The 243,793-nt window shown below is 44.9% G+C and overlaps 2 protein-coding genes across 5 annotated transcripts; both read left to right on the top strand.

Annotated features, from left to right (window-relative positions):
• The first annotated feature begins 274 nt into the window (after nucleotides 1-274).
• Nucleotides 275-125,071, top strand: LOC143923523 (caspase recruitment domain-containing protein 8-like). 4 transcript variants are annotated; one of them, XM_077447245.1, is made up of 15 exons: nucleotides 275-408; nucleotides 7,173-7,283; nucleotides 12,490-12,609; nucleotides 12,714-12,848; nucleotides 19,398-19,508; nucleotides 23,378-23,503; nucleotides 45,977-46,032; nucleotides 51,148-51,374; nucleotides 57,764-58,038; nucleotides 72,491-72,619; nucleotides 72,851-72,986; nucleotides 90,975-91,025; nucleotides 97,710-97,756; nucleotides 103,796-104,076; nucleotides 122,153-125,071. In XM_077447245.1, exons 1-15 carry the CDS (start codon nucleotides 343-345, stop codon nucleotides 122,202-122,204), a joined length of 1,923 nt encoding a protein of 640 aa, XP_077303371.1. In that variant the 5' UTR covers nucleotides 275-342; the 3' UTR covers nucleotides 122,205-125,071. The 4 variants fall into 4 exon arrangements, with proteins under 4 accessions (XP_077303371.1, XP_077303370.1, XP_077303372.1 ...); XM_077447244.1 differs by having other exon boundaries at nucleotides 19,398-19,532; XM_077447246.1 differs by lacking the exon at nucleotides 19,398-19,508.
• Nucleotides 125,072-198,329: 73,258 nt separating this feature from the next.
• LOC143925643 (zinc finger CCHC domain-containing protein 3-like) lies at nucleotides 198,330-199,232 on the top strand. The gene has a single exon (XM_077450109.1). The coding sequence runs from the start codon at nucleotides 198,330-198,332 to the stop codon at nucleotides 199,230-199,232; it is 903 nt and encodes a 300-aa protein (XP_077306235.1).
• The last annotated feature ends 44,561 nt before the right edge of the window (nucleotides 199,233-243,793 follow it).

Raw genomic sequence — 243,793 nt, 5'->3', positions numbered from 1 at the left:
TCCATCTTATTGGATAGTTTGAATGCGTGAAAAATCACTTTGATCTTTAAAGAGGCAATAGGCCCAAAACCAAAAATTTGTTTTTCAAAGTGATTTCTCAGCAAAATAAATCATGGATGGATGGGGGAGTTTGCTTTGAATATGAAAAGATTAATTAAATATGTTTTTGGTTTGTAGTGCTCAGATGCAGTGAAGTTCCACTTTAAGTATATAGCATCCAATAAGCACTGAAAAATTAGCATAAGCAGCATAAACATAGAGGATGCAGAAACTGTAACCCTTTTTTTTATCTTAGAACTTTTTGATAAAAGTTTTCAGTGTCAGGCTGTAGACATTTTGGAGATGTTGCCGAAAGCAGCTTCAAATTCTTCACATGTAGATGAGGTGGATCGGGACCCCTGTGAAAAGGTAATATCTCTGTTTTCATTCCTTTTTTGCTTGTACTTTTTTACTAATTACTGCATTAAGGGTATGCACACTTAAGTGCAGTTTCCAGTAGTATAACCTCATGAGCTACTGCAAGGAAACTGCAGCAAACATAGAAATGTTATACAAACCAAACAGACATATACATATCTAGAGTCAGCATAGCAAGTGATTTGATTGACAAGGGATGAAGCAGGTAAGTCCTTTCAGAGAGAAGGGAAAGCATAAATGTGTAGGCGGGGGTGCAGCGGCAATAACACACACAGTCAGGTGCAATAGGAGTAGAACCTAGAAGTTTTGAAACAGCACAACAGCTCACAGCAAACTCTGTGGGAAGGCTGCCCAACTGGAGGCACTCTCAGTTTCTAATGATGTGAAGAGCACAGGTAGAAGCCAGAAGGACAGCGTCTGTAAAGAGAGCAGAAATGCAGCCTGGCTGTCTTATGCCCAAGCGGGGTGAGTTCCAAGGAGTTGCAACCCTACGCTTTCTCTACCGCTAGTACTGTCCCTAACAGGCAGGCACTAGTTCCTACTCTACCAACTCGCAAAAGTGCACCAAGCCTGGGAGCCAGAGCCTTAAGTAGGCTCTGCCTGAGCCAAGATGGTTTCTGGAGTCACATGTGGTGTCAGGATTCAATCAGATGCTACCCTAACGACCCAGAAAACCATAGAGGAACTGTGTTCCCCTTGACTTCCTCTCGAGCTGCAGTGCTGCTGCAGAAGAGTACTACCTGAAGTTGAAAAAGTAGACTGCACCTGACTACAAATGTGTCCATAGACACCCACAGCGCAGCTCGGCCATGCTACCTCATGCAGGTTTTGTTAGACAGCAGCAGGAGCCTATGCTGCTTGTGCCTCCTTTGAAACCAACTGCTTGATAGCTATACCTGCTATCACCTTTAACTTGGAACCTTCACATGCTTAGGTGGAGGTAGTCCTGGCCAAAGAGGTAAAACTTCATTATGGAGAATATAATAGCTGGGCAGCTTTTTTCATTACAAAATGTGAAAAACAAATGATTGATAAGACATATTTACAGAATATTGGCTGTACACTCCTGTGGCCAGAATGGCCTTCTAACTTAAGTGTTGGTATGCTGACTTATCAGCATATGTAAACACAGACAATTCTACATAAAATGGAAGATGTACAAAAGACAAATATGACTTCAACATGGCTAAACTACTTTTCAAATCACATTATATATATATCCCTTACAATAAAGTATTTTAATAAATAGTACCCTAGACTGTGATCGCAAGAGGGAAACAAATCAAACACAGAGATTTCTTTAATTTAGTCATTTTTGCAGTGTCTGGTGTGGATCCAGGTGACTTTTCTTTCAAGTTTTGCAAAACTGTAAATGAAATAGATGCTGTATTGAGTCTCCAAACATTTCCTTATATATAAATGTCTCTTAACAATCCACAAGTCACCTGGCTTTAGTTTCAGATCCTTCCAAACTGGTAGGATCTGGAATTGGGGAGAAAACACATAAATTAGTTTGTCAAAAAACTTAAAAGATCAGCGACATTCTCTGTGAGATCCGAATGGAGGACTTCAGCTGCTGAGACAAAATATAAGCAAGTGAGTAACACGCTCCCAAATAAAATCCCATAGGCAGAGAGTCCAACATCCACTTAGGGTTTTGATAAAATATAAGAAAACATTCGGGCAAACATTTTCTAGTTTCTTACTACTTTTTCCGCTACATTGTAGACAGTAGGGGGTGAAAAAAAAAACCTCTAGTAAGGACTCTCCTATAAAAATGATTTCCTCTGTTACTCTCTGTAGATTCTGCACTCTGTACTTACAAACTACTTCTGATAACACTTTTTACTGTGGCCTTTGCAGTAGCATTTGCCACTGGACATCCAGAAAACATGTCCATACAAACAAAATACATACTGGATATATCTTTTTGTTATCTCTGGAAGGGATGTTCAGCTTTTGGTAACACCTTTGATAACAGGTAAAACTAGAAGTGGTATGTTATAAAAACAACTGTGGTGAAAGATGTCTCTATCCCATGCTCATTTACTAAGGCATCCATTACTGCTTGTGACTGATGACTGCCCATGTGTCAAGCTGGATGAAAAGAATGATTGGCAGACATAAAAGATTAAATCCTGTTTCATAAGAAGTCCCCCCCCCCCCCCCCCCACCCGTGAACCACTTGTTCTTCTCATTCTGGGGTCCTTAAAGTTGAACTGGGCCAGAACTAGGGTGGAATCTGTGAGTTGCACAGAGCCATCAAGTGTCCGGGCTGTAATGCAGCATCCTTAGTCGCCTGGACTGCTTCCATGTGTGAGCTTTAATGTTAGTATGGCTACCTCAGCAAGAAGCTGGAAGGCTGAAAACAGCCAATCACATTAACGTGGCATTCTTGATTGGTTTACCTGCCGAAAGTAAATTTTCTGGCTCCTCAAATGGAACCAAAAGCTCTCTATATGTCGACTATCTATATAAATATATACTCTTTTTACAGCTCACATGCTTTTCTAAAACATGGAGCTCATCTTCTTGAGCTGGGGAAAAAGGATCTAATGACTCTGAATACAGAGAATCCTTCTGGGTGATATACTGCATACTCAGTAATGGTATGGCCATCCTCAGTATAAAACCAGGATCAAATCTACAAAAATAATGTAATATCTGGGTCCTCAGGGAGTGTGTCCTGCACTGGGCTCACAGCAGCTGATTCCTACATCATCAATTTAACACATGTGGTTTCCTTTGTCTCCAGCCTCCTCCAATAGAGGCAATAAGGTGGCTGGATTGAAATGTACACATTTTTCATTGTTAGGGCCGGTTCACACTGCGGCGCGAGGCGAGGCGACACGGCTCGCCTCGCCTCGCTCCCGCAAGTCGTCCCCATTGAGTACAATGGAACCGTTCTGAGAGGAGCGACTCGAGTCGCTCCGACTCAGAAAAAAGGTTCCTGTACTACTTCGGGGCGACTTCGGGGGCGACTTGCATTGACTTCTATGCAGAAGTCCTCTGCAAGTCGCCGCTGACCCCCCCTGCAAGTCGCGGCGAGGAAGTCGGAGACGCCTCGCCGCGGCTCGCAGTGTGAACCGGCCCTTAGAATTGTACATAAACAAACAAAACAAATTCATATTTTGAACCTTTCATTAAACAAACATTTAGTTAGCTATATATTTGCTGTGCAGAATGTCGGACCATTAAAATGTTTATATTTGACCAAAATAATGTCTGTAGCTTTGTCTAATAGCACCTTTGCATAAAGCTACTGCTCTGATATATTGGGGTGAACCCTTCATTACTGGGTCCAGCTTGCATAAATATAACAATGGCTTTTTTTCTATCATGCTGTTTGTGTCAGAACTCCAGTTTCATGTTTCAAAAAGACAACTTTTTCCTGGCAATATTATAATTTCTCATTGCATGCTCTGTTGTTAGTTTTAGCTAGATAACACAAGTCCTCAGTTTCCATCTGACATTATTTTCCTGATGTCATAACATAATAAATGATAACAATACCCTGCGGTCATGCAGAGATGTCCAATAAATCCAAAGTAATCTTCTGCTTATACCACGGCCCTTACAAGGAAAAGGGGCACATCATTTCACAATCCACACATTCTGCTTTGGATTTCAAAAATAAAAATAAATAAAAACAAAAGGACCAACAATCTGTATATGACAGAACAGAAAGCTCTCAGCCAAATCAAAAACTATAAAAAAAAACTGGCTGCAGGTGAGATCTATCCTAACAGGGTGTGTGGACTTGATGTGATGGGTCTGTTATAGTTAAATTGTATTTATTATTACTTTCACATCATGGACCGCACATCAATTTATTATCAGACCTTTAGATTTAATTTTTGTAGAAAAACTTCTGTTTCAATGGATGTATCCCATCCATCTTGGCTTTGTTAAATATTATGGCAGCTATATTCCAATTAACAACCTCATCTTAATCTTTTTTTTCTCTCAGTAAGGGTTTATTTTATAAATGTAAAATTACAAAATTGTTATCTTAATCTAAACGAATCCCATTTTACATATTTCCCCAATAACTTGGATTTAATTTCCAACCAAAGATTGTCTAAACCAGTTACAATATATATATATATTAATAATTTATTATATTTATTAATAATATTGTTAAACTCATATCAGAAATTAATACTTAAGTGATAATCTCAATATCATACCCTAATTATAATATATATACACACAGATATATTTCCTTTAATGAGGACATTTTACATTATTTGTCTTTTTTAAATTCACTGTTTCCACTATCAAAGGATATTCAATTTGTGTAATACACGGTTAAATGTAACCTTCATTTTACCATGTTTGTAAAACAGATTCAAAATAATTGTGATCACATTTTTTATCATTCGATTAATTAACCTGACACATTTTGTTAAAAATGTTTTGTCTAAAAAACAGAAATTGGCATGGTATCCTTCCAGCTTTTCACTGATCGCTCATCCCCGCTACATTCTTTCATGAGAGTGCAAAGGAGGGGTTCACATCTACATACATGATACACACAAGAGATAGACCTAACGTTTCCAGCATTTACACACATAAACAAATATCTCTCTAAAATCGCTTACATTTTTCCCATTTGTACACAACACATGCATATCATTCTCTCACTTTCTTTAATATTCCCCTGCTATAAATTCTGCTTTCCTTATTTTGTTCAGATTTCCTTTGCATCCCATGTATTGTAATCCCATACTTTACATACTCTAGCTTCTATGATCAGACGGGCAGCCATAGTGCTCCCCCCATCTTCCCTCTCTGACAACATATAAAGTATTCTGTTTTAACTCTCATTTCTCTGTTTTGACTTTATAGTTGTAGTGCCTGACTGACCTCAAATTCATCCCACACCTTAACATCAAAATGTCCCTTTCTGTCTAGTGTTAATTGTCACCCTTGATCCATCCTGCTCACATAGATAGCTGTTTCTCTAGCTGTTTAATCTGCATGATTCTTAGTCCCTGTGAACGTTGGTGGTAACCCAGTTACCCATTGTGGATCCCTGTCCACTTTAACCGTTAATCTAGGGGCTCAGTATAGGTGGAACCAGGTAACCAGTATAGCACCAGGTAACCAGCTTTCACCTCTGCAGGTGTTGAACAAGTCAGACCCAGAGAGATTAGAGAGGCTGCTAGGCTAGGTTCAAGTTGCATCAACCTGTCTCCACTCAGGGGAGATACGACTGGGGGATGATTTGGACAGTGTAGATTCTTCATCTTGTGTTAACAGTCCCCAGGTCTTTGTTAGTCGCAATCCCTCTTCCAGGGATTTAATAGCAAAGGTACGACCATCTTTTGTGATAAGTAGCTTGGTTGGAAATGCCCAAGAGTAGGACAGGTGGTTGATGCGCTGTAATTTGGTGAGAGGAACTAGCTTTTTGTGGGCCAATGTAGTGTAATGTGAGAGGTCTGTGTATATTGCAGTTCCTGCATATGGGTCTGGTAGCGGAGAGTTCTGCCTGGCAAAACGCATGATGTCATCTTTCACATGAAAGAAATGTATACAAACAATAATGTCTCGTGGGATACTTTCAGGTAGGTGTTGCGGCTTAGGTAATCTATGAGCCCGGTCCACAATGACTTCTCTGGGATGAGTATCAGGGAGCAAGGTGGTTATGAGTTGTTGTACAAATTGAGTTCAGCAGAAGGTACAAACTCTGCCACTCCGCATAGTTTTACGTTATTTCTGCAGGATCTGTCTTCAAAATCTGCCATTTTACTTCTTAGTAACTCTAGCTCATCCTCTTTTTCATTGTGAGCATCCACTAGCTCATTGTGAGCAGATGCATCACCCATCAAATCATTCTCTGCAGCTATTACCTTTTGTACCACCACCCCCTCCCTTTAGAATGTAAGCTCTATGAGCAGGGCCCTCTTGTACCTTTTGTTTTGTATTGTACTGTAATTGTGTTGTCTCCCCTATACATTGTAAAGCGCTGCGCAAACTATTGGCGCTATATAAATCGTTAATAATAATAATAATAATAATGCAAAATCAGCCATTTTGTGTTCCACATGGCTGACTGTCCCACACTTCGGCAATGTCTGACTTCATGTCTTTCATTGTAGTATCACTTAAGGGCTATTCAGTAGTGGGAAAGTAATTGAATTGTTCATAGAACTCCTTTGTCCTGTGACAAGTCTCCCCCCTTCCTATCTCCTGAATATATACCTGTCAGATCTTTTCTGAGCAGATTTCTGGGGGCTGTGCACTGGGGTGTTCCCTAAGGGGGAATGGTTGCTACTGCTGGGGAAGAGGGAGTTTCATGTCCCTGTTTCCCTCCTCCCTTGCTGCCTTTAGAGCTGTTGGATGCACGCTCATGTGCAGAGGCTGCGGCACAATATTGGGACAGTGGCATGCTCTCCACTGTGAAGAAGTCTGTCATCTTGCAAGGGCCTCTGCTGTACTTTCTCTTACCCATGGTGGCCAGGGTTACAGTGGTAGGTCCCGGGACCCCGATCTGGGTGAGTTTTGTGGTCTAGTGACTCGTTAGAAGCGATGATGGAGCTGGGTAACATGGAGCTCTCTTCTCATGCGCCAATCCTCTTCAGCCACCGGCCACTCCTCCTCTGTAATTTTTATTTAAAACAGGAGTGTGTCCGCAGTACAGCCATACTTCTACTTTTTATATCAGCCCCTAATTTTAGTTTTTATTATCTCTTTATAGAAGATGTATATTGTTTTCTGATGTTGATTTAACACTTTCTATTGAATCCTAGAGTGATGATCCTGAGAAAATGTATTTGACGTCACGCTTCAGTGAAAGTTTCCAGTCTAATGAAGATGTTTTGGAGATTTCGACAGGAGGTTCTGTTTCTCCACTTTTTGAGGTAGACTTGGATGGCTAAGGCAAAGTAACATTTATGCTGTTTGTTGCCTTCCAAATTGCATATTGGCTGCTTTGAGGCTAAAGTTCAGATCAAGAATCGATTCAAATTTGATAAAATATTTGAAATGTAAATTTCGAATTGCACTGAAGCCAAAAAATACTTTTTTTTTTTTTTGATCACTTTAGAGGGCTGCAAGTCATAGTGTTTTTTTGGATGGAGTTTGTTGTTACTTAGAGAGTTTTAAACAATAGATGGAAATAGGTGTGAAAATAGAACCTAAAAACTGAAATATACAGTGGAAAAATAACACATAGGAGGGGATTAGCTAAAAGTGGAGAGTGCAAAACTTGGGGCAACTCTGCACAGAGGCTAATCAGCTTCCAGGTTTTATTTCCAAAGCTTAAAGCATAACTCCACTTTTGTTGAGAAAAAAACATTGCCCCCTGGGTGATCAATGTACATTGCAAGGATTATAACCAACGTTGTTGCAGATTCCAACCTTTTGTTATTCTGAAGAAATCCCTGTGTGTTTCTCTGTGCCTCTGTTCTGAGTGGGACTAATGGGAGGGGTTTCATAATTAACCGTCAGGTGTGGATCTGAAAATCACTAATGAGGAAATCTGCTGGGTCTGCATCCCTTTAGATGGGTTCCTATTGAAAGTATCTATCAAAAAATTACATTTTATTGCAAGGGATGCCTGAAATCTAACTTGTATCTTAGGCAGACTTCTGGGAAAATTGGTGAGCCAATCACACAGGCAGGAAATGATGTTTCTGGGGAGTGGTCAGTACACACTCTGCGTACAGAAAACTTCAGGTAGCCACATTGCAATGTATTCTCATAAAATTACATTGGCTGCAGATTGAAAAGGAAAGGTAATTGTTAATAGCATTCAATTACAAAATTATTAGTGTCACAATCATATATTATATACCATATTATTTTTTCTTTATTTGCTATTTTTTCCCCACAAAAGTGGAGTTACCCTTTAATTGAACAAGCTGCAGTTAGAAGCTGATGGCTATATTGCACAGCTACACCAGATTTTGAGTGCACCAGTTTTAGTAGAGACATATTTATACAACAGTTAATTAAACATTTACTGCAGGTGATTCTTTCAGGTGAATATGTTTTCAGTGACAGCAATTAATTGACCACCAATGAATGAGGTTGGGTTCACACTGGTACGGCACGACAGTCGTACGACTGTGGATCCAACTTTGTCCTGCGACTTAAAGTCCGACTTCCATCTGAGTTCAATGAACGGGATCCGACTTTGATCCCGACAATACCAAGCCCTTTGTGTCTAGTATGAATCTTGAGGGGAAACACCACACCAAAATTCAAAAAAGAAAAACGGCATAGGGTTTCTCCTCCAAGACCATACCAGATCCGCATGGATTTTAAGGGAAATCCCCCATGCTGGAAAAACGACATGGGGTCCCCCCAAAATCTATACCAGGCCATTATCCAAGCACATAGCATGGCAGGTCAGGAAAAGGGAATTGACGAGCATGCCCCCCCTGACCAGATCAGGCCACATGCCCTCAACATGGGGGGTTGGTGCTTTGGGGCATGTTGATGGGGACAATGGCCTCTTCCTGACAACCCTGGCCAGTGGTTGTTGGGGTCTGTGGACGGGGGACTTATCGGAATCTGGAAGCCCCCTTTAACAAGGCAGCCCCCAGATCCCCGCTCCCCACCCTATGTGAATGTATATGGGGTACATTGTACACCTACCCATTAACCTGCCAAAAAAAGTTTCAAAAATAAAAACAGTAAACAGGTCTTTGACAAAGTAATTTATTAAAGCACCTCCAGCGTCTCATCTCCTTCCAATTTCTTCTCCCCTCCAGCGATGTCTTCAGCCTCTGGATCTTCTCCCTACCGCTGATGATTTCTTCTGGTGCCAGTTCTCCTCTCTCCGTTGATGTCTTCTTCCACTGTCTTCTTCCGCTGTCTTCTCCCTTTGCTGGCTCTCCTCTCTCCGCTGTCTTCTCCCTCTGTTCTCCCTCCAAGCTTCACCCGATGTTGGCTCCTGCTCTAACACGGGGATGTGTCATTACTTATATAACAATGGGGACATAGCCAGCTGGATACATCATCCGGGGGGCCCGTCCCCTTGTGACATCATTGCCTGTGGCATGATGGGATGGTGATGTCACAAGGGGCGGGGGCCCAGATATCACTGGGTGGCCATGCCCCCATTGCTATATAAGTAATGGCACACCCATGGCTCTAGCATTAGAGCGGGAGCCAGCGTTGTGTGAGGATTGGAGGAAGAACAGAGGGAGAAGACAGCGGAGAGAGGAGAGCCGGCAGAGGGAGAAGACATCGGAAGAAGACATCAGTGGAGAGAGGAGAACTGGAGATGGAAGAAGTTATCAGCAGAGGGAGAAGAATCGGAGGCTGAAGACATCGCCGGAGGGGAGAAGAAATCGGAAGGAGATGACACACCGGAGCTGCTTTAATAAATTACTTTGTCAAAAACCTGTTTACTGTTTTTATTTTTGACACTTTTTTTTAGGTGAACGGGTAGGGGTACAATGTACCCCATACTCATTCACATAGGGTGGGGAGCTGGGCTCTGGGAGCTGCCTTGTTAAAGGGGGCTTGCAGATTCCGATAAGCCCCCCCGCCTGCAGATCCAGACAACCACTGACCAGGGTTGTAGGGAAGAGCCCCTTGTCCCCATCAATATGGGCACAAGGTGCTTTGGGGTGGGGGCGCAGGGCTCCCCTTTCCCAAAGCACCAATCCTCCCTATGTTGAGTGCATGTGGCCTGTCAGATCCTGTTCTCTAAAGTCAGATGGAAGTCAGACTTCAAGTCGCAGGACAAAGTCGGATCCACAGTCGTACAACTGTGCCGTCGTACCAGTGTGAACTCAGCCTGAATAGTGAAAATCACATTCACTGCGCAGGGCCCCTCTGCCCCAAATCACCAACCCCCCCATGTTGAGGGCATGTGGCCTGGTATGGTCCAGGAAGGGGGCGGTTGCTCGCTCATCCCCTCCCTTTTCCTGACCTGCTGGGCTGCGTGCTTGGATAAGGGTCTGGTATGATTTGGGGGGGTACCCTATGCCGTCACTATTTTTAACAATTTTCACCCTGTTTTGTTCTCATTGTTTAAAAAAAACTAAGATAACAATATATACCATAAAACATCATATATCAGTAAAATACACAAAAAAAGCAAAATTTTTCAAGATGTTCATTTCACACACTTTTAATCTAATAATACAAATATATATACTCTATATACTAATTATGGATAGATTTTCCCAATGTTGTCCATAACTAAAAAAATAATTATACACACGCGCACACACACACACACCCATATATATATATATATATATATATATATATATACACACACACTATACTGTCAAAAGTATTGGGACAACTGCCGTTACACATACATGAACTTTAATGGCATCCTAGTCTTAGTCCCTAGGATTTAACATTGAGTTGGCCCACCTTTTGCAGCTAGAACAGCTTCAACTCTTCTGGGAAGGCCGTCCACAAGGTTTAGGAGTGTGTCTATGGGAATATTTGACCATTCTTCCAGAAGTGCATTCGTGAGATCAGGCACTGATGTGGACATGTAGAAAAAAGGAAAAAGATACTGCGCTAAGATATAACAATGCAACTGTACAAGTATGCCTAAATCACAAAAAATTACTGTGTAAATGCATGTAGAAAATATTAAGAGCAGCTATTCTCCTGCATAGCATCAGTACAGTAAATAAAAAAAACAGAATCACGCTAAATTCTTAAATAAATAATCAATAAGTGCAAACTCCTGCACTAACCCACTGATTAGGAGGTGATTCAAAATCTATCATAAAGGCACAAACCATTTATGTTATAAACTGGAATCATAAATCTTATATGCACACACACACACACGTAGAAAGACCTTGAATAACAAATTAATGAATATTCAAAATCAGCTGAGCCAAGTGACTGAATAAATGGCATAAATAAAAGTGAAGAATACATAATGTCCAATCATATAAATGGCTGAAGTATATGTGACATCCACCCGTGCAGATTAAATAAGTAAAAGTTCATCAGAAAATAAAACTCCAATGTTGATGTAGAAAACCTTGTGCTAAATCCACCACCGCTGTGTAGAGAATGACTTCTTACCAGAAGCCCGTGATCCCCTGTTACAGAGGATCTAGGGAAGCCTGTAATGGTGTATACCCTCCAAGGCGTATCAGCTTCACATCGCCTGTGGTAATCATGCAATCTCCAAGAACACCCAGCAAAGCTATTACTTCTCAGATTGCCTCGTTGGATTCCAGCCCATACGTGGATGTTCGTGGCAATGAAAATATATAAATGCTCCAATAGTATAAAACCTTTAAGATTAATTAAATTGTAAAGCAAAGTATCACACTTACAATGTTAAATCAGAAAAAACGCCTAAAGTCTGGTGCGCCGGCCGGCACATGCTCAGACAAACCCGTCCTTCTGGAAACACAAACACTGACACAAGGTGGCGCCAGTGCATCGCTCTGCCCTCCGCATTTCGTAACAGAATTACGCCGTCCAGGGGCACTGATGTGGACAAGAAGGCCTGGCTCGCAGTCTCTGCTCTAATTCCCCCCAAAGGTGTTGAGATCCACCCCAAACGCCCTCATCCATGTCTTTATGGACCTTGCTCTGTGCACTGATGCGCAGTCATGCTGGAACAGGAAGGGGTCATCCCCCAAACTGTTCCCACAAAGTTGGGAACATGAATTTGTCCAAAATGTCTTGGTATGGTGACGCCTTAAGAAAACAATTAATACATTTCTGTTGTGGATGTTAACCAAATAAACAGAAAAACAGGAAAAAAGAGAAACAGCTTGCACAAGGTGACATCAATGGGAAGAGCAGACCCTAGTATCTCTAGAACTGTGTACACCACCGGAAAAAAAGTTGTAGTTTAATTTTTCAAGGGTAAATGTGAGTATAATGTGAAGGGTTAGGAAATTAAGGCAGTAAGTATTACATCCACGGAGTGAGGGTGATAAAAAAGACCCATTCATCTCGTTCCATAGCATCCCCTGATAAGAAGGACTGGAATTGAAATTGACATGACTTCTAATTCAAGATTTACAGAATTAATTCTAAATATTGTTTTTAATAATCTCCTTATGGAAAGTATATGGTTTTCAGAATCTTGATTTGACAATTTGTATTTTATCCTAGAGCCAATATCATGATGATACTCTGACCTCATACCCTGGTGAAAGTTTCCATTCTACAGATTTGGATATTTATACCATTTCTTCTGAAGAATTGGATTTGGACTCTGACCCCTGCGGGAAGGTAATCCTGTACATCTCTTCCATTCTCTTTTGGTTTTAATAACCTCTTTATGGGAAGTTTATGGTTTTTGGGATCTTGACCTGGAACCTTCTATTTTATCCTAGAGCCAGAATCATGATGATACTTTGACCTCAAATCCTGGTGAAAGTTTACATTCTGCAGATTTGGACAATTTTTCGGGAGAAAATTCTGTTTCTTCTTTAGATTCCGATATGGTGGACTGGGGCACCTTTGATGAGGTAATACTGTACAACTGTTCCATTCTCTTTTGCTTATCACAATATTAATTGCTGTTTTCAGGCTGGGTTCAGGTGTAAGCAGCTCCCAGCAGTTTAAGGGTCTGTACAATGGGCATAGTTAGGTAATTATAGCTTGCTTCAGGTAACTTCTGTTTGCATTTAATGTCAGTTTGAGATGCTTTTGAAATTATTCAGGTACCTGCTTTGAGCTGCTTTTACAGTCTTGTTGACTTGTATGGATAAAGAAATTGCTCTAACATGAACAAAGGCACTAAAGCAATAAGCCACTGCATGGAAACCACAGTAAACATGAAATAGTCACACAAAGTATTTATTTATACTTTTGCAGTTGTAGGGAAAATTCAGCCTGCGTGAAAAATAATGCACCATCATGTGTTTTGGTGTCTAAAGCCCCATACACACCATCAGATTTTCTGCTGATTTTTGTCTTCAGATTTACCAAAACCATGTAGTGCAAGGGCCTGCCTGATTGCATACACATTGAAACTTCTAAGATTTGACCTCATATTATATGGTTTTGGTAAATCTGAAGGAAAGAATCAGCAGAAAATCTGATAGTGTGTATGGGGCTTTATGAGACAAATAACTAACAAGTAATGTAGAACTTTTCACTATATTGTAACTAGGGATGAGGATTGGGTTCACTGCTACCATGGGCTACAGGTGAATCCTATGTGTTTCAGATTTGCGGTCCTGGTTAATTTATGAGTAGATTCTTACAACATATTTTTTTAAAACCATAATGCACTTTATTGCCTTTGAACTATGGCCAGCAGCCTTAGAAGGGCCAACGAGGGGGCTTTTGGTTAAGTCAGCTCCGTCACTATATAAGAACAGGTGGGCAGCCATAGTGTCAGTGTATTGGATGTTGCTGCAGTAAAAGGATAGGCAATCAACTCCTTTGCTGCGGGGCTTCTCTTTAAAAAGAATGGGAATTTTATTTTGAGAGAGCCAATCAAGAAGTGTAAAAGAGGTGCTCTATTTTCTCATCAGAAACAACATTTGAACATTTGCTGTTTGCAGCCCTAACCCTCCTTTACATGTTTACAATATCTTGTGTTTAACAAAGATATCATTTACTTAAAGTAGTAGTAAGCTAATTTCACGCAGGGAGGAATCCGTTCTGATTAGCAGGGGATCTGTGAGCTGGTCCTCTGCTGATCTTCCACCTCGTCATCCTCCAGAACTGTGCCCTTGCTGCCGGACAATTGTGTACCTGGCGTTTGTTGGTGCAGGAACCCACCCTCATAGCCGCTTGTGAATGACTGCCCTGAAAGCCTGTGCCACATCCTCTTCCATCATAGCCCAAAGCGTTTTTTCAAGGAGGCATAGAACTGGGATAGTAAAACTGAGAATGACATCATCTGCACTGGCCATGTTGGTGGAGTCCTCGAAACAGCGCAACAAGGCACACAGGTCTCTCATGGAGGCCCAATTATTGGTGGTGAAGTGGTTCTGATCCACAGAGTGACTCACGCATGCGTGCTGCAGCTGAAACTCCACTATCGCCTGCTGCTGCTCGCACAGTCTGGCCAGCATGTGCAAGGTGGAGTTCCACCTTGTGGGCATGTCACATATGAGACGGTGAGTGGGAAGGCCGAAGTTACGCTGCAGCGCTGACAGGCGAGCAGCAGCAGGGGAGAACGCCGTAAGTGTGCACAGAAGGCCCGCACTTTCTGCAGTTTTCTTGCACTTTCTGCAGCAGCTCTGGGGGTCATATGGGGGTCATATGGGGGTCATTTTTAAGGAACCTCTGGACCACCAAGTTCAGCACATGTGCCAGGCAAGGGATGTGCGTCAAACTTGCTAGGCCCAGAGCTGCTATGAGATTTCGCCCATTATCAGGGTGAGAACGCTGAAAGTGCGCACAGAAGGCCCGCACTTTCTGCAGCAGCCCTGTCATATGGGGGTCATTTTTAAGGAACCTCTGGACCACCAAGTTCAGCACATGCGCCAGGCAAGGGATGTGCGTCAAACTGGCTAGGCCCAGAGCTGCTATGAGTTTTCGCCCATTATCGCACACCACCAGGCCGGGCTTGAGGCTCACTGCCACCAACCACTCATCGGTCTGTTATTCCATGTCCCTCCACAACTCCTGCGCAGTGTGGGGTTTTTCCTCCAAATAGGAAAGTTTTAAAACTGCCTGCTGTCATTTACCCCTGGCTGTGCTGAAGTTGGTGGTGAAGGTATTACGCTGACCGGATGAGGAGGCGGTAGAGGGTGAGGAAGCAGAGTAAGAGGAGTTAGCAACAGGAGGCAAACTGAAGCGCCCTGCAATCCTCGGTGGTGGAAGGACATGCGCCAAACTGCTATCCGCCTCAGGCCCAGCCGCCACTGCATTTACCCAGTGTGCTGTTAGGGAGATATAACGTCCCTGACAGTGCTTACTGGTCCACGCATCCGTAGTTAGGGGGACCTTGCCACAGATGGCGTTGCGCAGTGCACACCTGATTTTGTCCCCCACTTGGTTGTGCAGGGAAGGGATGGCTCACCTGGAAAAGTAGTGGCGGCTGGGCATGACGTACTGTGGGACAGCCAATGCCATCAGTCTTTTAAAACTCTGTGTCTCCACCAGACGGAATGACAGCATTTCAAAGGCAAGGAATTTTGAAATGCTGGCATTCAGGGCCAGGGATTGCAGGTGGCTAGGGGGGTACTTCCTCTTCCGCTCCAGTGTTTGGGAGATAGAGAACTGAACGCTTCCATGGGACATTGTGGAGATGGTGGGTGACCCAGGTGGTAGTGTTGCTGGCAGATCCTCTGTTTGTGGGTTGGCAGGTGCCACTGTCACTACAGAGTTGGAAGAAGAGGCCGAGACTGCAGCAGAAGAGGAAGCAGGAGTAGCCAGAGACCTTTCTTGGTTTTTGAGGTGTCTACTCCACTGCAGCTCGTGCTTTGCACTTAGATGCCTGGTCATGCAGGTTGTGCTCAGGTTGAGAACGTTTATGCCTCGCTTCAGTCTCTGATTGCACAGCATGCAAACCACTCGTGTCTTGTCATCAGCACATTGTCTGAAGAACTGCCACGCTAGGGAACTCCTTGGACCTGGCCTTGGTGTGCCCGGTCCCTTGCTGTGTTGGGAAGTAGCAGGCGTACTGTCTAGGGGATGGACACTCCGCTTTTGCACCCTGCTCCCTCTTCTACTGTGCTGGTGGCTCTTTGCGACCACCGCCTCTTCCTCCGAACTACACTGGTCACCTGCATGATGTTGATTCCATGTGGGGTCCAGGACCTCATCGTCCTCCACATCGTCTTCCACCCAGTCTTCACCCCTGCCCCCCTTGTCGGTCTGCACAATTGCAAAAGCAGCAGCAGTTGGCACCTGTGTTTCGTCATCATCCGAGACGTGCTGCGATGGTCCTCCCATGTACTCATCATGAAACATAAGTGGTTGGGCATCAGTGCACACAATCTCTTCCACTTCTGTGGCAGGGTTAGGTGGATGGCCCTGGGAAACCCTGCTAACAGTCATCAAAAAGCAGAAGAGACTGCTGCATGATTTGGGTCTCAGACTGCTTGGCTGATTTGCAAGGGGGTGATGTGAAAGACTGATGGACATCGGCTGCAGGTGCCAACTCTGATCTTTCATCAGGAGACTGGGTGGGAGACAATGTCAAGGAACCGGAGGCACTGTCAGCAACCCAATCTACTATCGCCTGTACTTGTCCTGGCCTCAACATTCATACAGCTGCATTAGACCCGATCAAATACCGCTGGAGGCTCTGTCGCCTACTTGCACCTGAGGAAGGTGTTTCACTTGTGCGTGTAGCTGGCACAGCTCGACCACATCCTCTCCCTGCAACAGGAGCTCCACCAGCAGCACCACGAGCGGGGCGACGTCCCTTCTTTGACGTTCTCCTCATATTTTCCAAATTTAGGATCTTGCCCTAAATGGGTGTTTTTGCAATAGCAGAATACACCCAGAGTATGTAAACGGTGTATTTCAGAGCTACAGAAATGCCAAAAATGCTATTCCAAAAAAATGTTTTTGCCCTAATTTTTTTTTATTTGAACAGCACAATAGAAGAAAAATATATAAATTGTGTAACTCACACCTCCACATATGCAGAAAACACTGCAATTTTTTTTATGCACTAAATGGGTGCTTTTGCAATAGCAGAATACACCCAGAGTATGTAAACAGTGTATCGCAGAGCTACAGAAATTCCAAAAATGCTATCCAAAAAAAATGTTTTTGCCCTAATTTTTTTTTTTTGAACAGTACAATAGAAGAAAAATATATGAATTGTGTAACGCGCACCTCCACATATGCATAAAACACTGCAAATTATTATTTTTTTGCACAAAATGGGCGTTTTTGCAATAGCAGAATACACCCAGTGTATGTAAACGGTGTATCTCAGAGCTACAGAAATGCTGAAAATGCTATTCAAAAAAAATGTTTTTGCCCTAAATTTGTTTTATTTGAATAGCACAATAGAAGAAAACTATATAAATTGTGTAACTCACACCTCCATATATGCAGAAAGCACTGCAAAATATTTTTTTTTGCCCTAAATGGGTGTTTTTGGAAAAGCAGAATACACCCACAGTATGTATCGGGTGTATCTCACATATGCAGTGCTTGTGCACTGAGCTTGCAGATAAAAGTTATATTCTTTTAGTTATATCTGGCACTGGGCTCATGGCAGTGTAAAAAGACTGTGCACTGCAACCCAACCAGGTAAATGTATGTAGATCTCTGAGTTATTAGAATAGATTTCTGAATCTGGACTCCTAGATAATTCTCTCTCCCTCAAAGCAGAAACAGGAACCTTGCCCTACACTGTCTATCTTTTCTCAGTGCAGTGTAAAAAGCTTGTGCACTGCACCCACACAACTAAATCAATGTAGAATGCTGACTAATTAGAATAGATTTCAGAATCAGGACACCTATCGTGTAATTCTCTCCCTCACAGCAGCAGCCAGGAACCTGTCCCTACACTGTCTAAAGTAGAGTGACGTGGTGTGCTGTGTGCCTCTAGCTTAAATAGAGGCTGGGTCACATGCTGCACTGGCCAATCACAGCCATGCCATTAGTAGGCATGGCTGTCATGGCTTCTAAGGCCACAGCAGTTAAACGAATGTTGATTGGCTGCTGCAGGGCTTTTTAAAATGCGCCATTACGTTGCCGAACACTGGATCCGAACCCGAACATACAGTCAATTGTTCGGGTTCGGGACCCAAAAATCCAAAAGTCCGGTACAAACCCAAACTTTAGCTATTGTACACACGGTCGGACATTCTGACAACCAAATCCATTGGATTTTGTCCGACGGATTTTTCCCGAAACTGGTGCATACACACGGTCGGACAAAGTTGTCAGAAAATCCGATCGTTCAGAATGTGGTGACATTATTTCATTACGATGGGACTGCGTTCAGGCTAGTAGCCAATAGCTTTGGTCTAGGAATTTGAACTGAGCATGCGTGGCACTTTGTCTGATCTGAATTCTCTAGACACAATCGGACAAAGTCCGATCGGATCATGTTGTCGGAAAGTTTTTTATAGTTTAACAGTCCGATGGAGCCCACACACGGTCGGATTATCTGACAACATGGTCCGATCGGACATTTTCCGTCGGAATGTCTGACCGTGTGTACAAGGGCTTACAGTTCGGGTTTGCTCAACCCCAGTCTCAAATGTTGCAAATATGATGAATGTTCATCCATCGTGTGCTCTTACATTATTGGCCATCAATCAAGCAATATTTTTGCCACCTATGTCGGTGGTACAAAACATATTGTACAATGATTTTCCAGAGTCAACTCTCTTCTCTGAAAGAATTTTTGTAGCGGGTATCTCCCGGTGTTGAGTATTTCCAATTTTGGATATTTAGAGCAGGTAGGCATTTTACATGAGGAAATTGTAAATCAGTGACTTTGTTTTGGACACTGAAGATGGGAAATTCATCTTTGCAACACAACTTTAAACCCTTCATTTACGAAGGCCGCAATTTTTTTACATAGTTAGTCAGGTTGAAAAAAGACACAAGTCCATCCATCAATTTATTTACAAAGGTAGCGGAAGATCCTGTCCTGTTGTTATAGCAACCTTTTTGACAACAAAGGACCCAGAAGGAGCAGAGGCAAGTATCGGAAAAGAAAGCCCTGCCACCACTCGATACCCTGTATAATCAAAACAGGGATTCAAACTTTCAAAAATGGTCCCTAAGTCCGTCTGGCATTGCAACATTGGTTTTAAAATAAGGCAATGGAGGATGCCCGTTGACTCCTGGGATTGATGACACTAATATCCCAGGAGCTAACGGGAGACCAGAAATGATGCACCTCGCCACATTGAGGCTGGAAGTGGGGGAATTTTAAACCAAAAAAGTACTTACTGTTTACTAAAAATACAAAAGAAAAAGAATTTCCAAAGATTATAGATGAGGTATTAGCTACCATTAGGGCCATGGGTGTTAGATAGGGTGACGCTCAACTTTAAGTAAAGTTTTTAATGTCACCTTTATAGAGAGTGTAACACTATCACTCTCATCATGACTTGACATTTTCTGTTGTATTCTAGGACAATGATCCTGATAAAAATGTGTTGTCACGCTCCAAGGAAAGTCTTCAGTTCCAAGGATATGCTCTAAGTTTGTCAGAGGAGTCTTCCATTTCTTTACAATTAGATGAGGTAGACTGCAACCTCTGTGGAAATGTAAAGTTTCTGTCTGTATTATCTTTTTGTTTATCACCTGGAGTAATTTAACTTTTTTCATTTAGTTTTTAGTCAGGTGGATAAGAAATATTGCACACAAACTCTTAAAGGGGTTGTAAACCCTCAAGGTTTTTCACCTTAATGCATTCTATGCATTATGGGGAAAAACTTCCTGTAATGCAGCAGCCCCCCGCCCCCCTTTTACTTACCTGAGCCCCATAATTCTCACAATGGGAATGAGCACACAAGCTCTGGCCGGTGTCTCATGTCCTGATTGGATAGATTGATAGCAGCACAGTCATTGACTCCCTCAGCTGTCAATCAAATAAAATCACGTGGGTGATGGGGGGTGGGGCCGAGTACTGCTTTCAATAGACATAGCAGCAGGACTTGGAAGCATCCCCGCAGGGGTGTGCCAAAGGAGAGAGGTTCTGTAATGGGGCACTCAAGAAGAGGAGGAGCCACCAGTGCTGCTGAGGGACCCCAGAGAAGGAGGTACCCCTTTAAAGTATAAAGAAAAGTGTTTTTTTTTGTATTGGATAGAGTGAAGAGGGATTTGAACCCCTGTCAGTTTTTATTGCTGTCTATTATTTATTGCTGTCTATTGTGCCCCCATTAGGGAGATTCCACCTGTCTAGTTTACCATTATCATTTAAAGTGAAAGTAAACCAAACTTTGGGTTGTCCCCAGAAAAGTACCGTATATACTCGAGTATAAGCCGAGATTTTCAGCCTCTTTTTTGAGGCTGAAAGTGCCCCCTCGGCTTATACTCGAGTCACCGCTGTCTGACTGCTCGATCAGCGTATCGAGCAGACAGACGGCGGACATTAAAATTCAAAAGCCGCGCCTCCTTCTCCGCCTCCGCCTGTGATAGGCGGAACACTGAATTTCCCAGCAGTCAGTGTTCCGCCTATCACGGACATCCGCTCATTCTCATACTACGGACGACGATGAGAGGATGTCCGTGATAGGCGGAACACAGGCTGCTGGGAAATTGAGTGTTCCGCCTATCACAGGCGGAGGCGGAGGCGCGGCTTTTGAATTGTAGAATGGCCGCCGAGAAGAGCGGCGATCCATCGGCACGACACGGGACGGAGGAGGCACGGGACGGAGGAGGCACGGGACGGAGGAGGCACGGGACGGAGGAGGCTCGGGACGGAGGAGGCTCGGGACGGAGGCTCGGGACACAGGTAGGCTGGACACACACACAAGGCTGCACGGACACACACACAGGGATGGATGGATGGATGGACACACACACACACACACACACACACACACACACACACACACACACACAGGGATGGATGGATGGATACACACACACACACACACAGGGATGGATGGATGGATGGATGGATACACACACACACACACACACACACACACAGGGATGGATGGATGGATGGATACACACACACACACACACACACACACACACACACACACAGGGATGGATGGATGGATGGACACACACACAGGGATGGATGGACGGACACACACACAGGGATGGATGGATGGATGGACACACACACAGGGATGGATGGACGGACACACACACAGGGATGGACGGACACACAGGGATGGACAGCCATGTCTCACCCTCGGCTTATACACGAGTCAATAAGTTTTCCAGTTTTTTGGGGGTAAATTGGGGGCCTCGGCTTATATTCGGGTCGGCCTATACTCGAGTATATACGGTAATAGAGGGGAAATCTTCCAATGGGGACACTAGTTCTGAGGGGCCCCAGGGGATTCCCCTAATTTGCAGGGATTTCCTCTCACTTCCTGTTTTGGCTTTTGGACAGGAAGTGAAGGTAAATCTCCCCACTGGGACACGGATGGCAAAAAAAACAATCTGACAGGGGTTATAACCCTCCCTTACTCTATCCATGATAAATAAAAACGTTTTGCCTATAGTTCTACTTTGAGTTTGTCATTTGCAGCCAGTGGTGTCACACTAGGGGGTGCAACTAGACATGTGCAGAACGAAAAAAAATTGTTACATTTATTTTTGCATCGAATCATTAAGTTACTAATTTTTTTTTTTTTGCATTTGTAACAAAATTTGTGTGTTTGTATTGTTTTATTTCCTTTTGCTTCTTCATTTTCGACTGGATTCACATTTTTTCCAATGGATTTGAAGTATTTGAATCAAAAATATCAAAGCGATCTGAATTCATTCTGAAGAATAGCTGATTCTATTCTATTTGAAATTCAAATTTTGGAAGATGACTATATTCTATTTTATGCTTTTCGAAATTCGCATTTTGAAATTAGAATTCTGAAAGACGGCTATATATTTTATTCTATTCTATTCGAAATTCGAATTTCGGAAGACAGCTATATTCTATATAATTTGATTCTATGTTTTTCTATTCTATCATATTCTTTTATTTTATATTCTCTTATTTTCATTTCTATTCTTTTTCATTCTATTCTTTTATTTTCTATTCTATTCTTTTATTTTTATTCTATTCTGTGTAATTCCATCCTATTCTTTTCTAAATTTGAATTTTGGATCTTTTGAAAGGAAATCAGCAACAGCAACAGTAAGCAATATGTTTACATTTGAAATTTGTTTTCAAATTATATTTTGTTTTCGATTTGAATCTGGGTAATTTGTTATGCTATTTTAGATTTGTTTAAATTAGTTACTATTGTCATTTGGAAATTCTAAGATATCCAAATCTCTAAATCTCTAAATAATGAACATTTTATCTGAATTCGATTCGGAACAAAAACAATTTGGATAGGCTGAAAATTGTGTCTTTTTTGGACACAGCCAATGGAAAATAGCATACAGGTTTGCACCACAGCTAGATATCCTGTTTGAACAGGTTGCAATTTCTGAGAAATTGAGCAGGCATTTAGCATCAGGAAATAAACAATTGGACACCACCTCTGGTATCTTTCCTGTGCTCTGCCAGAATTTTTCTGTGGGCTTATGGTGTTTGGGCACCTTCCACAACTAAAACCAAGATTTTTCACAGCTATGTCTCAAATGTTGCAAATATGATGAATGTTCATCCATCGTGTGCTCTTACATTGTTGACCATCAATCAAGCAATATTTTTGCCACCTGTGTCGGTGGCACAAAACATACTGTACAATGATTTTCCAGAGTCAACCCTCTTCCCTGAAAGAATTTTTGTAGCGGGTATCTACCGGTGTTGAGTATTTCAAATTTTGGATATTTAGAGTAGGTAGGCATTTTACATGAGGAAATTGTAAATCAGTGACTTTGTTTTGGACACTGAAGATGGGAAATTCATCTTTGCAACACAACTTTAAATCCTTCATTTACAAAGGCCACAATTTATTTACAAAGGTGGTGGAAGTTCCTGTCCTGTTGTTATAGCAACCTTTTTGACAACAAAGGACCCAGAAGGAGCAGAGGCAAGTATCGGAAAAGAAAGCCCTGCCACCACTCGATACCCTGTATAATCAAAACAGGGATTCCAACTTTCAAAAATGGTGCCTAAGTCTGCCTGGCTTTGCAACATTTCTGGTTTTGAAATAACGCAATGGAGGATGCCCGTTGACTCCTGGGATTGATGACACTAATATCCCAGGAGCTAATGGGAGACCAGAAATGATGCACCTCGCCACACATTGAGGCTGGAAGTGGGGGAATTTTAAACCAAAAAAGGTACTTACTGTTTACTAAAAATACAAAAGAAAAATAATTTCCAAAGATTATAGACGAGGTATTAGCTACCATTAGGGCCATGGGTGTTAGATAGGGTGATGCTCAACTTTAAGTAAAGTTTTTAATGTCACCTTTATAGAGAGTGTAACACTATCACTCTTATCATGACTTGACATTTTCTGTTGTATTCTAGGACAATGATCCTGATAAAAATGTGTTGTCATGCTCCGAGGAAAGTCTTAATTTCCAAGATTATGCTCTAAGATTGTCAGAGGAGACTTCACAATTAGATGAGGTAGACTGCAACCTCTGTGGAAAGGTAAAGTTTCTGTCTGTATTATCTTTTTGTTTATCACCTGGAGTAATTTAACTTTTTTCATTTCGTTTTTAGTCAGAAATATTGCACACAAACTCTTAAACGGGTTGTAAACCCTCAAGGTTTTTCTTGCATAGAATGCATTAAGGTGAAAAACTGTCATGCAGCCGCCCCCCCCCCCGCCCCCCTTTCACTTACCTGAGCCCCATAATTCCCACAACCATAATGAGCACACAAGCTCTGGCCGGTGTCTCGTGTCCCGATTGGATGGATTGATAGCAGCACAGTCATTGGCTTCCTCAGCTGTCAATCAAATACAATCACGTGGGTGCCAGGGGGCGGGGTCGAGTACTGCTATCTGTGTCAATAGACAGCAGCAAGACTCGGAAGCGTGCCCGCTGGGGTGTGCCAAAGGAGAGCGCTTCTGTGATAGGGCACTCAAGAAGAGGAGAAGCCACCAGCGCTGCTGAGGGACCCCAGAGAAGGAGGATTGGAGCAACTCTGTGCAAAAACCAACTGCACAGAAGAGGTAAGTAAGATACGTAAACTAGGGTTTAGTACCCCTTTAAACTATAAAGAAAAGTGTTTTTTTTTTGTATTGGATAGAGTGAAGAGGGATTAAAACCCCTGTCAGTTTTTATTGCTGTCTATTATTTATTGCTGTCTATTGTGCCCCCATTAGGGAGATTCCACCTGTCTAGTTGTCATGTACCATTATCATTTAAGGTGAAAGTAAAAGTAAACCGAACTTTGGGTTGTCCCCCAGAAAAGTAATAGAGGGCAAATCTTCCAATGGGGACACTAGTTCTGAGGCGCCCAAGGGGATTCCCCTAATTTGCAGGGATTTCCTCTCACTTCCTGTTTTGGCTTTTGGACAGGAAGTGAAGGTAAATCTCCGAATGGGACACAGATGGCAAAAAAAAATCTGACAGGGGTTATAACCCTCCCTTACTCTATCCATGATAACTAAAAAACGTTTTTCCTATAGTTCTACTTTAAGTTTGTCATTTGCAGCCAGTGGGGGTGCAACTAGACATGTGCAGAACGAAAAAAATTGTTACATTTATTTTTGAATCAATTCATTAAGTTACTAATTAAATTTTGTTGCATTTGTAACAAAATTTGTTTGGTTTCGTTTTATTTCCTTTTGCTTCTTAATTTTCGACTGGATTCAAATTATTTCCAATGGATTTGAAGTATTTGAATCAAAAATATCAAAGCGATCTGAATTCATTCTGAAGAATAGCTGATTCTATTCTATTTGACATTCAAATTTTGGAAGACAGCTATATTATATAGAATTTGATTCTATTTTTTTCAATTCTATCGTATTCTATTCTTTTCCATTCTATTCTTTTATTTTCTATTCTATTATTTTATTTTTTATTCTATTCTGTGTAATTCTATCCTTTTCTTTTCCAAATTCGAATTTTGGAAGATGACTATATTTTATCTTTGAAAGGAAATCAGCAATAGTAAGCAATATGTTTACATTTCAAATTTGTTTTCAAATTCTATTTCGTTTGATTTGAATCTGGGTAATTTGTTATTTTCAAAATTTTGTTTTGCTATTTTGGATTTGTTTAAATTAGTTACTATTGTCATTTGGAAATTCTAAGACATCTAAATCTCTAAATAATGAACATTTCATCTGAATTCGATTCGGAACAAAGCGATGCACACATCTCTAGGTGCATTTGCAGATTAAATATGGTTGTTTACTACTTTGCTGTAATCGGCAGATTAGACTTACCTACTGCTGTTCATGTCTATTCATAAACGCACACAGCTGTAAAGGCTGTGCTAGGTTTTCTTTTTAGAAACGACATTGGACATTCACTATTTGCTACCACTGTTCTCCTTTGACGTGGTTTCCACCTGTAAACCTAAATAGTAACTTTATTGGACTTTTTTTTTTATATATAAAAAGGATACTGCAAGTCCAAAAGCATTGTAATCACATTCGTTTATACTGTTGTTGAGTAAATACACCTTAAATCTCCAAATTTCTGGATTCAGGATTGGCTTTTAGTAAGGCTACTTTCACACTGATGCACTTTGCAGGCGCTAAAGTGCTAAAAATAGCACCTGCAAAACACCCTGAAAGAGCCGCTCAATTCACTCCAATGTGAAAGCCCAGAGGTGCGCTTGCAGGACGGTCAAAAAAGTCCTGCAAGCCGCATCTTTGGAGTGCTGTAGGAGTGGTGTATTCACCGCTCCTAATGCGCCCCTTCCGATTGAAAACAATGGGGCAGGAGGCGGCATGCATGGTGCCTGAGGGAACGGACATGTTTCCTTAGAGCTCCGCTCCTGAGCTGGATGGACAGGAGAACCACGAACACCAGGCGCTCTAAAAGCTCACCCACCACTGCCTTTCCGCTCACGGAACACGCAGGCACCCCTAAACCGAAATCCGGTATCCATAAGGAAGCGCCATCTAAGCCGTCCTCTCAAATGGCGGCGTCAGCTACCTCAGTCACCTCACAGACCAGTGCACTGCGCGCTCTCACAGCCCTGTGACATAGCCTGAAGCCGCAAGATTTTACTGGTGAGTCTGATTCAGACGCTGTCAGTTCACAGACAGCTATTCATTCTAAAATGTTTAAACAATTTGAACAAATATTACAGAAAGCCCTGAAACAAACGTCTGACCATATCACTGACAAATTAACAAGAGAAATTAGAGAATTGGGGCAGAGAACAGCAGAATTGGAAGTGAGAGTGGATGATATAGAGAGCCATTCACAACATTATGTCACTGTCTATCCAGGCATCCATGTTGGCACTCTTTCAGGAATTACAGCCTGGCATGCCTGTCGAGAGGTTAGAAATGGATAGAGCTCACAGAGCCTTAGCTCTACGTAAGCCTAACGGCCCCCCCAGGGACATATTAGTTACGCTACATCAGGGATGTCCAAACTTTTTTCAAAGAGGGCCAGATTTGATGAACTGAACATGCGCGAGGGCCGACCATTTTGCCTGACATTCTTTGAACCATTAAAATTCGGTCTAAGCGTGTCCATCCGAGCACTAATACACGGCCCAACAAGAATTATCTTGCCTTTGTGGCTGTGTGTGGTGAATAGATGAACTCAAGTGTATTATTTGGATACACCATATTTATTGACGTATAACACGCACCTTCACTTTAAGAGGGAAGCTTCAGGAAAAAAAAAACTTTAAATTTTAAATAAAGAACTGTGAAGCAAAACAAGGGTCAGTGTCTATCTGCAGACCCACAATTGCTAGGAATGCAGCGCTCACCATTGCTAGGAATGCAGCGCCCACCATTGCCAGGGAATTCACCCACCATTGCCAGGGAATTCACCCACCATTGCCAGGGAATTCACCCACCATTGCCGGGAATTCACTCACCATTGCCGGGAATGCAGCCACCATTACTAGGGATTCACTCACCATTGCCGGGAATGCAGCCACCATTGCCAGGAATTTTACCCACCATTGCCAGGGATTCACCCGCCAATGCCAGGAATTCACTCACCATTGCCGGGAATGCTGCCACCATTGCCGGGAATGCTGCCACCATTGCTGGGAATGCAGCCACCATTGCTGGGAATGCAGCCACCATTGCCAGGAATGCAGCCACCATTGCCAGGAATGCAGCCACCATTGCCAGGAATTTCACCCACCATTGCCAGGAATTTCACCCACCATTGCCAGGAATTTCACCCACCATTGCCAGGAATTTCACCCACCATTGCCAGGAATGCAGCCACCATTGCTAGGAATTCACTCACCATTGCTAGGAATGCAGCGCCCACCATTGCCTGGGATGCACCCACTATTGCCAGGGAATTCACCCACCATTGCCAGGGAATTCACCCACCATTGCCAGGGAATTCACCCACCATTGCCAGGGAATTCACTCACCATTGCCGGGAATGCTGCCACCATTGCCGGGAATGCAACCACCATTGCCGGGAATGCAACCACCATTGCCAGGGAATTCACTCACCATTGCCGGGAATGCAGCCACCATTGCCGGGAATGCAGCCACCATTGCCGGGAATGCAGCCACCATTGCCGGGAATGCAGCCACCACTGCCGGGAATGCAGCAACCACTGCCGGGAATGCAGCCACCATTGCCAGGAATGCAGCCACCATTGCCAGGAATGCAGCCACCATTGCCAGGGATTCACCCACCATTGCCGGGAATGCAGCCACCATTGCCAGGAATGCAGCCACCATTGCCAGGAATGCAGCCACCATTGCCGGGAATGCAGCCACCATTGCCAGGAATGCAGCCACCATTGCCAGGAATGCAGCCACCATTGCCAGGGATTCACCCACCATTGCCGGGAATGCAGCCACCATTGCCGGGAATGAAGCCACCATTGCCGGGAATGCAGCCACCATTGCCGGGAATGCAGCCACCATTGCCAGGGATTCACCCGCCATTGCCAGGAATTCACTCACCATTGCTGGGAATGCAGCCACCATTGCCAGGAATGCACTCACCATTGCCGGGAATGCTGCCACCATTGCCAGGAATGCAGCCACCATTGCCAGGAATGCAGCCACCATTGCCAGGAATGCAGCCACCATTGCCAGGTATTTCACCCACCATTGCCAGTAATTTCACCCACCATTGCCAGGAATGCTGCCACCATTGCCAGGAATGCAGCCACCATTGCCGGGAATGCAGCCACCATTGCCGGGAATGCAGCCACCATTGCCGGGAATGCAGCCACCATTGCCGGGAATGCAGCCACCATTGCCGGGAATGCTGCCACCATTGCCGGGAATGCAGCCACCATTGCCAGGAATGCAGCCACCATTGCCAGGTATTTCACCCACCATTGCCGGGAATGCAGCCACCATTGCCGGGAATGCAGCCACCATTGCCGGGAATGCAGCCACCATTGCCAGGGATTCACCCGCCATTGCTAGGAATTCACTCACCATTGCTGGGAATGCAGCCACCATTGCCAGGAATGCAGGCACCATTGCCAGGAATGCACCCACCATTGCCAGGAATGCACCCACCAATGCCAGAAATTCACTCACCATTGCCGGGAATGCTGCCACCATTGCCAGGAATGCAGCCACCATTGCCAGGAATTTCACCCACCATTGCCAGGAATTTCACCCACCATTGCCAGGAATGCAGCCACCATTGCTAGGAATTCACTCACCATTGCCAGGAATGCAGCTACCATTACCATCAGTGCAGCCATGGAGGGCAGGACGAGCGCCAAAGACATCTTACAGGAGAATCTCCTGTTTACACAACGGCCTCTTTAAGAGAAAGTCCCGCCTCCTTTGATGGACAGTACAGTCATCCAAAGGCAGAGACGGGACTTCCTATTACAGCTGCCGTGTAAACAGGAAATTCTCCTCCTGTGTGCACAGCACTCGTCCCGTCTCCTCCCTTCGAGGCAGCCGGACTATATATCTTTTGTGGCCCCGGCGCTGGGAGATCGCCGGGGGCCACAAAAGATATATGTGTTTAAACAACCAGGCGGGCCGTTCAAAACCAGACCGTGGGCCGCGATTGGCCTGCGGGCCGGACTTTGGACATGCCTGCGCTACATTATTATCGCAGCAAGGAATAATTGCTTGCAGCAGCCAGAGGGAAGGACCCACTCAATTTCCAGGGTCACACTTATCAACTCTTTGCAGATGTTTCCCCTCTAACAATAGCTAAGAGACGTGCACTGAAACCTCAATTACTAATACTTCAACGCAATCAAATTGCATATAACTGGGGCTTTCCATTTTCTCTCCGTTTTACTCATCTTGAAACGAAATATACTTGTCGAACCTCTGATGAACTACAGTCGGCCTTAATAGAAATGGGCCTTGTGGATCGAATTTCACCCAGTGATCACACTCGCAGATGATCAGCCTCTCAATCCCCTTCAAGGCAAAACATGACAGACTCAGGTTCTTCCATCTCCACACGGCAAAGTCTACATAAGCGAGGAAACTTTGCTAATTCATCCCCAACCAATGAGGATACAATGGATTAAAAATTGTTTGGTTGCTGAACTCTTTTTTTATTCTTTGGCCTTCATCCTCCATCAATTTTACATTGATTGTAAATGCCTTTACAACAAACATTGCAACTTTATCCGGCATAGCTACATGTTCTGACTTGACCTAATTTTATTTATTTTTTTACCCGGAACTTATCCATGGATACCCCCCTGTTTTTTTTTTTCTTTATTTAAATGTGTTTCTTCAATCATTTTTTAGGTCTTCTTGGGTTGGCAAGATATATTGCTGTTTCATGCCTGGTCTCTGTACGCAGAGTCTCTGCATGAATAAGAATCAATATGCCATTGGGTTTATTGCTAGAAGTATATTTGATTTTTTATACACCTGGTACCCATTAGACCTCGTTAACCCTTATAATTTAATAATTTAGTAAACCTAACAGCTTAAGATGCTTTTTCCTGTGCCTCGTTCCCTTTTTTTTTTTTATATACTCAATAGGTATTATACATTTTAAGTCAAGTTTGGCTAAATCGAAGTTGCTATAAGTTATCTATAATTGAGATTGTGTTTAAACTTATTTTTTCTTACATGGTTTGTGGTTCTCCGGTATTGTCCAGCCTTTGGGGGTGTCTTGCTGCCCCCTTTACCACCCTCGGTCTCCTGATGCAGTTATGCAAAATTCTGATGGTGGCCCTGGAACCTCTCGGGGTCCATTTGATGTTCCCCTGAGATGTTCCCATACCCTATTGTTCAGCTATTATTTATATATATATATATTATTCCCACTAGGGTTGATCAATTTTATTTTATTTTTATTTTTCTAGTTTCTTCCCTTTCTCCCCCCTCTCCCCTGGTGGTGGTTGTGGCTCTGGTCTCAGGATTTGCTTTTCTTGTCCTGATACTTGTCCTGAACATGTTATGGCACCCCTAAATATTATATCTTTAAACATTCCACACAAACGTACTAAAGCGATGCGATTTTTCTCAGCTAAAAGAGCACATATTATCCGTTTACAGGAAACCCATTTCAATGACAAAACTACCCCCAAATTACTATCTGCTTCCTATCCTAATTTTTACACAGCTTCAGCCACAGTCAAGCAAAGAGGTACATTGATTGGTTTCCATCGTAATGTTCCATTTACTCTTACCTCACAATTGAAAGATCCTGGGGGTAGATATCTTCTACTCACAGGTTATATTTTGGATATAGAGATCACAATTGTTTCTTATTATACCCCTAATAAATGCCCAGTGGCCTTTTTGTCACATCTTTTCCAGGTTGTAGAAGCACATAAGTTTGGAACAGTAATCTTATGTGGAGATTCAAATGCGACTATTTTCCCTTTTCACTCACTAACTCTAATAACTTCACATTCCGACATTTACTTACCATGCATAAATTAGTTGATACATGGCGTGAACTTAGCCCAACTAGTAGACGCTTCACACATTACTCTTATCCACATTATTCCTTTTCGCGCATAGACCACATTTTTGTCCTATCTAGCATGATCCCGGAGATACTCTCCTCTAAAATCATTCCCTCCCCTTGGACAGATCATTGTGCAGTCTATACCACCATGGCCTCTCTAATACCCAAGTCACAGGACATGACTTGGCATATCAATGATACTACATTGACCCATCCTTCTCATCGTTTAGAGATTGAAAAGGCACTCACAGAATATTTTTTGGTTAATGACACAGCAGATGTTTCTGATCTTACTATATGGGAAGCTCACAAAATTGTAATTAGGAGCAAATTAATACAACAGGCTGCAGCTATTAAAAGAACACGTAAGGTCTTATTTGCTAAGCTAGATGCTAACTTTAACGCATGTCATTTAGCTTTTCAGTCTTCCCCATCAGCCACCAATAATGCAAAAATAGATAAAGCTCATCTTGACTCAGCGGAGAGACTAATAATTAAACGTCAGCATACCCAATATCTTAAAGCTAATAAACCTGATACCTTTATGGCAAGGAGTTTAAATGTGACAAAGTATACTCAGACACCAATTAGGTTAAAGACATGACAAGATGCATATACTAGTAACCCTGTTACAATACTTGGTATTCCGTTCTAATTTGGCTAAACTTTATTCCCCTACCTCAGGCTTTGATGAGACAAAAGCAGATATCATATTTGATAATATCAATCTTCCCTCTATAGACAGTGAACAGCTTGCCCATCTTGAGAGTCCCATTTCAGAATTGGAAGTTCAAAATGCCATAAAAGCTTTGAAGTCTCACAAACGACCAGGCCCGGATGGGTTCTCAGCATCTTATTATAAACTGTTCGCTCCTACACTGGCACCTATATTAACTAGAACCTTCAAACCCATACTTAACGGACACACGTTTAGAATGGAAACGTTGACCTCCATAATAAATATGCTCCCTAAACCCAAATCAGATTCCACCTCTTGGAACAATTTCCGACCTATTTCTCTATTGAACCTGGACTTTTAGCTAAAATAATAGCGAATCGTCTCAATTCCATTATACGCCTCTTAATCCATCGTGATCAAATAGGATTCATGCCCACACGACAAGCGGGAGATAATTTTTCAACGGACCCTCTTACTCATTCATGCTGCTAAAAATAGACGTATCCCAACCTGCCTCCTTTCTTTAGATATCAGAAAGGCATTTGACTCTGTCACTTGGCCATACATTCAATATATTTTACGTAAATGGGGTTTTGGGAATCCTCTTTTGACCTGGATCTCCTCTCTATATAATAATCCGCAGACATATATTAAATATGCTGGCTACAAATCAGCAATGATAGACATTAGGGAGGTATGAGGCAGGGCTGTCCCCTCTCCCCATTGATTTTTGTCCTTCCTATAGAACCTCTGGCATTATTAATCAGAGCTAACCCTGATATTAAAATGTATTGAGTTGGGGGGATTGCAACATAAGATCTGTCTATTCGCAAATTATGTTTTAATATTCCTAACCCATCCACACGTGTCTGCCCCAAATTTACTAGACATATTACATAAAATTGCTCATACTTCCAGATTCCGGATTCCGAACTAATGCAAGCAAAATCCTCTTTACCTTTTAACTGGGTATCTCACCAACTTTTATATTTAGGAGTCCAACTTACAAACTCCCTGACAGATCTCTTTGCAGCAAACTACCTTCTATTATTGAAACAAATCACCGGACTAATGAAACAATGGTTTTCTCTCCCCTTGTCTTGGTTAGGGCGAATTAATGCTATAAAGATGACAATATTAGCAACATTTCTGTACTTTTTTAGAGTACTTCCCATTTCGTTACTGTCATATTTCTTAAGACTAGTACAAAGAAGGGTTATGTAATTTATACGGGGACCTGCCAAACCCCGTATACCTCTTGTAACACTCTATCTTTCTAAAAACAAAGGGGGGTTGGGAGTGCCGAACTTTGCTTCCTACTATTACGCGGCTCTATTATCACAGCTTCCTAAGTATTATGCTACTAGGGAAATCCCTTTGTGGGTAGCAGTTGAATCCTTTGATTGTGACGCCATTTCCGTCGCTAATCTGCTGTGGCTTCAACCCAAAGATAGAGCCCACCTTTCCAATCCTATTACTAAACATTCCTTGACTATTTGGGATAAATGTAAAATTTCTCATACTCTCCAATCTCCACATAACCCCCTCCTTTCTTTCCTCAAGAATCCAGCCTTCTACCCTGCTTGGAAATTCCCAAAGTCTTTTGCAACATGGTCAACTATAAACTTCATCCGGCTGCATAAATTGACATCCTCCACCGATTTTCATACATTCCCTACACTTTGTGAAACATTTGGGCTTCCTAACACTGATTTTTTTTTCGTTATCTGCAAATCAAGAACTTTTATACACCTCTTATCAGTACAGGTTCAATTCTTAACTAAATGTCGCAATTTGAACGCATTTGCAAGAGTGACCCACATGTTAGAGGTCTAATTTCACTCCTATATCAACTTCTTACCGCTATACCTAATGACTCATTTCCCTCATATGCTGCTAAATGGTCTCATGATTTGAAGCGCACATTAGATGAAGAAGTTTTGGTCCAATATTTGGTTGGCCACCAAAACTTCTTCTTAAAATTATTATGCATTTGAAACCAACTTCAAAGTTATGGCACGTTGGTATTTGGTACCAGCAAGGATAGCAAAATGTGTCCCAGTATACCCAGAAAATTGTTTTCATGGATGTTCTTCACCAGGTATACATTTTCATATTTGGTGGCAATGTCCAGTAACCCAACATTTCTGGGGAAAGATATTTGATTTGGCTTCTAAAGCCCTGGAAATCTCCATACTCCCAGACCCATCTGTGGCCCTTCTAAATCTTAAACCGATTTATCTCACCCGTACTCAATTTCAACTTCTCATTATTCTTACAACCGCAGCCAAACAAACTATAGCAAAGGCATGGAAATCTCCCACCTTAATTGTGGCTGAAGCCAAACATAGGATGTTGAAGGCCCTCATATTTGCCAAAATGACAGCAATAGAAGATGATAATATTGGTAAATTCAACAAAATCTGGAAACCTTGGGTTAAACATCATTTACCCCACGACTTTGATTATTCATTGTTGTTGCCGCAATAATTGCTCCATTTTGTTTATTATTACCTATAAGCTTTTCCTGGGCTACCACCATGGGAGACCCACCTTTTTTCCTTCTTTCTCCTTTCCCTCTTCTTCTTCCTATTTTTATCTGTATGGATAAGTATACTTACTCATATAGTTCCGTATTTTGAGATTGACAACCACTGTCTTTTTTTTATTTTTTTCTTGGATATTTTTCTTACTCTTATCTTTTTGATCTAATATAATTGGCATTTGTAATTTATGATTTGAATACCTAGACCCCTCTATATTATTACAATATAGAATATAATTTTGGCATTAATATTCCTGGTTTATACAGTTGTGTCCCCACTCATCCACAGTTTTTCGCCCATTAGGGGTGGATGGGTGGAACTGTAATCTGCCGAGATAAACAAGGCAGATCACCGTTCTGACAGGAATCAACAGAGTGTTCATCCAGTGAGTCCATTCCCCACACAGTAGGAAAATATCCCCTAGGGACACACTTAACCCTTTGACCACCCCTTCCCTGCCAGTGTCATTAGTACAATGACTGCATATTTTTAGCACTGATCACTGTAATAATGTCATTGGTTCCCAAAAATAGTGTCAAAAGTGTCAGTTTGGTATCCGATTTGTCCACTGCAATGTTGCAGTCCCGCTAAAAATTGCTGACACTATTACTAGTAAAACAATTAAAAATTAAAAATGCCATAAAAATATCCCATTATTTGTAGACGCGATAACTTTTGCGCAAACCAATCAATATATGTTTATTGGGTTTTTGTTTAGCAAAAATATGTAGCAGAATACATATTGGTCTAAATTGGTGAAGAAATGTGATTTTTTTTTTTGAAATGTGATTGGGTATGTTTTTTTTAAATTGTTGACCTTTTTTTGTTTTTAGAATCAAAAATATAAAAAAAGAGGTGATCAAACACCACCAAAACAAAGCTCTATTTGTGGGGGAAAAAAGGACATCAATTTTACTTAGGTACAGCATTGCACGACCGTGCAATTGTCAGTTAAAGTAACGCAGTGCCATATCGCAAAAAATGGCCTGGTCATGAAGGGGGTATAACTCTCCCGGGATAAAGTGTTTAAAGTGTTTGTTACCCTAGAAATAAAAAAAAAAATGACTGTTCCCTTAAATCATGTTATAAAGCACAGTGCTTGTGTTGTGTAATTTGCCCCCCCCCCCCCATATCACATGGCTGCTGAGCCTTGAGACCATGGTCAGTTTACATGCCTCCATCATCCAGAGCTCTCCTCTGTCCTCCTCTCTCTCCTCCCTGCCTGTCTGCTTGTGTCAGGGCTTGTGTCAGGCCCTCCCCTCCTGCTGCTATTAAAACTACCATAAAAACCTCCCATCCCCTCTGTAACATAACAATAAGTGTCCCTGTGCCTGTGTTATATAAAAATGCTGCAGATTTGTACCTATATCAGAGCGGCTCCTGACACTCACGTGACTCCTTGGCTCTCTCTCCTCTCCTTTGAGGAGCCCAGGAGTCACATGAGCATCAGGAGACTCTCTGATATAGGTACAAATCGGCAACTTTTTTATATAACACAGAGACACATATTGTTATGTTACAGAGGGGATGGGGTTTTTTATTAATTTGGCTACACAACCACTTTAAGCTTGTAAGGACAGCTTGCAATTTTTTGAGTGAGAGTTTTTGAATAGGCATTTATCACCCATAAAGAAATGTTTTCTTTTTTTTTTTGTACACCAGAGATAGAAATAGCATACAGGTTTGCACCTCAGCTAGAAGATTGCAGGCCACAATTTCTGAGAGCTTGAGCTGGCACTTACCATCTTTTGGACACCGACAATGAAAATAGTTTACAGATTTACTTCACAAGAGTTTGAGCGTGCATTTATAAATCATGAAAAAAATATTAGTATATTTTTTTGGACACTGAGGCTGGAAATAGCACACAGGTTTGCACCACAACTAGAAAACACATTTGGACAGGCAGCAATTTATGAGATCCTGAGCGGGCATTTAGTATATGTAAAAGAATATTATATTTTTTTAAACGTATGATGGAAATAGCATACTGATTTGTACTACAACTAGAAAGCCTTTTTGAACAGGCAGCAATCTCTGAGAGATGGAGCATATATTTAGCAACCGCAGATCATTTAGCAAAAAAGTTAAGATGTAAGATGTAGTTTAGATGTATTGTCTAACATATATACCTAGTCTATCACAGAGTGGCCCTCTGTGCTTTTGAGTTGCTCTGTCCACTTTGATGTGGCTGGTGCGACTCAGCACACAGGCAAGTTTATAACATTTATTTATTTATTTTGTGTGTTATTGGTTTAACGCAGCCTATTTATTTTTCCCATGTTATAGTAAAACACATTATACCGTATGTAATTACAACTTGGGAAACTTGAATAGCACCCTAAGGCACTGCATGGTAGTCAGCAAGGGACAATGCACCACAATGTACATGGCTCTCAATGGGGTGCACTCATTTAAAATACAAAAAGCATTTCTGCTTGAGTTAAAGGGGTTGTTAACCCTTTCATATACCCAGTGACTGGCCAGAGGTGATACACAGCGATGAAACAAATCCTCCTACACAAGTTGTATCTGTTTATCTGCTGTCTTCTTTTCTTTTCTTTTGAGCTGTCAGAAAATAGGGGGCAGAGAGCTGAAATTACACACTGCAGAGCTCAGTGAGAGTTGATTGGAGTGAAGAGACACACCTCTCTTCACACATCACATAGGAACAAAGCTGATGCTGTCAATCACTGGTTGAGTGCTGGAGGTTCCTCCTCTGTCGACTTTTTACCTCTCAGTGTCAGAAGTGATTCCTGCTGATGGCAGCAGACATAAATACTTAGTGCTCTGGATTGAGACAAGCACACACTATAGAGGGATATGCTTTGTTCATCTTCATGTCTGACGTTTACAACCGCTTTAAAGTGGTTGCCCAGTCTCCTGTTAAAAAAAAAATATGCAAAAAGGGTGCCTCGTTGGGACTTTAAAGGGGCAGGACAAGTATTTAGTAGGCAATATCTTACTTTAAAACAAATATTTTTATTTTACTTCATGTAAAATCAAAGGGGTAGTGGTCATATGGGCAAACAGAAGCCCAAATAGTAGAAGGGATATGAATGAATGTGTGGATACAAAAAGCAAAGCAGGATGCAAAATACAATAAACACAAAGAGCAAAATACAGGTAAATATTCCTATTCCGATGCGTTTCGAGTGTTTCAAACTCTTCCTCAGGGAAATGGATCAGCAAACATATAATATCAATCTACAAAAAAAGAAATAACATAAGATGCGTGGCTAATACAAAGGTTATAGTCACTGTAGCATACTAACATTGAGTAAAAATGTTAGTATGCTACAGTGACTATAACCTTTGTAAGTCAGCAGCTACAAAAACTGTAGCTGCTGGCTTTTAAAAAACACAACCCTCACCTATTCCATGATCCAGTGGTGTATTCACTGTAGCTGGTTTTACCTGCTGTCTTCTCGCCTCTGCACCAGCATTTTAACTGTGGGCACCCAATAGCAGCTCTGCACTTTGTGAATGGTCTAGTAGTCTCCTCGTACCTGTCACAAAAACTGGGGGCAGAGAGCAGGTACCTTTCAAAATCGCGTACCCTCTCCCTCCTTCATTCCTCACAAGCGCCAATTCTTAAAGAGGAGCAGGGAATGAGTCCTTAAAGTGAATGTAAACTCGATTTTTAAAAAAAAATTATGTTATAATGTAGAGTATAAGATTTCCTATCATTTGTTTCAAATCTTCTCTTTATTATTTTTATAATAATCACAAAACATACATATCCATTTACAACATCATCATACAACATCATACATAAAACCCAAACATTTTACCCTTCATTTAAGAAGAAAAAAAAAAAAAAAAAAGAAAAGAAAAAAAAAAAAAGACGCAATCCCCCTTTTCTCTCTCCCTTCCCTCTTCCTCTCCCTCCCCCCCCTATCTTTGAATTATAAATATTCTATCATTCCTTTTGAGGACCGAAACTCTTCCCATTTTTTCCACACCTTTGGTATCTGGCTTTTCACGTAGCCTTCTTCTCTTATTTGTTTTTCCAGGAAATACATCTCGTTCATTTCGCATATCCATTCTGATATTATTGGATTGGTTGTTTCTTTCCATTTACGTGCTATTATTGTTCTAGCTGCTGTTGTCATATATTGAATTATCCCGTTTTTCATACTATCCAATGTATCTGTCGTAAGAGAAAATAATGCTACCTTTACATCTGGAATTAATTCTTTTCCGGTCACTTTTTGGTATAGCTCAAAAATTTTTACCCAGAAATTTCTCACTTTTTTACAGCTATACCAAATATGTTCCAATGTTCCTTTTTCTGTCCCACATCTCCAGCACTTCTCTGTATTTCCTTTATTACCGTATATACTCGAGTATAAGCCGAGATTTTCAGCCTCTTTTTTGAGGCTGAAAGTGCCCCCCTCGGCTTATACTCGAGTCATCGCTGTCTGCCCGCTCGATCAGCGTGTCGAGCAGACAGACAGCGGCCATTCTACAATTCAAAAGCCGCGCCTCCGGCTCCGCCTTCGCCTGTGATAGGCGGAACACTGAATTTCCCAGCAGCCTGTGTTCCGCCTATCACGGACATCGTATCATCCTCGTACTACGGACGAGGATGATACGATGTCAGTGATAGGCGGAACACAGGCTGCTGGGAAATTCAGTGTTCCGCCTATCACAGGCGAAGGAGGAGGCGCGGCTTTTGAATTTTACAATGGCCGCCGAAGAGGGCACGGGACGGAGGCAAGGCAAGGCAAGGCAAGGCACGGCACGGCACGGGACGGGACGGAGGCAAGGCAAGGCACGACACGACGGCAAGGCACGGCACGGCACGGGACGGAACGGAGGCAAGGAGGCAAGGCACGGGACGGAGGCTCGGGACAAAGGTAGGCTGGACACACACACACACACACACACACACACACACACACACACACACACGGATGGATACACACACACACAGGGATGGGTGGATGGATGGAGACACACACAGGGATGGGTGGATGGATGGAGACACACACAGGGATGGATGGATGGATGGAGACACACACACACAGGGATGGATGGATGGATGGATGGAGACACACACACACAGGGATGGATGGATGGATGGACACACACACACACAGGGATGGATGGACGGACACACAGGGATGGACGGACACACAGGGATGGACGGACACACACACACAGGGATGGACAGGCATGTCTCACCCTCGGCTTATACACGAGTCAATAAGTTTGCCAGTTTTTTTGGGGGTAAATTGGGGGCCTCGGCTTATATTCGGGTCGGCCTATACTCGAGTATATACGGTAACTATTTTTAATGCCACCGGACTCCAGTACCATCTCAGTGCCACTTTATAATTTCTTTCTTGATATTTTAATGCCGTTGAGGTTTTATGTATTATCCCTAAGATTTTTTTCCATTCTTTTTCTGTAATTGTCTCTTCTAATTCTTCCTCCCATTTTCTAATTCCTATTAGCTCTTTAATGTCGCCTGTAGGTAGCAGCTGTTCATATATTTTAGATAGCTTATTCTTATGATTTTGCTCCTTTAGTATTATCTGTTCAAATTTAGTTAATGGTCTAATTATTGAGTTTTTATTTAACTCGATAAATTTTTCTAGTTGGTAATGTTGCAACCAATCTTTTTTAATTTCCAATCCCATATCGAGTAAGTTTGGCATCTTTCCATCCGCCAAAATCTGTATTAATCTTACATTCTCCATCTTGTTCCAATTTAAATATCTTACCCCTTCCATAGCTGGCTTAAATTCTGGGTTGGACATCAATGGAGTCAAAGGTCCAGTTCTGGAGGATAGCTTTCCCTTTTTCAGCACTGCGTCCCAGATTTTTAAAGTAGCTCTCACGAAAATTGGCATTTCCTTTTTTTTTGTTCTTAATTCAGGTTTTATCCAAGGTAAAAATTTAAGTTGTAATCCCATAATTTCCTCTTCCAACGTTACCCATTGTTTGTTTTTCTTATCATGTTGCCAATTTATAATTCTAACCAATGATGCTGCTTGCATATATTTTACCAAATCGGGCAATGCCAGCCCTCCATTTTCTTTTGTTCTGGTTAGTGTTTCTCTTTTTATTCGGCAGTTTTTTTTTGCCCATACGAAGCTACTTATAGCTTTCCTTAAATCTATCATTATCTTCCTAGATGGAACAATGGGTAATGTTTGGAATACATATAATATCTTTGGCAGTATCTCCATTTTTACTATATTTATTCTACCCAGCCATGAATCTCCCTTTGTATTCCTGAACTATTTGATATAACGTATCTCTATGGAACGCTATTGATACCCCTCTTGACTTGGAATATGGGAATGTGTCGTGAATCCAGTTAACATAATGCTTATTAGTTAATTTCGGAATATGCTCTGAACGAAAATGCGTTTCCTGGAAAAGGACTATGTTTACCTTTCGTTTGTGGAAGAAGTTTAAAATTTGATTTCTTTTTGAGGGAGAGTTAAGGCCTCTTGCGTTAAAAGAACAAATTTTTAACCCCTCCATGTTAAAATTCCAGGAGGGGGTGAATTATTCCTTAATGTACGGGGGATCTCACAAGGTAACAGAAGAAGAGGGAAAAAGTAGGAGAGAGAGGAAAAAAAAAAAAAAAAAAACTCAATAATTACTCGTTCCTTACACTCGATCCTAACACCTCGACTAATCCACTCACCACTCACTTCACTCTTTCCTTCACTTACACTACCCTATAATGACTTAAAAAAAGTCTGACTTACTTAACCAGTAAGGTCCCTATTAAGAGGAAGGCAGTCGGAACCGCTGGTCTAGATTGACTATTCGTCAGTTTTTCCATTGCCGCCTATTTTTTCTTATTTTTATTTACTATTATTGCTTCTACTGCTGAAAGCTCATACCATATTGCATATCATTAGGTTTCTTCACTTTTTTCTTCTCTTTTTCCCTCCCTCCTCCCTCTCTCCCCTCCCCTCTCCCCTTCTTATCGGTGGTTCCAAAAAAAAAAAAAAAAAAAATTGGGGTTATTATCATAATCGGGAAAGGGAGGGGATAGGGATAGGTCACGGGGAGAGATGGGAAGGGTAGAGGGAAAAAAAAAAAAAAAAAAAAAAAAAATTATTGCATATATTTGTTAGTAGTGTTATATTCAAATTTTTCTTATTATTTAAATATAACCCATCTCCCCTCATTAAACACGTTTGTGAGAAAAAAAAAAAAAAAAAAGGGAACCCAACATCACCCCTACAATCGCTAATTTCATTGATTATTGTACTCGTGTAAAAAAAAAAAAAAAAAAAATCCCCTAGTCACCCAACCCATTTTGCGATATCCTACAATCATTTATTACATTTAGTTATTATTCTTGTGTGAGAAAAAAAAAAAAAAAAATCACCCCTACAATCACTTATTTCATTGATTATTGTACTCGTGTGTAAAATAAAAGAGAAAAAAAAAAAAATCCCCGGCTCCCTTATTCACTCATTGTACTCATTGTATTTTTACTATACTTGTTTACCTTATTTCGTGAAGAAAAAAAAAAAAAAAAAAAAAAAAAAGGAACCCAACATCACCCCTACAATCGCTAATTTCATTGATTATTGTACTCGTGTAAAAAAAAAAAAAAAAAAAAAAATCCCCTAGTCACCCAACCCATTTTGCGATATCCTACGATCATTTATTACATTTAGTTATTATGCTTGTGTGAGAAAAAAAAAAAAATCACCCCTACAATCACTTATTGATTATTGTACTCGTGTGTAAAATAAAAGAAAAAAAAAAAAAAATTATTAAATAAAATAGATATATACATATATATACATATATACAAATATATATACACATATATATATACATACATAAAAAAAAAAGAAAAAACCCATTTTACCTTATTCACTCATTATACCTTTGCTATACTTATTTACCTTATTTCGTGACAAAAAACACAAAAAAAAAAAAAAAAGATGTGCACATATATGAAAACCTCCTTCCATTCCTTCTCTTCCCCTCCCTCCCCTCCCCCCTCCCATTTCATTACCCTTTTAATTACGTGTATAGTTTCAAACAAACAAACAAAAAAAAAAAAATAATTAAAACAAATCAATCAAGTATCCCTGCCCCCATCCTCCCTCCCCTCCCTCCCCCCGACCAATTTCTCCAGTCCTTATATTCTTGTTGTTGTTTTTCTGTATAATTTTGGCCAGTCTGGTAAATCTACTAGTGGGAGATCAAGAATTTTTACAAATTCCGGTAGATCTTCTAGATTCCTATAAACAGCTATCGAGCCTTCATATTGAACCTGCAATTGGAACGGATATTTCCATCTATATTGCAAGTTCTTTTTTATAAGTTGATCCAACAGGGGTTTTAATGCTCTTCTTCTGTCCAAAGTATATTTGGAGATATCCTGAAAAAATATCAGTTGTTTTCCCTCATACTCTATATTTTTTTTTTGTCTTGCTGCCATCATTATTTTGTCTTTTGTTCGTGCATAATGCATCCTACAGATGACATCTCTAGTCTGACCAGATTCTATCCTTCTTACTCCAGCTATTCTATGCGCTCGATCGATCATCAGTTCTTCTACAGACAAGTCCCCACACAGACCCTGGAAGACCCCTTGTATTGTTGAAATCAAGTCCTTTGAGATCACATTTTCACTCAAACCTCTAATTCTTATATTGCTTCTTCTGCTTCTGTTTTCCTGTTCATCTATAGCAGTTCTGGCTTGTATTAAATCCTTTTCCTGTTCTTGTATTCTTACTCTTAATTGAGCCACCTCTTGCTCCATATTAGACACTCTTACGTCCATTTTCCCTATTGTTTCCTGTGTTTTTTGAGTGGATACTTTAATCTCCTGGATCTCGGTTTTATAGGAGTCCTCCAGCCTGTGTATGTATTGATCCATATCCGACCGGGTAGGGAGGGAGCGGATATATGTTCTTATGTCCCAACTCTCATTATCTCCCTCCCTTTGTTCTGTTAATAATCCTGTTATCTCAATTGGTGAGCTATTCCTAGGCTGGCTTGTAGTTTCCTCTCCTGATATCCCCAAAGACGTTGATGTTTCTGCCATTTCTAATAATTCTTGCGATATTTGTAATGATCGTGTTGTCTGCGATGTATGCGATATTTTTAATAGTTGTTGAGGGGATTGAGATTGATCCTGTACCTCTACCTGTGGGTGCATTTGCTGAAAAAATTCCTTAATATCCGTTGTTTGAGTAGCTTGGGCCCCTGTAGATCCTTTATTTCCACCTTCCTTTTTATTTTTTTGGCTTTGGGGTGTTTTATTTCCCCTCTTTGGTGCCATAACTTTAGCTTTCCTGGGCTTTTCAGCCTTTTTCTAAAATCCGTTAGTGTCCCTTTAAGGAGGTTGCAATACTTTAATATTTTTCAGCAATAGATTTACCTTAGCCTAGGTATTCTTTCAAAAAGCCAATATATCTCAATAGCATTTAAAGGGCGCCCTTATATATGTACATATAATAAAACAGTCCTTGAAATTCCATAATTATGTTAATCCAAGCTTTTTTTTTTTTTTCTTGTTTGTTTAGACTTTATAACATTTAAACAAGCAGATTTGAATTATAAGTATGAGTGTGATTCCTCTCTTCCCTTTCTTACTATCTCTCTTCCAGGACCTTTTCTCTTTATTTTTACTTCATTTATTCATTTACTTCATTTAACCCCCCTAGCGGTAATCCCGAGTCTGGCTCGGGGTAGGAATATACTGATAGGAGCGGTAACCCCGAGCCAGACTCGGGATGGCTTCACTCGATGCAGGGGATGACACAGGGAGAGTTACTCACCTTGTCCCCTGGATCCAGCGATGTCCACCGCGCTGTGTGATCGAGCCGTCCTGCGCTCGATTCACAGTGCCGAATGCCGCCGAGCTCCGTTCCCTGCGGCTTTACGACGCACGGGAGCGGAGAACGGCGGCAAATTCAAAAAAGTAAAAACACACAAAACACACACAGCACTGTAATCTTACAGATTACAGTGCTGTATTAAAAAATACACACCCCCTTTGTCCCTAGTGGTCTGTGCAATGCCCTGCATGCACTTTTATATTATAAATACTGTTTTTTACTGCCTGGAATTTGGAGATTGTCCATAGCAACCAAAAAGTGTAAATTTTCAGTGTTTTTGGATTTGATTACATTATTGAATAATTTTTATTATTCTTTATTATATTATAAACTTTATCATACCCGGGATGTCTGCTAGACTCTGGTTTGAACAGATTTAAGAGCGTTATTCCTAAGAATTACAGGACTACAAAATAAAAGCCAGATTTCCGTGCAAAATAATTGTACCGCTTTCAGCACCTAATTCCAGACTGAATCATACCGCCAGGGAGGTTAATATATAACAGTCCTTTAGTCTTCTACCTTGAGAGAGAGATTTTTTATTTATTTTTCCCCCCACCGTCCTTAATTTACTTTGTTTCTTATTAATATTAATATTGTTGTTAAATCTTACGTCCGTCTTTGGTTCCTCCCTGCAGCTTTCTCCTTTTCTTTTCTTTGCTTCTGCTGTCACTCAAGCAAAAAAAAAAAAAAAAAAAGGGTTACCTTCGTGGTCTTCTGGCACTTTAATCAGCCCTGGGGTTCCCCCCAAAGCCCCCCAGGGTTTTCAGTCCTCTGTCGCTTAGCAGGGCTCTCCGTAGCTCCCCTCGAGATTTTTCCTGATCCCCGCCTGGATCCTCCGGGACCGCCGCCGTGTGGATGGACAAACAGCTAATAGCGTCGGTGGCTGGCTTCCGCCCACACACCGCCGCTCGCGCCGGACCTTCTCCACCCCTTCGGCTTGGCTGCGTCTCGTTCCGCGGCGCTCCACAGGCTGTCTCGGGCTGGCTCGGGTTTCTTCGGGTTTCTCTCGCTCCCCCTCCGGCTGGAGCCTCTATGGTAAGGCTCAGGAGGGCACGAACGTCCACTGCAGGTTCGTAACCGATCGAATGTAGCAGATACGGCAGTGTATGAATCGACTCTCTCGGCTCTCTCGCTATTGAAAATAAATCAGGCTCTCCCACTTAGTTGCTGGCATGAGCTTTCTAAATCTTCGAGCCGCATATATCAAGCTATAGCAGCGGCAGCATCGGATCCACTCTACGGAACAGCAGCCATCTCTCCCAGCAGCTCCGCCCCTTCCTCCTCCGATTTCCTATCATTTGAGCCCAGTCTTGCCACAAAGAGTTAATGCAGCTCTGAGCAATCCTCTTTTATTGTTCAGTGAGATAAATCTTGACAAACAGAGAAAAACTTTGTGAAATCCTCCCCCTTGCTGTGATTGACAGGGGATTTACATATCTCGTGCACTAGCCTAAGAGACATGCATTATTTTTTAATTCCCTCCCCCACTCCTTTCTTCTGCTGCTCTGCAAGGATTGGCTGTTCCACACCCCAGCATGATTTGGCATGCTGAAGTCATGTGGGGACTTTTCTGGGTTTTGAATGGATGTTAGTGATCATAACAGAAGTTCAGTGTAAGAAATACGCAGGAGAAAATGTATGTTGATAAGGGGAATGTAGAGGTGGGCGGGGAGTCTACTGACATCACTACTGAGCCCTGGAAAACAGACCCACCCACAAAATCTGCAGTTTTTCGGGTCTCATAGCAGAAGAGGGGAAACATTTGACAGATAAGTATGCATGTAGGAGGCATGTATATCCTTATAGATATTGCAGTAGTTTAGAAAGGATGAGAGTGGGTTTACATCCACTTTAAAGCGTAACTTCCTGTCTTGGGTGTAACTCTGCTTTAAGGTTAAGCATCATTTGAAGGGGACCAAAATCTAAATATACATTCTAATAACCTCTTTAAAAATATGTATATATATTGTTTTTGTTCTAATCTTGACTTGCACTTTCTATTTGTTTCCTAGGACCATGATCCTGATGATATTTTGATTGTCCCAGAAATAAATGGAAATACATACAAGTAAGAGCAGCAGCATAACAACCTTTAACCACCTCAATACAGTGCACTTACACCCCCTTCCTGACCAGACCAATTTTCAGCTTTCAGTGCTCTCACGGTTTGAATGACATTTACTCAGTCATCCAACACTGTACCCATATGAAACTTGCGTCCTTTTTTCCACACAAATAGAGCTTTCTTTTAGTGGTATTTAATCACTAGTGGGTTTTTTATTTTTTGTGCTATAAATAAAATAATACGTAAATTTTGTGAAAAAAATGCCTTTCTTTGTTTCTGTCATAAATTTTTGCTAATTAGTAATTTTTCTTCATAAATTTTGGCCAAAATTTATACAGTTACCTATATTTGGTAAAAAATAACCCACATTAGTGTATATTATTTGGTCTTTGTGAAAGTTATAGAGTCTACAAACTATGGTGCCAGTCGCTGAAAATTGATCACATCTGATCAGGCCTTCAGTACATCAGGTGTACCTCATTTCTTGAGACACTAACAAGTCAGGAAAGTACAAATACCCCCCAAATGACCCCTTTTTACAAAGTAGACATTCCAAGGTATTAAGTAAGTAGCATGGTGAGGTTTTTTAAGTTGTCATTTTTTCCCACAATTCTTTGCAAAATTAAGATTTTTTTTATTATTATTTTTTTTTTTACAAAATTGTCATATTATCAGGTTATTTCTCACACACAGCATATGTATACAACAGATTACACCCCAAAATACATTCTGCTACTCTTCCCGAGTACGGCGATACCACATGTGTGAGACTTTTACACAGCCTGGCCACATACAGAGCACTAACATTGATGTAGTACCTTCAGACGTTCTACGAGCAAAAATGGCGCATCTCATTTCTCAACCACCTATTACACTTTTGAAGGCCCTGGAGTACCAGGACAATGGAATTTCCCATAAAATGACCCCATTTTGGAAAGCAAACACCCCAACGTATAATCTGTGATTCATAATGTGTCTTTTGAACGGTTAATTTTTTTCCAGAAGTTTTTGGAATATGTGGAAAAAAATTAAAACGCATTTTATTTTACACAAAATTGTCAATTTATAAGATATTTCTAACACATAGCATGTATATAGCAAAAATGACACCCCAAAATACCACATGTGTAGGACTTTTACACAGCGTGGTCACATAGAGAGGCCGAACATTGAAGTAGTACGTTCAGGCGTTCTAGGAGCATAAATGACACATCTCATTTCATTCCTACCCATCATACTTTTGAAGGTCCTGGACCACCAGGACAGTGAAATTACCCACAAAATGACCCCATTTTGGAAAGCAAACACCCCAACGTATATTCTATGAGACATGGGCTGCAAATAGGTACTCGGGTACTCTGATGGGCTGGAGATAGGTACTCTGATGGCCTGGTGACAGGTGCTCGGTTACTCTGATGGCCTGGTGGCAGGTACTTGGGTACTCTGATGGCCTGGTGACAGGTACTTGGGTACTCTGATGGCCTGGTGACAGGTACTCGGGTACTCTGATGGCCTGGTGACAGGTACTCTGATGGCTTGGTGACTGGTATTTGGGTACTCTGAAGGGCGGTGACAGGTACTCATATGGACTGTGACAGGTACTTGGGTACTCAGATGAACTGGGACAGGTACTCGGGTACTCAGATGGGCTGGGACAGGTACTCGGGTACTCAGATGGGCTGGGACAGGTACTCGGGTACTCAGATGGGCTGTGACAGGTACTCGGGTACTCAGATGGGCTGTGACAGGTACTCGGGTACTCAGATGGGCTGTGACAGGTACTCGGGTACTCAGATGAACCGTGACAGGTACTCGGGTACTTTGATGGGCTGTGACAGGTACTCGGGTACCATGATGGACTGTGACAGGTACTCGAGTACCCTGATGGATGTGACAGGTACTCGGGTACCCTGATGGACCGTGACAGGTACTCTGGTACTCTGATGGGCCGTGACAGGTACTCGGGTACTCTGATGGGCCGTGACAGGTACTCTGATGGGCCGTGACAGGTACTCGGGTACTCTGATGGGCCGTGACAGGTACTCGGGTACTCTGATGGGCCGTGACAGGTACTCGGGTACTCTGATGGGCCGTGACAGGTACTCGGGTACTCTGATGGGCTGACAGGTACTCTGATGGGCTGGGACAGGTACTCGGGTACTCTGATGGGCTGTGACAGGTACTCGGGTACTCTGATGGGCTGTGACAGGTACTCAAATACTCTGATGGACTGTGACAGGTACTCTGATGGACTGAGATTGACAGGTACTATGAGGGGTGGTGACAGGTCCTCTTTATTGGGGGGGCAATCAGTGTGCTTGATGTGTACTGTAGGCGGTAACGAGATGTTACCGCAATCTCCTCCTCACGCACGATCGGTGTGTGAGTAAGAGAACCCGGTAACATCTCGTTACCGCGGTTTGTTTACATTTTAGTGATCGGCTGTGAAAGGATCACAGCCGATCACGTGGGTAAACAGCCGGCCAATGGCTGTTTACCAGCATCGGTGACGAGCAGTGTTCCCGGGGAACACGCCGCCACCGAAGTGCACGCGCAGCCCGCTCACGATCGCTCATGCGCCGTACACAATCGGGGTGTGACCATCTGTGATCGGCCGTGACTTCATCACTTCATCACGTGGTAAACAGCCATAACCAATGGCTGTTCACCCCCTTCGGTGGCGAGCGGTGTCTCCGTGACACGCCGCCACCGAAGAAACAGGGATGCGCGCGCACGATCACGCGCATTCCCTGTTTAAACGGGAGGCCGTCATATGACGGCCTCCCGTCGCAATAGGTTCGCCGCCTGGTCGTCATTGGACGGCCGGCGGTCAGGAACTAGTTAAAGATATTCCTTCATTATCTTGTTGTCCTAAAAGTCACATTAAATTATCGAAAATGTGTAAGTCTTGAGGAATCCCACTAGTAATAAATGGCTTGTGATTTACAAATATTGATATAAAAAATATAATAAAACCAAACCCATAAAAGGCAACAGTTTTAAATAAAGAAAAATTATTGTGCAGGCACACTGCCTTGAAAAAATATTCATACCTCTTGAAAGTGTCCACATTTTGTCATATTACAGCCAATAACGTAAATGTATTTTATTGGGATTTTATGTGATAGACCAATACAAAGTGGTACATAATTGTGAAGTGGTTATAGTATAACCATAAGGCTGTACATCTTCCCCATATATTGGATTGGTTTCAAATCTCCTCAAGGAAATTATGGGTCCAATTAGAGCAACAGTTATCATCCCTTCCTCTCCGTGGATTCCTCCTTCATTATAGCTAGATGCAAGCTCAATACCTCTGTGTGCTTCATTAACACTTAGACTTTACTGCTATCTGCTTAAATGGGCCCCTTGACTCCACTTACGGGTGACCGTAAGTGGGGTAACCTTAACCGTCTATTCTTCTTCCTTGCTTAATGACCCACCTCTCAATAGCTGAAGTCCTAGGTTGAAAAGTGACGGGACGGTCAAGGCTTTTACAACATTATGAATACACATTGACAAGATTTATATCAAAGGATCTAAAGTCATGGCCAAAAATATTGGCACCCCTATGTTTCTGTCAGATAATGCACCACTTTGCCCAGAAAATTGTTAGGCATTCTCATGTTTATTTCTTTTGTTTGTATTGGTATGACACAAAAAAGTGGAGAAACAAAAATCCAAATCTGACACATTCCACGCAAAACTCCAAAAAATGGACAGGACAAAATTATTAGCACCTTCTCAAAATTGTAAGAAATATTTGCATTCCAAGTTTGTGATGGTCCTGTAATTTCTGCTGGAGAAGAGAGAGAGCAGAAAAGAATTGTCTGAGGACAAAAATAGTGTGAAAGCATGGACAATCTCAAGATTACAAGTCCATCTCCAGAGATCATAGGCTCGGTTCACATTGCCACGACCAGAAAGTCACATGACTTAAGATGAGACTTCCTGGGGGCTTGAGTACTACTTTGATAGAAGTATAGAATAGAAGTTGGATAGAAGTCACCTTGAAGTTGTACAGGACTTTTCTAAAGTCAGAGTGACTTCAGTAGTGCTAATTAAGACAGCTCTCATTGACTAACATGGGATTTCACATATCACGTGACTTGTTGTCTCACAAGTCGGAATTCAAGTCATGGCAGTGTGACCCGAGCCTTAATGTTCCTGTGTCCACTGTGTGCAACATTGCCAAGATGTTTACTACCCATGGCATTGTAGCTAATCTTCCTTACCCAGGAGGACCCCACTGCTGACACAGAGACATAAAAAAGCGTGGAGTGGAGTTTGCCAAACCGTACCTGAGGAAGCCAAAATCCCTTTGGCAGAATGTTCTGTGAATAAACGAAAAACAAAATTACAGATCTTTGGTAAAGCCCATCATTCTACTGTTTTCAGAAAAATAAATTAGGCCTTTAAAGAAAATACAGTCTCTACAGTCATACATGGTGGAGGTTCACTGATATTTTGGGGCTGCTTTGCTGCTTTAGGCACTGGATGTCTTGACCATGTGCATGACATTATGAAATCTGAAGACTACCAAAGAATTCTGGAGTGCAATGTAGGGCCCAGTGTCAGAAGGTTGGGTCTCCATCAGATGCCGTGGGTCTTACAGCAGGAAAATTACCCAAAGCACATATCAAAAAGCACCCATAAATGGTTTAAGACAAAGTGCTGGAGAGTAGTGAAGTGGCCAGAAATTAGTCCAGATCTAAATCCCATGGAGCACCTGTGGAGAGATCTCAAAACAGCAGTTGGGAAAAGGAACCCTTATATCTTAAAGAGAACCGGAAAAGTTAGAGAAAGAAGAGTGGTCCATAAGTAGAGAGGTAAAAGAAACTCAAACTCATTGATGGCTATAGGAAACAATTCATTTCAGTTATTTTTTCCAAGGGGTGTGCTACCAAATATTAAATTGAGGGTGACAATAATTTTGTCCAAAACATTTTTAGAGTTTTACCTGTAATGTTTCAGATTTGGTTTTTTGTTTCTCCACTTCTTTGTTTCTTTTCTGGGTGAAGAGGTGCATTATCTAACGGGAGAGCAGGGGTACCAATATTTTTGGCCATGACTGTATATACATATATAATGGTGTATTTCTTTTACTCCTGTATCCAGATTGGAACTGACATCTGCTGGACTTTTTCGCTGTTCGAAAACGGGAATTAAATTCCAAGTAAGACATCCAGTAACAATGGAATATGAATTGGATTCCTGGTATAAATATATGGATTTTCTCCGGCATCGAAAAGTAGAAGTAGTGGGACCTCTGTTCAACATTAAGACACCTCAAGAACCAGATATAGTGTCTGCTGTGTACCTACCTCATTACATGTGTTTGAAAGGTATGTTTTAATGTTAAAAAAATATCCCAGCAGCAGATAAATCTCAATTCTTACTTGAAGCTTCTTGTAACACCTGCCTTCTAACCTGTCCTGTGTTATATAGTTGCTCTAACATCATGTAGACCATCAGGGACTATTCAGAGGACTTGGGTATACATGAAAATTAAAGCAGTTGTAAATCACTGGACTTTCGCATACTAGCACATTATGTTAAACTTACCTTAAAACTAAGTTCTTCTTTACCGAGATCTCAGAGCTGCAGCAGGCTCCCATCTTCACCCGTCTTGCTTCCGGATTCATGGACTGCGGCTCTGTGGTTGGTTGGAGCCACGATGACATCACACCTGCAGGCAATTACAGCACAGGGCTCAGAAGGAACTGCATGACTAGTTGTTCCTTCAGAGCTGTTAGGACTTGGATCTGCGACCTCTGCTGTGTCTGGCAATGACTCTACTTGCTGAGCCACCAGGAATGCTGGATAGTCCCTTAGACAATGCTTTGAATGATCCTCTCTTGAATTGTATTTGCCTTGACCCTTGAATTCTTTGGTCCTCCCATGAATTTACTGATTTATGCCATGTTTCTGCAATTCCTGGTTGCCAAAATATTGTGCCTTCACCAGCCACTATCTCCCTCTTTAAATCTAAGAACAGAGTCGCGCTTAGCATTTAGTAAAACATCCTATTCATGAGCATGTCAACATAGTATTGATAGGTGCATTAAAAAGTCCTTATTCAAAAGAAGAACATTTCACAAAAGAGAAAATGAAATAGGCACACTAAAAAGGTCCTTATTCAGAAGAAGATGATATCACAAAAAGAGAGGATGAGCATCCAGTAGTACACAGTCTTATGTGTTAAAAGAGAGGCAGGTGCAGGACCAGGGTAGTGAAAGGATAGAAGCGTCACGCTTCTAAATTCCTAAGTCACAATTCATAAAAGCACTCCGGCTATTCCAGGTCTCATATGCCATCAACACCACATGTGACCATCACCAGAGAAGGATGTCTGCTTACCGGATAAATCCAATCTGTAAAGAGGTCAGAAACGCCTGGGGCCAGGGGTGGACTGACCATTCGGCCACTAGGGCACTCACCGAGGGCCTCGGGCCACTAGGGGGCCCCATCAGAGTTGCCAGCTTAAAACCAGGGACAGTATGTAAAAATCTGTGTTTTTTTTTTTTACATCTGTCTCTAAAATGTCCCTTACCGGCTTCCTTTTGGTCTAAAAATCCAGAGATTATAGCTGCTCCACCTCTCCAGTACCTTCTCAGCCAATAGAAGCATGTCTATGTATACTGTGTGATTGTATACTGTGTGTGTGTGTGTGTGTGTGTTTACTGTGTGGCCCCATAATCTCTGATTGCCTGGGGGCCCCATAATCTCCTATTGCCCGGGGCCCCAAGAGTTGTCAGTCCACCCCTGCCTGTGGCCCCAGGACGACGTCAATCTGTGATGAAACGAATAGGGTGGATGACATGCTGACGTTATCGCGGCACACGAAGTCCCAGAAGCACAAGCGTTCAAATTTATCTGTACCGGCCAATATACTATTTTTATGTATGGAAGATGTTCTCCCTTTTTAAATTACTATCTTCTGAATAAACGTATTGGATTTTACACTATGTGGAGCATCTTTCTTTCGAGTGGGACATTCGTGAGTATCTGAAAACAAGGGGACAGAAGAAAGAGTACCTACACGATCCCAGGGTGCCGAGCAGACTGCAGCCCAAAGGCCCTGGCAGGGTAAAACAGCCTCAGGTCGTTTCTGACCTCTTTACAGGTCGGATTTATCTGGTAAGCAGACATCCTTCTCTGGTGATGGTCACATGTGGTGTTGATTAGACATGTGCATTCGTTTTCGTCCGAATGCATTTTCGTCCGAATTTCAGCTATTTTTGTTTTCGTTTTGACAAACGATAATGAAAGCACAAAATCCGAAAAACGAAAGATCCGACATAAATAAATGCTTTATTTTCGTTTTCATTGTTACAACAGTTCGATATAGAATAGGAGATTCGACATGACTCTGACAACAATCTGTGTCTATAGAACCTGTGTTCGAATGTGCCTAACCTTACCTCTATTAGTCCAAGATTATATAGAGAAAATATTCGACAGAGAAAAAAGATTTGACAGAGAGAAAAGATTCTGCAAGATACTGTCCTAAAAAGTGTTTGGGGACCCGGGTCCTGCCCCAGGGGACATGTATCAATGCAAAAAAAAGTTTTAAAAACGGCCGTTTTTTCGGGAGCAGTGATTTTAATAATGATTAAAGTGAAACAATAAAAGTGTAATATTCCTTTAAATTTCGTAGGGGGGGGGTTGTCTATAGTATGCCTGTGAAGGGGCGCATGTTTCCCGTGCTTAGAATTGTCCCTGCACAAAGTGTCATTTATGCAGGAAAAAAAGTCCTTTAAAATCACTCGCAGCTATAATGAATTGTCGGCTCCGTAATACAGAGAACACTCATTGAAAGTCATTGATAAAAAAATAAATAAATAAATAAAATAAAAAAAGCGTGGGGGTCCCCCAAATTCAATTACCAGGCCCTTCAGGTCTGGTATGGATATTAAGGGGAACCCTGCCTCAAATTTAAGAAAAAATTTGACGTGGGGTTCCCCCTAAATATCCATAACCAGACCCTTCAGGTCTGGTATGGATATTAAGGGGAACCCCGCGTCAAATTCAAAAAAAAATTGACGTGGGGTTCCCCCTAAAAATCCATACCAGACCCTTTATCCGAGCACGCAACCTGGCAGGCCGCAGGAAAAGAGGGGGGGACGAGAGAGCGGCCCCCCCTCCCTCCTGAACCGTACCAGGCCACATGCCCTCAACATTGGGAGGATGCTTTGGGGGTCTGTGACCCCTCAAAGCACCTTGTCCCCATGTTGATGAGGACAAGGGCCTCATCCCCACAACCCTGGCCGGTGGTTGTGGAGGTCTGCGGGCGGGGGGCTTATCAGAATCTGGAAGCCCCCTTTAATAAGGGGACCCCCAGATCCCGGCCCCCCCCCTGTTTGAAATGGTAAGGGGGTACAAAAGTACCTCTACCATTTCACAAAGAAAGTGTAAAAAATGTTTAAATAAAACAAACACACTTTTGAAAAATTCCTTTATTAAAAATAAAAAAAAGATTCCAGCGGCGGTAATCCACTCTTGCTATCCATCGACGGACGGTCATCTCTCCAGCGATGTCTAATATCATCCAGCGCAGCGCAGCATCCTTCTTCTGTCTCCGTGGAGGAGACACTACAGGCATTCCGGCGGCTGACGTTTGTTATATACGGAGGGCGGGGCCACCCGTCACCTGACCCCGCCCCCCTCTGACGCAAGGGGAAACCCGGGGTTCCCTGTGACGTAGGGGTGACCCGCACCCCTCTGATGTAACACAGGCAGGTTTCTGTTACATCAGAGGGGGGCGGGGTCACCCCTACGTCACGGGGAACCCCGGGTTTCCCCTTGCGTCAGAGGGGGGCGGGGTCAGGTGACGGGTGGCCCCGCCCTCTGTATATAACAAACGTCAGCCGCCGGAATGTCTGTAGTGTCTCCTCCACGGAGACAGAAGAAGGATGCTGCGCTGCGCTGGATGACATGAGACATCGCTGGAGATATGACCGTCTGTCGATGGATAGCAAGAGTGGATTACCGCCGCTGGAATCTTTTTTTTATTTTTTTATTTTTAATAAAGGAATTTTTCAAAAGTGTGTTTGTTTTATTTAAACATTTTTTACACTTTCTTTGTGAAATGGTAGGGGTACTTTTGTACCCCCTTACCATTTCAAACAGGGGGGGGGCGGGATCTGGGGGTCCCCTTATTAAAGGGGTCTTCCAGATTCTGATAAGCCCCCCGCCCGCAGACCTCCACAACCACCGGCCAGGGTTGTGGGGATGAGGCCCTTGTCCTCATCAACATGGGGACAAGGTGCTTTGAGGGGTCACAGACCCCCAAAGCATCCTCCCAATGTTGAGGGCATGTGGCCTGGTACGGTTCAGGAGGGAGGGGGGGCCGCTCTCTCGTCCCCCCCTCTTTTCCTGCGGCCTGCCAGGTTGCGTGCTCGGATAAAGGGTCTGGTATGGATTTTTAGGGGGAACCCCACGTCAATTTTTTTTTAAATTTGACGCGGGGTTCCCCTTAATATCCATACCAGACCTGAAGGGTCTGGTTATGGATATTTAGGGGGAACCCCACGTCAAATTTTTTCTTAAATTTGAGGCAGGGTTCCCCTTAATATCCATACCAGACCTGAAGGGCCTGGTAATTGAATTTGGGGGACCCCCACGTTTTTTTTTTATTTATTTATTTATTTATTTATTTTTTTATCAATGACTTTCAATGAGTGTTCTCTGTATTACGGGAGCCGACAATTCATAATAGCTGCGAGTGATTTTAAAGGACTTTTTTTCCTGCATAAATGACACTTTGTGCAGGGACAATTCTAAGCACGGGAAACATGCGCCCCTTCACAGGCATACTATAGACAACCCCCCCCTACGAAATTTAAAGGAATATTACACTTTTATTGTTTCACTTTAATCATTATTAAAATCACTGCTCCCGAAAAAACGGCCGTTTTTAAAACTTTTTTTTGCATTGATCCATGTCCCCTGGGGCAGGACCCAGGTCCCCAAACACTTTTTAGGACAGTAACTTGCAAATTAGCCTTTAAAATGAGCACTTTAGATTTTGAACGTTGGAGTCCCATAGACTTTAATAGGGTTCTAAAGTATGCTATATACTAGCTCCATCGAATCTTCTTTATACATTCGACAGACACCATAAGCCTTCAAAGACAGATTCGACCGTGATTCATGTGGATTTTCGGACGAATGCAATTTTTGAACGAAAAATGAAATAAATAAAAACGAATTTCGGGAGTAACTAAATAAATTAAGTTTTCAGACGAAAACGAAATTCCGAAACGAAATATTTTACTCTGCACATGTCTAGTGTTGATGGCATATGAGACCTGGAATAGCCGGAGTGCTTTTATGAATTGTGACTTAGGAATTTAGAAGCGTGACGCTTCTATCCTTTTACTACCCTGGTCCTGCACCTGCCTCTCTTTTACCACATAACACTGTGTACTACTGGATGCTCATCCTCTCTTTTTGTGATATCATCATCTTCTTCTGAATAAGGACCTTTTTAGTGCACCTATTTCATCTTCTCTTTTGTGGAATCTTCTTCTTTTGAATAAGGACTTTTTTTATGCACCTATCAATACTATGTTGACATGCTCATGAATAGGATGTTTTACTAAATGCTAAACGCGACTCTGTTCTTAGATTTATTGACCTTTTGTGATATCACACATGAGAGTTGCTGCTTTTTCTTGATCAATCACTTTTATCTATTGTATTATTGTTTTTAAAAAAATAAGTGTGGTTTTTCTCCCCTTACATAAAATCTCACTCTTGTCTCTCCCGCTGCCGACCGTATCTTCACTATCATCTGTTACCGTGTTACAGTGAATGAAACTGAATTATTAAAGTGTTACAGATGAAGTTATAACAGATATCAAAATTAATATTATTAAATATCATTAAATCTAAGATGACAATCCTAGTTACATAAAATATGTCTTTCATACAACAACAGATAACGTTGACTCGCTATAGTTTACCAGAAAAGTCATTAAGGAGAGGGACAGATGTTCTAAGTATCTACACATTTTCTGTAAGAGTTTGATTGGATGGCCAAGCACCCTTCATAACTTCTGACTAAATTGACCTGGGTTTTCACATCAGAAATGTTAGGTGTCAAGTCTCTTCTCCATTTGCGCATAATCAGTTAACTTGCAGCAGAGAGTATGTGCATGACTATGGTCCTATAATTGTGTGGGAACTTGATGATTCCTAGACTAAGGCCAGGGTTGGGGACGTTAGACACCCTGTTACATCTGAGTAGGGAAAATGTAAAATGTAAAAGTCTGTTAATGTTTGTAATGGCTTTATACCTTGTTTAATAAATATTATTCAAAGTAAAAAAATATATATTATGTTCCAAGTAATTGGGGTTGAAGTAATTTTATAGCTAAGAATGCAGAATATAACGTGTGCAAAAAATGAAAAAATTGCTGTAGAGGTTAACTGGTTAATCAATAAAATTAATAAGAAATGAAACAGGAAGAGTATTGTCCTAAGTTCAGACTCGAAAAACGAAACCAGTCTTGTTACTAGAGATGCTGAGAGATAAAAAAAAACAAAAAAAAACACCATAGTTAGATGAACTCTGCTGCATCTACCAAAACCTGAAATATTGTTTTGGGCTGGTCCTTTAATAGAGAAATATTTAGACAGGTATTGCAGGTCTGCAGGATACTTTAAAAAAACGTCTAAAAAATCCATTGCATGTATATGTGATATAAATATTTTTCCATTTTTATAGAGCTGAGTGAAGGCACATCTCAGATCATTTGCGCTCATTTTAAAGATGGAAATTGGAGTGTGGAAAAGCCAGCAAGAATTCTACCATTCCATGTCGTCCTAGAAAATCCTTCGTTTTCACCCCTTGGCACTTTGTGGCACTTTTTACCAAATATGGTGACCAAGCATATACCAATACATGGCAAAGTACTTCTATATTTCAGAGTAGTTGGAAAAAATCATGTTCATTATCAAATTCATCTGTACCTAGTACCCATTTTTACAACAATGAGCAAGGTAAAATATACTAATAGTAGTTATAAGAACAGATCTATTGTGCTTTGTTTCTGAAACGGAACAGTCAAGTTGTGGGCATTACTTGGGGCCATATGAAGACAGGAACAACAAAAAGTAGAAAGACTTGCTGTGAATGATTTGGAAATATTGCCATTGTTTTATTTGATGCCATAATTATATGGGCTATAAGTACATTAGTATTATAGTTTACTCTTACTCATTTAAAGTTTTTTTTTTAATTTTGAAGCCAAATTGGGATAACACCTAGTTTATATTTGTTACATGCCCCTATTCACATAGCATAACTTTATTTTAAAAAAATGCTTTTTTAACTGAAAGTTTTCAGTACTGTGATAGTTTGACTGAAAAGTACTTGATCATGCAACATTGTGCCCACAATCATTTTCGTATTATTTATCCGCTTAAGGACCGCCTCCTGCACAATCACGTACCTGTACGTGGCTCTTTAAATGCCCAGCCGTGGGTCGTGTGCGCGCCGCCACTGGTGGCGCGCTCGCGACGCGGTCCTGAGCTCCGTGACCGTGGCCGCGGGACCCGCGGACCCAATCGCCGCTGGTGTCCTGCGATCAGGTCACAGAGCTGAAGAACGAGCAGAGGTAAGTGTAAGCAAACCTCTCCTCGTGCTTCCTAGTGTGGCTGTCACTGATCGTCTGTTCCCTGTTATAGGGAAAGACGATCAGTGAGGTCACATGCCAAGCCACGCAGTAAGAAAAAACACACACGTCACACTTAACCCCTCCCCGCCCCCTAGTGGTTAACTCCTTCACTGCCAGTGTCATTTACACAGGAATCGGGTCATTTGTATAGCAGTGATTGCTGTTGTGAAGTTTGGGGATACTAGCTCCGTGGGATTTAGTGCATAAACCGTTATAAGGTGAAACCAAAATATATTTATTTATAATCAAATCAAAAATAAAGCTTTTCTTCAGCATATAAAAAAAACGTAAATTAAAGTCCGCTTATCTTCAGCACAAATAATACGAAAAGAAAAGCACCTACAGTTCTGTAGACAGGTCTTCACCAAAAAGTTTCTTTAGAGTCCTTGCAGAGATCTTTTTGCAGCCTCCAAAACCGCAAAACAGCAAAACAGCAAATATAACAACACAGCCAGACAGCTCTTCAGACAGGTGTTCATCTCCTTCTCCTCCTCACCACCACCTCTCTACTGCTTCCTGTCTTATAGGCTGTCTGTCTTCCTGGAGGCCGTTAACCCCCTGTGGGCCGAATCCCTGTGGTCAGGGATGGAGGCTCTTTCCCACCCAAATGTCACTTTAGAGCCTCCCAAATTCCGGGTCCCAACTATCTCTCTTAAAATATAGAGAGGACCGCGAGTCAGTCTTCTCCCGAAACTATCCCCGGAATTTGTCACCCATTTTTGGGTGACCCCCTGAGGCCTACCATGATTCCCTTAAAGGGACCACATCCCGAAAATAGGCTCCATATAGCACCCATCCAGGACCCAACCTTGGCGTCCTGTACACTGTATAAATGCCAATGGTCCCAAAAATGTGTCAAAAATGTTCAATGTGTCCGCCATAATGTAGCAGTCACAATAAAAATCGCTGATCGCCGCCATTACTAGTAAAAAAAAAAAGTATTAATAAAAATGCTATAAAACTATCCCCTCTTTTGTAAACGCTATAACTTTTGCGCAAACCAATAAATAATCGCTAATTGTGATTTTTTTTACCAAAAATATGTATAAGAATATGTATTGGCCTAAACTGAGGAAAAAAAAAATTTTTTTATATATTTTTTGGAGATATTTATTATAGCAAAAAGTAAAAAATATTAAATTTTTTTCAAAATTGTCGCTCTATTTTTGTTTATAGCGCAAAAAATAAAAAACGCAGGGGTGATCAAATACCACCAAAAGAAAGCTCTATTTGAGGGGAAAAAAGGACGCCAATTTTGTTTGGGAGCCATGTCGCATGACCGTGCAATTGTCAGTTAAAGCGACGCAGTGCCGAATCGCAAAAAGGGGCCTGGTCCTTTGGCTGCAAATTGGTCCAGGGCTTAACCACTTTCAGACCGGACCATTTTGCTGGTAAATGACCAGAGGTCTTTTTACACTTTGGCACTGCGCTGCTTTAACTGGTAATTGCGCGGTCATGCAATGTTGTACCCAAACAAAATTTGCGTCCTTTTCTTCCCACAAATAGAGCTTTCTTTTGATGGTATTTGATTGCCTCTGCGATTTTTATTTTTTGCGATATAAACGTAAAAAGACCGCAAATTTTGAAAAAAAATGATATTTTCTACTTTTTGTTATTAGAAAAATCCAATAAACTCAATTTTAGTCATACATTTAGGCCAAAATGTATTCAGCCACATGTCTTTGGTAAAAAAAAAGTCAATAATTGTATATTTATTGGTTTGCGCAAAAGTTGTCACATCTACAAACTAAGGTACGTTTTCTGGAATTTATGCAGCTTTTAGTTTACGACTGCCTATCTCATTTCTTGAGGTGCTAAAATGACAGGGCAGTACAAAACCCCCCCAAATGACCCCATTTTGGAAAGTAGACCCCCTAAGGAAATTGATAAGAGGCATGTTGAGCCCATTGAATATTTTATTTTTTTGCCTCAAGCGATTGAATAATGACAAAAAAAAAATTTTTTTTTTTTTTTTACACAAAGTTGTCACTAAATGATATATTGCTCACACATGCTATGGGCGTATGTGAAATGACACCCCAAAATAAATTCAGCTGCTTCTCCTGAGCACGGGGATACCACATATGTGGGACTTTTTGGGAGCCTAGCCGCGTACAGGGCCCCGAAAACCAAGCACCGCCTTCAGGCTTTCTAAGGGCGTAAATTTTTGATTTCACGCCTCACTACCTATTACAGTTTTGAAGGCCATAAAATGCCAAGATGGCACAAAACCCCCACAAATGACCCCATTTTAGAAAGTAGACACCCCAAGCTATTTGCTGAGAGGCATGTTGAGTCCATGGAATATTTTATATTTTGCCACAAGTTGCGGGAAAATTACAAACTTTTTTTTTTTTTTTTTTTTTTTCACAAAGTTGTCACTAAATGATATATTGCTCATGCATGCCATGGGCATATGTGAAATGACACCCCAAAATAAATTCTGCTGCTTCTCCTGAGTACGGGGATACCACATATGTGGGACTTTTTGGGAGCCTAGCCGCGTACGGGGCCCCGAAAACCAAGCACCGCCTTCAGGCTTTCTAAGGGCGTAATTTTTTGAGTTCACTTCTCACTACCTATTACAGTTTTGAAGGCCATAAAATGCCAAGATGGCACAAAACCCCCACAAATGACCCCATTTTAGAAAGTAGACACCCCAAGCTATTTGCTGAGAGGCATGTTGAGTCCATGGAATATTTTATATTTTGCCACAAGTTGCGGGAAAATTACAAACTTTTTTTTTTTTTCACAAAGTTGTCACTAAATGATATATTGCTCACGCATGCCATGGGCATATGTGAAATGACACCCCAAAATAAATTCTGCTGCTTCTCCTGAGTACGGGGATACCACATATGTGGGACTTTTTGGGAGCCTAGCCGCGTACGGGGCCCCAAAAACCAAGCACCGCCTTCAGGCTTTCTAAGGGCGTTACAGTTTTGAAGGCCATAAAATGCCAAGATGGCACAAACCCCCCCCCCCCAAATGACCCCATTTTAGAAAGTAGACACCCCTAAATTTAGGGGTACACTAGTGAGACTAGGTAATAAATGGCGGGTGCCCTGAAACTATAAAAAAATAACTAACCAACCAGCGTCACCTGTAACAGTTATATGGTGATCACTGGTGAAAGGGTTAACTAGGGGGCAATCAGGGGGCTTTATGCGGTAGTATATGGGGGTCCCTGGCGCTATAAAAAGCTGCGGCGAACCTAAATACCTACCTGCCTAACTAGCGTCACCTGTGACACTAATACAGCGATCAGAAAAACGATCGCTTATTAGGCTGGGTTCACACTGGAGCGATGCGGGAACGCCACGAATGCGCGGCGGGTTCCCGCATCGCATGCCTCCCGGCGGCAGTTCACACTGCCCTATGCGAACTGCTGGGAGTGTCAGTGAAATGTTAATGACACCCCCAGATCAGTTCGCATATCGCAGTGCGATCTGCAAACTTGGATCGCATGGTGTGAACACCCATGCGATCCGATTCTGCTGCGGACCAAAAAAAGGGTCCCGTGCGAGTTTGCGGCGGGTGCGGCGGGTGCGACACGAATTCAGCCATACTATCTGTATAGCTGAACTCGAATCGCACAGAGATCGGATGTGATTTGCACTGCAGTGCGGTGCGAATCACATCCGTTCTCATAAACCGCTGCAATGTGAACCCAGCCTTAGTGACACTGGCGACGGGGGGTGATCACGGGGTTAAACCTTTATTGGGGGGGTTAGGGGGGTACCTTAGAACTAAAGGGGGCTAACCCTAACTGCCCTAACAGTTATTAGTCACAAATGACACCTGCCGGGTGATCAGGGGGTTAAACCTTTATTAGGTAATAAATGGCGGGTGCCCTGAAACTATAAAAAAATAACTAACCAACCAGCGTCACCTGTAACAGTTATATGGTGATCACTGGTGAAAGGGTTAACTAGGGGGCAATCAGGGGGCTTTATGCGGTAGTATATGGGGGTCCCTAGCGCTATAAAAAGCTGCGGCGAACCTAAATACCTACCTGCCTAACTAGCGTCACCTGTGACACTAATACGGCGATCAGAAAAATGATCGCTTATTAGGCTGGGTTCACACTGGAGCGATGCGGAAACGCCGCGAATCCGCGGCGGGTTCCCGCATCGCATGCCTCCCGGCGGCAGTTCACACTGCCCTATGCGAACTGCTGGGAGTGTCAGTGAAATGTTACTGACACCCCCAGATCAGTTCGCATATCGCAGTGCGATCTGCAAACTCGGATCGCATGGTGTGAACACCCATGCGATCCGATTCTGCTGCGGGCCAAAAAAAGGGTCCCGTGCGAATTTGCGGCGGGTGCGGCGGGTGTGGCGGGTGCGGCGGGTGCGGCGAATGGCTGAACTCGAATCGCACAGAGATCGGATGTGATTTGCACTGCAGTGCGGTGCGAATCACATTCGTTCTCATAAACCGCTGCAATGTGAACCCAGCCTTAGTGACACTGGCGACGGGGGGTGATCACGGGGTTAAACCTTTATTGGGGGGGTTAGGGGGGTACATTAGAACTAAAGGGGGCTAACCCTAACTGCCCTAACAGTTATTACAGTCACAAATGACACCAATGCAAAAAAAAAAAAAAAAAAAAAAAAAATGACATTGGTGTCACTGTGACTGGGGGGCAGGGGTAATTGGGGGGGTGATCGGGGGGTAAAGGGGGGGTGTGAGTGTGCCTGGCATGTTCTACTGTGTGTGGGATGTGTTGGTGCAACTCACTGATCCGCTCTCCTCCGTGTCGGAACGAAAAATACCGACACGGAGGAGAGAATACATCACTTCCTCTCCTGTGTTTACATTACAGGAGAGGAAGTGATGTCACCGGGGATTTCCATTCGTCGGGAGCGATCGCGAGGGGGTGGCCATGAATGAATGGCCGTCCCCTCGTCCGGGATCGCTCCCGAACGAAAACCGACCGCCGCAGGCACCGGGCGGGGGCCCGATCGGGCCCCCGACCCGCGGGAGGCAAAGGACGTACATGTATGTGCTTATGCCTGCCCGTGCCATTCTGCCGACGTACATCGGCGTGCGGCGGTCGGCAAGTGGTTAAGTGGTTAAAGTGTTTGTTACCCCAATATTTCATATTCCTGATCTTTGCATGCAGTACCATGTACTTGTATGAGAAAATCGCCTGTTCTCTTTGTATTGCTTCCTTTGTGGGAAATCCCTGGTGTTCCTACCAGCCCCTCTGGCAGGAACACCAGATATGAAATTTGATTTGCGAGCAATTTAAACAGAGTATTTTTTTTTTCACATCCTACAGCAAGAACGAAAATAATTGCACTGGGGCCCCCACAAAATGCATTTGAATCTGGTACAATTTTTGAGAAGGACTGTACGCAAAAAAATCACAAAAAACATGTGTGGGGTCCACCTAAAAGTCCATACCAGACCCTTAATCTAAGTATGAAGCCTGGCTGGAGAGGAATGGGGGGAGGGTGTGAGCTAGACTGCATGTTCAGATTAAGGGGGAAACCTATTATACCTTTATAAGGTTGCCTCCAGGTATCACTCCCCAAATGAATGAGTATGGGGTACATAGAAAAGATGTTATGTAGAAATAAAGACACCCAAACGTTTGACATGTCCTTATTAAAAAATAAAGATCCCTGAAAAATGTCCGTCATTGTAAATCCATCGTCAGTCATGATGTCCACCTATGTACCAAAAAAAAAAAATACTCAGACGACCCGATGCTCATGAATGATCCCAACATTACTCATAGCCGAATAACTGCTCCCCTGAGCTGTTATCAGCTACATAAGATAAGGGGAGTGGATAAGGGTGACATCATTGACCAAATATGGCCTTGGCTATATTTAGGCAGTGATGTCACTGCTGTCCTCGCCCATGTGGTTACACGGCCAGGAATTCTTAGCCCTTGTACACACGGTTGAACATTCCGACAACAAAATCCGTCTGAGTTTGACCGACGGATTTTGTCTGAAACTGGTGTTGCATACACACGGTCGGACAAAGTTATCAGAAAATCCGATCGTTCGTAACGTAATGACGTTATTTCGTTACGACGGGACTACGTTCAGGCTAGTAGCCAATAGCTTTGGTCTAGGAATTTGATCTGAGCATGCGTGGCACTTTGTCCTTTCTCTACAAACGATCGGACAAAGTCCGATCGGATCATGTTGTCGGAAAATTTTATAGCCCAGCTCTAAAACTTTGTCGGTCGGACATTCCGGCGGAAACAGTCCGATGGAGCCCACACGCAGTGGGATTATCCGACAACACGGTCTGATCGGACATTTTCTGTCGGAATGTCCGACCGTGTGTACAAGGGCTTAGTGATGTCAGTGGTTCTTAAAGATCCAGCTTAGCAACCAGTGATAATTGGATACTGTTATATATATGATTTTGAAACACCCACCAATCAGTGTGCCGAATGGTCAAGAGTTTGAATGTCCAAAGTCCGGTCCGAACCAGTTGCAGAGCTCATCTCCAACCATATAGCATTTTCCTATTCCCAACAAATGTTGTTACTTTCATTGGGCATATCCAAAGCTTTTAAAACCTTACCCTGGCCTTATCTAGAAGCAGTACTCTGACATTTAGGCTTTGATCTACAATTCATGAAATTGATTACTGCACTCTGTAGCACTCCCCAAGCCAAACTTAAATAATTGGGCTTAAAATCCCCCTTATTCCTTATCCAGAGGAGGAATGCTGAAGGACTTGACCGCATTTGCCTTTTAGATCCTGAACCCCTAGCAGAAGTGATAGGCATACATACTGAAATCTAGTGATAGCCGAACGGTTCGCCCGGCGGTCGTTTTGCGGCAAATTTTCGGCTGTTCGCGGTCCGCCCGTTCGGCGGACTATTGGTGCCGTTCGCCCGGCGGACTTCCACGTTTACTGTGTAACAGAACTTTGACCTATGATGACACATCCATCATGGGGTACAGGACAGCCAATTGAGACATTACAGCACATGGACACTTGGACATTCCCCCTAACTTATAAATACACCCGATCCGGCGGCCATTTTACATTCTTTCTTCTGTCACTATAGGGAGAGGTTGCTGTGTGGAGCAGGGAGAGATTACAGTGACCCAAATCGCTAGCTATTTGGTACACAAAAGTTCTTTTCAGGACTGGTATAGGTGTTAGGTGTATATAGGTTTGCTGTACTACTGATTGTTGCAGCAGCCTGAGTGTCTTTTGTCAGTTTAGAGAAAGGGACAGGACAGTGTGTCTGCTGTAGGGACAGTCAGTTTAGTCATCATCATTAGCTGTTAGTACTGTTACTATCAGGTCCACAAAAGTGCTATTCCAGTTATTGTTCCAGTAGCCTCTGTTTTGCCAGTTTATATAGGGACAGGCAGGAAGCAGTGTGTGAGGCAGTGAAGGTCAGTAGCTGTTACTATTAGTTCCACAAAGGTTCTTTTCAGGACTGGTATCAGTGGTATGGTAATAGGCTTGTACACGTATAATATTCTTTCTTCCAAATATAGAAAGAATATTATACTTGACTGCTGCCCTTCTGCTGCAGTCTGCTAATCATTCACAACTCACTTGTTCCACAAAGCTCTTTATCAGGACTGGTAACTTGGTTTGTCTAGGGTGCTACAGTACATAGGGTTGAGTGAGGTACAGTCTGCTATTCTGGTATCGGTCCACAATACATAGGGTTGAGGTGCACTACTGCTGACCGCTGCCCTATACTGCAGCAGTCCTTCATCGGTATAGGGACTGACGTACAGTCTGCTAATCACTCACACACAACCTACTTGGTCCACAAAAGTCCTTATAAGGATGGGTAAGGTATAGGGTGCTACAGTACATAGGGTTGAGTGAGGTACAGTCTTCTATTCTATAAGGACTGGTATCGGTCCACAATACATAGGGTTGAGGTGCACTACTGCTGACCGCTGCCCTATACTGCAGCAGTCCTTCATCGGTATAGGGACTGAGAGTTTTGTCACAGGGTCATTTAAAAAATGACAGGCAGAGGAAGAGGCAGGCCCTTCCGCAGGGGTGGTAGAGGTAGGGCAGGAGCAACAGGCTTGAGCCAAAGTGGGAAGTTGCAGAAGGTGCGTTCAATTACTTTAAAGGACGCACCAGACTTGGTTGAATGGCTCGCTCAGCCTTACTCTTCTGCACCCTCATCCTCTCGATGTGCACCCTCTTCTTCCCTCTCTGCTATGTGCACCCCCAAAGACAGTACCACCAACAACACCACCACCACCACCACCACCACATACCTTCCGCTTGAGTCACAGGAATTATTTTCCGATCCATATCAAGAGGACATTTCTGATGCGCAGCCACTCTTGGTATTGGATCAGGAAGAGGAGGTAACAACAACCGCTACTCAGCAGTCTGACGACAGTACCCAGATCAGCCCAAGGAGGAGGTTGGTCCCGGGTGTTGCTGCCTACTCCGAGATCTCTACTTATAGCGGTGGGGAAGGTGACGTTGATGATGACGTGTTTAGTGATGTCACATGGGTGCCCACAAGAGAGGAAGAGGAGGGGAGTTCAGAGGGAGATATGGACCAGCAGATAGGGAGGAGAAGCAGGAATAACATACATTGCACAGGAGGGACAAAGCAGACTGCAAATGTATCAGGAGCGAGTCATCGACCATGTACGGTCACATCTCGCGCTCCCAGGACACCGGCACATGGCTCCGCAGTATGGGCTTTTTTTAACGTGTCCGCTGCTGACAATAGCGTTGCCATCTGCAATCTTTGCAGTCAACGCATTAGTCGCGGTAAGCCCAACACTCACCTAGGGACGACCGCCTTAAGAAGGCACATGGGCAGCCATCACCGAGCCGAGTGGGAGTAACGGAACACACAAAGCCACACTGCAGGCTCTCACCGTCCAGCCTCGTCTTCTACTTCTCCTTCTCCTCTCTCCTCACAATTGTCCTCCACTCCACCTTCCATCACGCCAAGCTCACGTTTTTCTGCAAAAAGGCAGGCTTCCGTGGGCCTAATGTTCGAGCGTAAAAAAATGATGACGCCGGATAACCCTCTTGCCCAACGGTTGACGGCTGGCTTGTCAGAACTCATAGCCCGCCAACTACTGCCATATAAACTGGTGGACTCGGAGGCCTTTCGCAAATTTGTGGCCATTGGAACACCACAATGGAAGGTCCCAGGAAGGAAGTATTTCTCAGAGAAGGGCATCCCAGAGCTATATGGCCATGTTCAGCGGCAAGTGAATGTATCTCTGGAACACAGTGTCGGTGCCAAGATACATCTGACCACAGACACGTGGTCTAGCAAACACGGGCAGGGAAGGTATATCACTTTTACTGCCCACTGGGTGAACCTTCTGACGGCCGTCAAGCATGTAACCCGTGGCACCCGTGTAGATTTGGTTTTGCAGCCACGGATTGCATGCAGGCCTGACTCTTCTTCTCCTCCTCCTCCTACTCCATCCTCCTCCCTCTCCTCCTCGGCTGACTCCTCCTTTTCCGCTGCTAGCGTCTCTTCCGCTGCACCGCCCAAGCTCCCCAGAACCTATTCGACATGCCAGGTGAGACGTTGCCATGCCGTGCTGCGTCTGTTGTGCCTGGAAGCCAAGAGCCACACTGGCCCAGCACTCCTTTCAGTTTTGCGTTCACAGGCAGATCAGTGGCTAACACCGCTCAATTTGACAGTTGGTAAAGTGGTGTGTGACAACGGTGCCAATCTGCTTAGCGCATTGAAACAGGGCAAAATCACGCACGTGCCATGCATGGCACACGTCTTAAACTTGGTCGTGCAGCGATTCGTTGGCAAATACCCTGGGGTCCAGGACATCTTGCGGCAGGCAAGGAAAATCTCGGCCCATTTCAGAAGATCTTACACGGCCATGGCTCGCCTTGCTGACATTCAGTGGCGACACAATCTGCCGGTCAGACGTCTTATTTGCGATTGCCCGACGCGATGGAACTCAACCTTCTATATGCTTGATAGGCTGCTCCAGCAGAAACGTGCAGTTAACGTCTACCTGTATGAACTCTGCGGCAGAACCGGTTCTGGGGAGCTGGGTTTTTTTCACCGCGCCAGTGGCTGCTCATGCGCGACGCATGCAGACTTCTGCGCCCATTTGAGGAGATCACCAAACTGGTCAGTCGTACCCATGGCGCCATCAGTGACATGGTACCTTATGCCTTCTTTATGGAGCGTGCATTGCGTCGTGTCATTGATCAAGCTGTGGAGGAGAAGGAGCGGGAAGATGAGGAAGTCGCAATGCTGGATGAATTCCCAGGGGGGGCTACTCTATCTGAGACAAGTCAACAACAGGAGTCTGAAGAGGAGTCAGAGGAGGATGGTGCCGGGGTGGATGAGGAGGAGCAAGAAGAGCATGCTTTAAACCTTTCTGGGATCCCTGTTGTGCGTGGATGGGGAGAGGAGAATGAAGAGGACGATATTATCCTGGATGATGAGCAGGAGCCAGGCCACCACACCGCTTCCAGTTTAGTGCAAATGGGGGCCTTCATGCTCCAGTGTTTTAATAGGGACCCCCGTATAAAAAGCATAAGGGTCAAGGACCAGTACTGGATGGCAACGTACTTAGACCCCCGGTACAAACACAAAATGGCGGAAATTTTACCGCCCTCGCAGAGGGCTGTCAGAATGCAGCACTTCCAGGCCTTGCTTCGAGAAATGCTGCATTCTGCTTTTGCGTGCGCTGACAGAGGAGCAATTCCCACTCCCAGAGAAGGAGTTGCGGGTACCAATCCAACAGCGCCTGCAAGAAGAGGCCGGTTTGAAGATGTGTTGGTGACTTCGGATATGAGGTCATTCTTTCAGCCGACCCATGGATAGGTGTCATCCGGATCCAGCATCAGGGAACGCCTAGACCGTCAGGTGTCCGACTACATCGGGTTAACGGCCGATGTGGACGCTCTGAGGAGTGATGAACCCCTGGACTACTGGGTGGGCAGGCTTGACCTCTGGCCAGAGCTTGCCCAATTTGCAATGGAACTGTTGGCTTGCCCCTCATCCAGTGTCCTATCCGAAAGGACGTTCAGCGCAGCAGGGGGGATCGTGACCGATAAGCGTACTCGCCTAGCTCACGACAGTGTTAACTACCTCACATTTCTAAAAATGAATGAGGCATGGATCTCGGAGGAATTCAACACATGTGACCAGTAGACCATGTATATGTCTATAAACAATTCTTTTAATCGAGCACACAGACCTTCTTTCTTCATTTGGCTCACTTCCTTGTCCAAAAAAGCACACCGTACTATATGCCCGTACCCTCCTCTTTGAAGAGGTTGAGCGGTGTCATATTTCTACTGGGGCTGCTTATTATGAGGGGCTCCCACCATCCCTGTGCTGTGCTCACATCCTCCTGGGGCTGTACCTCTGCTGTGCATATTATGAGGGGATCCCACCATCCCTGTGCTGTGCTGACTTCCTCCTGGGGCTGTACCTCTGCTGTGCATATTTTGAGGTGCTCCCACCATCCCTGTGCTATGCTCATTATGAGGGGCTCCCACCATCCCTGTGCTGTGCTGACTTCCTCCTGGGGCTGTACCTCTGCTGTGCATATTTTGAGGTGCTCCCACCATCCCTGTGCTATGCTCATTATGAGGGGCTCCCACCATCCCTGTGCTGTGCTGACTTACTCCTGGGGCTGCTTATTATGAGGGGCTCCCACCATCCCTGTGCTATGCTGACATCCTCCTGGGGCTGCTTATTATGAGGGGTTCCCACCATCCCTGTGCTATGCTCATTATGAGGGGCTCCCACCATCCCTGTGCTATGCTGACTTCCTCCTGGGGCTGCTTACGGTACAGGTGTCAGTGCTGTATATCACGGTGCTGATGTCAGTGCTGTATATCACGGTGCTGGTGTGAGTGCTTTATGTCACGCTGCTGATGTCAGTGCTCTCTATCACGGTGCTGCTGTCAGTGCTGTATATCACGGTCCTGGTGTGAGTGCTTTATGTCACGCTGCTGATGTCAGTGCTCTCTATCACGGTGCTGCTGTCAGTGCTGTATATCACGGTGCTGGTGTGAGCGCTTTATGTCACGGTGCTGATGTCAGTGCTCTTTGTCACGGTGCTGCTGTCAGTGCTGTATATGACGGTGCTGGTGTGAGTGCTTTATGTCACGCTGCTGATGTCAGTGCTCTCTATCACGGTGTCACAACAATTTCCCATATAAAAAAAGAATGCTTGTAGTTGTCGATCCCAGATTCACCTCATACATGTGTTATGTCATTGTCCATGTGGTGGGACTATGTTTGCACAGCTATTAATTATTTTGTGGCTGCAAATTTGACCTGTAGGTTTGCGAAGTTCGCCTCCCATTGAAGTCAATGGGGCCCGCCGCGAACGTTCCGGTTCTCAAACTATCGGCTGCGTTCGCGATCCGCGTTCGCGAAACGTCCCATCGGAAGTTCGTCCATCACAACTGATATCAAAGGAATTGAAACAGCTAGGGTTAATCACAAGCTCACATTACTTGCAGATGACATACCGCTATTCCGCACCTCTCCCTCCCAAATCTTTTCTCACAACTAGATGAATCTGCTGCCCTTTTGGGTCTGCATGTCATTCCAAATAAGTCAAAAGTTATGTCCATCACCTTCCAACCAACTTTAAGGGCATGCAGTCTGGCATAACGAGGGGAGGGGGACACATGCTCATGCCCTCCATCCTTTGCTGGCCTGCCAAACTGCATGCCTAGATAAGGTTATGGTATGGATTTGAAGGAGACCTAACCCAAAGCAAAACAGCTTGGAGTCCCTCTCATAATTCACTTCAAGTATCAACCTCCACAAAACAATTTGAATTTACATGTTAGGTATGGCCAGTGGCGTCGGCAGGGGGGCTCACCGTGGCTGAAGCCCCGAGTGGGTCCCCACAAAGCCCTGGGTCTCGAGTGGGCACCGTTCTATTAATAGCCCCGAGTGCCACTGAGCGGGGACCGATCCGATCCCAAGCGCCACCGAGTGGCGCTGAGTCACATAGCAGGTCCCACCTTCTGGAGCCTGCAGCGCTGATGGACGTCCCAGTGGTCCAATGGTGGGATCATGGGACATGTGACATCCATCATAGGAGCTGCAGGCTCCAGAAGACTGGAATTGCAATGCGGCCGCTGCGCCACTGTGAGATCCATGCTCGGCTCTCCTGCTCTCCTCCGGCTGCCTGCTGTGATGATGGGTGCGCACCGCACACCACGGCTGAGCTCCTGCTGCAGGACACATGAAGTCTCCTGGTCAGGTAGGTCAGTGTGTGTCACTACCGTCAGTGTATGTAGGTCAGTGTGTGTCAGGTAGGTCAGTGTGTGTCAGGTAGGTCAGTGTATGTCAGGTAGGTAGGTCAGTGTATGTATGTCAGGTAGGTCAGTGTATGTCAGGCATGTCGGTGTATGTCAGTGTATGTATGTCAGGTAGGTCAGTACAAGTCAGGTAGGTCGGCGCATGTCAGATAGGTCAGTGCATGGCAGTGTATGAATGTCAGGTAGGTCAGTGCATGTCAGGTAGGTAGGTCAGTGTGTCAGGCAGGTAGGTCAGTGTGTCAGGCAGGTGAATTTAGTGGTCAGCATTGATGCATTGGGCACCAGTAAGCCATGCAGCAACCAGCAAGTGAGCTTACCCCCCGCCACACAACCCCACCGCCCAGCCAAAAAACCCAGAGACGCTGCCACAGCCCCTGACCCCCCCCCCCATGCCGGCCACCGGCCTTGGCGTCTGGGCCCCTGGTCTTTTTGCCACCTAGCAACTCCCCTGGGTATGGCTATAGTATGTAATGCTTGTTTTTTGTTTCTCTTTTAACCCATTGCAGGATTTAGAAAAAGAAAAGGAGTCCAGTGGTTTTGAGAGGATTGATAAACCTTCAAGAACTACAAGCCGAATCTACACTGAGAAAAAATTCATTGTGAAGGGAAAAAACATACACTATGTTATGCCAAAGGTAATAGATTAGAGGGCAGCAGATCCCTACAAGTGCATACGATAGAGAGTACAGTGGAGTTTAGATGTTTTTTTTACGTTGCTGCTCTTATTTCTTGATTTGTTGGAAAGGGTGTTTATCTGTGATGGGCACGCTTTTTGTTTTTTAATCTGACTCCATATCCTTTGAATATATAAACTGTCATTTTGCCATATATAATTACTATTTTTTTTTTTTTTATAAATGATTTAGGAGCTGGAAATGCTGTCCATGTCTCCGCTCGAAAACTTCATAGAGATCACCATAAATGCACCAGTGGAGAAAATTGAATTATGTCTAGTGCAAAAAGACAGCGAGGAAAATGTTTGGGGCTGCCTCATGTGCACAGGTAAAGTCTTGTACACAGTAATACACAGGGGCGAACTGACCATTCAGGCACTCAGGCACTAAGGGGCCCCATCAGGGTTGCCAGCCTCAATAAAACCAGGAACAGTATGTAAAAATCTGTGTTTTTTTAAAAAATTCCAAGATTATAGCTTCCCCCACCTCTCCAGTACCTTTTCAGTGTGTGCATATGTGTATTCAGTGTGTGCATATGTGTATTCAGTGTGTGTAAACTGTGTTTGTGTGTGTGTGTGTGTGTGTATACTGTGTGGCCCATAATCTATTGCCTGGGGGCCCCATAATCTCCTATTGCCTGGAGGCCCCATAATCTCCTATTGCCCGGGGGCCCCATAATCTCCTATTGCCCAGTGGCCCCATAATCTCCTATTGCCCGGTGGCCCCATAATCTCCTATTGCCCGGTGGCCCCATAATCTCCTATTGCCCAGTGGCCCCATAATCTCCTATTGCCCGGAGGCCCCATAATCTCCTATTGCCTGGTGGCCCCATAAGCTTCTATTGCGCGGTGGCCCCATAAGCTTCTATTGCCCGGTGGCTCCATAATCTCCTATTGCCTGGAGGCCCCATAATCTGCTATTGTCCGGTGGCCCCATAATCTCCTATTGCCCCGGTGGCCCCATAATCTCCTATTGCCCGGGGCCCCATAATCTCCTATTGCCTGGAGGCCCCATAATCTCCTATTGCCCGGTGGCCCCATAATCTCCTATTGCCCGGGAGCCCCATAATCTCCTATTTCCCGGGGCCCCATAATCTCCTATTTCCCGGGGCCCCATAATCTCCTATTGCCCGGGGGCCCATAATCTCCTATTGCCTGGAGGCCCCATAATCTCCTATTGCCTGGTGGCCCCATAATCTCCTATTGCCCGGGGGCCCCATAATCTCATATTGCCCAGGGCCCCATAATCTCCTATTGCCCGGTGGCCCCATAATCTCCTATTGCCCGGTGGCCCCATAATCTCCTATTGCCCGGGGGCCCCATAATCTCCTATTGCCCGGGGGCCCCATAATCTCCTATTGCCCGGTGGCCCCATGAGTTGGCAGTCCGCCTCTGGTAATACACCAGTCTATTGTTGTGCCTCGTATTCATCTGACTTATATAAAGTCCAATCAAATCCTCACATCTGTTTTTGGGTTTAAAGTATACATTATGTGAACCCTCACCTTGTAAAACAATCCATTTTGTTTAAAATAGAAATGAAAAAGAAAAACATTTGTGCATAGATATAAAATGGAAGTGATCACATCCCCTCTGTTCTCAGCTGAACAGAGAGGTGAGGGGGGAGAAGCAGCAGCCGTACAGTGGTCTTCCCAGTGATTGTGGGAGGCTTGTCAGCACAAGTCTTTTCATTGGAATAGAGCAGGCTGAGTTCCCAGCACAGCTAGAGAACTGAACACACTGCGCTCGCCTGCTTAGTGTGGTCAGTTTTTAATAGGAAAGCAGAGGGACTGGCAGAAACACCAGGGATGTAACACAGAAGAAAGCAATACAAGGAGAACAGGATACTTTCTCATACAAGTACATGGTGCAGCAGACACATATCAGGAATAGGAAATGATTCCTTGCCGATATTCTGCCTTGAAATATCCATTTTTTTCCTGAACTAAGTGTCCTCACACAGACTTACAAATCTGTTGATAATCTTCTTCAGTGCTATGGTACTATAGTCTCAAATAACCAGATAAAGTAACCCCAAGTGTCGTATTGCCAACTGCAGCTGTATATAAACATGCAAAATAAATGTATACAGTACTGAAGGTCAATATATCTGCAAATATCAAATCTCTCCAACATAAAATAAACCCTACATTCCTCCCAAATAACACCCCACAATGTAATATACAAATATTATAAAACAAAAGTCCAATGGTGACCAGTCCAAGAAGTTTGTACACCCAGTTTTTTTATTTCCTTATATACAGTATATCAACTCTCCCCCACATATAGTGAAATATTAAATGCTTCCAAATATCATTCCATAATCAAAAAAAAGAAGAAAATTCAAAAATAACAAAGTCAAAATGTTCCTCCACCAGGTGTCTCTTCAACGCACTCCAAAATATCACCAGAAGTGCCCGTCTTGCAACATATATAGTGCCCTGAAAAAGTATTCATACCCCTTGAAATGTTCCACATTTTGTCATGTTACAACCAAAAACGTAAATTTCTTTTATTGTAATTTTATGTGATGGACCAACACAAAGTGGCACATAATTGTGAAGTGGAAGGAAAATTATAAATGGTTTTCAACATTTTTTACAAATAAATATGTGAAAAGTGTGGGGCGTACATTTGAATTCAGCCCCCCCCCCTTGAGTCAATACTTTGTAGAACCTCCTTTCACTGCAATTACAGCTGCAAGTCTTTTTGGGGATGTCTCTACCAGCTTTGCACATCTAGAGAGGGACATTTTTGCCCATTCTTCTTTGAAAAATATCTCAAGCTCCGTCAGATTGGATGGAGAGCGTCTTTGAACATCAATTTTCAAGTCTGGCCACAGGGTTTCAATTGGATTTAGGTCTGGACTTTGACTGGGCCATTCTAACCCATAATTATGCTTTGCTCTAAACCAGCCTTTCTCAACCTTTTTACCCCAGGGGAACCCTTCAAATAATTTTCAGGTCTCGGGGAACCCCTGATTAAACCCATTAATTGGGGGTCAGTGGGAACAATGCCCCTTACTTTGGTGTTCAGTGAGAAGAATGCCCTTTTTTACAGTGGTGGTAAGAATGGCCCCCTTACAGAGAGCTATAAAGATCATTGGTGTCATACCACTGGCTCCTCCAAGTGGCATTAGCTCAGAACTATCTAGGCACCATCAAACAGGAGGTAAATTAGCCACAGCTCAAGGAACCCCTAGCCACCTCTGAAGGAACCCTGGTTGAGAATGGCTGCTCTAAACCATTCCATTGTAGCTCTGGCTGTATGTTTAGGGTCATTGTCCTGCTGGAAGGTGAACCTCCACCCTAGTCTCAAGTCTTTTGCAGACTCTTAACAGGTTTTCTTCTAAGATTGTCCTGTATTTGGCTCCATCCATCTTCCCATCAACTCTGACCAGCTTCCCTGTCCCTGCTGAAGAAAAACATCCCCACAACATGATGCTGCCACCGCCATGTTTCACGGTGGGGATAATGTGTTCAGGGTGATGTGCAGTGTTAGTTCAAATGAAAAGTTTAATTTTGGTCTCATCTGACCAGAGCACCTTCTCCCACGTTTGCTGTGTCCTCCACATGGCTTCTCACAAACTGAAATTGGGACTTCTTATGGCTTTCTTTCAACAATGGCTTTCTTCTTGTCACTCTTCCATAAAGGCCAGATTTGTGGAGTGCACGACTTAGCCCTTGTACACACAGTCGGACATTCCGACAACAAAATCCGTCGGATTTTGTCCAACGGATTTTGTCCGAAACTGGTGTTGCATACACGCGGTCGAACAAAGTTGTCTGACAATCTGATCGTTCGTAACGTGATGATGTTAGTCAGTTACGACGGGACTACGTTCAGGCTAGTAGCCAATAGCTTTGGTCTAGGAATTTGATCTGAGCATGCGTGGCACTTTGTCCGATCGGAACTCTCTACAAACGATCAGACAAAATCAGATCGGATCATGTTGTCGGAAAATTTTATAGCCCAGCTCTAAAACTTTGTCGGTCAGATATTCAGACGGAAACAATCCGATGGATTCCACACACGGTCAGATTATCCGGCAACACGGTCCGATCAGACATTTTCCGTCGGAATGTCCGACCGTCTGTACAAGGGCTAATAGTTGTCCTGTGGACAGATTCTCCCACCTGAGCTTTGGATCTCTGCAGCTCCTCCAGAGTTACCATGGGCCTCTTGGCTGCTTCTCTGATGAATGCTCTCCTTGCCCGACCTGTCAATTTAGGTGGACGGCCATGTCTTGGTAGGTTTGCTGTTGTACCATACTCTTTCCATTTTTGTATGATGGATTGAACAGAGCTCCGTGAGATGTTCAAAGCTTGGGATATTTTTTTTTAGAACCTAACCCTGCTTTAAACTTCTCCACAACTTTATTCCTGACCCATCTGGTATGTTCCTTGGCCTTTATGATGCTGTTTGTTCACTAAGGTTCTCCAACAAATCTCCGAGGGCTTCACAGAACAGCTGTATTTATACTGAGATTAGATCACACACAGGTGGACTCTATTTACTAATTAGGTGACTCCTGTAGGCAATTGGTTCCACTAGATTTTAGTTAGGGGTATCAGAGTAAAGGGGGCTGAATACAAATGCCCCCTCAGACTTTTCAGATATATATTTGTAAAAAACATTGAAAACCATCATTTTCTTTCCATTTTCACAATGTGCCACTTTGTGTTGGTCTATCACATAAAATCCCAATAAAATACATTTACGTTTTTGGTTGTAACAAGACAAAATGTGGAAAATTTTCAAGGGGTAGGAATACTTTTTCAAGGCACTTTAAGGCAACCACAGCTCATATGTTCACAGAAAACTCATGTTCAGATTTCTCCCTCCTTCTCCTCTCTAAACCCCTGGTGGGCATAAAAACCAAAGAAGCTCCAATTGTGTAATATCAAAACAGCTTTATTAAAATCTACTCACAAATAAAACATACATAGTACAGCAGGCACACAAAATAGGGTCACACTCCCAGTAAATGGTTCACGTGGCTGGGGCTGTCAGCTGTTAAATCCCTCCATGCCTCTGGTAGGTTCCACAGATACATGGGTGAGAGGACTCCTTTCCTGCTGCTGCTACTACATGCATTGCTGGGATCAGAAAATCAAAGGTTTTAATCAAAGGTAGGCTCATAGCAAGCTCTGTCTTTGTTGTCTCTCTAGCTAACCCATAGTGCCTTGGGAATTTTTGTCATAAATTAAATACTTATTTGTAAATCAAACGTTTTAAATGCTAAATAGTGTAAAGAACAGATCTCAAAACAATTTAACAAGTAAAAACATAAGAAACATAAGAAAACTACAGTAAAATTGACCTAAAATTATTATATTAACCAGTTCAATACTGGGCACTTTCACCCCCTTACTGCCCAGACCAATTTTCAGCTTTCAGCACTCTCACATTTTGAATGGCAATTACTCAGTCATGCAACACTATAACCAAACAAACTTTTTATATATTTTTTTCACACAAATAGAACTTTCTTTTGGTGGTATTTATTCGCCACTGGGTTTTTTTTTTTTTTTGCGACATAAGTGTAAAAAGTGCGAACATTTTAGAAAAATAAAACACTTTTTGTTCATAAATTTTGGCCAAAAGTTATACTGCTACATATCTTTGGTAAAAATAACCAAAATTAGTGGGCATTATTTAGTCGGTGTGAAAGCTATAAAGTCTACAAGCTATGGTGCCAATCATTAAAAATTGATCACACCTCATTTACTGATGGCCGATCTCATTTCTTGAGGCCCTGAAATGTCAGGACAGTACAAATACCCCCCAAATGACCCCTTTTTGGAAACCAAACAGTCCAAGGTATTTAGTAAGAGGCATGGTGTGTTTTGAAGTTGTAATTTTTTCCCACAATTCTTGGAAAAAGTAAGAAATTATTATTATTATTATTATTTTTCACAAAATTGTCATAATACCAAGTTATTTCTCACACACAGCATAGGCATACTTCCAATTACACCGCAAAATACATTCTGCTACTCCTCCTGAGTATGACGATACCACATATGTGAGGCTTTTTCGCAGTCTAGCTACATAGAGAGTATAGTAAGAAAAGTGTACCAAAGCACTGATATAGTAATAAAATATAGTGAAAAATAGAAAATACCTAAATAATTAAGCTGCAACCATTCTCACGGTGTTCTGACACCTAAATAAATTGTATAGCAAACAATAGTGCGTTATAGTTAACTTTCTATTAAAAGTTATGTCTTATGTTGGTGATTCAAAATATATATTATTTACTGAATTCATTCACACTAGTGATCTATACTATTGACACATTTGTTTATAGCACTTTATTTTTATTATCAGTTTTTCACTGTTTTATAGGAGCCTGTGCACTTTAATAGAAAGTTAATTATAGCACACTATGTTTGCTATACATAGAGGGCACACCTCCCAACTTTTTGAGATGGGAACGAGGGACATCTATTAGCAAAAGTATGTAGGCATAGGACACACGCCCTCCTTAAGGCTGGGTTCACACTGCTGCGGGGGGAGATCCGGATGTGATTCGCACCGCAAATCACATCCGATCTCCGTAGCGATGCGAGTTCAGCCATACAGATAGTATGGCTGAATTTGCAGCGCTCCCGCAGCAAACTCGCACGGGACCCTTTTTTTGGTCCGCAACAGAATCGGATCGCATGGGGGTTCACACCATGCGATCCGATTCTTGTGCGAGTCGGCAGATCGCACTGCGATATGCGGACGGATCTGGGGGTGTCATTAACATAACATTGACACTCCCAGCCGTCCGCATAGAGCAGTGTGAACTGCCGGCGGGAGGTGTGCGATGCGGGAAAACGCCGCTGATTCGCGGCGTTCCCGCATCGCAGCGGTGTGAACCCGGCCTAAAGGAGAATTTTACAAAAAATGATTAGTTAAACCCACAAGTGCTTTTTTTACCACTACTATTTCTTTATACTGACTTTTGAAATTTACAAATGCAGCAATTTATAAATTGGATGAAAGGTTTAGCACTGAGAAACACTTTTTGAAAGACAAATTGAGCATTTTATATACAACTATAGAGATCAGACCAAAAAGAGGGACAGAGGGACTTTGTTCCAAATCAGGGACAGTCCCTCAAAATCAGGGACAGTTGGGAGGTATGAGAGCGGTCTAACATGCAGGAAGAACCATCAGGCGTTCTAGGAGCATAAATTACACATCATTTCCTGACTACCTATCACACCAGGACAGTGGAATTACCCACAAAATGACCTCAAATTGGAAAGCAAATACAACAATGTATATTCTATGAAGCATAATAATGAGTCTTTTGATCATGTCATTTTTTTTTTTCCACAAATTTTTGTAAAATTAAAACTTTTTTTTTTTTTTTTTTACACAAAGTTGTCAATTTATAAGACATGTGTAACACATAGCATGTACATAGCAAAAATTACACCTCAAAATATGTTCTGCTACTCCTCCTGAGTAGGGATGAGCTTCGAGTTCGAGTCAAACTCATGTTCAACTCGAACATTGCCTGTTGTCCTGTTCAGCGAACAGCGAACAATTTGTGGTGTTTGCGGCAAATTCGAAAAGCCATGGAAAAGTCTATGGGAGAAATCTAAAGTGCTAATTTTAAAGGCTTATATGCAAGTTATTGTCATAAAAAGTGTTTGGGGACCCGGGTCCTGCCCCAGGGGACATGGATCAATGCAAAAAAAAGTTTTAAAAATGGCAGTTTTTTCGGGAGCAGTGATTTTAATAATGCTTAAAGTGAAACAATAAAAGTATAATATTCCTTTAAATTTCATACCTGGGTGGGTGTCTATAGTATGCCTGTGAAGGGGGCGCATGTTTCTCATGCTTAGAACCGTCCCTGCACAAAGTGTTATTTCTGCAGGAAAAAAAGTAATTTAAAAGCACTCGCGGCTATAATGAATTGTAACACAGAGAACACTCATTGAAAGTCATTGATAAAAAAAATTCAATTACCAGGCCCTTCAGGTCTGGTAGTTCCCCCCAAAAATACATACCAGACCCTTTATCCGAGCATGCAACCGGACAGGCCCCAGGAAAAGAGGGGGGGGGCGAGAGCGCCCCCCCCGAACCGTACCAGGACACATGCCCTCAACATTGGGAGGATGCTTTGGTGGTCTGTGACCCCTCAAAGCACCATTTTCCCATGTTGATGGGGACAAGGGCCTCATCCCCACTACCCTGGCCGGTGGTTGTGGGGGTCTGCGTGTGAGGGGCTTATCAGAATCTGGAAGCCCCCTTTAACAAGGGGACCTCCAGATCCCGGCCCCCCCATTTGAAATGGTAAGGGGGTACAAGTACCCCTACCATTTCACAAAGAAAGTGTAAAAAATTGTTAAAAAACACACAGACACCGTTGGGACACGCCTCATTCTCGATCACCACGCTGTGTGTGCTCCCGGGCGTGTGGGGGTGAGAATTGGGTGGACGTCATTTGACACCTGCCCAGAGGGAGAAGATGTCCCTGCCAGCGTCATTTCACTATATGCCGGTAGCGAAGTAGTTAAAGTGCTTGTAAACCTTCACCTATACCCAGTGAAGTGACTGGCATCGAGAGATACACAGATGAAACAAATCCTCCTACATATGTTGTACCTGTTTATATGCAGTCTTCTCTACATCCATTCAGAATGTATAAAGCTTGTCTGAGTTTACACTCAGAGAGTGCACACTATAGAAGGCTATGCTTTGTTCATATTTCGTGTCTGAGGTTTACAACCACTTTAAAGTATATTGTGTTTTTATATTGCTCACTTATATACTTAAACATTATAATAAGATCTCATCTGGTAATATTTTAACCATTAAATAAGCAACTTCCAGTGTCCATAACATTTTCTTTTTTTATCTATTGGCTCCCTGTCTCCAAGTGTAATATATTGGAACTTATTTGTTGAAATAGGACACAGCAAAATGTGTCAGTGTTGCTCTTATCAATGAGTCACCTATTTTCTGTTATCTCCTAACCTGCACTAAAACAAAAGAAGCTGAAATGTAATGGATTGCTTTACCCTCCCTAGCGGTATTCCCGAGTATGGCTCGGGGTGGATTTACAGTACCAAAAGCGGTAACCCCGAGTCACACTCGGGATCGCATTGCAGGATCCTGGTACAGCTTACTTACCTTGTCCCCAGGATCCTGCGATGTCTCCCCGCTGTGTGTGAGCCGTGTCTCCGCTCAATGTATCACAGCGCCGAGCTCCGTTCCCTGCGAGCGTTGCAACGCACGGGGGTGGATCACGGCGCCAAATTCAAAAAGTGAAACACACACTACAGTACACTGTAATCTTACAGATTACCTTACTGTATCACATTATTTAGCATCCCTTTTGCAGTGTCCTGCATGCAGTTTTATATTATAAAAACTGTTCTTTCTGCCAGGAAACTGGAGATTGTCCATAGCAACCAAAACTGTCCCTTTACATCAAAAGTGGTTTTAGACCAGCTAGAAAACAGCGATAATAAATTGTAATCACTCACAGAATTGAGCGATAGCGATTTGTGGGGAAATCCGTCGTCAAATACTGAAAAGTAATGACAGTGACAATTCTGCAACTGAGCAAATTTCTGTGTATTTGATTACATTATTGAATATTTTTTATTATTATTTGTTATAATTATTTATAGTTATTTATTATAGTATAATTTATGATTTTGTGTTTCAAACTTTATCATACCCGGGATGTCTACTAGACTCTGGTTTGGACAGATTTAAGTGAGTTATTCCTAAGAATTACAGGCCTACAATATAAAACGCCAAATTTCCATGCAAAACAATTGTACCGCTTTGAGCATCAAAAAACTGAAATAATCATACCGCCAGGGAGTAGTGATGGACGAACTTCCGACGGGACGTTTCGCGAACGCGAAACGCGAACGGACACAAACGTTCGCGAAAACGACCGTTCGCCGCGGGCTCCATTGACTTCAATGGGAGGCGAATTTCGCAAACCTTTAGGTCGAATTTGCGGCCACGGGGTAATTATTAGGGGGTAGCACGTAGTCCCACCACCTGGACAATAGCATAATACATGTATGAGGTGAATTTGGGATCGATAACTACAAGCATTTTTTTTTTATTTGGGAAATTGTTCTGACAATTCAGGACTATGGAGCTAATGAAGGCAATGGAGGAGAGGGAAGGTCAGGGACCAGGGTAGGCAAACAAGAGGGTGCAGGAGATACAGAGCACTGACAGCAGCACCGTAATACAGAGCACTGACATCAGCACCGTGACATACAGCGCTGACAGCAGCTCCGTGACATACAGCGCTGACAGCAGCTCCGTGACATACAGCGCTGACAGCAGCTCCGTGACATACAGCGCTGACAGCAGCTCCGTGACATACAGCGCTGACAGCAGCTCCGTGACATACAGCGCTGACAGCAGCACCGTGACATACAGCGCTGACAGCAGCTCCGTGACATACAGCGCTGACAGCAGCTCCGTGACATACAGCGCTGACAGCAGCTCCGTGACATACAGCACTGACAGCAGCTCCGTGACATACAGCGCTGACAGCAGCTCCGTGACATACAGCGCTGACAGCAGCACCGTGACATACAGCGCTGACAGCAGCTCCGTGACATACAGCGCTGACAGCAGCTCCGTGACATACAGCGCTGACAGCAGCTCCGTGACATACAGCGCTGACAGCAGCTCCGTGACATACAGCGCTGACAGCAGCTCCGTGACATACAGCGCTGACAGCAGCACCGTGACATACAGCGCTGACAGCAGCTCCGTGACATACAGCGCTGACAGCAGCTCCGTGACATACAGCGCTGACAGCAGCTCCGTGACATACAGCACTGACAGCAGCTCCGTGACATACAGCGCTGACAGCAGCTCCGTGACATACAGCGCTGACAGCAGCACCGTGACATACAGCGCTGACAGCAGCTCCGTGACATACAGCGCTGACAGCAGCTCCGTGACATACAGCGCTGACAGCAGCTCCGTGACATACAGCGCTGACAGCAGCTCCGTGACATACAGCGCTGACAGCAGCTCCGTGACATACAGCGCTGACAGCAGCTCCGTGACATACAGCGCTGACAGCAGCTCCGTGACATACAGCGCTGACAGCAGCACCGTGACATACAGCGCTGACAGCAGCTCCGTGACATACAGCGCTGACAGCAGCTCCGTGACATACAGCGCTGACAGCAGCTCCGTGACATACAGCGCTGACAGCAGCTCCGTGACATACAGCGCTGACAGCAGCTCCGTGACATACAGCGCTGACAGCAGCTCCGTGACATACAGCGCTGACAGCAGCTCCGTGACATACAGCGCTGACAGCAGCTCCGTGACATACAGCGCTGACAGCAGCTCCGTGACATACAGCGCTGACAGCAGCTCCGTGACATACAGCGCTGACAGCAGCTCCGTGACATACAGCGCTGACAGCAGCTCCGTGACATACAGCGCTGACAGCAGCTCCGTGACATACAGCGCTGACAGCAGCTCCGTGACATACAGCGCTGACAGCAGCACCGTAAGCAGCCCCAGGAGGAAGTCAGCACAGCACAGGGATGGTGTGATCCCCTCATAATAAGAACCCCCAGGAGGAAGTCAGCACAGCACAGGGATGGTGGGAGCCCCTCATAATAAGAACACCCAGGAGGAAGTCAGCACAGCACAGGGATGGTGGGAACCCCTCATAATAAGCAGCCCCAGTAGAAATATGACACCGCTCAACCTCTTCAAAGAGGAGGGTAGGGGCATATAGTACGGTGTGCTTTTTTGGGTCAGGGAAGTGAGCCAAATGAATTAAGAAGGTCTGTGTGCTTGATTCCAAAAATTGTTTATAGACATATACATGGTCTACTGATCACATGTGTTGAATTCCTCCGAGATCCATGCCTCATTCATTTTTAGAAATGTGAGGTAGTTAACACTGTGGTGAGCTAGGCGAGTACGCTTATCGGTCACAATCCCCCCTGCTGCGCTGAACGTCCTTTCGGACAGGACACTGGATGAGGGGCAAGCCAACAGTTCGATTGCAAATTGGGCAAGCTCTGGCCAGAGGTCAAGCCTGCCCACCCAGTAGTCTAGGGGTTCATCACTCCTCAGAGCGTCCACATCGGCCGTTAACCCAATGTAGTCGGACACCTGACGGTCTAGGCGTTCCCTGATGCTGGATCCGGATGACACCTGTCGATGGGTCGGCTGAAAGAATGACCTCATATCCGAAGTCACCAACACATCTTCAAACCGGCCTCTTCTTGCAGGCGCTGTTGGATTGGTACCCGCAAATCCTTCTCTGGGAGTGGGAATTGCTCCTCTGCCAGCGCACGCAAAAGCAGAATGCAGCATTTCTCGAAGCAAGGCCTGGAAGTGCTGCATTCTGACAGCCCTCTGCGACGGCGGTAACATTTCCGCCATTTTGTGTTTGTACCGGGGGTCTAAGTACGTTGCCACCCAGTACTGGTCCTTGACCCTCATGCTTTTTATACGGGGGTCCCTATTAAAACACTGGAGCATGAAGGCCCCCATTTGCACTAAAGTGGAAGCGGTGTGGTGGCCTGGCTCCTGCTCATCATCCAGGATAATGTCGTCCTCTTCATTCTCCTCTCCCCATCCTCGCACAACAGGGATCCCAGAAAGGTTTAAAGCATGCTCTTCTTGCTCCTGCTCATCCGCCCCGGCACCATCCTCCTCTGACTCCTCATCAGACTCCTGTTGTTGACTTGTCTCAGATAGAGTAGCCCCCCCTGGGAATTCATCCAGCATTGCGACTTCCTCATCTTCCCGCTCCTGCTCCTCCACAGCCTGATCAATGACACGACGCAATGCACGCTCCAGAAAGAAGGCATAAGGTACCATGTCACTGATGGCGCCATGGCTGCGACTGACCAGTTTGGTGATCTCCTCAAATGGCCGCAGAAGTCTGCATGTGTCGCGCATGAGCAGCCACTGGCGCGGTGAAAAAAAACCCAGCTCCCCAGAACCGTTTCTTTCGCAGAGTTCATACAGGTAGACGTTAACTGCACGTTTCTGCTGGAGCAGCCTATCAAGCATATAGAAGGTTGAGTTCCATCGCGTCGGGCAATCGCAAATAAGACGTCTGACCGGCAGATGGTGTCGCCGCTGAATGTCAGCAAGGCGAGCCATGGCCGTGTAAGATCTTCTGAAATGGGCCGAGATTTTCCTTGCCTGCCGCAAGATGTCCTGGACCCCAGGGTATTTGACAAGGAATCGCTGCACGACCAAGTTTAAGACGTGTGCCATGCACGGCACGTGCGTGATTTTGCCCTGTTTCAATGCGCTAAGCAGATTGGCACCGTTGTCACACACCACTTTACCAACTGTCAAATTGAGCGGTGTTAGCCACTCATCTGCCTGTGAACGCAAAGCTGAAAGGAGTGCCGGGCCAGTGTGGCTCTTTGCTTCCAGGCACAACAGACGCAGCACGGCATGGCAACGTCTCACCTGGCATGTGGAATAGGTTCTGGGGAGCTTGGGCGGTGCAGTGGAAGAGACGCTAGCAGCGGAAAAGGAGGAGGCAGCTGAGGAGGAGAGGGAGGAGGATGGAGTAGGAGGAGGAGAAGAAGAGTCAGGCCTGCATGCAATCCGTGGCGGTAAAACCAAATCTACACGGGTGCCACGGGTTACATGCTTGACGGCCGTCAGAAGGTTCACCCAGTGGGCAGTAAAACTGATATACCTTCCCTGCCCGTGTTTGCTAGACCACGTGTCTGTGGTCAGATGTATCTTGGCACCGACACTGTGTGCCAGAGATACATTCACTTGCCGCTGAACATGGCCATATAGCTCTGGGATGCCCTTCTCTGAGAAATACTTCCTTCCTGGGACCTTCCATTGTGGTGTTCCAATGGCCACAAATTTGCGAAAGGCCTCCGAGTCCACCAGTTTATATGGCAGTAGTTGGCGGGCTATGAGTTCTGACAAGCCAGCCGCCAACCGTTGGGCAAGAGGGTTATCCGGCGTCATCATTTTTTTACGCTCAAACATTAGGCCCACGGAAGCCTGCCTTTTTGCAGAAAAATGTGAGCTTGGCGTGATGGAAGGTGGAGTGGAGGACAATTGTGAGGAGAGAGGAGAAGGAGAAGTAGAAGACGAGGCTGGACGGTGAGAGCCTGCAGTGTGGCTTTGTGTGTTCCGTTGCTCCCACTGGGCTCGGTGATGGCTGCTCATGTGCCTTCTTAAGGCGGTCGTCCCTAGGTGAGTATTGGGCTTACCGCGACTAACGCGTTGACTGCAAAGATTGCAGATGGCAACGCTATTGTCAGCAGCGGACACGTTAAAAAAAGCCCACACTGCGGAGCCATGTGCCGGTGTCCTGGGAGCGCCAGATGTGACCGTACATGGTCGATGACTCGCTCCTGATACATTTGCAGTCTGCTTTGTCCCTGCTGTGCAATGTAAGTCATTGCTGCTTCTCCTCCCTATCTGCTGGTCCATATCTCCCTCTGAACTCCCCTCCTCTTCCTCTCTTGTGGGCACCCACGTGACATCACTAGACACGTCATCATCAACGTCACCTTCCCCACCGCTATAAGTAGAGTAGGCAGCAACACCGGGGACCAACCTCCTCCTTGGGCTGATCTGGGTACTGGCGTCAGACTGCTGAGTAGCGCTTGTTGCTACCTCCTCTTCCTGATCCAATACCAAGAGTGGCTGCGCATCAGAAATGTCCTCTTGATATGGATCGGAAAATAATTCCAGTGACTCAAGCGGAAGGTATGTGGTGGTGGTGGTGGTGGTCGTGTTGTTGGTGGTAGTGTCTTTGGGGGTGCACATAGCAGAGAGTGAAGAAGAGGGTGCAGATCGAGAGGATGAGGAGGGTGCAGAAGAGTAAGGCTGAGCGAGCCACTCAACCAAGTCTGGTGCATCCTTTAAAGTAATTGAACGCACCTTCTGCAACTTCCCACTTTGGCTCAAGCCTGTTGCTCCTGCCCTACCCCTACCACCCCTGCGGAAGGGCCTGCCTCTTCCTCTGCATGTCATTTTTTAAATGACCCTGTGACAAAACTCTTAGTCCCTATACCGCTGAAGGACTGCTGCAGTATAGGTGAGCGGTCAGCAGTGGTGCACGTCAACCCTATCTATTGTGGACCTATAGCGGTCCTTACAGAACAGCAGACTGTACCGCACTCAAGCCTATGTACCGTAGCACCCTATACCAAGTTACCAGTCCTTATAAGAACTTTTGTGGACCAAGCAGGTTGTGTATTAGTGTTTAGCAGACTGTACGTCAGTCCCTATACCGCTGAAGGACTGCTGCAGTATAGGGCAGCGGTCAGCAGTGGTGCACGTCAACCCTATCTATTGTGGACCGATAGCGGTCCTTACAGAACAGCAGACTGTACCGCACTCAAGCCTATGTACCGTAGCACCCTATACCAAGTTACCAGTCCTTATAAGAACTTTTGTGGACCAAGCAGGTTGTGTATTAGTGTTTAGCAGACTGTACGTCAGTCCCTATACCGCTGAAGGACTGCTGCAGTATAGGGCAGCGGTCAGCAGTGGTGCACGTCAACCCTATCTATTGTGGACCGATAGCGGTCCTTACAGAACAGCAGACTGTACCGCACTCAAGCCTATGTACCGTAGCACCCTATACCAAGTTACCAGTCCTTATAAGAACTTTTGTGGAACAAGCAGGTTGTGTGTTAGTGATTAGCAGACTGTACGTCAGTCCCTATACCAATGAAGGACTGCTGCAGTATAGGGCAGCGGTCAGCAGTAGTGCACGGCAACCCTATGTATTGTGGACCGATAGCGGTCCTTACAGAACAGCAGACTGTACCGCACTCAAGCCTATGTACCGTAGCACCCTATACCAAGTTACCAGTCCTTATAAGAACTTTTGTGGACCAAGCAGGTTGTGTATTAGTGTTTAGCAGACTGTACGTCAGTCCCTATACCGCTGAAGGACTGCTGCAGTATAGGGCAGCGGTCAGCAGTGGTGCACGTCAACCCTATGTATTGTGGACCGATAGCGGTCCTTACAGAACAGCAGACTGTAACGCACTCAGGCCTATGTACCGTAGCACCCTATACCAAGTTACCAGTCCTTATAAGAACTTTTGTGGACCAAGCAGGTTGTGTGTTAGTGATTAGCAGACTGTACGTCAGTCCCTATACCAATGAAGGACTGCTGCAGTATAGGGCAGCGGTCAGCAGTAGTGCACGGCAACCCTATGTATTGTGGACCGATAGCGGTCCTTACAGAACAGCAGACTGTAACGCACTCAGGCCTATGTACCGTAGCACCCTATACCAAGTTACCAGTCCTTATAAAAACTTTTGTGGACCAAGCAGGTTGTGTGTTAGTGTTTAGCAGACTGTGCGTCAGTCCCTATACCGCTGAAGGACTGCTGCAGTATAGGGCAGCGGTCAGCAGTGGTGCACGTCAACCCTATCTATTGTGGACCGATAGCGGTCCTTACAGAACAGCAGACTGTACCGCACTCAAGCCTATGTACCGTAGCACCCTATACCAAGTTACCAGTCCTTATAAGAACTTTTGTGGACCAAGCAGGTTGTGTATTAGTGTTTAGCAGACTGTACGTCAGTCCCTATACCGCTGAAGGACTGCTGCAGTATAGGGCAGCGGTCAGCAGTGGTGCACGTCAACCCTATGTATTGTGGACCGATAGCGGTCCTTACAGAACAGCAGACTGTAACGCACTCAGGCCTATGTACCGTAGCACCCTATACCAAGTTACCAGTCCTTATAAGAACTTTTGTGGACCAAGCAGGTTGTGTGTTAGTGATTAGCAGACTGTACGTCAGTCCCTATACCAATGAAGGACTGCTGCAGTATAGGGCAGCGGTCAGCAGTAGTGCACGGCAACCCTATGTATTGTGGACCGATAGCGGTCCTTACAGAACAGCAGACTGTACTGCACTCAGGCCTATGTACCGTAGCACCCTATACCAAGTTACCAGTCCTTATAAAAACTTTTGTGGACCAAGCAGGTTGTGTGTTAGTGTTTAGCAGACTGTGCGTCAGTCCCTATACCGCTGAAGGACTGCTGCAGTATAGGGCAGCGGTCAGCAGTAGTGCACGGCAACCCTATGTATTGTGGACCGATAGCGGTCCTTACAGAACAGCAGACTGTAACGCACTCAGGCCTATGTACCGTAGCACCCTATACCAAGTTACCAGTCCTTATAAGAACTTTTGTGGACCAAGCAGGTTGTGTGTTAGTGATTAGCAGACTGTACGTCAGTCCCTATACCAATGAAGGACTGCTGCAGTATAGGGCAGCGGTCAGCAGTAGTGCACGGCAACCCTATGTATTGTGGACCGATAGCGGTCCTTACAGAACAGCAGACTGTACCGCACCCAAGCCTATGTACCGTAGCACCCTAGACAGACCAAGTTACCAGTCCTGATAAAGAGCTTTGTGGAACAAGTGAGTTGTGAATGATTAGCAGACTGCAGCAGAAGGGCAGCAGTCAAGTATAATATTCTTTCTATATTTGGAAGAAAGAATATTATACGTGTACAAGCCTATTACCGTACCACTGATACCAGTCCTGAAAAGAACCTTTGTGGAACTAATAGTAACAGCAAGTCTTTAAAATTATCCTCACTGCCTGACACACTGCTTCCTGCCTGTCCCTATACAAATTGGCAAAAAAGAGTAGGCTGGAACGATTAGCTGGAACAGCTCTTTTGTGGACCTGATAGTAACAGCTAATGATGATGATGATGATGATGATGAAGAAAGACTAATCTGGCTGAGCTGTCCCTAAAATAGCAGCATACAGCGCTCTGTCCCTTTATCTAAACTGACAAAAGAAACTCAGGCTGCTGACCTAACACCTATACCAGTCCTGAAAAGAACTTTTGTGTACCAAATAGCTAGCGTTTTCTCTGTCCCTACTCCACACAGGATCCTTTCCCTACAGTGACAGAAGAAAGAATGTAAAATGGCCACCGGATCGGGTGTATTTATAGGTTAGGGGGAATGTCCAAGTGTCCATGAGCTGTCATGTCTCAATTGGTTGTCCTGTAACACATGATAAACGTGTCACGAAAGGTTAAAGTTCTTGTATACATTAAACACGTAAGTCCGCCGGGGCGAACGACGGAAAAAGGCGTTCGAACCCGCGGACGGCGAAAGTCGGAAATTCGCCGCGAAACGACCGCCGGGCGAACCGTTCGGCCATCACTACCAGGGAGCTTAAACAGTCTTGACTTGTCTCTTCTTTTGGTTTAATAAATGCAGCATAGCACTTTGCTTTTAACTTGCTACAAGTATTTGATGTGTCAGAAATGAATAATAAATAGATATCTAATAGGTGTTATTTTTTTATAGGAGAACTTGAAATGTTACAATCAACAATTCCAAACTTTAAAAGAACTGAAGGTATGATGTATATTCTTCTGACAAGAAAAATAAAATAAAACAGAGAACAAGACAACATGACCTTTATTAAACAAAAAATTTAACACAAACTCTGTAGGATCTTACCAAACAGTACAGAGGCTGTCTGTCCCCACAACCACCCATTCACACTAGCTACAATACCTCAGTCCAGGGCAGCACTTGTCAACCTTCGCAACACAGAGGAACCAAACTTAGGGAACCCCTGATAAAAATTACTATCTCTGCAACTCATGATACATTAGTGTGATGGTCAGTGGGAAGAATGGTCCTTACACTTGTGGTCATTGGGAAGAATTACCCCCTTACAGATAGCTAAAAAGATCAATGGTGTTAGTAGAAACTTATCTGAGAGGCAGAAATTTCTCAAGGAACCTCTAGCAACCTCTGGAGGAACGCTTGGGTTCCAGTCTTTTTGACTTTTATTGCTTGAAAACTTTTAAACAGGAGAGGGGTTAGGGCATGGGATACTACAAACACTGCACAGTAACAGGCTCCCTAGGCTCCCACCCCAGGATTCTGCTGAGGACAGGGAAATGGCCAGTACTCTGAGACCTTATGAGAGACATCTCAGTCCAAGCTACCCTTGGCACCTACATCACAAAAGCACACAGTCACCGGGGATCACAATTCAAGGTCCATACTCACAAGTCCCCAGGACAGCTGCCACCTTCCAGTTTTCTATGGACACGGCCTAGGGAGGGAGACTGTCCTACTCCAGACCAGATCTCTTATGATGAAGTCCTACAGTCTGCTCCTCAAAATAGATTGCTTCAGGCTCTCAACTTTGCCACAGCTGAGAACTCAAATACCAGCTACTCAGTCCACCGGCTATCTCCTAGGGCAGCAGCCCCAGAGGCTAAGGAACTCTCCCTGCTGAGGGAAGAACAATCTCCTCAGGGCTCCAAACTATTTATCACCTCCCCAGCCATCTTCTGGACACTCCTCTCAGGGTTTGGCTAGGACATGATAAATATCAAGCTGGTCATTTGACTCTCCCAGTAACGTCTTCCAGATGCAAGGGGAAGCAATCAAACTCCCAGCCTGTGAAACCCTGAACAGACCAGAACAAGCAGTCACTGCTCCTTCGACTACAATAGGAGTCAAAAACTAGATTTGCCTAGCATCCTATGCTAGGAGGATGTTACATCTAAAACTCAACTTTTTTGAATGTAAGCATAGGTCAACAAGTGGGCTGCCATGTACTGGGCTGGGTCTACAACCTGTTGGGCTCCTGTTGTCTTTGCAGAGTTGCAGTTAGGGACAAATTTCCTATTAGGCACTGTTGGCATGTGCCTACAGGCACCCTTTCTAGAGGGGCGTCCGAGGGGCGTCCATCTGTGTACCCATGGCCAGATCTAGGGGGTGCTGAGAGTGGTCTGCGCCCCCTCCAGATTTCAGTTGTGCCCCCCAGGTCAGCCCCCCTTTGAACATTGTACCCACGTCAGGGTCTGGGCAGGAAAATTGTCAGCAAGCAGACAGCTAGGAGGAGGTGTGGGCTTTCTGTGCTCTCCCCATTGCTGTGAGTGGAGTGCTCCTCCATACAGCGGATTACACAGGATGCTCTTAGATTGCATGGTATATGGCTTGATTATCCGCACTCTACCCACATTTCCAGGAGATGAGCAGTCCTTGGAGGAGGTAGGGGGCTGCTAATCCAATCTAAGGCTCCTTCCTGTCCAGACTTGCAGCGGACGTGGGTACAATGTTAATGCAGGGGTACAGAGAGCCCGCATCTCCTCACTGGGAAGGTGTTTGTGCTGGGAAGGGAAGGGTAATGGGGTGAGAGGTTTGTGCTAGGAGGAATGGGGGGCATTTGTGTTAGGGGGCAGAAATGGGGAATATTTGTGCTCTGAGGGGTGAATTGGGGGGGGGTAGGGATTTGTGCTGGAAAGGGTAGTTTGGAGGGGGTTTTTGTAAGAGGATAGATTCGAGGGGGTTTGTGTTAGGGGGGATTGGGAGGAGGGGGAAGATTTGTACTAGGAGGGGGATTTCAGGGGGAGAGGATTTGTGCTGGGAGGGTGGATTTGGGGTAAGGATTTATGCTAAGAGTGGGGATTTGGGGGGGGAGAGTTTACGCTAGGAGGGGGGTATTTGGGGAGAGGTTTTGTATTAGGAGGGGAGGGGGGATTTGGGGGAGAGGATTTGTGCTAGGAGGGGCAATTTGGGGGGAGAGCTTAGACTAGGAGGGGGATTTGAGGTGAGAATTTATACGGGGGGGGGGTGTAGAGGGTTTGTGCTAGGAGGGGGGATTTGTGTGAAATTGGGGGAATTTGAGCTGGAAGGTGGGATTGGGGGGCAAAGATATGTGCTAGGAGGGGGATTTGGACTGTGAGGATGGGGCATTTTTTAATCTTTGTTTGGGGAGAATTTTAACTTGCAGAGGCAATTTATGCTTAGGGGTGAGCGTGTTGATTAATGCCTTTTTTTTTGAGGGGGGGGGGGGATTCCAAATTCTCTACCTATAGGATCCTGAAATGTAAATTCAGCCTTGGTTGCAGTAGGGTGCTGAAACAGAAGTACTGTCGGGCACTACAGGTATAGTTCCAGCCAGATGGGGAGAGTGCAGTGTAGGAGAGAATGACCAGGTAAAGGCAAATTTAGTTGCCACTGTACTAGAGAGTTAAGAGAAAATGCAGCCTGACCACCAATGCACAGGGGTGGGCTTCAAATAACACTGCAATTGACCAGTATTACAGGGGAAGGGGGGGGTGAAGGGGGCAAAAGAGAGGTGTGGGAGCAAGTGATTAGGTGTGGTCAATTTATTCCCCACTGTATTAGGGAGGGTTAAAGAAAACTGACCACCAGTGTTGGGGGGAGGGAACTAAAAAGCAATGGCACTAATCACTGGTGTAGGGGTGGAGGAGGTAAAAGGCACTAGCACAGATGGTGGAAGGGGTAAAAGAAACTAGACACTGGCACTGATTACCAGTGTTAGGGGGAGAGGGGTAAATATCAATGGCACTGATCACCGGTGTTAGGGGAGAGGGGTAAATATCAATGGCACTGATCACCGGTGTTAGGGGGAGAGGGGTAAATATCAATGGCACTGATCACCAGTGTTAGGGGGAGAGGGGTAAATATCAATGGCACTGATCACCAGTGTTAGGGGGAGAGGGGTAAATATCAATGGCACTGATCACCAGTGTTAGGGGGAGAGGGGTAAATATCAATGGCACTGATCACCAGTGTTAGGGGGAGAGGGGTAAATATCAATGGCACTGATCACCAGTGTTAGGGGGAGAGGGGTAAATATCAATGGCACTGATCACCAGTGTTAGGCTCCTTTCACAATGGAGCGGTGTGCTAGCAGGACAGTAAAAAAAGTCCTGCTAGCCGCATCTTTGGAGCGGTGAAGGAGCTGTGTATTCACAAATTCTAAACTGCTCCTACCCATTGAAATCAATGGGGCAGCGAGACTATACCGCCGGCAAAGTTCCGCTGCAGCGACGCTTTGCGGGAGGTTTTAACCCTTTTTTCGGCCGCTAGCGGGGGCTAAAACTGCACTGTTAGCGGCCAAATACTGCCGCTAAAATGACGGTAAAGCAGCACTAACTATAGCGCTGCTTTACCGCCGACGCCGCTCCTGCCCTAGTGTGAAAGGGGCCTTAGGGGGAGAGGGATAAATATCAATGGCATTGATCACCAGTGAGGCGTGGAGGGGTAAAATACATTAGCACTGATCACTAACGTGGAGGGTAGAGGGGGTACTGTAGATGACACTGGCACTTATCACCAATGCAGAGAAAAGGGGTTTAAAAAAACACTAGCAATAATAATTATTATTATACACGATTTATATAATACCAACAGTTTGCACAGTGCTTTACAATGTAGAGGGGGGACAGTACAATTACAATACAGTTCAATACAGAAGGGACAGAGGGGCCCTGCTCATGGTGCTTACATTCTAAACTGACAGGGATGGGGAGATGGTACAAAAGGTGATAGCTGCAGGGAATGATCTGATGGGGGTGGCTCGGGTACAGTTTTTAGGTGGAGGTGGGGTAGGCATTCCTGAATAAATTGGTTTTCAGGGATCGGGTAGGGGCTGACTGGACATACTGGGTCAGGGAATTCCAGAGGATGGGAGAGGCTCTGGAGAAGTCCTGTAGGCAAGCATGGGAGGAGGTAACAAGGGAGCTAGAGAGCAGGAGGTCCTGGGAGGAGCGGAGGGGACAACTTGGGTGATATCTGTAGATCAGATTGGTGATGTGGCTGAGGGGCGATGTTGAGCAGTGATCACCAATGAGTCAAATAGTTACATAGTTAATCTGGTTAAAAGAAACAAGTCCATCCAGTTCAACAACAGAATAAAAAAAAAAAACCTCCATAGATACAATCCTTTACCCTCCATTGATCCAGAGGAAGACAAAAAAACCCCCTAATAAATGATCCAATTTGCTCCAGCAGGAAAAAAACATTCCTTCCTGAACCCCCGAGAGGCAATCAGATATTCCCAGTATCAACTTTACCTATAAATATTAGTACCCAGTTACAGTCAGGTCCATAAATATTGGGACATCAACACAATACTAATCTTTTTGGCTCTATACACCACCACAATGGATTTGAAATGAAACGAACAAGATGTCCTTTAACTGCAGACTTTCAGCTTTAATTTGAGGATTTTTACATCCAAATCAGGTGAACGGTGTAGGAATTACAACAGTTTGTATATGAGCTCACACTTTTTAAGGGACCAAAAGTAATGGGACAGATTAACAATCATCCATCAAACTTTCACTTTTTAATACTTAGTTGCAAATCCTTTGCAATCAATTACAGCCTGAAGTCTGGAACGCATAGACATCACCAGACGCTGGTTTCATCCCTGGTGATGCTCTGCCAGGCCTCTACTGCAACTGTCTTCAGTTCCTGCTTGTTCTTGGGGCATTTTCCCTTCAGTTTTGTCTTCAGCAAGTGAAATGCATGCTCAATCGGATTCAGGTCAGGTGATTGACTTGGCCATTGCATAACATGCCACTTCTTTCCCTTAAACTCTTTGGTTGCTTCTGCAGTATGCTTCGGGTCATTGTCCATCTGCACTGTGAAGCGCCGTCCAATGTGTTCTGAAGCATTTTGCTGAATATGAGAAGATATTGCCTGAAACACTTCAGAATTCGTCCTGCTGCTTTTGTCAGCAGTCACATCATCAATAAATACAAGGGAACCAGTTCGATTGGCAGCCATACATGCCCACGCCATGACACTACCACCACCATGCTTCACTGATGAGGTGGTATGCTTTGGATCATGAGCAGTTCCTTTCCTTTTCCATACTCTTCTCTTCCCAACACTCTGGTACAAGTTGATCTTGGTCTCATCTGTCCATAGGATGTTGTTCCAGAACTGTGAAGGCTTTTTTAGATGCAGTTTGGCAAACTGTAATCTGGCCTTCCTGTTTTTGAGGCTCACCAATGGTTTACAACTTGTGGTGAACCCTCTGTAGTCACTCTGGTGAAGTCTTCTCTTGATTGTTGACTTTGACACACATACACCTACCTCCTGGAGAGTGTTCTCGATCTGACCAACTGTTGTGAAGGGTGTTTTCTTCACCAGGGAAAGAACTCTTAGGTCATCCACCACAGTTGTTTTCCGTGGTCTTCCGGGTCTTTTGGTGTTGCTGAGCTCACCGGTGCGTTCTCTCTTTTTAAGGATGTTCCAAATAGTTGGTTTGGCCACACCTAATGTTGTTGCTATCTCTCTGATGGGTTTGTTTTGTTTTTTCAGCCTCTTTGGATCTCATATTGAGAGTTGACAGCAACAGATTCCAAATGCAAATAGCACACTTGAAATGAACTCTGGACCTTTTATCTGCTCCTTGTAAATAGGATAATGAGGGAATAACACACACCTGGCCATGGAACAGCTAAGCAGCCAATTGTCCCATTACTTTTGGTCCCTTAAAAAGTGTGAGGCACATATACAAACTATTATAATTCCTACACCCTTCATCTAATTTGGATGTAAATACCCTCAAATTAAAGCTGAAAGTCTGCAGTTAAAGCACATCTTATTCGTTTCATTTCAAATCCATTGTGGTGGTGTATAGAGCCAAAAAGATTATATTTGTGTCGATGTTCCAATATTTATGGACCCGACTGTATGTTATATGTTTCTAGGAAAGAATCCAGGCCTTTTTTAAAACAATCTACTGAGCCGGACAGAACCACCACTGGAGGGAGTCTATTCCACATTTTCACAACTCTTACTGTGAGGAAACCTTTCTGTATTTGGAGATGAAATCTCTTTTTTTCTCTAGGCGTAAAGAGTGTCCCCTTGTCCTCTGATGACCTTAGGGAGGGTTATTATTATAGACAATAATGGTTTCAATTTTCCCTTCAGTGTGAATTGTGTTAGAATGGAAAAAAATTCAGAAGAACCAAAATTTAGAACCCTTTTTGTTTTGAATGGGCTGTCCAACTCAAAGCAAGTAACTCCAATGCACAAAAAGGCACTTGGGATGTTCTCTGACACTTGAGGCCCTCTTATTCTGAAGGTAACAAGCTGCCCTGCTAATATTAATATATTAAAGTTAAGCTAATCTTAAAGTTAATTTTAAAGTGAATATTCTTGCATACTTGCAAATAATATTATATTTAAAAAAAAGTTACAGATCAATGCTTATAATGTTATTAATAGTTTGTTATGTATTTATTTCAGAGGAGATGGACATGGAGGATGAACAGCAGACACAACCGTTTAAGAAGGTGAGGCTGGTTTAAGGTAACTGAAAATAGGAAAACATTTTTATGATACTGACCTATTCCAGTTATCTCTTCATTTGGTGAAGACATAAAGCCCAATGTATCAAGTAGGCTTGTGCAATTAGTTTCATAGCGAATCGAAATTCAGCCGAATTTTGCATCTTTCGGACATTCGGATGCATCCGAATGTCCGAATAAAAAAATAACGAATTACAACGAATACGAAAGAAATATAACGAATGAATTCGACATGATTCGGTAATTCTTTAAAGATCTAATGAAACAAAAGGTCAGCTCAAAGTAAATCTTATAGTCCAATCAGCTAATTAATTTTGTGCCGGAGGATGGATTACTGGCAAAGTGCATTCCTGAGAACTGAGTGAGAAGGGTGTTGTACTGTATTTGAGCCGAGGAGAAGAGACGTTGTCATTGTGTGTGTTAAAAGATTCAATAAACAAACGACTTTCCAAACTACAAATCATTATCACGAATGTCTATACATACATAAATAGCGAATTTCAACGAATACGAACAAATGAATTTGACACTCTACGAATAATAACGAATTATCCGAAAACGTATTAACGTAACATAACGAATATAACAGAATGAAATTATGTATTTTACGAATGACAACGAACCGAAACTAAACTAAATTTTCCGTTGTGCACAAGTCTAGTATCAAGTGCCAACACTGGGTTTTTGTTAGTCCAATACATTTATTTCAGAAATTAAAGTCCTTAAAGTGGAACTTTAGTCAGAGAATAAAGTGCTGCTAGATGAATTCAGACTGGCCCCTTTTGCAGGTATAGATTTGTAAAACATTAAAAAATAAGAGCCTATACTGTTTAAAATCCAGTAACACATTGAGGCTGATTTACTAAGACAAATGTGCTGCGCCAGTTCACACCTTAATTGTTGCGCTGGAAAAGTCATTAACCAAACATGGCATACTTTAAATCGCAAAACAATAACAAATATGTAAACTCCCCCTGGTGCTAGGGTAACTGCGGTTTTCTCATTGATAATAGCGCACGCCCAATACAATTGGTTAATTTCATCTCATTGGATGTGTTTTGTTAGGCAATTAGTAGGTGTTCTCAGTTAATTAACTCCTTTGATGCTAATCTCATTCCTATTACTTCTAATATATCTTTGAAATTTGTTATTTTTTTCAATTTCTTCCCAAATCTTTCAATACATTACAAAGAACAGAGAAGAGTTTCTAAACCCAATAAATTAATATTTTACGATCTTGATCTTTAAAGGTGACCATATGTTGCAATTAAATCTTAAAAAAACTAGATTTAGTGCAAGAGCCTGTTTGATTTCTTATCATTTGAATTCATTGTTCAAGTGCGTCTTCCTATTACCCATCTTGCCGAAATATCAAGTTGTACAGAGATTGGCCAATCAGATTGCATAGTGCACGACCATCTTAAGTGCCAAATTTGGAATGTAGATGTGCCATGACCCACTTGTATTTTCCTAACGATATTTCTTGAGCATTATACAAGTCACATGAGAACCCACCTTTTTTCAAGACATGCTAGACCAGCCTTTCTCAACCTTTTCAACACAGAGGAACCCTTGAAATAGTTCTCCGGTCTCGAGGAACCCCCCCTGCTAAAAATTAGAAACTTGCAACTCATGATACATTAGTGTGATGGTCGGTGGGAAGAATGGTCCTTACACTTGTGGTCATTGGGAAGAATTACCTCCTTACAAATAGCTAAAAAGATCAATGGTGTGAGTGGGAACTTATCTGAGAGGCAGAAATTGCCCAATGCTGAAGGAACCCCCCAGCAACCTCTGGAGGAACCCTGGTTGAGAATCACTGTGCTAGAGTGATCAGGAATCTTCAAACTACGGCTCTCCAGCTGTTGTGGAATGACATATCCCTTGATGCATTGTAAAACTCAGGCATTCACAGACATGACTAGGCATGATGGGAATTGTAGTTTCTGAACAACTGGAGGGCTGTGGTTTGAAGACCCCTGTGCTTGACCATTATTATGCCTCCAGAAATGGGAGTGTGGCCTCTACCCAACTTCTCTCTGCTGGTGGACACAAGAACCTACATCTATAGATATATATTTGGGCAGCACAGTGGTGTAGTGGTTAGCACTTTCATTCTAGCAGCAAAAAGGGTTGCTGGTTTGAATCCCACCCGCAACACCATCTGCCTGGAGTTTGCATGTTCTCCCTGTGCCTGCGTGGGTTTCCTCCAGGTACTCCGGTTTCCTTCCACACTCTAAAAACATGATGGTAGGTAAATTGTCCCTAATATGTATGAATGTGTATTAGGGACCCACACAAACACTACCCCATGTTAAAAAAAAAATATTTTTTTCTTAATTTGCAAATAAGGATCATCTCTTCCTCAGAGAACGGTGAGCGGGGCATGGTGGTGGGAAGAAATTAGCAGCAGTACAAGCAACTTCCTGTAGGGGTGTGATGACATTCCTGTGTGCTGTGCACCGCTTACGGGAACCAGATAGTGACTTCCGCGCATACAGCAGTTGTGCATCTCACATACACGGCAATCGCACATATAGATGTATTTGGTGCATATAGCTGCAGGAACCCAATTTTTAGGGAAATTAATAGTAAAGCAGATGCAGATTTCCAGGACTGGACTAACAAATGTTTATAGTGAAAGGAAACTGGTGGTTCCTATTAAATTAAAAATGGGCCATTAGCATGCATCACAGTTGAACCTCCCAGTCACCCGGGGGGGGCGGGGGGTGGGGGGCAAACAAAGAGCCTAACATGGACAAAAGTTAATAACTTGGGAGGGGGGGCGCTTACTCTGCCTGTAAAGTGGTGCATCTGTAGCATGTATCCAAAATGCGGCTTCAAAGATGTACGGCTTTAGAGAAAAGTTGCAAATCTACATTGCAGCTGAAAGATTTTAACACAAAACAAAAAATAGTCTGACCCCCCCCCCCCCCCCCCAATACATACAAGGTCATTGGGTCTGTTAAGGCTTAATATGAGAACCCCCACCACAGGAAAAATCCCATCCCAAACAAAAAAAAATATTGTGCCCCTACCACACACTAACAAACCCCTAGCCAAACACACAGCAAGCTAGCCCATGAAAGAGGGGTCGATGCTTGGGGGCAGGAGGGGCTCAGACACCCCAAAAGTCAAGCACCTAGTTCCTATCTTCAGGGAGACAAGGGCCTCTTCCACACAACCCTATTCTGGGGTTGTGGGGGCCTGCAGACAGGGGGCTTTATGGGACATGGAAAGCCCTTTTAAACTAGTGGGTACAAGGTGCTTTGTGGTTGGTATTGGGTGCCCATTCAACCCACGCAATTGCATTTACGTTGCTTGACACTTACTAAGATTTTGGCCGCGCAATGAACAAATGCATTTGAACGAGCGCAAGAGCCACATGCGCAGTGCTTACATTGATTTCACGCAGTTCTAAACGTACTTGCAGGCACAGCAGGCTTGCTCTGAAAAAGTTACTTTCTCATTCTATTTTGTGCATATTTGTTACTTGGGCAGTTGTTACTAAGCTTCCTCACATCACCGCATAATATTGGCACCTCCATCTTCTGTTAATATTGAATTGAAGATGCCGTGCGCCATGTCCATAGTGGCGCACAGATTGCATTCTCCCGTGTGCCGAGATCGCTATAGTAAATGAGGGATTTGTGCTCTGTTCCCGGCGCACCGTTCTGTAAATATGAAAATGTGCGTTGCGCCTCTACTGATGGCGCGCGGCTTTCGTAAATCATTCCCAAAGTGTTCGTCGTTTGGGTCTGAACTTTTGCAATGTTCGAGAGTTCTGGTGTGAACTGAACTGGGGGGGTGTTTGACCCATCTTTAGTGACATTACCCTCCTCTAAGTGCTCTAAGACAAAAGCGGGCGCAAAGTCAGTATAACAGCTTACTTTATTTATACCCCAGGTGTTATTTTTTTATTTTTTGCAGTGTTTTAACCTGGGTGGCCACATAAAATAAGTGAACCTTGCTATTTTAGTTCAAGGCCCACTTTGAAAGTAATTGGTAGAAATTATACATTTTCTTTTATTAAGTATTTAAAAAAAATAAGGTGCATTTTAGTAAACAGATATTTCTGAAATATTGAACATAAAATTACATTTCCTGTCATCATATGGAACTGCAGGCCCCTATTCACATTTAGCAAGCTACTGTTAACTGATCTGCTGAAAAATAAACACTGCTGTTGCAGAATTTAGTAGCTGAAGATCGCTTGATTCCCCCCCCCCCTCCTTTCTGATTGTTCTCTTAACTTGGAGCCATGCAGAAGTTCAGACTTATGCCCCGTAAACACGATCAGATTTTCCGACAACAAATGTTGGATGTGAGCTTGTTGGCGGAAAGTCCGACCATGTGTGTGTATACTCCATCGAATATTTGTTGGCTAGCAGGTTCTCAAATATTCTGCCAACAAATTTTTGTTGTCGGACTTTCCGATCGTGTGTACACAAGTCCGTCGCACAAAAGTCCACGCATGCTCGGAATCAAGTACGAGCCGGAAGCACTCAGTCTTATAAAACTCCATTCGTAATGGAGATATCACATGGCTATTGAATTTCCTTTTTATCGACTCGCCCTACGTCTTGTACGTCACTATGTTCGTAATTGTTGGCCAACATTTGTGTGACCGTGTGTATGCAAGACAAGTTGGAGCCAATAGCCTTCTAACAAAATTCCACAGTTTTGTTGTCGGAAAGTCCAATGGTGTGTACGGGGCAAAAAAGAGTCTGAAGGCAAACAGCTCCTGTGGTCTTCTCAATGTTCTGTGAAATCAGTGTCATGGGTACAACGTTTGTTAAATGTACTGTATTTTAATTTTTTTTTATATATATAGTGCATAGTGAAAAAGTCAAATAAAAACATAAAATAGACTTTCAAACCATTATTAGTTCCATTTAAAAAGCTACTATCCATTTTCTGTTTCTATAATTACTTTTACCCAGTTATGAACACTTTCATTGTTATTTTTTTCTGTACATTTGTCTAAGGCTGCTTTCACACTGAGGCGAGAGCAGCGTCGGCGGTAAAGCGCCGCTATTTTTAGCGGCGCTTTACCGTCGTTTTAGCGGCGGTGTGCGGGCGCTAGCGGGGTGGTTTTAACCCCCGCTAGCGGCCGAAAAGGGGTTAAACCCGCCCGCAAAGCGCCGCTGCAGCGGCGCTTTGCCGGCGGTATTGCCGCGGTGTCCCATTGATTTCAATGGGTAGCAGCGGTATAGGAGCGGTGAATACACCACTCCTTCACCGCTGCAAAGATGCGGCTGGCAGGACTTTTTTCACCGTCCTGCCAGCGCATCGCTCCAGTGTGAAAGCCCTCCGGCTTTCACACTGGAGTTAAAGGGGCCGGTTTTTTTCAGGCGTTACACAGGCGCTATTTTTAGCGCTGTAACGCCTGAATACCGCCCCAGTGTGAAAGCAGCCTTATATATAACTAAAGAGTGCCTGTTCCAGAACTGGTTAGATGGTTGAGCAGAGTATAGCATGCAGGTAGCAGGGAACATATGTAGTGTGGATAAGGGGCAAGCTTGGTGTTATAAAGACCCGGGGGGGGGGGAGGTGCTGGAAAGAGGGGGGGAGCAGTAGGGAGCTGGTTTGGGGGAATCTGACCTGGGGGTAAACTGGTAGAGAATAATATTAGGCAGGGGAAGGAGAGGGAGGTGGGCCACAGGTAGACCTTGTAAAGATAGGAGGTAAGGTGCTTTGCCTGAGTGGAATGCTATACTGTTCCTGGCAGGAAGTGGGTGGCAGGGGATGGTGCTATGAGCAGTGCAAGGTATATGGGAGGAAAGGGAATGACTTGGGGATTTGTGTTTTATAAAATTTTCCACACCACATTGCACAGTGGGCACAATAATACAGATGTACTGGGATGGTGCATTATGGTGCCAATTAGAATAAGTAGCACCAGATCAAACAAACGCATAACAAGAGTTGTCATGCATTGCAGTAAAACACAAAGTAAAGTACATATTATAGAACCACAGTGCTGTGAATGAGCTCTCAACTTTCTGTACACACTGCTTACAGGAAAAAGTGGTTTCCCCCCAACTCACTCTAAAGGAAAAAGTTCTAAAGACGCTTCAAGAGATAAAGCAAGAACAATTTGAAAACTTCAAAATGCGTCTGAAGGATGAAGAATTTCTTAACAGAAACCACTATGACTCAATGAGGACCTCAGAACTGGAGAACAAGAACAGAATGGAGGTGTCGGAACTTCTCATAAGGCGCTACACAAAAGAACGAGCATTGCCTCTAACTATTCTTGTGCTGGAAGGAATTGGTGAGAAACAACTTGCAAAGAACCTCAGGTTAGTAATAAAAGACGGAACTATAATGAATTGTAAAGTATGATCTATGATATACACAAATTCCATCAAATGAAAAATTGTTACAAAGGATTAAACTATAATACAATTGAATTAGGCAGGGCTGTGTGAGGGGTCAGTACAGGAATAGTAGATATACAGGACGGGATGGAGGTGTAGTGACGGCTCTGTGTGAGGGGTCAGTATAGGAATAGTAGATATACAGGGCGGGGTGGAGGTGTAGTGACAGCGCTGTGTGAGGGGTCCGTACAGGAATAGTAGATATACAGGACGGGATGGAGGTGTAGTGACGGCGCTGTGTGAGGGGTCAGTATAGGAATAGTAGATATACAGGGCGGGATGGAGGTGTAGTGACAGCGCTGTGTGAGGGGTCCATACAGGAATAGTAGATATACAGGACGGGATGGAGGTGTAGTGACGGCGCTGTGTGAGGGGTCAGTATAGGAATAGTAGATATACAGGGAGGGGTGGAGGTGTAGTGACAGCGCTGTGTGAGGGGTCTGTACAGGAATAGTAGATATACAGGACGGGATGGAGGTGTAGTGACAGCGCTGTGTGAGGGATCAGTACAGGAATAGTAGATATACAGGGCGGGATGGAGGTGTAGTGACGGCGCTGTGTGAGGGATCAGTACGGGAATAGTAGATATACAGGGCGGGATGGAGGTGTAGTGACAGCGCTGTGTGAGGGGTCAGTACAGGATTAGTAGATATACAGGACGGGGTGGAGGTGTAGTGACGGCGCTGTGTGAGGGGTCAGTACAGGAATAGCAGATATACAGGAGGGGATGGGGGTGTAGTGACGGCGCTGTTTGAGGGGTCAGTACAGGAATAGTAGATATACAGGAGGGGATGGAGGTGTAGTGACGGCGCTGTTTGAGGGGTCAGTACAGGAATAGTAGATACAGTATACAGGGCAGGATGGAGGTGTAGTGACGGTGCTGTGTGAGAGGTCAGTACAGGAATAGTAGATATACAAGAGGGGATGGGGGTGTAGTGACGGCTCTGTTTGAGGGGTCAGTACAGGAATAGTAGATATACAGGAGGGGATGGAGGTGTAGTGACGGCGCTGTTTGAGGGGTCAGTACAGAAAATTCATGTTAGGCTTACCGGTAACTTATTTTTGATTAATCTTTCAGGCCAGCATATGAGAGAACCTAGCTCCTCCTCCTCATGCAGGAAACACACCCAGCATAGACTTTAAATTGGAGACCTCTCCTCACAGTCCTCAGTTGTCGAAAAGTACCTCCGGCCCATCTGAAAAACATAAGCACAACAGCATAAACAATATCAGGGTGGGCAATTATTACTTGAGAGGATCAATGAGAATTTACCCCCTCAGGGCAAGACCACTGCTTGCAAAGCCTTCCTGTCGAAGGCCTGCTTCCCAGCTAAGAATGAATCCAGTCTGTAATGGCACACAAAAGTGGGCATGCGTGACCACGTCACTGCTTTACAAATTTGTTCCGGGTAGCATAGGCTTTCTCTGCCCATGTGGCTGCTAGCGCTCTTTTAGATTGAGCATGAACACCCAATGGTGGATTGAGATCCAAAAGTAAATAAGCTGATTCAATTGCAATTCTTAGCCATCTGACAATGGATCCTTTAGTGGTTTCCTGCCCTTTTTTGGTTCCAGCAAACAAAAGGAAAAAATATTCAGAAATCCTGAGTAGTTTAGTTAATTCTAAATAGCATAAAACGATTCAAAGAATGAAAACGGCTTTCCTTTTCCCCTAATGGGTCCAGACAAAACGTTGGCAAAACAATATCTTGAGAACGATGATACACTGACTCTACCTTTGGGAGGAAGGCCAGGTCAGTTTTCAGCAAAATCCTGTCTGGATAAATCATTAAGAATGGCTCTCTGACTGAAAAACGATATAGATCATTAACCCTGTGTACGAAAGAGACTGCAATTAGTAGAACTGTCTTTAAAGTAACATACTGTACTTTAAGGTTGCAGTGTCCAGAGGTTCAAAAAGGAGACTTGTTTAGAGCTTGTAGGACTACTGAGAGATCCCATTGGGGAAAAGTTCTACCTTTAACTGGTCTAGAATGGGACAAAGCCTTTAAGAAATATACATTTGCAAAAAAAAGTATGTGAACCCTTTTGGAATGATATGGATTTCTGTACAAATTCATAAAATATGATCTGATCTTCATCTAAGTCACAACAATAGACAATCACAGTCTGCTTAAACTAATAACACACAAAAAATTAGATGTTACCATGTTTTTATTGAACACACCATGTAAACATTCACAGTGCAGGTGGAAAACGTATGTGAACCCCTAGACTAATGAGATCTTCAAGAGCTATTTGGAGTGAGGTGTCAGCCAACTGGAGTCCAATCAATGACATGAGATTGGAGGTGTTGGTTACAGCTGCCCTGCCCTATAAAAAAAACACACACCAGTTCTGGGTTTGCTTTTCACAAGAAGCATTGCCTGATGTGAATGATGCCTCACACAAAAGAGCTCTCAGAAGACCTACGATTAAGAATTGTTGACTTGCATTAAGCTGGAAAGGGTTATAAAAGTGTCTCGAAAAGCCTTGCTGTTCATCAGTCCACAGTAAGACAAATTGTCTATAAATGAAGAAAGTTCAGCACTCTCACTAGGAGTGGGCATCCTGTAAACATGACTGCAAGAGCACAGTGCAGACTAGACTTGTGCACAATGGAAAATTTAGTTTAGTTTCGGTTTGTTGTCATTCGTAAAATACATCATTTCGTTCTGTTTTATTCGTTATGTTACGTTAATACGTTTTCGGATAATGCGTTATTATTCGTAGAGTGACGATATTCGTTATACTGAATCTCGAATCATGTCGTATTCATTTGTTATATGCGCTATAATTTCGTTCATATTCACTGAAATTCGATATTTATGTATGTATATACATTCGTGATAATGATTCGTAGTTTGGAAAGTCGTTTGTTTATTGAATCTTTTAACACACACAATGACAACGTCTCTTCTCCTCGGTTTAAATACAATACAACACCCTTCTCGCTCAGTTCTCAGGAATGCACTTTGCCAGTACTCCAACCTCCGGCACAAAATTAATCAGCTGATTGGACTATAAGATTTACTTTGAGCTGACCTTTTGTTTCATTAGATCTTTAAAGAATTACCGAATCATGTCGAATTCATTAGTTATATTCGCTATAATTTCTTTTGTATTCGTTGTAATTAGTTATTTTTTAATTTCGGATGCATCTGTATGTCCGAAAGATGCAAAATGCGGCCGAATTTTGATTCGTTACGAAACGAATTGCACAAGCCTAGTGCAGACTGCTCAATGAGGTGAAGAAGAATCCCAGAGTGTCAGCTAACGACTTACAAAAGTCTCTGGCTTATGCTAACATCCCTGTTAGCTAATAAACGATACGTAAAACACTAAACAAGAATGGATTTCATGGGAGGATACCACAGAGGAAGCCACTGCTGTCCAAAAAAAACATTGCTGCACGTTTACAGTTTGCACAAGAGCACCTGGATGTTCCAAAGCAGTACTGGTAAAATATTCTGTGGACAGAAGAAACCAAAGTTGAGTTGTTTGGAAGAAACATACAACACTATGTGTGGAGAAAAAGAGGCACAGCAGACCAACATCAAAACCTCATCCCAACTGTGAAGTATGGTGGTGGAAGCATCATGGTTTGGGGCTGCTTTGCTGCGTCAGGGCCTGGATGGATTGCTCTCATTGAAGGAAAAATAAATTCAAGTTTATCAAGACTTTTTGCAAGAGAACTTAAGGCCATCTGTCCACCAGCTGAAGCTCAACAGAAGATGGTGTTGCAACAGGACAACGACCCAAAGCATAGAAGTAAATCAACAGAATGGCTTAAACAGGAGAAAATACGCCTTCTGGAGTGGCCCAGTCAGAGTCCTGACCTCAACCCGATTGAGATGCTGTGGCATGACCTCAAGAAAGCGATTCACACCAGACATCCCAAGAATATTGCTGAACTGAAACAGTTCTGTTAAGAGGAATGGTCAAGAATTACTCCTGACCGTTGTGCACGTCTGATCTGCAACTACAGGAAGCATTTGGTTGAAGTTATTGCTGCCAAAAGAGGTTCAACCAGTTATTAAATCCAAGGGTTCACATACTTTTTTCCACCTGCACTGTGAATGTTTACATGGTGTGTTCAATAAAAACATGGTAACTTTTAATTATTTGTGTGTTATTAGTTTAACCAGTTGCCGACCGCCGCACGCCGATGTACGTCGGCAGAATGGCACGGGCAGGCATAAGGGCTTACATGTACGTCCCTTGCCTCCCGCGGGTCGGGGGCCCGATCGGGCCCCCGCCCGGTGCCTGCGGCGGTCGGTTTTCGTCCGGGAGCGATCCGGGACGAGGGGGCGGCCATTCATTCATGGCCACCCCCTCGCGATCGCTCCCGACGAATAGAAATCCCCCGTGACATCACTTCCTCTCCTGTAATGTAAACACAGGAGAGGAAGTGATGTATTCTCTCCTCCGTGTCGGTATTTTTCGTTCCGACACGGAGGAGAGCGGATCGGTGAGTTGCACCAACACTCTACACACACAGTAGAACATGCCAGGCACACTCACACCCCCCCTTTAGCCCCCGATCACCCCCCCAATTACCCCTGCCCCCCAGTCACAGTGACACCAATGTCATTTTATTTATTTTTTTTGCATTGGTGTCATTTGTGACTGTAATAACTGTTAGGGCAGTTAGAGTTAGCCCCCTTTAGTTCTAATGTACCCCCCTAACCCCCCCAATAAAGGTTTAACCCCGTGATCACCCCCCGTCGCCAGTGTCACTAAGGCTGGGTTCACATTGCAGCGGTTTATGAGAACGAATGTGATTCGCACCGCACTGCAGTGCAAATCACATCCGATCTCTGTGCGATTCGAGTTCAGCCATTCGCCGCACCCGCCGCACCCGCCGCAAATTCGCACGGGACCCTTTTTTTGGCCCGCAGCAGAATCGGATCGCATGGGTGTTCACACCATGCGATCCGAGTTTGCAGATCGCACTGCGATATGCGAACTGATCTGGGGGTGTCAGTAACATTTCACTGACACTCCCAGCAGTTCGCATAGGGCAGTGTGAACTGCCGCCGGGAGGCATGCGATGCGGGAACCCGCCGCGGATTCGCGGCGTTTCCGCATCGCTCCAGTGTGAACCCAGCCTAATAAGCGATCATTTTTCTGATCGCCGTATTAGTGTCACAGGTGACGCTAGTTAGGCAGGTAGGTATTTAGGTTCGCCGCAGCTTTTTATAGCGCCAGGGACCCCCATATACTACCGCATAAAGCCCCCTGATTGCCCCCTAGTTAACCCTTTCACCAGTGATCACCATATAACTGTTACAGGTGACGCTGGTTGGTTAGTTATTTTTTTATAGTTTCAGGGCACCCGCCATTTATTACCTAATAAAGGTTTAACCCCCTGATCACCCGGCGGGTGTCATTTGTGACTAATAACTGTTAGGGCAGTTAGGGTTAGCCCCCTTTAGTTCTAAGGTACCCCCCTAACCCCCCCAATAAAGGTTTAACCCCGTGATCACCCCCCGTCGCCAGTGTCACTAAGGCTGGGTTCACATTGCAGCGGTTTATGAGAACGGATGTGATTCGCACCGCACTGCAGTGCAAATCACATCCGATCTCTGTGCGATTCGAGTTCAGCCATTCGCCGCACCCGCCGCACCCGCCACACCCGCCGCAAATTCGCACGGGACCCTTTTTTTGGCCCGCAGCAGAATCGGATCGCATGGGTGTTCACACCATGCGATCCGAGTTTGCAGATCGCACTGCGATATGCGAACTGATCTGGGGGTGTCAGTAACATTTCACTGACACTCCCAGCAGTTCGCATAGGGCAGTGTGAACTGCCGCCGAGAGGCATGCGATGCGGGAACCCGCCGCGCATTCGTGGCGTTCCCGCATCGCTCCAGTGTGAACCCAGCCTAATAAGCGATCGTTTTTCTGATCGCTGTATTAGTGTCACAGGTGACGCTAGTTAGGCAGGTAGGTATTTAGGTTCGCTGCAGCTTTTTATAGCGCCAGGGACCCCCATATACTACCGCATAAAGCCCCCTGATTGCCCCCTAGTTAACCCTTTCACCAGTGATCACCATATAACTGTTACAGGTGACGCTGGTTGGTTAGTTATTTTTTTATAGTTTCAGGGCACCCGCCATTTATTACCTAGTCTCACTAGTGTACCCCTAAATTTAGGGGTGTCTACTTTCCAAAATGGGGTCATTTGGGGGGGGGGGTTTGTGCCATCTTGGCATTTTATGGCCTTCAAAACTGTAACGCCCTTAGAAAGCCTGAAGGCGGTGCTTGGTTTTCGGGGCCCCGTACGCGGCTAGGCTCCCAAAAAGTCCCACATATGTGGTATCCCCGTACTCAGGAGAAGCAGCAGAATTTATTTTGGGGTGTCATTTCACATATGCCCATGGCATGCGTGAGCAATATATCATTTAGTGACAACTTTGTGAAAAAAAAAAAAAAAAGTTTGTAATTTTCCCGCAACTTGTGGCAAAATATAAAATATTCCATGGACTCAACATGCCTCTCAGCAAATAGCTTGGGGTGTCTACTTTCTAAAATGGGGTCATTTGTGGGGGTTTTGTGCCATCTTGGCATTTTATGGCCTTCAAAACTGTAATAGGTAGTGAGAAGTGAACTCAAAAATTTACGCCCTTAGAAAGCCTGAAGGCGGTGCTTGGTTTTCGGGGCCCCGTACGCGGCTAGGCTCCCAAAAAGTCCCACATATGTGGTATCCCCGTACTCAGGAGAAGCAGCAGAATTTATTTTGGGGTGTCATTTCACATATGCCCATGGCATGCATGAGCAATATATCATTTAGTGACAACTTTGTGAAAAAAAAAAAAAAAAAAAAAAAGTTTGTAATTTTCCCGCAACTTGTGGCAAAATATAAAATATTCCATGAACTCAACATGCCTCTCAGCAAATAGCTTGGGGTGTCTACTTTCTAAAATGGGGTCATTTGTGGGGGTTTTGTGCCATCTTGGCATTTTATGGCCTTCAAAACTGTAATAGGTAGTGAGAAGTGAACTCAAAAATTTACGCCCTTAGAAAGCCTGAAGGCGGTGCTTGGTTTTCGGGGCCCCGTACGCGGCTAGGCTCCCAAAAAGTCCCACATATGTGGTATCCCCGTACTCAGGAGAAGCAGCAGAATTTATTTTGGGGTGTCATTTCACATACGCCCATAGCATGTGTGAGCAATATATCATTTAGTGACAACTTTGTGTAAAAAAAAAAAAAAATTTTTTTTTTTTGTCATTATTCAATCGCTTGAGGCAAAAAAATAAAATATTCAATGGGCTCAACATGCCTCTTATCAATTTCCTTAGGGGGTCTACTTTCCAAAATGGCGTCATTTGGGGGGGTTTTGTACTGCCCTGCCATTTTAGCACCTCAAGAAATGAGATAGGCAGTCGTAAACTAAAAGCTGCGTAAATTCCAGAAAACGTACCTTAGTTTGTAGATGTGACAACTTTTGCGCAAACCAATAAATATACAATTATTGACTTTTTTTTTACCAAAGACATGTGGCTGAATACATTTTGGCCTAAATGTATGACTAAAATTGAGTTTATTGGATTTTTCTAATAACAAAAAGTAGAAAATATCATTTTTTTTCAAAATTTGCGGTCTTTTTACGTTTATATCGCAAAAAATAAAAATCGCAGAGGCAATCAAATACCATCAAAAGAAAGCTCTATTTGTGGGAAGAAAAGGACGCAAATTTTGTTTGGGTACAACATTGCATGACCGCGCAATTACCAGTTAAAGCAGCGCAGTGCCAAAGTGTAAAAAGACCTCTGGTCATTTACCAGCAAAATGGTCCGGTCTGAAAGTGGTTAAGCAGACTGTGATTGTCTATTGTTGTGTCTAGGGATGAGCTTCGAGTTCGAGTCAAACTCCTGTTCGACTCGAACATTGCCTGTTCAGCGAACAGTGAACAATTTGGGTTGTTTGCGGCAAATTCGAAAAGCCACAGAACACCCTGTACAAGTCTACGGGAGAAATCGAAAGTGCTAATTTTAAAGGCTAAAATGCAAGTTACTGTCCTAAAAAGTGTTTGGGGACCCGGGTCCTGCCCCAGGGGACATGTATCAATGCAAAAAAAGTTTCAAAAACTGCAGTTTTTTTCGGGAGCAGTGATTTTAATAATGATTAAAGTGAAACAATAAAAGTGTAATATTCCTTTAAATTTCATACCTGGGGGTGTGTGTATAGTATGCCTGTGAATGGGGCGCATGTTTCCTGTGCTTAGAACTGTCCCTGCACAAAGTGTCATTTCTGCAGGAAAAAAGTCATTTAAAATCACTCGCGGCTATAATGAATTGTCGGCTCCCGTAATACAAAGAACACTTATTGAAAGTCATTGATAAAAAAATAAAAGCGTGGGGTTCCCCCAAATTCAATTACCAGGCCCTTCAGGTCTGGTATGGATATTAAGGGGAACCCCGCAGCAAATAAAAAAAAATGACGTGGGGTTCCCCCTAAAAATCCATACCAGACACTTTATCCGAGCACGCAACCTGGCAGGCCGCAGGAAAAGAGGGGGGACGAGAGAGCCCCCCCCAACCATTCCAGGCCACATGCCCTCAACATTGGAAGGATGCTTTGGGGTCCCCTCCAAAGCACCATGTCCCCATGTTGATGAGGGCAAGGGCCTCATCCCCACAACCCTGGCCGTTGGTTGTGGGGGTCTGCGGTTGGGGGCTTATCAGAATCTGGAAGTCCCCTTTAACAAGGGGACCCCCAGATCCTGGCTCCCCCCCTGTTTGAAATGGTAAGGGGGTATGTACCCCTACCATTTCACAAAGAAAGTGTAAAAAATAGTTAAATAAGACAAACACACTTTTGAAAAAGTCCTTTATTAAAAATATATTTTTTTTTTAAAGATTCCAGCGGTGGTAATCCACTCTTGCTATCCAGCGATGGATGATCATCTCTCCGGGGTCCAGCGATGGCTGATCTGATCCAGCGACGGGTGATCTCTCCCTCCAGTCCAGCGCATCGTAGTCCATCCATCCTTCCTCTGTCTCCACTGGCGGAGACACTGCGGGGTCCCGGCAGCCTGACATTTCTTATATGAGGAGGGCGGGGCCACCCATCACCTGACCCCGCCCCCTCTGACGCTAGTGAGGAAGCCTGGCTTCCCCAATGACGTATGGGTGAACCCCCCCCCTCTGATGTAACGCAGGTTTCTGCAGTGTCTCCGCCAGTAGAGTCAGAGGAAAGATGGATGGACTGCTCTGCGCTGGACTGGAGGGAGACATCACCCATTGCTGGATCAGATCAGCCATCGCTGGACCCCGGAGAGATGATCATCCGTCGCTGGATAGCAAGAGTAGATTACCACCGCTATATTTTTTATTTTTAATAAAGGACTTTTTCAAAAGTGTGTTTGTCTTATTTAACTATTTTTTACACTTTCTTTGTGAATGGTAGGGGTACTTTTGTACCCCCTTATCATTTCAAATGGGGGGGCTGGGATCTGGGGGTCCCCATGTTAAAGGGGGCTTCCAGATTCTGATAAGCCCCCCACCCGCAGACCCCCACAACCACCGGTCAGGGTTGTGGGGATGAGACCCTTGTCCTCATCAACATGGGGACATGGTGCTTTGGGGGGGACCCCAAAGCATCCTCCCAATGTTGAGGGCATGTGGCCTGGTACGGTTGGGGGGGGGGCGCTCTCTCGTCCCCCTCTCTTTTCCTGTGGCCTGCCAGGTTGCGTGCTTGGATAAAGGGTCTGGTATGAATTTTTAGTGGGAACCCCACGTCATTTTTTTTTTATTTGATGCAGGGTTCCCCTTAATATCCATACCAGACCTGAAGGGTCTGGTAATTGAATTTGGGTGAACCCCACGCTTTTTTTTTATTATTATTATAAATGACTTTCAATGAGTGTTCTCTGTATTACGGGAGCCGACAATTCATTAGAGCCGCGAGTGATTTTAAATTACTTTTTTTCCTGCAGAAATTACACTTTGTGCAGAGACAGTTCTAAGTACAGGAATACTATAGACACCCCCCAGGTATGAAATTTAAAGGAATATTACACTTTTATTGTTTCACTTTAATCATTATTAAAATCACTGCTCCCGAAAAAACGTCAGTTTTTAAAACTTTTTTTTGCATTGATCCATGTCCCCTGGGGCAGGACCCAGGTCTCCGAACACTTTTTAGGACAGTAACTTGCATATTAGCCTTTAAAATTAGCGCTTTCGATTTTGAATGTTTGAGTCCCATAGACTTTAATAGGGTTCTAAAGTTCACACGAAGTTTAGGTCTGTTCGCAGGTTCTGGTGCGAACCAAACCGGGGGGTGTTCGGCTCATCCTTAGTTGTGACTTAGATGAAGATCACATTTTATGACCAATTTGTACAGAAATCCATATCATTCCAAAAGGGTTCACATATTTTTTTTTTGCAACTGTAAAATGTATAATGTATATGATTAAGGGTTCCGAAGCAACAGAGCATTCCAGAAAGACTCCCAAAGCTGCTACCTGGACTGTATGTGTGCTGATCCCTAGTTTCTTGTTTGCTCCTTGTTGAAAAGATTCCAGAACTGAGATAGGATCTTCCTAAGTAGTGATGGACGAACTTCCGACGGGACGTTTCGCGAACGCGGACCGCGAACGAGGCCGATCGTTCGCGAAACCGAACGTTCGCGGCGGGCCCCATTGACTTCAATGGGAGGCGAACGTTTCAAACCTTTAGGTCGAATTTGCAGCCACAGGATAATTATTAGCTGGGCAAACATAGTCCCACCACATGGCCAATGACATAACACATGTATGAGGTGAATTTGGGATCGATAACTACAAGCATTCTTTTTTTATATGGGAAATTGTTCTGACAATTCAGGACTGTGGAGCGCATGAAGGCAATGGAGGAGAGGGAAGGTCAGGGACCAGGGTAGGCAAAGAAGAGGGTGCAGGAGATGATCACCAGCAGCGTGACATACAGCAATGACACATGCACCGTGATAGAGGCATCTGACAACAGCACCGTGATAGAGGGCACTGACATCAGCAGCGTGACATAAAGCATTAACACCAGCACCGTGACATACAGCACTGACAGCAGCACCGTGACAGAGAGCACTGACATCAGAAGCGTGACATACAGCACTGACATCAGCACCGTGATATACAGCACTGACAGCAGCACCGTGATAGAGAGCACTGACATCAGAAGCGTGACATACAGCACTGACATCAGCACCGTGATATACAGCACTGACAGCAGCACCGTGACAGAGAGCACTGACATCAGAAGCGTGACATACAGCACTGACATCAGCACCGTGATATACAGCACTGACAGCAGCACCGTGACAGAGAGCACTGACATCAGAAGCGTGACATACAGCACTGACATCAGCACCGTGATATACAGCACTGACAGCAGCACCGTGACAGAGAGCACTGACATCAGAAGCGTGACATTAAGCACTCACACCAGCACCGTGATATACAGCACTGACAGCAGCACCGTAAGCAGCCCCAGGAGGAAGTCAGCACAGCACAGGGATGGTGTGATCCCCTCATAATAAGAACCCCCAGGTGAAAATCAGCACAGCACAGGGATGGTGTGATCCCCTCATAATAAGAACCCCCAGGAGGAAGTCAGCACAGCACAGGGATGGTGTGATCCCCTCATAATAAGAACCCCCAGGAGGAAGTCAGCACAGCACAGGGATGGTGTGATCCCCTCATAATAAGAACCCCCAAGAGTAAGTCAGCACAGCACAGGGATGGTGTGATCCCCTCATTAATAAGCAGGCCCAGGAGAAACTCAGCACAGCACAGGGATGGTGTGATCACCTCATAATAAGCAGGCCCAGGAGAAACTCAGCACAGCACAGGGATGGTGTGATCCCCTCATAATAAGAACCCCCAGGAGGAAGTCAGCACAGCACAGGGATGGTGTGATCCCCTCATAAGCAGCCCCAGTAGAAATATGACACCGCTCAACCTCTTCAAAGAGGAGCAGTCAGCGGTCAGCAGTGGTGCACCTCAACCCTATCTATTGTGGACCGATAGCGGTCCTTACAGAACAGCAGACTGTACCTCACTCAACCCTATGTACTGTAGCACCCTTCACCAAGTTACCAGTCCTTATAAGGACCTTTGTGGAACAAGTAGGTTGTGTGTGACTGATTAGCAGACTGTACGTCAGTCCCTATACCGCTGAAGGACTGCTGCAGTATAGGGCAGCGGTCAGCAGTGGTGCACCTCAACCCTATCTATTGTGGACCGATAGCGGTCCTTACAGAACAGCAGACTGTACCGCACTCAACCCTATGTACTGTAGCACCCTACACAGACCAAGTTACCAGTCCTGATAAAGAGCTTTGTGGAACAAGTGAGTTGTGACTGATTAGCAGACTGCAGCAGATGGGCAGCAGTCAAGTATAATATTCTTTCTATATTTGGAAGAAAGAATATTATACGTGTACAAGCCTATTACCGTACCACTGATACCAGTCCTGAAAAGAACATTTGTGGAACTAATAGTAACAGCAACTGTTTAAACTGACCCTTACTGCCTAGCACACTGCTTCCTTCCTTTCCCTAGACAAACTGGCAAAACAGAGGAGACTGGAACAATTACTGGTTACTGGAATAGCTCTTTTGTGGACCTGATAGTAACAGCTAATGATGATGATGATGATGATGACTAATCTGGCTGTCGCTAAAATAGCAGCAGACACAGCGCTCTGTCCCTTTCTCTAAACTGACAAAAGACACTCAGGCTGCTGCAACAATCAGTAGCACAGCAAACCTATATACACCTAACACCTATACCAGTCCTGAAAATAACTTTTGTGTACCAAAATAACTAGTGGTTTATCTGTCCCTGCTCCAAACAGCAACCTTTCCCTATAGTGACAGAAGAAAGAATGTAAAATGGCCGCCGGATCGGGTGTATTTATAAGTTAGGGGGAATGTCCAAGTGTCCATGTGCTGTCATGTCTCAATTGGCTGTCCTGTACCCCATGATGGATGTGTCAGCATAGGTCAAAGTTCTTTTACACATTAAACACGTAAGTCCGCCGGGGCGAACAACGCCAATAGTCCGCAAAACGAGCGGACCGCGAACGACCAAAATTCGCCGCGAAACGACCGCTGGGCGAACCGTTCGGCCATCACTATTCCTAAGGCCTTGAATTGGACAGGCACCAAGAGTTGTACTTTTTCCAAACTTTTCCTTTATATAGCCCTCGTAACCTCCTTATGACTTGACAGTAGAGTGTCTACTAAGCGTTGGGAGAAACTTTTCTTCTAGCAGTTGCCTTTCAGAAACCACACAGTGAGGCATAAGTTTTCCACGTGTGGATAACACAGGGGACCTTGTAGCAGCAGGTCCTTCCTGATTGGTAGTGTCTGATACGTCTTGACCACCAAACGGAGGATAGATGAAAACCACTGCCTTTTCGGCCAGAAAGGAGACATGAATATGACTGCCACTCTGTTTGAAATCTTCTTCAGGACCTGCAAAATTAGCTGGAAAGGTGGAAAAGGCATAACGCAGCTGGAAGTCCCATTTTTGAGTGAGAGCATCTGTCCCAACCGCTCCGTCTTCTCTGTTCAGGGAAAAAAAAAGTCAGGTTTTGGCATTCTGCTGGTTCACAAACAGGTCTACTTGCGGCTGACCCCAAACTTGGACTAAGTCGTGAAAGACATCTTGATTTAAGAACCATTCGCCCTATCTCACTTGGTGCCTTCTTAGGAAATCGGCTACCAGGTCAGCAAACCCTTGAGATGAACTGCTGACAAGGATGCCAAATTGACTTCTGCCCAACTCAGAATTTCCTGTGCCAGATTTTGAAGACTCACGCTTTTTGTGCCACTTTGCCTGTTTATATAGGCTACAGCTTTGACATTTGTCTGTGCAGAATTAAACATGATGACCCAGGAGCTTCCGAGAGAAGGCTAAAACTGTTAGAGTGATCGCTTTTAGTTCTCTAGAGTTGGAATAATTTTCCGATTGTAGCCTTGACCACTGTCCCTGTGTCAGATGGCTCCCCAGATGTGCTCCCCAGCCCCAGGAGCTGGCATCTGTGGTGAGGATCCTTCCTACTGGAAAAGACTAAGCCAGGCCGCTTGAGTGTATCTCTTGCTTCCTCCACCACCAAAGGGATCTTTTTACCCTGGTGGGCACTGTCACTGTGATGTCCAGTGAGGCCAAGTCCATACTCCACACTCTCAGGATGAATTGTTGCAGGGGCCTAAAGTGTATTTTTGCCCACTGGACCACTGGCATGGAGGCCGTTTGCTAGTCAAGAGCTGACATGAGGAATCTTGCTGACACCTGCTGATTGCTCTGCAGCAGAGTCAGGGCTGCCCAAATCTTATGCCTTTTCTGTTCTGGCAAGAAGATCTTCTGTTGCGCCAAACAAATGCAAAACCCCAGAAATAGGACTTTCTTGGACAGGGTCAGAATGGATTTTTGCACATTTATGACCCAGCCCAAGCTCTGCAGATGGTTATGGGCCACCTGTAGGTCCTTTCTCAACTGGTCCTCGGAGCTTGCCAGAAACCAAAGATCTAGATATGGAATTACCATGACGCCTCTGAGCCTTAAGGGAGCTACGGCCTCCTCCATCACCTGAATAGGCGGGGGAGGAGGATGACAGGCCAAAAGGCAAAGCCCTGAACTGCAGGTGCTGGAACTGTTGCCCTGAAAAAAAACTTTTTGAGAGTGCTCTCTGATTGGGATGAGGAGATAAGCGTCAATGACATGCAACAGTCTGGAAACATCAGATTTCTGACCGAAAAGATCAAGTCCATCTGGAACTTTTTGTATAGTATCGGATTGTTTAAGGGCTTCAGGTTGAGGATTAAGCAGAATTTCCTGGATGGTGGAAATTCCTGGATGCCATGAAGACCAGGTTCTTCATGGCAAGAGCTTTTACCGGATTTTTTGGAATATCCATCACAAAATACCTTCTTAGTGGAGCCTCTGCAAATTCAATTTCGTACTCCTTGTTGACAGGATTCCGGATGGACCAGCGTGTTATTTTCTCCCACTGTGGAAGGAAAGCCTGTAGTCTTCCCCCCACTGGAAGCAACAAGTAATTGAGACTTCTCGGGCTGTGTAGGAGTATGGAAAAGGACTCCTCCCTTTTCTCTCGCTTTCTGCGACCCCCAGATTTTCCTTTGCCCCTGAGACTTGTCTTCTTGATGCAAATTTCTCTAGGGACGAATAAAACGCTTTGGCATTTGTTTCCTCTTTTTAACAGGAAAATACTTTTTCTTTCATGCCGTGTGGTTTAAGATGGATTCTAAATCTGGCCCAAAGAGGAGGTCTCCTGAAAACGGGATTCCACATAGTCTAACCTTGGAGGCTGAGTCTCCCTACCAGGTCTTATGCCATGAGGCCCTTCTTGCTGAATTAGACAAGGCCGCTGAGCGTGCTGTCATGTGTATGGATTCTGCGGATGCATCCACTATATATCCAACTGCTCTTGCGATTGTAGGGAAAGAATATAAAGTTTCTTCTTTCAGGGTCCCTGCACTAATATGTGCTTTAAGCTGGCTTAACCAGTGTCCTAGATTTCTTAGCATGCATGTGACAGCCTTAGCCGGCTTCAAATTCTCCATTGTGGATTGCCATGTTCTCTTCAGCAACAAATCCATCCTCTTATTCATTGCTTCCTTTTTAGACTTTCCATGTCCTCAAACGCAAAGTCCGTGGTTTTTGAGAATTGGGAGAAGAGGGCATCCAACTTAGGCATTTTGTTCCAAACTGAACTGGAATCTTCCTCAAATGGGAACGTCTTTTGAGAGATTTTGAAAAAAATTGTTTTCTTTTTGGATCCTAGTATTCCTTTTCCATGTCAGAGATAGCTGAATGGACAGGAAAACATTTTACCTTTTGGCCCGCTAAGCCCCAGGTACATTTTATCATGAAGTGAGAGATCCCTTTCCTCCCCCAAATATCTAAGGTGACTTGAATTGCTTTGAGAAGACTGTCTACTTCTTCTAGCGACAATTTATATTTTGATGCTGAGGCATCTATAATCTCTTCCCCATCATCTTCTGAATCCCCTTCAGATTGTGAGGGAAAGGCATCAACCTGTGTTGAGGGAATCCCTGACCCTGCATCAAAGGAAACTGATGACTGTGGTGTGGCTGTGGGATCCAAAGCACACTGGGAGGAAGACCTCAACAAATCTCTAAAAGACTGTAAAGTTGCACACCACTCAGCCTTCATAGAAGCCAAAAAATCACTGGGTGCTGCAGCCGTTTCTTCTCTCATCCATTGCAAAGCATGCAGCGTTCAGCGTGGCTATGTCTCCTGTTCCTGGGATCAGGGAAAGCAATTGCACCAGCCCAGGACCAGACATAGGCACTGACTAGGTCCTCCCCTCTCCCCCTGCATCCAGCGGATGGAACTGATGCTGCACGCCCAGGTGAAAACTCTGCCCTGCCCGGAAATTATATCAATGGCATGCCCCGATGCTGCTGGACACCAAAAAGATGGCCGCCGCCATGCACAAGACATGAGGGGCTGCAGTTTGTCAGTCGTACTGGCTCTCCTCGAACACTGACGGGGGAGAGAGGAGCCGGGAACAGGCTCCCTCACCTGGGACACTGCCTGGAGGACCCTTGCTGCAAAAAAAGTTAAAAAGGTAACCTCTCTCAGGTAGCACCTGAGAGAATGTAGTGCCCACAGTCCCTGTGTGTTCCTACCTGGCCAGAGGAAACACAATAATTGAGGACCGTGGAAACATGATAACTGTCAGACTGAGGTATTTCAGGAAAATATGCATTTTGCAGCCACTAGATATAGGTCAGTGGTTCTCAACATTTCTAATGCCGTGACCCCTTGATAAAATTTCCCAACTTGTGATGACCCCTAACAGTAAAATTATTTTCGTAGCATGGGTTGTCCGCACCAGACAAGTAATTTGCGCCCCTAACCCACGGACATTTAGCACTCCCTGAGTCCCTTCCACTCATACATTATTAAAACCCCTTATGGTACATTTTAAGATGTACCACTCTTTCTCTTTGTTCTTCTTTCTTTCCCTTTTATCTCTCTCTATCCTATTTTCTTGTTTTTTTCCTCATCCCTCTCTCTAGCCGTATTTCTTGTTCTTTCTCTTATTCTTTCTCTCCCTTTTTCTTTGTTCCTCCCCCTCTTTTCCTCTCCCTTCCATGTATTCTCTATTTTTATTCCTTCTCTTACTCCTTTGTGGGGGGGGGGGGGGGGGCAGCAGGGAGTTGGGATGAGTGGCAGTGCTGGCGGGGAGTTGGGATCAGCCATCTTAGGTGCTCTTGATCAAGGTCATCTGCTTATCTGGGAACTGTAGTGGGGAATTTTAATGGTAACTCTAATCACAGGTAGTTTTAGTCACTGTGTCTCCGACTTCATGGTGTCTTGCAGCAGTGATACCTATGCCAAAATCGGGAGATAGGGTCTCCTCCAGCCTCTCCCACTTCACATTCCTCACCAGTCAGCTAACCTCTAGTCTCTGCCCCCCACCCATGCCATGAACAGAATGGGCGGCCGCGGGCTCCAGGGACAGCCCTTCTGGGTGGCCGCGAAAAGGCTGGGAGAGCGGTGCTGGCTTTGGGAACAGCTTAGGATTCTATGACCAAATTGTCATTTGACCCCCAGGTTGAGAACCACTGATGTAGGTGAAGATCATGGGAAATTAACATATTAGGCAAAATGGGGCCAGAATTTTAAGGGCTAGAATAATGCTTGTGAAATTAGTCCAACAAATGTTTATACACAGAACTCTTTTCTCTTCTCTTAGCCTGCCTTTAAGAAGCTGGTTTATGCAGTGCCTCCCATTATTGTCTGTTGTGGGTCTATAGGTCATGGTGAAGGAGTGGACAAGGCATTATGGGGGGGGGGCAATGTCCTCCCACTTGATATGCACCAAAAAATAAACCCATTCATGGTGAATTTGAATATACTGTAGGAGATTCAATTCAGATTTATCACCAAAATCAATTAAATCATGGTTGGTTTCTAGTATTGTTATTTTATACCCTTTTTTTTAACAGAGCTTATCTTGATGCCAAGACATTGGAGAACATTGATGCCAACATCCCGTGAAAGCTCCAAACCATCACAGACCATCATCATTCCCTTGCCATGCCATAAGGACTTCGGGAAACATGGGTGGAATCTGGTTTACATGGATAGAAAATTTGCTTTGTAGCTCTGGGTTTAAATTTATGTAGTGAGACTTTTGCTTGAGTTTGTATGTTCTTCCTATGATTTGTCCAGGTTCTCCGGTTCCTTCCCACAAAACCCAAATGAATGAATCAATTTACTTCCTATCTTGGTTTTAGCATGTGTTGGGAACATGGACATACAAGTCTGTGACTTCCAATATCAAGTTGCGTAACATTTTCCATAAAGAGTGAATCTGTGCAATATGAATTAATCTTATTCAACCATTATCAAGTGAATTCCATGAAAAAAAATTGAACAATCATCAGCACACTATACACAGTCCATTCAATTGTTGGTAGATCTCCAATGTGAAAACAGCAAGCAATACACCCAAGAATAGTGATGAGAAAAGATGTGCCTTCCACCTCCACACACTGCCGCTTACCGATGCCTGTTGATCTCCTATTACAGGAGATCACATTTGCTCCTGGCTTAATATCCAGCCCGGCTCTTTAACCACTTGCCGACCAGCACACGACGATGTACGTCGACAGAATGGCACGGGCAGGAAAATGGGTGTACATATACGTCCCTTTAAATTTGCCGCCCTGCCATCGGGAGCGCGCCCCCGGCGGCGCGCTCCCGCGCTGGTCGGGACCTCCGTGAGTCCGGGCTCGATCGCCGCGGGCATCCCCACGATTGTCTCACGGAGCGGCCAAATGAAGAAATGCCATTGTAAACAGCATTTCTCCATTCTGCCTAGCAACTAGTGACGCTGATCTCTGCTCCATGTGATTGGAGCAGAGATCAGTGTTCACTAAATGAAAGCCCAACCCCCCCACAGTTAGTAACACACCCCTAGGAACACTTAACCCCTACACTGCCACCCACTGGTTAACCCCTTCACTGCCAGTGTCATTTACACAGGAATCACTGCATTTATATAGCGATTACTGTATAAATGACAATGGTCCCAAAACTGTGTCAAAAATGTCCGATGGGTCCCCCACATTGTTGCAGTCACAATAAAAATCGCTGATCACCGCCATTACTAGTAAAAAAAAAAAAAAAAATTAATAAAAATGCTATAAAACTATCCCTATTTTGTAAACGCTATAACTTTTGCGCAAACCAATCAATAATCTCTTATTGCGATTTTTTTTACCAAAAATATGTAGAAGAATACGTATCGGCCTAAACTGAGGGAAAAAAAATGTTTTTTTTATATATTTTTGGGGGATATTTATTATAACAAAAAGTAAAAAATAATGCGTTTTTTTCAAAATTGTCGCTCTATTTTTGTTTATAGCGCAAAAAATAAAAACCGCAGGGGTGATCAAATACCACCAAAAGAAATCTCTATTTGTGGGAAAAAAAGGACGTCAATTTTGTTTGGGAGCCACGTCGCACGACCGCGCAATTGTCAGTTAAAGCGACGCAGTGCCGAATCGCAAAAAGTGGTCTGGTCTTTGACCAGCAAAATGGTCCGGTCTGAAAGTGGTTAAATATGCAGCAAAGGTCACAGCGTCTTCCCAGAAGTTTATCATTCACAGGTACACAGCTGCTTTTCCATACGCATTTCAATTTCACTTTAATCACAGATTTTTCACTTATATCATTTTTTGACAGCGCAGTAATTTTTTATATTTATTTTTTTCTGGATATAAGTCTGTGAGCTCCATCTGGAAACAGGGATTGTCATTTATACTCTTATATTCTGTATAATCTGCTAATGCTATGAAAAAAAAAAAATGAAAAATAAAACATGAAGTATTTCTGAGGAATGTATTTCTTTATCAGAAATCTGTTCCATCAAAGGAACAGATACACACTAGCTAATGTCTATTGTCCTAATATGGGACCAAAAAAATACTTACATGGGATTTTGAATGCTCTAGCGGATTTTAAGCAGGGCCAAGTGATCTTAGCAGGAGATCTAAATTTTGTTATTGATCCTGATCTAGATAGTACGTCACGTGTCCCCCCTCAGGAAATTAAACAACATAGGGCGGCACAGTGGTGTAGTGGTTAGCACTTTCACCTAGGAGTAAGAAGGGTCACTGGTTCGAATCCCAACCACGACACTACCTGGCTGGCTGGAGTTTGCATGTTCTCCCTGTGCCTGTGTGGGTTTCCTCTGGGTACTCCAGTTTCCTCCCACACTCCAAAGACATGCTGGTAGGTTAATTGGATCCTGTCTAAATTGTCCCTAGTATGTGTATGAATGTGAGTTAGGGACCTTAGATTGTAAGCTCCTGGAGGGTAGGGACTGAAGTGAATGTACAATGTATATGTAAAACACTGCGTAAATTGACGGCGCTATATAGTACCTGAAATAAATAAATAAAACATAGATTATTTTAAAAAAAATACATACAGAACAGCTTGTGGATATATGGAGAATAGGTAATCTGATAAAAAAGGATTATACTTATTATTTCTCGGTACATGATATGTATGCGAGACTGGACTATATATTTGTAGATCATGAAACACTGGAAAACGTGGTAGATGTGGAGATAGGAACTATCTCCCCGTCTGACCACGCACATGTGATAGCTAAAATTTGTGAGGGGGAAATGGAGGGTAGAAAAGGCACATGGAGACTCAATGAGGCTCTAATAGAAAATGAGGAAGTAGAGAGAGCTATAAAAATAGAGAGAGAGAACAATATTTTAAAATTAACGACACAATAGATGTGTCTAAAGCAACACTCTGGGAGGCTCATAAGGCCCTGATACGGGGGAAATTAATTTCCATAGGTGCTGGGAAAAAAAAAGAAAGTGAACATAAATTGAATAACATAAAGAAAGAACTATATGAGTAAGGCCCCTTTCACACGGGGTGGATCAGTAATGATCCGCCCCGTGATGATCCGCTCGCTCAGCGGGAATTGCTCCGTTGTCCCCGCTGAGCCGGCGGCGGACAGGGCGGTCTCCGCACACTGTGCAGGGACCGCCCTGTCAGCTCTCCGTTCTCCTCTATGGGGAATCAGATGAGCACAGACCGTCTGTCCGTGTTCATCCGATCCGCACTGCAGACGGATAGAAAAATAGGATTTTCCTCTGTCTGCAGAATCGGACAGTAGCGGAGGCGGACAATAGCGAGTGTCTGCGGATGTTCATCCGCAGACACCCGCTATCCCATAGGGATGCATGTATGTCCTTATTTCATCCGCAAATGGATGGATGAAATACGGACATAATGTCTGCATGTGTGAAAGGGGCCTTAGAGCTAAAACATAAAGAGACATTCAGAAATATACATAAGGAGATCATTAAAAAACGTTTACAATTAAATGATGTGATGGAACAAGAGACAAGAAAAGCATTTAAGAATGTAGCTAAAGAAAGATACATGTGGGGAAACAAGATGGGGAAACATCTGGCAAGGTTATCAAGCGAAAAAAAAACGTTAAACTATATTGAAAGGATCAAAAACGAGTGTGGGGGAATGAAATCTAGAACATCGGAGATAGCAAATGCTTTTAAAACATACTATAGAGCACTATACTCAATTAGAAGTACAGAGACAGGAGATCAGAAGCAGATTAGGAAAGCTAAATAACAAAAATACCTGACTGAAATAAATTTACCTAAAATAACAATAGCAAGTGCCAAGAGATTAGACGAGCCTATTACGGTAGATGAAATTTATAAAGCATTAAAGAAAACCCCTAATGGGAAAAGTCCGGGCCCGGACGGATTTTCAATCAAGTATTATAAGAAATTCAAAGAGCAACTAGCCCCAGAATTGTGTAAATATCTGAATAAAATAGGGGAGAAAGAAGACCTGAGGAAAGATTCGCTGTTGGCAAACATAACGGTTATACCAAAGCCTGGAAAAGACAAATCAATTTGTTCTAACTACAGGCCCATAGCGCTGTTGAACGCTGACACAAAGCTATATGCGAAGGTGTTAGCAACAAGACTGAAAAATCTTATGCCTGAACTAATATACGGGGACCAAGTAGGGTTTGCACCAGGCAGAGAGGGGAGAGACAACAGTTTAAGAACTCTGTTACTCACAGGTAAAGATAAGGAAAATAACCCTCCAATGATATTAATATCAATCGATGCCAAAAAGGCATTCAATCGAGTAGATTGGTGCTTTATGATGGAAACCCTCCAGAACATAGGTTTAGGCCCAAAGATGTTGAAATGGATAAATAATTTATATACACAGCCAACAGCTAGAGTGGGGGTAAATGGGAGTATGTCATCCGCATTCGAAATGTTAAATGGGACAAGGCAGGGGTGCCCGCTATCGCCCCTTCTGTATGTGATTACCCTGGAACCATTACTTGCAAAAATTTGAAATAACGTTAATATAGGGGGGAGGGGGGGGGTACAGTTGGGCGATGAGGAACATAAAGTATGACTAACCCTCGACTGTTCCTACCTTGCTTAATAAAATAAATAAGGGACTATGGAGCTCTCCCAAACTTTAAAATAAACCCCATAAAAACAGTTATATTGAATATAGGCTTGGACAAAAAGTAAGAGAAACTATTACAACAAGAATTTCCTTTTACTTGGGAGAAAAAAGAAATAACATATTAAGGTATAAAAATTGCAACTTTGGCCCAAGATCTATATCAAGCTAATTACACTCCACTATTAAATGAAATTAAAGTGGAGGGCCACCCTGAAAAAAAAAAAAAAAGACATTAAAAATTAGAAAAAAAAAAATGAAAAAAAAATTATTTTTTTTTACTTACCAGAAATGCCTGTTGCTAGGCACATCATCCTAATCTGCCTCTTCCTCCTCCGCGGAGATCTTCTTTCTTCTCTCCTCGTCGCGTTGTCTTCTGGGTAATGGGTCGCGCTGTGTTCTGGGAACTGTGTGTCCCAGAACACAGCGCGTCCCATTCACAAAGCGCTGCGCGACTCGCGCATGTGCAGTAGGAAACACTGCCTGTTTCCCTTACATAGAATGGCGGCGCCGGGACCCGTGAGCCGAGGGACGTGTCGGCCTCGGGCAGCCAACATCGCAGGCGCCCTGGACAGGTAAGTGTGCTTATTAAAAGTCAGCAGCTGCAGTGTTTGCAGCTGCTGACTTTTTTTTTTTTTTTTTTTTAAACCGGCCCTCCTCTTTAAAGTAGAGCTAAGGAATATAAAAACGGGATCAATTACATGGACTGGTAGAATTAATATGAAGATGGTGATTTTACCAAAAATTACTTACAAATTTTAAATGCTCCTGATTAGTATACCAAAAAGTTTTTTTAAGGTCATAAAAACAATTTTTAAAAAATTTATATGGCAAAATAAAAAATCAAGGGTAAATTATAATTTATTAACTAGGAAAAAAAAAAAGGCAGGATGGCACTGCCAGACACACATAGGTATTATATAGCAATCACTTTAGCGAGATTGGTGGAATGGGCCAACATAGGCACTAATAAGAATTGGTGGGAATGCCCAGAGATAAAACAATATTGGCAAAGTATACTAGACTATATACAGTAGAGATAATAACCGGGGATAGGATTCCATATTGCCCCAGGGCTTGTTTATTTAATGGCTCGGAGAAAAAGAAGGATCAATATAAAAAAAACCTTAGTACCATTTTTGCTCAATGCGGCAAAAGCCCTCATCCCTAAAAGATGGTTAGAGATTAAAAAACCTACCATTAGAGAATGGATACAGAGAGTAGAGTATATCAATAATATGGAATATTTAAGCAATATGGAGAAAGACCGAATGAATAGATATTGAGAAATGTGGGAAAAGTGGAGAATGTTCAAAATTACTGAAAGCTACACACAGTCAATAGCAGAAGCAACATAAAGTGGATTCAAAGGGGGTCAACAGAATACAGGGGGGGGGGGGGAGGGGAGGGGTGGATATAGGGAAATGAATAAGAGTGATATGATAAAGTAGATTGTTTATATAATGAAATATATGGTTTGTGATAGAAACGATATAATAAAATAAAACTTAAATTACAAAGAAATCTGTTCCATCTTTTATTATGTAATTGAAAATAATTAAAAATTATAATGTTATTTGACCAACAGAGATTCATGGAGTTATTGCTTGGAGCAAAATTTTGTGCTCAGAGAAATAAAAAAAAAAAAAAAAATCGAATAATTTAAAGCGGAGGTCCACCCTAAAATGGACCTCCGCTCATCGGAATCCTCCCCCCCTCCGGCACCACAATTGGCACCTTTCAAGGGGGAGGGGGGTGCAGTTACCTGGATAATCCAGGTAACTGTACCGACTTCCGGGATAGCTCTCTGCGGAAAGGGGCGTAACTTACGCCCCTTTCCGCAAGTGCCCGCCCCTTCCCGCAAGTGCCCCGCTGCCTGCTGGGAAACACACAGATCCCAGAGGCAGCGGGGACCATCCTCATTGCGCAGCGTGTCTCGCGCATGCGCAGTAGGGAACCGGGAAATGAAGCCGAAAGGCTCCATTTCCTGATTCCCATACCCAAGATGGCGGTGGCAGAACCCGGGTGACGATCTACAGATCGGTTTCGGGTGCCGACATCGCGGGCGCGCTGGACAGGTAAGTGTCACTATTTTAAAAGTCAGCAGCTGCAGTATTTGTAGCTGCTGGCTTTTAAAAAAAAAAAAAAAACGCGGAGTCCCGGTGGACTCCCGCTTTAAATACTCCAGAACCAGCTGTTGTAGTAAAATGACCGGTTGTATATACAGCCACTCCTGTTCTGAGTGGCTGTATATACAAATCTTTTTTTTATGTGCCTGTGATCTTGCTGTGATTGGACAGTGCACATTATAGGCAAAAGGTACAGAGCCAGTGAGAATGACTCTGTATTGTGTGATTGCTGGGACTGGTCACAGCGATCACACAATACAGAGCCATTCTCACTGGCTCTGTACCTTTTGCCTATAATGTGGGTAAACAAAAGGGTAAACAATGACTGATTAGCAGCTAGTTTTCCCTTTTCCTCTCACACACAGAGCCATTGTGAGAGGAAGGAGAAGAAGAGTCAGCCAGTGTTCCAATGTGTGCCAGAGTCTGATGACAGCCAGTACCGGCTCCTGATGACAGCCAGTACCGACTCCTGATGACAGCCAGTACCGGCTCCTGATGACAGCCAGTACCGACTCCTGATGACAGCCAGTACCGGCTCCTGATGACAGCCAGTACCGGCTCCTGATGACAGCCAGTACCGGCTCCTGATGACAGCCAGTACCGGCTCCTGATGACAGCCAGTATCGGCTCCTGATGACAGCCAGTACCGGCTCCTGATGACAGCCAGTACCGGCTCCTGATGACAGCCAGTACCGGCTCCTGATGACAGCCAGTACCGACTCCTGATGACAGCCAGTACCGGCTCCTGATGACAGCCAGTACCGGCTCCTGATGACAGCCAGTACCGGCTCCTGATGACAGCCAGTACCGGCTCCTGATGACAGCCAGTACCGACTCCTGATGATATCTGTGCAAGATGACAACTATGACATTAACATATAGAAGTGAGATGATATCACATATATTTCAGTTCAGTGATATTGCACTTTATGCAAAATATTGCAATCCAGTGGTTAAAAGTTTTTACAAATGCTCTCAAAATAAAATGTGAAAGGGCAGCTTGAGCCTGCATGATTGAATGATAGGATAAGGGCCACAGAAATGAAGGGGAAGCTCTGCTGTGGTGGAGGGCTCTACTGTGGTCAGGTACTCTTATGAGAAGGAGGTTCAGATTTCCTATTGACATTTAACATATACATTTCTTACATATTGGGCTGCAGTGCCTCAAGATTTTCAATACTTTTAAAGGGTGCTGCACCTGAAAAAAGGTTGAGAAACATTGCATTAACATCATCTCACAAGCCCTCAGAAGAATACTTTAGGTGACCTCAATCAGAGAAGGAGAGATCTGTACACTCTGAGCTCCCACTTTGGTATATTTCTCAGATTATAGGGATCACAGTATGTTTCATCCCTAATAAAATCAAAAATATTAGTCGCAGGGAAAATGATTCCTTCTGGTAGTACACATTATGAGCAAAGTGCAGGTATAAAATGTAATGTCCTAGTTGTACAGAACTCCCTAGAGATAGCCAAACTAGTCATGAGGATTTCAGCTTTGCTGTGGTTGGAATGAAGTGCTAGTGTTGGAATCCTAACCTGACCCAGCCATCAGAACTAGTTGGTCCATATAACTTTCAAACACTTCAGAAGGTAATGCCGCATACACACAGTCGGACTTTTAGGCAAAAAAAGTCCGACGGAATCTTTTCAGCGTATATTCAGATTGTGTGTATGCCTCATCTGACTTTTTTTTCTGAAAATTCTTACGGACCTAGAAAAAGAACATGTTCTAAATATTTCCGATGGAACCAATTTCTATCGGGAAAACCGCTCGTCTTTATGCTGTTCCAACGGCAAAAAAAAAACGAGGCATGCTCTGAAGCAAGTACGAGACGGCAGCTATTGGCTACTGGCTATTGAACTTCCTTTTTCTAGTCCTGTCGTACGTGTTGTATGTCACCGCGTTCTAGACGGTCGGACCTTGGTGTGATCGTGTGTAAGCAAGACAGTTTCAGCAGAACTCCGTTGGAACTCCATCGGAAAAACCTTCAGAGTTAATTCCGACTGGAAAACCGGTCGTGTGTACACGGCATAACAATAACAACAACAATTAACAATTTATATAGCTCCAACAGTATGCACAGAGCTTTACAATGTATAGGGGAGACAACACAAATACAGTACAATACAAAAGGTACAGGAGGGCCCGGCTCATAGAGCTTACATTCTAAAGGGAGGGGGTGGTGGTACAAAAGGTAATAGCTGCAGAGAATGATTTGATGGGGAATAGTAATAGGCATAAGAGTCCTTAGGTGATTAGCCAAGGGATAGATTATATCGCACATCCATACTTCTATAAATGGGCAGCTTTTAAGCAGCAATTCATCACGGAGTGTGTTCGGAACATTTCAGTTACATAACTTTCTTAGTATGCTTCCAAACAGGCTAAACTACACCACCCCTATGTCACACTCACCCCAAACGCAGGTGGTCAGACACTATAGCTGGCTACTGTGTACTTCACCCATAGCGCCCTTTCCCATAAGGCAAGCATGCCTACCGGTACTCGATTGCCCCCAGGACTTATACACAATGCTATAGTGTCTGGCTACCACACCAGGGCAGGAGCGAACAGAGCATTACTAACAGGTAATTGTGGTTGGCAGACAGGCGGAGTGGTTCAATGACAGTCCAGGTAAAAGGCAGGCAGAGCTCAGAGAATAGTCGTTATCCTATCCAAGGTCATACACAGGGAAATCAACACTAGCAGAGCAGGGCAGACAGATAGGCAGCTCGATCAGATATTACACACGTAATCTCAAGAAAACAAACAATGATGCCAATTGCCCAGCAATAGAAAAATGTAAAAAAAAAAAATGCCGTGGGGTACCCCCCAGTCCATACTGGGCCCTTCGCAACTGGATTTTGAGGGGAAGCCCATGCCAAAATTAAAAAACACAGTGTGGGGCCCCCCTCAAAAAATTATACCAGACCCTTATCTGGACATGCAGCCTGGCAGGTCAGGAAAGGGGGAGGGGGTGAGCCCCCCTCCCTCCTGAACCATACCAGGCCACATGCCCTCAACATGGAGGGGGGTGGATGCTTTGGGGCAGGGGGGCTCTGCGCCCCCGCACCCTAAAGCACCTTTTCCCCATGTGGATGGGGATAAGGGCCTCTTCCCAACAACCCTGGGCTATCTGAATCTCTGAATAATCAAAAATCTGTCCGAATTGCACATGTCTACAAACAACTACTATGTTGGAAAACATATGGGGGTCACCAGAAAAATGATCAGGCGGGTTAAGCTTGGGCTCTGGCTCCTGCGTTACTGCTAAAGGTGCGTTTACACTCACAGACAGTTCCTGGACTTGGTGTGTTAGCTAGCAACATGCCTAAGTAAATAAACAAGCCTCTATAGAGTCCATCTTCACAGAATGTTTTCTTAAAGGCTTGTGATAATGTCATGCTTACACCTAACCCAGGTGGTCAGACACTATACAGTGGTGTGAAAAAGTGTTTGCCCCCTTCCTCATTTCCTGTTTCTTTGCATGTTTGTCACACTTAAGTGTTTCGGAACATCAAACCAATTTAAACAATAGTCAAGGACAACACAAGTAAACACAAAATGCAATTTGTAAATGAAGGTGTTTATTATTAAAGGTGAAAAAAAATCCAAACCATCATGGCCCTGTGTGAAAAAGTGATTGCCCCCCTTGTTAAAACATACTATAACTGTGGTTGTCCACACCTGAGTTCAATTTCTCTAGCCACACCCAGGCCTGATTATTGCCACACCTGTTCACAATCAAGGCATCACTTAAATAGGAGCTGCTTGACACAGTAAGGTCCACCAGAAGATCCTTAAAAGCTACACATCATGCCGAGACCCAAAGAAATTCAGGACCAATTGAGAAAGAAAGTAATTGAGATCTATCAGTCTGGAAAGGGTTATAAAGCCATTTCCAAAGCTTTGGGAATCCAGCGAACCACAGTGAGAGCCATTATCCACAAATGGCGAAGACATGGAACAGTGGTGAACCTTCCCAGGAGTGGCCGGCCGCCCAAAATTACCCCAAGAGCGCAGCGACGACTCATCCAAGAGGTCGCAAAAGACCCCACAACAACGTCCAAGGAACTGCAGGCCTCACTTGCCTCAGTTAAGGTCAGCGTTCATGCCTCCACCATCAGGAAAAGACTGGGTAAAAATGGCCTGCATGGCAGAGTTCCAAGGAGAAAACCACTGCTGAGCAAAAAGAACATCAAAGTTCGTCTCAATTTCTCCACAACACATCTTGATGATCCCCAAGACTTTTGGGACAACATTCTGTGGACCGATGAGACAAAAGTGGAACTCTTTGGAAGGTGTGTGTCCAAGTATATCTGGCGTAGAAGGAACACTGCATTTCATAAAAAGAACATTATACCAACAGTAAAATATGGTGGTGGTAGTGTGATGGTCTGGGGCTGTTTTGCTGCTTCAGGACCTGGAAGACTTGCCGTGATAAAAGGAACTATGAATTCTGCTGTCTACCAAGAGATCCTGAAGGAGAATGTCCGACCATCTGTTCGTGTACTCAAGCTGAAACGAACTTGGGTTCTGCAGCAGGACAATGATCCTAAACACACCAGCAAGTCCACCACCGAATGGCTGAAGAAAAACAAAATGAAGACTTTGGAGTGGCCTAGCCAAAGTCCTGACCTGAATCCTATTGAGATGTTGTGGTATGACCTTAAAAAGGCCGTTCATGCTCGAAAACCCTCTAATGTAACTGAATTAGGACAATTCTGCAAAGATGAGTGGGCCAAAACTCCTCCAGGACGCTGTAAAAGCCTCATTGCACGTTATCGCAAACGCTTGGTTGCAGTTGTTGCTGCTAAGGGTGGCCCAACCAGTTATTAGGTTTAGGGGGCAATCACTTTTTCACACAGGGCCATGATGGTTTGGATTTTTTTTCACCTTTAATAATAAACACCTTCATTTACAAATTGCATTTTGTGTTTACTTGTGTTGTCCTTGACTATTGTTTAAATTGGTTTGATGTTCCGAAACACTTAAGTGTGACAAACATGCAAAGGAACAGGAAATGAGGAAGGGGGCAAACACTTTTTCACACCACTGTATACTGTGTTCTTCACCTATAGCAGCCCCCTTTCTCATAAGGCAAGCAGGCCTACCGGTACTCGGTTGGCTCCAGGACGTATACACAATGCTATAGTGCCTCCCGGGGAAGTGTGAACTGAGCAAAGCAAACAGGTTCTGGTGGTTGGCAGACAGGCAGAGTGGTTCAATGACAGTCCAGGTACAAGGCAGGCAGAGTTCAGAGAACAGTCATTATCCGATCTGAGATCATACACAGGGAAATCCAATCTAGCAGGGCAGGCAACAGGGAGCCTGATCAGGTATTACACGCTCTTACACACTCTATCACAAGCATGAGAATGCAAGCTTGGCTGGCTTAAATCAGATCTGGTCTCCATCCAGAGTCTGGTCATAATCAATCACCTTGCAGGTGGACAGTCAGACAAGGAGAATACCACAGCCAAGACCAGGATGCTGGAACCAGCAGCTATGATGGTGCAGGAGTGCATACGCTCCTGACAGTTGTGGACAGAGCTGGGAAGGAGTATCTGGGCTCTTACTCCACCACCTGCAAACACTGACCAGAATCTGTATACTGTCATTTATTAGTTTATGGAAAATGATGCTAACTGTCTTTTTCTGTCATCTAGTGGTGAAGTAGCAGAATGAACTACAATACTTCACAAATGACTTTGCAGTATTAAAAAGGGCGCAATAACGTTGTATGTCCTTACGCCATAGTGCCCTATATGTTCCATGACACAACCTATCAAATCACTGAGGCACAGAGCATGTCAAACTTAATACTGCTGGTTCAGATTATAGGAGGACAACTGCCTTTCTTACACTAGACCTTTAAAACTGGCTTCCGAACTTTCCCTTTATTCTTGCACAGTTGTACCGGCTCCTCTCCTGGACTGAAATGACTTACTCTGGTTTCACTGCACACTGTGAACTTCTTACAATGTGCATTAGAAGCTGGAACAAGTAAGAGTCTGCCTAATTTTCTGGCTGGAGGACATCCAGCATCTTATAGCCCCCAGCCTGACTGTCCCTTACTTTCCCTCTTTCATTCATTGGATGGGGACATTTTTTAGGGTGGTCAGCATGCCAATGCAGGCTGCTCAGGAGTGCCTACTCCTCCAGACTGACATCCACCCATCAAGGCATTTTGATATTTATGTAACTCCTCGCAAGAGCAAGCTCACTGCTTCCATCAGGATTGAGGGCTCTGTATTTCCCAACCAAAATGCTGTCGTTTTCGGAAATCCCGCCATGAAAAAATATATACCACATTTTGGCCACTAGATGGAGCTGACGATCCTAGGAGTTAAAGCAGGGTTCCACCCTAAAGTGGAACTTCCGCTGATCGGAACCCTCCCCCCCCTCCGGTGTCACAATTGGCACCGTTCAGGGGGGAGGGGGATGCAGATACCTGTCAAAGACAGGTATTTACACCCACTTCCGGGCATAAACTCCCACAGGAGTCTATGCCTCTTCCTGTCCCTGCGCGCTGTCTGCTGGGACACACACGGGTCCCAGTGACAGCGTGGAGATTTCCTATTGCGCTACGCGACTCACGCATGCGCAGTAGGGAACCGGGAAGTGAAGCCGCTTCGCTTCACTTCCTGATTCCCTCACCTAGAATGGTGGCGGCAGCAGCCGAGAGCCGAGCGATCGATCGGCCTCGGCATCGCTGGACCCCGGGACAGGTGAGTGTCCATTTATTAAAAGTCAGCAGCTGCAGTATTTGTAGCTGCTGGCTTTTAATATTTTTTTTCCACAGTGCAGTCCCGCTTTAATCTATTACAGAACGTATGGTCTGCATGAATGTGCTAACATTTAGCCAATAAAGGTTTTATAAATACACCCCATAGTGTGTCTCTAAAGCAATAAAAAGCTTGACTGTCACTGCCATGGTTACAAGGTAATATCTGGGTTTGCATAGGCATTTGGTGTACACACAGAGTGGATTTCTAGCCTTTGTGGCTATTGAAGAGAACAGGTCCTGTTTTCAGGATTTCCCTCAGATGTAACAGCTGTGGTAATTACTAAGGCAGTGAAACTGAGCAAATCACCTGTGCAAAATAATGGAAAGCCTGAAAACATGACCTGTTGGGGCACCATGGGGACTGGAGTTGAGAAATACTGCATGCATGTTGAGCGCTTGTCAGAGAAACAAACTGTTTTTTTCTGACCCCTTACCACGTGATCAGCTGTCAGCTAATGACAGCTGATCATGTGATGTAAACAGAGGCGGTAATTGGCTATTTTTCCGCCTCACACTGGTAGCGGGAGGAGGGAAAAAAAACTGATCACCGGCGGCTGCGAGAGGGACATCGGTCCCGATCATGGAGAGTCACCAGCGTCACCTACCAGTGCCCACCAGTGCCACCTACCAGTGCCCACAGTACCACCCATCAGTGCCCACAATGTCGTACAATTACACTGTGGAGTAGTGCTCAAAATATATAAATATAAACATAAAGTGTATATATAAAAGGCACAAAAAAAAGGAAAGAAGTGTTTTTTCCGGATGAAAGGGCAAAAATCCCAAAACACAAAGTCTTTAGTATGTATGCCCACAATGTCACCTATCAGTGCCCACAGTGCCGCCTATCAGTGCCCACGGTGCCACCTATAAATCACCTGTGCGTCATTACCAGTGCTGCCTACCAGTGCCCATTAGTGCCACCTATCAGTGCCCATTAGTGACATCAGTGCCACCCATCAGTGCCCATCAGTGCCTTCTTATCAGTGCCTTCTTATCAGTGCCCATCAGTGCCATCTTATCTGTGACCATCAGTGCAGCCTCATCAGCGAATATCAATGAAGGAGAACAAACTATGAAACATGTTTTTATTTATTTTTTCGAAAATTTCTGTCTTTTTGTTTATAGCGTAAAAAATAAAAACCCCAGTGGTGATTAAATGCCACCAAAAGTAAGCTCCATCTGTGTGAAAAAAATTATAACATTTTAATTTGAGTACAGTGTAGCATGACCGCGCAATTGTCATTCAAAGTGTGACAGCGCTGAAAGCTGAAAATTGGTCCGGGCAGGAGGGGGGTTTAAGTGCCCTGTAAGCAAGAGGTTAATATTGACACCTGCTGCCATATTCAAAGAGACTTATTTTATTTTTTTGCACACTCATGTTAAAATCCATATTTTGTACATGAAAACGCACTAAAAATCTCTCAAAACAGCAGAGGATCCATACAATTCAATCATTTCAGTTGCAATTTTTTTATGCCACATAATATTAGCACAACTATTCCTCCCATCCATATTTTTTGTAAAAACACGCTGTCGTGGATATTCCACTACACTCTTGCGCTAATAAGCACCCATTTCCGTCTTAGGCCCCTTTCACACGGACGATCCGTTCAGGTCTGCCTGTCAGTTATTCAGGCGGACCTGAACGGATGCTCCATAGAGGTCTATGGAGCATCGGATGTCAGCGGTGACATGTCCGCTGACATCCGACTCGCTCCGATCCGAAAAAGTGTGACGGAGGAAAAAGCTTTTTCTCCATCCGTCATCGGATCGGATCGGGTGGCGACGGACACTGCGGTCCGTCCTCATCCAATCCCCCATAGAGGAGAGCGGCGCTGTGACAGGTCCGTCCCTGCGCAGTGTGCAGTGACAGACCTGTCATCTTCCTGCTCAGCGGAGAGCGCTCCGGCGATCCCCGCTGAGCAATCGGATATCCACGGGGCGGATCAGCACTGATCCGCCCCGTGTGAAAGGACCCTTAATGATATAATGACTTACCTTTAGATCGTATGTCTCCCCTTTATCTATCAACCCACTCCAAGTATTCAGACACCACCAGCATTCCTACATCCTCATCTCAGCCTGGCTGCTTCTCAGCAGCCCCCTCTGGTTCCCCATTAAAGAGACATCACCAGCATTCTTACATTCTCAAATCGGTCAGCATGTCTGAGTTCTCTGAGCCGAGCATCTGCTTTTATTTAAATATCAACAGGAAGCCACACCCTGGAGGGTTTGCCTCCAACAGCTGAACGCCTCCTACAAAGCTTGTGACCTCACAGGAGCAACACAGGATGTGAATGACCATATAAGGACATGACCAAATAAAAACATGATACAGGATAAATGAATTTATACAATAAACAATGAATGATGACTACAATTCCATTGATAGAAATCCTTAATATACATTGTTCCAGAGAACAATATATACCTGGATTATGCTCCCCTTTCCTGTGGATGGAAGGTTATCTGCAGATGTATGCTGCGAATCCCGACATGTGCTGATCAGACACAGCAGAGACAATGAGTGTACATCCGCCCATAACAGATCTCTGCAGAGCAAACATATGCCCCCAGACTATCGTCTGTGCAATGCACAGGGGCCCTTTCGCTGGCGGAAATATACCCCCACTCTGCAAACCCCTCTCTCCAAACAGGAAGTTTACTACTACCTAACGGATGTCAACCAGCGTCAGTCTGCCCCAGTCCGCTCTTTAGAGTGGGCTGGGGGAGAAAACGAAAACTGGGGGACTCTTATGACAATACATATTATTATACATCCAATACATCTTCATAAAATTTTCCACAACAACACCCAAATTCATTTTAGTGTGCACAAACACAAAATCTCAACATTTCTATAAAAATATAAAAGATGAGGCTGAGTTAAAGCGTTTGTTAACGTAAAAAATAAATAAAAATAAATATCCTGTTCATTTAAAGCATGTTATACAGCACTGTGCTTGTGCTGTGTCATTTGCCCCCCCCCCCCCCCCGTATCACATGTAAGCCCTTGTACACACGGTCGGAGATTCTAACAACCAAATCCGTCGGATTTTGTCTGAAACTGTTGCATACACACGGTCGGATGAAGTTGTTGGAAAATCCGATCATTCAGAACGTGATGACGTAATTTCGTTACGATGGGACTACGTTCAGGCTAGTAGCCAATAGCTTTGGTGTAGGAATTTGATCTGAGCATGCGTGGCACTTTGTCCGATCGGAATTCTCTACACATGATCGGAGTATGTCCGATCGGAGCATTTTGTCTGAAAATTTTACCAACAAGTTGGAAAACTTGGTCCGTTGTATACTCCGACGGAAACAGTCCGATGGAGACCACACACAGTCGGAATATCCGACAAAATGGTCTGATCGGACACATTCCGACGGAATCTCTGACCATGTGTACAAGGGCTAATAGATGGCTGATCCTGCCTGGTTCTACCCTCCCCCTTGTAAACTGACCACGGTGTATATAATGGCTGCTGAGCCCTGACACCATGGTCAGTTTACGTGCCTCCATCATCCGCAGCCCTGCTCTCTGTCTCCTCTGTACACCGGCACCCCTACCCCCCCCCCCCCCCCCGCCTGTTAGCTCTGTGTCCTTGCCCGCCCCCTCCGCTCCTGATGCTCAGTTTAAGGTTACATTTATAAAAAAAATGCAGCTACTGTATATACCTGTTTACAGAGCGCAGATCGGCGTTCATGTGACCCCTCTTTCCGGGGCTGAAGTGGTTAAATAAGCAGATACCAACTATTTTTCCTTCTGATTTTCTGTATTTATTTTAATTGTTATTTTTTTTTGGGGGGGGTTACTATTCTTTGGCCTTCTTTTTGGAATGTGTTGAAACTTACAGAAAATTAGAAAATGCCTTCATTTAATTGATTAAAAAAGTCACTATACGTTATGCCAGAAACAAATTTAGTGGCAAAAATTTGAAGCACTTGTGAGAAGGTTTCTTAGTTCCCACATTTAGCAAAAAAAAGATCTTGATTATAATACAGTAAAATCATGTCTATATTTCCCAATATTCATTACTAAGGTGTCCTTTTATGAAACTGAGATCAGCGGTGATCCCAAGTCTCACAGCTGATTTCAGGTCATTACCAGTTTATGAAACGGAGGTAATCAGCGGAGAACATGTTCTCCGCAGATTATCTCAGCACAGTGAGAATCTGTAAATGACTGTCACAGAAACGGGCAGTGTATGAAGGTGCGATCTCCGCCCCTCAACGCCGATCGGTGACAGAATTCTCACTTTTTGATTCACCATCTCAGAGGTGGAGAATCAGAGAGAGAAGCACAAAGCTGGCTGTCACCTGACCCCGCCCCCCTCTGACGCAAGGGGAAACATGGGGTTCCCTGTGACGTATGGGAGACCCCGCACCCCTCTGATGTAACACAGGCAGGTTTCCGTTACATCAGAGGGGGGCGGGGTCACCCATACGTCACAGGGAACCCCGGGTTTCCCCTTGCGTCAGAGGGGGGCGGGGTCAGGTGACGGGTGGCCCCGCCCTCCGTATATAAGAAACGTCAGACCGCCGGAATCCCTGAAGTGTCTCCTCCGTGGAGACAGAAGAAGGATGGATTCGCTGCGCTGGATGAGATGAGCCATCGCTGGAGAGATGACTGTCTGTCGCTGGATAGCAAGAGTGGATTACCACCGCTGGAATCTTTTTTTTATTTTTTTTATTTTTAATAAAGGAATTTTTCAAAAGTGTGTTTGTCTTATTTAACTATTTTTTACACTTTCTTTGTGAAATGGTAGGGGTACTTTTGTACCCCCTTACCATTTCAAACAGGGGGGGGCGGGATCTGGGGGTCCCCTTGTTAAAGGGGGCTTCCAGATTATGATAAGCCCCCCCCCGCAGACCCCCACAACCACCGGCCACGGTTGTGGGGATGAGGCCCTTGTCCTCATCAACATGAGGACAAGGTGCTTTGAGGGGTCACAGACCCCCAAAGCATCCTCCCAATGTTGAGGGCATGTGGCCTGGTACGGTTCAGGAGGGAGGGGGGCTGCTCTCTCGTCCCCCCCTCTTTTTCTGCGGCCTGCCAGGTTGCGTGCTCGGATAAAGGGTCTGGTATGGATTTTTAGGGGGACCCCCACGTCAATTTCTTTTTTAATTTGACGCGGGGTTCCCCTTAATATCCATACCAGACCTGAAGGGACCCATAATCACAGCCTCACTGTGCCCATCAGTGCAGCCTCAATGTCTCCAAAATACCAGCCTCAATATGCCCATCAATGTAAACTCACTGTGTCTATGAATGCAGACTCACCATAGCCTGCTTTTGATCACATACACAGCCGACATCTCCTGCTGTCTGTCATGGAGCTGGGTCTGCATGTTGTCGGTGGCTTTGTAACAAGGTCACACCCCCTAGACCGGCTCGGGTGATAGACGGAACACAGAGCCAATCTACTATCACTCCAGCCAGTCTAGGGGGGCCGGACCGAGTTACAGCGCAGCCGACAACACACACAGACCCAGCTCTGTGACAAAGAAGAGGAGGAGGCGGGAGCGCTGTAGCCACAGATCAAAGCGGCCCAAGGGCGGGGCGGCCTACCGGGAAATTTCCCAGTATCCTTGTAGGCCAGTCCGGCCCTGCATATAAGGCCAAAAACATGTTTGTTGTTGTTTTGGATGGAGTATAGGAGGGCTGACACCCCTGTTGGATTTTTACTGATGTTTGTGTCCCCACTGGGGAGATTCATCTTCTTTATTTGTCGTGGTCACTGATGTCTCTGAGACAGAAAGTGAGGGGAGATCCAAAATGTTCCCGTAGAACAAGAATAGAGGGGAAATCTTCAATGACTAACCACGTTCTACTGACCACAGTCTAAAGGGGGTCATCAAACTTTGGGGGGGGGGGGCATCATCAAACTTCCTGCTGTGTCTGTGGGACAGGAAATTAAAGGAAATTTCCCCAATGAGACACAAACAGCTAAAAAAAAAAAAAAAAATTTAACTCTTCCTTAGTCTATCCAAAACTAAAAACAAAAGATTTAGCTTCTTCTACACTAGTAGAATTGCGTTTAACATTTTTGCTTTTAAGAACCTCCATTCCATTTTCTAATCAGTAGTGGGAACAAATTTTGGATAGAGTGCTGGATTTCACACTAGAACCCGGTTCTGGAAACTATACCCTTCGTGTTTCCTGCACCACACGTGATCATACTGCCCAAGCCGGACATGAATTGCATCTCACAAATGCAGAAAATTTGCGGCCAAACCACGTGGCAGCATGCGGTTTGGCGTGATGTGATTTGTAAAGTAATGCTTGCACTACATGCGTGTTCCTGTGCATTTGGCAACCCACTGAAATGAATGGGCTGTTAAAACCAGAATGCATGGGAGTGTACGTGTTCTAGTGTGAACCAGCCCTTAAAGCGGAGTTCCCACGGTTAATTTTATTTTTGTTTTTTTATTTTTTTAAGATCCATATCTTTATTTAATAAGCATTTTTAGAGCACTCACGTTTCTTTGATGAATCGGCCCTCTATGGCCAATTTCGTAGAGGAATATAATTTATATTCCTCTTTACAAGCAGTTTCCATAGTGCTTGTGGGCATGTGAAGCCTACAAGCACTATCTTCTGGGCTCTGTTGCAGCTGAGCGGCCAGCATGCACCGCCCGTTCTCACGCATGCGCGGTATGTATGCCGCGGCGCCATACATCTTCAGACGTTGCCATCACAGTGGGCGGCGTCGACGGAAGTGCCCGCCCCCCATTGTGATGGCAACGAAGCCCTCGGCCTTGCCCAGTGACTGATGACAGCCATCTCCCAGGAGCACTAGTGAGCACGGGCGCTGAGCGAAATGAGGTCAGGCGCCCGTGCCTGAGAGGAAGAGGCAGATTACGAGGGAACCCCTAGCAACAGACCTGAAAAGGTGAGTAAAAAAAATATTTTTTTCCAAAGGTTGTTATTTAGATTTATTGTAGCAGAATAATGTAAAAACAAATTATGACTGGAACTCCGCTTTAAATCACCCCAAATGGACTCTGATGTAAGGGGGAACACTGAGAACTCTGATGTACGGAAAGGACTCTGATGTAAAGGGGGAACACTGGGAACTCTGATGTATGGAGAGGACTCTGATGAAAGGGGGAACACTGAGAACTCTGATGTATGGAGAGGACTCTGATGTAAAGGGGGAACACTGAGAATTCTGATGTACGGAAAGGACTCTGATGTAAAGGGGGAACACTGAGAACTCTGATGTACGGAGAGGACTCTGATGTAAAGGGGGAACACTGAGAACTCTGATATACGGAAAGGTCTCTGATGTAAAGGGGGAACACTGAGAACTCTGATTTATGGAGAGAACTCTGATGAAAGGGGGAACACTGAGAACTCTGATGTACGGAGAGGACTCTGATGTAAAGGGGGAACACTGAGAACTCTGATGTACGGAAAGGTCTGTGATGTAAAGGGGGAACACTGAGAACTCTGATGTACGGAGAGGACTCTGATGTAAAGGGGGAACACTGAGAACTCTGATGTACGGAGAGGACTCTGATGTGAAGGGGGAACACTGAGAACTCTAATGTACGGAAAGGTCTCTGATGTAAAGGGGGAACACTGAGAACTCTGATGTATGGAGAGGACTCTGATGAAAGGGGGAACACTGAGAACTCTGATGTACGGAGAGGACTCTGATGTAAAGGGGGAACACTGAGAATTCTGATGTACGGAAAGGACTCTGATGAAAGGGGGAACACTGAGAACTCTGATGTACGGAAAGGACTCTGATGTAAAGGGGGAACACTGAGAACTCTGATGTACGGAGAGGACTCTGATGTAAAGGGGGAACACTGAGAACTCTGATGTATGGAGAGGACTCCGATGAAAGGGGGAACACTGAGAACTCTGATGTACGGAGAGGACTCTGATGTAAAGGGGGAACACTGAGAACTCTGATGTACGGAGAGGACTCTGATGTAAAGGGGGAACACTGAGAACTCTGATGTATGGAGAGGACTCAGATGAAAGGGGGAACACTGAGAACTCTGATGTATGGAGAGGACTCTGATGTAAAGGGGGAACACTGAGAACTTTGATGTACGGAGAGGACTCTGATGTAAAGGGGGAACACTGAGAATTCTGATGTACGGAAAGGACTCTGATGTAAAGGGGGAACACTGAGAACTCTGATGTATGGAGAAGACTCAGATGAAAGGGGGAACACTGAGAACTCTGATGTACGGAAAGGACTCTGATGTAAAGGGGGAACACTGAGAACTCTGATGTATGGAAAGGACTCTGATGAAAGGGGGAACACTGAGAACTCTGATGTAGGGAGAAGACTCAGATGAAAGGGGGAACACTGAGAACTCTGATGTACGGAGAGGACTCTGATGTAAAGGGAGAACACTGAGAACTCTGATGTATGGAAAGGACTCTGATGAAAGGGGGAACACTGAGAACTCTGATGTAGGGAGAGGACTCTGATGTAAGGGGGAACACTGTGGCCTCTGGTGCAAAAGGGAAGTCTGATGTAAGGGGTGCTCTGAGAACCCTGATTTACCTTAGTGTACTCACAGGAGAGAGAAGGGGGAGACTTCAGTCACAGACAGGGATGGATGGTGAGCTCACTCACCCCTTGGCACCTCTCATCCAGATGTATCTGAGGCTGCCGGACTTCAAATTTGCGGCCACCACTTTCCTTTTCTGAGGCACAGTGCTGGGGATTGGAGTGTGGGCAGACACAGAGGGGTAGGGGGGAGGAAGAGGAGCAGATCGAGCCCTCTCTCCTCTCCAGTCTGTGTGGGGGGAGGGGGGGATTGCTAGTTCTGGTTTTGGGCAGTGTGAAAGAGAGTGTATCAGACACTCTCAGCTTAGACAACTGCAGCCAGCAACTCTAATGGAAAGCCATAGTCCAATCTGACGAAAGTGTCTGGGTTTCAGTTTGAAACCCGGACACATGATTCCAAACGTGAACTGTCCGGGTGAATCCCGGACAGGTGGCAACCCTATACAGAAGATGTTGTCCAGTATCAGAATGCAGAAGGTGACAAGGATGCAGAATTCCTGGACAGGAAGTGTATTACTGGTAGCCAGACTGAAGGCAGCCAGAGAATAACTAGTACAGGGATACGTACATTGTTGCTATATTTACTTACCTTTATGAGAATGTATTCCTCAGGGTACTTTCACACTGATCTACTTTTTATGAGTTGTTCGCTTAAAAGAAAAATGCATCCCTTTACATCCTATGGAACTCTTCACACCTGTCCCTTGCATTTTGTTTCAGTTGCATTTTTCAGTTGCAAGTCCTGCTTGCTGCATTTTTGTTGCGGTTGAACTGAATGAAAAACCTGGCAAATACGAATTAAAAATGTGACAAAAATGAATAAAAAAAAAAACACAACACGTCTGCAGGAGTGAGGAAATAAATTTCCATAGAGGAAAAAACAAAAGTAAAAAAAATAAAAAATAGACATGACAGATGAAACTTGTTTTGTAACATGTTTTTTGCTCGCTGTCTGCAGACAAGGACCGGTTTTTCCTCATTCAGGCTTCATGTACTAAAATGTCAACACCGGTCAAGATCAAATGTCAATCTTTCAAACTTACTTAACCACTTGCAGACCGGACCATTTTGCTGGTCAAAGACCAGACCACTTTAAGTGATTCGGCACTGCGTCGCTTTAACTGACAATTGCGCGGTCTTGCGACGTGGCTCCCAAACAAAATTGACGTCCTTTTTTTCCCCACAAATAGGACGTACGGGGGGGGTCGCATGGCTTAGATACGATGAGCAATTTTGCCACAAGGATATCAGGCTGTGGATGAAGCTGATGACAGGAATACGGGCTCCCAACCAGTTTTTTCAGGCAGAGGTCGGGTGTTCCACAGCCTCGGGGCAACCGGCCGAAAAACGATGGTGTTTTTGCTGGCAGTTTAACGATGGCACGTGCAAATTTGGGGCGAGCTGTTTTAAGCACGTGTTTTCCGGCTGCGGTGGAAATCAGGCATTGTCCAAGTGTTTTAAGAGGGGGAAGGGACATCCTGGGGAGTCTACAAGTAAGAGGGACGACTCCGGTGCAGGTGGAAAGGATGCTTCCTTTCCTCAGTAGGTACCCCGACCGGGCGGCGGCGAAGTTGCTGGAAGAGGGTTTTGCCCCCGGTTTCAAGATCCCTTGCTCGTTAGCAGCTGTTCCCCCAGTGGCTAAGAATTTAAGGTCAGCCCTGCTGCACCCCACAGTGGTCTTTGACAAATTGGGCAAGGAGGTTGCTTTGGGGCGCATGGTGGGTCCTTTTCAAGAAGCGCCAATTTTCGCCAATTGTGCCCAAAAAAGAGCCGAATAAATTCAGGTTGATCCATCACCTTTCATTCCCAAAAGGTGGGTCGGTCAAAGATGCTATTTCCCCTAAGGAGTGTGCAGTAACCTACACCTCCTTTGATGCGGCAGTTGCCTGGGTACAGCGTTATGGGCAAGGGGCATTGATGGCCAAGGCGGACATCGAATCGGCATTCCGACTGTTACCGGTTCACCCTGAGAACTTTCGGCTGCTGGGCTGCACGTGGGAAGGTAGCTACTATGTGGATAGGTGCCTTCTGATGGGTTGTTCCATCTCATGTGCTCTTTTTGAGAAGTTCAGCTCCTTTCTGGAGTGGGCAGTTCGGAACGTTTCGGGCATCAACTCTATCATTCATTATTTGGATGATTTCTTGTGTGTTGGCCCGGCGGGTGGTAATACCTGCGCAGTCCTGTTGGGAACGTTTCAGCACCTGGCGGAGCGATTCGGGGTCCCTCTGGCTTCTTAAAAGACGGAGGGGCCTACGGCGCTCATCACATTATTAGGCATAGAAATAAATTCCGTATGGAGGGAATGCTGACTGCCGAGGGACAAGTTAGAGAAGCTTCAGGAGGAGGTTCGGGGGACCAGGGGAAAAACACATGCTGACGCTGCGTCAACTGCAAACGTTGCTAGGGAAACTGAACTATGCCTGCCATATTATGCTGATGGGGAGGGTCTTCTGCTGCCGGTTGTCCTTGGCAATGGTGGGTGTGCGGTCACCGACACATTTTGTGAGTCTCAATGGTGAACACAGAGATGACTTGGGGGTATGGCAGGACTTCCTGGAGTCGTTCAATGGGCGTGCTCTGTGGATGTCGGCCCGGTCAGTAAAGGTGGCCTGGAGCTCTTCACGGATGATGCAGGGTCCAATGGGTTCGGGGCCTTCTTCAAGGGACAGTGGTGTGCAGCTCGGTAGCCATGGGAGTGGGTCGAGGCCGGGGGGCTGAGGAATCTGGTACTGCTGGAGCTCTTTCCCATTGTGGTGACTATGGAGATTTGGGGGGAATAGTTCCGCAACTTGAAGGTGCGATTCAACTGCGACAACATGGGGGTGGTACAGGTGGTGAACAGCCTTACGGTGGCATCAGTGCCGGTGGTCAGGCTGTTAAGACATTTGGTGCTGCATTGTGTGCAGGTGAATGCGTTCATTTATGCTGTGCATTTGCCAGGGGTTGAGAACACTTTGGCTGATGCTTTGTCTCGTTTTCAGTGGGACAGGTTCCGGCAGTTGGCACCAGTGGCGGAGCAGCGTGGGGTCACCTGTCCCAACTGGATATGGGGCTTAGCATTGGGACAACGGCGAAGTGGATCAGGCAATCTGTGAGTACAGGCACGTGGAACGCCTACTCCAAGGTATGGAGTGATTGGTTTGAATGGCTGACTAGGATCGGCATGTCCAGTGATGATCCTAGCGTGCCATATGCAGTACTTTATTTTATCGGCGCGGGGTTGGAGACAGCTGTCTTGCCCGCGGCTATTGATAGGAAGCTAGCAGGTTTGGCGTTTCTATTTAAGTGGCAAGGGCATATGGACTACACAAAGGATTTCTGGGTGAAACAAGCAGTGAAGGGGTGCAGGAAGGTGCACAAGAAGACGGACGGCAGGCGCCCCATCTCGTTTGAGATACTTCAGATTCTGTGCGCGGTGGACAAGGTCTGCAGCTCGGCTTACAAGCAAGCTTTGTTCAGAACGGCGTTTGTGTTGGCCTTTTTTGGGGCGTTACGAGTGGGTGAATTGGTAAGTCCGTCAAAAAGGGTACAAGGGGGTCTTCTGGCGGGCGATGTGGTAGTTGGTCAGGAACACCTCAGTATATGGATCCGAAAATCTAAGACCGACCAGAGCGGGAAGGGGTGTCAAGTCGCAATTGGTAGGATCGCGGAGTCCGATATTTGCCCGGTGAGAGTGGTAAGGAGGTTCTGGGAAAATGCAACCGCAGGTCACGGGTCCTTTACTCATTCACGAAGATGGGTCTTTCCTGTCATGGTTCCAATTTGTGGCAGTGTTCTGGAAGTGCCTCACTCGGGCCGGGTTTGATCCGATGATTTTTTTCCTCACATTCGTTTCGTATAGGGGAGGCAACGGAGGCATCCAGGGCGGGTTTAAGTCAGGAGGTGGTGAAGCGCATTGGCAGGTGGGATTCTGACCGGTTTAAGTTATAAGTTCGCCCATAGCTGTTGGTGTAGTGGGGGGGTTCACTAGTAGTGGGGGGGGGGTTAAATTCATGGTGTTTTTGCATTTAACCAGTTATTTGTTGGTTGTTGTTTTGTTGTTCACAGATCAAGAGGTTGGCCTGGTGTGGATACTTGGCCACGTATATGTCTACTGGGGGGCCAAGAGAGCTGACGTTCGGCCGAACGGCAGACAGCTGCATATACCCCTACAGGAGGCGATGGTTCGGTGGATCGGGGTTCCAGGCATGAGATGGAGCAGGGTTCTGGACGAGGTTCACAGGTTTGCCCGGTTAGATAGGCCCCCTGATGTATTGCTATTACACGTAGGGGGTAATGACATGGGAGCTAGGTCTATGAGGGAGCTTATTTGGGACATCAAATGTGATTTTTTGAGGCTAAAAGCTGCTTATCCTAGCATGGAAATGGTGTGGTCAGATATGGTGGGGAGGTCATCTTGGAGATGGGCGTGGTCGGATAAAAAAGTGGACAGGGCCAGAATAAAGGTAAATAAAGAGGTCAGCAGGTTTTTTGTCAGAAATGGTGGCCTTTTTATCTGCCACCGGGAATTGGAATTGGACACGTGGAGGTATTTGAGGAGTGACGGAGTCCACCTTACGGACATGGGGACTGACCTGTGGTTGGTGGGCTTGCAGGAGGGAATTCAGAGAGGTCTCAAGGTGTGGAGGTGCTCGCAAGGGTAAGGGGTTACCCCTTGCGTGCTGTGGCAGTCTTTTGGGTCGCTGGAAGAGGAGAAGGAGAGGTACATGTATGGAACATGTAGTACCCATCCATGGGATGGGAGTGGTTATTGTACTTCCGGATTAAGAGGGGTTAACCCGGAAGGGTTAAAAAAAAGGGTAGGTCACTGTGACACGTTGGGTACCGCCTCCGAGTCTGGGGTTTCCGACTGGAGGCAAGAGTTCAAAGTTCAGGATAGTTGTTCACAGTGACCAGTGGTTGGTGGTTGCACTTTGTTTATGACCCATTAAAAGGAGTTTGAAGTGATGGTAAAAGTTTAAAAAGTTATTTATTAAATGTTATATATTGTATTAATAAAAGGCCGGCTGGCCATTTACTCCACACCATGTCGAGTCATCTGTTATCTAAGGGGTAGGGTTGGGTAACGATTCAAGGTTGTCAGTTACTGGGCTTAGGCCCTACATATGTCATGATTTTTTCACCTGTTGGTTCATTCCTTACACTGTTTTACGGATGAAACCAGTAGGCGGATGACACATTTCTTCCTTTTGTACTCGTATTGGTTGCATTACAAAGGTGTTTTCCCTGACAGTACTGGTTGAGCGGGAAATTCAAACTATCAGCAGAACAGGTGTATTTATAGCTCAGAGGAAAGAAAAGTATCTGTACAGAAGCCGTGTTCACTCTCGGAGGAAGGTAAGTACACAATCTGCTTTTCATATCTATAATTTAAAGTTTATGTATTTTATTTGGATGGAGTGTAGGAGGGCTAAAACCCCTGTCAGTTTTTTTTATTGCTGTCTGTGTTCCCACTGGGGAGATTCAAACTTTTGTCCTGGTCACCATTGTTTCTGGGACAGAATGTGATGAGAAATCCAAAAGTTGTCACCAGAACAAGAATAGGAGGGGAAATCATCAACAAGTAACCAGTCTGATACTGGGTATACACTAACAGAATGCTGAATGAAAATTTGTACAGAAATTCTCAAAACATTTTACAGCTTGATGAATGTTTGAAAGTAGTTCAAGATTGAATTTACTTTTAACATTTGATTTTGAAATGAATGGACTTTACTGAACGAAAACCACATACACGGTTAAAAATGTATTTAAAAAAAAAAAAAATCTGTTAAATAGTTTTGCTATCTGTTATATATGAACAAAATGTCACCAGGTACTTTAAAAATATATTACCACTTAAGCCTCATACACACGATCAGATTTTCCACAGATAAAGCATCAGACTTTTGTCCGAAGGGCGTTGGCCAAGAACTTGTCTTGCATACGAACGGCACACAATTGTCGGCCAAACATGAACGTAGTTACGCACTATGTGGTATTTCAGCTCTTGAGCGCCACCCTTTGGGCACTTTTTGCTAATGTCGTGTTTGGTGAGTATTGATTCCGAGCATGCGTGTTTGTACTTTGGACTTTTGTGTGACAGACTTCTGTACACACAATCGGAAAATCTGACAACAGACCGTTGTCAGTGGAAAATGTATAAGCCTGCCATCCAACATTTGGAAAGTTGGATAACAATTGTCCGATGGAGTCTGCAAACGGTCGGATTTTAGGCCAACAGCCTGTCATCACACAATTCCTGACGAAAAATCTGATCATGTGTACGGGGCTTTAGAATAAATAATGGCTTGGGTCACAACTTACAAACAGCTTAAAGTTAATTTTCATAAAACAGACAATGATACAAAACTATGTATGCTGTTTAAAGAGATATATAGACAATGTGCTACAGGTTATAGTTACATATAATCTCAACTAGATTTTTCTTCTTGTAAAAAAAAGCATAATAAAGTTGCCAAAAGTATTCTTACAAATTTTAAATAATTAAAAAAAAAATCCATGTTGATCCTTCAAATTTTCTCATTACTGCAGTCAAAAGCAAACATCCATTTAACCCCACTAGTGATTATTGATGAAGACTGAACTAATATTTTGCTGTTGCAAATACAAGATCTGTCATCCAGCTGGTGCCTGTTATGATCCCGGCTGCACATATGGACACTAATAGGCACAGATTAGACTGCACTTATGGGCACAGCTAGGCGGCAATGATGGACACAGAAAGGCAACACTGATGGGCACAGGTGAGAGCACACTGAAGGGCACAGGCTGCACTGATAAGGACAGATGAGATCGCACTGATGAGCATGGATAGTAAGCACTTATGGGCTTAGATAGGTGCACTGATCAGCACAGATAGGTGGCACTTAAGGGCACAGATAGGCTGCTCTGATGGGCACTGATAAGGCTGTACTAAGGCGGCACTGATGGGCAGTGATGAAGCAGCACTGATAATCTGCACCGATAAACTGAGGTGACACTGATTAGGCTGCAATTATGGACACTGATAAGCTGCACTGTGGTGCCACTGATGAGGCTGAACTTATGGGAACTGATAAGGATGTACTGATAAGGCAGCACTGATGGCCACTGATATGCTGTACTGATGAGACTGCACTGTCCACTGCTTTACTGACAGCGTCCACAGCCAAATATCTGTAGCAGTCATTTTTAGGTCTTATTTTCAGTCTGATGTGTATTATATGTGATATTACATATCACAAAAAATTGAAAATAAGCTATGGCGCTGGAACCCTGTGTTTGTGCAACTCTGTGTATATGAATATGTGCTTTAAATATAACCGTGCTAACAAAATATTGCTTATTTATATCTATATACAGTGCTGGTGCTGCCGTACCATACAGTGCTGCATATATATTCTACTAATAATATAGATATCACACACATAAAAATTCAAAATAAACAAAAAATTACAATTATGCAAAATTACTGTATAAAAGTGCAAATCAACAGTCCTATAAAATATCGTGCAACAACCTGTACAAAAAATACAAAAGATTTGTGCAAAAAAATGTCCCAAAGAGTGTCCTTCAATATAAGAAAAGATTTTTTCAAATCGCATTCAGAAGTTGCTGAAAAATCGCATATTGCAGTATTTCAAGGGATGGTGGTAGAATAAAGTGACTAGTGCAAGGAAGGCAATATAGAAGAAGAAACACTCCTCCCCGGTGCGCCACTCAGTGCTGTGGAGATATATTTGCGCTCACCAGATAAAGCACCCTCATAGGGTTAACTGAGCCTTCACAGTATAAGCCACTGTGCTGCGGCTTGGACACTGCTGCTGGTGCGCTGGGGGAATGTTCGCTCTTCACTTCCAAGTATGCTCCGTGGTTAAATGCATAAGGGAGGAGAGAAAAGTATATCCATAGTGCAAAAACGTTTTTATACCATCTTTATTCCATCATAAAAGAAAATTACTCACAAAGTGTTAAAAATTTGTTCGCATTTGTAACAAACTCCGCCGGCCGTTGCTATTGTTGACAATGGGAAGGTGCACGTCCTTGGCCACGCCCGCACATATCACAGAGACTTGTGGTGATATTGAAGCTTATTGAGATTTCCATACATTATAGAGTTCCACCATCATTGTGGTATTGATTAGTAAGTTAGAATTACACTCTTTTGTTTTTTTTCCCATGGGGACATTTACTTGTGACACACGCTGATGTAAAGCAGCATGGCCCCGCTCTTTCTTTGTGTGGTGCGGTTAGGGATGTTCTCATATAGACAATCAGGGCAGCCATCAGAAATTTTTGGGCCCCTTACACAGCTTTAGGCCCCCCCCCAGCCTGACCACGGGCCATCCTACCGAATCCGCACACTGGCCACCTCACCTGTACACACTCAGCCCCCCCTCAATCCTGTATATATGTCAGCCCCCTCACACCTGTATATATATGTCACCCCTCCACACACATGTATATATGTCAGCCCCCCCCCCACACACACCTGTATATATGTCAACACACACACACACCTGCATATATTATATATCAGCCCCTCACATACACACAGTGCTGTGTTTTGGCCTAGGCCGAGTAAGGGACCTCGCACACCCACCAGGGACCCAGAACCCTGCACAACCACCAGGGACCTTGCACAGCCACCATGGACCCCACACAACCACCAGGGACCCTACACAACCACCCAGGAGACCACACAGCCACCAGGGATCTCGCACAGCCACCAGGAACCCCGCACAACCACCAGGGACCCAGGACCCTGCACAGCTACCAGGGACCTCGCACACCCACCAGGGACCCAGGACCCCTCACAGCCACCAGGGACCCCGCACAGCCACCAGGGACCCTACATAACCACCCAGGACCTCGCACAGCCACCAGGGACTCCACACAGCCACCAGGGACTCCACACAGCCACCAGGGACCCAACACAACCACCAGGGACCCAACACAACAACCCGGGAGACCACACAGCCACCAGGGATCTCGCACAGCCACCAGGAACCCCGCACAACCACCAGGGACCCAGGACCCTGCACAGCTACCAGGGACCTCGCACACCCACCAGGGACCCAGGACCCCTCACAGCCACCAAGCACCCCGCACAGCCACCAGGGACCCAACACAACCACCAGGGACCCCGCGCAGCCACCAGTGACCCCGCACAGCCACCAGGGACCCCGCACAGCCACCAGGGACCCCGCACAGCCACCAGGGCCCCCACACAGCCACCAGGGCCCCCACACAGCCACCAGGGGTCCCGAATAGCCATTTGAGAAGGAAGGGGTGGGACAATGTTAGATGGCGGGGGGGCACCTGATTTTAGTCTTGCTTGGGTCAGCACAACATCAAAATACACCACTGCATACACAAATCTGTACACACACAAGGCTCTGGCCCCTCTCTGTACACCAGCAGCCCCCTCCCTTTCCCTCACAACCCCTACTTGTAAATAAGGTCTTCCTACCTAGTCCCAGGTCGTTTTTATAAAGCTGACATGTTGCTGAGAAGCACAGTACAGATCACGAACAGTGAACATACACATAGTAGCCAGAGGTGGCAATAAAGAGTTCGATGTCGGAGCTCAGTGTCAGTGACACAAGAACAGCAGAAACTGGGAGATCGTTTGTGTAATGCACAGCACGGCTCCACCCACCCACCTGTCCTGCCTTCTTCTGGCCTGGGTGGGCCCCTCAGGCTCCTCGGGCCCCTTACACTTGTGATGGCGGTACCCCCCTGATGGCGGCCACAATGCAAGCACTGATTGCTGTTAGAAAGATCTCAAAGCTACATTAGGAGGAGGGATATTTCTAATACTGAATTACAGCAGAGTACAGTGTGTATAATATAGAATTATGGGATGTGTCTCCAGGTCAGTAATGATTACATAAATCAAGTAAGGGCCGGTTCACACAGCGAGGCGATGCGAGGCGTCACGGCTCGCCTCGCCTCGCTCCCGCAAGTCGCCCCCGTTCTGTACAATGGAACCGTTCTGAGAGGAGCGACTCGAGTCGCTCCGACTCAGAAAAAAGGTTCCTGTACTACTTCTGGGCGACTTCGGGGGCGACTTGCATTGACTTCTATACAGAAGTCCTCTGCAAGTCGCCGCTGAGGTCCCCGCAGGTCGCGGCGAGGCAAGTCGGAGACGCCTCGCCGCGCCTCGCTGTGTGAACCGGCCCTTAGGGCAATCTGTTTATTTCCTGTTGTGGCTGGAAGGGGAGAGCACAAACATGCTTTTACATTGATATAAGGACTGTAACCTGGAAAAAACAATAATTGTTGAGCTAAGTTATTTCCAGTATGCAGAGCTGTATCATCTGCCAGGTGACTCCTAGTTGAGGTAGAGGGTTTTTTGAGGGGAGTCCCTAGCCTGGGTGATTTACCACAGGGAGTATAGCTGGTACAGGGTAGGCAGCACGCTGAAGGGTAGAAGAACCTCTGGGAGAAATATAACAAAAACAGGCAGCTCCAATCTAAGTACAGCAGTAATAATAACACGTTTAATTGAGTAATAATGCACTCACTCAGAGTAAGATGAGAACAGGCACATCTTTATGAATATCAAATGGGTGGCAGGGATCCAGAATGAACATCCAGGCAGCGCTGTGGTGTTTTGATGAAGGAGTATGCATACTCCGAAAACGGGCACGTCACAGCATCCTTCCACTGAGACCAGGTATCTCCTAAGCGACGACTTCCTCCTGCGCCTGTATGTTCGAGTCCGAGACACCGGAAACCACTGGCGCCACCGAGCAAGACACCACAGAGCAGGGGCAGATAAAGGGGGGCAATGGGGCAATTGCACCCCCTGAGAAAACTTTAAAGACTGAGGCTTAGCGCGCCCCGGGTAACCAGATCTGCTCTGGTTATCCAGCCAGCGGATGGGCTGGAAAACATTCTAAGCATGAATTGCTGTCCAGAAACCTCGGGACTGTACTCTCCGCCCCCTCTACCTCCCCCTGCAGTTTTTCTGCCTCTCTCCTGCAGGCTACTGCTTGAGTGGGCGGGGTGGGGGTGTGCCTTTTTTCCAAGATCATCTGGAAGAGGAAGATGTGTGCAGCAGCTGCTGAGCAGAGAGAGCCATGTGAAAGTTCCTGGAGGTGAGCTCCTCCCCAGTGTATGCCCTCCCGATCCCCCTCCCCAGTGTATGCCCTCCCGACTCCCCCCCAAGTGTATGCCCTCCCAATCCCCCCAAGTGTATTCCCCCTAATCCCCCCCAGTGTATGCCCTACTGATCCCCCCCCCAGTGCATGCCCTCCTGATCCCCCCCGTGTATGCCTCCCTAATCCCCCCCAGTGTATGCCCTCCTGAATCCCCCCAGTGTATGCCCCCCTAATCCCCCCCCCCAGTGTATGCCCTCCTGATTCCCCCTCCCCAGTGTATGCCCTCCTGACCCCCCCCCCCCCAGTGTATGCCCCCATGGACGCCCTCCCAGAAAAACACGACCGCGCTGTAGCTGTCTTTCGGCTATGACCCGGTCAGCAAGTAGTTAAAGACTAGGTTCACCTTTAGGCTGCTTTCACACTGAGATGGGCCCCCGGCGGTGAAGCGGCTCTATATTTAGCGGTTTTAACCCCCGCTAGTTGCTGAAAAAGGGTTAAAACTGCCCTCTACAGCGTCGCTTTGCCGGCAGGTTTGCAGCACTGCCCCATTGTTTTCAATGTGAATACACCTCTCCTACAGCGCTCAAAAGATGTGGCTTGCAGAACTTTTTGACTGTCCTGCCAGTGTACCACTCCATTGTGAAAGCCCTTGTGGATGAATTGAGCGGCTCTTTCAGGGCGTTTTGCAGGCGCTATTTTTAGCACTTTAGTGCCTGCAATGCACCTCAGTGTGAATGTAGCCTTAGTAACATGTTACATGTTACACCCATATTTAGGGTGTAAGATATAACCCTCAACCCTGTCTATCACCAAAACCCCAGCACGCGGCCTTTTCAATACAAGACTGAAAAGCAATAATCATTATATCCAGGCCAATATTAGAGAGGTGTACTCCATCAGATCTATACAAATCTGCAATACTCCCTTCAAGATCTATATAACGGTAGGAAAAGCCAAACTCAGGAGACATACATTTTGCTACAGCTCTATTAACCCTTTTCCTAACTTTCTCAAAAGGCTTTAAAAACAGCGGAATCCAACCAACGCAATCTCTGAATAATTTCAGAGAAAACAATGACCGGATGCGGGAAAGCCACTTTAAGAAGATGAATAGTTTGTTTAATACTAAAAACAAGATCCAAGGTACGCATCTGACCCACGTCATTACCACATAAATGTAAAATAATAATGTTAGGAGCAGGCCAAGAAAGATGTAGTGTATTAAATTCAAACAACAATTCTGTCCAAGGGCCTCGGCTATGGAATGCTCTACCAATCAACATCCGCCTGGAAGAAAATCACCTGGCTTTTAGGAAAAAACTCAAGACCTTCCTCTTTTAGCAGATGATCAAAGCTCGCCACAGCGCCTAGAGGCGATTCAGTTCGCATTGTGCGCTATACAAGTATTTCATTCATTCATTCATTCATTCTTCCCAGCGCATACCTCTGCGACCAAACCAAAACAATTCTGAATTTTCCAGGATCTCTACCCAAATTATAAGTATAAGAACGATTATTCGCACAATGATGTGCCCAAAATATGAAAGAGTGTCCAATAATCCAGACCACTCCTGATCCACCTATAATAATTAAACCACAGAATTAGGACGAACATATAACTTAAAAGTATCTGATCTCCACCTCCCTATACTCTTAATGCGGTCAGGACCAAAACCTAATTTTGCTGCTTCAGTGACAGCACCGATCCTGAAAGAGTGTGACGAAATGCGGATTTTTGGCAATTGCAGCACTTTACAACATCTAGACAAAACACTATTAAATTGTAATTTCGTGAGATGTGATGAATCTTCATGAATAAAAAGAACCCCCAGACCTGGAGGACGGATAGCCAAATAAGAAGACATTCTAGTCCCTGGGCAAATCGGGGAACCAGGACAAGATAATAAACGTAACCATTTCCCTTTCCCAGCCTGGTCAGTTTTACTAATGCGAATAAATACTTTTAAAGTATTATCGTCCAGAAGAACATGCTGCAATTGCAAACCAGAAAGGTTATTTTTACTAAGTGACACAATTTCAGAAATCTGCAATGCCGTGAAGAAGGCCAAAGTAAACACTGCATTGAAAAGGACTGCTTCAAAAGAGGAAAAACATACCGAATTTGTAACAGAGCAAAGGAAGGTGAGAATATCAGGTGTAACAGGACTCCTAGTATCTACTTTAGCATGCAATTTCTTGTAACCCTAAAAACTTGCTGCACAGAAAAATAAGATAAACAAGAAGTCAAGCTATTTAATTTAAAAAAAAATGAAATACCTGCTAAAATCTTATAAACATGGGACCATGAATAATCTTTTGACAGTAATACTTCCAAAAAAGCTAAAACCAATCCTTCTGAACAATCTGACACCAAAGCTTTCTGAGTGTTTAAAAATTGTAACCAAAACAACCAAGAAGACCTATAACTAGACCATGAAGCTGCAGCTAAAGATTTTTGAACATTATCAAAAATTAGACGATGTCCCATAAAAGAATAGGGCAAGGAGTCCCGATACAATACGCTGTTGGCAAGAGGGAGAAAAAACGCTCCATCTGTACACGAGAAAGAGCATCAGCTGTCTCATTCTCCTTACCTGGAATGTATCGAGCCTTGATCCATATGTTCAGACAAAGGCATTTATAAACCATATAACGCAAAAGCGAATTTACCAGTGGAGACCTGGAGGTGAGACAATTAACTGCAAACAAAACACCTCTGTTGTCAGTACTAACAAGGATTTGTTTGTTCGCAAATTGTTCACCCCAAATCTCCAAGGCAACAATTATAGGAAATAATTCAAGTAAAACAATATTCTTACAGAGGCCCTTACTTACGCAGCTCTGCGGCCATGAAGAAGCACACCAATGATTTCCCCAGATTGATGCGAAACCAATAGAGCCCGCTGAGTCAGTGGATATGCAAAATCCCTGTCCAGGATGAAATCATCCTGCCAAAAAGCTCTTCCGTTAAAATGTGTCAAAAGTTTTAGCCAAACCAGCAAATCCTCCTTCAACTTATTAGTCAACCGAATATGAGAATTAGGGTTCTGAAAACCCAAAATTGCCAAATAAAATCGACGAGAATTTTTTTTACCTACAGGTAATACACGAGAAGCAAAAGCTAAAAAACCCAATTAAGACTGCACTTCTTTTAATAGAATCTTCCTCTTTATAAGAAAAGAAAGAAGAAGATGTCTTATTTTTTTAATTTTATCCAAAGGCAAACTAAATTCCTTTTGCACGGTGTCAATGGTAACACCCAAAAAATCAATATAAGTGGTTGGTAAAACCGTTTTTTCCAACGCCAATGGGGTACCAAATTCTTTGCAAGTGTCCGTAAAAATTAGCAACAAAGAAAAACATTGAGTAGTATCTGAATGACCCATAAATAAAAAATCATCAAGGTAATGGATTAAAAATGATGATCCAGAACGTTCAGATACAACCCATTCCAAGAAAGTGGAAAATTCTTCAAAATAAAAACAAGATAAGGAACACCCCGTTGGCAGACAGCGGTCAAAATAAAATTTGCCTTGGAATTGAAAACCCAAAGAGTTAAAACAACTAGTGTGGATTGGAAGAAGTCTAGAAGCAGATTTGATATCTGCTTTAGCTAACAAGACAGAACCACCCAATAATTTAATCTTCTGTATAGCCTGTTGAAAGGAAGCATAAGTCACTGACGATAATTCATCATTTATCTGATCATTTAAAGACGATCCAGCATGAAAAGGCAAATGATGAATTAGACGATAAGAATCAGGTTCCCTTTTTGGCACTAAACCTAAAGGGGATAAACGAAAATTAGGAAAAGGAGGATGATCAAAAGGACCAGAAATCCTGCCTAACGCAAGCTCAGTATCTAGTTTATGACTGACCAACATTGGTAAATCAGAAACGGATTTTAAATTGTCCACCATAGTGCATCCCGAACCTTCAAATGTAGGAATTAAAAAACCCTCATCAAAACATTTAGTGAGAAGCACCGCTGTCTGCCGATTTGGGTAGCGCCGGAGCCATGGGAGCATGTTTATTAAATTCACTGGGGAGATTGCTTTTAAGAAAAAGCTCCCTTTGAGGCTGCTGCTTGTTCGCTGACATTTTCCGAAAACATTTGGGTACAGGATGTGAACCGCCACAAAGAGCGCACTCATGCCTGTACTTACATGTATTCCGCCATCTACATTGACTATCATTGAAAGAAAAACAAATACCTTTCTTATAAGGAACCGCGGGCATAGTAAGAATATTATCTCAAACAGGTGCAATAATTTTCCTTTAAAGTAAGAAAAATGTGACACGTAGCGCTAAATATGTGAATAATTAAACTCACACTACCTACCAACTCAAATACAATTATGCTCAAATTATGTGAAAATAATAATATGTACACTCACATACACATATAAAATATAAGTTATAAAGTGCTGAAGTGCATTAAATAAAAGTGAATCAGATCAACTATGTGTATATATAGATAGATAGATATATAATTTTTGGTATGTATATATATATATATATATATATATATATATATATATATATATATATATATATATACCTAAGTGTATAGTAAACACCAATTACCATACATAATAATCCAGTGAAAATAAATGTGAAAAAGTGAAAATATTCCAATATATACAGAATAATCAAAAAATATAAAAAATAAAAATAAAAATATATATCGGTCCAATACAGAAAAAGTCCACATGAAAGTGATGCTCAGTGTCCAAACAAATGAATTGCTCCTTCACCACACCTGTGACCGTGAATCCCCCATTGTGAGTACACTCACCAGCTAATAAGCCTCACACTCACGTGTTTGGCCAATAGAGCTTTAAATCCTCTAGATAGGCAAAGACTGTAAACCATCAAATTTGCGAAGCCCATACACCTTGATCACTTCTTGGTAAAATAGGTAAATATGTACCTTGCAGAAAAAATAATGGAAGCCTCCAATAGCGTAATACAGTTTCAGCACTTTTTCACACTTGAACTCATCAGATGCCTAAGTATACTGGGGCATTGGTGGTCACGGCGGACCTCTGATTAGGGAAACGATTGACTCCTTCTCACCCCTCCTCACACGTCACGCCTGGTCTCACACAGCGGATCCGTGTCTGATTAAAGCACTTTAGACTGCTCCTTTCGTTCCCTCCGTCCAGCGCCACCTCAAGCCACCCAGTTCTCAAAATTACTACTAAGCTATGTTCGCCAGATAGCCATGCCCCGACATGTTTCTTCATCAAATGACTTTGTCATGGGATTTCACGTGGACTTTTTCTGTATTGGACTGATATATATTTTTATTTTTATTTTTTATATTTTTTGATTATTCTGTATATATTGGAATATTTTCACTTTTTCACATTTATTTTCACTGGATTATTATGTATGGTAATTGGTGTTTACTATACACTTAGGTATATATAGATATATACATATAATTTTTGGTATATATATTTTTTGCGATATATATATATATATATATATATATATACACACACATAGTTGATCTGATTCACTTTTATTTAATGCACTTCATCACTTTATAACTTATATTTTATATGTATATGTGAGTGTACATATTATTATTTTCACATATTTTGAGCATAATTGTATTTGAGTTGGTAGGTAGTGTGATTTAATTATTCACATATTTAGCGCTACGTGTCACATTTTTCTTACTTTAAAGGAAAACTATTGCCCCTGTTTGATATAATTTTTGTATAATTAGCAGCTGAGGTTATAGGTTGGGATTGACTGTGATACACAATTTGGTGGGAATTTGAGTGGTGTATCTATTTTTATAGTAGGAATATTACCTACACTCATCCTGGGTAGAATCTGCCTCTGCGGAAGGAAAAGGTTAAGTCAGAGACCCACATCTTTAGATCTCCACCTGGATACATTTAAATTTTTTGACGAAAAGCTTCATCATATTGAAACCAGGAAAAACCTGAAAAACTCTTATAAGCTTCCTGGATAATGTCAATATGCTAAAAAAGGCCCGGGCTCTTATCAGGAAAACGCTCACAACGTACACTAGAAAAAATACAAAAACCTTGCAACCAATTATAAAAAGATTAGGGGATACTTCTAAAGCCCCGTACACACGACCGGACTTTTCAACTTCCAAAGTCTGACAGAATGATTCCGGCAGACTATTCGATCGTGTGTGGGCTGCAACGGACTTTTGATTCGCAAAAGTCTGACAGACTTTAGAAATGGAACATGCTTCAAATTTTTCCGCCAGAACTCCGCCGGACCCAGAAATCCGCTCGTGTGTGTGCTAGTCTGATGGACTAAAACCGACGCTAGGGCAGCTATTGGCTACCGGCTATGAACTTCCTTATTCGAGTCCAGTCGTACGTCATCACGTTCGAATCCATCAGAGTTTGGTGTGATTGTGTGTGGCCAAGTCCGCTCAGTCTGAAAATCCGTCAGAACTCTGTCAGAACTCCGTCAGAATTCTGTCAGAACTCTGTCAGACCTAAGTCTGGTCGTGTGTACGCGGCATAAGGCGGTCATCCTCCAATTTATCACCTTTCTCTGATTTCAGAAAAGATTCTTTATAAGCTGGTAACAGAGACAGAATATCAATAAATTCACCCTTCCATATTTTATCCTTAACCTGTGCAGATAAATGAAAACCCAAGGGAGACAAAAAACAAGGCATGGATTCCCTGATATTCATATTAGGCAACATACTGACAGCACTGTCATCCTGAGTTGAATTTTGTTTAGAAAAAACTTATGCTATTGTAACTACTTCTTTTGATCCTAAACCTGCATCCCCTGACCAAATGATGAGGCAGGAGGAGAAGAAATATTAATTTGGGAAACAGGTGGGACTGTTGTACATGAAGAGGGAATAATAGATTTAATTTCCATCACAAAATTAGCTAAAGAGGATGAAAGTAAATTAAATAAATTTAAATGACTAGTATCACCTTCCATTCTTTCAGACAGAACAGGCTGTTGAGCTGAACAAATTACCGGAATATTGGAGCCAGCTGCAGGTGTACTGTCTTGACAATTCAAACCGCTAGGCGCTGCAGCCAGCGCGGTCTGTGATGCAGTCAAAACAGCTGGGCTGCGCGCTGCTCGTTTCCTAGGAGACACTAAACTCCGGGAGGTACACTCCCGAGTACTCCGCCCCTCCACACTTCTCTCCTCCAGGGCTGCGCCAGACACTCTGCGCTTGCCTGGAGGATTTTGCTCCACCCTCCGCCGTGACACAGTCCTAGGCGGTGAAGGGGTGAATCTGCTGCGACGGACTCTCCCCCTCTTGACCGGCCTCTCTGCAATGGCTCCTCCTTCCGCCTCGTCATTCGGGACCCGACCTGGAAACGGATGCACAGCACTCGGCTCCCCCTCCTCTTCTGACGCGCCGTCCTCTTCCGGAAGGTCAGTCCTCTGCGCTGCGATGTCCCTGGTGGATGCTTCATGCTCTTGTCCTGCAGGTATCGCCAAACACTGCCGAATCCAATCTTCTCCTTGCTTGCTTGATCAGCTTCCACCCGTTCTAACAGCTGACGAACCAGGGTCTTCATTACGCTGGGGGGGGGGGGAGTGTTAAAAGCAGACCCTAACGTGAAGTAATATTGTAGATTCTCCTCAGGTGACTGGGCCCGGACCATAAAGATTAGCCCATTTTATAGAGAACCCCTGGAATTCTAGAATATTCCAGGGGTCATTTCACATATTCCAGCCCCAGGTACCTATCCTTCCAGAATATTCCCAGTCAGCTGACCTGGAGAACCAATCCCAGCTCCTCCTGCTAATTCCTCACAGCAGAGGACCTGGAAACTGCTCCTGCCACAATCCCATAAGGTAAAGGGGAGCCTTAAGGCAGGCTAGTCCCCTTTTCCCCCCATTCTTTAAAGTGTATTTACACTTTTGTTCCTATTTACGCTGCATAATTAAAAACATTAGAAAAAAAAATATTTCTTACCTTTTAGATGTTTCTAAGGAGAAGGTGTGGTTGATATTTTCCGACAACAGCCTGACATCACACAATTGCCGTCGGATAATCCGATCGTGTGTATGAGGCTTAAGAAGTTCTGTTCTCATACAGAGTGGGATATCCCTCATTAATATGTGCAAGAGAGCAGTTTCTACATTTTTAACCCTTCGTTAGGACAGACAGTGTTCAGCCCAGGTTCACACTGATGCAGGTTTGAAATCGTGCAAGTTCAAACTGGTAATGCAGTCTGACTTTAGGGGCGATTTGACAGACATCTGTGTAGCTTCATGCACAGATGTCTATTCAAATTGTCCCCAAAGTCACCAAAAGTAATACAGGAACTACTGTTGGGAATCGATGAGGCTTCGCACCGATTCGGGTGGTGCCGTTTACGGCAATAGCCGCCGATTTGACATATCAAATAACATGCCAAATCGGCCCAATGTAAAACGTGTGCTTAAATTGAGTTTATAGCTGATAATAAAGAGCTGTGAATATCCACAGCTCCCCCTTAAACGTCACAAAACAGGGAGAGCATGTAAGGATTTTTAAGCAAGTAAAAAGCACTTTAAAAGGTTACCATTATTCTTTTTTAAGTAATGCTATGTTGAAGTGAATATGTAACAAATTTAAAGTTGTTGTTATCCCAATTTGGCTGCAAAAGTGGAAATACACTTTAAGATTTCTACATAACATGGTTCCTAAACCTTTAAATTTGCTGCATATAAACCACCCCAAAGGAAATGTTTGCTTACTGCTCAGCATGCTCCATTATGGTATTATATTTTTGTAATAAAACCTATACATAAAGAACACAGCTTCAACCAAGTTTTACTATACGACCATTGAATAAGATTGCACAGAGTTCAAGAAATGCACTTAGGTTATATTTGCACAGGTATTTTGCAACAGTGCGAATGGCAGCGGCAGGAATCTAATCACCAGCATCGTTTGAAATCAAAACTCACCAGAATCAATGGCTACCATTACAGCAGCATAAACGTCTGAGTACATATGAAATCCAGCAGGGATCAGTATAGCAACTTGCGCCAAATAGTACCTTCTGGTAATCCAACTATGAATAAATAAAGCTGGCCATGAGCCCAAAGGAACGTCTCATAGTGTAGTATGTGTATTCACAATAAAGGTACATTGGCATGAAAATATGGCAATGAAAGCAAAAAAACTCACATGTAAAGCTGCTGCCGACCCGGAATCGTGCAGTGGCATCGTGTCAGCACCAGAGCACACTCACCGACACATTTTTTTGTCCAACAGGGCGTTATCAAGGACCCCTTGATATGCTGCTGTAATGGTAGCCATTGATTCTGGTGAACATTGAATCCACTTCTTGTCTGTGATTGGTCACTTGAACACTGTTTTGGACTTACATCCAGGAGTATTGCTGTTATTGGAACAAGATTCCTTCAGTCCTTTTTCTTACTACACATTCTACCACACTATTTTGTCCTTTTATATAAGTTATTATATGTCACATATGGTATAATTATCTGTACATGTTATAAGATTGGCGCTAGACTACTGTTTTATATTTAAGAGTACAGTCCTGAGTGGCTGCATTTCTGGGTTTAAGTAGGAGGTCAGGGGGCACCAATACTGTGGTTCAACCACCTACTTTTACCGCTTCCAGCCATCTGGGTGAATGAGCCCTTAAAGTGTATGTAAACCCAACATTTCATATTCCTGATTTGTGCCTGCTGTACCATGTACTTGTATGAGAAATGATCTTGTTCTTTTTGTATTGCTTCCTTTTTTCCTATTGGCTTCATGACAGTGAGAATTCCATGGTACTGCTGGTGGGAAATTAGAACTGTCAACAACACCGCAAACAAAATCTCTTATTTTCCAGCTCAGGATAAGTGACACCATCTATATAGCAGTCAAATCACTCCAATCATCTCAATGTCGGTAAGCACTCAATCTGTTCCTCACAACTAAAATTTAATCCCAGAGAACGGAGATGTTGTATATTGCATTTTACCAGTCCACAGATGTGGTGGCTGCATTTGTTTGTTTTTTCAGGCAACGTTCATTTTCAGCGAGTACAGAAAATAGCAATTGATCCTGCCAGAAATGCCATGTCCTTGTCACCTTCTGTCCACTGAACTGATATATGTTGAATATATCAATGTTATATTACTTATCTTCTATGTAGTGTTATCTCCACAGGAGCAGCTGGTATTTTTCCCAGGTCTTCCCAAACTTCAGTGTCGCAGCCAGGCACATAGTATTCCCGCAGCTAGGTGCACACACACTTTCACTCGGTTCATCAATGGCCAGTCTAAGGGGTGTAGTTTTTAGTAATTTTTATTTTTGGAAAACTTGGGATAGGGTTGGGGATAAGGTTAGGGAAGAGGTGTGACACTCTAGAAACAACAGCTGTGTACACTGAGGACTCTCTCTTGAGCAAGCTTTAAACGAAGGCCAGGCTTGAAGCAAACAATAGACTTCAGCTGTTCGCATAAGAGCAGTGTCCTTTCAGTAGAGTTAGAACTGGACAGGCTCGTCAGGACCACCAGCCGGTGTGTGTCCCCTTTAATGGACCCAGAGCTGACTAAATGCACCAGAGGGGTAGCTAGAGCAAAAAGGTCCCCAAGATCCTAAACAGTCTGTACTCACAAGGGCCAAGTACAGAATGGGACCTTCTTCCAATTTTCTTCCAAGCACTTTCCTTGAGTCCACAGAGAGATCAATGGTAGACAGCTCCCCCCAGCCAGCTCCTTCCTAGTACCAGGGTCTCAGCATCCCTTCTTCTTCAGCACAGGATGTCTGGGGGAGAGCAGAGTGCCCCTCTCAGGCTTGGACTCCTCCACTCTGGGACGAGACCCAGAGCTCAATGTGCCCCAAGAATATATGTAGCCACCCAGCCCATCAAGTCCAACCTATGTGTGTGATTATATGTCAGTATTACATTGTATATCCCTGTATGTTGTGGTCGTTCAGGTGCTTATCTAATAATTTTTTGAAACTATCGATGTCCCCCGCTGAGACCACCGCCTGTGGAAGTTGGGCATTTTTTTTCAGCTGCCCCTGAACTCTCCTCTATGTTATCTGTACAGTACATGTACAGGGGGTCATTTATAGTCCTTTCTAGGCAGTTGTTTAGAAACATTTTTTGGAAAGCAAAAAAATGCCTTCAGGACAGATGTTCAGATGCATTTGAAACGGCAAACGACTGTAACAGCTTGTAAACGCTGTAACTTGCTTTTAGCTGCATTACATTTACAGGCGTTTAACATTTTTGACTATTTGAAAAAAAAAACGCTTCTAAACATAAACGCAGCAAACTGACGTTTTTAAACGTCAGTATCAATCTGTCAACTTAAATGGTTCAGGGGAGGTTGTAAAACGTGCCGTATACATTAATTTCCCAAACTAACGCAGGAACATGACTCTGCACCGAGGCTTGCTTTGTTTCTGATCAGACAAATACTAGAATTCAGGGTAAGAAAAAAAGGAAACTCCAAAAAGGACATGAAAGATGAAACTTGTTCTGTGACACATAACTGCTGACTACAGACAAGGACTGTTTTTTCTTCATTCAAAAGGGCTTCATGTACTAAAAGGTCAACACTCGTCACATGAACACCTTTCAAATGTTCTGGCAGTTCTTATGCGGCGTACACACGATCAAACTATCCGGCGGAAAATCCGCCCATGTGGGCTCCAGCGGACTTGTTTTACCCAAAAGTCCGGCAGACTTAGGCCGCGTACACACGGGCGGACTGTTCGCCCAACTTTGTCCGCTGAACAGTGTTTCAGCGGATAGTCCGCTCGTGTGTGGGCTTCAGCGGACAGTTTCAGCGGACAGTCTGACGAACAAAGTTTTTCGGAATTCCCGTAAGACCGTCCGCTGAAACTTGGTTTCAGCGGACAGTCCACTCGTGTGTAGGCTTGTTCGACAAACTAAGTTTCGCGCATGCTCAGAAAGGATTTACACGGCGAAGGTTGCATTGCAGTGTATTGGACGTCGAATTTCTCGTCCCGTCGTACGTGCCGTTCACGTCATCGCGCACGCTTTCAGCGGACTGTTTGTTCATCGTGTGTGGTCAAGTCCGTTCATGCAAATTTTGAGCGGGCTGTTTGTCGGATTGTTTGACGAACAAAGTTGGGCGAACAGTCCGTCCGTGTGTACGCGGCCTTAGAAAGTAGTTTGGACTCAAAAACTGTCTGCTGGAACTCGCAGTCCAGCGGACAATACGGCCGTATGTGTGCTAGTCCGCCATACTTTTGAAATGAACGGACTTTCTCGCACGGAGAAAAGTCCGTTCATTTTGAGCGCGGTTCCAGGTAGCCGGGACTAGCGAAGGAAGTCAATGTTGCTGCCTTTGGTGGCGAGATTGACACGTCGCTGGCCCCGTCACCTGGTAAGGACTTAAAGGGGAAGAGAGGAAAAAACGGCATGGGGGTCCCCCCCAGGTCCATATCAGACCCTTATCCGAGCACACTACCTGGCCGGTCAGGAAAGGGGGTGGGGAACAGCGAGCGCCCCCCTCCCGAGCCATGCCAGGCCGTGTGCCCTCAACATAGGGGGGTGCTTTGGGGAAGGGGGGCTGTGCGGCCCCCCCACCCCAAAGCACCTTGTCCCCATGTTGATGAGGACAAGGGCCTCTTCCCGACAAACGTTGGTTGTCGGGTCTGCGGGTGGGGGGCTTATCAGAATCCGGGAGCCCCCTTTAATAAGGGGGCCCCCAGATCCCGACCCCCCACCCTATGTGAATGAGTATGGGGTACAACGCACCCCTACCCATTCACCTGTGAAAAAAATGTAAATAAAACACAACACACAAGGGTTTAAAATAATTTATTGCACACCTCCGGGGGTCTTCTTCTGTCTTGGTGGGTCTTCTCGCCGGGCTCCTCCGCTATCTTCTGCTCTTTTGCTAGCTCTTTTACTAGCGGAGGAGCCCGGCTTTCTTCTTCACCGCCGCCGCCCGGGGGTCTTCTTCTGGCTTCCGGGGTCTTGTCCCCCTCTTCGGTTCTTCTTGCCAGGCCTCCGTGCCTTCTTCCACCTTTTTTACAAGCAGTGGCCCGGTCTTCTATTGCCGCCACCTTCTCTTCTTCTTGTTCTTCTTGTTCTTCTTCCTTGAGATGTTGACTCAATGCACTCTCTGGCCGCAATGACAGGGACGCGGCGTGCGGCGACTTATATAGGGACATCAGAAGGCGGCGAAGACAGTGGCAACAGCGGGGACAGAAGACCGGGCCACCGCCAGTAAAAGAGCTGGAAGAAGGAGCAGAAGCCCAGCAAGAAGAACCGAAGAGGGGGACAAGACCCCCGAAGTCGGAAGAAGACCCCCGGTGGCGGCGACGAATAAGAAAGCCGGGCTCCTCTGCTAGTAAAAGAGCTAGCAGAAGATAGCGGAGGAGTCCGGCAAGAAGACCCCCGGAGCTGTGCAATAAATTATTTTTAACGCTTGTGTGTTGTGTTTTATTTATATTTTTTTTACAGGTGAATGGGTAGGGGTACATTGTACCCCATACTCATTCACATAGGGTGGGGGGCCGGGATCTGGGGGCCCCCTTATTAAAGGGGGCTCCCGGATTCTGATAAGCCCCCCGCCCACAGACCCCGACAACCAACGGCCAGGGTTGTCGGGAAGAGGCCCTTGTCCTCATCAACATGGGGACAAGGTGCTTTGGAGTGGGGAGGCCGCGCGGCCCCCTTCCCCAAAGCACCCCCCATGAGGAGGGCACGCGGCCTGGTATGGCTCAGGAGGGGGGCGCTCACTCGTCTCCACCCCTTTCCTGACCGGCCGGGTTGCATGCTCGGACAAGGGTCTTACATGGACTTCTTTCGGCGTAGGGCTTCCCCTTTAAGTCCATACCAGGTGATGGGGCCAGCGACGTGTCAATCTCGCCACTGAAGGCGGCGACATTGACTTCCTTCGCTAGTCCCGGCTGCCTGGAGTCGCGTTCAAAATGAACGGACTTTCTTCCGTGTGTGGGCAAGTCCGTTCATTTCAAGAGTATGGCGGAAAAGTCCCGTGTGTGTGCAGATCCGCTCGTTCAGAAATTTGGCGGACTTTCCGACGGTTTCTCCGTCAGACTGATTGTGTGTATGCAGCATTACTGACACTAAGCCCAGGTTCACACTGACTGTGGAAATGAACTCACACGATTTCATTCCTGCATGTCAGTCCAACTTCGGGGACGATTTCAGAGACATCTGTGTGGGTTTCTGCACAGATGTAAATGTAAATCGCACCCCCAAATCACCAAAAGTAGTACAGAAACTACTTTTGAGAATCGGTGCAGTGCCACAGATGCGGATGGTGCCATTTCCGGCAATTGCCACCTATTTTGCATGCGATTTAACATTCCAACTGGAACTAGGGCTTAAAGCTGAAGTTTTTCTCTGCTCATATTTTGCCTTCTTTCATTGCTCCCTCACCTCTCATCAACACGCTAATGACATTTTTAAATAATATTTTATCAGTTTTGTTACATGCCTTATTTTATAACTGGGCTGGCTGGTGGGAGGGGCTGGCAGGGTGCTGTACATGGCTTCTTAAAAACATCACAACACTCTGCCTCAGTACTTACTCAAGAGCCCCCAGTCCTGATGCAAATAGTGAGCAGGTGCTTGGAAGAAGATATGTAAATATCAAATTGCCTTGATTGATGAATACCAGTCAGGAGGAGTGGACCTTCTACTATACAGAGTGCCCTAGGTAACAACTATTGAACCTCCATGGTTGAAAGAACTCAAGTCCAATGAATAAAAGGGGGCAGATGATGCTGGACATCCTCCAGCCAGGAAATGAGAGGGGCTCTATCTGATTTGCTGCAGTTTCTAGTGCTCTTGTGATGTACATAGTAGGTGAGGTTGAAAAAAGACAAAGTTCATCAAGTCCAACCTATGTGTGTGATTATATGTCAGTATCACATTGTATATCCCTATATGTTGCGTTCATTTAGGTGCTTATCTAATAGTTTTTTGAACCTATCAATGCCCCACGCTATGACCACCGCCTGTGGAAGGGAATAACACATCCTAGGCGCTCTTACAGTAAAGAATACTCTATGTAGTTTAAGGTTAACCTCTTTTCTTCTAATTTTAATGAGTGGCCACGTGTCTTGTCAAACTCCCGTCTGCTGAAAAGTTTTATCCCTATTGTTGGGGATATATGTCTGATTATAACAAAACTGACATTTACAATGAAAAAATACCATTACGATTGGCCACTAATTGACAGCTCCTGGCTATTTTCTTCTGTTTGTAAATAAAATGGTGGGGGATTCCCCTTATCTATACCAGACCCTTATCATAGACGAGGGTCTGATATAGGTGTTAACCACTTACCGACTGGCTCACGCTGATATACGTCAGCAGAATGGCTTTGCTGGGCGAAACCCCGTATGGGTACGTTTTACCCTTTAAGATCCGCCGGGGGCAAGCGCGTGCACGCCCACTGCTCAGCGAGTGAGCCAATGCGGGTGGCCAGCGGGTGTGTTCGTCGCTGGCTACCGGAGGTCGTGGGCATGAGAGCCAGCACGGGTATTTGTGTGTGTAAACAGACAAATCCTGGCCCCCAAGATCCTACACAGTCTGTACTCACAAGGGCCAAGTATAGAATGGTAACTTCTTCCAATATTCTTCCAAGCCCTATCCTGTAGTCCACAGACAGTTCAATGGTAGACAGCTCCCCTTAGCCAGCTTACCCCATCATTTGTGGTTTATCCTAATTCTTCATCAAAAACAACCTTTTGAGGATATTGTTTTTGAGTGCTGCACCTTTTTATATAATATGTTAGTAAGGAGTGGGGCTGGGAAGCCAGCTGCCACGTCCTTAACAATGAATTCCACGTCCTTAACAAATGAATGAGTCATCAGCTGTCAGCAGGCTTACCCGCTGAAAGCTGTAAGAAAAAAAAATGTCCAGAAAAAAAAAGAAGCACATGCCAAAATAAAGAAAAACTGCGTGGAGTTCCCCCAAAATCCATACCAGACATGCTCTGCACCAATGAATTGTTGCTCCATTGGGTGGCAGCTCTTAAATGGGTAAGGGGTGAAGTCATCTGGTGACATTACCTGGTGGCCCTACCCCCTTGTGATGGCACCGGCTGCTGACGTGGCGCCGCCCCTTACCTATTTAAGAGCTGGCACCTGGTGGAGCAGGCATTCGGCGGTCTGCCTTCGACGAGTACGGAGCTTTTCTTTAAAAAAATCTTTGGGTCTAGTAGTGCGGCAGGCGCCGTGACTGACAATGGATCAACATCGGGATGCTTTTTTTTGTTTTGTTTTTTAATAAAAAAACTTATCAAAAACCCTTGTAGTATTTTCATTTATTCTTAGCATTTTTTGGTAAATGGGTAGGGGTACAATATACCCCATACTCATTCACATTGGGGAGGGCCTGGATCTGGGGGCCCTATGTTATTAAACAGGGCTTCCAGATTCCAATAAGCCCCCTGTCCACAGACCCAGACAACCACCGCCCAGGGTTATCAGGAGGAGGATCTTACTAAAAAACAAGACAACTATTGTTGACGGTGATGGACTTTTTAGGCATAGACACAAATTCTTTAAAATAATTTGAACAATATTTATTTCTAAAAACAAAAAACATACATTAAATGCCTCAGATCATAATGATTACACTGTCTAGTACCATCTAATTACATCACAATTAGACAAATGACTCATACATTTCCATTTTGTTATAATACATAACATAGGAGAGAATAAAGAAGAGTCAAAAAACAAAGAAAATAATTTTTTAAAAACAGTGTATCATGGATGACTCAGGAATGCTCTACATGTTGCGCATTCTATAAAATGCTTCATCAGGAGCTTATGGCGTTTTTCTAAAAAATAAACAAACAACATTTTATATATGAAATAATACAAAAAACACGATACATAATAATTTGAAAAACAAAAGAAAAGAAACTTGCTCCCAGGTCCCAAAAAAAAAAAGGGGTGGGGGGAATGTAGGACTAACTAACATGGGGACAAGGTGCATTGAGGCAGGGGGGAGCATCCACCCCCCTCCTTATGTTGAGGGCATGTGGCCTGGTATGGTTCAGGAGGGGGGCCCGCTTGTCCTCCTTTCCTGGCCTGCCAGGCTCCATGCCTGGATAAGAGTCTGGTATGGATTTCGGGGGGGGCCCACCCGGGGGGGCCCACCCCATTTTTTTTTTACATTTTGGCATGGCATTTTCCTTTTTACCTTATCTTCCCTACCTAGTATGATACTAGAGGGTCCACAGTTTTACTTCACATGTATGTGGAGTAAAGCTTTTCTTATGGTGTATGTGGATATATCTTTACTCATTCGTATCACCATTCTCGGCATCATACAAATCTGCTAATCTGACTACCTGATAACACTTTATCTCTTCTTTGGGGGTCATCTTCCTCAGTTCTAACTGTCATTGTAGTAATCTTTGTATTTCACATTTAACACACCTAAAAAAATAAAAATAAACAAGCACAAGCCTAAGAGGACAAAAAAAATATATCTGTTAAATCCATGAAAATTTACCATTTCTAAACAAAGTGTAAGCTGGGTTTGTCATATTTCCTATCATAATGCCATGTTGTGTACTTTTTTTCTTTACTAAACAAGGGAATATATATGCAGGAGTTAGTGGGTTTTTTGTGCCTCCAGCACAATATACACCTGTATCTACCCTTTATTGCTGTTCTCTAATAGAGGCATCTGCAGGGCTTAGTGGGTGTTGTGTGACTCAATTACAGTATACCCCTTTATCTCTGGTGATCTATAATAAAGGCATCTGCAGGAGTTAGTGGGTGTTGTGTGACTCCAGCACAATATACATCTGTATCTACCGTTTATTGCTGTTCTCTAATAGAGCCATCTGCAGGGCTTAGTGGGTGTTGTGTGACTCCATTACACTGCTGTTTTACCCAACTCCCTTCAGGCCATTACCATGTCTGGAAGGCCAGCAAGGAGAGGCAGACAGGCGCGAGCTGATAAAAGAGGGCAAGCAGGCTCTGTGTCTAGAGACAACAGTGCTGGTCGTGGACGCGGTGCATTGTCATCAGCACGTGGCCATGGGACACGCTTGTCCTTCTTTTCGGCAGCTGGACATGTTGAACCGCAACATGCCAACGACTTGGTAGACTGGATGACCAAGCCCTCTTCATCCTCCTCATCCTCTCTCACCCAGTCTCAGGGTACTAGCAAAGCAGCTGCCAACGCATCGTCTTCCCTCCTCTCAATGTCATCATCAGTGACTCCTTCCCTAGACCCACCACGTCCTCCTGAGGAGTCTCCTGAACTCTTTGAGAACAGTGTTGGGTACATGCTCCAGGAGGATGCCCAGTGTTTTGTTGGCTCTGATGATGACACTCAGCTAGAGGAAGGCAGTAGCGTGAGCGCAGAGAGAGGCGATGCTCAAGAAGGACAGCAATCTGGCAGTCATGTTCCACAAGCTGCAGCATACTGCCAGGTTTGCTACAGCGATGAAGAGGGAGGGGATGATGAGGGCACTGACTCCACGTGGGTGCCTGGTAGGAGAGAGGAGGAGGAGGAGGAGGAGAAGGAGGCACATGTCCAACGGGGCAGGATGCCCTCCGGGGGCCAGCTTAGGGGCAGCACACCGACTGAATCACACCGCAGAGCTCCGCCTGTGCAGGGCGCTGCCTCTGCGCGTTATTCTAAAAGTTCTTTGGTGTGTGCCTTTTTTGAGACGAGTGCATCAGATCGCACCGCTGCTATTTGCAACATATGTCTCAAGCGTATCTCGCGTGGTCAAAACATCAGCCGCTTGGGCACCACATGCTTGACCAGACATATGTTGACCTGCCATGCAGCTCGTTGGCAAGCGTACCTCAAAGACCCACACCAAAGAACAAAGCGGACCTCTCCTTGCTCCTCATCAGCTGGCATCTCCAACCCCACTAGACCTTCAGTCCTCTCTGAAACCTGCTCTGAGAGGAATGAAGGTGTAGAATTAGGTGTGTCACAGCCAAGTGCTTCCGGGAACTCTACTAGCGGTACACCCACGTCCAATTATAGCAGGCAAATGTCCCTGCCCCAGCTGCCGGACCGGCGAAAGAAATTCACTCCCAGCCATCCACATGCCCAGCGGTTGAATGCTAGCTTGGCTAAATTGCTAGCACTTCAACTGCTGCCTTTTCAGTTGGTAGACTGGGCCCCCTTCCGTGAGTTTGTACAATGTGCGGTTTCTCAGTGGCAGGTCCCCAAACGCCACTTTTTCTCACGGAAGGCGATTCCGGCTCTCTACCGGCATGTGGAAGGCAATGTCCTTGCCTCGCTGGACAGGGCGGTCAGCGGTAAGGTGCATATTACCGCTGACTCATGGTCCAGCAGGCATGGACAGGGACGTTACCTGTCTTTCACGGCCCATTGGGTCACTCTTCTGGCAGCTGGGAAGGATGCAGGACAAGGTGCAAAAGTGTTGGAGGTTGTTCCGCCACCACGCCTCCAAAATGCTACTATTGGTTGTGACACACCTCTCTCCACCACCCCCTCCTCTTCTTCTTCCTCCATGGCCTCTTCCAGTGCTCTGTCCTCAGAACCAGCAGTGCTCCGTAGGCGTTCCAGGGGCTACGCAAGTACGCAGGCAAATCGATGCCATGCCGTGCTTGCGCTGGTTTGTTTGGGGGACAGGAGCCACACTGGGACGGATGTTTTGTCAGCTCTGCAGGGGCAGGCCGAGAGGTGGTTGACACCACGCCAGTTTAAGCACAGTGGTTTGTGACAATGGCACCGACCTCCTCTCCGCCCTCCGACAGGGACAACTGACCCATGTGCCCTGTGTAGCTCACATCCTTAACCTGGTGGTGCAGCGGTTCTTGGGCAGGTACCCCGGCTTACAGGATGTACTGAAGCAGGCCAGGAAAGTCTGTGTGCATTTCCGCCAATCATTTAATGCCTGTGCTCGGCTGGCTGAGCTCCAAAAGGAGTTGAACCTGCCCAAGAACCGCCTTATATGTGACATGCCCACCAGGTGGAACTCAACGTTGGCCATGCTGCAGCGGCTGCACACGCAGCAGAGGGCCATCAATGAGTACCTGTACGACTACAGCACCAGGACAGGGTCAGGGGAGCTCGGTTTTTTCTCCCCACACCAGTGGGGCATGATCAGGGATGCATGCACTGTCCTGTCACCGTTTGAGGAGGCCACAAGGATGGTGAGCAGTGACAGTGCATGCATCAGTGACACTGTACCTCTTGTCCACCTCTTGGAGCATACGCTGCGTGGAATAATGGACAGGGCACTTGAGGCAGAACAGAGGCAGGAAGAGGAGGACTTCCTTGCCTCTCAAGGCCCCCTTTATCCAGACAGTGTTCCTGCTGTGCCACCCATCACACAGGAAGAGGATGAGGAGGAGGAAGAGGAGGAGGAGGATGATTGTGTCAGCATGGAGGTGGAGGCTGGCACTCAGCATCAGCAGCAGCAGCAGTCTTGTAGGGATGATTTACAGTCCCAAGAAACACGTGGACTTGTACGTGGCTGGGAGGAGGTAGCTGCGGATCATGTTGCCCTTAATGACCCAGAGGACTCCGGACCGAATGCCTCAGCTAACCTACGCTGCATGGCCTCCCTGATCCTGCAAAGCCTGCGGAAGGATCCTCGTATTCTTCGGATCAAGGAGAGGGACCATTACTGGATGGCCACTCTCCTTGATCCACGGTACAAGGGTAAGGTTGCCGACCTTATCTTGCCATCGCAGAGGGAGCAGAGGATGAGACATCTACGGGAGGCCTTGCAGAAAGGTCTGTGCAACGTGTTCCCAGAGACTGGGAGGTTACAAACTCCTGGTCCTGGACAACGTGTTGCTGAGGCATCGGTCAGAAGGAGCGGTGGAGAAGGTGGCCGTCTGACTGATGCTTTCAGACAATTTTTTAGTCCGCAGCCCCAAGGTATGATCGGTTCCAGCAACCATCGCCAGCGTCTGATTTACATGGTGCAGGAATACCTAGGGGCAAGGTCAGACTTGGACACCTTTCCCACCGAAAATCCTCTGGCTTACTGGGTCTTGAGGATGGATCACTGGCCAGAGCTTGCACAGTATGCAATTGAGCTACTGGCCTGTCCTGCATCCAGCGTTCTTTCGGAACGCACCTTCAGTGCTGCTGGTGGCTTGGTTACCGATCACAGGGTGCGCCTGTCCACCGAATCAGTTGATCGACTGACCTTCATCAAGATGAATCAGTCTTGGATCACCCACAGCTACCAAGCACCTGAAGCTGATGTAACCAAATAATTTTTTTTGAAATATCACATCCCTTCAAGACTGCCTATGCTGATGCTGAGTGACTGTCCTGTTATGTTGATTGTCTATCCTCTTCCTCCTCCGCTGATATGTTGGAAGAACATTTCTGGTTCTGGGTGATGCCATTAGCCCAATTTTTCTGCCCTTGTTTAACAGGGGCGTTTAAGTACAATTTTTGATGCAATGCTTTGCAGCAGGGCTAATTCCTGCAATAAAACTAGAGTATATGGGAGAGGTTGCAGTGTGGTGGCACCAGCACCAGTGCCTAAGGCCCAATTTTTCTGCCCCTGTTTAACAGGGGCGTTTAATTTTAAATTTTTGATGCAATGCTTTGCAGCAGGGCTAATTCCTGCAATAAAACTAGAGTATATGGGAGAGGTTGCAGTGTCGTGGCACCAGCACCAGTGCCTAAGGCCCAATTTTTCTGCCCCTGTTTAACAGAGACATGTAATAACAATTCTTGATATAATATTTCACAGGAGGGCCCGTTCCTGTGCCCACCCAGAGTAACTGTGAGGACTTATAGTGTTGTGGCACCAGCACCACAACCACCAAAGGTCAATTTTTCTACCACTGTTCAACAATGGCATGTAATTACAATTCTTGATATAATCGTTCACAGCAGGGCGCTCCAGCGCCCACCAAGAGTCACTTTGAGGGCTTACAATGTTGTGGCAAAACCAACACCTTGTTCCGCCATTTCTGCAGAGCATATAGGGCAGGCCCCTACTTTCAAACATCCAACTTACAAACATCTCCTACTTGCAAACAGAAGGAGACAACAGCAAGTGAGATGAAAAAAGATGTACGACAAAACAAATTATACAGGGGTGATAACCCTTCCCTATGTTTTCCAAAAAGCTTAAAAATAGTTTTTTTGACTGGAGCTACACTTTAAAAATGTACCAGTTGAAAATTACAAACAGATTCAACTTAACACAACAAACCTACACAGTCCCTGTCTTGTTTGCACCGCCTGTATACTGCTGTTCTGAGTATATAGGGCCTGGGGGCCACACACATTTCCTTTTTTTAATATGGGTACAGGGTTCCCCTTAATATGCGTACAAGACCCAAAGGGGCTGGTAATGGGCAGGGAGGGCTACCCATGCCATTTTTCTCAATGGTTTTCAACCATATTGCAGGAACCAGATATAACATTAAAACCGCAAGCAGTTTTCAATGATGTTATTTCTGTTTAATGTCATTTTGTGCAGGGACTGTTCTAAACACGGGAAACATGTGGCACTTCACAGGCATACTACAGACACCCCCCAGGCACGATATTTAAAGGAATGTTTCACTTTTTTTTTCACTTTAATCATCATTAAAATCAGTGCTCCCGCCAAAACGGCCATTTTTAAAAACATTTTAGGCATTGACCCATGTCCCCTGGGGCAGGAGCCAGGTCCCCAAACCCTTTTTAGGACAGTATCTTGCATATTAGCCGTTAAAATTAGCACTTTTAATTTTGAACATTCGAGTCCCATAAACGTCAATGGGGTTCTAAAGTTCGTTCGAATTTGGGGTCCGTTCGAAAGTTCTGGTGCAAACCGAACCGGGGGGTGTTCGGCTCATCCCTACATGTGATAAACAAAAGATCAGCAGAAGGAGCCCAAAGGGTGCCGCATGTGGTGCTGAACTTCCCTTTTCTAGTCCCGTCGTACACGGTTTACGTCACTGCGTTCTTGACGATTGACAATTCAGACAACTTTGTCTGACCGTGTGTATGCAACACCAGTTTAGGACAAAATCTGTCGCAAAAAATCAGAAGGATTTTGTGGTTGGAATGTCTGACCGTGTGTACAAGGCATTACTCAAATGACTCCTTATGCCTGTTAGCATGTATAATTTGTACAAGTGATTTTCCTCTATAGCCTTGACTGCTAAGATCAAGCAAAGGCATAACAGTAGTTACTCATCTTTTGAAATTAGCTGTATTTTCTTGCACTGGCTGGCATATATCCACATCACTTTACAGCTGTAACAGTTGTCAGGAGCACTTAGAAGGGTCCCTCGAAACTTTCACGTGTTCTTTACTAGGACCCAATCACCTGCCTGTAAATCATGTGTTCCAGTTTCTTGATCTGGATCTGGCATTGAATCAAAAACAAACTTGTGCATCACAGTTAGGGCCGGTTCACACAGCGAGGCGATGTGAGGCGACACGACTCGCCTCGCCTCGCTCCCGCAAGTCGCCCTCGTTCTGTACAATGGAACCGTTCTGAGAGGAGCGACTCGAGTCGCTCCGACTCAGAAAAAAGGTTCCTGTACTACTTCTGGGCGACTTCGGGGGCGACTTGCATTGACTTCTATACAGAAGTCCTCTGCAAGTCGCCGCTGAGGTCCCCGCAGGTCGCGGCGAGGCAAGTCGGAGACGCCTCGCCGCGCCTCGCTGTGTGAACCGGCCCTAAATTGCTTGTATTAGACAATTACATAAAAAAACAGAATCATATATTCCTGCAGTCTGATGTGGAAAATACAACTCTGTCTTAGGTGGGCCCCCTAACAATCTCATAAGGTTCTCTGAGCTATACGTAGGGGTAATCTTGATGCTGTAAAGAACCAGAGGCAACAGTTCTGGCCACTGTTTCTTTACTGGCCCATCTTCCCTATTCCTGCTTAGCTAGCCTGTCTTTAATGCTTCCACTATATTTTTCTACCTTTCCTGAACTCTGAGGATGATAGGGGCATGGAAGGCCTGCTCAATTGCCAAGTCCTTGCATACAATTTGCATGATCTGTCCAGTGAAATATGTTCCTCTGTCATTCTCTATGGTTTCAGCGACTCCAAAGCGGCATATTATGGAAAGGAGCTTCTTGGCTGTTGTCTTGGCATTTGCTATAGCCACCAGGCAATTGGATGTAATCAATCTGAATACTTTGTAAAGGGAATAGTGGCTTGGCCAACTGTCTTTGTGTTACTCTGGTCTGGTTTCCTGGGCTATTTTTAGCACAGATTATGCATCCCTCAACAAAGTCTTGACATGCATTTCTGGAGTATTGAATAAACCAACCAGCCTTGTTTATGTTTCTCTTTGTTGCCTTAGGGCTTACATAACCTGAGCCATGGGCTAGTTGCATGATCATCTTCTCCGTTTGAGGTGGGACACCTATTCCATTTTCCTTACACAAGAGTCCATCTTGGTCTTTCCTTGCTCCGTCTCTTTCCATGATTTCATTCCAATCAGCAGGTGCAGATTCTTGCAATTTCTTAATCAGTTCCTTCACTTTCTGTATTTGTTCTCTTCATTTTCTTCAATCTGTTACGGGCTTCTTCTTATTCCTTTGCAAAATAAGTGATTAGGGTTATGATTGCTTCCATTGGTGTTTCAGCGGTCTTTCTGTATATGCCTTGACCTTCAGGATGGCTACTTCCTTTGGGAGTGACTGCTTTAAAAACTTTCCTTAACATATTTCCAGTTTTGAATTGGTTCTCCTGCAGCAGTTGTGAATCTTCTGTTCTTCCTTATGGGTCCATAATCATGGACTAATTCGAGAGCATACTTGCTATCAGTGTAGATGTTGGCTGTTTGATCCTTTGTGACCTCACAGACTCTGGTGAGTGCTACCACTTTGGCAACCTGCGCTGAAAGTGATGAAGGAAGTAGTTAGGTCTCAATCTCTTCCTCCAATGTTGTCACTGCACATGCCATTCTTGGGACTCCATCTTTTTGCACAGGCGTGAACCCACTGCAAACAGGATCAGATCAGAATTTTCAAGAGGAGTGTCCTTTACTGGGGAGATTTGCTGCATTTCTTCTTCCATGAGTTTTAAGCAGATGTGGTCACCCTCCTCTTCGAGGTCTTCTTCTCTCTCTAGGAAAACTCTGGCAGGATTGATTGTAGTACATTTTTTTTTTCACTTCAATTTTTTTTAAATTAAGCAGGATTGTTTCATACTTGCTAAGTCTTGCTGATGACATATTTGTCCTTTATCTTTTCAAGATTTAATTTGCATATTTATTCATACCATCTAAAGCATATCTTCCCTTTTGTACAGCACCACTGGCACAGGTTGCAGCTGCAGTTTTCTTTTTGTGTTCTTGCCACAACATGGATCTAGGTGCATCCACCAACCGAATCTATTTTATACATGGTTTGAAAGGGTTTGTGGTCAACAGTGCATTATGAGGAGGTTTTACACCATTTAATAATGCAGAATATACAGAAAACATGACAACAATCTTCTGGAAAGCCAACCTCCAGGAAAAGACTGTTCAGACAAATTGGACACCTCTCAGTTGAAATTAATGCTAAAGTACTGGCACCAGTCCCATCTTTGCCTTTGTATGGAAGAAAGGGGAATAGATTTGGCGCTATACCTTTAAATTTAAATGATAGGTGGTGAAAAAAATATTGTGAAAAAACTGTAAAATGACTAGTTTATAAATTGTCAGCACGCTGGTAAATAATAATGAACCCAAAAAAGGTTAAATCTTTCCAAATATCCTTGTATCAGGTGTTAGTGTCTAGTGTCATTAGAAAAATTCCATATAAAATCACATGCACTTATGTGTAAATACAATAAAAGTGCAAGCCTAACTATGAATTAGACAAATAAAAATGAGTGAACATTCAATTGCAAAAGATAATGAAAATGCAAGTGAAAACAGTACAAGTCCCAAGTGAAGTTTAAACATAAAGTATGAAAAATAAAAATAAAAATTATCAAAAACGATTTGAAATTCCAATCGGTGAAAGTCCCACGTTTAGAAAAAGTCAATGTTCTAAGTGTCAAAACATAAATGACAAGTGAATAATAATGATGAATAGTGGATGGTGAAACTCTTCCGTGATTATCTTCAGAAAATATATGCAACTGCTGCTCCCAGTGCACAGTGAATGATAATGTGATTGCACTCACCAGAGGTATTTCCCCATCCGGGGTGGATCAGCCTCCACAGTATGAGCCACTGTGCTGCTCTCTGGCAATAATTTGCTGTTATCCTGGGAGACGCCTGCTCTTCCACTGGTATTACGTGCCCCGTTATATGTAGCAAGGAAAAAGCATATCCATGGTGCAGTATGTATCGACAAGGAGTTTTATTCATAAAGTAAATAAACTACTCACAAACAACAGGTGATCAATCGCTTTTTGTGACAGAAGGTTTTAAAAGTCCCGCCGGCCGTATTGCCGTCTGTGTAAGAAGTGCACGCTGTCTGGCCACGCCCTATATAGGGTGCAGTGCTCTACTTCGCCTGCGCGGACAACCGCCACCATTTTTAGTGAGGGAATGCCCTCTGCCTACATTTTGTAATGCTATCTGCGCATGACAGGGGAAATGTCCACTGGTTATTCGTTTATTGCGCCTGCGCGGCCACTCGCCACCATTTTTGTTGAGGGAATATCCCTAATAGGTAAGGAAGGAGACTGGGCACTATTCATCATTTTTCATCATTATTATTCACTTGTCATTTATGTTTTGACACTTAGAACATTGACTTTTTCTAAACGTGGGACTTTCACCGATTGGAATTTCAAATCGTTTTTGATCATTTTTATTTTTATTTTTCATACTTTATGTTTAAACTTCACTTGGGACTTGTACTGTTTTCACTTGCATTTTCATTATCTTTTGCAATTGAATGTTCACTCATTTTTATTTGTCTAATTCATAGTTAGGCTTGCAATTTTATTGTATTTACACATAAGTGCATGTGATTTTATATGGAATTTTTCTAATGACACTAGCCACTTGCCGACCGCCGCACGCCGATGTACGTCGGCAGAATGGCACGGGCAGGCATAAGGGCTTACATGTACGTCCTTGCCTGCCCGCCGGTCGGGGGCCCGGTCGGGCCCCCGCCCGGTGCCTGCGGCGGTCGGTATTCGTTCGGGAGCGATCCCGGACGAGGGGACGGCCATTCATTCATGGCCACCCCCTCTCGATCGCTCCCGGCGAATGAAAATGTCTGGTGACATCACTTCCTCTCCTGTAATGTAAACACAGGAGAGGAAGTGATGTATTCTCTCCTCCGTGTCGGTAGTTTTCGTTCCGGCACCGAGGAGAGAGGTTCGGTGAGTTGCACCAACACACCCCACATACAGTAGAACATGCCAGGCACACTCACACCCCCCCTTTACCCCCGATCACCCCCCAATTACCCCTGCCCCCCCCCCAGTCACAGTGACACCAATTGCTTTTTTTTTTTTTTTTTTTTTTTTTTTTTGCATTGGTGTCATTTGTGACTGTAATAACTGTTAGGGCAGTTAGGGTTAGCCCCCTTTAGTTCTAATGTGCCCCCCTAACCCCCCCAATAAAGGTTTAACCCCGTGATCACCCCCCGTCGCCAGTGTCACTAAGGCTGGGTTCACATTGCAGCGGTTTATGAGAACGAATGTGATTCGCACCGCACTGCAGTGCAAATCACATCCGATCTCTGTGCGATTCGAGTTCAGCCATACAGATAGTATGGCTGAATTCGTGTCGCACCCGCCGCACCCGCCGCACCCGCCGCAAATTCGCACGGGACCCTTTTTTTGGCCCGCAGCAGAATCGGATCGCATGGGTGTTCACACCATGCGATCCGAGTTTGCAGATCCCACTGCGATATGCGAACTGATCTGGGGGTGTCATTAACATTTCACTGACACTCCCAGCAGTTCGCATAGGGCAGTGTGAACTGCCGCCGGGAGGCATGCGATGCGGGAACCCGCCGCGGATTCATGGCGTTCCCGCATCGCTCCAGTGTGAACCCAGCCTAATAAGCGATAGTTTGGTAGGGGGAGGGGGACTGACTAGACTTGCAGGGGTGCTCGGCCTGTGGCTCTCCAGCTGTTGCGGAACTGCAAGTCCCATCATGCCTCTGCCTCTGGGTGTCATGCTTGTGGCTGTCAGGGTCTTGCTATGCCTCATGGGACTTGTGGTTCCGCGGCAGCTGGAGGGCCACAGGTTGAGCACCCCTGGGAGGAGACAGATTGTGGTTCCTAGCTAATAGGAAGTCACAATCTGTCACTCCTCACAGAACAGGGATTTGTGTGTTTACACACACTCGGTCCCTGTTCTGCCTTTTGCGGCCGTCGGCAACGATCATCGGCACCCCAGCTGTGCAGCAGATGCGCGCCTGCTATCCCGTGAGCCGACGTATAGCTACGGCGGCTCGCGGAATCATGCTGACCTGCCACGGTAAAATGACGGCAGCTGGTCGGCAAGCGGTTAAACTGAGAAGACTGCTTCAGCTGCTGGTTTTAGGATCTCCCTCCCTCCAGTGTTTTAATATAAATTTTCATATAGGATTTAGAGGGGGAGATTTGCTGGGGCTGGAGAGTGCAGGATCTGGTGCGGCTCTGCGGGGAAACCAATCGGCTTCCAGGTTTTATTGTCAAAGCTTTAATCAAACAAGCTGAAGTTAGAAGCTGATTGGGTGCCGTGCACAGCTGCACCGGATTCTGGGTGCTCTAGTTTTAGTGAATCTCCCCCCAAAGCACTTCTCAGGATTGGTGTCTGGGGCAGATAGGAGGCTGGGGTCTTGGGCTCACCCAGTAGGAACAGGGGTGGGCGGCCTGGGGGCCCTCCGGCTGTTGCGGAACTACAGGTCCCATCATGCCTCATGTGAGTAATTGTAAATGCCAGCCTTGCCATGCCTCATGGGAGGTGTGGTTCCGCAACAGCTGGAGGGCCCCGGGTTGCCTACCCCTGCAGTGTGATATCACACTAGGTACAGTATTTAGGAATGTGGGTTTTCCAAAGACATGGAGCGTGGGAGGAAATTAGTTCAAGGCGGAAACCCCCAAAAGCACAGAGAACATGAAAACTCCATGCAGATAGTCTTGGTCAGGATGCGAACCAAGGACCCGTGACAAGGCAGAAGATCTAACTACAAAGCAGTGTCGCTGCCTATGAGGAGCACATTTATTTAAGAATCCCATTACTAATAGGAGCCCATATAAAGGCAAACTTATCCTTGATGAAGGAGGAACTTGTCAGCACCTGAAATTTGTTTGTCTTGTCATCTGTGGACTTTCTGTAATGAAATAAATAATACAATTTGACAATTGTAAAAAAAAAAATAAATAAAAAAAAATAAGCGATAGTTTTTCTGATCGCTGTATTAGTGTCACAGGTGACGCTTGTTAGGCAGGTAGGTATTTAGGTTCGCCGCAGCTTTTTATAGCGCCAGGGACCCCCATATACTACCGCATAAAGCCCCCTGATTGCCCCCTAGTTAACCCTTTCACCAGTGATCACCATATAACTGTTACAGGTGACGCTGGTTGGTTAGTTATTTTTTTATAGTTTCAGGGCACCCGCCATTTATTACCTAATAAAGGTTTAACCCCCTGATCACCCGGCGGGTGTCATTTGTGACTGTAATAACTGTTAGGGCAGTTAGGGTTAGCCCCCTTTAGTTCTAAGGTACCCCCCTAACCCTCCCAATAAAGGTTTAACCCCGTGATCACCCCCCGTCGCCAGTGTCACTAAGGCTGGGTTCACATTGCAGCGGTTTATGAGAACGGATGTGATTCGCACCGCACTGCAGTGCAAATCACATCCGATCTCTGTGCGATTCGAGTTCAGCTATACAGATAGTATGGCTGAATTCGTGTCGCACCCGCCGCAAACTCGCACGGGACCCTTTTTTTGGTCCGCAGCAGAATCGGATCGCATGGGTGTTCACACCATGCGATCCGAGTTTGCAGATCGCACTGCGATATGCGAACTGATCTGGGGGTGTCATTAACATTTCACTGACACTCCCAGCAGTTCGCATAGGGCAGTGTGAACTGCCGCCGGGAGGCATGCGATGCGGGAACCCGCCGCGGATTCGTGGCGTTCCCGCATCGCTCCAGTGTGAACCCAGCCTAATAAGCGATCGTTTTTCTGATCACTGTATTAGTGTCACAGGTGACGCTAGTTAGGCAGGTAGGTATTTAGGTTCGCCGCAGCTTTTTATAGCGCCAGGGACCCCCATATACTACCGCATAAAGCCCCCTGATTGCCCCCTAGTTAACCCTTTCACCAGTGATCACCATATAACTGTTACAGGTGACGCTGGTTGGTTAGTTATTTTTTTATAGTTTCAGGGCACCCGCCATTTATTACCTAGTCTCACTAGTGTACCCCTAAATTTAGGGGTGTCTACTTTCCAAAATGGGGTCATTTGGGGGGGGTTTGTGCCATCTTGGCATTTTATGGCCTTCAAAACTGTAACGCCCTTAGAAAGCCTGAAGGCGGTGCTTGGTTTTCGGGGCCCCGTACGCGGCTAGGCTCCCAAAAAGTCCCACATATGTGGTATCCCCGTACTCAGGAGAAGCAGCAGAATTTATTTTGGGGTGTCATTTCACATATGCCCATGGCATGCGTGAGCAATATATCATTTAGTGACAACTTTGTGAAAAAAAAAAAAAAAGTTTGTAATTTTCCCGCAACTTGTGGCAAAATATAAAATATTCCATGGACTCAACATGCCTCTCAGCAAATAGCTTGGGGTGTCTACTTTCTAAAATGGGGTCATTTGTGGGGGTTTTGTGCCATCTTGGCATTTTATGGCCTTCAAAACTGTAATAGGTAGTGAGGAGTGAAGTCAAATATTTACGCCCTTAGAAAACCTGAAGGCGGTTCTTGGCTTTCGGGGCCCCGTACGCGGCTAGGCTCCCAAAAAGTCCCACATATGTGGTATCCCCATACTCAGGAGAAGCAGCAAAATTTATTTTGGGGTGTCATTTCACATATGCCCATAGCATGTGTGAGCAATATATCATTTAGTGACAACTTTGTGTAAAAAAAAAAAAATAATTTTTTTTTTGTCATTATTCAATCGCTTGAGGCAAAAAAATAAAATATTCAATGGGCTCAACATGCCACTTATCAATTTCCTTAGGGTGTCTACTTTCCAAAATGGGGTCATTTGGGGGGGTTTTGTACTGCCCTGCCATTTTAGCACCTCAAGAAATGAGATAGGCAGTCGTAAACTAAAAGCTGCGTAAATTCCAGAAAACGTACCTTAGTTTGTAGATGTGACAACTTTTGCGCAAACCAATAAATATACAATTATTGACTTTTTTTTTACCAAAGACATGTGGCTGAATACATTTTGGCCTAAATGTATGACTAAAATTGAGTTTATTGGATTTTTCTAATAACAAAAAGTAGAAAATATCATTTTTTTTCAAAATTTGCGGTCTTTTTACGTTTATATCGCAAAAAATAAAAATCGCAGAGTCAGTCAAATACCATCAAAAGAAAGCTCTATTTGTGGGAAGAAAAGGACGCAAATTTTGTTTGGGTACAACATTGCATGACCGCGCAATTACCAGTTAAAGCAGCGCAGTGCCAAAGTGTAAAAAGACCTCTGGTCATTTACCAGCAAAATGGTCCGGTCTGAAGGTGGCTAGACACTAACACCTGATACAAGGATATTTGGAAAGATTTAACCTTTTTTGGGTTTATTATTATTTACCAGCGTGCTGACAATTTATAAACTAGTCATTTTACAGTTTTTTCACAATATTTTTTTTCACCACCTATCATTTAAATTTAAAGGTATAGCGCCAAATCTATTCCCCTTTCTTCCATACAATCATTTCCACCCATACAGGGTGGCAAATTAAATAGAGGCTGCTCATACCACAGACACATTAATTGGTTCCGTAGCGCAACCTTCCCCATCCTTGCTTCTTTATCCATCTTTGCCTTTGTCACCATCTTTTTATTCATGTTGTTGGTCTCTGGCATCAGATGAGCATAAACGTTTGCTCCTCATCTTGAGCTATAACTTTTTTCTCATGCAATTCACCTTCCAAGCTCTACATTCTGGACTCTTGAGAAGTAAGCTGCTCTATGAGTCTAGTCTTTTCCACTTTAATGCTTCCTTTATGCACTGTATCGTAAGCCTAATTCAGCTTCATTTTCTTCCTTGGCAGTTATATCTTCTAGGTCCCTTATAGCTCCCCTGCAAGGTCCTTGCCCTGCAAAATTAGATGCAGGATGTGCCTGGCAACTTGGAAAAGGAGGAAGAGGATCTGAATTAGGGGGTGCTGTTGGAGGTAGGGATGCTAAGGGATGACTAGGGTTGCCACCTTTTCTTCAAGTCAAACCCGAACACATTAGCAATTTTTTTTATATATAGTATAAACGTATAAGCTATACATATATTTAGCAATTAAATAACATGTCTAATCATATGAAGTTAATCATGTGTTCCTCTTTTACTTCAGAGTCCACAGAGTTCCCCTTTTACATCTGAACTTGAATAGTTCCATTACACTGTAAGGAGAGACTCTGCAGAACTCTGGGGACTCTAACATAAGGGATGCTCTGGGAACCCTAATTTAAGGGGGAACACTGAGAAATCTGATGTAAGAGGGAACACTGTGGCTTCTGGTGCAAAGGGGAACTCTGAAGTAAGAGGTGCTCTGAGAACCCTGATTTACCTTTGTGTACTCACTCAGAGGTAGGAGGGAGAAGGTTGGTGAGCTCACTCACCCCTTGGCAGTCAGCACCTCTCATCCAGATGTATCTGAGGTTGCTGGACTTCAAATTTCCGGCCTCCACATTCCTTTTCTGAGGCACAGTGCTGAGGATTAGAGTGTGGGCAGACACAGAGGGGTAGGGGCGGGATGGAGAGAAGCAGATCGAGCCCTCTCTCCTCTCCTGTGTGTGTGTGTGTGTGTGTGTGTGGGGGGGGGGGGGGGGCGAACTGTTAGTGCTGGCTTTGGGCAGTGTGAAAGAGAGTGTAACAGACATTCTCAGCTTAGACAACTGCAGCCAGCAGCAGCAACCCTGCTGGGAAGCAATAGTCCAGTCTGAATAATGTGTCCGGGTTTCAGGTAGTTTGAAACCCGGACACATGATTCCAAACCCAAACTGTCCGGGTGAATCCTGGGCAGGTGGCAACCCTAGGGATGACCTTTTTGGACAGAGGAAAGGGTCATTATCTGTCTTTTTGGTCACATTTTTTACATGTTATAGAGAACTTGTCTAGTCAGCTATCTTGTTAAAATGACTGGCACAAAAAGGGTACAACCAGGTTTTATCAGTGGGTGGAGCCTTCTCCCTTTCCACACCCAGTGGGCTAAAATGGAGAACTAAACATTTAAGCTACTTTCACACTGGGGCGTTGGGGGTGTCGGAGATAAAGCACCACTAGCTGGGCGCTTTTAACCCCGCTAGTGGCTGAAAAAGGGTTAAAACAGCCAGCAAATCGCTGCTTGATTTCAATGGGCGGGGGCGCTTTATGAGCTGCTTGATTTCAATGGGTGGGGGCGCTTTAGGAGCGGTGTATACACCGCTCCTACAGCGATGCAAGGTTGCTGCTAGCAGTACTTTTTTTACCGACCTGCCAGCGCACTGCTCCAGTGTGAAAGCCCTCAAGCTTTTACATTGGAGGGAGAGGAGAGGCGCTTTCAAGGAGCTTTGTGGGCGCTATTTTTAGCGGTATAGCACCTGCAAAGCGCCTCAGTGTGAAACTATTATAATAATCATGGCTACCTTTTAGGAATTTAAAGGGTGTCAGCCACAATAAGCCTTTCCTTTCTCTGTTTAAAATGAATCCTAGAATTACATAACAAAAACTAACAATTTCAACTAGGATTCCACTTCTGCAACATAATTAAACATTTCACTGACACAGACTCTCACACAGGATGTGTTAATCGAAGAAGGAGAATTATCAAAGGGGGAAGCTGGAATCCTGTTTCACTTCTCTCCTCTTCTACAAATGATTTCTCAGTTAAACTTACAAAGACTTTCTAACAAAGGCTTCTACAGTACCTGAACGTGAGAATGTGTTTCCAGCGCGATCCCATTATTCTAGTTTCGGCAACAGGGTACTGTACATCTCATGCTGGCTGCAATAGGAAAATGTCACATTTTCCTGTTGTTTCCTATTATCGGAATCCAGGAGCCCCCTTTAATAAGGGCGCCCCCAGATGCTGGCCCCACACCCTATGGGAATGAGCATGGGGTACATCGTACCCCTACCCATTCACTGGGGGAAAAAAGTGTCAATAAAAAAAACCCACACTGGACAGGTTTTTAAAGTAATTTATTAGGCAACTCCGGGGGGCTTCTTCTGACTCCTTTGCTCTCTCTGGCTTCTTCTCCGTGCTCTCTGGTTCTTCTCCCTGCTCTCCGGTCTCTTCTCCCACTCTCCCGTTTTTCTCCACTCTCTCCAGTTCTTCTGCCGGGCTCCTCCGCTATCTTCTTCCAGCTCTTTTACTAGCAGTGGCCTGGTCTTCTCCGTCCTTCTTCCCTCTTCTCTCTTTTTCCGATGTTGACACAACGCTTTCTCCCACTGTATTACCATGTGCAAGATGCACGATGAATTATATAGGCATGGCGCGGGGGTCACCGGGTGATGCCACCCGGTGACTCCGCCCCTTATGACGTCAAGTCCCGGGCATGCTGGGACTGTGCACCTCGCACCTTGCATGCGGTATTACAGTGGCAGAGAGCATTGTGTCAACATCGGAAGAAGAGAGAAGAGGGAAAAAGGACAGAGAAGACCGGGCAACTGCTAGTAAAAGAGCTGGAAGAAGATAGCAGAGGAGCCCGGCAGAAGAACTGGAGAGTGAGAGAAGAGGCCGGACAGAGCGGAGAAGAACCAGAGAGCAGGAAAAGAGGCCAGAGAGCACAGAGAAGAACCCGGAGAGCATGCAAAGGAGTCAGAAGAGACCCCCAAAGTCGGAAGAAGACCCCCGGAGCTGCCTAATAAATTACTTTCAAAACCTGTCTAGTGTGTATTTTTCATTGACACTTTTTTCCCAAGGTGAATGGGTAGGGGTACGATGTACCCCATACTCACTCACATAGGCTGGGGGGCCAGGATCTGGGGGCCCCCTTATTAAAGGGGGGTCCCGGATTCCAATAAGCCCCCACCCGCAGACCCCGACAACCAACGGCCAGGGTTGTCGGGAAGAGGCCACTGTCCTCATCAACATGGGGACAAGGTGCTTTGGGGTGGGGGGGCCACAGGGCACCCCCCTTCTCCAAAGCACCCTCCCCCATGTTGAGGGCATGCAGCCTGGTACGGTTCAGGAGGGGGGGCACTCGCTCATCCCCACCCCCTTTCCTGACTGGCCAAGCTGCGTGCTCGGATAAGGGTCTGGTATGGATTTTGGGGGGGTGCTGTTTTTTGTGCATGGGGGTTCCCCTTAAAAGACTTAAGGGCCTGGTATGCTCTTGAAGGGGAACCCATGCTGGTTTTTTATTTAAAATTTGGCGTGGAGTTCCCCCTCATGATTCATACCAAACACAGTGCCTGGTATTTGCAGGGATCCAAGTCGGATCCCCGCACCAGTGTGAACCCAGCCTCAATGTCAGATGCTTATCGCTCATTGGCAAAGGAAAAAAATAATTTTTCCTTTCCCGATGCTAGCCAGCTCGGCGCTCGCAAGGTGTCAATCTCGCCGATAAAAGTGGCGAGATTGACACAATATCGCGGTCACCTACTGTATCTTTCTCTTATACCATTTCCGCAGTTTCAGTACCTACAATTTCACTTTTCTTTATTGTTCACTTTTCTCATTTACAACTTTCTATAGTACTTAGATGTTCAAAAATCTCTGGCTTCAGATGGGCACAATCTTATAAGAAAATACAGTCAGGTCCATAAATATTAGGACATCAACACAATTCTAATCTTTTTGGCTCTATACATCACCACAATGGATTTGAAATTAAACAAACAAGATGTGGTTTAACTGCAGACTTTCAGCTTTAATTTGAGGGTATTTACCTATTTATCAGCGTATAACATGCACATTCATTTTAAGAGGGAAGTTTCAGGGATTTTTTTTTATTTTAACTAAGGAAATTTGGGTCAGTGCCCATCTGCATCCTCACCATTGCCATCAATGCAGCCTCATAAGTCCACATCAATTCAGCCCCACCATTGCCATCAGTGCAGCCTAGAGGGGACAGGGAGGGGGGCGGGACAATCGCCAACAGATTACATACAGGGAGGATCTCCTATGATAGACAGAACAGTGGTCCAATCGCGGCCCAGGAGACGGGACTTCCTATTACTGAGGCCGCCAAGTAAACAGGAGATTCTCACTGTATGTAATCTGACGGTGTTCATCCAGCCCCCTGTCCCCTCCAAGGCAGCTAAAATTAAAGTATTGACGTATAACACGCACACGCTATTTGCACCCGATTTTCATGGTGAAAAGGTGAGTTTTATACGCCAATAAATACAGTACATCCAAATCAGCTGAACGGTGTAGGAATTACAACAGTTTGTATATGTGCCTCCCACTTTTTAAGGGACCAAAAGTAATGGTACAGATTAACAATCAATCATTCATCAAACTTTCACTTTTTAATACTTGGTTGCAAATCCTTTGGAGTCAATTACAGCCTGAAGTCTGGAACACATAGACATCACCAGATGCTGGGCCTCATCCCTGGTGATGCTCTGCCAGGCCTCTACTGCAACTGTGTTCAGTTCCTGCTTGTTCTTCGGGCTCAATCGGATTCAGGTCAGGTGATTGACTTGGTCATTATATAACATTCCACTTCTTTCCCTTAAAAAACTCTTTGGTTGATTTCGCAATATGCTTCAGGTCATTGTCCATCTGCACTGTGAAGCACCGTCCAATGAGTTCTGAAGCATTTTGCTGAATATGAGCAGATAATATTGCACGAAACATTTCAGAATTCATCCTGCTGCTTTTGTCAGCAGTCATAACATCAATAAATACAAGAGAACCAGTTCCATTGACAGCCATACATGCCCATGCCATGACACTACCACCACCATGCTTCACTGGTGGTATGCTTTGGATCATGAGCAGTTCCTTTCCTTCTCCATACTCTTCTCTACCCAACACTCTGGTACAAGTTTATATTGGTCTCATCTGTCCATAGGATGTTGTTCCAGAACTGTGAAGTCTTTTTTAGATGTTGTTTGGCAAACACTAATCTGGCCTTCCTGTTTGAGGCTCACCAATGGTTTACATCTTATGATGAACCCTCTGTATTCACTCGGGTGAAGTCTTCCCTTGATTGTTGACTTTGACACACATACACCTACCTCCTGGAGAGTGATCTTTATATGGCCAACTGTTGTGAAGGGCGATTTTTTTCACCAGGGAAAGAATTCTTCCATCATCCACCACAGTTGTTTTCCGTGGTCTTCCAGGTCTTTTGGTGTTGCTGAGCTCACTGGTGCCTTCTTTCTTTTTAAGGATGTTCCAAAAAGTTGATTTGGCCACACCTAATGTTTTCGCTATCTCTATGATGGGTTTGTTTTGTTTTTTCAGCCTAATGATGGCTTGCTTCACTGGTAGTGACAGCTCTTTGGAACTCATATTGAGAGTTGACAGCAACAGATTCCAAATGCAAATAGCACACTTGAAATGAACTCTGGACCTTTTATCTGCTCCTTGTAAATAGGATAATGAGGGAATAACACACACCTGGCCACGGAGCAGCTTAGCAGCCAATTGTCCCATTACTTTTGGTCCCTTAAAAGTTGGAGGCACATATACAAACTGTTGTAATTCCTACACCGTTCACCTGATTTGGATGTAAATATCCTCAAATTAAAACTGAAAGTCTGCAGTTAAAGAACATCTTGTTTGTTTCATTTCAAATCCATTGTGGTGGTGTATAGAAAAAAATAGAATTGTGTCGATGTCCCAATATTTATGGACCTGACTGTATCTGCAAACCGCCTGTTTCTCTTTTCACACAATGTTACACAGCAATGTGAACAAACTAGGGGAGGGGGTGAGGAAACTGCGAAGACGAGCAGGCTTTAATCTCTCAAAATAATTTCTCACACTTATTTTTTTCAACTTCAGCCATACTTAGCTATCTTTCTGCTTCTCAAACATTTCTTAAACATTTAGATAACACTTGCATTGTCTAGTCTAGTTCTCTTTTACTAGACCCATCAGTGATATGCATGAGAAAAACTTTGACAGGTAACTAGTTAAAGTTTCATCACATTTCATATGTTCAAAAATCCAATATGGTACACATTTAATCACCTTATTCACCTCTGTCAATCTGCCATAAAAATGAACATATACAGAAACCCAAGTTAACTCCTTCTGCTGGTATTGGATCTGTTCTGTTTTGGTCCAGCCTATAATAGTCTTGGTGTTATTTCTTAACCACTGTCCACATCTGTCTGTCATGTCTGTCATAGGACTTGTGCCACTTCTACCTCTCCCGGCTTGAAATGTCCATGAGAGTGCTGTGCTCTCAATCTAGAGTCCTCACTCAAAATTTGTAGTTCATCACCCAAAATATCTCCCAGGCCACACACAGTAGCCGTCAAATGGTACTTTATTACACTTGGTCACACAGGCATGTACACTTATCACATAGGCATTACTCGCCAATCAGGCTCACTACTACAGTCCTCTGGCCAGACCTTCTCACAAGTCTCATAAATCTATTGACAACCCAAGCATAGAAACAAAATATCAACATTGATAATTATTATCAGCTCTATAATTTCTGCAACATGTAAAGTAAAGGAGTTATTTGGGTCAAACTGTGTAACATCAACATTACTCTAGTTTATGCTCAATTTTACCTTAATCTCACCATCTCATCAATAGCATAAGACCCCTTCAGCCAATGGACTCCAGAAACCGACTAATTACTCGCCACGCAGAGCAGAATAAGTAAGAATAACAGTTTCAGTGTCCACTTGTCTGCTCAACGTGAGTTTTGTGTCTCTCTGGCCGGAAGCCCACTGGATCTGAGTCGCAGGCACCATTTTGTTAAATCAGGTTAGGGAGTCTCCAAATAAGACATTCAGATGAAAGGAAACGGTGCTGTTTAATCCATACACTGCAGTGGAGAGACACAACACAGTTCTCGGCAACATAAGCGAGTAAAAATTAAAGTGTTTCTGACTTACAAACATCAAGTTTAACAATATATATGTATGAATATGCATAAGTTCTAGGCGTGTTATAGGTGTGACCATATAGTTTAGTCCAAGAGAGAGAGCCACGCTGTACCGCACCAGAGAGAGAGAGAGCCACGCTGTTTCACATCACCAGAGAGAGAGATGGAGACACGCTGTACCGCACCAGAGAGAGAGAGACACACTGAACCGCACCACCAGAGAGAGCCACGCTGCACTGGACCACCTGAGAGAGCCACGCTGCACTGGACCACCAGAGAGAGCCACGCTGCACTGGATCACCAGAGAGAGCCACGCTGCACCGCACCACCAGAGACAGCCACGCTGCACCGCACCACCAGAGACAGCCATGCTGCACCGCACCACCAGAGACAGCCACGCTACACCACACCACCAGAGACAGCCACGCTGCACCACACCACCAGAGAGAGCCACCCTGCACCTCACCACCAGAGAGAACCACACTGCACCTCACCACCAGAGAGAGCCACGCTGTTCCTGCACCACCAGAGAGAGAGAGCCATGCCGTACCGCACAACCAGAGAGAGAGACAGCAAAGCTGCACTGCACCACCAGAGAGAGAGCCACACTGTACCGCATCACCATAAAGAGAGTGCCATGCTGTCCAGGACCACCAGAGAGAGCAGGTCAGTGTCACTGGGCAGTGTGGGCACAATAGGAGACAGACAGTACTAGCATTGTATGGTCACAATAGGACTGGGGCACTGTAATATAAAAAGGGACTGCACTGTAAAGGAGCACTGTAATCATTACAGTGCCTCTTTACAGTGCAGTCCCCTTTATATCATAGTGTCCCTGCACATTACAGTGTGGAGGACCGACACCAGCCCCCCCCCCCCCCCCGAATGTCTACCGACATCTCTCCCTCCCACTCCCTGGAAAAGTTGGCTGCTCAGTCTAAAATGCTCAGGCCTATTTTTTGTCCCAGTCCAGGCCTATATATAACTCATCATTATCAGACCCCTATAATTCTACTAATCTGTATTTGTTAAAGGATATCTAAACCCAAAACCAAACATGTAATATATAGCAACTTACTTGTCTTTAGATGTGGTGACTACAAAGGCTTTCTTTTTGAAAATGTTTCCTTTATTTTTGTAGCGGCCATAATCCTTTGTAGGGCGGCCTTGACTTACTGGGCTTACCAGTCACCTCCACTTGGCTTGTTCTTCCATGTCTAGGGGTTCCCAGGGTTGATACCCAACAACTTGAACGCTGACACAAATAAAGTCCTTTTTGAAAGGGTTTATTTTGCAATGATAACATCCAATAACACAGTCTCTCATGGGAACAGAGGGCACGGGTGAAGAACTCGGGTAACTTGAACTGCAGGTATAACAAAGTCTCTAATTCCACCCAGAGAGTAGCCACTCGCAGCTGGGTACTTCAAGGCTGAACAAATCTCTAGCCAGAGATCATGGCAGTCAGCATGTTGATTCAAACTTGGAGCAAGCGTATGAACGTGTACAGGTTGTAACTAAGAGTAAACAGGAACCTTTTTCCTCAGTACCTGGAACATTCTCTGTCTCCTTAATGGTACTGGAAAAAGCGTGGATTCGTCAATGTCCTTCCCAACTCAGTAACTCAGGATGTCGCAGGTTGGCCCTCCTCCAAAGAGTCCTCCCCCGGTCACTTCCAAAAGCTGTGGTGCCCCTCCAAGCCGAGAGCACACCCTTGACATCTTAAATCCTCCCCCAGTTACTGCGCCTCGGACCAGCCAGTTCTGAGACTCGGGAATGGACGGATCCCTACCCCAGACCAGAGGGGTCTATTCGGGGTAACTAACAGGAACATGTTGCGGGATGTCGAACACCCCGTGACCGGGACCCCTCACGGGGCTACCCCGGTCCTGGAAAAAGAACAGACCACACAGGCCTCACAAACTCCTCTCCCTAAACAAGTGACCCCAACATCTTAAGTACCCCTTCCCAGACTCCTCAGAGAGGCCCCGCACTCCCGCTGATTGGCTCTGAGAAGGCTGATCCCCAAAACGTCCAACCAGGCCTGGTTCTGGCCTGTCATGTGCACCTCACCACACACATGACCAAGCAGAACTTCTAACATAGCCCAGCCAAACTGATGTCAAAGTCAACCTACATAATTAACCCTCAGAACCCCACTACTGTTCTGAGGCAAAAACTAAATTTACACCTGTGTGACACTTTGGCCAAAATGTTACCCGCTTCATTTTTAACGGGTAATCCTGCAAAAAACAGACTTCCTTTTCCTTCTCACTGCCCTGTATCTATAGAGGAAGTCATAGTTGTCACTCTGGCTGGACTTATGTCTGCCTATGCTGACAGGGGGTATGACATACATATTATAGGGATAGTGAGTTTTGGAATTGTACAGATACAGAAAAATTACACCCAGCATACAGGACAAGAGAAGTGGTGCTGTGCAGAGAGTGTGTCTGCTTGTGGAGCAGCTGAATTCTGTGTGGTGTGGAGCTCCTCTCATGTCTGGTACAAGCCCGGGGTTGGGCTCCGATGGGCGGGGATCTCTCCCAGGAGAGTCCCAGGCTTTCTGGCCTACACAAGGACTGTCTGGTGAAGCTGTGGTTGGTGGTGAAGCAAGAGGACAGAGCTATGGGAATGGGAAGACACTTGCAGAGACTGTAAGTAGACATGGAAATGTTTGTATGAAAAGTACCGATAATACTGATAAGAGGAAGTCTGATGATGTTATTCAGCAAAAGAGTTCTCAGTCCAGACAGCCATTGCAGGCCCAGCAAGCCAAGCACAGTGCAGCTCAGTCTGTTCAGAGACATGTTATTGCTCAGCACAGTCCAAACTCTGGAAGTGCAACTCAGTCAAGCCAGTCATTGCAGTCAATGCAAACCCCACATAGAGGGGCTCATTCAGTCCAGCAACATAATGCCACCCAGTATAGACCAAGTTCTGGAAGCGTGCTCCAAGGCAGTCAGTCATTACAACCACAGCAAGCCCAGCACAGTACAGGTCATAGAGCTCAGAGTGGAGCAGAGACTTCAGTTTCTTCCAGTACTCTTCGCAAATACACCAGAATTTCCTTAGAACAGAAAACCATTAAAGAGAACTTACAACAGTGTGTAATGGTGGGCAGCGGCCAGGGACGTTCATCACACTCTAAGCTGCAGAAAAAATAAAGAGGAGGGTGGTAATAATTTTCCACAACCTGCCCCAGTGAAACCATCTACACGCAGCAGAGACCCTCAGCCCAGCACTGGTAATGGGAAGGTGGATAAGGATTTCAAGCGGCCTGCAGCCGCAAAGCAGAAGGGGTTAAAGTCTGAACCTGAGCTGCACCTTGCTAATAAAAATCCTTCCCTGGTAAAAAGAATGGAGACCCTGAGAAAAGCAAAGGCCAGAATCCAGAAGCAGATTGACTCTGTCTATAGACTTAAAGCTGCCAACCCCAAGAAGGAAATTTTATACGACAGCAAACAGAACTCCTTGTGCATTGAACTGGCCGGTGTGTCAAAGGACATTGATGCTGTTCTGGAAGAACTGGGACCAGTGGTGGAGATGCACCACAATCGGGATTGAGTGGAAGGATTGAATCTTCTACACAGTCAGACTCTGGGGAACCAGTCCAATGCACGCAGCCACCACATGTGTCTCCTGAAGGGAAGACTGTGCAGCCTCTGGAAGACAGTGAGGTTGGAGCAGATCCTCCTGCTGGACTTCCAGCTCTGAAGGATAGTGGGAACATCAGTATAACCCAGCAGACATTCACAGTGCAGGAGACTCAGAGGAGTGACATGGTGGACTCCCAGCACATGGACTGTGAGAACAGTGCTGCTGCCACTAGTACTCCTGGTGGGAGCCATTCTGGGGTGACTGACTGGTGTTCATGGTGGGAGTAACACTGGGGTAACTAGTAATGATGCTGCTAGTAATGATGCTTTGAGGTGCAGTGATGATGTCACTAATATTGATGTGAATAATTCTGATGCTATTAATACTAATGCTGGCACATCTGAATGGGGTCATCAGCAGTCTGAGGGCTCTGAGAATGTAGCGATGGAGGAGTCAGTTCAGAATAACCCTCAGGACTTCCCCCCTTTGGTGGATCCACCACCTGCTCCACAGGGGGATGCTGGTCCATCTGGTCATGTTACTTCTTGGAATGCCTGGAGCTGTGGGGCCCCTTCTTTTTCCACCAGTAACGGTTATACTGGTCAGGCCTTTAAGAGGAGGAATGTGGTCAGATTTAAGCATAGGGGTTCCAGAGAGGAGCTCCCTGATAGGAGGTTTGTAGTAAGGGATTTGCTGTGTCATCAGATGGGGTTTGTGCCTGCAGACATACTGGCAGTCATCAATCTCCCTGACAGACAAGATTATTATGTCAGCTTTAAGCTCATGTCTGACTTAGACAGGTTCTGGGCTAGCTTCAGTGGGTTGCGGGACAAAGAGGGTTGGAGAAATTTCCTCTTTATTCCCATCTCCAAATCTGACACAGCAAATGTTAACATAATTCTCTGGAATGAGTCTGTGCCCCCCAAGCATATTGCCATCTGGCTTAGAAGATATTGTGAAATGGTTTCTGAGTTGATAAAAACTAAAGACAGTGATGGGATCTGGACTGGTGGTTGGAGGGTTCTTGTTAAGTTGAGACAAAGTAACAATGTTACCCATCACCTGCCAAACTCTTTTTTCATTGGGCGGGAGAGAGGAGTTTGCTTCTATGCAGGTCAGCCCAGGTTATGTTTTAAATGTGGTAAATCTGGCCATGTGGCGAGTGTTTGCACGATCCTGAAGTGTAATCTTTGTGGGGAGGTTGGCCACATCAGTTCTACCTGTGAGACAGTTAAATGTAATCTATGTGGTGGGCTTGGCCATTTCCACAGGGATTGCTCAGAGGCCTTCCATAATATGGTGGGAAATCTGCAGACAATAAATTGTTGGCTGCAGCAGAACAACTAAAGGAGGAAGCCTTAATGAATGGGGCTGCATTGACTAGGGAGGAGGTGGTCCCAGAGATCCAGGAGACTACCCCCAGATGGACAGACAGTGTTCAGCAGGCTGAGGAGCAACCAGTTTCTATCACTGTGAAGATCACTAGTCAGAAGAGAAGGAATAAAAAAGATAAGTCTTCCCGTAAACCCGAAAGTGAGTGGACATTAGTGCAGAAACCAGCAAAAAAAGTGAAAGGGGCATCAGAAGTGGGTACGGCAGTTTCTACCAATAGGTATGAAGCGTTATCAGATTCGGATGCCGACTCCTATTCTCTAGAGGCCAAGGAACTGGAGCAGGAATTAAAAAGAGTGGAAAAGGAGTATATGACTGGCTCAGAGGATGACCCGCCCACTAAAAGGCGTCCGCCCCCTGATCCTGTATCCGCAGAATCTGATATGGAAACTGGTCGTCGGCAGAGTGACTCAGATTCTGACATAATGATGGGGATCTTATTTTTTTATCCTCTTTGCTGTGTTGGCGGGTTTTTCTCTAAACATTGTCTGCAGCAATGAACAGCATTAAAAACAGGAGGACAAGGCATGCCGTTTTTGAACACCTCAGGTAACTGGACGCTGATGTCTATTTTTTACAAGAGACACATCTAACATCTGTTGGACTAATGCTGGAGGCAGAGAGGGAATGGCACACGGGACACTCATTTTGATCCTTGGCTGTGGAGTCTTATGCGGGTGTTGCCATCCTTTTTAATACTATGGATGTGACGGTGCACAGACTCACTGAGGTGTCAATGGGAAGATGTTTTATATTGGAGGTAACAATTCATGGTAGCAGACTCAGATTAATTAACATATATGGACCTCAAACAATATCAGGAAGAATCGGGTTATTTAATGATGTGAAATCATATATTTTTACATCAGTCCCTGTGGTTCTGGTAGGAGACTTTAATGTTGCTAGGACACTAAGTAACCATTCTTCTGGTAGGGTGGTGGGTAGTGATTCCAAAGTTCTTAATCGTATTATTTTACAAACCGGTTTAATTGATATTTTTGCTCAAAATAGCAGGAAGCCAGGCTTCACCTTCTTTTGTGATAATATCAAAAGCAGACTTAAGAAAAATGTAGATTGTCTAAAGGTGATTTCTTAACCCCTTCATGTCTGTCAAAGTGTCTCCGAGCAAATCTAATCTTTATTCTTTGGTGTGAATATTTAAAGGGGGCTTTCAGAAAGTACCACCCTTTGAACGTGTCATACAGATTATACAATCATATACAAGTACAGCCTACAATAAAAGTGAAACTAGCAATTCCTCAAAATCATGTGCTTTCCAAGAAACGAAACAACTAAATAAGATAACAGTAACATGGGAAACGAAACTAGACTAGCAAAACTCGAGCATACATTTTGTGAGGTGGATGTTAGAGAGAGACACAAAATGGAAACCAAATTTCTTAAAGAATGAAAGCGGTTAAGCTAAATATCCCTTCAATCCCCTCTTAGATCATATAAGATGATCTCTACATTCTATGTTGTGTCTTAATACTTCTTTGGGGTTGTGGCGTTGATTGCCTGATGACTCTTCATGTATGTCATGTAGGATAGAACCTTATCGGGAGATTGAAGGCGTGCAACTATGCAAGTGCAACATTTAAAGCAGAGGTAAAGAATCAGAGCAAGGATAAATATCATAACAATAGCAAGGACAATGTCTTTTAACCATGAAAATATACCTCCAAGCCGAAATCCTGCATTGGCAAATGGGCTCCATGTTTTAGCAATGTCCCTAGCTTCCTGCTGGAGCTGACCTCTAAGGGATGTCCCCTTTTATCATCCCCTACCACTCCCATGACAGGTACCAAGTATGCAAGGTAACACCATCCCTTAACATGAAGGGGCACCCAGGGATAACACACTTTCCCACAACATACATAAATACTTTGTCCTAGTGCAAAAGGTCTCTTAGCGACAATCTCATGAGTGTACTTGTCCTGTGTCACGATTATTGCTGCAATATTTCACCTACATTTTTAGGGAAAGAAGAAAAGTTATGCAAAGTACAGTTTAGCCCTGGGTCAGATACTTGAAACAGTGAGCAGGCATTCCCACATCTTGATGTTAATTATTGACCTGCTGCAGAAAGAAGGGTTAGTCTGTGTTTCATTCCCTAAATTAAAACACCAATCAGGGGAATGACTTCTTCCTGCTTACCTTCCTGAAAGGTAACAAAATTGTTTATGTACAGAGTGGATATGTTAGTCAGGAATACAGGAGGAGTTTCCTTGAGAAAGGAGGAAATATTTAAAGGTACAGACAAAAGGGGAATTCAGGCAGTGCTAGGATGTAATTTGTTATATATCCTACATTCTTCATACCCTGATTTTTTCCCAAGCATAAGCATACCTAAATTTTAGCAAAAGCATCTTATCAGTAAAACTATCTCCAGTCTCTCTCTTGATTCTAGCTTGTGTCACTGTAATGCTCTCTTGTGTGTTTGTGTGTGTGTTCCAAAAGATACTTTTAATTGCACCCAAATCTTCAGGTGGGTAGGAACACTGTCAGAGAGATCAGGATCAGGAGGCAAAATGTCTTGCCAGAAGTCTGTTGTGAAATAAGCGAGGTCATCTTCTCTGGCCGGACCTGCTTTCCCAGGAACTCCTCCTTCCTCTGCTTGGACTTCTGCTTGAGGGCCTCCTGTATCCAAAATCTCCTTCCTGCTCTTGGGGCTTTGGGCAACCTTTTTCACTCTGTTGGCATGGATCCAGGACTGCCAATTTTCCACTGACATGGCTGTTCTGGTCACTGCAACCACTGTGGTAGGAGGTCCAAAGGGATACTCTTGCTTCTTACTTCTGTTCAGCTATTGGGCCACCACGGTGTCTCCCACCTTAAAGAGGTGAGTAGCTTCCTGTGAAGAAAAAGGAGAGGTGCGAGCAACATTTCTCTCAACTGTATCGAATGTTTCAACCAATTTCCTTACATATTCTTCCTTTATTAAGTCTAAATCTACCTTTTCCATCATTAACCAGTTGCCGACCGCCGCACGCCGATGTACGTCGGTACAATGGCACGGGCAGGCATAAGGACATACATGTACGTCCCTTGCCTCCCGCGGGTCGGGGGCCCGATCGGGCCCCCGCCCGGTGCCTGCGGCGGTCGGTATTCGTTCGGGAGCGATCCCGGACGAGGGGACGGCCATTCATTCATGGCCACCCCCTCGCGATCGCTCCCGACGAATAGAAATCCCCGGTGACATCACTTCCTCTCCTGTAATGTAAACACAGGAGAGGAAGTGATGTATTCTCTCCTCCGTGTCGGTATTTTTCGTTCCGACACGGAGGAAAGCGGATCAGTAAGTTGCACCAACACTCTACACACACAGTAGAACATGCCAGGCACACTCACACCCCCCCTTTACCCCCCGATCACCCCCCCAATTACCCCTGCCCCCCCAGTCACAGTGACACCAATGTCATTTTTTTTTTTTTTTTTTTTTTTTTTGCATTGGTGTCATTTGTGACTGTAATAACTGTTAGGGCAGTTAGAGTTAGCCCCCTTTAGTTCTAATGTACCCCCCTAACCCCCCCAATAAAGGTTTAACCCCGTGATCACCCCCCCGTCGCCAGTGTCACTAAGGCTGGGTTCACATTGCAGCGGTTTATGAGAACGAATGTGATTCGCACCGCACTGCAGTGCAAATCACATCCGATCTCTGTGCGATTCGAGTTCAGCCATTCGCCGCACCCGCCGCACCCGCCACACCCGCCGCACCCGCCGCAAATTCGCACGGGACCCTTTTTTTGGCCCGCAGCAGAATCGGATCGCATGGGTGTTCACACCATGCGATCCGAGTTTGCAGATCGCACTGCGATATGCGAACTGATCTGGGGGTGTCAGTAACATTTCACTGACACTCCCAGCAGTTCGCATAGGGCAGTGTGAACTGCCGCCGGGAGGCATGCGATGCGGGAACCCGCCGCGCATTCGTGGCGTTTCCGCATCGCTCCAGTGTGAACCCAGCCTAATAAGCGATCATTTTTCTGATCGCCGTATTAGTGTCACAGGTGACGCTAGTTAGGCAGGTAGGTATTTAGGTTCACCGCAGCTTTTTATAGCGCCAGGGACCCCCATATACTACCGCATAAAGCCCCCTGATTGCCCCCTAGTTAACCCTTTCACCAGTGATCACCATATAACTGTTACAGGTGACGCTGGTTGGTTAGTTATTTTTTTATAGTTTCAGGGCACCCGCCATTTATTACCTAATAAAGGTTTAACCCCCTGATCACCCGGCGGGTGTCATTTGTGACTAATAACTGTTAGGGCAGTTAGGGTTAGCCCCCTTTAGTTCTAAGGTACCCCCCTAACCCCCCCAATAAAGGTTTAACCCCGTGATCACCCCCCGTCGCCAGTGTCACTAAGGCTGGGTTCACATTGCAGCGGTTTATGAGAACGGATGTGATTCGCACCGCACTGCAGTGCAAATCACATCCGATCTCTGTGCGATTCGAGTTCAGCCATTCGCCGCACCCGCCGCACCCGCCGCAAATTCGCACGGGACCCTTTTTTTGGCCCGCAGCAGAATCGGATCGCATGGGTGTTCACACCATGCGATCCGAGTTTGCAGATCGCACTGCGATATGCGAACTGATCTGGGGGTGTCAGTAACATTTCACTGACACTCCCAGCAGTTCGCATAGGGCAGTGTGAACTGCCGCCGGGAGGCATGCGATGCGGGAACCCGCCGCGCATTCGTGGCGTTCCCGCATCGCTCCAGTGTGAACCCAGCCTAATAAGCGATCGTTTTTCTGATCGCTGTATTAGTGTCACAGGTGACGCTAGTTAGGCAGGTAGGTATTTAGGTTCGCTGCAGCTTTTTATAGCGCCAGGGACCCCCATATACTACCGCATAAAGCCCCCTAATTGCCCCCTAGTTAACCCTTTCACCAGTGATCACCATATAACTGTTACAGGTGACGCTGGTTGGTTAGTTATTTTTTTATAGTTTCAGGGCACCCGCCATTTATTACCTAGTCTCACTAGTGTACCCCTAAATTTAGGGGTGTCTACTTTCCAAAATGGGGTCATTTGGGGGGGTTTGTGCCATCTTGGCATTTTATGGCCTTCAAAACTGTAACGCCCTTAGAAAGCCTGAAGGCGGTGCTTGGTTTTCGGGGCCCCGTACGCGGCTAGGCTCCCAAAAAGTCCCACATATGTGGTATCCCCATACTCAGGAGAAGCAGCAGAATTTATTTTGGGGTGTCATTTCACATATGCCCATGGCATGCGTGAGCAATATATCATTTAGTGACAACTTTGTGAAAAAAAAAAAAAAGTTTGTAATTTTCCCGCAACTTGTGGCAAAATATAAAATATTCCATGGACTCAACATGCCTCTCAGCAAATAGCTTGGGGTGTCTACTTTCTAAAATGGGGTCATTTGTGGGGGTTTTGTGCCATCTTGGCATTTTATGGCCTTCAAAACTGTAATAGGTAGTGAGGAGTGAACTCAAAAATTTACGCCCTTAGAAAGCCTGAAGGCGGTGCTTGGTTTTCGGGGCCCCGTACGCGGCTAGGCTCCCAAAAAGTCCCACATATGTGGTATCCCCGTACTCAGGAGAAGCAGCAGAATTTATTTTGGGGTGTCATTTCACATATGCCCATGGCATGCATGAGCAATATATCATTTAGTGACAACTTTGTTAAAAAAAAAAAAAAAAAGTTTGTAATTTTCCCGCAACTTGTGGCAAAATATAAAATATTCCATGAACTCAACATGCCTCTCAGCAAATAGCTTGGGGTGTCTACTTTCTAAAATGGGGTCATTTGTGGGGGTTTTGTGCCATCTTGGCATTTTATGGCCTTCAAAACTGTAATAGGTAGTGAGAAGTGAACTCAAAAATTTACGCCCTTAGAAAGCCTGAAGGCGGTGCTTGGTTTTCGGGGCCCCGTACGCGGCTAGGCTCCCAAAAAGTCCCACATATGTGGTATCCCCATACTCAGGAGAAGCAGCAGAATTTATTTTGGGGTGTCATTTCACATACGCCCATAGCATGTGTGAGCAATATATCATTTAGTGACAACTTTGTGTAAAAAAAAAAAAAAATTTTTTTTTTTGTCATTATTCAATCGCTTGAGGCAAAAAAATAAAATATTCAATGGGCTCAACATGCCTCTTATCAATTTCCTTAGGGGGTCTACTTTCCAAAATGGGGTCATTTGGGGGGGGTTTTGTACTGCCCTGCCATTTTAGCACCTCAAGAAATGAGATAGGCAGTCGTAAACTAAAAGCTGCGTAAATTCCAGAAAACGTACCTTAGTTTGTAGATGTGACAACTTTTGCGCAAACCAATAAATATACAATTATTGACTTTTTTTTTACCAAAGACATGTGGCTGAATACATTTTGGCCTAAATGTATGACTAAAATTGAGTTTATTGGATTATTCTAATAACAAAAAGTAGAAAATATCATTTTTTTTCAAAATTTGCGGTCTTTTTACGTTTATATCGCAAAAAATAAAAATCGCAGAGGCAATCAAATACCATCAAAAGAAAGCTCTATTTGTGGGAAGAAAAGGACGCAAATTTTGTTTGGGTACAACATTGCATGACCGCGCAATTACCAGTTAAAGCAGCGCAGTGCCAAAGTGTAAAAAGACCTCTGGTCATTTACCAGCAAAATGGTCCGGTCTGAAAGTGGTTAAAGGTGCTCTGGCCCATGGGGTGGGGAAAGGTAGACCCATCAAGACTTCAAAAGGTGATTACCCTGTTGTCTTGGAAGGGGTCATTCTTATTTCTGCCAGGACTGCTGGGAGGACCTTCTTCCAGTTGGCAAAGATTCCTCCTGTGGCCTTTCTTATTTTGTCTTTTTTAATTGTTCTGTTCATTCTTTCTATTATCCCTGAGCTTTCAGGGTGGTAGGGAATGTGAAACTTCCATTCTATCTTGAGAGTTTTTACCAAGTCCTGGCAGACCCTTGATACAAATGTAGGACCATTGTCTGAGTTTATTTGAAGTGGGCATCCCCATCGAGGAATGTTTTCCTGAATGAGGATCCTCACTACTGTTTGTGCATCTTCTTTTGTGGTTACAAAAAGTTCAACTCATCTTGAGAAAATGTTCACAAATACCAAAAGATATTTCTGTCTTTTGCCTAGTTTGGGCATGTGTGTGTGAAGTCAGTCTGCAAATGTGTAAAAGGAGTGTTTGGCCTTGTGTGGGTTGCTCCTGATACATGTGATGCATCTTGATACATAATCTTTAACCCTCCAGGAAAGTTCTGGAAAATAAAAATCTTTCTCCAATAGTTCACAAGTGGCCTTCCAGCACTTGTGACCTATTCCATGGTACTAGGAAATAAAAAGTGATGCACTAGCTACTGGTATACATGGCTTCCCCTCTTTGCAGAGAAGTCCAGTCTTTGGATCTTTCTGCACACTTATTTTGTCCCAATCCCCGAGATCAGCTTCTTCTGCACATCCCTGCAAATCTGAAAGAACCTGATCAAAGAAGGGCAATTCTGGGGCTAGCATGGGCATTTAGATCTGTGCATTTTGTGAAATATCAGCTTGTTTAGCAGCTAAACCAGCCAGAGCATTTCCCTTGGCTATCTGTTTGTTGGCCTGTGTGTGTTCTGCAGTGCTGTGAAAGATAAATCAGACCTGGGTGATGTGTATTGGTGAATGAGGTTTATGCAATCATGTTATGGCACAACCTCATCCTGTTCTCATTTTAATTCTAAAGGGCATTTAAGATTGGTGCTAGTCCTGCAGTGGGAGAAGCATATTTGATGTGCAATTTTGGATTAGACAGCACGATCACCTCATAGCCACTCAACCTCTGAGCAGACATGTGCTGTGTATGTACTTTTTTCAATAGGATTGATACATTGTTGGTGGTGTGAAGTGTGGTGTCGTGCCCCAGAGTGAAAGAAGTGGTCATCTGAACCATCATCGCACAGGACGCGAGAGCTCTGAGACACACAGGCATGAAACTGCACCGGAACCATCTTTGAGGGAAAAAAAACAATAGGGCACAACTTGCCTCCATGCTCCTGAGTGAGGACACCTGACAAAGTCTTACAATTTTCCCTTGCAAACAAATGAAACATTTTTTTTCATAATTAGGGAGGCCGAGCCCTGGAGCCATTACCATAGCATTTTTCAAATACACAAAAGCATTGCACATTTCATCTGACCATTTTATACAGTCTGGCATGTCTGAACCTATGGCTTGTCTCAGGAGATTGTCATAGTAGGAACAGTCAGGTATTCATTGGCGGCAGTAACCAATCATACCAAGAAAGGTAAGCATGTCTTTCTTAGTAAGTGGGCGGGGCAGACCCACAAGAACCATAGCTCTTTTGTGATTGACTTTCCTTTCTCCTTTTGAGAGTACACAACCAAGATATGCAATCATTTCCTGACACCATTGCAATAATTTCTTTGACACTTTGTGATCACTTTAAAAAAAACATTTCAAAAGATTCCTCCCATCCTCCAGGGCGGCCACCGAGAAGAACTGCAGATGAGGAGTCACATACTGCAGCAGGCATGAACAGTGTCCTGGTATCCAAGCTCTGAGAGTAGTTTGGAGGACAATGGGATAGACTGCAGAGGAGTCTACATAGCCCTGGGGCATTCTACACCATGCTAGTTAGAAAGCAAAGATTGGCTGTGTCTCCTCATCCACAGGGATGGAAATAAAAAAAGCATTCAATAAATCAATCACAGTAAAATACTCTGCATTCTGTGGTATGGCAATATTGGGGCAATCGGTACCATTAGGCTATGGATGGCCCTTAGGTCTTGTACAAACCTATAGTCACCATTTGCCTTCTTACTGGGTTAATGTTAATGTAGGGCGAGACAATTTCCCTCTTGGTTGTCTCTGTGTGTAACCCCCTCTTTGTCCTTGCCCCCTCCCTTTTTATAAAAGTTCCCCCTTTTATTTCCTGGGAAACCATTTTGATAATGTGTCTGCACTGGTGTTTGCTTAAGGATGTCAAAAAATCCTGCAACATCCTTCGCTGTCAGAAATCAGTTATTGTACTTGTAGCCCACTCTGATATTTGCTGTGTGTCCTCATGTAATGAAGTCTTTCTTGAAACTCTTATCTGGTTGTGAAATGTAAGGGGGAGGGGGGGGGGGGCGCATGGTACATGCATAGAAAACGTTGATTTAACCCTTAAATCCACACTCTCATGTCTCTGTTAAACCCATCGTGGACAATGTTGTGGTTAGGATGCTATAGGGAGCCTCGGTCCAGCCGGGGATCTCCACAGCATGTTTATTTTCATCCTTATTTTCTTTCTAAACATTCTGACTTTTATTTCCTTTACTTTTTTTTTTTCTTTTTTTTTTTTTTGGCAAAATGCCAATAAGCACTCCTTATGGCCAGAGGTTCCCCTGATCACAAGCAAACTTTGTGCGTTATTACTTTTCTTATTTTTATAACCAAACAATTTTTATTTATATTTCAAATTTTTGGCCAACAGGTTCAAACAGTACTTTCAATTGCTGTAGTACCAATGCCGCAAACAATTCCTCACTATCTATTACGGTCAGTGAGATATTAGCACTTGAACCCTGTTGGCAAAAAGCCAAATATTCAAATTTTGCACCTGGCTTCCCCTGTGCAAGAGATGTCAGTAGCAAGAAGAATTATTCAAATTGCATGTTTTGATCAAAAGTTAGCCTCAGAGTATACTACCGACTATGCCAATTCATATATTACCTTAAGAGAGTGTTATTAACACTGCTACTATGCTCACTATCTCATACATTGGAGTCAAAACATTCATATGTAAATCATTAAGAGAAAACATAAATACATCACCGGATACTGTAGCATTGCTCTACATTTCGATTGGGGAACTTCCATCAATCACAAAAAGGAGCCGGGAGTTCACCGCAAGACGTGTCTGTTGCCTTTTATTTACATACCCTTATAACACAGTGCAGTGGAAAGCGTCATCTTACCTTACAAATTCCACACAAACAGTTAAATCATCTTATAAACTTCTACGGGCGATAGGAAGATAAGCAAAGAGTTGGGTTTTGTTCGTTACACTTTAGCAGACTTTTTCTTATAATTACAGTACTGTATAAATAATTTTCCTACGAACTTCTCAGAGTCCGTGAAAGCCCCCCCAGGGCTTTCTCCTTGTTCACACGGGAACAAGTGCTGCTTCTTAAAGCAGTCTTATTAAATGAACTTCTCGGAGTCCATTAAAGCCCACCCAAGGCTTCTCCACCTGTTCACACGGGAACAGGTGCTGCTTCTTAAAGCGGTCTTATTAAATGAACTTCTCAGAGTCCATTAAAGCCCACCTAAGGCTTTATCACTGTTAACACATAACAGCCTTTTTTACTGCTTCTCAGAGCAGTTAAACTTATCAACGAGGTCTGAAAACAACTTCTACATAAATTACAGGTTCAAAGAACGATTTCTAAATAGATGTCACAGTGAGAGATATATATATCAATTCAACTCACCATATAGACATATATTATAATCGACCTCGGACGAGCCCCCAAACTGAAGGAAAATATAGATTGTCTAAAGGAGATTTCTTAACCCCTTCATGTCTGCCAAAGTGTGATGTTCAATCCCCACACAGGCCTGGGAGATTAGCCCATTGAGACAATGACACAAAACAACAAAGTCTCTCCGAGCAAATCTAATCTTTATTCTTTGGTGTGAATATTTAAAGGGGGCTTTCAGAAAGTACCACCCTTTGAACGTGTCATACAGATTATCCAATCATATACAAGTACAGCCTACAATAAAAGTGAAGCTAGCAATTCCTCAAAATCATGTGCTTTCCAAGAAACGAAACAACTAAATAAGATAACAGTAACATGGGAAACGAAACTAGCCTAGCAAAACACGAGCATACATTTTGTGAGGTGGATGTTAGAGAGAGACACAAAATGGAAACCAAATTTCTTAAAGAATGAAAGCGGTTAAGCTAAATATCCCTTCACAGACTAGATATGGCATTGGTAAGTCCTACAGAATTGGTGACCAATATGAGTGAGAAGCTGATACCTTACTCAGATCGTGTGGCCCTCTACTTTTGTCTGGGAACCTGTAAGTGTTCTGATATGGGCAGGGGGCTATGGAGGCTAAACTCTACTCTCTTAGAAGATGTACCTGTCCAGCAACAAGTACAGAACCTCTTGCAACACCATGCTGGGAGACTGGACTTCCATGACTGTACTGCAGATTGGTGGGAGGATGTTAAAAAGGACATCTCTTCTCTCTTGAGGAAGTTGTCAGCTAAAATGGGGAAAAGTAGCTATTATCTCAGGCTGAGGAAAGAGCTGAAGTCGCTTTATTCAGGCGGGTTGGAGGCAGGGAGGAAAATTGATCAAGTAAAATCTGAGCTAAGTCAATATCAATATAGCAGATACAACTCCCTGGTATTTGAACGGGATTATGGATCCTCAGGGACACCTAAACCGTTTGAAAATTGTAGGGACAAGGTGACTAGGAAGTTAATAATGGGCCTGAAGGATTCCCAGGGGATTTTGCAGGAGTCTCAGGAGGGTATTCTGGGAGTGGTAAGATCATAATATGCTGACTTGTTTCAGGGTTTGGATAAGAAGAAGATGGCACAGTTCTTAGAGGTGGTTCCAGGTCCTGTTGTTGATAATTTGGACTTTTTTCCTTTGACAGCAGACATAACGGTGGAGGAAGTTAGGGAGACTATTGATAAATTAAGTCAAAAGAAGGCACCAGGACCTGATGGCATTACAGCTGAATTTTATAAGAAATGTAAAGAGATCCTAGCTCCAATTCTGGTGGATGTGTTCAAAAGTTGTTTGGAGAAACGCCTGATGCCTCCATCCATGAGAGTATCATCCTGGTCATGCTGTTCAAGGGTAAAGAACCTAATGACATCAGGAACTGGAGGCCTATAGCCCTTTTAAATGTAGACCAGAAGATTCTGGCAAAAATAGTATTTTCTAGGTTGAAGTGTTTCCAGCACTATTGACAGACTGTCAGATTGGCACGGTAAAAGGGCAGAATATTTATGGTGCTCTCATTTCCTTGAGGGAAGCTTTTGAGATATGTAAGGTTCTTAGGCATGGGAAGTATATGGTGAGTTTGGACCAAGCTAAAGCTTTTGACAGGGTTGACCATGGGTATCTGTGGGCAACTTTGCTAAAGTATGGTATCACAAGGTTATTTGTTGATTGGCTGAGAGCTTTCCACTTTGGGGTTGAGGCTGGGGTGAGGCAGGGTTGCCCCTTGAGTCCCCTCTTATATGTTTTTGCCATTGATCCTTTTTTGAGATCACTGCAGGAGTGAGGATTTCAGGGGGTACCTGTACCCCATGCCTCTGCCCTATCCGTATTCACTTATGCGGATGATGTCACTGTAGTGGTGATCACTGCCCATGAGGCCCAGTTGCTAGCAGCTTCCATTGGAGCTTACACTGAGGCCTCTGGGTCTCTTGTCAACTTTGAGAAGAGTGAAGCTCTCTGGACACTGCAGGGTGATCCAGATTTTGATCTGCCCCCGTTTGCAATAGCTTCAAGTTGTCTTAAGATCTTAGGGGTTAAGTTTGGAAGGGAAGATAATGCCAGGCTAAACACAGGATGCTGGGAATGCATTGATGGAAGGATTGCAAGCTGACCTATAGAGAAAGGGTCACAATGTTGAAAACGTATTTAATTCATATCTTTCCATATGTCTCTATGGTTTTTCCGTTGCCAGAATCTTTCTCTACAGGGCTATTCAGTCTGTTTTTTCAGCTCTTCTGGGGTAATAGACGCAATCCAATAAAAAGAGGGGTTACTTAACTGCTGAAGAAAGAGGGTGGGTTGAATATAATAGATCCTAAGGTGTTTTTTGATTCACTGTTCCTTAAAGTTAATTTTGGGTGCTTGGACTTCAGTGTTGGCCCTCCATGGGTAAACAGTGTTATGGCCTGGCTATTGCCTCGTGCAGAGTCCTGGATGCAGGGAGGTTCTCTCAAGAGGAAGAGATGTACTCAGGGTTATCTCCTACCATGTCTGGACTCAGCTCTGAAGAGGTGGGGGATTGAGAAATCCTACATTGAAAATAGCTCAAAGAAATTGTTATATCAAAGGATCTGTAGGATCTTTTTCTGCTCTCCACTTGTACTCAGAGGATGGTGGAAAGCTTAAAGTTGCTGAATAGCCCCAGATTACCCTCAAAGTTTCATGACATTGCTTGGCTGCCTCTCCATGGGAAGATGTATGTGAGGGGGGAACATGAAAGGTCTGGCCGCATCTGAAAGGATCTGTCCTTTAGGCTGTAATCAGGAGTCGTTCATGGAGCATTTCTTGGTGGATTGTTGGGGAAGCCATGAAGTCTGGAAGGAAGTAGCTGCCGGAGTCAGGATCCAAAGGTTGGAAAACCTAAGTTTCTGAGACAGACTTTATGGTGTCACCGCAACAATACACAGTGTAGACAGAGGGACAATGTACATTATAATCACCACCGTAGTCAAGTACTATCGATGGCATGCAAGGACTAGTGATGGCCGAACGGTTCGCCCGGCGGTCGTTTCGCGGCGAATTTCCGACATTCGCGGTCCGCACGTTCGAACGCCTTTTTCCGTCGTTCGCCGCGGCGGACTTACGTGTTTAATGTATACAAGAACTTTAACCTTTGGTGACACGTTTATCATGTGATACAGGACAGCCAATTGAGACATGACAGCACATGGACACTTGTACATTCCCCCTAACCTATAAATACACCCGATCCGGTGGCCATTTTACATTCTTTCTTCTGTTAAGATAGGGACAGGTTCCTGTGTGGAGTAGGGAGAGATAAACCACTAGCTATTTGGTACACAAAAGTTCTTTTCAGGACTGGTATAGGTGTTAGGTGTTGATAGGTTTGCTGTGCTGCTGATTCTTGCAGCAGCCTGAGTGTCTTTTGTTAGTTTAGAGAAAGGGAAAGGACGGTGTATGCTACAGGGACAGCCAGATTAGTCTTTCATCATCATCATCATCATCATCATCATTAGCTGTTACTATCAAGGTCCACAAAAGAGCTGTTCCAGTAACCACTAATCGTTCTCTTTTTTTGCCAATTTGTATAGGGACAGGAAGGAAGCAGTGTTGTCAGGCAGTGAGGGTAATTTTAAAGACTTGCTGTTATTATTAGTTCCACAAAGGTTCTTTTCAGGACTGGTATCAGTGGTACAGTAATAGGCTTGTACATGTATAATATTCTTTCTTCCAAATATAGAAAGGATATTATACTTGACTGCTGCCCTTCTGCTGCAGTCTGCTAAACATTCACAACTCACTTGTTCCACAAAAGTTCTTATAAGGACTGGTAACTTGGTATAGGGTGCTACGGTACATAGGCTTGAGTGCGGTACAGTCTGCTGTTCTGTAAGGACCGCTATCGGTCCACAATAGATAGGGTTGACGTGCACCACTGCTGACCGCTGCCCTATACTGCAGCAGTCCTTCAGCGGTATAGGGACTGACGTACAGTCTGCTAATCACTAACACACAACCTGCTTGTTCCACAAAAGTTCTTATAAGGACTGGTAACTTGGTATAGGGTGCTACGGTACATAGGCTTGAGTGCGGTACAGTCTGCTGTTCTGTAAGGACCGCTATCGGTCCACAATAGATAGGGTTGACGTGCACCACTGCTGACCGCTGCCCTATACTGCAGCAGTCCTTCAGCGGTATAGGGACTGACGTACAGTCTGCTAAACACTAATACACAACCTGCTTGGTCCACAAAAGTTCTTATAAGGACTGGTAACTTGGTATAGGGTGCTACGGTACATAGGCTTGAGTGCGGTACAGTCTGCTGTTCTGTAAGGACCGCTATCGGTCCACAATAGATAGGGTTGACGTGCACCACTGCTGACCGCTGCCCTATACTGCAGCAGTCCTTCAGCGGTATAGGGACTGACGTACAGTCTGCTAAACACTAATACACAACCTGCTTGGTCCACAAAAGTTCTTATAAGGACTGGTAACTTGGTATAGGGTGCTACGGTACATAGGCTTGAGTGCGGTACAGTCTGCTGTTCTGTAAGGACCGCTATCGGTCCACAATAGATAGGGTTGACGTGCACCACTGCTGACCGCTCACCTATACTGCAGCAGTCCTTCAGCGGTATAGGGACTGACGTACAGTCTGCTAATCACTAACACACAACCTGCTTGTTCCACAAAAGTTCTTATAAGGACTGGTAACTTGGTATAGGGTGCTACGGTACATAGGCTTGAGTGCGGTACAGTCTGCTGTTCTGTAAGGACCGCTATAGGTCCACAATAGATAGGGTTGACGTGCACCACTGCTGACCGCTCACCTATACTGCAGCAGTCCTTCAGCGGTATAGGGACTGACGTACAGTCTGCTAATCACTAACACACAACCTGCTTGTTCCACAAAAGTTCTTATAAGGACTGGTAACTTGGTATAGGGTGCTACGGTACATAGGCTTGAGTGCGGTACAGTCTGCTGTTCTGTAAGGACCGCTATCGGTCCACAATAGATAGGGTTGACGTGCACCACTGCTGACCGCTGCCCTATACTGCAGCAGTCCTTCAGCGGTATAGGGACTGACGTACAGTCTGCTAATCACTAACACACAACCTGCTTGTTCCACAAAAGTTCTTATAAGGACTGGTAACTTGGTATAGGGTGCTACGGTACATAGGCTTGAGTGCGGTACAGTCTGCTGTTCTGTAAGGACCGCTATCGGTCCACAATAGATAGGGTTGACGTGCACCACTGCTGACCGCTGCCCTATACTGCAGCAGTCCTTCAGCGGTATAGGGACTGACGTACAGTCTGCTAAACACTAATACACAACCTGCTTGGTCCACAAAAGTTCTTATAAGGACTGGTAACTTGGTATAGGGTGCTACGGTACATAGGCTTGAGTGCGGTACAGTCTGCTGTTCTGTAAGGACCGCTATCGGTCCACAATAGATAGGGTTGACGTGCACCACTGCTGACCGCTGCCCTATACTGCAGCAGTCCTTCAGCGGTATAGGGACTGACGTACAGTCTGCTAAACACTAATACACAACCTGCTTGGTCCACAAAAGTTCTTATAAGGACTGGTAACTTGGTATAGGGTGCTACGGTACATAGGCTTGAGTGCGGTACAGTCTGCTGTTCTGTAAGGACCGCTATCGGTCCACAATAGATAGGGTTGACGTGCACCACTGCTGACCGCTCACCTATACTGCAGCAGTCCTTCAGCGGTATAGGGACTGACGTACAGTCTGCTAATCACTAACACACAACCTGCTTGTTCCACAAAAGTTCTTATAAGGACTGGTAACTTGGTATAGGGTGCTACGGTACATAGGCTTGAGTGCGGTACAGTCTGCTGTTCTGTAAGGACCGCTATAGGTCCACAATAGATAGGGTTGACGTGCACCACTGCTGACCGCTCACCTATACTGCAGCAGTCCTTCAGCGGTATAGGGACTGACGTACAGTCTGCTAATCACTAACACACAACCTGCTTGTTCCACAAAAGTTCTTATAAGGACTGGTAACTTGGTATAGGGTGCTACGGTACATAGGCTTGAGTGCGGTACAGTCTGCTGTTCTGTAAGGACCGCTATCGGTCCACAATAGATAGGGTTGACGTGCACCACTGCTGACCGCTGCCCTATACTGCAGCAGTCCTTCAGCGGTATAGGGACTGACGTACAGTCTGCTAATCACTAACACACAACCTGCTTGTTCCACAAAAGTTCTTATAAGGACTGGTAACTTGGTATAGGGTGCTACGGTACATAGGCTTGAGTGCGGTACAGTCTGCTGTTCTGTAAGGACCGCTATCGGTCCACAATAGATAGGGTTGACGTGCACCACTGCTGACCGCTGCCCTATACTGCAGCAGTCCTTCAGCGGTATAGGGACTGACGTACAGTCTGCTAAACACTAATACACAACCTGCTTGGTCCACAAAAGTTCTTATAAGGACTGGTAACTTGGTATAGGGTGCTACGGTACATAGGCTTGAGTGCGGTACAGTCTGCTGTTCTGTAAGGACCGCTATCGGTCCACAATAGATAGGGTTGACGTGCACCACTGCTGACCGCTCACCTATACTGCAGCAGTCCTTCAGCGGTATAGGGACTGACGTACAGTCTGCTAAACACTAATACACAACCTGCTTGGTCCACAAAAGTTCTTATAAGGACTGGTAACTTGGTATAGGGTGCTACGGTACATAGGCTTGAGTGCGGTACAGTCTGCTGTTCTGTAAGGACCGCTATCGGTCCACAATAGATAGGGTTGACGTGCACCACTGCTGACCGCTGCCCTATACTGCAGCAGTCCTTCAGCGGTATAGGGACTGACGTACAGTCTGCTAAACACTAATACACAACCTGCTTGGTCCACAAAAGTTCTTATAAGGACTGGTAACTTGGTATAGGGTGCTACGGTACATAGGCTTGAGTGCGGTACAGTCTGCTGTTCTGTAAGGACCGCTATCGGTCCACAATAGATAGGGTTGACGTGCACCACTGCTGACCGCTGCCCTATACTGCAGCAGTCCTTCAGCGGTATAGGGACTGACGTACAGTCTGCTAAACACTAATACACAACCTGCTTGGTCCACAAAAGTTCTTATAAGGACTGGTAACTTGGTATAGGGTGCTACGGTACATAGGCTTGAGTGCGGTACAGTCTGCTGTTCTGTAAGGACCGCTATAGGTCCACAATAGATAGGGTTGACGTGCACCACTGCTGACCGCTCACCTATACTGCAGCAGTCCTTCAGCGGTATAGGGACTAAGAGTTTTGTCACAGGGTCATTTAAAAAATGACATGCAGAGGAAGAGGCAGGCCCTTCCGCAGGGGTGGTAGGGGTAGGGCAGGAGCAACAGGCTTGAGCCAAAGTGGGAAGTTGCAGAAGGTGCGTTCAATTACTTTAAAGGATGCACCAGACTTGGTTGAGTGGCTCGCTCAGCCTTACTCTTCTGCACCCTCCTCATCCTCTCGATCTGCACCCTCTTCTTCACTCTCTGCTATGTGCACCCCCAAAGACACTACCACCAACAACACGACCACCACCACCACCACCACATACCTTCCGCTTGAGTCACTGGAATTATTTTCCGATCCATATCAAGAGGACATTTCTGATGCGCAGCCACTCTTGGTATTGGATCAGGAAGAGGAGGTAGCAACAAGCGCTACTCAGCAGTCTGACGCCAGTACCCAGATCAGCCCAAGGAGGAGGTTGGTCCCCGGTGTTGCTGCCTACTCCGAGATCTCTACTTATAGCGGTGGGGAAGGTGACGTTGATGATGACGTGTCTAGTGATGTCACGTGGGTGCCCACAAGAGAGGAAGAGGAGGGGAGTTCAGAGGGAGATATGGACCAGCAGATAGGGAGGAGAAGCAGCAATGACTTACATTGCACAGCAGGGACAAAGCAGACTGCAAATGTATCAGGAGCGAGTCATCGACCATGTACGGTCACATCTGGCGCTCCCAGGACACCGGCACATGGCTCCGCAGTGTGGGCTTTTTTTAACGTGTCCGCTGCTGACAATAGCGTTGCCATCTGCAATCTTTGCAGTCAACGCGTTAGTCGCGGTAAGCCCAATACTCACCTAGGGACGACCGCCTTAAGAAGGCACATGAGCAGCCATCACCGAGCCCAGTGGGAGCAACGGAACACACAAAGCCACACTGCAGGCTCTCACCGTCCAGCCTCGTCTTCTACTTCTCCTTCTCCTCTCTCCTCACAATTGTCCTCCACTCCACCTTCCATCACGCCAAGCTCACATTTTTCTGCAAAAAGGCAGGCTTCCGTGGGCCTAATGTTTGAGCGTAAAAAAATGATGATGCCGGATAACCCTCTTGCCCAACGGTTGGCGGCTGGCTTGTCAGAACTCATAGCCCGCCAACTACTGCCATATAAACTGGTGGACTCGGAGGCCTTTCGCAAATTTGTGGCCATTGGAACACCACAATGGAAGGTCCCAGGAAGGAAGTATTTCTCAGAGAAGGGCATCCCAGAGCTATATGGCCATGTTCAGCGGCAAGTGAATGTATCTCTGGCACACAGTGTCGGTGCCAAGATACATCTGACCACAGACACGTGGTCTAGCAAACACGGGCAGGGAAGGTATATCAGTTTTACTGCCCACTGGGTGAACCTTCTGACGGCCGTCAAGCATGTAACCCGTGGCACCCGTGTAGATTTGGTTTTACCGCCACGGATTGCATGCAGGCCTGACTCTTCTTCTCCTCCTCCTACTCCATCCTCCTCCCTCTCCTCCTCAGCTGCCTCCTCCTTTTCCGCTGCTAGCGTCTCTTCCACTGCACCGCCCAAGCTCCCCAGAACCTATTCCACATGCCAGGTGAGACGTTGCCATGCCGTGCTGCGTCTGTTGTGCCTGGAAGCAAAGAGCCACACTGGCCCGGCACTCCTTTCAGCTTTGCGTTCACAGGCAGATGAGTGGCTAACACCGCTCAATTTGACAGTTGGTAAAGTGGTGTGTGACAACGGTGCCAATCTGCTTAGCGCATTGAAACAGGGCAAAATCACGCACGTGCCGTGCATGGCACACGTCTTAAACTTGGTCGTGCAGCGATTCCTTGTCAAATACCCTGGGGTCCAGGACATCTTGCGGCAGGCAAGGAAAATCTCGGCCCATTTCAGAAGATCTTACACGGCCATGGCTCGCCTTGCTGACATTCAGCGGCGACACCATCTGCCGGTCAGACGTCTTATTTGCGATTGCCCGACGCGATGGAACTCAACCTTCTATATGCTTGATAGGCTGCTCCAGCAGAAACGTGCAGTTAACGTCTACCTGTATGAACTCTGCGAAAGAAACGGTTCTGGGGAGCTGGGTTTTTTTTCACCGCGCCAGTGGCTGCTCATGCGCGACACATGCAGACTTCTGCGGCCATTTGAGGAGATCACCAAACTGGTCAGTCGCAGCCATGGCGCCATCAGTGACATGGTACCTTATGCCTTCTTTCTGGAGCGTGCATTGCGTCGTGTCATTGATCAGGCTGTGGAGGAGCAGGAGCGGGAAGATGAGGAAGTCGCAATGCTGGATGAATTCCCAGGGGGGGCTACTCTATCTGAGACAAGTCAACAACAGGAGTCTGATGAGGAGTCAGAGGAGGATGGTGCCGGGGCGGATGAGCAGGAGCAAGAAGAGCATGCTTTAAACCTTTCTGGGATCCCTGTTGTGCGAGGATGGGGAGAGGAGAATGAAGAGGACGACATTATCCTGGATGATGAGCAGGAGCCAGGCCACCACACCGCTTCCACTTTAGTGCAAATGGGGGCCTTCATGCTCCAGTGTTTTAATAGGGACCCCCGTATAAAAAGCATGAGGGTCAAGGACCAGTACTGGGTGGCAACGTACTTAGACCCCCGGTACAAACACAAAATGGCGGAAATGTTACCGCCGTCGCAGAGGGCTGTCAGAATGCAGCACTTCCAGGCCTTGCTTCGAGAAATGCTGCATTCTGCTTTTGCGTGCGCTGGCAGAGGAGCAATTCCCACTCCCAGAGAAGGATTTGCGGGTACCAATCCAACAGCGCCTGCAAGAAGAGGCCGGTTTGAAGATGTGTTGGTGACTTCGGATATGAGGTCATTCTTTCAGCCGACCCATCGACAGGTGTCATCCGGATCCAGCATCAGGGAACGCCTAGACCGTCAGGTGTCCGACTACATTGGGTTAACGGCCGATGTGGACGCTCTGAGGAGTGATGAACCCCTAGACTACTGGGTGGGCAGGCTTGACCTCTGGCCAGAGCTTGCCCAATTTGCAATCGAACTGTTGGCTTGCCCCTCATCCAGTGTCCTGTCCGAAAGGACGTTCAGCGCAGCAGGGGGGATTGTGACCGATAAGCGTACTCGCCTAGCTCACCACAGTGTTAACTACCTCACATTTCTAAAAATGAATGAGGCATGGATCTCGGAGGAATTCAACACATGTGACCAGTAGACCATGTATATGTCTATAAACTATTTTTTTAATCAAGCACACAGACCTTCTTAATTCATTTGGCTCACTTCCCTGACCCAAAAAAGCACACCGTACTATATGCCCCTACCCTCCTCTTTGAAGAGGTTGAGCGGTGTCATATTTCTACTGGGGCTGCTTATGATATCCCTGTGCTGTGCTGACTTCCTCCTGGGGGTTCTTATTATGAAGGGATCACACTATCCCTGTGCTGTGCTGACTTCCTCCTGGGGGTTCTTATTATGAGGGGATCACACCATCCCTGTGCTGTGCTGACTTCCTCCTGGGGCTGCTTACGGTGCTGCTGTCAGTGCTGTATGTCACGGTGCTGCTGTCAGCGCTGTATGTCACGGTGCTGCTGTCAGCGCTGTATGTCACGGTGCTGCTGTCAGCGCTGTATGTCACGGTGCTGCTGTCAGCGCTGTATGTCACGGTGCTGCTGTCAGCGCTGTATGTCACGGTGCTGCTGTCAGCGCTGTATGTCACGGTGCTGCTGTCAGCGCTGTATGTCACGGTGCTGCTGTCAGCGCTGTATGTCACGGTGCTGCTGTCAGCGCTGTATGTCACGGTGCTGCTGTCAGCGCTGTATGTCACGGTGCTGCTGTCAGCGCTGTATGTCACGGTGCTGCTGTCAGTGCTCTGTATTACGGTGCTGCTGTCAGATGCCTCTATCACGGTGCATGTGTCATTCCGGTATGTCACGCTGCTGGTGATCATCTCCTGCACCCTCTTCTTTGCCTACCCTGGTCCCTGACCTTCCCTCTCCTCCATTGCCTTCATTAGCTCCATAGTCCTGAATTGTTAGAACAATTTCCCAAATAAAATAAAAATGCTTGTAGTTATCGATCCCAAATTCACCTCATACATGTATTATGTCATTGTCCAGATGGTGGGACTACGTTTTACCCCCTAATAATTACCACGTGGCCGCAAATTCGACATGAAGGTTTGCAAAGTTCGCCTCCCATTGAAGTCAATGGGGCCCGCGGCGAACGGTCGGTTTCGCGAACGTTTGGGTCCGTTCGCATTTCGCGTTCGCGAAACGTCCCGTCGGAAGTTCGTCCATCACTAGCAAGGACTAATGTTGCCATGCATAATGAACAGTTTGTCTCTAGTAAACTTGCAAGTTTAGTGTTATCCAAGTTACGATGGATTAAGGGGTTGGAAATTAGGAAATGTTGAAGAAGTACAGACTTATGGAAAGGAGTCTTATTGTAACATGACATCTATTTTCCTATTAATGCCTTTTTTTAACTGCTGAGTTTTTGATCTAAACAACATGTCAGTAATGGTTGTATTTATGTTATTTTCAGTCATTTAGTCTGTTATTATGTATCTTGTTTGTTTTTACAAATAAAAATCTCCATACATAAAGAATAAGAAAAGATACTGAGAATTACATTCAGCATACAGGACGAGAGAAGTAGTACTGTGCAGAGTAGTGTACTGTACTGTAGTACTGTGCAGAGTCCATACATACAGAATAAGAACAGATAATGAGAATCAGCTTCAGTTTTAGGGGAAATTAGGATTTTGCTGTATTGGCAACTATGGTTCCACTGTTACATTGTTAGGTTTAAAATAAAAAATAAATGTCTGTAGCGCTGATATCCTTGTCTTCTGATGTGTATTAGCATTATATCAAAAGTCTATGGAAGGTTCTATAGCTTAGTGCTTGGCGCCATCTAGCGGCCAAATACTGTAAGTGAACTTAAATGATATTTGGCTTTCAAGCATTGAACTATTTACAGGAAGTGACTGTCATTTACATTGGAGAGTTGACCCCTTTACCCAGTATGCTGAGTGACTTATCCATGGGCACCCTCTCATGCATTGCATGCTGGGTAGGAGATAAAAGGACCCTGAGTGGCCATTTTAGGTCTCTTGGGAATGCATGGCCTGCCTGTGAGGACTTGTGCAGAGGCCTACTGCCTGTGTAGAGCACAACCCTGCTCAGTTGTGTGAGTGACCTGAAGTGCCAGCGACTTGGAGATCAGATTGAGAGGATCCAGAGACACACGTTTGAGCATCGGTAGACCAGGCCCACCTGTCGGAATGGGACAGAGTGACGGAGCTGGCTGACGCAGAAGCAAGCTGCAACCACCGGACCAAAGTCACCATACCAAGTGTCCAATCCAGTTGGTGATCTGGTTGCTACCCACCATTTTCTAAATCATTGCACCTAGTCAGACTTGTATACAGGCCTCACTGGGATACTTAGTCCCATGGAGGAGGGGTATAGCAACTGACGCTAGGCAGGCATAAGGCCTACTTGCTACCACACCTCAAGCACTGCATTATATTTGTGGAAACAACACTAGAATCATTTCTAATTCAACTTTGACTGCTTTAAACTTGGATTACAAATTCATATGGAGTTACCCTTGCTAGCGAAGATCCGAAGATAAAGACTGAGTACTTTAGGTGAGATCTCACACATAGCTATAAAAGTCAGGAGGGGAGCTCCCACATATATATATATATATATATATATATATATATATATATATATATATATATATATATATATATATATATATATATATATAAAATATATAAAAAGGGGTTAGATACCGCGCTAAAAACTAAATAAATAAATCACTAAAAATATAGCTGCAGCTCAAATTTGTAAGATATCTACAAACACTATAACCAAAACATAGAATATAGCTGCGTATAAAATTAAGCTAAAATAATGTAAAAATATATGACAATAAATGACACCAAAAAAATCACCATAATAAATATAAAATCATACTCATGAATGAACATGTGATCAAATAAATGTGTAATACGTGATAACAATAATAAATCCTAAAATAAAAGACATAAAGTAATTATATCAAAAGTCCAGTAAGTAAGGACTGGTAACTTGGTCTAGGGTGCTACAGTACATAGGGTTGAGTGAGGTACAGTCTGCTATTCTATAAGGACTGGTATAGGTCCACAATACATAGGGTTGAGGTGCACTACTGCTGACCGCTGCACTATACTGCAGCAGTCCTTCATCAGTATAGGTACTGACGTACAGTCTGCTAATCAGTCACAACCTACTTGTTCCACAAAGGTCCTTATAAGGACTGGTAAGGTATAGGGTACTACAGTACATAGGGTTGAGTGAGGTACAGTCTGCTATTCTATAAGGACTGGTATAGGTCCACAATACATAGGGTTGAGGTGCACTACTGCTGACCGCTGCAATATACTGCAGCAGTCCTTTATCAGTATAGGGACTGACGTACAGTCTGCTAATCAGTCACACACAACCTACTTGTTCCACAAAGGTCCTTATAAGGACTGGTAACTTGGTCTAGGGTGCTACAGTACATAGGGTTGAGTGAGGTACAGTCTGCTATTCTATAAGGACTGGTATAGGTCCACAATACATAGGGTTGAGGTGCACTACTGCTGACCGCTGCCCTATACTGCAGCAGTCCTTCATCGGTATAGGGACTGAGAGTTTTGTCACAGGGTCATTTAAAAAATGACAGGCAGAGGAAGAGGCAGGCCCTTCCACAGGGGTGGTAGGGGTAGGGCAGGAGCAACAGGCTTGAGCCAAAGTGGGAAGTTGCAGAAGGTGCGTTCAATTCATTTAAAGGACGCACCAGACTTGGTTGAGTGGCTCACTCAGCCTTACTCTTCTGCACCCTTCTCATCCTCTCGATCTGCACCCTCTTCTTCACTCTCTGCTATGTGCACCCCCAAAGACACTACCACCAACAACACCACCACCACCACATACCTTCCGCTTGAGTCACAGGAATTATTTTCCGATCCATATCAAGACATTTCTGATGTGCAGCCACTCTTGGTATTGGATCAGGAAGAGGAGGTAGCAACAACCGCTACTCAGCAGTCTGACGACAGTACCCAGATCAGCCCAAGGAGGAGGTTGGTCCCCGGTGTTGCTGCCTACTCCGAGATCTCTACTTATAGCGGTGGGGAAGGTGACATCGATGATGACGTGTCTAGTGATGTCACGTGGGTGCCCACAAGAGATGAAGAGGAGGGGAGTTCAGAGGGAGATATGGACCAGCAGATAGGGAGGAGAAGCAGGAATAACTTACATTGCACAGGAGGGACAAAGCAGACTGCTAATGTATCAGGAGCGAGTCATCGACCATGTACGGTCACATCTGGCGCTCCCAGGACACCGGCACATGGCTCCACAGTGGGGGCTTTTTTTAACTTGTCCGCTGCTGACAATAGCGTTGCCATCTGCAATCTTTGCAGTCAACGCATTAGTCTCGGTAAGCCCAACACTCACCTAGGGACGACCGCCTTAAGAAGGCACATGAGCAGCCATCACCGAGCCCAGTGGGAGCAACGGAACACACAAAGCCACACTCCAGGCTCTCACCGTCCAGCCTCGTCTTCTACTTCTCCTTCTCCTCTCTCCTCACAATTGTCCTCCACTCCACCTTCCATCACGCCAAGCTCATGTTTTTCTGCAAAAAGGGAGGCTTCCGCGGGCCTAATGTTCGAGCGTAAAAAAATGATGACGCCGGATAACCCTCTTGCCCAACGGTTGACGGCTGGCTTGTCAGAACTCATAGCCCGCCAACTACTGCCATATAAACTGGTGGACTCGGAGGCCTTTGTGGCCATTGGAACACCACAATGGAAAGTCCCAGGAAGGAAGTATTTTTCAGAGAAGGGCATCCCAGAGCTATATGGCCATGTTCAGCGGCAAGTGAATGTATCTCTGGCACACAGTGTCGTTACCAAGATACATCTGACCACAGACACGTGGTCTAGCAAACACGGGCAGGGAAGGTATATTACCTTTACTGCCCACTGGGTGAACCTTCTGACGGCCGTCAAGCATGTAACCCGTGGCACCCGTGTAGATTTGGTTTTACCGCCATGAATTGCATGCAGGCCTGGCTCTTCTTCTCCTCCTCCTCCTACTCCATCCTCCCCCCTCTCCTCCTCAGCTGACTCCTCCTTTTCTGCTGCTAGCGTCTCTTCCGCTGCGCCGCCCAAGCTCCCCAGAACCTATTTGACATGCCAGGTGAGACGTTGCCATGCCGTGCTGCGTCTGTTGTGCCTGGAAGCCAAGAGCCACACTGGCCCGGCACTCCTTTCAGCTTTGCGTTCACAGGCAGATCAGTGGCTAACACCGCTCAATTTGACAGTTGGTAAAGTGGTGTGTGACAATGGTGCCAATCTGCTTAGCGCATTGAAACAGGGCAAAATCGCGCACGTGCCATGCATGGCACACGTCTTGGTCGTGCAGCGATTCGTTGTCAAATACCCTGAGGTCCAGGACATATTGCGGCAGGCAAGGAAAATCTCGGCCCATTTCAGAAGATCTTACACGGCCATGGCTCGCCTTGCTGACATTCAGCGGCGACACAATCTGCCGGTCAGACATCTTATTTGCGATTGCCCGACGCAATGGAACTCAACCTTCTATATGCTTGATAGGCTGCTCCAGCAGAAACGTGCAGTTAATGTCTACCTGTATGAACTCTGCGGCAGAACAGGTTCTGGGGAGCTGTTTTTTTTTTCACCGTGTCAGTGGCTGCTCATGCGCGACGCATGCAGACTTCTGCGCCCATTTGAGGAGATCACCAAACTGGTCAGTCGCAGCCATAGCGCCATCAGTGCCATGGTACCTTATGCCTTCTTTATGGAGCGTGCATTGCGTCGTGTCATTGATCAAGCTGTGGAGGAGCAGGAGCGGGAAGATGAGGAAGTCGCAATGCTGGATGAATTCCCAGGGGGGGGCTACTCTATCTGTGACAAGTCAACAACAGGAGTCTGAAGAGGAGTCAGAGGAGGATGGTGCCGGGGCAGATGAGGAGGAGCAAGAAGAGCATGCTTTAAACCTTTCTGGGATCCCTGTTGTGCGTGGATGGGGAGAGGAGAATGAAGAGGACGACATTATCCTGGATGATGAGCAGGAGCCAGGCCACCACTCCGCTTCCAGTTTAGTGCAAATGGGGGCCTTCATGCTCCAGTGCTTTAATAGGGACCCCCGTATAAAAAGCATAAGGGTCAAGGACCAGTACTGGGTGGCAACGTACTTAGACCCCCGGTACAAACACAAAATGGCGGAAATGCTACCGCTGTCACAGAGGGCTGTCAGAATGCAGCACTTCCAGGCCTTGCTTCGAGAAATGCTGCATTTTGATTTTGGGTGCGCTGGCAGAGGAGCAATTCCCACTCCCAGAGAAGGAGTTGCGGGTACCAATCCAACAGCGCCTGCAAGAAGAGGCCGGTTTGAAGATGTGTTGGTGACTTCGGATATGAGGTCATTCTTTCAGCCGACCCATCGACAGGTGTCATCCGGATCCAGCATCAGGGAATGCCTAGACCGCCAGGTGTCAGACTACATCGGGTTAACGGCCGATGTGGACGCTCTGAGGAGTGATGAACCCCTGGACTACTGGGTGGGCAGGCTTGACCTCTGGCCAGAGCTTGCCCAATTTGCAATCGAACTGTTGGCTTGCCCCTCGTCCAGTGTCCTGTCCGAAAGGACGTTCAGCGCAGCAGGGGGGATCGTGACCGATAAGCGTACTCGCCTAGCTCGCGACAGTGTTAACTACCTCACATTTCTAAAAATGAATGAGGCATGGATCTCGGAGGAATTCAACACATGTGACCAGTAGACCATGTATATGTCTATAAACAATTTTTTTAATCGAGCACACAGACCTTCTTTCTTCATTTGGCTCACTTCCTTGTCCAAAAAAAGCACACCGTACTATATGCCCGTACCCTCCTCTTTGAAGAGGTTGAGCGGTGTCATATTTCTACTGGGGCTGCTTATTATGAGGGGCTCCCACCATCCCTGTGCTGTGCTGACTTCCTCCTGGGGCTGCTTATTATGAGGGGCTCCCACCATCCCTGTGCTGTGCTGACTTCCTCCTGGGGCTGTGCCTCTGCTGTGCATATTATGAGGGGCTCCCACCATCCCTGTGCTATGCTTATTATGAGGGGCTCCCACCATCCCTGTGCTGACTTCCTCCTGGGGCTGCTTATTATGAGGGGCTCCCACCATCCCTGTGCTATGCTGACATCCTCCTGGGGCTGCTTATTATGAGGGGCTCCCACCATCCCTGTGCTATGCTGACATCCTCCTGGGGCTGCTTATTATGAGGGGCTCCCACCATCCCTGTGCTGTGCTGACTTCCTCCTGGGGCTGTACCTCTGCTGTGCATATTATGAGGGGCTCCCACCATCCCTGTGCTATGCTCATTATGAGGGGCCCCCACCATCCCTGTGCTATGCTGACTTCCTCCTGGGGCTGCTTACGGTGCAGGTGTCAGTGCTGTATATCACAGTGCTGCTGTCAGTGCTGTATATCACGGTGCTGGTGTTAGTGCTTTATGTCACACTGCTGATGTCAGTGCTCTCTATCACGGTGCTGGTGTCAGATCACTCTATCACGGTGCAGGTGTCATTGCTGTATGTCACGCTGCTGATGTCAGTGCTCTCTATCACGGTGCTGCTGTCAGTGCTGTATATCACGGTGCTGGTGTTAGTGCTTTATGTCACGCTGCTGATGTCAGTGCTCTCTATCACGGTGCTGTTGTCAGGTGACTATCACGGTGCAGGTGCCATTGCTGTATGTTACGCTGCTGATGTCAGTGCTCTCTATCACGGTGCTGCTGTCAGATGACTCTATCACGGTGCAGGTGTCATTGCTCTATGTCGCGCACTACTCAGGACTGTTTACACAGTGATGTCATGCTTTTCTTCCGTGTCGTGACTGGGGGGGCAATATTTCTGCCAAAGTAAATGGGGCACACTATAACCACTCTACAACCACATGTAATGTAGGTGGTTGTGGTGCAGTGGTGTAGGCTTTTTGGGGATTAAAACAGGCAGTGAAGGGGGGTGTCTGGACGTCCAATGAGAAGGACGCATGGGAGCTGAGCTCCGATTGGAAAACTGAATCCACGCTCATCCGTGGCTATCTCTGACCCGGTGAGACCCTGCGTCATCTGGCACCAGTGTCAGGGCTCTCCACACTGCCTCCCTGCCTAAAAATTACTCGATTTTGCCCATTTGTGTCGGCCTGAGGCCTGCATCTCGGCCGGAGTTGCGGGCGCCATCTTGAGGCCTGGGATTTTCCAGAGCCTGCCATACTCCACCTATCCTGCCCGGGATCGGATCGTCCTCTCCCTCACAGTGCAACAGACACCGCTCCCCCAGAGACCTCGGGATACAGCGACAGAGGACGGGCACTCGGGGACTCCATCGGTGGATTCCGGAACCCCAGGACCGAGCACCACCTCTCGGTCTGCCATCCAGGCCCCACTACACCTCCTGGACGCGGTGAGTTCTCTGAGGCGCTGTGCTCCGGTCTCCCCAAGAATCCCCGGGCTGCTGGCGTTCTATCGGCCAAGAGGGCCCTGAAAATATAGAAAACAGAACCAGGAACACACGGTGCAAGTTTATTAGGATAGGCACCGGCTTCGGCTTTCCCCGGAGGCTGGTGGCCATCTTGCTACTCCTATTACGCCCCATACATCACCACCACAGCTTATTTGAGCAAAGGAGAAGTACAATAGTATTACAAAAATGCTATGAGCCCCACTACCAATACCAAACATGACACTTAAATGAGCTCAAGGTCCTATCTGCTCTCCAAGTCCCCTGCAACGCTACACTAGCCTGTAAAAGCTCCAGGGGTAAGCTTGCTTGTTCATTACATTACTAAACCACCCCATGGGCAAAATTGGCCAGCAACAGGAATACTATAAACCCCTGCCTGAACAGCTAAAAGACACTAAACTAGATTCTAAATTACACCTCTTGCTCCAACAAATCACAAGCAATGTCTCAGCTGAGGTGAACAAATTATCTGTGGAACTGAGAAAGAAAATTAACCAACTTGGAGAGCGCACAGATACACTTGAAAATAAACTTGACGAGATGGTCAGCTATGTCCAGACCATTGAGGAGGAAACCATAACTTGCGCCTTTCAGTGACTCAACTACAGCTACAACAGGAGGACTTGGAAAATAGAGAGAGACGCCAGAACCTATGCTTTAGGGGTATCCCTGAAATGGTGGGAGACCCTGAGATGTTATTGTGCGTTTCCATTTCTTTGAAAGCAAAGAGGTACTGATCCAGTCCACACGCAATAAATCCCAAATTGTATACAAAGGGGCAAAGTTGCAGATTTTTAGTGATCTCTCTCCCATCACCCTGGCTAAACGCAGGAACCTACGTCCAATCACCTCCTACTTACAACATCATAAGGTTCCATACTACTGGGGGTTCCTTTTCGTCTTCTAGTGTCTAAAAATGGAGCCTAGTACACCCTACGCGATCTTCCAGAGAGTGAATCATTTCTAAAAAAAACCTTGGACTGCCTCCCCTCCCTGTAGATGACCTACACTCTGTTGATGTCCAGACTCACCCACTTCCCATCACCCCAATCCGCATCTGGACATCCGTGAGGAGCAAACCACACCTCGACGTCCACGGTTCTCCAAGCAACCCCCCTGAACTCTTAAACAGCTCCCACATGGTCCAGTCCTTAATGCTGCTTGCAGTGGCGTAACTAGAACCTTCAGGGCCCCGATGCAAGAAACCATGAAGGGCCCCCCTGACAGGGCCCTTTACTCAGAGTTTGGTGGCGGAACAACAGGGCCCGGTTGCAAGTGGGTGGCTGTATGTAAAGGAACCAATTTCTCCATTTGCCGCCGCTTCTCCACCTCTCCCTTCCACAGGCATTCAGCGGCTGCAGGAGGAAAATGAAGAGACCGGTTCCTCTATGTCGGTGTTTCTCAAGCTTTTTCCAGTCAGGGCGCCCTTTAAGTACATCCCTAGGTGAATGGGGCTGCACAGCAACCACCCTGCAACTGTGTGCATTGCATTCAGTTCCAGCATAGTGAGGATGCATTTAAGGGGTTGTAAACCCTCGTGTTTTTTCACCTTAATCCATCCTATGCATTTTAACGGGAGTCCGCCGTTTTTTTTTTTTTTTAAAGCCAGCAGCTACAAATACAGCAGCTGCTGACTTTTAAAATAATGACACTTACCCGCCCAGCGCGTCCGCGATGTCGGCACCCGAAGCCGATCTCTCGATCATCTCTCGGGTGCTGCCGCCGCCATCTTGGGTATGGGAATCAGGAAGTGGAGCCTTGCGGCTTCATTTCCCAGTTCTCTGCTGCGCATGCGCGAGTCGCGCTGCACAATAAGGATGGTCCCCGCTGTCTCTGGGATCCATGTGTTTCCCAGCAGGCAGCGGGGGACCTTCGGAAAGGGGCGTAGATTCTGCGGAAAGGGGCGTAGCTTCTGCAGAATCTACGCCGGAAGTGGGTGCAGATACCTGTACTGTACAGGTACCTGCACCCCCCTCCCCCCTGAAAAATGCCAATTGTGGCGCCGGAGGGGGGGGGGGGGGAGGGTTCCAATGAGCGGAAGCTCCACTTTAGGGTGGACCTCCGCTTTAAGGTAAAAAAACACCTGGCAGTCACCTGAACCCCAGCCCCCCCCCCTGTTTTACTTACCTGAGCCCTGGAACTTTACCAGGTGGAGATGTGCTCTTCCTTTGCCTGGGGTTTCTCGGCTCCTGATTGGATAGATTGATAGCAGCTCAGCCATTGGCTCCCACTGCTGTTAATAAAATCCAATGGCGCGGGCATCCGGGGCGCCTGCAAGGTAACACCCCCCCCGGGAGAGCGCTTCTCGTAGGGGATTGTCTGATAAGAGGAGGAGCCAAGAGAGCCACCGAGGGACCCCAGAAGAGCAGGTTTGGGGCCAAACGAGCTGCACAGTGAAGGTAAGTATAACATGTTTGTTATTAAAAAAAAGAAAAAAAAAAGCAAACCTTTACAATCACATTAAGGGATTAAAACAGGTGGTCAGGAGGCAACATATTGCCCCTTTACCAGCTGTCAAATGCCTCTGAAAAGCGATCTGAGCACAGATCGCTTTTCAGAGGAATAGCATTTTTTTTTTTGCTGCTACTTTGAACAAGCAAGAAAAAAAAACAGTTCTGATTGTACACATATGGGGTAGGGCTGGGGAAAAAAATCGATTTGAATCTTGAATTGAGTTGAGAGGTCAAATCAATTAAAATTTTCAGCAAATAGTTTTTTTTAGATATTTATTTTTTCACCAGGATCAGTGCTGACACCGCATCGGTCCTGAGGAGCTGCGGGCAGGAGTTTTTAGGTGAGGCCGTGGCTTCGGCCTAGTCCGCGAGGCCAGACCTGCGGACTAGGACGAAGCCACGGCCTCACCTAAAAACGGCCTGTCCATAAAAAAAAAAACTGGATTCGAATTGTGAATCGAGTGTTTTTTTTTTTGTTTTTTTTTTAGAAAATTGCCCAGCTCTAATATGGGAGGGGGGGGGGGCAGGATTAAACACAGATACATAAAATGTGCATACATACATCTAAACAGCGGCGGCTGGTGCTCAGAATTTTTGGGGGTCACTAAAATTTTTATAAACCAAATCATCAAATGCAGCCACTGTGCCGTCAAACACTGCCACTGTACCCTCAAATGCAGCCACTGTGCAATCAATCGCAGCCACTGTACCCAAAAGCTGCCACTGTGCCATCAAAAGCTGCCACCGTGCCATCAAAAGCTGCCACCGTGCCATCAAAAGCTGCCACCGTGCCATCAAACACTGCCACCGTGCCATCAAACACTGCCACCGTGCCAATTTAACACTGCCACCGTGCCCATTTAACGCTGCCACCGTGCCCATTTAAGGCTGCCACTGTGCCCTCAAAGGCTCCCACCGTGCCCTCAATTGCAGCCACTGTGCCCATTTAACGCTGCCACTGTGCCATCAATTGCAGCCACTGTGCTATCAAACACTGCCACTGTACCATCAACTGCAGCCACTGTGCCCATTTAACGCTGCCACTGTGCCCTCAAATACTGCCACTGTGCCATCAAACTCTATCACTGTGCCATCAATTGCAGCCACTGTGCCAAACACTGCCACTGTGCCCTCAAATGCTACAACTGTGCCATTAAACGCTGCCAGTGTGCCATTAAACGCTGCCAGTGTGCCCCCCCCCCCCCCCACCTGCTCGCCATCTACACACATGCACATACACATGCACACACATACACACACACATACACTGTCACACACATGCACATACACACACATACACTGTCACACACATACACATACACACACATACACTGTCACACACATGCACACACAAATGCACACACACATAAAGTCTTTTAAAAAACGGCAGTGCTTTATCTTACCTCTTCCTGCCGGGTACTGCACTGTAGGGGGAGACAAAGAGCACACACTGCTTTCTATTTAGTTATAAGCAGTGTGATGACTCCGAGCTCCCCGCACAGTGCCGATTACACTTCGGCTAAAGATCGGGGAGCTCGGTCTCAGCCGCCCGCTCCTTCAGATATACAGGGGGGCCCCAAGGCCCCCCTGCAGCACGGGGCCCGGTCGCCTTGGCGATCTCAGCGACCCCTATAATTCTGCCACTGGCTGCTTGCATTCCTGTTTCTTTTGAAAATTAAAAGAAATGATCCTGTTGCACTGGTTATACTATGTTTGACTTCTGCCTTGTTTGCTCAAGGTAGGACTCTACTTCCCCATCCCATGGGGCTTTTCTCCTGCCAATGACTATATGTTTTTAATGCATTTTACATTTTTCCAAGTTCATAAGGTGAGCAGATGGACCTTCCCATCTTTCCATACGGTTTCCTCTGGTGACCACCCGGTCACGATCCTCCTGACCTAGGCTCACACCCTGGGTTTCCTGAGGTACATGTACCCCTCAGGCTTTCAAGATGTTCAGTATGTTTTTTTTATTTTATTTTTGTTTTTTTGTTTTTTTTTATATTCTTTATTCCATTTTTCACATCACATACAAAATCAATAAATATAAACACAACATCATTATTCCGCCAATCTATATATACATACATGTTCTTTTACCTTTACTCTAATTCCTCTTTCTCTAAATCCAGTACTCTCACTTATTTTTTTCCTATTCTTTAGATGTCCAATCACACTATTATTTATTCTAGGGAATTCCCTTTTTCTTCACATCTCATATAGGGTAACCCAGTTTACCCATCCACGGTTTCCACATTTTCTCATATTCCCTATAATTCCCTCTCTGTGTATATACTACTTTTTCCTTCCAAAATGTTTCCGTTACTGTACTAATCCATTCTTCTACAGTGGGGGGCGTCCTAGCTTGCCATATTTGCATTATCATTTTTCTAGCTTGAAAAAGGCATCTCAACACTACTGTAAATGGTCTTAGCATACCCCCATTTCCTTCTCCCAGTCCTAATAAGCATAACCTAGGTTCCATTACTAACTTAATTCCATAGGTTTTATTTATAGTGTCGATCACCCCTGTCCAGTAAAGAAATAATTTTGGACACCTCCACACCATATGCAGTAAATCCCCCGTTTCCTGACATCTGGGGCAATTAGCATCTGTTCTCCATCCAAACTGAAACAGTCTCTTGAGGGTGTAGTATACTCTATGTATCAGCATTAGAGCTGAAATTTTCTGCACTGGTGAAACCGATACCATATGTCCCCTCTCTAATACCTTACTCCACTGCTCTTCTGTAACCTCTCCTACATCAACCTCCCATTTTCCTCTACTTTTAAGACTTTCTGTCCCTGATAACACTCCTTTACAGATATGTGGATATATTTCTGAAACAAATCCCCTCCTCTTGGCCTTAAATAACTTTTGAAGAACTGGGGATTTGTTCCATTCTGGTCCCTGGTTACCAAACTGTGCATTCAGGGCATGCCGAATTTGCAAATATTTATAAAATGACTGATTGAGAATTTCAAATTCTGCTCTTAGGGCAGCGAAAGTTTTTAAAGTACTACCCTCATATAGATGGAGCCATTTATATATCCCTTTCATTTCCCACTCTTGGACCTTTCCCATTGCAAACATTTCCTGGAGATTCCTGTTGTTCCACAAATGGGAAAATTCTGTCAATCCTGATCTGATCATTTAACCACTTCAGAGCTTTCCAAACCTTAATAACTAATTTTACCATGGGATTTCTATAGGCAAAAGAATTGGCCTCTAATACCTCAACCAGGGTCCTATGGGACGCTCCCATTATCATTAACCACTTCAATACAGGGCACTTAAACACCTTCCTGCCCAGACCAATTTTGAGCTTTCAGCGCTCTCGCAGTTTGAATGACAATTGCGCGGTCATGCTATACTGTACCCAAATGAAATTTTTATCATTTTTTTCCCACAAATAGAGCTTTCTTTTGGTGGTATTTGATCACCTCTACGGTTTTTATTTTTTGCGCTACAAATAAAAAAATACTGAATTTTGAAAAAAATAATGTTTTTTTTTGTTTCAGTTTCAAAACTTTGTAAATAAGTACGTTTTCTCCTTCACTGATGGGCACTGATGGGGCTACACTGATGGGCACTGATAAGGTGGCACTGATGGGCACCAATGTGGCACCAATGAAGTGGCACTGATAGGCGGAACTGATTGGCGACACGGATGGGCGACACGGACGGACACTGATAGATGGCACAAATTGGCACTGATAGCTGGCACGGATGGGCGGCACGGATGGGCATGGATAGGCGGCACAGGTGGGCATGGATAGGCGGCACAGGTGGGCATAGATAGGCGGCACAGGTGGGCATAGATAGGCGGCACAGGTGGGCACGGATAGGCGGCACAGGTGGGCACTCATAGGCGGCACAGGTGGGCACTCATAGGCGGCACAGGTGGGCACTCAGGCGGCACAGGTGGACACTCAGGCGGCACAGGTGGGCACTCATAGGCGGCATCGGTGTTATAGTAATGGATGCCAATCAGTGCCAAACAATAATGCATGCCAATCAGTGATGCCCATTGTGGGCACTGATTGGCATCCATTATGGGCACTGATTGGCACCCATTGTGCTGACTGGCATCCCTGGTGGTCTAGGGAGGATTATGGATTTTATTACCTTTTCCCTGGTGGTCTAGTGGTGTCCCTGGTGGTCCAGTGTGGGCATCCTCGGGGGGGCTGTGCTGATAATCGATCAGCACAGACCCCCCCTGTCAGAGGAGCAGCCGATCGGCTCTCCTCTACTCGCGTCTGACAGACGCGAGTGAGGGAAAGCCGATCACCGGCTCTTCCCATTTACACTGTGATCAGCCGTGATTGGACACGGCTGATCACATGGTAAAGAGTCTCCGTCGGAGACTCTTTACCGAGATCGTAGTTGCCGGGTGTCAGACTGACACCCCGCAACAACGATCGCCGCGATGCGCGCCCCCGGGGGCGCGCAGCGGCTCATAATCCTAATCACGTCATATGACGTCCGGTTAGGATTATGAAACCACTTTGCCGCCGTCAATTTGTAATAGGGCGGGCGGCAAGTGGTTAAACTCCCTTCCCCTAGTTCTTCACTATCCCATAGGTGTTGCAATTGTGCCGCCAGAAAGAAACTTTGAGGATGTGGTACCCCCCTCCCTTGTTGGTAGTTGTAATGTCTGAAGACTTATTCTGGCCTTCCCTCCTTTCCAAATCAGGTCTCTAAACAGCGCATTAACCTTTTTAAACCATTTTGTATCTATCCATACTGGCGTGTTATGTAACAGATATAGTAATTGTGGCATCCACAGCATTTTAATGAGATTACATCTCCCCAACACTGATAGTGGAAAACGCCGCCAGATATCAGATTTCTTTTTAAATCTGGCCAGGAGAGGTGTTAGATTATTACTTATAAATTCATTGGGGTCTCTTGTTACATATATTCCTAGGTATTTCAGTTTCTTCACAACTTCCAATTGAGGTATCTCTGGAGTTAATTGGTTCTCTATGGGGTCAATTTGCATAAGTGCCGACTTCTCCCAGTTTATTACAATGCCCGGGAGTCTTCCAAATTTCCCGACAATGCCCATTTATGTCCTAAGAGAGTTCCCCATGTCTCCCAGGAAGAGGAGCACATCGTCTGCATATAATGCAATTTTCTCTTCTCTTGGCCCTCCCACAAATTCTTTCATATCTGGGTTTGATCTAATTGCTATAGCTAGTGGCTCCAGGGGGATAGTGGACACCCCTGTCTAGTCCCTCTTTCCAGTAGTATCTTACCCGAATAATCATTGTTGACCCTTATTCTTGCACTTGGTCCGTTATACATTATTTTCAACCAATTAATAAAATGAGGACCAAAACCAAACTCCCTCAACAATCGCCATATATACCCCCACTCCAAACTGTCAAATGCTTTAACTACGTCCAAAGACATAATCGCTATTGTTCCTGTATTTTCTATAGGCTTCTGTATATTTAGGAAAGCCCTCCTAACATTCATACTGGTCGATCTCCCGGGGATAAATCCTGTTTTGTCTACATGTATGATTTTGGGGATAATTGCCATTACCTTAGCTAGAATCTTTACGTCAGAACAAAGTAGGGTGATTGGTCTATAAAAAGTGGCATCCAAAGGATCCTTCCCTTCCTTGGGGAGCACTATTATTGTGGCTTCTGTCATTGATGTCGGTAATTCCCCCCCCCCCCTTCTGCCCATCTCAACACCTTAAAAAGCTCCAGGAGCAATACTTTTCCGTACTGTTTGTAAGTTTCCACCAGAAGGCCATCAGGTCCTGGGGATTTCTGATTGGTCATTTCTGTCACTGCTTGTTGTATTTCATGTAGCCTTATCGGGACCTCCATTTCCTCTCTATCAGTATCCATAAGAACCGGAATCTTTATATTCACAAGAAAGTCATCCAATTCCTTACCCACTGCGGTCCCTCTTGATCTATATAAACGTTCATAATAACCCTTAAATGTATCTGTAATCTCTGATATTTCTGTTGAGATTTCTCCGTTTAATAACTTAATCGCAGGGACCACAGAGTTCAGGGAGTTGGTTCTCATTAAGTGAGCCAACATCCTTCCCACACTTTCCCTCTCTCCTGTTTCTGAAATAATTTCTTGTTTTCTGCCTTTCTAATAACTACTGCTCTATAATCTCGTTGTTTATTTAACCATATTCTTTGTCTCTCCAAGGATGGATCTTCTACATATTCCCTTTCTACTTTCACCAGCTCCCTCCTAATCTCACTTTGCCATTCTCTTGAAGCTTTTTTAATTTGTGTTACTTGCTGAAATGCCTTCAGTGTGTCCCACATCACACCCCTTGTTACCGACCCCTCATTAAATTCCACAAACTCCTTTATTTTATTCTGTATCTCATCTGGGTTCTTCATTATGTCAAACCAGAACGGATTCATCTTCCATAATCTTGGGGATCTTTTTCCTGCTAAATTTATTGTTGTCACTAGCAATGAATGATCTGACACTCCACTTGGTTGGTATGTTACCTTTCTTATTATCTGTGCTACCTCTTCATTTCCCAGCATCAGGTCTATTCTAGAAAGTGATGAGTAGGAGCTTGATAGACAGGAAAACTGCTGGTCCCCTGGGTTCCGCACTCTTCATATATCAAGTAACCCTATTTCTTGTGTAAAATTATATAAATGGCTCTCAGATCTACTATGCACCTGTACTCCTGTTGGAAATCTGTCCAAGCTCCTACTCATCACTTCATTAAAGTCCCCCATTGCTATTACTGGTATTCCTGTTTTTCCCACAATAAATTCTGTTAATTTGTACATTACTTCTAACTTAAATGGCTGAGGAATATAGACATTTGCCAAAACAAGTTCCCTGTTCTCTATTACACAGTGCAGGAAAATATATCGTCCTTCTTCGTCAATAGCTATTTGCTTACAGGAGAACATTATTCCACTCCTGACAAGTACGCTTACTGCTCTTGAATAAGAGGAATACACGGAGTGGTATTGATATTGAAATGTTTTAATTCCCCATTGTACCTTAATCAGTTTAATTAGGTGCGTCTCCTGTAGGCAAACCAGCTCTATCCTTTGCAGCTCCAACATATCAAGTACTGCTGTTTTCTTCACTGGGTTACCCATCCCTCGAACATTCCATGACCCTATATTTAATACTCTGGACTCCATGACTGATATAAGAAAACAAACAAAAGAGGTATAGTATTTTCTACCAAATAACTTCTCCAATTTACCTTCTTAAAATCATATATATACCAGCGCACATTCATTTCTCTATCCAACTTAATACTCCACTTTCTTTGCCTAATTTTGTGTGTTGTGTACCTACATTTTCCACCTACTTGTGCTGTAAATTGATTTGTCCTTAATTTTCTCTTATTACTTTTTTTCCCACTCCTTTAGTGTATAGTCCCTCCCTCCCTCCCCACCCTTCTAAACATATCACCCTCCCTACCCTCCCCCCACCTCTCTAGGGGTTTTTCTCATGACCGGTACTTACATCCCCTCTTTACTCCCCCCCCACCCCTACTCCATTCTCCCCCCCCAACCCCAACCCCAATCACCCAACTCCCTCTCTTTCTCTTTTCCCTCCCCCACGCTTTCATTACCTCTATTCTTTCTTATGTGTCTCTCCCCTCCCTTCCTTCTAAATGTGTTTCTACTAACTGCTCATCCCCCAATATACCCCCATGTGCAACATCAAATCATCTCTCTCATATGGTTTCCTCTGGTGACCACTCGGTCACGACCCTCCTGACCTAGGCTTACACCCTTGGTTTCCTGAGGTACATGTACATGTACCCCTCAGGCTTTCAAGATGTTGAGTCTGTTTTTGTTTTTTATTTTTTTCTGATGTTTTTGTTTTTGTTTCTGTCCAATGTTATATTTCTCATTATGTCCATTCCTATAGATCAGTTTTATTATCTGATAATGCAATGCTTATGTTGGTGTAGCCTTTGGCCATACCTAGTTCTTTTCAACTACCAAAGAGTGACTAACACTAATGACTCTTATTACCAGTCAGACTCCTGGCTCCCTGTTATTTATGTTCTGCTGATTTGCAATCTTATAAATCTTACTCAAGCTTCCCTACCTAGTCCGCCGATATGGCTTTAAAGCTTTTGTCATACAATGTAAAGGGCTTAGGTTCCATACATAAACGCTGGCTGGCCCTGAAGGAATTCAGGACCTCAGGAGCAGACATGATTATGTTACAGGAAACCCATTTTAAAGCAGATGGTTCTCTTAAATTCGACTCTAAACATTTCCCCACTTCCTTCTTAGCCTCTGACTCTACAGGCAGGGCAGGAGTGGCGATCCTGATCAAAAAGTCATCCCCCATTAAGGTTAAAAACTCCCACGCAGACCCCCATGGTAGATATCTCATCCTAGACTGCCAATACTTCAATACCTCCCTGACCCTCGTCAACCTATATGCCCCTAATGCTGGGCAGATTGACTTCCTTAACAGCCTGTTTGATTCCTCCCATTATCCAACACAGCCCTTTATGATAGTAGGCGGGGACTTTAATCTGTCTCCCAACAGAGATAGGCAAACACTGTTCCCTACCTCACCTTCTAAGAAGCTTGCATCTCAAGTTACCTCCTTCCGTCAGACCATAAGATCCCTCCGGCTTTTCGACTCTTGGAGGATTAAACATCCCACAACTAAGCAATATAAGGTCTACTCTCCAGCTCATGAAATGTACTCACGGCTTGATCACTTTTTTATTTCTGCCCCACTCATCCCATATGTGGTTGAGTCTGAAGTGATGCCTATTACTTAGTCAGATCATGCCCCCATCACACTAGATCTCATGCTCACTCAGGCCTACCCCAGATCCTGCCATTGGCGACTTAATAACCATCTCTTACAATCTGAAAGCTCTCGCTCTATCCTGGACAAAGGTCTGACGGAGTTCTTTCAACTAAATAAATGGACGGTCTCTGATTTTTCTACTCTGTGGGAGGCGCACAAGGCCATTTTTAGAGGTACCTGTATTGCTGAGAGCTCTAGATTGAAGAGGGACAGAACCGAACTTATCTGATCTTTAACTTCCGCTCTCATATCAGCAGAGTGGAGGCTTTTGTGCGCCCCCACGGTGGCAAGACTACGGAGAGTCACCTTACTCAGAGAACAGATTAAAACGACACAACTTGACCAGGCAGCTAAATCACTGCTTTGGACAAAGCAAACATTTAATGAATTTTCCAATAAGCCCCACAAAATGTTAGTTAACAAATTACGCCCGCGCACATTTAACTCTTTTCCTGAGTTCTTTTTACGGCCCGGTGGAACCAAGATGCACTGCCCTCGTGAAATTTCAAACATCTTTGGCAAATTATACCACAAAGTATATAACTGTCTAACCCCAGAGAATCACTTTCATTTTCACACAAGATAAATTTGAGCCCTTTTTCTCCAACCTGAAACTCCCCAAACTCTCGCCAACTGACTTAGAGGTCCTAAATAAAAGCGTAACGGCGGAAGCGCTTTCGGCTAAAATACGGAACCTCCCTTCGCATAAATCACCTGGCCCCGACGGCCTCCCCTATTTTTATTACAAAACCTACTCTGATATATTAGGTCCACACATGCTGACCCTATTCGATTCTCTACTCATGGGCACACCCCCCACCCGCAATTCTCACACTCCTACATTTCAGTAATCTCCAAGCCAGGTAAGGACCCCTCCATCCCAGACAATTACAGAACTATAGCCCTTTTAAATTCAGACTACAAGATATTGACTAAAATCCTTGCCTCTAGACTGTCCGGTCTTGTCCCTAAACTAATTCATAGAGATCAGGTGGAGTTTGTCCCAGGCAGACACGCCGGAGATAACACTCGACGCACAATCAACCTGATAGACCTCCTGGATAGAACCAAACGATCAGCACTGATTCTGAGTTTAGATGCACAGAAGGCCTTTGATAGGCTAAGCTGGCCCTATATGTTTGCTACACTAAAAGTGTATGGCTTTACTGGCCCCTTCTTAAATGCGTTAGAGGCCCTGTACTCGACTGTTACTGCCCAGGAACAGATGTCATCCTTCATGTGGCCTCGCTTCCCCATGATGAATGGAACTCAGCAGTGTCCCTTATCACCGCTTCTATTTATTTTATGCCTTGAACCTCTAGCCGAGTCTATACGATCCCATCCAGACATACGCGGGGTAGTGATGCGACAGGGGGAGTATAAACTGTCAATCTATGCAGATGACATCTTGCTCACTATTACCAACCCATTGGTTTCCCTCCCCTTGTTACATAAATTGCTTTACTCATTTGGTAATCTCTGGCTACAAAGTAAATACCTCAAAAACCGAAGCATTACCCATACATATCTCTGAAACACAACTCTCCCAGCTTAGGGTAGCATATCCTTATAAATGGTGCAATATCTCTCTTAAATATCTGGGTGTATTTTTAACCCCTTCCTATTTCCACTTATACTCCACAAACTTTCTACTACTATCCTGGTAAAAATACCCCCTGTCCCTCCTGGGAAGGATCAATGTCCTTAAAATGTCAATCTTACCTAGACTACCACTTTAAACGCTGCCTGTTGCCATCCCATCTCCACAACTAAAACTTCTTCAAAGACATTTTTTTAAATTTATACGGGCTAACAGATCCCACCGCTTAGCAAGTTCGGTGGTGTTCGCGCCTAGATCCAGGGGTGCCCTGGGGGCTCTGGATTTTGTGAAATACTATCATGGTGCACATTTAAGAACCATTGCCACATGGTCCTCCCTAAATGCCACAAATCAGTGGGCTGCTATTGAGAAGGGGGTACTGTATCCAACCCACCCATGCTCCTTAATCTGGGGCTCCCAGTCCCCCCTGCATCCCATCTTCAGGCTTCAATGTACAGCCCCAATGTCCTTTACCTTAGACATATGGCAAAAGTGCCAAAATAAATACTCCCTTGCCTCACCCTGCCCCCCCCCCCCCCCCCCCACGAATGTGCTGTTTAACCCAATTATACCAGATGGATTGTCCCTGGGTAGGATCTTTACATGGTTCACTCCCTCCCTCTTTCAACTTCGAAATTTGGTGCACCCCATTTCACTGAGGCTTTACGCTTTTGAGACCCTGCGTGAAAAGTTTGACATTCCCAACCAACTGTTCCATTTTTATCAATAGGTTAGACACTTCTTTAACTCCAAATCTCCAACCCTAACTCTTGACAAGCCCACAGCCTTCGAACACCTATGTGCCCAGGGTCCCCTCCAATTGCATCTAATCTCCTCCATTCATTAAATCCTTTATGAGTCCACCCCCTTAAATGAGCTTACGCATTTGTACATGAGTAAATGGGCCCATTTGCTGGGTAAACCTATCACTCTTCAGATGTGGGACAAGATTTGGACCTCCACCTTTAAATCCTCTAAATGTGTTACACAAAGAGAAACGGCCATAAAGATTCTTATGTTCTGGTATAGAACCCCTGATGTCATCCATAACTTTGACCCCTCAGTCTCGCCATGCTGTTGGCGATGCGGGACTGATACTGGTTCACTATTTCACATCTTTTGGGAATGTTCCCTGATACGTCCCTTCTGGAATGAGGTGGGGATGTTGGTATGGGAAGTGGTTAGGGTGTCCCTTCCGGCTGAGCCCTTAAACTGTTTGTTGGGTCTCCCTGTCCCAGGCTTACCTAAAAATATTAACCGGTTGATTTCCTATATTCTATTAGCTGCTAAGAGGCTTATCCCGCTTTGCTGGTTATCTGGTGCACCCCCTCCATGGCCCAGGTTTCTTCACCTGATGGAGTACCTGACAGCCACTGTACATGATTCTGTCCCCCAGTTTGATAAAATCTGGGAACCCTGGGATCGGTCGGAATATAACTACAACTAATGGAGTTGTGTCATCCTCCTCTCAGTATTTCCTTCTCTCTCATTTATCTTCTCCTTATGCAAGTACAACTTGCCTCCTCCACCTTGGAGACTCACTTGATTAATCATAAGCATATTATTATTATATTAACACACTCTGGCCTTCCGGCCTGCTGTTTTAAGTTACTTTTTCTTTTATAAACTGTATGATATTTACTTCTTCTGCTATAATATGCAGTTCACATCTGTGCCCTGCATATGTGGACGTTAACCTCTAGCTCTTACAGTCATAGATTTTGTTATACCTTCTAATCATTTACGTTAAACGAATTTTGCAATGCTTAATTACATTGTACTTGTCCTGAAAATCTAATAAAAATACAATAAAAAAAAAAAAAAAAACAGGCAGTGAGAAGGAGACATATACAAGCCACCTTTCAAATCCATCATGGATCACTTTTCAGAAGGACATGAAGGGCTGATGCTAGTGTAATTGAGTCCTTAAGTTGTGTATAAAAAATCAGTATTCAAAGAAATTATTATGAAGAATAATTTATTTTATGGTGATAATTTGATGCTGTTATTTTTAAATATTTTACTTTTATGTCTATTTTTTTTTTTTATTTGGCAGAGTTCAGCAACTACCAGTCTAAATATGAAAAATCAAGCAATAATAGAAAAATATCTGAAACAGCTTTCAACTGTAAAATGGAAAAAATTTAAGGAGGCTCTTTGCAACCCGAACGCTCCAGGTGAAACTGAAGAAATTACGATGGAAAATCTGAAGGGTAAATCCAAGGAGCGAGTTGTTGAGTTAATCTTCATGTGCTACAATGAAAAACTCGGGACAGAAAAAATCAAGAAGATTCTTAAAGAGCTAAAGGAATCTGATTTATGCCGTAAGATGCAGAGAAACCTCAGTGACAGTGAGTAACATGCATTTCTA

The sequence above is a fragment of the Lithobates pipiens genome, unplaced genomic scaffold (genome assembly GCF_037356315.1).
Source record: "Lithobates pipiens isolate NorthernLeopardFrog02 unplaced genomic scaffold, aLitPip1_a1.2 Scaffold_22, whole genome shotgun sequence".
NCBI lineage: Eukaryota > Metazoa > Chordata > Amphibia > Anura > Ranidae > Lithobates > Lithobates pipiens.
Note: the sequence above shows the minus strand (reverse complement) of the source record. Positions and strands in the feature narration are given on the sequence as shown.

Excerpts from the sequence above, each read along its gene's own strand:
- LOC143923523 (XM_077447244.1), top strand. The coding sequence starts at position 343 with ATGTTGCCGAAAGCAGCTTCAAATTCTTCACATGTAGATGAGGTGGAT. Across the intron at positions 19,533-23,377 it reads ACTGCAACCTCTGTGGAAAT|GACAATGATCCTGATAAAAA; the intron begins GTAAAGTTTCTG and ends GTTGTATTCTAG. Across the intron at positions 51,375-57,763 it reads TCATTACATGTGTTTGAAAG|AGCTGAGTGAAGGCACATCT; the intron begins GTATGTTTTAAT and ends CCATTTTTATAG.
- LOC143925643 (XM_077450109.1), top strand. The coding sequence starts at position 198,330 with ATGGAGGAGTCAGTTCAGAATAACCCTCAGGACTTCCCCCCTTTGGTG.